This window comes from Schistocerca gregaria, chromosome 3, assembly GCF_023897955.1.
Source record: "Schistocerca gregaria isolate iqSchGreg1 chromosome 3, iqSchGreg1.2, whole genome shotgun sequence".
Lineage (NCBI taxonomy): Eukaryota > Metazoa > Arthropoda > Insecta > Orthoptera > Acrididae > Schistocerca > Schistocerca gregaria.
The window spans coordinates 128,000,490-128,288,847 of NC_064922.1; the positions used below are offsets into that span (position 1 = coordinate 128,000,490).

Consider the following 288,358-nt stretch of genomic DNA (forward strand, 5'->3'; position numbering starts at 1 on the left):
AATGTGGTGGATCAAAGCAGAACACAGTAACTACTCAAACACTCATGGTGTACTCCCAGTTAAATGCAGGCACCTAGCTGGCCCGCTTTTGCTGCTCTCCAGAGATCAAAACAATTGCCAAATACCAACTACCGAGGCATGGTTGCGTCCACTGCATGTGATTCCATCAGACTTCTTTACAGGGAACCTCTGTGGTTGATGGTGCACAGCACTCAAAGCACACTGGCACTCGAAGCATATGGGCAGAGAGGTTTCGTATGATTTGAAGAAGTACGACCTCTGACTTTAGCTATACCAATACACTTACACGGGCGATTGACAGGTCAAAATTCTGGCATAAAGTCAAGTGCCGGCACGCCAGTCAGGAATGAGAGAGCAGAGAGGGCTGTGAAGAAGATGTCACCCAATTGCACGCTGACCGACCTCTCTCCAGGATGACAATGTGACAGCAGCGGTCTCTATGCGAAGAGAACATAAGCGCCAAGCCCGACTGGCTGCAGCCCAGTTCTACAGAAGCTTCAAGACTAGCGACCTGAATAGAAGAGCCAAAGTTCATTACTTTGGTCATACATTCTGTGTAGCTCAAACTTGGAATTGTTATACTGAAGAGATTTCTTATTTTGTCTGTCGCCCTTTGGTTGATACACATCTGTTTAACATAAAGTTAAGTATTGTAATATTTTCCATTTTCTAATGAAACTCATTAATCCGGTTTGACTAAATGTTGTTTAGAGATCCAAGAAAGTAGATTTCCTAGACGCCCCATATTCGATAACTAGGCAAGGTTCAGCACAAATGATCATTGTTATTTATTTTTTCTGTATCTCATTGTGTCTTCATACCAATTTAGGCTGCTTTTCATCTTTGACGATCGGCCTACTCCCTCAGATTTCACCTTGTTTCCCCTTACTTCATCTGTTTCTTCCTGTTTGTAATTTTTCTCGTGTGTTTGGGTGTAGTTTTGCAAATTTTTGCAGATGTAATTGTACGTTAATTACATATTTTTCTGCGTTTTTGTCCACCCTCATGGGTCCTTCCTCTTTCCATCTATGTCAATACAGAAAAGTTTCCTTAACCCTAGCCACAACCCAGCCCCCTGTACATTTTGTGCATCATTGCTTAGCTCATTGAATCCCCCAAGTGGCTGCCATCCTTCCTTCCACAGTGACCTCCATCCGTTCAGAATATGTCAATCTTTAACCCTCACCAACACAGTCTTGCAAAACCGTATCAGTCAGGCCCAAACCATCTAGCAAAACCTTCTCTCCACCCACAAAATTATCCTGTTATGCAATCAAAAATACCTGTATACCATATTACACACTGAAACTCTTGCCTGCCAGGAACTAGAGCAACATGCGCAATGCCGCCTCGAAAAACTCTCCACAATGTTCACTTCCTACTCACGCCTTGATCTACCACTATCCACCACCTCTACAACACCTCCTAACCTCCTCCACATCCCCTCATAACTGACACACCCTGTCTCGTAGATCTACTACATTTACCCCACCCTCCAAAACTCCCTCCCACCGCTGTACAGAATCCAGAACCTAAACAAACCCAAAATACAGTCACAAACATACCCTCCAAAAGCCTTAGCCCTGCAGACGTTATCAGTCCTTTCCAAAAGCCTCACCTTTTGCCTAACTCCCAAATTCAATCATGCAGGACTTTTTAAAGGCCTTCTCTCCTTCTCCTAATCCGTACAGTGGAAACAATTTTTCACCACCAATCCCATCAATCACACTTACTCAGTTCACTCCTCCATCCAACCTTTATCCACCCTCACTGCCCTCAAATCACTTCCTCTTAACTTTCCAGAATTTATTAACCTCAAACCTTGCCTCACCATCATTCCCTAAATCCCTAAACATACAAACTAACCTTACGTCTGCAGAAAGAACTGCAATCCACCACTTAAAAACTGGTGCCAGTCTTATAATACTACTCGCTGACAAAGGCTCTGCCACTATTGTTTTAAACTGCAAGGATTACCTGGAGGAAGGACTCCACCAGCTGTCAGATTCGTCCACCTACGAACCCTGCCACAGTGATCCCATTCCACAAATCCAGCAAGATCTTAAGGCTCTCCTCAAGTTGTTTGGCCCACCTCAAAACCTTTCCCCTGAGTCCATCACTCTACTCGCCCCTACTCTTCCCTGCACTCCTTCTTTCTACATGCTTCATAAAGTCCGTAAACCCAACTACCCAAGATACCCCATTGTGACTGATTACTGTGCCCCCACTGAGAGAATCTCTGCTCTCAGAGACCAACACATTCAGCCTATTAACCACAACCTCCACTCCTGTAAGAAAGATACCAATACCTTCCTCCACCAACTCTCCACAGTTCCTGTTCGTTCACCATATGGTGCATTCCTCATCACTATTGATGCCACGTTCCTTTACACTAACATGCGTAATACCCATGACCTTACCACTATTGAACACTACCTTTCCCAACACCCAACGGATTCCAAACCAACAAGTGTCTTTCTAGTTGCCATGACCACCTGTATCCTCACCCACAATTACTTCTCCTTTGAAGGCATTACCTACTAACAAATCCAGGCTATGTCTATGGGCAACCACATGGCACCATCCTGTGCCAACGTTCTCGTAGACCATCCAGAGGAATCCTTCCTAAACACCCAGAATTACAAGCTCCTCACCTGGTTGAGATTCAGTAATGGCATCTTCGTGATCTGGATTAAGGGTGAGGACACCCTATCCACATTCCTCCAGAGTCTCAACACCGTCTCGCCCATTCACTTCACATGATCCTACTTTACTCAACAAACCACCTTTCTCGATGTTGAACTCTACCTTAGAGATGGCTACATCAATACCTTTGTCCACATCAAACCTCCAGCATTCAATAGCTGCCACCCATTCCATACCAAGAATTTCTTTCCATACAGTTTAGCCGTACAGAAGATATCACCGCCGTTCAAAGCAAACAGTCTACAAGACCATCGAGAACATCGAATTTGCTACAACAGCTGGAGACAAGAAGAATCGTATTCCAGTTAAGTTCGTCGCTGCACAAGCTCTGCTCGATGGTCCTGCTGTTTTCGTCAGTTGCAGGCTTAATTTTAGTTTAGATATAAACGATACCTTTGGTCATGGTAACGGATGGTTTACCGTAGCCATTGTTCGTGGTGGTACAGGTGTACCAAGTGTGGCTGGACTGGAGAGTTTTGTTGACAGAGACATTATTGCCTTTCGCACTTACCACATTTCTGAATTGGCTAATAAGGATTTTGGAAAATCTGCTTATGTTTCTCCTTCTCCTCTCAAAATATACTGGAGGGTCTCACTGAGGCCTTCACATACTATAATTATCCTCCCACCTTTTACAAAAACAGATCTCTTATGCTTTGTCTCTTGAGTCACCCACCACCTCCCAAAGTCCCACCATCCAGCCACAGAGGAGCATTCCCTTCATGACACAGTACCACCCAGGACTGGAGCAACTGAATCACATTCTCTGCCAGGGTTTTGACTACCTCTCATTCTGCCCTGAGATGAGGAATGTCCTACCCACTATCGTTTCCACCCCTCTTACAGTTGTATTCCACTGCCTGATCCCAGTGGATCTCTGGGGCTAACCACCTCAGTTGTAACCGCGCCACTGCAGATGCAGTAGCCAAAGTCAAAACTTTGTCTTGTGAAGCAGTCATGAAGCATGTGATAATTACAAATATACACAAGGGGGCTAATCCCTCGTTGACCGAGGTCAACGCAAGCAGGCAGTTGGATTCTGGGGAGCCTGCAACATGTGCAAAACAAAACTGCGAACCTACCAGTACCTCAAAATCCAATCTAAATCATGGACATAAAATCAGACCAGACTTTTAAAATGGGAACCATAAACATAGAGACAATGATAAAGGAGGGCAAGCTACAGCAAGTTCTTGACAGTGCAAGAGAACTTGGGATTGGCATACTGGCACTACAGTAAACAAGATTCAGGGATGAAAGCATGATGGAATCAGGGGGATATGTAATTTTGAAAGGGAAACCTGGTGTTGGGAGGCGAAGGCGAACAGAGCAGCCACAGCTTGCACTGTATGCACCCGCACATTGTCGTGCAAAATGATGGGTGGGTTGTGCAGAAAGTGTCGCTGCTTCTTTCGCAAAGCTGGTCACAGGTGATGCTCCAAAAATGAACAGTCTGCCTGTGGAGTAACATAATGTATTAGGATAACACCATCACAGTCGTGACACCATTATTTTAGACTGCTCGCTCACAAGTGACTGTGTTGCTCTCAATTGTGGCATGCCAGAGACGTGGGACGGGCGAGTCCATTTGCTCAGCGGTAAGGTACGTATGACAACAATGTGTGCTATTAGTGACAATAGTAGATTCTATTACATAGCGTCTCCACAGCAGTGTTGCCACTATTTAAGTTCGACCCTCATACCTGGATAGTATCACTGTGAGAAAGGGTATAAACGAGAGGCTGTCACATCTGACAATGAAAACAGGAAACACAACCTATGCAATAGTGAATGCACATGCATCAACTAATGATAAGAACAGAAAAGACGAAGCAGGAACCGAACATTTTTGCTCCACTTTGGATAAGATAGTGACAGATGTGGACAAAAGAGGGGTTACTATTTTGGTAGGAGATTTTAATGTGCAAATAGGCATGGAAAGGAAGTTTAGAGATCCTGTGGAAGATTATCCAACCCACAAGAGAACAAACAAGAATGGTGAGAGATTAGTGAACCTGTGTAGGAGACACAAGATGAGAATAATGACCACCCAATACAAAGCTAAGGCAAACAAGAAAACAACTTGGGCAGCCCTGGAAACAGAATTGGGGAAAAATAGCTAGACCATGTAGCAATCTATGACAAGAATCACAGAGATGTTATGAACATGAAAGTGGGGAAAAACAGTAGCATGAATCAGATCATTACACCCCTTAAACATTCACAGAATCGACCTAGATCTTCTGGAAAAAAAAACCACAGAGCAGAGTATCCAGAGAGAATGGTTGTTCAGAGGGGCTGGAAAGAATGAGAGATATGATGGAAGAAGAGGCAGTGCTACTGGCTACTAACAACAAGAAAAGGAAGCATGAGTGGTGGGCGGATGAATGTGAGAATGCAGTCGAGGCCAGGAGGAAAGCATGGATGAAATGACAATTCTGTAAAAAGCAAGAAGACTGGTTGAACTTCCAGAATGCGAGAAAAATTTCAAGCAAAAGATCAGAAATGCCAAGGGAAGCTGCTAGAATGAGAAACTTGAAGAAGCAAACACAGCCTTCAAGGAACACAAATCACGAGACTTTTTCAGATAAATGAAGAGCAGAATTAAAGGTCGCGAGGAAAAAGAATCCATCTTAATAGGACAAGATGGCACAATAAAAACTGGCGAGGAATAGGTGTGCGAGGAAATGGCTAGGGATTTGCTGAATGCAAAAGCACCGACAGTAAAGTGGACACACTTATGCTCTAGGGACAAAAGTCAGGATAGTCTCTACACAATGCACCCACCAGGGCAGAAATAGCAGAGGCAACTAAAAACCTCAAAAACAACAAGGCATTAGGCAATGATGGTATCTGTGCTGAAGAGATCAAATGGGGTGGGCCTGAAATAGAAAGAAGTATGTAAAGTATAATAATGGATATCTGGAGAAATAAGAAAATACCCAAAGACTGGGAAGAAGCCATAATAATACCACTACACAAGAAAGGGGACAAGAAAGTACTGGATAACTACAGAGGCATCTCTCTCTTAACATGGGGAACAAGGTTTTGTAGAGAATCTTGGTGAACAGAGTTGAAGAACAACTGGGGCTGACAATAGCAGAGTACCAGTGTGGCTTTAAAAAAGGGAGGAACTGTACAGGACAGATATTTGGAATAAAAAGGGTAACAGAACACAGACACAGGGAAGGAAGCAAGATAATCGTGACATTTGTGGACTTGCAAAAGGACTATGATTCAGTTGATAGAAGTACTGTGCTTGATGTGTTACAAGATAGAGGACTGGATGCTACAACACATGCAATAATAAATGAAATGTTAAGTGACACTACTGCCAGGATCAGGCATCGCAGTATGCTGTCAGACAGCTATGAAATAAAAACAGGAGTCCGGCAAGGGGATGGACTGTTACCAGTTTTATTTAACCTGGATTTGGATGAAATAGTGAGACAGTGGAGACAACTAAATAGTAACATGAAGATCAAAGGTGTGCAAATAGGGTACAAGGTCAAATGTAATGCAACAGTGGACTGCCTGACATTCGCAGGTGACTTGGCACTCTTGAATGAGACAGAACAAGAGGCAAAGACAGCACTAAAAAATCTAGCAAAAAAAGCAGAAAAGGTCGGACTGAAGATTGCATATAAGAAGACCAAGTCTCCTGGAGTCTGACTGGAAGATAGATGGCCAGGTGGTTGAGAAAGTCAACAGTAGCGCAGTAGACAGGGCACAGCTTTTGCAAAAGCTTCGGTATGCAGTGAAAACAACATATGGCAAGAAAAAACTGTCACAGAATACCAAATTGCGACATTACACAGCAACTGTAAGAAATGCTGCTTTGTATGCATCAGAAACGATCACACTCAGCAAGAGAGATTGTATACAGTTGGAGGAGGAAGAGCAGAAAATTTTGAGAGACATGGAGCACAAAAAAATGTAGGGATATCTGGATACACAGAACACGACAGGAACAGTATGAAAATATTGGACCCATATCAAGCGAGATATGGAAAATGGTGGTGGTGGCTAGTGTTTAACGTCCCGTCGACAACGAGGTCATTAGAGATGGAGCGCAAGCTCAGGTTAGGGAAGGATTGGGAAGGAAATCAGCCATGCCCTTTCAAAGGAACCATCCGATATGGAAAAGGATGTTACAATTTGTTGGACACATCACGAAGATGGATGAGGAGAGGTTGACTAAGAAGATATGGAATGCAACATGTCATACAGGAAACAACTGGAGATGACTGGACTGCTGTAGGAATAAAAGAAAGGAATCTGCAGGCAGTAGTACAGGACACCAAGAAGTATAAAGGGTTGGTGAATGGTTACAGGTTGCCTGACACCAAAATCAAAGTTGTCTTAACAGAAGAAGAAAGAAACAGAAGAAGCGAGAGAATGAAGAGGTACTGGGAAGAAAGAAGACATGCAGAGCAAGCCACACGTGATCCTGAAGGGTCCTAACGAAGAAGAAGAAGAAGAAGAAGAAGAAGAAGTATTCCACTGCCAACCGAATCTACACAACATCCTCGTGCATCGCTACACAACCCCTGCTCCCATATCTAGATCCAAGACCTGTCCCCTACTCCACTCCAGTCACAAGCATCACCTATCTCATCAACCAAAGGGCTACCTGTGGAACCAGGCATGTGATTTACAAGCTAAGCTGCCGCCACTGTGCAGCATTCTACATGGGCATGACAACCATCAAGCTGTCTGTCCATTTGAATAGCCACCAACAAACTATGGCTGAGAAACAGCTGGACCACCGCGGTGCTGAACATGCCGCCCAACATGACATTCTTCATTTCAATGACTACTTCACAGCCTGCACCATCTGGATCCTTTCCGCCAACACTAGCTTTTTTGAGCTGCGCAGATGGGAACTCTCCCTGCAATATGTCTTATGTTCCCATAATCCTCATGGCCTCAACCATTGTTAGTCTTTGTCCTTACCCATCTAGCCGCTTCCTTGTTTCCATTCCAACAACACAATCATTTTACTTCTCTCCTTTTCTACTATCTCCCCCCCCCCTCCCCCCCCATTCACCATCTAACCTACCAACTGCACCTCGCTTCCCTACTCTCTCCAGCTCATCTCTGTATATTCCTGCAAGGAGAAGCTTTCTCTTTACCCTCCCCATTCAGTTGCCTCTCCCATCATGTGCTGCTGCTTGCAATCTGGCTTCAGCACACAGAAACTGTGGTCATGTGTGCGTAAGTTGCGTGTATGTTTTCTAATTTTGGCGAAGGCCTTTTTAGCCAAAAGCTCACTTTCTGTTGTGCCTATCAAAATAAAGAAAGAAACCATGAATAATTAAAAATATCATTTCACATTCCAGGCCCATGTTTAGATACTGACTCACTGGTGAACGTATTATCAGATTATTAATTTTATTTCAAGGTTCGTTAAAATTAAATTCAAATTAACCCCTTATTAACAACTTCTTTCTCGGGGAGGTGCAGTGATACAATAACAACCGCATTTCAACAGTTAAAGTTGAGGCTGTATGTGAAACCTCTGTGGGTAGAAAACATTTGTCAGTTCTTCAAGTGGAAGCAGAAAGTCCTTGGCCACTGTCCCTACCAGCAGTTGATACTAGACCAATTTTTGGAGGTCAGAAGCTCACTAAAGTGCAGCCACTACAAACTCATAAAACCTCAGAGTGCAGCCACCCCAGTTTCAGTTTGCCAGCTTTTCTTGAAACCAGCAGTAGCAGCAAGACAACTCTGGTGTGAATGTAATATGCTCTTGTCGCTTGCTGCCTTGGGTCAGATTACAGTTTAGTTGTTCACTGCTTTTAGCAGAAGATAGTAATGTTGCTCACACACAGACATCCCATTTCAAATTTTTTAGATATTTTGTAGTTGCTCACTTTGGGGCTCTAGATGATGAAGGAATGCAGCAGAAAATTAGTACAACAGATTCAAGAAACAGTAAATCAGAACTATCAAGTAAAATTCATTGAGGTGAGTGAAACTTTAGGATGCTGAATAGATGGAACAACCATAATGATTCAGAAAGGTCCTATGAGGGTATGCCATACTATGATTGACAGCATGAATATTGGTGTGAATTTCTGAGGAATGATTATCAAGAAGTACATGACAGATTATTACAAGGTATGAGAGAGGACAATGATGATGTACTTAACTATTCGCAGGAAAAATAGTAACGGTTTTGGATGTAATCCACCCCGAAACAAGAGCTATGGAATTTGAACAAGTGTACCATTTCAACCATGCATACAGTATGTTCAAGCCAATAACTGAAGCTGAAATATATAGGACTGACAAAGACATCCTTTTGGACTTTGGTACTGGTGCTACACAGTTTCACAAAAATTGTTTTTTGGTACTGGTACTACGCAGTTTCACAAAAATTGTTTACAGGATTGAATGGCCAAGTAGTCTAGCTTATTTTTCTGACTAGCAGACTACAAATAACAAGCTGATTAAGGAACAAGTTCTGTTACAGTCCAAGATTCAGTCTGAAGATTTTGTATAGCCAGTTTTTGTTGTCCCATGCTAGAGTTGTTATTGGGGCCTGCTTCATATTTAGATGAAAATGACAGCAATATGAAGATAATGGTTAATGATAATGAAGCTACTGTGAAGATTCAGATTAAACTTGATAAATTAACAGAACTTGCACAGTATCAAAGGAAGTGTTAAAGGAAGCCTTGGGTCAAGAAACATTTCATCTCAACCATGATGGATGAAAATGTGAAATGAAAGTTATGCCCCCAATCTGTGCAGTACAAAGTCACATTCAGTTCCATCTTTGAAGAGAGAAGACATGGATCTTGCAATTATAGTGTGGCTGGGCAATGCGTACAGCAGTTCTATCCATAAAATCACAAGTTACTGTGGGCCAATGAAAATTGTTTTAATGTAATAGAGTCAAACACTTAAACAGTCAGAATCTTGCAAGCAAGTACACTGCTAAAAGGATTCAGGGGACCACGAAATTGGGCATCTGCCATACTCCATTGAGCAATAATTGAGGACTGGGTATGTTAGCAAATTATACCTTTACCTTTCACAAATCAAGCACACAACATAACATCGTTATATCCTCATTCATGTATATAACAGGAACTGAAATGGCCAACAGGTGTCGAAAAAAATTGCAAATAATAATTCCTTCTATCATCCTGGGTGGTGGGCATTAATCACCACCTGACACCTATGTGGCATGTTCCGTATAAGTTCACAAAGATCAGCCTGTGATGTCTGTTCCTGTTCCTTAATGTGAGCCCTTGAGAGTTCTTGGAGAGGCTGTAGTGGAACAGGATGATCATGAACACATCTGTCAAGCATGTTCCCACATGCTTGATGGAGTTTAGGTTAAGAGTCACTGCTGGCCATTCCATTACTTCACTCTCCAAGCTTAGCAAGAAATTGCTGGTAACACCCACCACATGGGCCCTGGCATTATCATGCATGAGAAAGAATTCAGGGGAACCACCCTATGCAGCAGCCACCACATAGTCCAACAGGATCTGTTTGATGTACTACCTGGCAGTAACATGACCATGGACAATGACAGGATCCATACAGCTGTCAACATTGATGCCTCCCAACACCATCACAAAACCTGGCCGAATCTGTTGATTTTGTGAACAACATTTAGCAAGTACTGCTCACCACACACACACACACACACACACACACACACACACACACACACACAACCATCATCTTGCTTCATAGGAAATCTGGACTTGTCTGTGAATAATACTTTTTATTAATGACAACATTGCTAGTTGACATGGGAATGACAGAACTGAAGGGCAGCTGCAAGATGTTGGTGGGGGTAGGAAGGTGCATAGGGCAAGTTCTACAATGGGGACAGTCACAAGAGTAGGAGCTGTAGGGTAGGGAAATAGGTGCAGAAGGAGCATGGGGCGTGACAAGGATATTGCGGAGATTGGGAGGGGGGGGTGAAGAAATGCTATTCTAGGTGTGGTGGGCAAAATCTCAGACAGAATGGATTTCATTTCATGGCATGATTTTAGGAAGCCGACCTTATTAAAGTAGCTGATTAATACATTCAGGACCAGAACAATACTGAGTGAAAAGTGGTGTGCTCCAAAAATTTTTCTAGGGGGATCAACAGTACCTGGATTGGATGTAATGAACTGTGAAATCATTTTTGAACCTAGCTGGTGGGGTAATCACATCCAGTGAAGGCTGAGTTGAGAATGGTTGACGTATTACTTTTAAAGAGTCTGCATCTGAGAAAATATGTTTGCCTCGAATGCCAAGGCTGTATGGGAGGGAGTACTTTTGTATGTTAGTAGGCATAATGTGAACACATGTGTGTAGCTCACCTTCGGTGAGGATGAGATCAACATCGAGGATAGTGGAATGGGATTTGGAACAAGATCATGTGAAATTTAATTGGGAGAATGTATTTAGATTCCAAGAATTTTAACAGGTCAGCTTCACCATGAGTCAAGATGTCATCAACGTACCTAAACCAGACTAGGGGCTGGATACCAGGAAAACTTCCTCCAAGTTTCCACCTTTTAGCTCTCAGATTTTCAAAATCTCATCCAGTGCAGTCCTCAACAATCAGTCTTTCCTTCTCATCCTATCCATTAAGTCTCCTCTGACCCTGGTTTCTGGGGTGACTTTTCCAAATTCTTCCCTTTTCCTAAACCTCACCAATTCTTTTCCTTCGATCGTCTTCCTTCCCTTCTACTAGGAGGAGGAGATACTGGCTCCGAAAGCTTGCAGATTGTAATACCTTTATATGAGTGTTCTCCTGCTGCCACTCTGTGAAACGTTTTTGATCTATTATACTACATTTTACGTACTTTGGTTCCCATCATGTGGAAAAACCTAAAATTTTATTATTGCTGTGATGAGCTGCACAATCATTGAATCTGTTTTGTGTGCTCATCACATGTTACTCATTTTACTATGATTCTATATTACTCATGCTGTGAATGAACAATGATTGACATGTTCATCAATGCAGGAACATTTAGGTAAAAATGACATTTTGTCTATGGAGTAAGTGACTGATTATTTTGTAAAATTTTTTGTTTATTTATAGACGCAATCACATTCTTATGACACCGTCATAACTGGTTTCGGCCATACAGTGACCATCTCCAGATTCTAAAACAATACAAAAGAAAATTTATATTAAAACCTAAAAATAAGTGCAATATTTAACCAGGTTTATTAGTAATCTAACTGAATTTATGTGAAATACATATAGTTCATGCCTAAAGGCAGCATACACTGAACACAGGTTCATGCATTGTCAAACTAGCTATAAAATGTAAAACACCAGTCTCGTATAGATATAAAAATTTGTTAGATTTTGTTCCTCTCTTTGCGCTAGATGCAAGTGTCCTCTATAAGAAAGTCTTTACTTTTCAAAAGTCTAAAATATGACAAATTTACTATTAATATTTAGGTCAAACGTAGATAAAATTTAAGATTACAGAACAGATCATTAAATCAGCGAAATAACATTTCAGAACAAGGAGAAAATAGTAGTACCACTTGTAGAGTGTATTTTTGACACCTGATGGCGCTGTATTTCTGGCTATTGCCTGTTTATGCGGTTGTCCATTAGTAGGGCAGCAACTCTCAATAATCAAATTGAATTTCTTGTATTTTTCTCGCTTCGATATCCACAGTTCTTCCACAATACTTTTTTCCAGTCTTCCTTAGTAGAACTTTCGGTGGATGATAAATCAAATTTATGGTTCTAAAATCCTCACAGTCCTTGGAATTGCTTTTCTTCTCAATCGGTATCATTACTGCTGATAGAAAGTCTTCTAACCATTAATTTTTTATGTATTTTATTATAAAGGTAAGTTAACTCTTTCACATCACTACACCCAAGGCTCTTTAAACAATTCTGCTGGTAATTCGTCACTTCCACTTACTTTATGAATCCTCATCTCAAAAAGCCCTTTCTACTTCTCCTTCCAAGATGCAGCATCCTTTGTCCTCTTCTAACTCAAGTGTCATTTGATTTCTGATCAACCTCATACATGCATTTTACATATTCTTGCCACCTTGCCAACACTTCCTCCGGTTTATGAACGATTGTACCATCACTTCTTTCTATTCACATACCTGTGCTGCTTTTCCTTCCTTCACAGACTGGGTCAGCAACTAATCTATACATCATTTCATATTTTCCTTCCTTTTCTAGTTTTTATATTTCTTTATATCTCTCATTATTCCATGTGTTCCTTGTCTGTTCTATTTCTTTCTTTAATTCATTATTCACCTTTCTGCACTTTTTCCCCCTTCCTGAGTTTCTAATGTTTTCCTTTTCCATATCATTACAGTTAAATCAATTGATTATTATGTACTTTGCCCACCGTAGGTCCTATAAGGTCTATGGATGGAGCTGACAGGCTCTTTTGAAATGGTCCCATACATTGTCAACAGGGCTTCTAGCAGGTCAGGTCATGGCAGGAATCTCCACCTCTTCCAAGTACTTTTGTGCAATTATTACAAAATGCATTAGAGTAAAATCAACACCAGTAAATGGAGCAAAATGCTCAACAAGCTCCAAAAGTATTTCCTGCACATGCCTATATGCTGTAAGGGTCTGGTGCTCTACATTAGACCGAAGCTGTCCTTGCAGTCATACTGATTCCTACCAGAACCATCAGATAACCATAGATGAGAATGTGAAAGAGGTATATCTTTCCCCCTAAGCATTTTCCAGACCCTCTCTCTACCTTCTGGTGATTGGAGGGCAAATTGCAACTCATTCATAAACAACATGTACTCCATTGCATAGTCTTCAGCTATGATATTCTCTTGCTAAACATAATCGAGCTGTGCAATGCTCTCTGGTGAGTTCTAGGAATCTAGCAGGTCTTCTGGATCGAAGACTGACTTCTTCCATACTTCTTTAGGTAGTTCTCCCTCCAACATTCACTCCTCAGACATGGTGGTGTCAATTCTGAGCTTCAGTGACAATTGTGTGATAGTTGTGGAGAACTTGGAACTTGTAAAAAGTGGTCATTTCTTGCTCATGTTACTCTTCTTGAGCCTGATCCTGGTTTCCTCACATAGGCTCCAGTTTCCTATACCTTCTTAGAATTGGAAGGTGTAGTTGTTGACACTTCTGCGACATAATGCTTGCTGCAACCATCATCCTACAAAACAACAGCTTTTTCAGGGTTTAATGACATGTTTACTCCAGAGAGCTGGCTACAGCAAACACAGAAAGATCATACAAACATGTGACTGAAAAGGGAACATATACAGCACAACATAGTGTGACAAAGAGTGAGGAAAAAATTATTGCACGCATCCAGTGATGTGTTTTACATATTGTGTAGGAAAAAGCAATGTTTCATTGTTTGCTTACAAAGCAATGCAAGTAACATACAAATGAAACAAGCCGTATAAAAATATCATATTTATTGCCACACTTTGATTAAATAGATAATTACACAGCATTTGCCACATGTTGCGTTTTTCATGTTGGTCAGTATATAAACGATATCGTGGATAATGTTGGAAGCTCCACAAGGCTATTTGAGGATGATGCTGTTGTACATAGAGAAGTTGCAATGCTAGAAAATAGTAATGAAATGCTGGAAGACTTGCAGATGATCAACACTTAGTACAAGGTTTGCCAGTTGATTCTAAACGCAAACAAATGTCACTTAGTGCCTAAACAGGCAAAACAACCCATTACTGCTGATCTTTGTTTTATGGGCATATGGCCATAGTTCAAGGCATAATTCTCTGACTAAAGTTTCTCTTCCAATAGTGGAAACATCATCAGAGGCTTTAATGACTCAAAAAGCAGTTAGTCTCAAACAAGCTCAGCAAGCTGAACTGTTTCTGTGTATCCACGCAACAGTCAATTTAAGACATCATTAGACTGCTCTCTATCACCACAGAACTGTGCAAATGTATGTTAATCACAATCAAATTTTCATCTCCCGTAACAGCTGAATTATTTTCTTTCATCTCATCATACATTCTTTCAATTTCTTCATCTGCTGAGCTAATGGACATATAAACCTGCGCTACTGTGGTTTGTGTTTTGGCCTTGTATCTAGCTTAGCTGTGATACTTCTTTCTCTTTGTTCTTCATAGCAGCTTACTCCCATTCACATTTTCTCACTCCGTATTAGACCTTCTCCTCCATTATCCCAATCTGATTTTACGTTTGTAACTTAGTGTTTATCTGACCAGGAGTCTAGTTCTTCTTGCCACTATATTTAATGACTTCCCGCAATGTCTAACTTCAACATACCAATTCCTATTTTTGAATTCTATAACATAGCTAAATGATTAAAGAATCTAACATTGCATGCTCTGGCCTGTAGAATGCAGGTTTGTTTCTCTTGATGACATTCTTAGTAGTCCGTCTCCTCTCTTGGAGATGTGAATATTTTACCCAACACGATGCCATCATCAAGCCATAGAGCTGCTTGTCCTCAGAAAATACAGCATCTGTAGTTTCCCCTCACTTCCAGCTGTCAGAGTCAAGTGAGCTTTTAGTATCGTCAGTATTAGCTTCACAACCACCACACCAGAAAGATAACTCAAAGCTGTACATTTTTTCTTTATCTCTGTGTATCCTATTCTTCTATCACTGTATCAACATCCACCAATCTTTGTGTCAAATGAAAAGTACAGGAAAAGAACATGCTCTTTCCACTTAAAAAAAAAGTTATGAATGCCATGAGGTGTAGGACTGTGTGTTGTTTAATATTGTTAACTGACCAGTTTGATAATATGAATAGTCCAAGTTCTATAAACTATTTTAGATTATTCATTCAGCAAAGAATGTGCTGTCTCTCACTACACGGTTGGGACCGATGAGCGAAGCAGTCTGGTCCCTTTAATCCCACAAACCAACCTCACTACAAGGAATAAATGTGCTTTTTCCACTGTTGTGTATTAAGTTTTATATTCCTTGTGTGTTGGCAAATAATCCTGAAGCAACAAACAGAATTTTCCTTCTTATGCATTGTTGATACTAGTGAAAACCATTTCCTTATTATGAGACATTCTGTTTAGTAATGCAGGTATTCTAAGTTATTCATTTCAGTTTTAATAGTTTGTTATTTATATTGAATGACGAGTACTTTATCTGACGATGAAACACAGATACCTTCAGATTCTAATAGTGTTAGGGAAAGGCTAGTACGAGGGCAAATGAGTACAGTCATGAAGAAATTACACATTCAGTCCCATGAACTAGGAGTAGACTGCAACTGTAACTGTTTTGAGACAGTAAGTGCTAAAGAAAGGTCAAATTTTGTACAAATATTTAGTGATATAGTAGACTGGAATGAACAATCATTATATCTCACAGGCTCATTACAGCACTCCAATTACACAGAAGGTGATCAAGAAAGAACGAAGATGAAGCACAGCTTTGAGAAGTGTGAAAGCTGATGACACTGTACATGAAATTCCTATATGCAGAAAAGCCTTCATGGCTGTACATGGAGTAACAAGACAGTGATTAACGACAGTTCAGAAATTTTTGAAGCTGAGCAAGTGTCTTCGTGCTGGAATGGATAAACATCGAAGTACAACATGGAAAATTAACAAAGAAGTAGGAATGCCAGTTTATGATCACAATTGTTTACTAAAGGGTAAATCAACTCTTTAGAGTAAAGACAAGGCCAAGAAGTTGCATCTCCCAGAGGAACATTTGCTGGAAAAATGTTGTATGAACTGATCCAGGAAAAATACCCAAATTTTGACATTTGATATGCAATGCATAGAACAGTATTCTATACCAAATTCAATATAGCTTTTGGGTATTCAATGAATGATACATGCTCAACCTGCAATACAGACACTTCTGAGATGATAGTGCTGAATGCAACGTTATCTGAAAATTTGGATGATGACATGAAGAATAAAGTATTGAAAAAATTAATAAGATCACCATTGACTAGATAATCAAAGCTGAAACATTTTATTCCACAAGGAGAAATTCTAATTTAAGAAGCCAGGAAAAGAGCAGTCCGCGTGGACTACCAAAAAAATGTATGTGTATCAAACATTAAGTACTAATAATGTCTATTACAAAAGGCAGTTGTCTGTTTACTCTTCCAATATTCATCAGCTTTCAAATACAACTTCAGTGTTTTATACTTACACTGAAGATCTTGAAAAAAAGGGTCCAATGAAGTTGTTTTCATTGTAAATTGCTATGTGATGGAATTAATACACAAGAAAGTCAAACATCTTGAAATTTTTTGTGAGTCATCCTCAAGCCAGAACAAGAATTACACTGTATCAAGGTACCTTAATAATCTTAAGTGAACTGAAACTTTTGGAGATGGTGAAAGTAACTTCCCCCATTAGAGGTCACACTAATGGAGTGTGAGAAGAATATGGAACTGGTTAATACATAAACAGTAACAGATGTTAAAATGGACTGGGTGTGGATCATGGTTGAAGCTTGATGTAAACCTAAGCCTCTTGATGTTCCAGCAGCCGATCAAGATATCATACAAAGTTGGGAGTCATTTCTGAAGAATATCTTTTCCTAACAAGCCCCTTCAGAGAGGTAGTCATCAACAAAGACATCCCCGCTTCATTCGACTTTGGGTAACTTATAATAGGTTGGATTTTATGGGTTGCGACAGTTTCATTGCAATGACAAGAGCAGCACTCTGGAGAATTTCCATCCCCTGCTTACAGAGGTTAAGTATAAAAACATAATAAAATCAAACAATGAAAAATCCAGGATGGAATGTAACAATATTTTTGTTGTGCCTACATGCAGCTCAGCATCTCCACTATATGGTGAGTAGCAACTTCTCTTTCATAAAATATTTTTAGAATAATTTTAAATAATGTTTATAATAATAATAATGGTAATTTGACTTTGTCATCCTCTGGCAACAACAAAAGCTAAGTATCAGTGCCTCCATGTTTTGTACTACTACTGCAGACAAGAAGCTGGAGTGCTTTACACAAACTTTTTACATTGGGCTGACAAGTGTATGTTGGGACAAAGTTATCTTTTATTCTTTTTTTACCACTTTAACACATGAAGTTAAAACAACAAAGAGAAACTGCTTTCCAAGAAGTATCTTTATTGCTTCAAACATTGTTTTTCCATTAAAAAATAATCTGATACACTTGGATGTTTAACAAAAAATAGTTTTACCTGCAATACCTTCTAATCTGCTATATACAAGTAGCATGTTTTTCTCCTTGTAACACGATATTACTTTCAATATTGTCAATAAAACCACAATTTAAACACTTAATGAATTAATTTATATGAAATTTAATGTATACAGCGTGTCATTCCACATGACTTTTGTATTATTAATTTTGCCCATAAGCATCCATGAAATTTGGTTTCTAATTTTAAAATAACTCTCCTGAACATTTTGATAATCTAAACAAAGCACATTCTTTTCCTCTGCTCTCCAAATGCTACTTCAAAACTGCAGCAGACAAAGCATTGATATTGAACCATTTTTAAATTAGTATTTCTGTTTGAAATTATACTTATACTCCAGTGCAAGACTGCTTGTGAGCTTGAATCTGTCTACTTTTACCTTATTGTCTTTTGATCATAGTCTCTTCTAGTAATGACTGCTCTTGGAAATTTAAAAGTAAATTGCACAGTGACATACAATGCCTAACTTCCACTTTGTGCCATGAGAGTTGGACAAACATTTCTTTGACAATTTTGCATGTCATAAATGAACCCATGATGAAACTCACTGCTCTTTGTATGTTCTGTCTTTTTTTTTTCCTCTCAATCCTACCTGGTGTCACACACTGAGAAGCAATACTGAAGAAGCAGCTGAAAGAAGGTTTTGTGAATACCTCTTTGTGGATATACTACACTTTTTAAAGATTCAACTTGTCTGTTTGGCATTTAACTTTACTATGATTGGTTATATGTTGTGGTTCCGGTTTAAATTGCTCTATACACATACTCTCAGATATTTGATAGCTGTTACTGTTCCCAGCAGTTGTTTGTCAGCCATTTAAGCAAACAGTAATGAGTCTTTTTCATAGAGTGCCGGCTTCCATGGCGACTATTTCCATTATTGCTGATATTTGTTTTTGGGCATAAGGCAAGTGGCCAAAGGCATAATTCTCTGGCTAACATTATTTCTTCCAATGCTGGAGACATTATTAGAGGATTTATCAACTCAGAAAGCAAATAGTCTTAAACAAGCTCAGCATGCCAAAATGTTTATATGTATCCATTCACCAGTCTGTTTGTGACATCATCAGATCGCGGAGTTGCACCAGTGTAGTTGTGGAGCTTGTAGTGGGGAAGAGTTCATGCTGTTGGGGATACGTGAATAAACACTTTCCAGCATGCATAGTGGTGCACAAGATATGATTTGCAGTGTGCATTAGACTCTAGGGAAAATACATGTTCCGTGTTTGTTGATGGGGCAATGTATATGAGTTGTGTGAATAAAGCATAAGTTTATTTTGTCCCTTAAATAGTTGTTACCTGTCATTTAGCTGCATTAATCTGCATAAACTACAAGAGGGAATGGCTAGGGGAGAAATCCAAATATGTAGAAGCATTCTTGACTGGGGGAAAGACATGTGACTAATAAGAAAATTAAAGAAATCTTTGGCAAAAACAGAAGCACATTTATGAGCATCAAGAGCTCAGATGGCAAACTTGTACTAAACAAAGGAGAGAAAGCTGAAAGGTAGAAGTATTCTACCTTGTTTCCAAAATACTTTTACAAACTTTGGGGGCAGGCTCCCTACATCAAAAATGTGAAAAATCTTTTGTTTTCGAGTTATTAATGAAAGTTGACGCTCAACAGCTTTCCAGAAACAACTCCAATTATTTATGCACCCATTTGATTCGTTGCTCCAAGACAGCATTGTGTTGCCAGTGAGACTAGTTTATATTTGTCATTCATCTCTCTTTACTGCGTCCATTGTGTACTTGTGCTAGAGGTAATGAGTCTACTGAAAGTGCTCCACTCACACATGGCATGCTATTCATTTCGTAAGCACACATACACGATTTTAATGTAAGGCTACACAAATGATATCCAGATCGAAGACAATCAAGTCTTTCATCCTTCTGTGCTGTGCATTATTGGACTGCTGAGACTGGAGTCGTAGTAACACATACTATAGATCAAAGAAAATCGTATGTTGCTCACACTCCTGACCAGGAGAAGCACATTCTATGGGTTGTCATAAAAGAGGCAGGTATCAGTGCATGATAAGTAACCCTGGCATGTGGTACATCTCCAATTTCAGCACGGAGGAGGCTTCACGAGAAACTTGTGTACTGGTATCCTCTTCAACACATGCAGGACCTTGCACTAATCACTCACCACAGGAAAACTGTTGCTGATGCTTTTGTTGCACCACCTGCCAATGCATTGTTTCTCTCTTCAGTTTTTGCTTACCGATGAGGTATGTTTCAAAGAGATGGAATAAATTTCTACAACCAACATATATGGGCTGACTGCAATCCTCACACTACAGTACAGGCTATACATCAGCATCAGTTTAAAATTAATGTGCATTTAGGTGACTAACTGGTAGAGCATACATTTTTTCAGCGCACCTTACAGGTACCTCCTACAGGGACATTATTCAGAACATCCTCCACGAACTAAAAGATGTTCTCCTGTAATAAGCACATTTCAGTCTCAGTGTTTGAGATGCACTGGCTGGTAACTACCAAGGCACATGGATAGGTAGAGCAGGACCAATTCCATGGCCTGCACATTACCCCAGCCTCAGTCCTTTGGATTATTCTCTCTTGGGGCACCTCAAAAAAAGTGGCCCATATAGCAGACCACCCAGACGCATAAACTTCATCGACATGTCATGAAAGCCTGTGAAACCTGTCGAAACTCTCGGAGAGTATTTGAAAGCGTGTAGCAGTTCATATCTAGCAGCAAGAACTAACATACCTTCTATGAGATTCGCATCATAATTGAAGAAGGTAAGGAAACTTTAAGGATCAGCAATACCTGAAAGATTATCACAACATACTAGGGAGGAAGTGAGAAGGGTCACAGTTAGAAGGCAAATAAATAACAAATAAATAGCAAGTGAAACAGATAAGCCTGGCACAGCATACGATCTGGGGAACAGGTGTGAGGGTAAGATGCTGGTGAGGGTTTCCTCTTTGGAAGGGAAACTGGGGTGTGCTTGAAGCTGTCTTTAGGGACAGGGGTTTCATAATGTAGGAGTATGAAGTTAGTGCGTTGGATAGGTTTTTAATATGGCAATTAGAATAGTGCTCAGGTTGTGGAGTGCAAGAGTTTTTATGCGAAAGATGAACATACAGAAAATCATGCTCACAGAAGGGCTATTTTACAAATGATATACAAGTGGTTCAGGATTCTTAAGCCATAAAAATCACTTTTTGTGGGATTATGTTGGTGAGATGTGACAATTAAGAGAATCCAAGAGCTCCAAAATCTTTGTGGAATCCAGACCTGAGGATCTGCACAGTCAAGCCACGGGCTGGATCGTTATTCAACGTGTTACGCAGAGAGTTCTTTCACAAATGTTGCGTGGAACTGGGTCCCAGCCAGGATAAGAATTTTTTTTTTTTGGGGGGGGGGGGGGGTGGTGCTTATTTATTCAGCACCACCTAGACAGAGTAAGCAGCTGTCTTGATTCTTTCCAGTGCTTATCATCGTCAGTTAAACAGGTAAAGTTGCCTAATTAGTATGTCTCTCATGATGTGACAAAAGAAAAGCAGTAACCAGACATTTCACTGTAAAAGCTGCACAGCTTATTTCTGAAAAGAGATTTGTGCTACAAAATGGCTTGTACCGAAGTTTAACTTTCTCCTAAGAAAAGCAAGTGTCACTCTTTAAAAGGATGTAGACATAAAGAAGTTGTAATGCGAACTAAACATCATTTACAAATATAAACTTAAGAATCTTTATTCAAATGCCACAATAAAAAACATGAAACTTTTAAAAGATTTCACTGTGTCAGTTTTTTTTCCTGAATATGCAACATGTTATTTACAATAAAGTCTTAGAAAAATGAGAGTGTATTTTTAACACACGCAAGGAACAGATGCTTGACTATTCCAGTCAAGTCAAATACACATGAAACTGTCATCATCCTTTGGTTCTACAAAAGACTGAGACAATACACACTTTTTGTAAGAAAAGTCACTCACAAGTTTCCTAAAAATGATCATTTTGATTTATTAAGAATCATAAATACGTCTAAATGTGGTGATCGTTCAGATTATTTGATGTATTGTTTCAATGTTTCTAGGAGCTTATCTGCATCTTCAGCTGTCTTAACTCTTAGGAGAACTGGTATTGGAGGTGGTTCTGCTTCAGGTGTAGGTACACACACTAACATCACATTATTTGTCCCCATTCTCTGCAGAGGCATAGACTGGAAGAGGAGAGTGTTGAGCAGCACATTGCCCAGGCTGGTATCTGCACGTACTAGCAGTTGTGTCTTGGCACCACCAGATACTGGTTTCAGGAACAATGTGCCAACACCACGGTCCTGGAAAGACCCTCCTTTTTTTACAAACACCTTGCACCTGAAGAAATAAAATACATTAACACTTATGAAATTAATGTAATAAAACATTTAAAAATACTTTAAATGGAAAAGATTAAATGGCTGTTACACGGTCAGTTTTATTCTTTGGAACTCCATTCACAAATTATAGATAGTACCTTAACACTCCTCCCTTTTCTGTTCGTCACTGCAAGTGCTGTTTCCTCATGTTTTCATGCCATTTACCAACTTTCCTTTGGACTGTCTAGGTCTTTTCTTATTTCTTGAAAGCTGGCAAAATACTTCCTTGGCCCACCTACTATTGATTCATCAGGCTTTATGCCCCACCCACCTGATTTTATTTTTCCTTGTGGTCTTGATAAAATCAGCCACTTCAGTCTGCTCCCTATTCCATTTCTTTGTCACTCCCGCCCCCACCCAGTTATTCGTAACATACTTCTGTCTATTACTCACTGAGCAAATGTGTGTATTTGATATGGTTTTCAATATTAAAACTCACAGTCACACTTCAAAACTAGTAATAAAATTTATGGTAAACTGTTGTTTTCATACCCAATAAAACTTATATTTTTAAAAGCCTAAAAAGTTTTTCAAAGACACTCCACAGGGCTATCTCCACTTCTAAAGCTGGTGTGCCCCTTTGTTTAACTAAACTCCAGTGTTACATCTTATAATAGTTTAGGTGAGAACCTACTATATTACGGGAAGAGAAGCTGCCTAGTGTACGTTTTCTTGTCTTGTCTGTCTCTCTTCTTGTGATGTAGACCAACTGCAACGTTGCTCAAATCTTAAGGGACTGCCTTCTCCTGCACATATTCTGTAAATAATTTGGGAATCTCCTTTTGCATTACTCTGTCTTCAGCTTCAATCATTTCTACCAAAACACCATTACTTTTAAATTAAACAATTAATTGAGGCTCTGTACGCATTTAAAAAAGTATTATTTTTGATGCATTTCCTTTCCTCATACCTTTGACAGCATCCTCCTAGAATGTCATTATTTCACTATCTATGTTTCTCACTTATCTCTTGACTTATACAAATATTTAAAGAAATCTTCAAGTGAATGTAAAATTTTCTTTATATTGTTAATTACTGCACCATATGCCATTTTAAGTGACAAAATGCAATGCCTACCCAACAAGGATTCTATTTATTTTCTTCTCGAAAAAAGTCTTGCCCCAACAAGGATTATTTTTGGTCTATTCTTGCAACAAAATCCTTATTTTGCTTACACTACATCACACATTAGTGTCCTCTCTGCTCTGATTCTGTGTAACAAAACGTATGTCCTGATTTTCATTCAATTTTGTATTCCAATTTTACTGTGCTTCTGATAACCCTACAACATCCCACGTCAAGTTATCTAATGCCCCCACTAACCTATCTTACATCTGAACTGGATACATGAAACAAGAACACAAAGAAATGAATATCTAGATGAAAATTACAGAAAAATTAGTAATCACTTATTACTTTCACCGGTGACAGTCCTTCTAACTATATGATAAGCAGTGGGAATAGCAGGAATGTACAGCACATCCAGGTTACCATTTACAATACTTAGTTTGTACTGTCCAACTACTTATTAAAGTACTGTTGTGTGATGCAACTACGGGCATGTAATTGTTCAGATGTCTGCTCTGTTAGTAACACGAAAAAGGCTTCTGTCATAAAGTGAGCATTAGACATGAGTTAATACTTTACATAAAATTAACTGACAATTGCACAAAACAACAGCTCAAGATGTTGTACATGAAAATAACAACGGATAATGCAAATGCAAAAGCAAACAACTTTTTAAAGAAGGAGAAGAAGATGGAAATACAACAGAAGTTAACAACAGGAAATAAGGTAAAAATTGCCAAACTGCTATGTGAGAAAGTAAGTAATAATAAAAACATATACTACTTCCACGAGTGAGTCAACAAAAAATGCTAGAACGATTCATGAAAAGTGGTAAAAAGAGGCGCTGATTCAGATGAAGACACATTCGTTCTATATGAAATAACCCCACTGAAGCAATTGTTCCACGTGAATGAAGTTTCATTCACATATTAGATGTGGTGCAAATTGTTTATGGTCATAATCATACAGTAATATGCATGCAGACTGATTATACTGTCTACCCTCCCAAGCTACACTGATCTGCAATAATGCCGAGACGATCACAGTGAAGGTTGATGCCATTTTGGGATACAGTTCCAAGCTACCAACACCTGTTGTCACAAGTGGTCAAGGGTTGTTGCTTGTATTGCTGACAAGAATAGATGGCTTCCCACAATGCTGAATGGAGGACTGCTCTAGCAATTAGGTTGTCGCTGTAGCTGCCAAATAGTAAGGAACACCTACTGGACGATCCAAGAAATAAGCACATTGCTTTCCTGTTGGAACAACACATTTCCCTGTTGAAGAAAAGGTAAAGTAATTGACAATGTTATGCATATAACCTGCACCAGTCAGAGTTCTTTCAATGAATTCCATGTGTGCGGTAATTGTAAGCCTGTGGTTCCCACAATGTTCTTGACAGATAAATTGCAAGAGATGCCTATCTTGTGATCACTACCATACACTAGCAGACGATCATCACTGACCTCAAGATAGCATCTGCACATCACTTAACATAACTTCCTCTTTAAGCCCTCTAGTTGCATCTTTTGGTACACCGTCAGAGGTGCCTGCACAGTGATAAAGTGCAATAGGTAGCTTGGCAAGCGGCATCAACTTCCACCAAATGGTTTCTCATGTTCCTGAATGGCACTGGATGCAACATTGGTCCTAATTTATGAAAGTGTGACATGATCAGCAATAGGGTCTCGTCTGGCACAGCAACTGAAGCATAAATCTGTATGCTGCTATCATCTGGAGCCTTGTGCACATTTGAAGGACTGTTGTACCACTGATACACTGTAACATGTTACATCCTACACATTAGGCAATTCAAAATGTAGGAAAAGGCAGATTGCTACTTACTGTAAAGAAGACATATTAAGTTGCACATGAGCACAATTAAACGACACTTCCACAAAGCTTCCGGGAACAGCCTACATCAGCAAAAGAGAAACAGAGAAACACACACCATTCACACAAACAGGCACACCTCACCCACACGTCTGCCAACTCCAGCAGCTGAGGCCACAATGCCATTGCCTGTTTGTCTGTATGAACGGCTAGTGTTTCTATGTTTCTCTTTTGCTGATGAAGGCTGTGGCCAAAAGCTTTGTGTAACTATCTTAACTGTGCCTGTCTGCAACTTAACATGTATCTTTTTTACACTGTTGATATTCCTATGTGGATTTTACATTAAGCAATTCCTCAGATGGACAATCCAACCAGCAAAAGACTAACAATAATATCTCATTGACATCCAGTTAACTGCAAGTACTCATTGCCATCATCCTGCAATGTCTACTATTCTTACTAACTTAGTAGATTCTCTGAATAACTAATAACTCTTACTGCTGTTATGGTCTCAAGTACTTTGAAGCTCAACACACTTGGTTCTTACTCTGTCCAACAAAAAGCACAGAATAACTGAATTTACAAGCTCCATCAATTTCTACAACAGATGTGTGAGTTGCCACACATGCAAGCAGGGGGGAGCCTGTGGGCATGAGTGGGGAGAGCTGGGTGAACAGATGGTATGGGGGCAAGCTGGTATGGGGGGCAGTCACGCAGCTAGCACATGGTCTATGTGAATGTACGCCCCCAGCTGAGTGGTAGTGAGCCAAGTTCGCGAAGTGGTTTGTATCTGCACAGAACATGTCCAGTAGGACTACAGGTGTGCAGCTTACCCCACCTCCAGCTCCCCTCGAGTGAGCTGATAGGCAGGTGTCTGCACCTGTGCCCCTTGGGCAGCATTGGAACAGCTGGTTCTACACAATTCACAAGAGATTTTTATTTTGCACTAGTCTATATTAGTAGTAAGAGAAGACAAAGGGTACTATTTAAAGACCGAAGTGGAATTATTCTGAAGAATGCATTGAAGACATTAACAATGCAAAACTGGTGAGTTTGAACAGTTCGATGTGGACCTCTAAACTCACAATCTGGAGATGTTACTATTTCAGGGCTCTATTTAATCTTTGAGAACCGATGATAAAAAATAGCAGTGGAGTGAAATTTTTGTCTGTCAGAACTCTAAGTTCAGAAACTTTGCCTCTAACAGGACAAAGGTATCCAACTGCACCCTACTTCAGAGCACATTCAGGAACAAAAGAAAAAAATCGTAGGACAAACTGCATGGAAACCTTTGAGGGCATTATGAAATATCTAAGGATCGAAGTGGTGAAGACTGCTGGTCTCACTTGCGCCACCAAAGCAGAGCTCACAATTTGCAGCATTGTACCCAGAATTGATTGAGGTCATTGGTTTGTAGCAGAGTGGAGGGTCTCAGCAACAGGCTCTGTTGATTCTGTGACTGTCATAGCTGCAGATTTCTGGACCTATATTATAGGGTGCAGAGTTGTAGGGCTCTGCCATGATATGTCATAGGTGCACTACACAAACGAAGCAGTGGACACCAGCAGGTGATACACAGAGAATGAAATCGCATCTCGTACAGAGCAGACACACTTCAACTGTCAACATTTTAACAGTAAATCACCACATAATTTGTAAGAAGGTTACCAAATTTACTGCCCTCTAGGGCATTGTTTCTAGTGAAGTTAAATTTGAGTGTGGCAGTAAAGTTATCTGGAAGCATATAACACATCTAGGTTAAATCAAGTTAATTGTTGGATGTACTTACTGACACCTGATTCCACTATGACAGTTTTAGAACCAGTCAAGGGAAGTCTACGGTCAGTATCACAGAAACACCCAGATCATACAATATTAGTTGGAGTTGGTTTTAACCTACTGAGTATAGGTTGGTTCGTCTACAGATTCATTACAAGTGGTACGGAAAGACAAGCTTATGAAGTGCTCCTGAATATGTTTTCCGAAAACTAACTCGAACAACTAGTTAAGACAAGCCACATGCACTGGAGATATTTTAGGCCACATATCAGCAAATAGGCCATATCTTATCAACAATGTCAATATACAGACAAGGATTAGTGGATCATGAGGGTGACTAAAGTTGATAAACCTGTCAAGAGGCTCACGGAAGAATGTTAATGGGGGGGGGGGGGGGGGGAAGAGGAGGAGAAGAAGAAGAAGAAGAAGAAGCTGTTGTTAGTATCTCACTTAGACAATGAGTGGAAATAATTAAATAATTTAGTTCCACTACTAAAGACCCAGAGGGACTGTTGGGAAGATTTAAACTGACTGTAAATAGCACTCTGGAAATGTATGTGCCAAGTCAATTAAGGATGGAAAGGACCCTCCGTGGTTTAATAACAAAATTCGGAAAATGCTGAGGAAATGCAGATTATTGCACTCTCAATTCAAAATAAGAGTGCGCAAATGTGGAAATGCAAAAGTTAGTAGAAATTTGTGTGTGTCTGTAAGAAGAGCAATCCATGAAGCATACCACAACTCCCATCGTCTTACCACAGTGAAAGATTTTGCAAAGAAACTGAGAAAATTCTGATTATACATACAACCTAAGTCCTCTGCCCAGTCAGTCATGAACCAGTCTGGGATGGCAACAGAACACAACAACAGGAAAGCTTAAGTTTTAAATTTCATATTTAAGAAATCATAAACACAAGAGAGTTCTGGAAAGCATTTGACACAGTGCCCTACAGCAGAGTGTTGACGATGGTTTAGGTTCCAGATGTGAGAGAGGCTCTGAGACTTTATAAGTAATACAATGCAGTATGCAGTCGTCAATGATCAGTGTTCAACAGAGGCAAGAGTATCGTTAGACATGTCCCAGGGACAAAAACAGAACCGGAATTTAGAGCAATGTTATGCCACCAAAATTTGTGTTAAACTTGGGCAATCCCTGAGTGTGGCCTCTGAAAAGGTGTAACAGACCTATAGGGAATTCCTTATCAAGGTTTGCACATGAAAAAGGTTTGTGCCAAAACTGTGCTAACAGCCCCACACCCCGCAACTGAGCTGAAGAGCAATCTAAGAAATGTGTGTGCTGACCATCTTGACAGGACTGACAATGACCATCATGTGATCACAGGTGATGTCTCATGGATTTTTCAGTACAATCCTGAAAAGGGGGCAAAGTGAGGAGCGACACAGTGAGACATCTCCGCAACCGAAAGAAGTTCAAATAAGCAAATCAAAGATCAAAACTATGTCAATTTGCTTTTTTGACAGTAGGTGTAAAGTGCTTAAAGAATTTGTTCCTCTAGGAGAAACTGTCAAAGTGTTTTATGAAGATGACCTTGGAAAGCTCAGGAAAAGGGTGAAGTGAATGAAGCCGGACACTGCAGACAAGGGGATGCTGTATAATGACAATACCACGCGTCACAAAGCCAGTTCCATCACAGAATTTTTGGTCTCAAAAGGTATTCCTGTTATTCCTAAGCACTCCTATTCACCTGAACTGAATCCTTGTAACTTTTCTTTTCACAAAACTGAAAAATGTCTTAGGAACGTCATTTTGGGTCTCTCAAAGGAACATGACTGAGTTGCCAAAGGACCTACTTTGAAGGGGATAATATTGTTGTTAGAAAATAAATAAATAAAAACTTCTCACCATATAGCTGAGTCACAGATGATGAGCCTATCTGCAACTCAGCACCTCCACTATGTGAAATGGGATGGAATGAGCACATCCAGTTGGCAGTAGGGAAGGTGAATGCTCAACTTCATTTTATTGGGAGAATTTTGGGAACGTTTAGCTCGTGCATAAAGGAGACGGTACACAGAATGCTAGTGTGAGCATTCGAGCATTTGGGGTGTCAACCAGGTCGGACTAAAGGAAGAAATCAAAGAGATTCAGATGTAGGCTGCTAGATTTGTTGTTCATTGATAAACCTTCACACAAGTATTACAGAGTTGCTTACTGAACTCAAAAAGGAACTTCTGGAGGGAAAACTATGCTTTCTGCACGGCACTATTGCAAAAATTTGGAGGACTGGTAGTTGAGGCTAACTGCCAATGTACATTTCGATTAAGGGCCATGAAGATAAGATGTGAGAAATTAGGCCTTGTATGGAGGCTTTTAGGCAGTCTTTTTCCCTTATTCTATATGTATGTTGAATAGGAGAAAAAAATGACTGCAAGTGGTACAAGGTACCCTCCGCCATGCACCATATGGTGGTTTGCAGAGTACGTGTATAGATGAAGACCAGGAAAAAAAAATGAAAGTGGAACTTAGTGAATGAATTAAGGAGGCAGAAGAAGGAATAAGTTTACAAGGAAATAAAGACACACAAATGACAAGAGAAAATCCAAAACATGCAAAAAGCACCGCTTGATTATAGGTGATTAATCTTGCACTAAGCTTAAAATTCAAGTAAAAGCAGCATAATGGTTACAAAAACTCAAATCACATTTAACATCATTTTTTGTGAAATAAATATAGAACTACCTGTTTGAAGCAATGATGAAGGTCTTAATAATAAGATTATATGATCATTGTAACAATTCTAACTTTAGGGGGTCATACTGTGTATGTTTCAGTGTTCTTCAACTAGCCTTACTTAATCTCGTTGCATAACATTTACATGAACACATAACTGTATTATACTATACATTACGGTATTGATAATTGTATACCTTTGAGAGTATACTGCATCCTTCTCAACAACAGGGGTAAATTCTGCTTTGGGTGGCTCTTCATTGTCATCTTTACCATCTTTGTCATTCTCACCAGATCCTCCCTCTGGCTTCGAAACATTTGCAAATGTAAATGGCTTCTGGCTGTGAATTCAAAGAATACAGAGACATTTGAATTTACACAAAAATAACCTTCCAGTCATCACTGCTCTTACAATACTTTTTTTAAAAAATTCAAGTGTAAGAACATCTGAATAATAAAATAGTAACAGTACCTATGTTTTGATATTAGTTAACATCATAGAAGATTACTTAGCTACACAAATCTGGCATTATAAGTATGTGACTGCAAAATGTATTTTCTTTCCAACATATTCTACCACACAATATGCTAGCATATATAATGTGTCTACATTCATTAAAGTATGTTTTATGTTAATTTCCAATAAAAAAATTAGGTCTTATTAAAATTCAATGGACAAAACCCGTACTGCCTTAGTAAAATTGGTTCGGTTCTTGCTGTTTACGGAGATCTTGCACTAAATGTACTACCACAGCTACAGATGCCCTGAGCACAGAGTCATTTGAAACTTAGGATTTCTCTCATTTTAAGCCCCTAATGGAGAGAGAATTCACCATCCACTCCAACATGTTTTCTGATGAGAGCAACATGACAGTCACTCAACCCTGTTTGGATTTTCACATATTTTACAGAGGAAATTAAAATAACATCTCCACATAGATCAGGAAATTGTTATGTCATTCAGATGTAATCAAAGAAATATTTCTTTAGTACTCCCTGCAAAGTGTTGCAACATATGGTAAGTGGTTGTGTCATGCCACAAGCAGCAGACATCTCAAAATACAATTCTCTCTTGGATAAACTTACAACTAAGCTTCATCACTGCTGAAATCAAAATTATCCCTTTCCCAGTGACCACAGAGGCACCACAAAACTGGATCCCAACTGGTAGTTGCAGCAACTCTGACAAAATGATATGCCAGTATCAAGGCTGACAGACTCGTCCAGAGATTTCAACGTCACTCTGAAGCAGAAACAGAGTACCTCCCTCCTATTGCCACTCCTTGGCATCATCTGAATCATCTCACACACTATTTTATTCATAGTGGAATAGTTTACAGAGCTTCATCATGATCTCTTCTTTCTATTCTTATCTGTGACATTTCACACTTGCTACTCTGAATGCTGAGAAGTCATCTGCAGTTGGCCAGAAACAGAACTTATGCAAAGTTAATGAGCTGCGGCTTATGACAGAGTGACACCCTTCCGCCCCGACGGAAGCTGCCTTTGTAGCTAGCAGGGACACATGCTTAGATGACACGGTGAATCACATTGATAACACTGATGGTGAAGGCATTCGAGTGAATCTGGTTGTGTACGCATGAGCCTCGAATGTGGACACTGTTTTGTTGGGTAATGTTGACAGCATTCAGAGCTAGCAGTATCAGGAAAGTAAGGAGGTGTATCAACAGCTGGCTGTAAAAACACAGTGAGTAAGACCAAAAAGAATAAAAGGGTTGCCACAAGTTTCCCCTGAAAAATTTTGAGATCTCAAGAGTAAGTACAGGTGTAAGTTCACAAAAACATGTAAGGACTTTTGTGTTTCTAGTCGTGTTATTAACTCTGTAGTTTTGAATGAACAGGAAGTTGTTCTCTTTACAGGATTTATGATCTGGAGGGTTAGTAAACAGTAAATTACATAAAAGAAAGACTTTAGGCGAAGAATTTCTATTTTTATTAATGAGTTAACTCGTAACTTTGAATTAACAGCAATCCCTTAATTGCTGACATTAAACCAGAAAAAATGAAGGAAAAAAAAGAAGGAAAAAAAGAAGAAACATTCTATTCAAGAACTTTTCTTCTGTTACTGTTACCTTACTTTTTAGTTGCTTTATTCAATTTTTAAATACACATATGGTGAATGTTACATTGTAAAACACTCAAGTAAAAATTCTACAAAAATATCATTCTTCTCCAATGCAGAACAAGTATTGACACACACCTGTATGTCTATGATGTATTCTTAAAAACACAAATTTAACAAAGTAAAGAATTGAAGTGTGTAGAGAAAATTTTACTTGGCTAAAATTGTTTTCCATCTAATAGCTATGGCAGTGACATATTATGGCATCACAATTTAAGAGAAACTTTTATGGCAGGACCCAATATTTAAATACAATTTATCATTCCAAAATTTCATACATCATACTGAACACTAATTTTAAGCTTCTGTCAATGCCTTTGGAGATAAAACATTTTCCATGGAATCAAAACTTTTAAACATATCTGATGACATCAAATCGTCATACAAATCAAAGTTCAAGAATTTAATATAAACAGAAAACTGTTCATCAGATTAAAATCAATACCAAATTTTGTCAAAACTGCTTTCATATTTAAAATGCTGAAATATTTCAATTCAATGAAAAATAAACACAAGTTTTGCCTTTTCACTAGGTGTTACAAAATGTGAAAATTCAGTAATTTTCAGCAAATTAGGTACCACAGTCCTTTCATGTAAAATTCAAACAAATTTTGAACTGTTAGGAAACACACCACATGTACGAAATGAGCAATCAAATGGTCCAGGCATTATATTCAGTCTTAAATGATCGAGTGTGTATTTTTACATAGCTGCAGTCCCAATAATTACCATATGAGACTGGAGCACTATGCAAATGGAACAACTATATACAAGTGCTAAAGTAATATAACAAGACATACATATAATGGTTATCACATATTTTACTAGGTGCAGGCATAGTAAATTTAAATTTTGTGCTTGAAGTTAACTTTAAGCAAATACTGCCCTACATAATACACAATGTATCTGGAAAGTCGCTACGGAAGAAAATAAGAATTTTTTAACAATAATTCAAATAATAATAATAATAATAATAATACAAATCATAATAATAATAATAATACAAATCATAATAATAATAATAATACAAATCATAATAATAATAATAATAATAATAATAATAATAATAATAATAATAATAATAATAATAATAATAATACACAACCTTGAAACACGTGGCAATTCGCCTGTGAATTAACAATATTGACTTGCCACTATCTTGTTTTTAAGTTTTGTCTCAAACCTTTTAAGTCATTTTTCAAATGGCGGGCTGAGGACAAATACTGCAGCAGAGATGAGCCCAAAAACTGTTTTTCAGACTACATCTTTCTTTCCACAGAGGATTATTAGTTGTCATGCGCCTACCTGATAGATCAGAAAAGTCTACTGGATTAGGACACAAACCTACACACATGTACAGGACCCCTATTGAACTTGGAAATCTAAGATAGGTACTGACAGACTGAAGCAGTGATGTATGTAACAACACATGCCTCAAAAGGCTGTGCCGTAAGAGGTTCGTCCACAAAATGGTTATGAGGGTCCTTCACAATTGAAGGAAATGGATTAACAAATGTTTTAAGACATGGCTTTAAATACTTTTTGACATCAGTTTGTGTCCCACGTTTTGTAACTAATTTCTTTATGAATTTTCTTTTCTTTGTGTGCAGTCTACATCTCTCACATAAACTGCCTGGCCATTATTTTCCTAAATTAAGATGGATTGTTAAGGGCTGTTTGCTATGGTCAAGATTCTGGCACTAATTATTACAAAAGGGTTTGGAAAAAAATGGGACACAAACTAGAGTTATAAAACATGTATTCATATCATGACAAGCCTGGCAAACTGAGCATCAAAATGTAGACAGAGATCTTTGCAGTAATCTTTTTCCATTAGGTTTCATACCCTGGTAACACCTTCATAGGGTTTATGAACTTTCCAGGCAAGATAATGCACCAGACGACACAAACATAGAGGGTGACAATTATTGAACTACATGAAATAAAGTCATCATAACTTCTGAACACTTTGCATTAGGACATTCAAACCGCTGAGTTGGGTTGACTATCATTCACTCTTTATTAATGGGAAAACCTTGCTCTCCAAAGGCTAGCCCGTGGCGCAAAACAATAACCTTTCAAAATAACTACACAAATGCCAACACGTGATATCACCATTCAATAAATCTCTCCAAAAGTGATCGATTCTCTTCTCAGTCTTCTTGTAGTTTGCACAGAGATCGAGATCCAAAAACATCTCATTGCCAAGAAGCAGAACGAATTATTTCTCAACTTTGTCACAGTCCTTAGTACTTGTCCAATTTTCTGAAGATAATTTCTGCAAGGCATTCAAGATTCTAGCCCTGCTAGTTCTTGGGCTGTTGTATATCACAATTGCATCACAAAAGCTTATTATCTACAAACACTGTATTTCAAAGGTGACTTTAGGAGGAGGCCTGAGTACATTTCGATCAGAAGTCCCTGCACTCACTGCTGAAAGTTAAAATATCTTTGGTAGGCACTTTTACTTTCCTGAGATCAGACACTTCATGTCTATTGCAGGAATAAGACCAGCTTTATAATTAAGTTTTACATCATACGCTGATTTCGTACTTCAGCCTGAACAACTGAGACAAGCAGAGTTGACAAAGCATTGTACACAAAAGCTGCACCAAAACAAAGCTAAAAAAAGATATTTTAGACAGCAGCAGAGGATCTTCGAGATATTTCAACATCGCTGTCCAGCAGTATCTATTTTAATCGCTTACTCCTTTACTTTCCCCGCAGAAGTCTTTAGAAAGGGGATGAATTTCACACCCTGGTCAACTGCATCCTCGTCTTCCATCCAGCACACGGAGCAAAATTTTTTCCGGGAAGGGTGTATTTTTACATGTATTAAACCTTTTATAATCAGTTCTTCTTGCAGGGACATTCTTCAACACATTATAAACCAAAGTCAGAACAGGTACAACACCCCAGCCTCTCAGGCTGTGTTCTTGAAAATCTGATGAATTGCACGAAGACCACAAGATCGCACAACAATACAAGCTGATGCACTATCCCCATGAAAATTCTTCAAATAAAGACAAAAATCTTTCAACAATGCCTGATTGACACTAGGTCCAACCACTGATAAGTGAAGCACGTTGGTAAGATTCAGATCAGAAGTCTCTCTTAAAACCAACCAACATATCAGCAGCAGTGGTATGAAATGCAGATGAAAAATAGTACATTTCAAATTGTTTGCTAACTTTGTGCAAATATGTGAGAGCAGTATTTATTTGCCACAACTCAGCCACCTTGTTAAGTCTCTCATCAAATAAGATTACAAAAAGAACGTCCCCATCAAGATGTTCAACGATATTTTTCCAAAAATGCGGAGCTAACCCATGAACAATACTGTATAATGTCTTGGTCCGCCCAAGCTGCATCTTACTAGCTACGTTATTGTTAGGGATCATGACTGGAAACAAAGCAGTCTGCTTTCCTGTAGTAGAAGAGAACACATGATTTTTGACAGCCTGCAAAGTCCATAATATTTCCACACTAGTAACATCACCCTGAATCAGGTAGTTTAAAATACGGCTGCTGGTCGGTGCACTGTTAAACCAGTGCATCAACTGCTAGGAGGTTGACAAACCGACCGTGAACTGCGAGCTTCCAGATTCACCAGTCACTGATCTTATCAAATGTCCAGGCTGCATCTTCATTATGCCCAGTTAACTTGTCAGATGACGAGGAGCATTATCTGGAAGTATCAGCACCCTGAAAACAATCAAATATCCATAAATAAGAACAATGACATGATCCTTGTGATACTACATATCTTCCAACCTTTAAAATTCAAAAGTCAGGAGATACAGTCTTAAAAAATCAGGGGGCACAAATGATCGAAAATTGCGGCTCATTTTCAGTCTAGCACTGAGACAACTGATGTGAGTCTTTTCATGTGAATTCAAAAAGTTGTATAATGGCTATAAAAATACAAATAAAAACACTGGAACTAATCTAAGTGTCAATTCCATATCTGTTATGTGTAGCGTAGTTCAACTGCAGTAACATGTTGGGATTTTTCTTCGACCATTTCTCCTATGATTGTAACAGTTCTTGTTCCTGCAAAGCTGTATTTTTTCACAACATTGCTATTTGGTAACATTTTCCTGAACAAGTCACTCGCATGGTCAGTCCAATTAATTGGCAAATTGTAAATGATGTACGTAATTCTAACACCGAATTCTAACTTCTTTTTTTTTATTTTATTTTATTATTAGTCATAAACTTAACATTTTCTCTGTGGTTTGGAACACTGCTTTTTCCACCATGTGATATAGAAATGCCACATCAGCAAAGACAAGATATCAGCATTGTAAATAAAAAAAAGCGTGAGGTCACCAACAGAGTACTAAAAGAAATCAATCAATTTCAGTTACAAGATAAATCACATGAACCTCAAGGCTGTCAATTCAATTAAATACTTAGGAATTACGATTACGAACAACTTTAATTGGAAAGACCATATAGATAATGTGTGGGGAAGGCGGCCCAAAGACAGCACTTTGTTGGCAGGACACTTAGAAGATGCAGCAAATCAACTAAAGAGACTGTCTACAGTAAACTTGTCTGCCCTCTGCTAGAGTATTGCTGGGATACTTATCAGATAAGATTGATGGAGATCATCAAAGAAGTCCAAAAAAGAGCAGCTCATTCTGTATTATCGTGGGTAAGGGACACAGCATCACAAAAACAACACACAAGCTGGGGTGTTAATCATTAAAACAAATGTACTAAAAGTGATGGGAACTATTTATGAAATTTCAATCACCAGTATCATCATAACAAAATAAATCAGAGTGTGAATGGAAAGATTTAGGTGTTCGTTTTTCCTGTGCTATAATCGAGGCAGAATTGTAAAGAAATAATCTAAAATGGTATGATGAACCCTATGTCAGACACTTAAGTGTGAATTGCAAGCTAGCCATGTAGACAAAGATTATAAAATGCAAACAAGGATCTTTCCTTGACATAATAATGCACAGAAACTGTTGTAATATTGCTCCCAGAAAACAAAACGAAAATGTTTAATATTGGCGGGTTTAAAAAATTGTTGAAAAGATTGCATTGGTTGCATCAAAGTAATATATTGCTGTCATTCCTACAAATTTGTTCACGCTGATGACTGTTGATTCCCCAATTACAATGTTGTACATGCTGTCACCGATATCCTGTCGCATATTTTCCACAAAACAGGGCCTTAGTACATGTTTCATAATGGCAGTACACTTTGTTCTATGTTCTATAAAAAATAAAAAAAAATAAAAGTGGAAGGGAACCCTCAGCTTGATTCAATTTTACAGATTCTTTCATGGTTTTGGAAGATATTTTTGTTTAAGATGCTGCAGCTGTCTTGTGTTTTTTGTGCCACTATGGCTTATATGTCAGCATAAGATGCTGACAAAGTACTATGTCATAATTTAGAATATGCTCTTGTGTCATCGCCAAAAATTCTTTCTGACCAGTTTGCAAATTTACTATTGCAAAGCCATTCAGCACGACATTTCTGGGCTTACTGTGCGTTTACAATACCCATGTTTAGTGCTAAAACAATATCCATTTATGTAAAAAAACCACCACATTAATGCAGGTGCTATAGGTATGCACAATGTATGCAGGTGCAGATTTATCATACTAGAACACATGACAATACTGGAAAGAAGACAGAATACCATTTATTATAAATAAATAAATGTCGCGTGACAAGGGGCCTCCTGTCAGGTAGAACGTTCGCCAGGTACAAGTCTTTCGATTTGACGCCACTTCGGCAGCTTGTGCATCGATGGGGATGAGATGAGGATGATTAGGACAACACAACACCCAGTCCCTGAGCGGAAAAAATCGCTAACCCAGCCAGGAATTGAACCCTGGTCCTTAGGATTGACATTTTGCTGCACTGACCACTCGAGAGGGGGGTGGGGGTGGGGGGGCGTGTGGACATTATAAATATTTACGTTATATAAATTCAAGAGCTAGTAGACGTTTATAAATTAAATAGTGTTGTTTTCTATATATTCAATGGATCAAGACATTTTAGAAGTAATTTTACTGTAAGACCACCCTAATATGTTTAAAATCCGCCATAATTACCACTAGCCACTAGACAGGTACTCAAACCACGAGATTTAGTGGGAAAACCACTAACTTGGCAGTGCTGGAATAGTGGCAACACACAAACGCAAGTCCACTTGGAGCATAAAACTGAGCAATATGAGCACGCATTCTACAAAATACGCAGAAAAGAGGAAAAAGTACAATCTATTACATGTCATATGCGACTTACTGATTTGTACGAATTCTGAGGAGTACATGCATTAAAAGACTAATTAGCAAAGAATTTCCTACAACTGGCCAAAAACCGAAACAATGGATATTTAAAACAACTGTCTTGGCCATCATTACCTAAGAATTAGGAGAAATAACGGAATAATTGGGAGATGAGATAAAAACTGAAAATCTGGTCTCCCGCCTAAATCAGGAGAGTTGGCAGGTATGTACTATCAGAGAAAGAACAGTGGCTGTCAATAGATAGTTGTGTCCAGCTTCAGAATGCACGCATGATGAAGACAACATTAATCACCCCCTTATCTAAAGAGGAAGCAAGAGGAGCAGAACAGTGGGAAAGCAAGGCGGCAAAGTGTACCTTGCTGGTCCACCCTCTTCAATGGAAAGCTAGTGGTAAGTTTCCATAATGAATGCCAAAACTTGATATTAGAAAAGGATAGGTTACATCAAGCTGCACAAGGGTATGTCGAAAATTCTTAAGTGAGTCTGTCATTTTTGAGTGCCACTCCGTTGGCAAGGTTTCCCATCTCACCTGATGTTCCCGTTCTCTTCACTTACATTTTAAAATATTGTTGGAACACCCTTTTAATGGCCTAACACAGCACCAAAACAGCAGCAGGGAAAAAAGAAATGCAATTGTTGAATATAAAATCTCATTAAGGTCAGTGAGATGCTGTGCAGCCTTTAAGAGTCTACACATCATTTAATAGTCTTGGCACTTTACTTACCGAAGATTGACGAGTGTCCACTGTCTTCTTGACTGCCATGACTGCCTTGAAGTGCTTAGCTCCTTCCACATGGCTGATCACATTCATCTTCCCCGTGTTGCTGAGAGCACAAGACTTGCTGCATACAGCGTGATACATCTGGAATACTGATGTCTTGATGCCCTCAAACTTCCAATCATTCACCCATTCAGCACTGAATTTCACCTTGCTTGGTTTCACCATGATACACTACTAGAAAACTGTGGGAACTGCCACATGACTGAGGACAGAAAGTTGTTTGCTTATAACTCTTCTGCAACAGTCAAAAGCTGGTGTGCCTCTGAAGGCGAGGTGCCACACAAAAAACGAATTTTCCTGAGGATCCACAGATATTTCCAGCGGATTCTTTGATACCTGCAGCCACTGCCTGAGTGTTTGTCGAGGCCCGGTTTTCAGACTCTACCTGCAGAATGTGAGAATAAAATACTCACAGCATCCCTCATGCCTCAAACAGTCTGAGTTATCGAAACAAGATTTTGGCAAACAATAGCACGGAAATACCCGAGTATTTTTCTACACGATAAGCACGTAGAATTTTCTTGTTTACCATGTTACGTGAGTAACTGTGGACTTATGTAGTGGAATGCTGTAATTTTTTTAGAACTCCAATACCTGCTAAAATGAGAATTAGTGTGGCTTTGCAACAAGATAAGTTATCAATTTTTAATAAACCAATGCTTCAGGATTCTGTGATAACTGCAAGTGCATTAGGATGTTAGCAAGGTGGCATTATGCAGGATGTTAGCAAGGTGGCATTATGCAAACTCCACATTGTTTTGCCAAAGAAAGTAAATTTTAACAAGGAAACAAACGAACTGTAGCTGTTACTCTAAATTCACCACTCCTGACTGTGTGGTTCTCATGAGACAGCAAGTTTTAATTACTACAAATATAATGAAGGAGCTGGACCAATGACCATACTGAAAAACATAAAATTGTACCATGAAGTACCTTGCTTGTGAATTCAGACATATGAACATTACACAAATGAGAATGTAAAAAAAAGAAAAAAGGGGGCACACTAAGAGGTGACTGAAAATTTTCTAAACAGTATTCCAACTGTGGACCACAGTGTTGTTATAATAAAAAAGAAGAAGAAGAAGCAAACTTTCGTGTGACCATATTGTCCATAGCTGCTTTACAATAACTGAAGATATTTTAAATCTGTCTTTGCAGCTAGGGTACAAGAAGTAATAATGCCAAACAAGGAAATATTTAAAGCAAACTTGCAAACAGGCAGTGTTTTCTAACGTGTGCAAACATCTGAAGTACTAACATCAACATCTTTTGTAAATGAATTGTTTTAGATGGAGAAAGCAAGCCAAATGGTATGTGTGTTTCATTACGATGACTGATGTAATTTTATTTCAATAAAAATGAAACACATTTGGTGATAAAATATGCATTTCCTTGGAGTCGCAAGACATTTAAAATAGATTCACTGATTTCACAATTAACCTCAAGACAAAAGTAGGCCTCCTGAAAAAGTGTATAATACGGAGAACAGTTGTATAACCAACACAATAAGTGGACACCAATAAAATGACGGTTCTGCTTTATTCTTTATTGTAGGTTATTACCCACAGTGTTATTTCTATTATTTTACAGGTACTGTGTGGTTTTTCTTTCAGGAATATATGAATACAGAGCATACAAACCAACTGCGACTGCCACAATTTTCTTCTTCGTATCATCCATGCTTTCTAATATAAAAAACTACTTTTGAAAGTGCCAAAATCTACTAGAATAAATAAAATGTCTGTAAAACATCGCACTGTACAACGTACTTCTGGCAAGCCAGTTGCAATTCCTGAAATCCATCACCCTTGGCCTCTTGCATGTTGAGAAGCACCGCTATCCCGGGCCTGTGGATAAATCACGAATATCCGCCGATTACGCCACAAACAAACATACTCAGCTTGCGGGCATTTCTATGAGACTAGAGCCAGCAGGCAGGGCCCGATCCATTAGACACCCACAGAAATGGCATGCGGTTTTGGACCATTGGGGAAATCCACTCATATGGCCAGCTATTCACTAGTCACAGATAGCATGTTGATGAAGTGGGACAGCGGTGATCAATCCATGCGACACACAAATTGCGCGAATACTCTGAGAATCAATAATAACAATGCAATGTAACAGATACCGTACAGTTAAAAGGAAGTCACGCTTGATTAAGGTCCGCATCACTTTCCATTTTTAACCAGACATAATGTTTGAGAAAGAAAAGGAATAATAATAATAATAATAATAATAATAATAATAATAATAATAATAATAATAATATAGTCTAGGGAAAACACACTAAACAAGAAGGTCACATATTGGATAACCACAGCAACTGCATAGAAGTGATGGAAAAAACAGATGCTTATAAATATCTAGGATACAGACAAAAAATAGTAATTCTAAAGAACTAAAAGAAAAATATAGACAAAGACTAACAAAAATACTGAAAACGGAATTGACAGCTAGAAACAAGACAAAAGCTATAAATACCTATGCTATACCAATATTGACCTACTCATTTGGAGTAGTGAAATTGAGTAACACAGACCTAGAAGCACTCTGTACACTTACACGATCACAATGCCACAAATATACAATACATCGCATACATTCAGCAACAGAAAGATTCACATTAAGCAGAAAGGAAGGCGGAAGGGGATTTATTGACCAAAAAAAAAAAAAAAAAAACCCTACATTATGGGCAGGTAGACAATTTAAGAAAATTCTTTATATAGCACGAGCAGAAACTAGAAAAATACACAAAGCAATCACTCATATAAATACATCGGCTACACCATTGCAATTTCATAACCACTTCTACAACCCTTTAGATCACATAACATTAACAGATACAAAGAAAGTAAATTGGAAAAAGGAAACACTACATGGCAAGCACCCGTATCATCTAACACAGCCACACATCAATCAAGAATCAAGACGCATCCAACACATGGCTAAGAAAAGGCAATATATACAGTGAGATGGAAGGATTCATGATTGCAATACAGGATCAAACAATAAACACCAGATATTACAGCAAGCATATTATTAAAGATCCCAATACCACAACAGATAAGTGCAGACTTTGCAAACAACAAATAGAAACAGTAGATCACATCACAAGCGGATGTACAATACTTGCAAATGCAGAATACCCCAGAAGACATGACAATGTAGCAAAAATAATACATCAACAACTTGCCATACAACATAAACTAATAAAACAACATGTTCCCACATACAAGTATGCACCACAAAATGTACTGGGGAATGATGAATACAAATTATACTGAAACAGAACCATTATAACAGATAAAACACCACATAACAAACCTGACATCATACTCACCAATAAAAAGAAGATATTACCACAACTAATCGAAATATCCATACCCAATACAACAAATATACGGAAGAAAACAGGAGGAAAAAATTGAAAAATACATCCAACTGGCTGAGGAAGTCAAAGACATGTGGCATCAGGATAAAGTTGACATCATACCAATTATACTATCAACTACAGGAGTCATACCACACAATATCCACCAGTACATCAACGCAATACAGCTACATCCAAACGTATATATACACAACAACAGAAATCTGTAATTATTGATACATGTTCAATTACCCGAAAGTTCCTAAAAACAATGTAACATATACAGTACAGTTAAAAGGAAGTCACGCTTGATCAAGGTCTGCATTACTTTCCATTTTTAACCAGACATAATGCCTGAGACAGGAAATAATAATAATAATAATAATAATAATAATAATAATAATAATAATAATAATAATAATAATAATAATAATAATAATAATATTGTTGATGATGGGTAGCAACTCACCGTAAAGATGACCGCTGAGCCGCAGACAGGCATATAGATAAGACAATCACACTGTCACAACTAAATTTACGGCAATAGACTTTGTCAGAAAAACAAGGAATGAGTAAGTAGGGAAGCAGCGCATGTACTCAGCAGCACCCAACCAGCACGGATGCTTGAGATCTCATTAAAACAGATCATTTTATCTACTGACACGAGACAAAAATGAGATTTTCCTGTTTTCTTTTCACATTTCCCCGATTCATTTGAAATTCACTGATATTCCATAATTTCTGGAACTTGGGGCAACCCTGAATAAAGATATTTTGTGGTACATGATATACAGCTGAAATAACTGCTTTAAATGTTTAAAATGTAACCAATTTTTTTCTGAACACATCATACGCACTGGCTTTGCCAGTCAGTCTAGATCAGGCCCAGTGGCGTATTTACATGTTTCGTGCAGCAGTGTTGTCAATGCTCACCGAGGGGTATGATGGAAACAATGAAGGTGTGTTAGCTTTCTAGTCAGCCAATAAGAGAGCAGCCTGCAGATGACGTGTTTCGAAGCAAGAGACAAAGGTATAATACAATATTTCCATGTCAATACACAACAATCTCTAACACATTCAGAATAAATGATAAAATATTTGTGACAACCAAGATTATATATTTAATTGCTGCCCATCTCAACACAGCAATTTAAACCTGTTATTGGGGCCCAGTGCAGCCACAGCCCCACAATTTATGGCATATTCGAAACAAACAATCAAATATTTGTGACAAGTGTGAAGAGAATGGTTTCCTATTCACTGCCTCTTTTCTTGTGTCTCGTTGGTTGTATGAAATTAACATGCCAATGGCTATGGGACACTGAGCAATGTCAACCTATGAGCAGTACAGAAACACCGCTGGCCCTGATCTAGACTTTAGACACTTTCCTTATTTTATTCATTCTTACAATAAAATTACGAATAATCATCATGCTCATCATTCATAAATTTGTGAATAAGAATCGTACCTGCCAAAGGAAAACTGCAATGGTGACTTATTCTTCTCTTCAGAAGAAGACAATGTTGAAGCCTGTGTTGGGGACACAAGTTTCTGGTTTAATGGAGGCAGAACAGAGCTGCTTGGAGTCTTAGAGGGCTCTTCCTGGACATTTTTGTTGTCTAATGTCTTTGTTATAGGTGGTGTCGAAAAATAACCACTTGAACTGAATTTGTCTCCAGAACTTTTTAATCCAAAAGAAAAATTAAATGATTCTTGTGCAACACTTTTCATGTCTTTAGGTGCTGCAGGTATACTCCACATTTCTTTCTTGGATGGTTCTGTATCAACATTTTTTGATGTTGTATACTTGTCTTCTAGATCACTGAGATGTCTTTCATAGTCTTTGAACACTGGTGTAAGTATACAACATGAATTTCTTTCCACGTGCATTTTTATCCACTTTGACACACATTCATTAAGTGCCCTCAAATCTGCATAAAATTCCTTTGGCTTCTTCGTGTATCTGTCCATATCATTTTTACCTTCAGCGTCCTTTCTAGTAGACATTTCATTTGAACTTCCTTTCAAAACTCCATTTTTTTGTTGTATAGGTGCACTGGACGATTCTTTTGATGATGAACTTCCGTCAGCTGCTGCTGTTCCGCCACTGCCGAAATTGAAGGTGACTGTACTTGTACTGGTAGGCATTTTAAATCCACTGAAGTTTGCAAACACACTTTTTGTCTCACCCTGAAACAGAAGTGATGGCTTGATATAAAAGTTTTCCGAGCATCGTAAGAATTGATAGCTATTGACATGATTTTCAAAATCACATTAGAGTAAAAATCTCTCTCCACCTTTAACTCAAATGGTAGAAAGCATGACTATATCCCGAGTACTACATCCAAAAGGCTAAAATAACGACAAGCAGCAATACACACCACCACAGAACTTGCTGCGAAATCATTTGATACATGCTGTAGAAGGGAAATGTGGATCCAGCAACACCACTACCACGAGTACAAACTAACCTATACACCTGCACTAAAATGGAAGACTTTGATGTACATTTAAGTATGTGGAAGACAGCTAATATAATCTGCACGAAAGATGAAGCATGCAAGGATTTATTGGAACAAATAGTCCAGTCAAATAGCAGATTTTACTTGCAAAAGATGGGGTGCAATATTTTGTTGTTTTAACTCATCCATATGGTTGGAAAAATTGGAAAACCAAGTTTTGCAAACAAATGTATGTCGACCGCTGAACTTTCCGTATGGGGGGGGGGGGGGGGAACTTGGAAAATTTCACACTTTTTTCAGTTTTTTCCCCCAAAAATCGCAGTTTCTTATCCTCCTAGCACTTTGGTATATATTTCCTTTTTAAAAGAAAACACATTACAATTACTCCATGTGCAATCTGGTGGTTCCTGATCACCCAGCTATTGTGATTCTGTAAGTTTATCACGCTCAAATTATACTGGGAATTGAGAGCTGGCTGGAACCCGAAGTAGAAAGCTCCAAGGTATTTAGTGATTCACAGAATGTATATCAAAAAGACATATTAGGTACCACACGAGGGTGTGTGTACATTGAAGTTGACAAAAATGTTATATCTACTAACGTCAAATTTCAGTTGACAGTGAAGTCACAGCATATAACAGGTCTATGTGAAACCAAGTTAACAGTTTGTTAAGTAAGATTGTGGTTGGGATTATCAGTAGAAATATATATTTGACAACAAACTAAAATATATACATATATCATATATGAACAAAAGAAAAATGAATTGTATAATTCATACTACATCCAGTCAACTACAGTGTTGATAATTGCTTGGCATCTCCGGGGCACACTTGAAACCAAGTTTTCACCATACTCACATGGAAGAGACCTCCAAATGCGTCTAATCTGGGTTGTCCTAAACCAGTCGTACACAAGGTTAGAAACTTCTCCCACTTTGACCACACTTCCTCAATCATCAGTTCTTGAAATGGCAGATATTACAACCATAATGTCAGCATCATCTTGTGCTGAGTCCACATCAATGCTAAACTCTTGAGATTCCTTTTTAAGATGTGGGGTCAAGTGATTCTTTCATTCGTTGTACAAAACTTGTCTCAGGGACTTAGTTTACCATCTATGATTCAACTACAACTTAACCAAAGAATGTTTTCTACATCTATGCATCCACTCAACGAACTGTGCTACACTGCTCTCCCTCGCATGGTTACCCATCAAATACAATAGGAAATGAAGACAAAAAATGTCACTGCAGGTAATAAATGTAACTTTGGACTACTGATTTGAAGGAAACATTTTGAGGCCAAGTTACTTTGTGTACAAGGTACCATCCACCAGTGACAAAAAATTTATTCAATGCCAAAGTCCACATCCTTCACTGGGACCAAAATGTAATAGATTGAAGATTTTGTTGCTTTTCACACGCCTTTTTCAAGTAGCTAGTTCTGAAAGTCCAAAATTTTCAACTTTTTTTTTTTTTGGCAAAACTTGGCTCGCTGATCTTTCCAATCATGTGAACAAGTCAAATAAATAAATAAATTCTTCCCTATTTTTGCAGGTATAGGCTTTTTTTCTGACAATCTGACTAGACTGAAACTGCCCAATAAATCTATCAGTTGTGGCAAGACACATTAGACCATCCCACACTTGCAGGAATATTCTTTCACATTATATCCAGGCAATGCGAATATTTCCTGAAACTTGACTCTACATGCTGTTGACTGAATTGAGAAATTAAATTTAATAGTGTGTTTCTACATTAAACTATGGTACCACACTGTATTATACTCACAATGTATGTGTTATTTACTTTTCCTTAATACTATTGACTTAAGTATCTAACTTGATATATACTAACACAAAGTTTACCACCACAAGCTAAGTAAATAAATAAATACAGTAGAAATAATCTGACTAAAACTGTGATAAAAATGTTTAGTTAAATATGAACCATGTTGTTAAAAAAAGTACAGTTCACATTTATTGTGATCTGTACAGTTATGAAGCATTTCAAACTGTATATGAAAATGAGAAAGCATTTATGCATTGCTCTTGAATATATGTGTCTGCTACTCAGTGGAAACAGAAAGAATAATTTTAAAGTTTCAGGAGAAAATATTTACAACAGAAAACCACTAATGCCAAGTTACACAGCACAGTGGCACAGTTTTAGTCTCACTTATGCAGTAAATTACTTCTTTCAAAATTATACTGGTCTGTTTCGTGTGTTTGTATTCAATGACTAACATATATTTGAATACAGAATAATTAAAACCAAGTACTGGTATCAAAATTAAGAGAGAAATATGCTCTGAATTGGGTAATGGTTCCACAGTGACCCCCTTTCCATTTTTCATAGTAGTAGTGTGATATTTTATACAATGTGTAGCAAAATAGCTAATTGGAAATTCATCTATTATGGAATACAGATTTTCTGAATTCACTTTGCAGTTTTAGTGATTTATATAGAAAAGTGCATTAAACATACACCCTGGACTACACTACATATCTTTTACCTCAACTTTTATTTTAAATTCACATTCATTGCCTATGCCAACACTCAAGTCAGTTACAGATCAGTTTGTGACCACACCCAAGATTTCGAGAGTATCACATTATCAGGATTATAGTGTGTATTTTTACAGTCCAGTTGATAGTTGGTGAAGCCAACAAACATGATTGCAAAAAATCTGGTTGTGGTGACATATGTACGTAAGTTAATTTGGGAGGAGGGAGACTACGTATCATGTTACAGTCACCATGTTGTTTACATCATTTGTGTCATGTATTCTACACCACTGGTAAAAGTCAACAACTAGTATCAAATACTCCTCTTCATCCTGCTACCAAACAGAAGTGCAAGGTTGTCACAGTGGAAAAACAAACAATACAATTTATGAAATAGGTTTATTCACATGCCAGTACCACAGAATGAAAAAGAGTTATATTTATGTTGATAATTTCTTAATAAAACTATGGAAAATCTGAGATGAAATACGACAATATTATGAGAAGGGTATAGTTGTTACTCAGCATGAAGCAGAGATGCTGAGTCACAGATGGGCACAACAAAAAGACTGTCAGAAAGTTTACCAACATTAACTGTCTGGGGCAGCATCCCAGAGAGAGAGAATGTTGGTCGACTTTCTGCCAGTCTTCTTCTTATTCACATGTGTGGCTCAGCATCTCCAATATATGATGAGTAGCAACTATCCTTTCATAATAATTCTGACTTTTGAAGTTCTTAAAAAGGATGCACACTGGGTTTAAAACATTATCATCTGTGAAAAGGATACCAATTCTTAATAAACAGTTTATTGTAATTGCTGAGGCTCTGAGCACACTTGAGGAACTAAGTGAAGACTAACAAAAAACAAGATATACCTGTATATAGTTTCAGTGCTGCTCAAACAGTCTGTAATGAAGCATCACTCAAGTTCAGCTCTATGCACAATACACTAAACTGATTGAATTTTCACTCATTTAGGGTCATTTTCATTTCATATAGGCTTAGAGCTTATAAGTGTTTGGGTCCTAAGTCAAATTTAATGTCTTCTTAAAACAAATCATCATAATATTTAGGCTTCAATGAGTATCAACCACAGTTTGAGCATTAAACTCTGACAATCTTCATACTCTTTCTAAATGCTCATGAAAAACATAAGAGCTGGTTATGAGAAGTATTTTCCCTCATTCTGTACTTTAACAATATGTCGCTGCAACGGAAAGCTTTGGAAGTTTTAATAGAAATTGTTGTTACTATATTTGATTGCTGATGCTAGCTCTACAGTTTTTGTGAATACAGCTCAATAGAAGGAAGGCAGAACCTAATATTGTTACTTGGCAAGGTGCTTGCAGAGCAATATTACAATGACACATGCATACAACACTTCCGATGTTTCAGACTTCCTAAACTGGTAATTACAAAAATATTTCGCTAGAGTATTAATTTGATAGCTTCTACAGAAGAGAGGCAGACACTGAAAGTACAAAGCATCTGGCTTTTCTGTTAATAGCTATCCGAAATTTTAAGTTATTACAATTTTACAATGTCTATTTCTCTGAAGAGTAATAACTGTTTCAGAATCAACTGAATATAACTTCAAACTAACACACTTATTTACATACCATTCAGTAAACCCAAAATATCAAATGTTTGGACGTAATTAATACTAAGATTAGCCAATAAAATTTGTAAACACGCAAAGTTGAAAGTATATTGCAAACGCAATTTAAAAAATCATAAGAAGCATCCAAACATCTTCGTTGAAGACAACTGATTCTTATTCTGTTAACAGGTAATTAATAAAACAATTATGTTTATATTATCTTACCGTTTTCGGCGGTGAACCTGAAGAACTATAAGGGCTTGATGTTGATCTACGTTTAGCCTGTCTTATTACTCGTGACTGAAGGGTACTGTCATCAGCTTTGCGAAATGTTCCCGCTTCTTCACGTTTGTCTTCCTTATCCCAGTTATCATGGTTTAAGTCCGAAGATGCAATTCTTTTCGCCATTGTAGCAAAATAAAGACTCCACAGATTTTCCTTCGGCCTCTGTTTTCGATTAAGGAACCAAAAATGTAAACAGCAATCACATACCCGCCAGAAACACAACTATTTGAGGTTATGTTCTGTGCACGAATCGAAATTTCTTTTACAGTACTGGCAGTCAACTCACAATAGCTACATTTAAAACATTAAAATTCGCATGTAATAACTGCAGTAACCAACATGCATATGTAATCTTTACGTACCACTCTTTATCCTTTCGTGCTCCGTATCACAACCGACAACATTTTCATGACGTAGTCGTTGTCGGCAACGTACTTACACATCACGTCGCCACAAAACTTGGTTCTCAGGCCGATCGCTAAAAGGTGTAGTATTTAACGTCTTTACTTAAATAAAAATAAGGTATTAATAATGTTTTACAATTTTTGTGATATTTTAAAATGTAAAATTATTCCACCGAACATAAAACAAACATTTTATTCTAAAACTAGGACAGCGCACGACTATGCGTCGATTTCTTTATTGTGTGCTTCGGCATGCCTACCACTGCCACCTTTAGAAAGCACTCAGGCTGGCGGTGTGGTGTTGCATCGCGCCGACTCGGAAGACTGATGTGTTCATTTAAAATAGTGAGTGATTTTGTGTAGATACGTGAAAATGGAAGTGTCAAAAGCATTCCAGGCAGATATTAGGCATATCCAGAATCAACTCAAGATTGCTATCCTGAATCATCAGGTAAGAAATGAAGTTATATTTGAGCTTCTTTACTTCGCTAAGCTGTTTTCCGGAAAGTCAGACACAGGCGCACTTGCTGAACTACGTCTTCGCACTTCTTGGCGATAGTTCACAATGAACACAATGGAAAAAAAATATTCATCAGCAAGAAAATAATGCGCGCTCGCTGATCTGTACACTGTACATTAATACAGGAGTCAATTTCTGCCTGTTTAATCGTTGTTAGCTGCGGAGTAGTTTGATTTCTATGTGACCGCGTAGTGTACTCACTGAAGCAAGATAACTAGAAAACTTACTGCCTGCATAACTCTGCGTCATATTTGAAATAAAGTCGTGCGTGTTTGGTTATTTCTCATTAGTATCCTGTCGTTAAACTTATAAGTTGGCGACACATGGTTCTGTTACAGTAGGAGTCATGACTAAAGAAGGTACTTTTCGAAACTTTTGGAATATGACGACGCCTTGAGGAGCAACTAAGATAACTCGTGGACTCGACTTAAAACTTTTATTAACATAACTGAGTTAACAAACGGATGTTTAGTAGCCATCAAGGTCACATTCAGCCATCTGTAATAAGATTGCAGAAGTTTGAGGAATGGAAGGACGCTACACAACTTGCTCACAGTGATACGGATACAATATAAGTAACATGTGAATGAAAGTAGTGTGTCCATAGTAGATCTGTGTAAGATGTGCAGTGGCTAGGAGATAAATGTCAAACACAAGCTTCACGTTAGTTCTGTGTAAAGGAAGCACGCGACGTAAAGTGCGGTTCTCAGCGTTACTTTACCAAATTTTAATTGACAGACTATAGTTATCAGTCCTTAACTTTGTTAACATTTCATCGTGTAATGCATTAGCATAAATTATATCATTTGTTCTTTTTTGTTATGAATTGTAGTTATATTACTGTCTGTGACATTACACCTTTTTTGTTTTGCTTTGTGGTTACTTGTGTGCGTTGTCATTAATAAAACGCTGCTTGCAGGTGATGGTGAAGAAGAAAAATGAAGATCCGACCGTAAGTTTTTTTTAAATAGTTTATACACATTTTTGAAGTACGAGCATTAGAGAACCCCTGAAAGTAATCGAAATTTCAATGTTTATTTTTTCAGAATATCCATATCCAGGTGCAACTCCGTGATGCTCAGAGGCACATCATATCTCTCGGTGAAATACAGGTATGTGTGATTTACGTGGTTTTTTCCATAAGCTCCTCCCAAAACGTTGTTAGTCGTTCACCCGACTTACATCCCGTATAGTTACGATGATTACAAAAGAACGTTATGTATGTCTCAAGAGAAACGAATATTGTGCAGTCGTTATTTCTGTCATACCGAAATTTTCACACACAAAACGTTCTTGTCTGTGTAAATCTTTATGTAAACAGGTCTGCTGTAATTTCAATGCAAAAGATAATCGCTCTTGTTCACATTAACAATTGAATGCGTTGACAGTAACAATAGTGATTTAATACGGTATGCCAAGGTTGATAAATACAATGAGAGATACGTTTAGAACCAGTGGATTCGACGTTGAGGTTGTATGCAAATGACAAACGCGAATTGAAAGTGTTAACGCCGACTAAGCGAGATGAATTATAACTGACTTTATTTACCCCAAGAATACTGGCTAAAGAACGCATGTAGTTGAAAAATGGTCATATGAAGAATATTCTTGAACGTGGTCACAAAGCCAGGCAACAGGTCCGCAACGCCCGCGTAGGATAGATGTCAGAACAGCCAATACTTTTTGTCTTTCATGTTTAACCTTCTCTCTCATTTTCTTGCAGTATCTGCCTTGACTTGTGCGGCAATTCAGTGGGATACATACAACAGATACGAAAGATTCGAGCAAATTGCCCTTTAAATTGATCGTCGTACCTTACAATCTTCATAATCTCATAAACTCGGTTTTTTGGCTGAAATTAACTCCATTCTGAAGCTGGCACGCAGAACCGCTAAATTCATGCTTGTTTCCAATTAATCGTACATCCGACTAGATATGTATATTTCTTTGAACGGCAGCTGAAGGCATTTGGCCCTTCTGAAAACAATTCTGGCCAGACACACATGAGTGTGGTGTCCATTTGAAAGTCTGGAAAAGTGTCAATAGGGGTGCGCAGTACTTAATCAAGGTGCACCTCCAAAATACAAAGCAAACTTCGAAAACGGCGCTCCGTTTCCTGGGCATGGGACGATACGTTCGGGTCTGTTCTACGCAACTGTCTTAACTAAGCGAGAGAATGTAGTAGGGCACAGAATTTGATTTAGAAGACAGTTGTATAGTGCATTGTTATTCCATAAATAAACTGTCAAGAAAAATGTGAATTCTCCTTTGTTACAACATCTTACAATGATGTAGGAGTGCTGTAATTTTAGACACTGAGCGGCCTGTGATCTGTGCGCTTCATGTTCTCAGCGATACTTTCCATTCTACTTTAATCCTCTAACGGTTTTGTTTTCTAACGTTAGGGTCTCGGGTCCTACCCAGCTAAATATTATTTTTGAGCGAAAGATGAATCGTCAACAATACAGGAGAAGCGAAAACCCACTACTGGTGTCTCCTGTCTTTATAGACTAACGAATGGCGACAGATTTGGTCGTGCAGGTGTGGAATGGAATTTACGTATTGAATGGGGTTCTACTGACAGTGAAACATAAAGTGCTAAAGTTGCCGGTAATTTTTGATGTATGAATGCTTATTCATTCGCCTTCAGAATCTGCCGTCTAGATCCTTTTGGAGGCAGAACGCCAGTAAAAAAAAAAAAAAAAAGCGAGGAAAGGAATTTGAGTGATTTCGATTGGGGAAACATTCCGCCACACGCTGTCAGTGATTCACGGAAATACTAAATTCAGATTTCTTGATTGGTGTTTGAGGAGATATTGAGAGATGACGCGTCGGAGACTCCATTGGATGCGTAATCGGGGAGGAGTCGACTTGAAATCTCCTCTCGGGCATCCAGATTTGCGTTTTCCAATTTTTCCCTGACTGATTTCAGGCGATTCTTTCACTAGCCGGCACATATGTAAAGCTTTGTCGTACTTCCTTCGACGTTTGCGCCTGGTTAGAGGGCGACGGATTGATAAGAGAAAAAAAAAATCGACACTGTAAATGTTTTCATTTTGATACTTAGTTCAGAGATCTTACAAATGTTTTAATACTCATTAAGGTAGAACGAGCTGCTAGAATACTGTGACTAACCACAGAGCCAAGGTCTGTACTCCAGATTTTCAGGCAAATACATGCTAAAATAGCAGAGGTGGGTGTTGGAGGATTTAGAGTTCCTAATATACAACCACGGGCGTCTGCAGAAGTTAACCCAAATGTGGGCAAGACTCGAAAATTGGTTATTTTTATATAAATGAGTTGGTTAGTTTCTAGACGTGTCATGCCACAAGAAATAAATTTTATAAGTGATACAGAAGAACGTCACATCTCAGAAAATTGTCCACTCATTCTAGAAGTGAGTAGTAAGTAAAACCTCTGTACTCCAGATTCTAGGAGGGATGGGGGAGGGGGGGTCGGCGAGCAAGTGCCCCTTCCTTCACCCTTGCTGACGCGTATGCTTGCAACGAAAAGAAACTTCCATATGTCGGAACTGGGGTATAGGAGATGTTTTTAATTAAACTCAGCGCCAGAAAAAAGTGAAACGTTAGTGGATGGGTAAGTGTAATTGTTTACTTTTATATATAGTGAAGTGTTTGACATGTGCAGTCGCAGCCGTGAAGTTACAGTGCGTGTGCGGGGAACGTACGTGCTTCGTGGAGATGCCAGTGTAAACGGCCTTGAATTTCCAGTTTTCTTTTGCTTCGCTGAAAAGTTTCGTTCAGAAGACCGAAGAGTCTTGTTCGTTAGTGTAGGTGTTCATCGTTCCGTGCACGTGGTTTCTGATATAGCGCCTTATGTTGGGGTGACTGAGCGACAGAACCTCGAGTTGGTTCGCAGGCACTCTCGCCTGCCAGGTGGCGTTGCATGTAGCGAGGTAAGCCTATAGAGGGCACAGCTGCCCACGTGCGAGACAGTGACAAGGTGTCCCCCCACTCCGCTCCGGCGAGCGAATCACGCTGCGAAGCGATCGGGAGTGCAACGATTGTCCGAAACCAAAACTTTCCGCACGCCGCTGGCGCGCAGTTTTTTCAGCACTATTGTATACGAATGCCGTCGTTTTTCACAAAAAGAATACTTTTTGTACTAATCGTTTTCCCAAATTGTTGTGGTCTTAAAGTCCAGAGACTGGTTTGATGCAGCTCTCCACGCTACTCTAACCTATGCAAGCTGCTTCATCTCAGAGTAACTACTGCAACCTACATTCTTCTGAATCTGCTTAGTGTATTCATTTCTTGGTTTCTACGGTTTTTACCCTCCTCGCTTCCTTCCAGTACTAAATTAGTGATCCCTTGATGCCTCAGAATATGTCCTACCAACCGATCCCTTCTTCTAGTAGAGGTGTGCCACAGATTTCTCTTCTCCACAATTCTGTTCAGTACCTCCTCAATAGTTGTGTGATCTATCCATCTAATCTTCAGCATTCTTCTGTAGCACTACATTTCCAAAGCTTTTATTCTATTCTTGTCTAAACTACTTATAGTCCATGTTTCACTTCCATACATGGCTACACTCCATACAAATACTTTCAGAAAGGGCTTCCTGACACTTAAATCTGTAGTCAATGTTAACAAATTTCTCTTCTTCAGAAACGCATTCCTTGCCATGGCCAGTCTACATTTTATATCCTCTCTACTTCGACCATCATCCGTTATTTTGCTCCCCAAATAGCAAAAATCTACTACTTTGTCTCAATTTCCTCAACATCACCTGATTTATTTAGACTACATTCCATTATCCTCGTTTTGCTTTTGTTGATGTTCGTCTTATATCCTCCTTTCAGGACACTGTCGATTCCGTTCAACTGCTCTCCCAGATCCTTTGCTGTCTCTGACAGTCATCAGCAAACCTCAAAGTTGCTATTTCTTCTCCGTGAATTTTAATTCTTACTTTTTTTCATGTGCTTTCTCAATATACAGATGGAATAACAATGGGTATACGCTACAACCCTGTCTCACTCCCTTCCCAACCACTGCTTCCCTTTCATGCCCCTCTGGTTTTTGTACCAATTGTAAATAGCCTTTCGCTCCCTGTATTTTACCCCTGACACCGTCTCAAATTATTCGTCTTCATTCACCTTGTTGTTGCAGCTCAGTTTTTGTCTAGTATACAGTGTAAACCAGAACTTCGCCTACAAACTTTTAGAGATGGCAATATGGACGAAAACAAGGAAACAAAGTCCAGTAAACATGGGCCCTAAAATGCGCATATTATGAACAGTTCAATAGAAGAGATGTTTTATAGTATTGGAGATGAACGGAAGCTCCTAGATCTTAAGGTACTCACTTTAAAGCCTATTTTTCTTATTTTGGTCCGTAGTAGCACTTTTGAAAGTTTGTTGGCAGAGTTCTAGTCCACCCTGTATATATATATTGAAATACTGTTTTGCCCTGAGCGAACAAGAATTATTCTTGAAACTTCCTGGCAGATTAAAACTGTGTGCTGGACCGAGACTCGAACTCGGGACCTTTGCCTTCGCTGGCAAATGCTCTACCAGATTTCGAGTCTCGGTCCGACAACAGTTTTAATCAATCTGCCAGGAAGTTTCATATCAACGCACACTCCGCTGCAGACTGAAAATCTCATTCTGGAAGAATTATTCTTATTTAACAGTCAAACATGTTTCGGTTAAGTTTCACCATCGTCAGTGTGTTGATTTTCTTACTATCACAGACCTGTATTTATGTGGCTATCTGACATGTTTTCAGTACAGCTGATATGTTGCTCAAGTTTGTCATTTGTTGTTTCTGCTTTTTCATGCCTCTATGGGTATGTAAACTTTGACATAAAGTGTGTGCAAGAAAGCAGACGTCACACGCCTTCTAGAGGCATGAAAAAGCGGAAACAAAAAATGACACACTGCAGCAAAATATAAACTGTGCTCAATGTTAAAGAGCCGCATAAACATCAGTATGTGACAGTAAGAAAATACTCACTGACGATGGTGAAACTTAGCCGAAACATTTTTGGGCATTATCAAGAATAATTTGTTTGCTCAAACCAGAACCGTGTTTCCGTAATTATATATTGGCCTGTATGGTTCGAAACAGGTCTGGAAACTTTGTTTTTCTGTTCTGACGTTGGCACATCAAACGTACGGTTTCCCAGCGATTCAACAGTGCACTGAGATGATCGAACTCGCTGCCCAAGGGTGGTTTGTTTCACACAGGGAACAAAACGTACCAGTTCCGCGTCTTTATTGCAATTGTTTTGCGTACTGAGCGGGTGCTGGCTCTGTTGTGATTAAGAATGATGGGTTGTGTGTCGCTCAGAGTTAATTGTTCTTAGATTCTCCGAAAGTAATGACCGCGACGTGCCCAGGATGACCTAAAAAAATAGGATTTTTCGAATAAATGCTTCACGAAGATCTTGCCGTGTCGGATTAGCATTCAGTCTCAAAAACTGTCAACGATTTCCTCTGCCATCGCCAGCGGAGTTCGTTAGGATACGCGGCACTTACAATTCGGCCAACGGAAAAGAGTACCGAACGGCCTACTACAGTCTCTTGACGAAGCCAGCAGAGGAACTCGTCCAGACACACTGAAGACCAATCTGACGCGACAAGAGCTGCGTGAAACATTTATTCAAGAATGTCGCCCCGAAAAACTACACTATGTAATCAGAAGTATCGGGACACCCCCCAAAACATGTTTTTCATATTAGGTGCTTTGTGCTGCCAGATAATCCGTACCAGCGACCTCACATCGTGAGAGAGCAGAATGGGGAGCTCCGCGGAACTAACGTACTTCCAACGTGGTCAGGTGATTTGGTGTCATTTGTCATACGTCTGTACGCGAACTCCTGAACATCCCTAGGTCCATTGTTTCCGATGTGATAGCGAAGTGCAAACGTGGAGGGACACACACAGCACAAAAGCGTACGGGCCGACCTCGTCTATTGACTGACAGAGACAGCCGACAGTTAAAGACGGTCGTAATGTGTAGTAGGCCAAACGACGCCTCGCTTGGTGTAAGGAGCCTAAACATTGGACGACTGAACAGCGGAAAAACGTTCTGTGGAGTGACGAATCACGGTACACAATGTGGCGATCTGATGGCAGGGTGTGGGTGTAGCGATTGCCCGATGAACGTCATCTGCCAGCGTGTGTAGTGCCAACAGTAAAATTCGGAGGCGGTGGTGTTATGGTGTGGTCGTGTTTTTCGTGGAGGGGGCTTCCACCCCTTGTTTCGCGTGGCACTGTCACAGCACAGGTCTACAGTGATGTTTCTAGAACCTTCTTGCTTCCCACTGTTGAAGAGCAGTTCGGAAATAGCGATTGCGTCTTTCAACATGATCGAGCACCTGTTCATAATGCACGGCCTGTGGCGGAGTGGTTATACGGCAATAGCATCCCTGTAATGGGCTGGCCTGGCGTGGCCTGCACAGTGTCCTGACCTGAATCCTATAGAAGACCTTTGGGATGTTTTGGAACACCGACTTCGTGCCAACCAACCGACATCTATACCTCTCCTCAGTGCAGCACTCGGTGAAGAATGGGCTGTCATTTCCCAAGAAACCTTCCAGCACCTGATTGATCGTATGCCTGCGAGAGTGGAAACTGTCAAGACTAAGGGTGGGCCAACACCATACTGAATTCCACCATTACCGATGGCGGGCGCCATTTTCAGCCACATTTCCGGATACTTTTGATCAGATAGTTTACATTTTTAAGCTATAATTTTCTTAGAAGTGCCTGGCGAACGAATAACTTACGTTGGATTACGTTCAGCTTGGAACGCCCAAACAATTGATTGCCCGTGGTATTCGGGTCGTTCGTGTACATCGAAGTTTACTCTGCCGTTACGACCTAGTAACGAATTATGTTAATAGCTCAGTCGAAAGTTTCCAGCATTTGCTTGGCCAAGAGCCTGTTTTTGAGCTTTGGTCAATATTGTGCGGAATCCCTCGGCAACTGATCTTCACAGCCAGCTATTCAAGCAGGCAAGCCTGTATCTCACGGTAGGCCACGTGCCAGTATTTTTCAGTCTTTTTTCAAACATCGATGTTTTTTGCAACAACTACCGATTTCGTTCGAACTGCACGAAATTTATCACTGACGGAAGCACGGCCACGACGAAATTCTGCAACAAAGTAGTCTTTTTGTGGAGGTGATTGGTTGCCAGGATATTAACTGAATGAGTTAGAGGCGTTGTTGTTGAGACTTGACGAAAATTGTAAGCATTAGCTCGGCGAAAACACTGACATGAGGTTTCCGTTTATTCTCAATGCTGTTTGTTTGAACACTTTCTGCAGACTCTGCCAATTTGGAAGCCGTCAGTGTTTTAACAATAACAAGTCGCGAATTGTGGATCGATATTGTAAAATCTCTTTAATTCAATTTATGCATTCATTTATTAAGCCAGGAGATCTGTAATAGGATAGGTCTTTGATACTAGTCTGCCATCACCGAGGGGACATGTACAGCTTTATACTTATACGGTTATGGTGTCTGTTCTTTCGGACATGTCCGAAAGAAGGTACCATTGATGACCAGCAGCCGTCTAGAACGAAATTAGAGTTATATATAAATACCTTCAGCTGCTGACGGGCGTTGATATATATCAACGGGGGCAGGTGAAAATGTGTGTTGGGTAGGGACGCTACGAATGTGGTGTGTGGACATGTAAGGTGAAAATTTGGGTCTTGCGGGAGGCGTGCGCGCGATGGTCCCTGCAGTCTCACTATCCTCTGCGCCCTCGGTGGCTCAGATGGATAGGGCGTCTGCCATGTAAGCAGGGTACGCCGGGTTCGAGTCCCGGTCGGGGCACACATTTTCACCTGTCCCCGTTGATATATATCAACGCCCGTCAGCAGCTGTAGGTATTAATATATGATTATAATTATGTACAGCTTTGGTGTACTGTTTCCATGTTAACAGAATGGAAAAATGCGAAGCTTGAATGTCACCTTTAGTGACAAAAGACGTCCACCACCACGACTTCCCAAAAAATTTGGAAGTAACTGTTGATAGAAACTTTTCATAGAAAAAACAGAATACACCACAGCAAAACTGAGATGGTGTAATATCATCATATAGAAGCTGAGTGGTATCTCATAGGGCGTGAGAGCTGCGACACCAAGATACGACGTTCTTCCTTGGGATAGAAGTCTCATTATTGAATGGAGCATGGGAGGAATGGTTGCTGTGTATGCCCTCGTGCATCTTATTACTGGTCCAATTTAATCATAGTCATCTCTACAGGCCCTGTACCTAGCGAGCTGGAAAATACTCAAACTTTACTCTGAATGTTTTTTCAGTTTCCGAATTAGGTTTTCGGTATCATTCTTAGTTCTGCCTCACTGAGGTGACAAATGTGATGGTACAGCGATATGCATGTATACAGATGTAGTATCGCGTACACGAGGTATGAAAAGGCAGTCCATTATAGTGGAGCTGTCATTTGTACTCAGGTGGTCCATGTGAAAAGGTTCCCTGCGTGATTATGTCCGCCTGACGGGAATTGACAGACTCTGAACGCGAAATGGTACGTTAAGTTTAGGAAATAATTAGGGAATTCAGTATTCCGAGGTCCACAGTGACAAGTGTGTACCGAGAATGCCAAATTTCACGCATTATCTAGAAACCACGGGCAACGCAGTGGCAGACGGCTTTCTCTTAACGACGGAGAACAGTGACGTTTGCGTTGTCAGTGCTAACAGGCAAGTTTGAAATAACCGCAGAAATGAATGGGGCATTCGACGAACGTATATTGGGGCAGTGCAGCGAAATTTGGCAGCAGACGACCGACGCGAGAATTATGTGGCCACCCAGATCGCCCGTCATGAATCGCATCAAACGTTTGTGGGACATAATCGAGAATTCAGTTCATGCACAAAATCCTGCACCGGAAACTCTTTCGGCATTATGAACGGTTATAAAGGCAGCATGGCTAACTATTTCTGCAGGGACTTCCAACGACTTGTTAGTTCCATGCCACGTCGAGTTGCTGCACTGCGCCGGTTATAAGGAGGGCCGACACGATGTTACGGTATATCCCACGACTTTTGTCACCTGTATTTGCTGTGCGTTTTTTTCCTACTCTCAAATCTCACTCACTTAAGCAGTATTGCACTGTGTCCAATTTAAGTGCGTTTAAGCAAGAGCTGTCACTCAAGTCGCACTTTTCCAGTAAATGGAAACAGGCTGAGAGATCCATTTCGCTACCTATTCCTCGCCTTGTTGCTACCAGGTATCATACGACTTCACTGAACCCAGTTACGATCACGTCTCGCTAGGTCTAATATCGAAAGATCTGGATGTTCCACTCTATTAGGATACCTGTCCCTACGATTTACCAGTTTGCGTTATGTTCAATCGCCGTTCGAACAAACGATACTTAAGCACTTGGGAAAATAAGAGATGCACATCAGGAGACGTCACGGTAATTCGGCGTGACACGGTCTTTAGTGGCATCAGTTCCGTGGTGACGAGTATCGAAGTTTCTTCATTGATCATTAGATCCCACAGAGCTAACGGTACAGAATTGCTGGGCAACCGATGCTACTTTCTGGTATTTCGTACGGGATTAAGAACTTTTGATTTAGCGGGCCAGTCCAGGACTGCGTGCGTGCAGCCCGCTGAACACGGCTGATGACGTCTTGGAAGACGGGAGCCACCCTCCATGCTGAACTGCACTCAACCCTGGCCGTCGGTGCGCTCCTGGGCTCCAATCATTATTTGAAAAAAAGAGGCAAAATTCGCGACTCTACACACACTACACGCTACAGTCCCGTACCCGTGTTTCGCCCACCGATCATTTTGTGCCGTACTTGAATCCAGATGTCCAGTGCGTGCAATACCCTTCGCACTGCTGGCTAGCAAATTGATAGGAATGGAACCGGATTCACCGACGGCAGCAAATCTGTCATGTCTGAAGCCGATTGTCATTGACGAGGCGTGACAGCTGTATCCAGCCCCTTTAGATTCGAATCTCTCTGCGACCACTGTTGTAATGCCGTGTTACATGACAAATGGTACACCACGAGAGCTGTTCAAAAAGTATCCGAATTTTATTTATAAAATCAGTCTTTATTCAGGTAAAATTGACACTAGTCATCTTCAAAGTAGTCTCCTAAGCCCCTTCACACCGCTTCCAATGCTGCTGCCACTGCCGGAAGCATAGCCGGAAAGCATGTTTTGGTATGGCGCGCAGCGGCTCCATCGAATTCTGCGTAATGCCTTCCCCGTATTAAAAATGGCCCCTTTAAGCATCTTTTTCAGTTTAGGGGAAAGCCAGAAGTCACTAGACGTTAAATAAGGGGAATAGGGAGGCTGACAAACAGCCATATTGTTTGGCCAAAAAACTATTAATTGAGAAAGATGAGCAGGTCCATTATTGTGGTGAAGGTACCCCAAAGTCCGGCCGCTCACTGCTTCACGGAGCCGTTGCAGAACCTCGTGGTAGTACTCCATATTGACACTAGTACTTGGTAGGGCATACTCGTGATGGACCACGCCATCGGAGTCAAAACAGACGGTCAGCATGACTTCCACATAGCTGATGACGTGTTTTTAATCTGAGGGATAATGGACGTCTCCAGTGCGATGATTAGAACTTTGTTTCTGGTTCGAACCCGTAAACCCAGGACTCATGACCAGTGACCACTGTGTTAAGAAAGTTGGGATTACCGTTTGCAGTATCCAACATGTCCTCTGCGATCTTCCAAGCAAGTTACTTCTGCTCAGTTGCTAGCAACGTCGACACAAATTTTGCTGGGATCTTCCTGATATAAAAACGTTCCGTTAAAATGGAATGAATGGATACAATACTAATTTCGTCCATCCTGCGTCACCACGTGATCAATAAAAGCCTCATTCGCGCATTTTGGGAGTCTACTTGAATGTTCTTTAAACTTCACGGATGAGTGGCCGTCTTTGGAGCGGTTGTACCGCTCCTTTGTGTGTTGCCCATTGTTTCGTCACTAAACTCTTGAATCAAGCGGATTGTTTCAGCTTGAGTATCGCTAAGCTTAAAAAATTATGCAGGGACGTTCTTCCACTTTGTCATTTTGCACACAATACAAAATTCAACGTATACTAGCTACAAGTGTTCACTTGTCTACGGCTAGCCAGCAACTAGTTGTTCCCGCAGTCGTGAAACACATGAGGCATGCGGATTACGTATGCCCACAAACTTAGAATATCGTCCTGTTCATTATTGGTTTCAACAATAAAAAATAACGTCGCATACTGTTTGATCAGCCCTCGTAAACAAGTTGGCCAGTTCACGCTGAGAAACCAAAAGATCGAGCAACTCTATTCATGGTTTGTCGTCAGCACATCCAAATACAATACTTTCTGTCATTCTGTCATGTCGCCGTGTCGCCCCGTCTTTCCATACAACCGACTGGCACATACACCACCACTTCGGTACCATCTGCGGAGCGCTACAGGTCAACCTTTCATCACGTTTGCTCCATCTCCAGGGCTACGACCGGGACTAGCATATCTTCTAAGGGGGTAACAAATATTCACCTGTTGAGCGTACTAAAATTAGCGGCGTACATATTTTAATGGAAAACGAAAGACTTTGAAGCACGATCCCACTTGTATGAAGCTATATTGGCATATTGTACGGCCCGTCGAGTTGTATATCAACATAACAGGGTCACTCACCTTCGGACACATGGTTTGCAGCAGCAACTGGATATCTTGTAAAAGCCACCCGTTAGCTGCCGTAGTTCTAGCAATCGTGCCTAGGTGGCAGATGAGACATGGACGTCCGGAGAAATTTATCCAGGGAGCAGGGGAAGACGATAATGGCGCCATTTCAGATTTAAATACGTTGGTCATCTTCGAGACGTGTCATGTCGCAAGAACTAAATTTTTGCAGGTGCCACAAATAACTTATTATATCTTATAGAATTGATGGTTATCCCTTCACTGCTAGAAGTGCATGAGAATTCTGTAATGATTAAAAACTATATGCTCTAATTTCCATGGGAACGGGGCGGTGGAATGGGGGGGGGGGGGGGAAGAAGTTCGTTACTCCCCCTTCAATTCCTCCACCTGTTGCGACTGGTGCCGGTAATGCAGGCTATGGCAACGTCATCGCATCATGTGGCACACGGGTTTCTTGGGGAAAGCTAAGGGAGACCAAACGTCTTAGAGACGGCGTTCGATGATCGGAAGAGTGCGTGAAGTGACGTGTTTCTCGACAGTAGGCGGGCGGTGCAGCGATGGTCTATTAAATTGTCGCAGCAGCTGTTAACTCCGGGTGCAGCATTCGACCAAATTCATACTGCTGTCGGCATGCGATCGGCAATGGATGTGTGATCCTGCTGTTACTAGCAACCAGGGAAGGAAGATTACTGTTTGTCCCGACGACGTAAAGGTCATCAGTTGTGGCAGAAAATAGACCGCGTCCTTTTTCAAAGGAATCATCCCGGCATTCGCCTTAAGGGTATTTGCGTTAATCTATTGGGGAAACCACAGAAAGACCCGGTGGAGATGTGAACCGACTTCCTCTCGAATGAGTCCAGTATACTGACCTCTGCACTTTCCCTTAGATGAAGTGGATAAGAACGGGAAGAAAAACGGAGTGGAATGATGATGGTCGTGATAAGAACAGAGTTGTTGGTGACTTCTGAAATTTTCCCGGCGTATTTGTTCTTCTATAATTTCCGGGTATGCAGCCGGATCCCGTCGACATTCTGCCACGATATTTCGGCCCAGAGACGTCCGGCCATCATCAGGTGAGTACACAACTACTGAAGAGCCCAGGTGCAGTCGCGGTATTTATGCCGATTCTCGCGCACGTGTTGACATGCGCGGCATAGCCGAGTTGTACGTGCTGCCCTCGGTGGTGAAAGTAAAAGATCATCTAGTCATTGAGTATCGAATGACGCTGTCTATTCCGCTGTGAATGTATAATTTTACTAACAGGATTCCAATTTTTATCCATGTAATATCGGACGATGAAAACCTCCACGCAGAATTAGAACTCTTGGAGAAGGTTTTTAAAGAGAATGGCTACACTTCACGCCAAATAAGAAAGGCCATGCGCAACTGTCATAACAAGAAGCAGCGCACTGAGGACGCTGATGACGACTTTAAATCAACTGCGTTTCTTCCATACGCCGGGAATGTGTCGTCGAAAATAGGCCGATTACTGAAGAAGAATAAAATCAAGGTTATCTTCCGTCCACCAGCAAAGAACCGGGCCCTGGTTGGATCCGTTAAAGACGATTTACAACTGAAGAAAGCAGGCGTCTACAAAATTCCCTGTGAATGTGGCTGTCCATATATTGGCCAGACGACAAGAACTGTCCATGAACGATGTACAGAATATGAAAGATACACCCGTCTGCGGCAACCGTCAAAATCGGCAGTAGCAGAGCACTGCATTTCATTGGGACATTCAATGGAATACAATGGAACAAAAATTTTAGCTCCGGTTTCCGGATTTTGGGATTCCGTAATCAAGGAATCATTGGAAATACGTCAACACGTGCGCGAGAATCGGCATAAATACCGCGACTGCACCTGGGCTCTTCAGTAGTTGTGTACTCACCTGATGATGGCCGGATGTCTCTGTGCCGAAATATCGTGGCAGAATGTCGACGGGATCCGGCTGCATAACCGGAAATTATTAGAAGAGTTGTTGGTGATGGTGGTGGAGATGGTTTCGAGAAGAAAAATTATGAGATGGCGTATAAAGTCAGTACTTCTCCATTGTATCCTCATATGAAACAGTAACAACATCCTACTAAGACCAACAAATGTTAGCACAACTAACGTAGCAATGCGGTATCAGACATTTTACGTAGTCACAGATCTCGCGCGAAGGGAAAGGCAGCACACATTTTTTTCCGCAGATGAGGCGGTTGTCTATTAGGAAGTGTTGCCGCATACCGATTGTTGTAATAACTACGTAATCTAGACAAACTGTGTGATGTTCCAACCACTGCTCGCCCCCCCCCCCCCCCCCGTCCCCCTCTCTCATGTCGTTCTGTCACTTTTCTTGTTAACATCACTTGATAAGACAGTTGGCAATCAACGCACACCACGTCGGACAGCTCTTCGAAACAAGCGCCCAGTCTCATAAATACATCTTGGTAGTCAGTCAGTTAATCGGACGAATGGTGTTCGGCGTATTCACGTCGGTTCCGTTTACTGACATAGCGTGGTGGAAACGGCAGACAGTTCTCCTAGCACGTCAACTGCAATTGATGGAGGCCCAGCGTTTTAATGCACACTGCTTTGGACCATTGCCTCTGCTGACCTTCACCTGTACAAACAAATACGTTTCTGCATTATGTTCCAGAATTACACCTCGTGTTTTCCGTCAGTATTTCCAAACGCTCTGTAGATCTACGGATTATGGAAATACAGGTTTGCCTTTTTTCAGTCTATATTCTAAGATAAAACGTAGGGCCAGTATTGCCTCGCATATTGCAAACTTCCTCCCGAGTACAAATATTCATCCCTCAGTCTTTAAATTCTGAAGGTAGCAGGGATAAAATACAGAGACGGAAAGGTCATGTACAAATTGTACAGATCCAGCCTGGGGGATTCTACATTTCTGATCCGCTAGCCACCTTGCGGTGTGTGGTGGAGAGTATTTTGTGTTCCGCTGTCACTTCTTCCCTTTCCTGTTCCAGTCACGAATGGTTCGCGGGAAGAAAGATTGCCGGTAAGCCTCCTTGCGGGTTCGAATCTAATTTCTTTGTCATGGTATTTTCGCGAGATATATACAGGAGGAAGCAGTATATTTGTTGACTATTCGAAGAACGTACGCTGTCACAATTTTAATAATAATAAAAAAGAACACCTTGCTGCAGAACGTCTATCTTGCAGAGTCTGCCACTAGAATTGGTTGATCATCTCTGTGATGCTTTCGTGCTTACTACAAAAAAGCGCCAAAGAAACTGGACTAGGCGTGTGTATCAGTACAGATATACGTAAACAGGCAGAACACGGCGCTGCGGTCGGCATCGCCTATACAAGACAAGTCTGGCGCAGTTGTTAGATGGGTTATTGCTGCTACAAAGCAGGTTATTAAGATTTAAGTGTGTTCGAATGTGGTGTTACAGTCGGTGCACGAGGGATGGGACACAGGGTCTCCGAGGTAGCGATGAAATGGGGATTTTCCCATATGACCATTTCACAAGTGTACCGCGAATTTCAGGAATCCGATAAAACATCCTCCGACATCGCTGGGGCCGGAAAAAGATCTAAAAGAACGGGACCAACGATGACTGAAGTGAACCGTTCATCATGACAGAAGTGCAACCCTTCCACAAATTGCTGTAGATTTCAATGCTGAGGCATCAACAAATGTGAGCTTGCGAACCATTCAACGAAACATCGATATGGGCTTTCGGAGCCGAAGGCCCACTTGTGTACCTTTGCTAACTGCACAACACACAGCTTTACACGCCTCGTCTGGGCCCATAAACAGCGACCTTGGACTGTTGGTGACTGAAAACATGTTGCTTGGTTGGACGAGTCTCGTTTCACATTGTATCAAGCGGATGGACGTGTACGGCGACAACCTCATGAATACATGGACCCTTTGTGTCAGCAAGAGACTGTTCAAGCTGGTGAAGGGTCTGTAATGGCGTGGGGCGTGTGCAATTGGAGTGATATGGCACCCCTGATATGTCTAGATACGACTCTTGACAGGTGACACGTACGTAAGCATCATGTCTGATCACCTGCATCCATTCATGTCCCTTGTGCATTCCGACGGACTTGGGCAATTCCAGTAAGACAATGCGACACCCACACGTCCAGAAATTCTACAGAGTGGCTCCAGGAACACAATTCCGCTGGCCACCAAACACCCCGATCATGAACATTATTGAGCGTATCTGGTATGCCGTGCAACGTGCTGTTCAGAAGAGATATCCACCCCCTCGTACTCAAACGGATTTATGGGCAGTCCTGCAGGATTCACGGTGTCAGTTTCCTCCCGCATTACTTCAGACATCAGTCGAGGCCATGTCATGCCATGTCGTGTTGCGGTACTTCTGCGTGCTCGCGAGGGCTCTACACGATATTAGGCTGGTGTGCCTGTTTCTTGCCTCTTTAGTGTAAGGAAGTGCTGTTCTTTGTCTCTTCTCTATTCCTGTGTCGATCCTCTCTGGTACAGATCCCATACTGACGAGCAGTATTAAAGTACTGGGCGAAGGAGGATGTTGTAAGACACCCTCTGTGTTGAGATAAATGTCCCGAGGATTCTTCCAAAGGATGTCTCTGGCAGTTACCTTTGCTGCGCGTAGTTTTCTGGGGTCGGTCCTCGTTAAATTGCTCCGCAAGCATATTCCTAAATATTTTATGGAAGTAACAGCTTCCTGTGATTGTTCTGCGATCTTGAAGTCATGCTAACGTGGATATTTTTGTGTATGTATACGCAATACATTTGTTTATGTTGAGTCAGCTACCTCTCTCTGTACCAAGCGTCGATACTCTGCAGATATTCCCGAATTTCGGTATAATTTTCTAGCGTTGCGACTTACCTGTGTAGAACAGCATCATCTGCTTAAAGCCTCCTATAATATGTCTTTTATATGTAACTGACAAAAGTAATGGTCCTATAAGAGTCGAAGGACATGAAAGTGAAGCAGCAATTGAGAATCTAGTGAGAGAGCGCTGTAGCCTATTTCGAATGGTGTTCAGCTTTTACAATGACCGAGTTGTGAAGGAAACCAACTAGAAAGTTCAGGAAAAAGAAATAAAAACTTTGAGCTTTGCCAGTGACGCATTTCTCCGAGCGATAAAGGATTTGGAAACGCAGTTGATAGTAGTAGTGCCGGCGTGACTGGCCGAGCGGTTCTAGGCACTTCAGTCTGGAATCGCGTGACCGCTACGGTCGCAGGTTCGATTACTACCTCGGGTATGGATGTGTGTCATGTCCATAGGTTAGTTAGGTTTAAGTAGTTGTAAGTTCTAGGGGACTGATGACCTAAGAAGTCCCATAGTGCTCAGAGCCATTTGAACCATTTTTGATAGTAGTAGTGCCTTGAAAGGAAAGGAGGTTATGACATGAGCATCAATAAAACAAGGAAATGGAGTGTAGTCGACTTAAGTGAGGCGATGGTGAGGAAATTAGTCGACAGGCTTGGTTATTTGGACATCAAAATAACTGATGGTGACTGAATTAGAGAGGATATGAAATGCAGATTGTCAATAGCGAGAAGGGCATTACTGAAAAGAGGAATTTGTCAATGTCGAATATGAATTTGTGTTACGGAAGCTTTTCTGAAGGTACTAGTCTAGAGATAGCCTTGTACGGAAGTGAAACGTGAACAATAAGTAGTTAAGATAAGAACAGAATAGAAGTTTTTGAAAAGTAGTGTTTCTTAAGAAAAGGTAATGTGTTGGGTTGGAGCAGACTCGTGGTACAATTTAACTAAATGAAGTATTAGGGTATCGATTGACAGAACAGCGTGCAACATCAAGGAAGTAAGTGGGAAGGAGTACAAATTGTATAGGGAGATCAGTGCCAGAATACACTAAAAAAGTTCAAATGGATTACGTAGCGCTAGTAATTCAGAGGTGGGACGTTTCCTCAGGATAATACTAGCATGGAGTACTGCATCGAACCAGGCTCAGAAAGAACTCGACAGCAACAATTGTTCAGTTTCCATTGCTGACGTGGTTATACTTATCAATTGCAGATGAATTGAAGTTAGGCCTATTGCATCAGCACCTGTTGGATCCACTTCTCGCTAGGCAGCGAAGCCCTCAGATACAGAACATCAGCTAGTTTTAAAAAAAACTTCACGGAAGAGAACGTTGGAAGTATTTGAGAGGGCGATAGTCTGAGATCCACGGGGAATGCCTGCAGAATCGTAGAAATCGCGTATTAGGCGAGCCGTAGAGCCCTTTGAATCGAAGGATTCTGACCTTTCGCAGCAGAAGCATGGCTCGCAGTTACAAACTGGGTGACTTCCATGCGTCCCACTACCGCCAGCGGATCATTGGCTCATCTGTTTAAGGTGTCTGGGATGCGCTTTGTCATGGTAATGGGAGGGGACCGACACACAATAAAGTCCACGTGGTTGGAGGAGGAGCTTTTATAAATGCACGATGCTATGTTGCTAATGTCTTTCCTCACGCTCAGCAGCGAAACAGATAACTGTAGGTGTTCTCACACCATAGTTGTTCTCCTCACACAATTACTCCTTACTTTTCAGATATTTTGATTGTGCAGAAAGGCAGTGATCGTGCATCGTTTCTGCTGAAAGTTCTTAAATGGAATTAACGAGTAGTAAATAACTAATGATGGTCGAAGTAGAGAGGATGTAACTGTAGACTGGCAATGGCAAGGAAAGTGTTTCTGAAGAAAAGAAATTTGTTAACATCGAGTATAGGTTTGTCAGGAAGTTGTTTCTGAAAGTATTTGTACGGAGTGTAGCCATGTATGGAAGTGAAACATGGAAGATAAACTATTTGGACAAGAAGAGAATAGAAGCTTTCGAAATGAGGTGCTACAGAAGAATGCTCAAAATTAGATAGGTAGATCACATGACTAATGAGGAGTTATTGAGTAGAATTGGGGAGAGTAGTAGTTTGTGGCACAACTTGACAAGAAGGGACTGTTTGGTAGGACATGTTCTGAGGCATCAAGGGATCACAAATTTAGCATTGGAGGACAGCGTGGAGGGTAAAAATCATAGAGGGAAACAAAGAGATGATACACTAAGCAGATTCAGAAGGATGTAGGTTGCAGTAAGTACTGGGTGATGAAGAAGCTTGCACAGGATAGAGTAGCATGGATAGCTGCATCAAACCAGTCTCAGGACTGAAGACAACAGCAGCAGCAGCAACAACAACAACAACAACGTTCTGCCCTTGTATGATACGTACGGTTCAGTTAAGTATATGGGGTCATACCCGATAAATTATCTTATTGCCAAAAAATAGGTTACCCAAAATGACCCGGAGAGCAGATGCCTATCATACACTATGTCTCCGGTGGTGGTGGTGGTGGTGGTGGTAGAGGTTATTGTTATTGTTAGAAGTAGTAGTGCTATTATTGTTGCATGTAGCTTAATAGCGAGTGCGTGTCTTTCGATAGATAATTAATTTACACGAAGAAACAAGCGACTGTTGATTAATACTACGAAGGAAGTTTCGTAAATAATGCACAGCTTGGTATTATTGTGGATTGTTTGATGCGGTAACAATGAAAATTGTCATGTAGTTGGGAGCTTGAGAAAGAAGCACGTGATTTGTTTTTTCTCTGTGTACTCTAACATAAAATTTGCGAGAGGTAGGAACGGACCCTGCAGGAATCTAGGGTACTGTGATTGTTGTAGACTAGAAGTCAAAATTGAAACTACAAGCGACAGAAACCGACAGTGCGCGGAGTGAAGTTTGTGGAGAGTTTAGAGTGGACCATAACACAGTTTCGCGTTGGGTTTATCGTTTTCGTGATGGTCGTATGAGCGCAGAAGATAAAGACCCAGGAGGCCAAAACGGCTGCAGCTGAACGAAGTGTGAAACTTAGGCAGGTGCTCTAGAAGACCGCAGTGAGACGTGTAAGAAAAACTCTGAAGCCACGGGAATTCCCCAAACGTCAGTATTCTGTATTATGACGTGATTTGAAGAAGAGAGAAATTTCTGCGATGTGTCCCACACTGTTAGACTGCTGAAGAGAAGCAGAAACGCCTGGACGTTGCAACGTTGCTCAAACGATTCGACCGTGAAGGTCGATAATTCTTACGTTGAATTGTCGCTATTGATGAAGCGTGGATTAGAGACTTTGAACCGGAATAGAAATCACAGTCCAATGAGTGGAGAGATTCAGATTCTCCGTGTCCAAAAAAAAAAATTCATCGCGCTGAATGAAAGCTCAAGCCAATGATTATTTTTGCTCAATATCACCAAGAATTGTTTGTCTCCAATCAGAAGATGCAATAAATCGAAAAAAGTGGCATTCCGAGGTACGAAGACGCGGACTCGGTTACTGCGGAAAAAACTGCAACGAAGAAGGAATGCATTTTTTGCGGAAATAATTCACTGTTTCATTTTTTCGCATCCTACAGCAGAAAATTTAGGAACCGCCGCACTGGAGTAGGTTATCTTGTGCTAGCGCTCTGTGAGCATGGCCCTGAGGGACGACGGCCCCAGTGTTGTCTGTCGGGTAGGGGTGGGAGGGGGGAGGTGGTGGTGGGGGGAGTGGCTAGGGAGGGCCTGGGTGGTGGGGGGGGGGGGGAGGGAGTAGGGGGCCTAGGGAGGCGCGCGCTCTTCATTTGCTCGCGGCACACGACTATCTAGCAGTTCTCAGCCGCGGAATCGATAAAGGCTAAGATTTCCGGAGCTCGCCACACGAACTTGGTGTGTCTTTCTGTCGTACGTAATGCAAACCACATGTCTTGAGTCATGGGCAAAGAATGCTGCAAGGATTATTCCTCTGCGAACAGCGTGTTCATAATTAAAGTTCCAATTTCAAAACGCCGTTGAAAGAGAACCACTGCTCAGAATGTCACATTTGGAAAGCGTATTATCGACGCAGGGGAAACGTCATGGGACTAAAGTTAAATAAAATTTTACCAACAGGTGGCGCTGTAAATGGGGTCGGCTACAAATGAGATGTATAACAATACGACGGCTATGGATTAAATTGCAAATTACACCATCCGTACTCTTCACCGTACGTGACTGTACAAGTTCGGCAGTCAGTAGTTGTAACACTGTTAGCTGGGTAAGCCGTGGGACAATCTAGCCCGGCGAGGTCCGAAATCGGTTTGTGATTATTCTGGGGCCAAAAACCGCATAAAAAGCAAAATGACATAGGTTTCTAACTGTCGTCAGACTGGCGCAAGACATGTTAAACATGTTGTCCACCGTTTTGTGCCAGAAGTTGAAATCTAGAAACAGCATGTGACACAACTGATCGGAGAGTCTCGGGGGTCACGTTCAGAATGCGCGGACAACGTGTTCCATCAATTCAGCTACGTTCATAATGGGAGCACAGAACATAACACATGTTAGATGACCCCACCGTGAAAAGTCCCGTAGAAAAGATAAGGTGACCTGGACGGCCAGACTGTAGGGAAATGACGGCTGATAATTGTGGCATTTCGAAAATGTTTGCAGTAGCCTCTTCACTAGCCGCTACAGTGTGCGTAAAAATGAACCTTCCCGCACATCCACGCTGTTGAATACGATAAACGATGCCGTTAACCAGCACCACAGAGTCGCCTTTGAAGTGTTACCGGTTGATGTGCATGCGGATTTTCCGTTGCCCATATTCTACATTTCTGCGTATTGGCATGTCCGTATACATGGAAGTGGGCATCGTCTGTCCACTAAATGGCCCATGGCCATTCAATTTCTTCTTTCATACGAGCAAGAAATTCCAGAGCGAAAGTTTGTCTTGCTGGCACGTTAGCACGAATTAACTCTTGAACATGTTCGATTTTGTGTGGTCAGCAGTGCAGAACGTTTCGTAGGATTTTGTGCACAGAGCTCACAGGCAAGTCAAACATTCGGGCATGCCCCGTGCGCTTTTGTTTCCACACCACCGCTCGACCCCTTCTGCAATGACGTGGTCATCTTTAACAGACGTGCTCCGTCTGCAACATTGCTTTCCTCCCTTTGCGACATTGCACTTCAAAAGAACCTGTCTTTTCGAATTTTGTTACCTAATATAGGACCAGTGCCTTTTTTCATATCCTTGTGTGTTCAGCATAGCTACTGGCTCGCAGTTACCGTTCTTGTAAAAGATCTTTACCGGCAGCGCGCGATTGTTCATGGATAGGGTGATGTTTGGCGTCTCGGACGCGAACCGAGGAGCAGCCGTGCGCCGCACGTCTCTTTCTGTATGTATTCTGATGCGTTCACCGTCATCTATTGGTCAAATTTTTGTTAAATGGTTTCTTGTTTCATTACGTTTCCCCTTGCGTCAATATCCTGTACAGATTTGACGTCATTCTGAACAGTGGTTCTATTTCTACAATGTTTTGAACCTGGAACGTCAGTTATGGACGGCCTGTTTATACTCCTCTAGTCACTGTACAATGCATAGCTGGGGAACAGGTACTAACATTATCGTTTTACTATATTTTACCTTTACTATTTAGCGAGGGGGAAGTATCAATAAGTCTGTCGTAGTCCCTGCACAAGATATGACACTGACATCAGTGTTGTCGCACAGCCTTCCTCTAATATTGATTCTGCAAAATTTTCCTGGAGTTGGACTCATAAGTCTTACTTGCTATTTCCTGTACGGAGGCGCCGGCACTTTCGCAAAACCTTTCCAGAAAATTTAAATCTTCCATTCGCCTATGTTGATTTTACATGTTTGTTACGTTTAATATCACTTCTTGGAATTTTCCCTAAAATATTCATGAGCCAAAACACTAACTTCAGAGCCTACCTCATGATAAATGCCGCCTGGTGAGTTTGCTTGCACGTTACGCGGTATGGAAGAGACGGGCGACAGATACGAAAATCCACTGACATTGACACTGATCAAAGGCAAATTGTTACGACCCGGCGCATGGGCTCGATCGTATCGCCAAAAGCAAACATAATTGGCTGCTCGCGCTCTGCTGTCGTGGGCACGTTTGGTTAGTGGTTGATGGACAGTGAAATCAGTATAAGGCATAGTGTTGGACGCCCGGCTTCATCACAGAACGTGGTCTGAGGCTTACCCGCTCTGTGGAAGAGGATAGGCGTCGATCTGCGACCAGATCTCGCGCCGACACAAGTGTTTGGGAGCACATTTTTGAATCTGAGACTCCACAGCAGAAGGCCCCAACTTGGTCACACGTTGACTCAACTCTACATCGTCAGTTAAGATTGCAATTGGCACGGGATCGAGATTGAATTGTCGATCAGTGTAAAGGTGTGGTCTGGCCGGGTGAATCGCGTTTTTTGGTTACTGGTCGTGTCCTGATCAAGCGAGCGGCTGCTAGAAAAAACGAACTGCGCCACCCACCCATGTCGGTGGGGGCAGAACTTGTACTATGTGTGGACGGCCACCGGGGATTCCGTGGGACCTGTTTTAGTAATCGAAAGAGTCAGTACAGCTGCGGACAACGTGAACGCTATGGTGGATCACTTGTATCCCTTCACGCTTTGATGTCCTCTCCTCCGTCTGACATCTTTCATCAGAACAACTGTTCGTGTCACACGGCCAGAATCGTAAGACAGCATTTTTAGGAGCGTGATAGTGACCTGACGTTATCTTGGCCTGATCTGAGGGGAATTGCGTGTCCTGTGCGTAGACGTCTGCTGCCTCGTGACTCCGGAAACCTGCCGAGGATTTGCCGAATGCATGCGGCGCTAAAGCGCTGCCGTATTGCGTTCCGAAGGTGGATGAACACAACATTAAACAGCTGGTATATCTGTGTATAATACGTCGCATTTGGTTGCGAGCACATCCACGTTCATACCGCTCATTGTTCGAACTGTGTGTGTCGTTCTGTGAGAGGTTGTGAAGGTGTTACTCCTCCGCCCCCCCCCCCCCCCCCCCCCCCACAGCGTACTTTTTTTTATATATATAGAAGGCCCTTCATAAGAACAGTCTGTAATAAACTAGTTTAAACTGCCACCGTGATTACTGATTTTTATGAAACTTGTCACAGCACAAGGACGAAGTTTGGTGCAGGAGAAAAGTTGTGCACCCTCACGCACACAATGCAAATAGTTCCCAGTAATGCGCGCACTCTCTTCTTTTTTTTCTCCTTTTCGAGGCAATGTTCTACACTAAACCTGTTATCAGTCTCTCAAGAAACCGATTCGTCTTGTAAAGTTCGAATCGGCTACCTTCGGTTTCAGCCTAGTTTGTTCAAGATGACTTGGTAACCTCAACGACATTCTTTGATGATGGCTACGTGTAATCATAAATTAGCAGCAAATGAAGTGAAGTGTTAAATCTTTTGAAGACGGAAGAGATAAAAATTGTCTTTTTATAAACTGTGTTAAATACAAGCCGATTCTTTTTTAAATGCTGTACAAATTTAAACGCAGATCGCGGGAATGCGGGATAATTCATACAAACTAGAGAAATGGCAGTATCAGATTACTGTATACATATTGTCACAACCATTAAACGTGTGTGGACGATATTCGGAAGCGATGTGAAATGGAAGTAACTTTTCAAATCGCAATTGGTAAGACGGAAATAAACTGTCTGAGGCCGTGCAGTGTATTTGTTGAGGTCATGACAAGGAAAGGTCTTGTGAGCTTCTGTTAAATTTTCTGAGCATCTTATCGACTGGAGCGGACAGAAGCGTCACAAGATTCAGTCAAAGATCCGCCAGCTTCATCAGTCTTCCAGGCCAGTCTACTTCAGAGCTCAACTAAGAAGGTCCGAGACTCCAGCGCATCCTAACGGGACAAGGGAGTTGCGGGCAGCATCTTGAAGTGAGGGTATTGTGACAGAGCTGCGTGTGACGGTGGTGGGGAGGGGCGAACAATGAAACATTGTGAAGAACTTCTGAAGGTCTGAAAGGCTTGCTTCAGAGTGCAGCGGTCTATTTGTCATATTTGAACAATAACATCCAAGTAAACTGGGTAGGTATGACTGTGTTCTGTAATTCCAGCGAAATATGTTTCGGCTTTGACTGCCGCCTATGGACGTGAGTAATTGGCAAGTTCCCCGGTCCGCCTCACCCTGTGTTGGAACAGGCGGGATCGGAGAGCTGTGAGTCAGCTCGGGTGGAATGCCAAGCTTCGCAGCAGTTACACTGCCGACGCGCTGTCCCGCGTTTTTCATGTATTCGCGTAACAGCGTGTATTCTGGTAACTTTGGCAGGCACATCGATGGCTTGACGTACTCGAAATGGTTCGAAATTTTTTGTATCGCCTTAATTGTGTTACTGACTAGGCGAAAGTAATGAAGTTGTGGGTCACTTTTAAGCGATGGTTGCCGGAGCCCTATTGGGTGTTACAACAATGATTGTGTATTCCGAGAAGTGTTCGTTCAGAGCTTGTAGATGCGATGGACATGACATATAAGGTAGAATGTTGGTAGATAACGAGGGGTCATTTTACCACTACATGAATATAACCTGTGATGATAGTTGCCACGTTATACTTTCTGATAGATTAAAACTGACTGCCGATCTAGTTCTCGATCACCTCAAAATTGAGGAGGCGCTCTTCGTGGATAGCCCAGTCGGTAAGATAATTGCCCGTGAAATACAAGGTTTCCGGCTGGAGCGCCGGTTTGGCACGCGGTTTTAATCTCCCAGGAGTTTTGAAAGGAGTGCACACTCTGCTTCAGGATGATAGGTCCATTCTGGATGGGATCAGTTTCTTGCTCCGTAGTACTAATACGTGACGTGGTTTGTCATTAATCAGTCATTTTACGTTAATCCTGGGAAGATAACCACATTACACGCTTTCACCATGTCAGGCGGTGTCCACCTCGCACTCGTTTAAAAGCCACAAAATTCTCGTTGTTGGATTTCTTGTTGGGTGTAATAATGTCGCGATCGGAGCTGTTGCGTGGTCACCTGTCAAACACTCTTCTTTGGTTCAGTATGGGGTTGAAAGTGTGCTGAAAATTGGAATTAATCCTAGCAATTTTCCGTAACATACATTACCAAGGGGTGGGGCGAGGGGTGCTTCATGTTCACCTTAAAAAACTGAAAAAAATACTTCAAGTGTTCAATTTTACCAACAGTATAATTTTTGAAAGAGATACTGAGGTGTAATTTCGCTCACTGATGACTTTTACTCGGTACATATTTATAGAGATACGTTGATGTGTAAGGTTAGCTCTCAACCTGGAAATATTGAATGCGACATTCATTGGGCTGCTACTATTGCTCCTGTTGCTGCTACTACCACTACTACTGAGACTGAAACTTTTAAGTAGAATTGAAACTTCGAAAAATATATAGAATCTGATAGAAAATTTCATTAAAACAAATAATAATGAAAATATAATTTAACTGATTAGATTACAATATTTTCAAAAGGTTGTAGCTGCGGAGGTTAATGCTGTGACTTGAAAATGGCGCTAACCATTGAAGAGTGTGAAAAAAACAGACGTTCGGTGTGTCGGTCAGTAACGCTCCCTTTAATCCTGACAACACTCCCACCCTTCCTTCTTTCTTTCCACAACGATACAGTTCCACGGAAAGCTCAGTAATATATAAATTACGAGAGAATTAGACATCACTCAAAATTAAGCTTTTTGAACGATTATTTAATCGTAAATGATAATGAATGTGGCTCGGTGGAGAAGTGTCACATAATCAATCCAGACGTTTGGGATTCATTCATCGCTGACTCACAGGATCTTTTTCTGTGTCGTATTGCTTCTTTCACCTGTCTGTGCTTTGTAAATGAGTTAAATGCCACGTTGTGCATTGGTTTGGAATGAACGTTAAACTGTCGGTTCTCTTATAACTGGCTGGGTAAAGGAGGCTTCACACTCTACGTGATAGGAATGGAGAATCACCCGTCGAATGGAACGGTGTTCACACTAGTCGGAACGCCGATACAACGCTAGTTCGCTTATCGCAATACCGAGCGATGGAAGTGAACTTACGTGATGCAAAATGGCCGATTGTAGTATAAGAATTTAGCAACTGGCAGTCGTTGTCGACGTCGGTCCGAAGACTGGTTTATTGCAGCTTGCAGGCTACTCTACACTAGCCTCTTCATTTCGGCCTAACTATTGCGACCTATATCTATTTGAACTTGGTGTCTTCACGCCTTGGTCTCTACTAGCAATTACAGAATTTATTCTGGTCACAGCAAAGTTCACAACGGCTGGTCTTAATGCCAACTGGTGAGAACTCTTAACAATAGGTTATGCGTCGTCAAAGCATATAGATATATACATATTTATTTCCTTTAAGAAAATATGTACCGCTATGTAAATGCTAACACCTTAGTAGAACCTCTGCACCTTAAGTCACTTTGCTGTTTTTTTTTGACATTATTAGGTATTTACAAAGAATACAGACTTTTCACTAAATACGAACATTTTTTATGGTCTGTTCCATGACTGCGTTCTGTCTCGTACTGCATCACATGCACCATCACACTTTTTAAACATTGAGGGAACAAAGATGGTGGTAGTCGCCTCTCTTCACGAAGTCAGACTATTCCAGTCAACACTGTGAAAAACTTTCTCTCATCCTGTAAGTGCTATAAACGTAGATATGCATTACTTTAACCTATCTGCTAAAATAAATCGTAGGATCAGTATTGTCTCGCGCGTTGCCACTTGCCTCCGGGATCCAATACTGATCTTCCGCACTGTCTGCTTCTACTGGTTACTCCATTCTTCTGTAAATAATCCGTGGCAATATTTAAATATTGGCAGATAATAAGGCGGTTGCTTTCGTCAGCACTTTCCACTCTAAAGTGGAAAATCATACGAACAGACAAAGCCTAAAAACCACACCAACAGACAATAAAGCCAATGATGTGCTTGCGTCGTTGGTTAAGATAGACTACCGACCAACAACACACTGCCAACGTTATCAGCCTCCTGCATCGGCGTGGCGGCTGGCGCCTTATCTGCCGTATCAGGACGCAGTTACGGACAACGGTCCGCAGGCGCTAGTGTTTGTGTAACTCAGTAACAGCCTCCCTACCCATCGCTAGTGAAATCTGGTATGGCGTGGCCACTACAGGGTGTTAACAGCGGCACGTGCTAATGATGACAGAGTGAATGGGTTCAGTGGTTAGTGCATTGGACTCACACTCGGGAGGAAGGATGACTGTTCAAAGCCGCGTCTGGTCAACCTGATTGGGGATTTCCCCAAATCTCTGCAGGCCACACACACTCACACTGAGGCTAAGTGTTGTTCTAGTGCTCACGAACATCAACATCGAAGGTGGTGTATGCTGTTTATCACCCGCTGCCTGTTCAAGTGCACAGCAGACACCCGGAACTTTGCGACTGTGCCACAGAACGGCATACACCGTCGCAGTACATGCCCTGAGACTGACGGTTATCGCTTTGAACAACTACTATGAGCTACGTTGTTATTCGGCGTACAATAAATATGCATTCCCAACCATTGGTTCTCTGTCTCAATATAATAGATCATGAAACCAGTATCACCTATTTCAGGTTGACCCAAAGGGTCTGACACACCCTGTGCAAGAAGCAAGGGAAATATCAGAGATAGACTGGCAAGGGCGGCGGTGACAGTTTCCTTAAATAGAAAGGCTGTACTGATGCAGAACTGAGAAAGAGGATACTTGACGTGTGCGTCAGAACCACAGCGTTGTTTGGAAGTGAAACGTGGACCATCGGAAAATTAAAGATGTGTATTGTGTATACCAACTGGACAGCAGAAGCAGACAGTATACAATGTTAACTGCAAACAACTAAAACACATGAAGTAAATCACTAAAAAGCACCTGAAGATGAGCCTCCAGGGCTCGAAATGCATAGTGCAATAAATAAATGCAACTTGTGACTGAAGGCGGTTTGTTCTTTATTTTACGAAATCAGGAGGAAGTTGGAAGCTTTAGAAATGTGTTGCTATGGTTGAAGTATGAAATGAAGAAGCAAAAACAATATGTGAGAAAATGTCTACGCAAGACCTTTGTCATAGGAAGGGACAGGTTGGTGCGTGATACGTACAGACGTATGAAGCAAGTGACTCCCCAATCACCCGACAATGTTGGGAGTCCGTGAGTTCCGCGGAGCGCCCCATTCTGCTCTCACGATATCTAATGACTATTGAGGTCGCTGATACGGAGTACCTGGTAGTAGGTCGACGCACAATGCACCTAATATGAAAAATGTGTGTTTTTAGGGGTGTCCGGATACTTGTGATCACATAGTGTAAGTCTCGGAACTTCACCGACGAGCGGTGAGGTGGCAAAATATTTTCACGCAACAAAATTACGTTTACACATGAGTTGATTTCTTAAATCGCCAACAAAACTCGCAGTAACGTCGTTGTTACAGATGACTTGCCACCGGCATCCACTAATGTAAAGTGCTTGCTGCAGAACCCAACAACGTAGAAAATAAACTTCATAATCGGTTTTGGACGTATTATCGGTAGAATAAGTAGAACTTAGACTACATTTCCTTTCTTACAAGAACTGAATAAAAATACTGTAGATGGCACAAAGGCGGCGACAAACGTTTGGACGTTTACAAGGAAAAACAATTATTTGCATAATAGGCGGACACAGAATTTCCATAATTCATTATGAGCACGCTCCACTTCATAACAAAAAAATGGTTCAAATGGCTCTGAGCACTATGGGACTTAACATCTGTGGTCATCAATCCCCTAGATCTTAGAACTACTTAAACCTAACTAACCTAAGGACATCACACACATCCGAGGCAGGATTCGAACCTGCGACCGCAGCAGTCGCGCGGTTCCGGACTGAGCGCCTCAACCGCGAGACCACCGCGGCCGGCCACTTTATAACAACACGAAAAGTTGTGGTAATGTGGCGATGTAACTCAGGTGCGCGAAGCTTCTAGAGCAGAGTCTGTAAAGGCGCTCTTCCTCGTGTCGGCCCTTAAACGGCACTCAAAAAAAGGAGGGAAGGTAGTGTGCGATTTAACATCCAATCGACGACTGTCGTAAGTGTCGTTGTACAAAGTCTGAATGGGGAAAGCTAGAGGGATCGGCAGCGTCTATTTGATAGGAACCAAACCACTGTTCACCACTGATTGAATTCGAACTTCGAAGCAGAAAGGGTTTAAACTAGTGGAACGTTAGTAATATCGCTTATAAGTGAGTAGTGATTATGTAGTAATTAGAAGTAGATTGGTTGGACACTAACGGCAACAATTAAATCTTTTTCAAATTAATGAATTTTATCAGTTCTAAGCTAAGAAGGGAAAGCAGAAAGGTGGAAGTAGTATATAGAGCGTCTATACAAGGGCGATGTACTTGAGGACAATATTATGGAAATGGGAGAGGATGTAGATGAAGATGAAATGGGAGATATAATACTGCGTGAAGAGTTTGACAGAGCACTGAAAGACCCAAGTCGAAACAAGGCCCCGGGAGTAGACAACATTCCATTAGAACTACTGACGGCCCTGGGAGAGCCAGTCCTGACAAAACTCTACCATCTGGTGAGCTAGATGTAAGAGACAGGCGAAATACCCTCAGACTTCAAGAAGAATATAATAATTACAATCCCAAAGAAAGCAGGTGTTGACAGATGTGAAAATTACCGAACCATCAGTTTAATAAGTCACAGCTGCAAAATACTAACACGAATTCTTTACAGACGAATGGAAAAACTGGTAGAAGCCGACCTCGGGGAAGATCAATTTGGATTTCGTAGAAATGTTGGGACACGTGAGGCAATACTGACCTTACGACTTATCTCAGAAGAAGACTTAGAGAAAGCTTTTGACAATGTTGACTGGAATACTCTCTTTCAAATTTTAAAGGTGGCAGGAGTAAAATACAGGGAGCGAAAGGCTATTTACAATTTCTACAGAAACCAGATGGCCGTTATAAGAGTCGAGGGGCATGAAAGGGAAGCAGAGGTTGGGAAGGGAGTGAGACAGGGTTGTAGCCTCTCCCCGGTGATGTTCAATCTGTATATTGAGCAAGCAGTAAAGGAAATAAAAGTTCGGAGTAGGCATTAAAATCCACGGAGAAGAAATAAAAACTTTGAGGTTCGCCGATGACACTGTAATTCTGTCAGACAGCAAAGGACTTGGAAGAGCAGTCGAACGGAATGGACAGTGTCTTGAAAGGATAGAAGATAAACATCAACAAAAGCAAAACGACGATAATCGAATGTAGTCTAATTACGTTTGGTGATGCTGAGCGAATTAGATTAGGAAATGAGACACTTAAAGTAGTAAAGGAGTTTTGCTATTTGGGGAGCAAAATAACTGATGTTCGAAGTAGAGAGAATATAAAATGTAGACTGGCAATGGCAAGGAAAGCGTTACTGAAGAAATTTGTTGACATAGAGTATAGATTTGTCAGGAAGTCGTTTCTGAAAGTATTTGTATGGAGTGTAGCCATGTATGGAAGTGAAACATAGACGGTAAATAGTTTGAACAAGAAGAGAATAGAAGCTTTCGAAATGTGGTGCAACATAAGAATGCTGAAGATTAGATGGGTAGAACACACAATTAATGAGGAAGTATTGAATAGAACTGGGGAGAAGAGGAGTTTGTGGCATAGCTTGACTAAAAGAAGAGAGCGGTTAGTAGGACATGTTCTGAGGCATCAAGGGATCAGAAATTTAGCATTGGAGGGCAGCGTGTAGGGTAAAAATCGTAGAGGGAGACCAAGAGATGAATAAACTAAGCAGGTTCAGAAGGATGTAGGTTGCAGTAAGTACAGGGAGATGAAGCAGCTTGCGCAGGATAGGGTAGCATGGAGAGCTGCATCAAACCAGTCTCAGGACTGAAGACCACAACAACAAAAACAAATTTTAATATGACCGAACGGTCCTAACTTTTTGAATAAACCTAGTACTTAACAGTGAATGTCATATATTTAGACGCGGTTGCCTTCCCACACACGGTATCGATTTAAAAAAGTTTTCACGTCAGCAAAATGGAAGCGTGTCAGATTAACTTTCTGGAGACTCACATGTGAGTTGATGTGCGGAAACCGCGTGTTTACGCAGAAGTAGGCAGGCAGATACAGAAACTTCGACAGGGCCGTAGATGGCAGCAGCTGCTACAGGTGTCACCGCAGCCGATGCTCCTAGCGACAGCGAAGATAAATCTCAGCAGCAGAAAGTGCTATTCGAGTTAATTCCTGCCCGGTGCGGAGTTACCTTTGCTCAGTCGTTAACAATGACGCAGTGGTGACTTATCGAACGCCGTGCTGCGCGTTATCGCACTGTACGCAGACCCAACGAGGAGGCAGTTCGCATACGCATTCTTGAAAACGTCTCAGCTTCTGTTTTTGTCGCCGATGTGCAGAGTCGCTTTATAGCGACGCCAACTGTGTACAGACTATCAAAACTGATTTGAAACCTGTGTAGGAATTTTGTCCCTATTTGTCTCGAATTTTCAAGAGTAAATAAATAAAGATTAAATACTGAACTGTGTATTAAAACACACAGGTTGCGGCCAATAATTTAGGCCTGTCTCCCATATTTGCAGCTACGTGGACGCAGTTTCCTTCTTCAGTGTCATTTTGCTACTTGTTATAAAAATTGTTACGTTGGTCTTTACATACGCTGTGTCCCTAGGTCGTAGACATGCGATATCGTATTGCGGACTTCCATTTCCAGGTCGCTGACAGTCTGAGCTACAGTATAGGTACATCGTTTGAGAAATACTTTGTTAGTTATGTGAAGACGCTTTGCCGTCGTGATTGACAGAAGATGGTTTTGAGCCTGATTTGAAGAAGATTCCATATAATTGCACAATAATTTTATATTTTTAGGTGTGCTCGGTTTTACTTCAAAGGCTTTGTCAGCTTACATTCCTAACGGTAGACACTTTAGACACTTAATGAGAAAATTGCTACCGGCAGCGAACGGTGACCAAAATCGTCAGTTGGCTGATGCAGACCGGAAAATGAGGTGGGAAACCAGTTGAACACATGAAACTAAAACTTCCGGAAATAGTTGTTTTTCATTAGTTTTTTATCCTGTGTGTTCTGGCTGTGGTCTTGGTTGTTGAAAATAGTTACCTCTCTGAGGCTTAGAAATTTTGCAGTGTATGTCAAAATGGCCGACGTATGTCTTTTCAGGCGTAGTGTTTATCGTTCGTTTTGTAGCGAGTGTGACTTTAAAATAATTTTTATTTCACGCTCTATTCGGCGTGAAAGTTTTAACCCTCCTCCCCCCCCCCCCCCCCCCCTACACGCACGTTATAGAGATGCCGCTGTAAAGGAAGACGGGTAATTGATAGCAATAAAAAATGCTGGAGCAACATGGATGGCATAAAGATGGAACCGTAGTTCATGAATGAGTCTGGAGGAAACCTTAGCCAGCAGCGCATGTAAAAATGGCCGACGATTATGTACGTAATGTAAATAAATCACAGGGCGTAATTCTTATTCAGACGTTGCGTGCTTGCTTAAGAGTACAGTAATGACATATTACAAACGTTCGTATTTAGTACGACACAGGCGTAACTGGCGTGGAATTACCTCTGTACGAATTGCATTAGGCACGACAAACTCCTAAGTCTCCATATCAAAACGGTATTTAAGAATACGCAGTGAATATGTTGTGTGAGCACTTCCCCGTGTTTGGTACGTACCCTATTATTTTTCAGTGGTTATTTGCTTCGTCCTTCAGTCAACCCATTTCCATTGATAATCGATCCACTTGCTGCGCACAACTCTTCGATCGGTAACAACAGTACTGAACCGATGTTGACCTTTGTGCCTACTTGAACACATTGTGAATGTACACACCGAGCGACGCGACTCAGTGGTAAGCCGCTAGATTTGCATTCGGAAAGCGGGCTTCAAAACCCGTCAGGCCATACAAATTTAGGCCGTCGATGGATCCCGTAAATCATTAAAGGATGGTTCCGGTGGTGGTGGTGGTGGTGGTGGTAGAGAGAGAGAGAGAGAGAGAGAGAGAGAGAGAGAGAGAGAGAGAGAGAGAGAGAGAGGGGGGGGGGGGGGAGGGCGGGGGAATTTCCTCTCCCCTTCGTCCTGCTCCTCCTCCCCCCTTCCTCTTCCCCCGCCCTCTGCATCCCTACCCCCCCCTCCCTCCCCCCCTTCCCCACCCTCAGTGTCCTAAATGAACTTGAACTCCGTCTCGTAATGATCTCATGTTCCATAGACCCTTAACTACCTTTTACGAGTGACTTTCGTTCTCAGTCGATTGCTCATGCCAATAGCCTACTGCAGCGCCCCTAGCCTTTTGTTTACGTACATGTTTCGCCTGTCAGAGCAGTCATCTCCTTTCCACGTCCTCACCAGAATTGCGTGTGGTGGGGGCAATCTGCTGCGTCTGAACGGTGGAAATGAAGAGGCGCCATGCTCTTTACGAAAAAATCTAAATACAGTTACAAAATAGTTTATTAAATACCAAAGCGAAATTCATAGTGTGTGTTCTTAAATGAGGCAGTACGGTAGAATCTTCACAATCCTGAGAATTAAGGCAATAGGAAAAGTCTCGTCCAACACATTCGAAAACGGCTACATTTATTTCCTCGAGAAAGTGTATAAAGTACTTAAAAACGCATCAGACAATATTTAGAAATCAGTGAGCAGAACGTCTTTAGTTGATCCTTTGTATCTTGCCCTCTAAGGGCCAAATGACATCGAAAATTACATTTCTAGTTAAATAGATGTGCTTTTTTCACTGTTTAAATAACTTTCATTAAAAAGTATTTATCTAATTTACGTTCTTAAATAACTATAGTGTAGGCATTTCTTTGCCCAGTCATTGAAATAAGTAAATAGCACATACGTGCTGGATACTTCGTCCCTCTTGTGGGAGTATACTAGTTGGAAAACACTTCGCTCTGTTGCAACCTTCCCAGTGTGTCACGAAAATAAGCAAACAACAAAATAAATGTTAAGACGACACAAAAAAATCCATTACTATAGTAAGAGTGATCTCCGCGAGTATAGGTTAACATCAGACGGTAGCAGACGGCGGCCTATTGCTGTGCATGCGCGGTCTGCTGCGTACTAAAGGTTCTAGGCCTGGTAATAAGAAAGACTCCACCACAGTCAGCTGATCATTGACGTCAGTGTCCCACTCACGAAGCCGTCTGCGGCCGATTTACTCGCAAGCACGAGACGCTCACGCATGAGTAGTCGATTTAGATCAGAAAGTCGGTCGTCTAAAACGGACTTGAATGTCTAATCTACCTCGCTGCCTTTTAAATATGGTTTTACTGGCCGAATAGGTTGTACCGTTAACACGTTAGCAGCGGGAGAACCAAAATAATGTTGGAAATGTTTACAGGGGGCAGCTGTCAGAACTGACAGTAATACGAGACACTCGCGAGATCTGCCGCCGCCCTTCTGATTGGATGCCCAGAGGATTCTGTCCCCAGGTGGAGCCAAGTCTGCGTACTAGTACCGCAGATGTCACTGCGAGAGTGGACGGAAGATTAACTTCATTGAAGGATGCAGAATACGTCACCGCGGACGTCAGATACGCGTATCTCTCATGTAAAAAGATTTACGCCCGGTTAAGCGAGTTATGCAACGCTGAGTATGGCGTAAAGGCTCCCACTTCTCTCTCTCTCTCTCTCTCTCTCTCTCTCTCGGCTGAGAGTGTGTGGTTTTTCTTGTTTGCCTCTGTTGGTGCGATGAAATTGCCGCTCCTTATGCTTCTGTAAAGTATTTTCTGTGGAGTGTTCGTTTTCATGCTGTGTGCAGTTGTCGGGAGAGCTATTTAGCGTTTCCCCCCCCCCCCCCCTCATCCTCCTCGAAGACTGTTTCCATCGCAAACCTGCATATATCTCCTATCAGGGACCGATTATTGTAGCAGTCTGGTCCTTTCAATCCCACAAACCAACCAACCACATCTCCTCTCGCTGTTGAAGCGAATAATTACCGATTGTCATTTGTAAGAACTAGGCGACTATAATTCAGCCGAGATGCCGGATGTTTGTGGAGCTCTAATTCATCTTCCTCGTACATAATTGCTTTTGATACGCATAATGGAAGAATTTCAGAAAAAGAAATTGCCTTCAGGGTGCGGCAAAATTTAAAACTGTTCCACGTCGAGCTCAACAGAAAAATCGTCTTTCTTCAGAAATGGCCTGTATAGAAAATTCGCTGTTGGCACAGCACCTTTTAATGTTCAGGCAGTGAACGAAAACAACTTATCTTTCCAGTTAATCAGTTTCTGTTAGAGATGATAGGTAACATGCACACCTGAGCAGTACTACAGAAAGCGAATTCGTTGTATGTTAACTTCAGACACGATAATACAATGCCTGCTCTTCGGTCGGTTTTGCCCGAAATTACGTCCGCTTAGGATCCCCTGTTGTGTGCTGAGCAATTCTCTCTGTTGATACGTCAAGGACACACGTTCAGAGCTTCAAGGTCAGAGACTTCCATCGCGCAACGAAATATAAGTTGTTTTCCGACCCCATTTCTTAACCAGTCGAAAGACTTCTGCCCAGGTGCATATAGTTTTCGCCTAAATTGTATCGCAACATTGTACGTAACATTGTACCGCGAACATGCAAAGTTTCACGATGGCTGACATAAGCTAATTGGCACGTGGTGGGCCCTGCGACCTCTCGCTAAACGTTATGTGGAGCCCTTATCATCGTCCAGTCTGGATTCCCCATGCTGAGTAAGATCTGTCATACGGGCCATTCGCCGTTCAGCTGAGCGCCGGGCACCTGGCAGCCGTTCAAGTTCCACGCGCGCTCTTTGTTTACGAGTGCCTGGAACCGCCGTTCTCGCGCGCTGCGCCTGCCCGCCCCGCCGTCCGACGGTTGCGTCGGCGCGTGCGCGGTCACTCGCGCTCTGCGGCAGAGCGCGCGTCGCTTGTTTAAAACCAGCGAACGGCCCGCGCCGGCCGGCGGGGCCAATCAATGGCGGCCTGCGCGCCGTGTGGTGGGGGTATGGCGGGTGGGGGAGTCTTTGAACGGAGCTCGCGGGTAGCGCGTTCTTGCCGGCAGAGGGCGGCCTCGTTGTCAGTGGCGTGTTTGTTAACACGTCCAGTGAAAGCGCTGTAAAGCTTTACTAATTGCGTTGCCGCCGCGCTTGCAGTAGTGGGCGCGTTACTCTTCCAGCGAATAGTACTTGAGCCTGAGGACTGCAAGAGCCGAGGAATTACTACGTTAACGTGCCGCAAACGGTTCCGAAAAATGCTTCCTGTTTTCCAGATAAGCTTATTTAGCCAAAATATCTAAAGAAATTTAGGTTGGCGGGAGTTGGCGAAAATGACCGATGCGTTAACTCATTTGTTCTCCGCCACGCAGATGGCACACGCTCGCACTCATTTGCACACTGTCAGCACATACGCGGCGCACATCTCCCACCACCAGATCTGGGCAAAATTATTCGAATAAAGAATTCAGATAAAATTATCCCTTTTTCGCGAATAATGTAATTCATATTTTATATTTATTCAAAGCATTATTAATTTACAAAGTAAGATCCGCCACACGCCGTCAAGTGGCTTGCGTAGTATTGATTTAGATGTAGATTTACATTAGCGGCGATTGACTGTCGTAAACTGTTCCCAATATTTCTACGTGCCGTAAAAACTTCAACTCCCACGGACAATGTTGATTCGGATGAGACCCTTTTGGATGTTAGGCCTCTTAATTTTGAGAGCCTGAAAACAGCTACAAAACTGACTTTTGTACCAGTTTGCAGCTGCAAAGTTGTATGTCGTGTTTCATAATGACGCAACCTATTGCCAAGAAGGGCTTTATTCGGCTGTTGAATTGCCATTTCTTGTGAGACTACGCAGGGGCTGTGCTGTGGCAGCCTCCCAACAGGATGCAAAAACTCGTCTGTTGACTTATTTTGACGACACTTGTCACTGCGTAAGAGACGGTCATTGAGTGTTTCAAGAATACTTTTACAAACTTTGGTGACTGGTTCCTCATCCCAAAACAAGAAATAAAGTTCATATAGACGTATGTCCAAGAATCCTTCGTATATGAGTTACTAATGAAAGCTTGCTATTTACGTGGTTGGAGTTTAACAACACACACAACAGACGCTCGACATGCCCTTATCAAGATTATCTATTTTCTTTCATTTTCCATTCCCGTACTCCGCAAAGGAAAAGTGAATCTACATGTCCGTGGATGGGGCAGGCGTGTTCACGCCGGGCAGTGTACTGAAGAAAGAAAGACGAAGTTTGCTGTATTCTTCGTTCAGTATTTGGCTGTTGTGCAGTTGTTTTTGTTGATGTATATTGTTTGAAGAGGATGTTAACCTCAAGAAGATATTCCGGGTGATCAAAAAGTCAGTATAAATTTGAAAACTTAACAAACCATGGAATAATCTAGATGGAGAGGTAAAAATTGACACACATGCTTGGAATGACATGGAGTGTTATTCGAACAAAAAAACAACAAAGTTCACAAAATGTCCGACAGATTCGCGTCGTTTGGTGATGGTAGTGTGTTCAGCCGCCACTTTCGTCATGCTTGGCCTTCCAAGTCCCCAGACATCAGTCCGTGCGATTATTGGCTTTGGGGTTACCTGAAGTCGCAAGTGTATCGTGATCGACCGACATCTCTAGGGATGCTGAAAGACAACATCCGACGCCAGTGCTTCACCATAACACCGGACATGCTTTACAGTGCTGTTCACAACATTATTCCTCGACTACAGCTATTGTTAGAACATTATCTTTGCTTTGTCTTACTTTATGCTAATTGTTGCTATTCTGATCAGATGAAGCGCTATCTGTCTGACATTTTTGAACTTTTTTGTTCTAATAAAACCCCTTGTCATTCCAAGCATGTGTGTCAATTTCTACCTCTCTATGTACATCATTCCATGATTTATTCGGGTTTCAAATTTATACTGACTTTTTAATTACCCGGTACTTGGAACTTTAGTTTCGATCGTGACTGTTATGCTTAGTGTATTTGAGTATCATTCTATTGTTGAGAATGGAAGAATTTCCTTCAACGGTGTTTTTGGTGTGCTTTTTCCGCAGTCGCTACTCTTGCTTATGTGTAACTTAACGATTCCAGAATTTTTAGTCATGTAACTGAAGAGACAGAAGGCACTACGAAATTTACACTTGCCGTATGGAAGTATGCGTGGCGTTCAGATAACACATGCTGGCTGGGATTACCCACCGTACCAGTATTAGAGCTCCGTTTGAAATTTCACATGATTCCATAAGTCATGTTTTAACTGAATATGGTTGCTGTTTATGGAGAGAGAGATGGCGATGCTCTTGCCTTTTCTCAAAGGAGTTAGGCAAGCTAAGACTGACCTACTGAAACACGCGCCTTCATTTATAAAAGTATCCGGCTACCGCACGCTACCATTCTTCGCCGGACAGCAGAGGACATGTGCAGCCTGCAGGGTCTTCCCTTCTACCCAGCTACTGGCCGGGGAGGGGCGCAGACGGCGATATCAACACGCCTCTGACGTGTGCACCTCTGACGACAAACAGTATCCCGGAAACGGCAAGCGAGGATGCCTCAGTGACTGGAAACTCAGAATTGCACGTGACTTCTGAACGTACCGAGCCCAATCAGAGGAAAATGGGACCTGCTGAAAACACTGAAAACTGTGCACTACTCTCCTACGGAAATCCGTACCGGATGACACGAATGATTTAGACACAGGCAGAAGTACATAACAAGATTGTGTTGCAGTAATCGTAAGAGTAGGAAACGGATAGCTCATCCAGCGGCTAAAAAAAGGGGGGGGGGGGGGCGGCGGCGGATCCCAAAACGAGACACAAATCACGTCAAATCAAGCTGAAGGACAAGAACAACCCCACCGAATATCAGAACAAAAAAAGGACAGCCAGATAATTCCAACACCAGTCAGAATAAAAAACAACGGAAGAAAACCCTCCCTCAGCCTAAGTAAAAGAATAAACATTGTAGAAGGTCCGCAACTAGCGGGCGCTCTGCAAGAAGGAAATATGAAGAAAGAAATAAGGATAAAACCGTGAGTACAGTGGATTGAGTCACTGAAATGGACGCCGAATAGGAAAATGGAGCACCGACAACCAACAGATAACTTCCATTGTTGATTGATACTGGCAATGACAACATTCATGGAATCAATCCCGAGTCATTGCGGTAAACAGAAAAAAATCAGTGGTAGTTGGACATCACAGGAGGAAATGACCTCAATTTTTTGATACCGTAGTTTACTGAAACTTTAAATGTGGCTGTCCTCAATGTTGTTTGCTCTGTTGAGGAATACGAATCTTGTAATAGATTTGAATCCCATGAAGGTGATCATGAGGGAGATTTTGGGAATACGATAAAAATAGTTCAATATCGTAATAAAATTGTTGCAGTACATAAATTATGCTGATATTTTATGTACCTTATTTATTGTATGGCAGTGAACATCATTTTACGCTTCTTACAAATGTTTAAACAAAGATATACATAAAATGACAATAAAATGTGCTATATAAGAAGTATAAAACATGCAGATGATTGACAATACAATGAAATACAAACATCAGGATTATATGTGCTCAATAAAATTAAACCCAAACATCAAGATTATGTATACAGTCTTTTGTGGCGTCTGTTGCCTTCAGAAAATCACTGAACTTGCCACTGTATGCTCTTCTGTCGCACTCCTAGGCAGTGTGGCGGCTGTCGCACTCGTAGGCGGTGTGGCGGATTGTCCGTCTGTCTGTCTGTTCCGCAGTCACAGTTGGGAGTTGGTGTTTTTCCCCATTTGTAAAGAGTATCTGCACATCGTCCATGATTTGTGTTTGTTCTGTTAAGGGATGGCCATATTTTACTCGTTATTTCTTATCCGGGGAGTGTCTCCGTGATGCAGGGGAGGGCTTGACAATGCTCTCGCCATTGTTCCCTCCAGGTCTTCATTGCATTAAAGTTTATACATTCCTTTGCTGTTATCATTGTTGGATGTCTAGACTTCTTTCCAGGGCAGGCATGTCGCAGATATAGGGAGCTGTACGTTGTCGAATATGTCCCTATATTCCCGGAGAAGAGCATTCTTTCGACGTAGGTCCGCAGGTGGTATGTGGCTCAGAATTGGAAGCCAATGTGTTGGGGTTGCTCTCATGGTTCCGCAGACAATTAGCATCGTGCTATTCAGCTGCACGTAGTTTTTTAATACTGTTCATCCGCCCGGAGCACAGTCCTCCGCGGACGAGTAGACCAGTCTTGAGTGGCGACGTGTGCAGCGCGTCAGCCGAGGAGCCCAAAGCAGTGCCGCACAGCTTCTGGAGATTATTATTCCTCGTCTTTAGTTTGGCTGCAGTATTTTCCAGATGTCGCTCATAAGTGAGCGCTCTGTCCAAAGTAACTCCAAGGTACTTTGGATGCTCGTTAGAGCGAAGCCGATTTCCCTCGAGACGAACGTTAAGTTGTTTGCTTGCTAATTTATTATTGACATGGAAACGTGTAATTTAGGTTTTGTAGGATTTGGCAGTAATCTCCATTACAAAAGTACGTAATTAATATCTCCGTCAGATGTCAAGGTTGTTTCGATGATCTCAGTTATTGTGTTGTTCTAAACGATAACTACATTGGCGTATACTGCATCGTTTGTGTAATATGTTGGCCCTGGTGGTCTAGCGGGTAGAGGACTGGACTGCGGCGTTGGAGTGCTGGCTTCAACCCCGGATGAGGGCGGACATTTTTCCTCGTTCCTGTCCCTCCAGGACGGCGCACGTCCACTGGGGTAACCTGCTAGTGCCGCGGCGAGTAGAAGTGCTGTTAAAATCTTGTCGGGTTGACAGCCCGGTCAATGCGTCGTTCTCCGGCAACGTTTCACATCGCTTCTTACCTGCCATCGTTAGAAGTGTCGGGTCCACGTCTCGTCCGGGTCTGCATTAAGAGACGTGAACGCGACACTTCTACTAACGATGGCAAGTAAGAAGCTTGGTGAAACGTTGCCGGAGAACGACGCTTTCACTCGTCTGAAAACCCGAGCAGATTTTATCATAGAGATTCACTGAGAAAGCCTACATTCTCATAGAAGTGCTGTCCTCGGGCCGATAGCTTGCGAGCTTGCACCATGGACTTGTTGTACTTACTTTATTTTCTCCTCATAACCAACACAACCGAAAAGAGCTGTTCTTTATCAACAACGGTTTGTTACTTTCATTTAGCTGCAGAGGCAATTACATTTTTATGAACAAGCGAGTAGGTAATCAACCAGAAACGGATTGATTTTCTTGGAAAACAGAAAAATTTGTTTGACGATTCTCATACCACACCGGAAAGGCACATGCTGGTCAGCACAAGAAAGGGTTGTAGGGGATTCGCGAATCTAGATTAAAAAACGTGTTACGCAGATGTTTAGTAACTGTAAAGTCACTAGAAGTAGCTTTAGTGTCACTTAAATTACATTTATCTCAACGAATGGAAATGTTAACACACATTGAAATACAGTTTTTAATAAAAATAGTTTATTAGTGGCAGGTCATATGAAAATAATTATGATATACTTGCAACATTACGTAATTAGATAAAAAAGAGCATTGAAAAAAGTGGTAATGGTCTTTCTTGTAGCAATGATTTTTCAATGTAAAAGAAAAGTGCCAAGTCGCGCTGTAGTTCGGAATCGACGTTAAAGTATAGGTCTGCCAATAGCTGGCTGGGTTAGTCAGTTTACAGGTGGGAGGAAGGCGGTAGGACCACGGCTAGTAAAAGCGCTGTGGTGTTCGAATCAACCTTCATGTTAGTGACTACCTTACGCGTCCTAATCTCTTGTCTTATTCTCATGATCCCTTCTCTACCTGTTCCGCGGGCGCACAATCAAGGTTTGCAGTATCTTCTTCGAATACAGGTTCTCTACATTTATCTCAGTAGGGTTTTCCCAGTACAGAGTCGCCCATCTTTCAAAGACTGCCATTTGACTTCCTGTGCTACTTCCGCTACACTTTCATATGGCCTATACGGGTCTGTTACGATCCGAGCAGTGCGTCTTTGAATTCGTCCCCTTTATTTGCCGATGCCTACTTGACACTGACTGAAAAAAACGGAAGAATAGGTCTACTGTAGAATACGTTGCTCTAAGACGTAGCATGCAACTTTTCTTTGTAGATGCGTTGCGTTTTCCCAGAACCCTTTGGACAAATAAAAATCGTCTGTTTCTGCGCCCCCATTTCACCTATGTCGGCTTCGTATTGCTTCTAAATAGTCGCACGATATGACATTCTTAAGACGTACGTCACTAAGGTCAAGAAACGATCACAGTAATCGAGAACCTCCTACAGTCTTTTTTGCGAATGATCTTTGTTATGCCATGACAATATGTTCAAGAAAAATTGAGCCTAATAAACAAGTGTTTTATAACTTACCAGTCTGTCTCCCTTCCCCCTCCCCCCCCCCCCCCCCCAATTTCCTTAAAGAATCGGGCTGCCGTGTATAAAACATGTTGGATGTCGGCAAGTGCTCCTTTTGTGAAACACTGGGTGTGTATAACCTTGGGTAATTCGTACGCCGTGACTTACACTGCTTGAAAACGTCTACAGTTTACAACTTAATATCCGATATACGTTTTTAAATCTCTAATTCAAGATCATACCCCTTAACAAGTAATTATGATAAAGCGTTTTAATGTTCCTAGATTCGTTAAAAATTATGCGATACAGTGAAAATCAATTTTTGTGTTGCCCTGAAAGCCGTTAGATAGGTAAGCAGTCCTTGTGACTAGATAAGTTTTACCCCTTTAGTAATACAGATTTGTATCGTACTTTTAGTGCTTGAAGATTTTTCTTTCTCTTGCGACTCGTTACATAAACGCCATTGTAGCGATTTATTCCAACAGTGGAAATAAGATGGCGTGAGCATAATGAAGTCTTCCGCTGTAATGTAACTTCGTGCGTTTCGTGACCAAGTGTGTAAATTTCCCTGTTGCCACAACAGCGGCAGTTAATTTTCTGCTTCCAATCCACGAGCGTGACAGACTGGAGAGCCTGCACTGTCTGATCGCTTTGATTCAGCAATGGTTCTTTTCCTTCGTTCTCTCCCTTTGCTTTCGAAAAAGAAGATAATAAACAAAGAATGAGATTTCACTCTGCAGCGGAGCGTGCGCTGATACGAAACTTCCTGGCAGATTAAAACTATGTGCCGGACCAAGACTCGAACTCGGGTCCTTTGCCTTTTCGCGGGCAAGTACTCAAGTGGTCGAGAAGATCCCGAATTCGAGACTCGGTCCGGCACCCAGTTTTAATCTGACAGGAAGTTTCAAAATAAACAAAGTTGGCCACATTGCTGCGAGTGCCGCCGTCAGTCAGTTGTATGTAAGCGACACTCAGGAAGTGCTTGCCCTTTCTTGCTGTATCGACATTGTTAGCGGAATAAATAGCCACTGCGTAAGTTATCTGTAGTACCTTAGTGTGGGAGCCATAAATTGTTATTGTTGAGGATGATTACTCGTTAATAGACTTTCTAATACACTCGGGAACAGTGCAAAAATCACACCCAGACTGTGATACAGGTGTACTTGGGGGTCCTAGTATACAGTGATTTGTGGGTGGGAAATCCACTTGTTTGGCAGCTGACAACTGTTCACGAATTGCGGGCACAGCCAAAGCGGGGCCGCTCAGTCAGTGGCGCATTGATCGCTGCACGGGGTGGGCCCCTCGCATTATTTGAGTCCGTCTGGCGGATGCATCACGATTTTCGCCGACACTCACGTTCCCGAGCCGGTCGGCAGGCGCTTCACACTCGGGGCGTGTGCCAGGGAATCGCCTTCGTGTTAAACTGTACCCAGATACGCCGGACCCGTGACTTACACGACTAGGAATTACATTTTCCACGAGCAACAGTTGCGACATTTCTGTTAAATGTTATGTCTTCCTACATTAGGAATTATAAGTAACGTCGATCGACTGAGGAAAACGCGAGGTCCCTTTGAGGTTGCGGCTATTGGAGATCGTCCACTAGAACAAGATCAAGAACAGGGCGTGGGGAGGGATGGTGTCAGGAATCGGCTGTTACCTCGTTGAAGGTAGCACACCACCTTCGCCTCACTGGAAATATTAACCTGTACAGCCAGAGGAGGATGTGAACACCGCTGATAGGTGTCACACTCATCCACCACGCTCCCTTCGATCTAATTCACACGGAAAGATGCGTGCGTTTCCTTCTGCATCGGACCGTCGTTCGGTGCTGCCTTATCGCCCAGCAAACAATCTTTACGATGGTAACAGAGTGAGGTGAGGTCGCGCATGGTAAAGACACTGACTTCTCATTAGGAAGGTTGACGGTTCAGATCCGCGCCCGGCCTTCTGTATTCATGCTTGAACGCCGTGGAGGAGATACAGTGAAACCTGGGAAACTGATTCAGTCTGGGCAAAGTAAGGTTTGAATTTGCATGGTGATATACCACTACTGTCGAGTATAATTATACAGGGTGTTACAAAAAGGTACGGCCAAACTTTCAGGAAACATTCCTCACACTCAAATAAAGAAAAGATACGTGGACATGTATTCGGAAACGCTTAATTTCCATGTTAGAGCTCATTTTAGTTTCGTCAGCATGTACTGTACTTCCTCGATTCACTGCCATGATTTCATACGCGATACTCTACCTGTGCTGCTAGAACATGTGCCTCTACAAGTACGACACACCATGTGGTTCATGCACGATGGAGCTCCTGCACATTTCAGTCGAAGTGTTCGTACGCTTCTCGACAACAGATTCGGTGAAAGATTGATTGGTTGAGGCGGACCAATTACATGGCCTCCACGCTCTCCTGACCTCAACCCTCTTGACTTTCATTTATGGGGGCATTTGAAAGCTCTTGTCTACGCATACCCGGTACCAAATGTAGACTCTTCGTGCTCGTATTGTGGACGGCTGTGATACAATACGCCATTCTCCAGGGCTACATCAGCGCATCAGGGATTCCATGAGACGGAGGGTGGATGCATGTATCCTCGCTTAACGGAGGACACTTTGAACATTTCCCGTAACAAAAGTATTTGAAGTCACGCTGGTACGTTCTGTTGCTGTGTGTTTCCATTCCACGATTAATGTGACTTGAAGAGAAGTAATAAAATGAGCTGTAACATGGAAAGTAAGCGTTTCCGGACACATGTCCACGTAACATATTTTCTTTCTTTGTGTGTGAGGAATGTTTCCTGAAAGTTTGGCCGTACCTTTTTGTAACACCCTGTAGAAACAAGGCTACCGTACTGACTTCAGTCACTTTCGTGGTTGAAACAGAGCTACTGGTGACCTCACATTTGCTATGCTATAAGATTCTCCCCGTACACTCGCGGCAGTTTTCAGTGATTGCAACGTGTTGACAAATTCATAAAGAACTTGGCAGTATGAGCCCACTTACCAGCATGACGTTGTGCGCTGTCTGGCCTAGATGTCTGCACTGATCCTGTTGGTAAGGGTGTCATGAAGTCATTGTAGCCTCTCCTGAGGCAAGCTGGCCAACAACTGCTATAACTGGCCCTGCACTCGATGCGTACTGACACTGGGACGGAATTCACGTCTGAACTGGTCCCACACAAGTTCCATCAGGGACAGGTGCGGGGCTCTTGCTGGCCACTGGAGAACCTCAAAGTCACGCAGACAGTTCATACAGACGTGTACCATATGTGAACGAGCATTATCCTGTTGAAAATTGGACCACAATATTGTCGGCTGAAGGGTAACTAGTGAGGACAGGAGGTGTCAGTGTTCTACCATCAGTCTCTCCTCAGTCAGTACCAGCCGTGACCTGAAGTCATACCTGATGGCGGCCCACATCGTGGCATCAGGAGTAACACCACTTCACCTCTCCAAAACCTTGGAAGAATGGGATCTCCCCCAGTTCGTCCACATACGTGCCCACGATCATCTGGGGTAGTGCCACATTCTGACGCCATTTGTAAACCCTGCTAGGCTTCTTAATAATCTTAATAGGAGAAACACCTTCAGGGGATAGCCAGCACTGAAACAGTGACTATGTGACTGACTGCAATATGAGGAATCAATCGAAGTGGAACACCTAGACATCTGCTACCCCGTAACTGTGAAAGATGAGTTTAAGTGTAGGTATAGTCAATCACCTTTGGGCAGCTGTTTGAAAACGCTCCACAATGCAGCAAACTTTTCCACTTTGCGTGTGTTGTGATGTGTTCTGCATTTTTGTCAAAAAGAAACACCACCTCTGTCGTTTAATTCAATCATACTGTGTGGTGTTGGAGCAGTAGCATAGGTTGCTCCTTGTGATGACTAGTTTTCTGAGAGAGCCAATGGATCTAAATGTGTTAATGTCGGTTCAGCACCTGATGCAGACCTGACATGGAGGAAAAGCAAAATGATGGCCTTGTACAAAGCTGTAGTCGTAAACTGCTTCGATGTGTTACAGTAGAAGAAACAAATGTATCAAACAACAACCACAACACTTGGACCCTCTTTTTGTGGTTCATAGCCTATGGGGTACGGTCCTCCTACAGCACAGGTGACCAGACTTCACACTGGTCTTTGGAAGCGACTGAGCATAGGCCTTCTGCTCTAATGGATCAGTAGCTGTGTATTTAACAGGATCGTCGGCATGCTCACAGTATTTTTTCTCTCGATATATCTACTGGGCGATGTTCGCAGAGTTTTTATAGTTTTTAGTTTTTCACCTTTGGGTGGTAGAAACTAACAAGGGTAGATATAGTGATAGAGATGGTAGAGAGAATGTTTGGATGACAGGCATGAATGCATTCTGAGAGACACAGATCTTCAGACTGCAGTACCTGTATGTAATTCGGAGATGCACTGCAATGGAGTAGCAAAATTAGCATCATCCTTCCAGTCCTGTAAGATGTGGAGAATTGCTAATTTTCACAATAATAAACACCAATGTATCTGCTCCTACAGTCTTTTGTACTACTTCATGTTGCACAGGTTCACGCAGCTATGAAAATATGTTCCCATTTCCACCAAGTGATCAAAACAAGGTCCTGTTGCATTATCTTAGCTCATCCTGTTTACCTGCGGGATGCAGAAGGTCTCAGGTATAGCGCTCGCTGACTTCCATTCAGTTCCAAATTAAATTGGAACAGTCACATGGACAAAACTGCAGGGAAGATGGAGGCAGAGACTGAGGAACAGTTAAAAGATGCAGAGGGACTGACCAAAGCCATGTTGGAGTTTAGCTGTATGGGATCCTTAGCAGATAGGTTCGAAAAAGGTGGCTCGTTTAGAGATATGAGATTGGCACGACTATGATTCACTAGTAGCTGTAATCATTAATTCCAAATTTCAGACAGAATTTCCACGAGAAAGCGTGACACTATCAGCGACTCTTGTGTGCCTGTAGAACCAAGACCACTTTTTTATGCAGGCTGACAGTAACACAGCTGTTGTGATCGTGTTTTAGTAGCGTGGCCCTTGTGCAAAATGTATGTTGATGGTGGTGGTAGAATCCTTCTGCGGTTGGCTTCAAATGTCGTTATAGTGTTCCTCGAAAACATCATCTTGCCTCCAGGGAGTCCCATTTGAGCTATCTGCTGCGATGTGAAAACGCGTGTATGCCGTGATTTCTTCTGCCCTCGAAAATAACTTGTATAAAAGGGAGATATCGACATATGCGTGAGAAATTAAAGGTGTGTGGTGTATAGTATGTTCGCTACAGAGCGTATTAGACAAGCATTTAACCTGCAGCTTGTTCTGATAATTTCTAGTTATTTGATTAAATCAAATTTGGGTGAGGCGAATAGACAAGTAGGATACATAACGCCAATAAACGCTCTTAGCTGACAGTCGTGGCTGCTTTTTGGCTGCTGCACGAATGTCCGCTGAGCTGCACTGTAACTCGAGACAGCCATCAGTTGGGACAAATTATGGCTGGCGCAAGATGAAACAGTAAGCATGAACTTCATCTAAGAAAAAGTTACGTATCAAAGTATCACGTATGAGAAATCACGCACAAATGTACTGAGGACATTGCCAAACTGCGTAACTTTCAAGAATGTTCGGAATAACTGGTGTAGTCGACGACCTTTGTATGTCTCATCTTGTGTTTGGTTTGTAATTTAACCCTCATTTAAGCAACCCTATTTTGTCCAGTCGTGGTTTGAATGTCGCCTGTTTAGGAGCACGCACATTGTTACATAGTTGTTTCCGCTTTGTTCTTAACACACAGATTTTTATGATCCGTTCCCAAGTAGTCCCTCGTAGTCAAGGATTTCATTTCTGCAGTGTGTGTTTGTCAGTGTCTTTTCTGTCGGTGCCCAGTACTGTATACATTAAGGAACATAGGAATAAATGAATGTTGTAAAATTCCGTTTACTCTCTTTTAACTGGATCTATACTTGCATAAGAAAAATCAGGTTCATAAAATAAGGTACTTTCACAGTGAAGTTCAATGATGTAAGAGTCTAGACTGTATCATCAATTTGTCGTGAAACTGAGCAGCAGAATATCTACAGCGTGTCTGTCAATTGATGCTACACACACCTAGGCGCTGTAGAGGGGACTTCGTAGATAAATTTGTACATAGGAACCCATGTCCGCAAACGTCATCCAGTGACGCTACAAGGCGTCAAAGTTTGGGCGCCGGGGCCTGTAGATGTATGTGTGTACAGGGTGATTCCGTGATGATATTTGAAAGTTTCAAGGATGACGGAGGAGTGTAAATGTGTCAGTTTGAGGTAAGAGTCTTTGGTTCGGAAGCAAACGAGTCTGAAGTTAAAAGTAAAAAATCATTCTGGTACCTATGGCACTGGAATACGTGTACCGGCACTGTTGCTAAATTTCTAGTGTAAGCGACTTTTAGGAGTGGTAGAATGGACCAAGACAAGAAAAAGTGTAGAGTCAACATGGGCGCTAAAATGCATACATGAGGCTTTACGAACACTATTGTGAAACACTTCTCTATTGTGAAGATGAAGGTATGCGATGGAAACGAACGTTGTGGTTTACAGAGGCGACGAGAAGCTCTTCCATTACCGTGAGGTTCGGTGTAAAGAAGGATAACGTCAGTGTATTCTGCAAACGTAAACTCGTGCCTTTTGCTCTCCCACTCATACAAGTGAACGAGACTTGTCAGATCAGAGGGGTAGGACAGACGTCAAAGGATATTAGCCGAGCAGACAAAACACTCCCCCCCTCCCTCCCACCTTCACCGCGATTACCCTTTACCTACCTAGCAAACATGTTCTCGAGCGGCTATAGCACGGAAACCGTAAGTTTTCGGACATGTTTTACTATTCCAGATATCGTCTTGTCTGCCCCCTCTGCAAATTCCGGAAGTTCGTAACGGGAATTTTAGAGAGCCGTGTGTAACTAGGCCTACCCTTACATTCTTTGCCCTCTAGAACCACGGGAGTTGTCCCGTGACACATTTAACCCACGCCTTCGGCTTATTATGTACCGCTGAGACGCTTGGGACATAATAAGAGCGACGTGTTGGCGGCAGATGATTCAGCGAGTCTCGAGGAACGGGGCCAGAGACTGCGCTCGGTCACGCAGCCTGCTCTGCGCTTTCCCCTCTGCTGGTGTGTAAGCGAGCAAAGCAGCCCGCGGCACGCGTCGCCTCGCCATAGCGGGGCGTGGCCCACGGGGACTGAGGCCCGGCCGGTGGACCGCGTACGAGCCTGTGCGGGAACGAAGACAGGACAGCCAGCCTATACGTGCGTCGGTACTGCGCAGCTTAGCCGGCTGTTCGTGTCCCGACTCCGACTCACATACGGGGTAGAAAAAGAGATTACGATAGTTCCTTACCAAATCTCGGTGGACCAATAATTAAAGTCTGACATACCTCGGGTAACAGCTGAATATCCGCAGAGTAAAACCACACGATTCAGCCGCTGCCACCCCTAGTCGACTTAACCTATCTAGCTGCCCTTCCCATAAGTGCTTCGTACGACCGTGTTAAGTTTTTGGAGCCCAGCTTGCTGGACTGTAGGCTGTGCCACGCCGGATGGCTTGGGGCGTTTTCCTAAACTCGCGTGGGTGATAACACACGCGTTTTATTTCTTGGAACGGAGAAGACACCAAAACGACGTTTTCCGCAAATAGTACGCGGAGGCCGCGTAGTTTCGTTGCATTCTCCGTACTTTTAACTCTTCGGTTAACCGTGATACCGAAACTACTATGATCATCTCAGTCTTTTTTAATGGCATGGTATACTTTATAACGACATTACAACCCTCTTGAAAAGACTACTGCAGTAACGTAAAGATTGTAAATAATTGATATTTATCGTGAAGCAGTCCTTTAGGAGAAGTAAGCTAAAAGTTAACAAAGACGCTTGGAATCCTGTAACGCGGGTATAAGCACCACAAGCAATCGAGGTGGCGCAGTGGTTAGCACACTTATCTCGCTTTCGGCGGGCGACGGTTCAAATCAGAGTCCGGAGATCCAGATACAGGTTTTCTGTGTGGCTTCAGGCGGATGGCGGGATCGTTCATTTGAAATCCACGGCCGACTTCCTTCCCCATCCATGAAGCATTCTGGCCTGTGCTCCGTCTGTAAGCACCTGGATGTGGACGGGACGTGAAACCCTAGTCCTCCTTCCTTAAACACAACCAACTCTCTGCCAGGCTCCGTCGTCATACGCAGTGGTGTGTGTGTGTGTGTGTGTGTGTGTGTGTGTGTGTGTGTGTGTTGTAGTGGTAGGTATTCCGACATTTGCTGGATCCTCGGAGTGACGCCTTCTACCACTAAACCCACCACTTGTTCGCTTCAGCCAGCTAAGACGCGAAGGAATTAGCGCATGCGCAGTTGCGCGAGGAGGTAGCGCAAGGCGTTAGGTGCAAACAGACTGACGGCGAAGCTACGGCCCAATCTTAACGAAGATAGTCTGTGGACGTTGCGCCTGGTATATGATGCTGGCAGTGCTCCCAATTTGCCGACACACTGTGGACCGAACAGCTGAGAGGCTGATAAATCCCGGAATCCCCTCGTCCCACCTGTCCATCCGGCCGCGGTGGCCGAGCCATTCTAGGCACTTCAGTCCGGAACCACGAGGCTGCTACGGTCGCAGGTTCGAATCCTGCTTCGGGCATGGATGTGTGTGACGTCCTTCGCTTAGTTAGGTTTAAGTAGTTGTAAGTTTAGGGGACTGATGACCTCAGCTGTGAAGTTCCATAGTGCTTAGAGCCATGTGAACCATTTTTTTTTTTTTTTTTACCCATCTCTCCCCCATCCCAAAACCCCTTTCTCTTGCAGTGCACATGGGCGTGTGCCGCTTGATTTCACATATTGTCAGGTACGTTGTTTGCACAACTGATCGACAAAGTAATTATTTATTCGTTATTTGTCACTTTGGAACTTTCTTATCTTCCTGTAGTCCACTACTGCTGATGTAATGCATAACGCACGTAAAAAGTTTCCACGCTGTAAACGTAAATGAAGATAGATGAAGCGGAACTCTCGAACGACAAGAGTTGGACAGTATTGCTCAGATATAGATAGCATAAACGTATTTTACGTTTTCAGTCAGTTGTAAGCCCAGAAAGAACAGATTGCAACATAGAGGTCGTGTAGTAGAACAACAGTTAAAAATTAAAGGAAACGCAGCACCAGAACGTCTTATAGGCAGTGGTAATATTCCTAGAATCCTTAAATTTTCTGGGAGGAAAAAGTTCGTAAAATATTTCGAGCGCGCTAATTTAAGACGTGAACCGTTGATAAACCAGAAATCGGCAGATATAGGATTCGTTCAATACCGGCTGCTAAAAACGGTACGAAGTGAGATGATTTTGAACAGAATAGTAAAGTGAAAAACCGTTGGTTTACTTTCCAAACTGCAGAAAAAGTGGAAAAAACTGAGGTGTCGTCATAGTTTCCGATCTTTAGCACTGATCTCTGGTCACGCTGTGCGTGGCAGTTGCACAAGACTGGCACCGCTTATGGAAGTAATGTAGTACCGTCGTAAATTAGTGGGGAGACACATTAAGTACAGGGCTATATGAGCTCAGTTTAGACTCATTACTTCCGTAATTTGAGTAGAGCACAAGCTGCTGCGGGGAACCTTATAAGAATACTTCCAAGGCTGGTCATCGAGCAAGAACCCGGAATTGGCGTGTTCGGAGACTTCGGCTTCGCGGGTGTGCAAAGTTTAATAAAGCCTTTCAGCCTGTCGCAAATGAATATGCTGCTGGTGTCACTTTGCGCACTTAGCCAGGACTCAGGGTCTCCATCTCTGCGCCCCTGTCCGATGCAAAGGAAAATCGGTAGGACTATTGATTAGTCACCTGACACATACATACCACTGTAGTGAAGTACTGCATTCATAGTTTGAAATGAATGCTATGGACAGAGGGATCCGAAGATTATGCATTGATTTCCTTCGATAAGTGTCGCTACTTTATTGGTCTCGTGCTGTTGCCTCACATGAGCGCAAGAGAACTGCGATGTCAGAACCGGGAAACTTGCAACACTCCAACCTTCCAAAGGATCATGAAGTCCCAGGCGGCATCCCACCCGCCTCTCCCCCAACTAACGGCTTTAAGCGCAAAACTCCACCATGATTAAATCTGAGAGACAAGATTAACATCGAGTGACTGTGGTTCCAGAAATCCCTCAATTAAATTGTTTTCAAGTTGAAAAGAATGCACTGAGGCGATAGGTCACGGGATACCTCTTGATATCGTGTCGGAGCTCCTTTCGCCCGGCTTGATGCAGCAACTCGGAGTGGCGTGCACTCAACAAGTCATTGGAGGTCCCCGGTAGAAATATTTAGCTAGGCTGCCTCTACAGCCGTCCATAATTGCGAAAGTGTTGCCGGTGCAGGAGTTCGTGCGCGAACTGACCTCTCGATTATCTCCCAGAAATGTTCAGTGGGATTCGTGTCGGCCGACCTGGGTGGCCAGATTATTCGCTCTAATTTTCCAGAATGTTCTTCAAACAAATTGTCGACGATTGTGGCCTGGTGACATGGCCCACTGTCATCCATAAAAATTCCATCGTTTTTTGGGAACATCAAATCCATGAGTGGCTGCAAATGGTCTCGAAGTAGCCGAACACAGCCATTTCAAATTATCTGCTTAGCTCGATGAGAGGACCCAGTCCTTTCCACGTACACAGCCCGGACTGTAATGGAGCCACCACCAACGTGCACAGTGCCTTGTCGACAACTTTGGGTCCATGGTTTCGTGGGGTCTGCGCCGTAATCGAAACCTACCATCAGTTCTTAACATATGAGATTTGGACTGCTCTGACGAGGCCACGGTTTTCCAGTCATGTAGGTTCCAACCGATACGGCCACGAGCCCAGGAGACAGTGAGCAGTCACTGTCGTGATGTTAGCAAAGGCACTGGCGTCGGTCGTCTGCTGCCGTAGGCCATTAATGCCAAATTTCGCCGCTCTGCCCTAATGGATACGGTCGCCGTATGTCCCTCATTGATTTCTGTGGTTATCTCACGCAGTGTTGCTTGTCTGCTAGCAGTGATAACTCTATACAAACGCCGCTGCTCTACGTCGTTTAGTGGAGGCCGTCAGCCACAGCGTTGAAAATGGTGAAAGGTAATGCCTGAAATGCGGTATTGTCAGCACACGCTTGACACTGTGTATCTCGGAATACTGAATTTCCTATTTCCGAATTGGAATGTCCCACGTGTCATGCGGAGGAGGCGGAATGTTATCATGGATGGAGAGTCGTAGGCAGACATAGAACTGACTTCAAGCATGTTCCAGAGAAATAGTAGCATAGACTATTATTCCACGTTCAGTGTCTGTTAATTCCAGTCGTGAGGCCATAATCGCACCGGAAACCTTTTCATGTGAGTCAGCTAAGTACAAATGAAAGCTCCGCTCAAACAGTTCCGTTTTAGACCTTGTGTACGCGATACTGCCGCCCTCAGCATATGTGCTTACCGCTATCCCGTGACTTCTGTTACTTCAGTGCATGTGGGTGCTGGTTGCGCCAGATAGAGGATCGACTGAAGGAGAGGAGGAAAAAAAAAAAAAAAAAAAAAACGGATATCGTAGCTGACCCACCATGCGACCGTAGAGGTCGTGGACAGATCGTGGAACACCTGGTCAAAGAATGCCCTCAGACTTCTGTCGTCAAAAATTATTGTCCCTGACTATTTACAAGTCTGCCAGCGCTGCGGTAAGTTCTCGATTCTGCGACTATAAAAATGACCTTATTTTGGGGCGAAGAACTTGTCGAGCCATGTTCAGAGCGCATTTTGATCCAGAAACGAAGTTCCTGGGAGTTTGTTCGATATAAACCGGAAAAGGCGAAAATATGAAGACGCAGGATAGGGTGAATAAGGTGGGTGCGGAATGACTTCCCGTCCCATCTGCTGTATAGTGTTTTTAGTCTAGCAGCCAATGCGGGCGGGTGCCACTGTGGAGCAGCATCACTTTACGCAATCTTTTCTGACTGTTGCTGTCGACTTGCGTCTGCAAGACGTCTCAGTTGTTGACAGTAAATGTCAGCAGTGATGGTTACACCTCGTGGACTCAATTCGTAGTACACCACACCAGCGGTGCTCCACCAATTGCATAACATTATTTCATGGATGCACGCAGATCTTTGTACGGTGGTTGCTGCTTTGTTTGGGCTCAAACATTCGTTTCTTTTCCTTATGTTAGCATAAAGACAACATTTCTCGCCACCAGCAATGGTGCAGGATAGGAATGGTCGGTATTGTATACGAGCCAATTGATGACAAGAAGCAGAGATGCACCCGCGCTGGTTTTTGTTGTTTTGGCTTAGAGAATGCGGTACCCTTACGACCTGTTTTACAATCCATTCGTGCAAATGTCGGACGCTGGTGGAATAATCACAGTTCACCTCATCTGCCAGTTCTCAGAGTAAACTGACGAGTATAAGTGAGGATTAATACGTTAAAACGATCTTCATGAAACCCGAAGGTCTTCCTGAACTTGTAGAGCCACTACTGTCAGAATGACTGTCCTTAAAACAAGAAAACTTTTTTCTTGCCGTGCTGTGTCCAATGGCGTTATTCCCATTCACGGCGCAAATGTTTCTGGCTGCCTCTGCTGCTGTCAAAGAATATGAGGGAAATGTTCCAATTTCTCCACTTGGCACCCAATCTTCTAGCGTCCACAGCTCGGCTCACTCTCCAAATGACAAAATAACAGTATGTTAAATACCAACAGTGAAATAAAACATGGCAATCGATAAATAAACCCATAGCAAACGGAATACCGATAAGCAAAACAAAAACGCTACGAACTTGTGCACCAACGTAGTACTTCAGGGTGAAATCATTCCAAGATTTCAGTTTTTTACCTGCTAGTTACAAAAGACGGATGCATGAAGAAAACAGACGGAAAATACAACGAAGTAGAACTGCAAAAAGGGAGAGACAACAGTATCAACCGTGTCTTACTAGGAAATAACTATCAAATCTGCTGCTTGCGAAATGATCCCAGGTAAGGTTTTAGAGGGGATTCCTCTCACCTGTAACGTGCATGCTGGGATTATAATTTGCCTCCCTCAAACCGAAACCTAAAAGAAAAGCAAGACCAAATCAGCAAAAAAAAAAACCGAAAAGACAGGAACTTCGAAGCTCACCTTCCTCCCGATTTAAAAATAACTGGTGCCAAAATAGAAAGAACTAAACATACGGCTGAAAAAACCAGCAGTATCCAGACGTGCCGCCGGCTACACGGAGTAGGGGTGCTGGCGCCCCTTAGTAACCTGCTTCGGCGGAGGGCTGCGTGTCTCCGATCGACCGCGAGGCACGCCCGCAGTCGACCCGCAGCCGGACCGTTCTGTCGCGCTGCTGTCCGCTTCCCTACACTGCGGACCGTTCACACTCTACCGTCAACCAGCAAGTAACGCCTCTTTTGGGCACCAGGCGTGGGAAGTGTTACACAATTACGCGTCCGCAAATGCTTTACTTCGAAACCACAGCTAATTTTCTACAAATATTCATATTACGTTAATTTATGAAAACATCTGCTACACGTGCCGCTATTAGTGAAATATGCACATGTAGCATGATGAACCCGACTTCTCATTTGCTTGTATGTCCATCAACGCCGAGAAAACATTTCCTGATTAGCAAGAAATGCACCACCTCCCCTTTCTACATATCTATACCGGCGGGAGTTTGATCTGAGGGAAAATTAGAGACTTAATGGTTATCGAATTCCTCCATTTAGTGTGGCTGTGTTACGGCAGGCAGCGAGACTAAGTGCAATACTCCAGGGGTGCTCTAGCGCACTGCGGTGGGGTGATGGATGTACCTACTACACTTAAGGCACTAGTGGATTATAAAGTACTTACTTTGCGCACTAACTTCCGGTTGCCGCACGGCGGAGGGTAAGCAGATTTCACTGCGGGTTCGCAAGCGCAGCCAACTGCAACTTGGGGGATCATTTGGTATGTCGGGCAGGACCTGTTGCGTGGCCGCCGTTCCCCCCATTTAATGACGACGGCGTTTTTGTTTTTTGCTTCCTTTACTAATCTGGGTTAATATCAAGAGAATGGCAGACGCTGCTCCATGTTGACCTCGTTACATGAATCAATGCCGCGTTCCTCCACGTAATGAGCACCGAAGTAACGAGATTAAGGGGAAACAGTTTCAAGACGTATTGTAAATTCATCCGAAAATACCTTCAATGAAATGTAATTCCAGTGCAACTGTTGTTTTCTCTCAAATGTGCGGACGTCTCAGTGACAATTTATAAATAATGGGCTACAAAGAATACTTAACAAAAAAGTCTTCATCCAACCTATCGCCCTCAAAGTTTGTTGGTAGGACCTAAAGCACCGTGTGTGTACTGTGTTTAGTCATCCATAGTAAGACATTCACATTTCACGATTGCGGTAAAACAATCAGTTCATGGGTGTCACGCTCGATACCGCGCGGTGACAAGTCGTTTCTTCCTGCTTGCCAGCCAACAACTGTTGGAAAAATTAATGCATAGATTTTAACTCGCACCTGAGTCGCTGGTTCTTTCCTTTTTTATATCGGTTGTCAGCCAATGACTAGCATTTGTGAAAAGCTCTAACTAGTCATATTTCATTCTGTAACCATTAGTGCTTCTGTAAAGAACGGTTAATGAAAGTTTTTTTCGCGCACACGCACACGCAGTGCATGGGCACTAGTATCCTGGATCCTGGGCATCTCCAAACCCAAACAACGAAAAACGGTGAAAAAAGCAGATAATTTCTATTCAAGCATCAACTGCCAGTTGATGGTTGGAGTGCTTACATCAGTTGCAGATAGTCTGCATGAATCAGTTATGTTGACCACTGATGCAGCGTATATATGGACCGTGATTACCCGTTCAGCATTAACTAAGGCCTGCGCATTGAAGCGCCGAAGCTGGTAGCTACACAGTAAGAAAGATCATAAGGACGGCTGTAGGCGTTTAATTTTCTTATAATCTATATCTACATCCATACTCCGCAAGCCACCTGACGGTGTGTGGCGGAGAGTACCCTGAGTACCTCTATCAGTTCTCCCTTCTATTCCAGTCTCGTATTGTTCGTGGAAAGATGGATTGTCGGTATGCTTCTGTTTGGGCTCTGATCTCTTTGATTTTATCCTCGTGGTCTCTTCGCGAGATATACGTAGGAGGGAGCGAGCAATATACTGCTTGACTCTTCGGTGAAGGTATGTTCTCGAAACTTTAACAAAAGCCCGTACCGAGCTACTGAGCGTCTCTCCTGCAGAGTCTTCCACTGGAGTTTATCTATCATCTCCGTAACGCTTTTGCGATTACTAAATGTTCCTCTAACGAAGCGCGCTGCTCTCCGTTGGATCTTCTCTCTCTCTTCTATCAACCCAACCATGCGTCAATTCGCTGCAGATCGTCCTGCATTTCAGTAAAATTTTCCATTGTTGCAGCCTCTCGATACACCACAGCATCATCTGCAAAAAGCCTCAGTGAACGGTCATCAAAAGGATGGACATACGAAAACATCCCGATATTGGCCTAAGTTATTCAGTGAAATCATGAAAATTCTGAATTCGGGACGGGATGGAGATGATGGATTGTGGTGTGCAGTTTCAGTGCCGGCTGCAGAAGCAGTGAGGCGACGTGACGTCACTACTGGAGCTTTAGAATATGGTCACGAGGTTCTGGGGACAATGCGAAGTTAAAGGGATTTCAACCATCATGGAGACTGGGCATCAATCAGACGTGGTCGATAAATTCCACTGGACACAAATGTGCTGATGTCAGCGGGCGGAAGGACGTGGCTCTGTAGGGAATTACACACGTTCCATATGCATTGACAGTGATACTTTGCAAAATTTCAGTATGTTGAAGCAGTCCGCACACCATTTCTGTGAATGTTGTCAGTTGGCGATGCTATTTTACTAGGTTAACATGTCGAACATTCACAAGAAAGTGTGTGTCACAATTATATTTGCTGTGACAGCAAAAAATAACGAAGACTAAATTGGTAACAAAATAGCTGTAAAAGAGCTACTTGCTGCATTTTAATTTCCTGAAGGAAATCGTAATGACTTTCCTAAAATATCTGCCCTGCATCGTAGGAAAAATTGTTACATTGATACGTAATAAAATAGAGAAGTAAGTACGTTAATGAGGGATCATTCGCTGTCAACGAGAGATTAGGAGTAAGTTTGTCTTTTGGCGAGACAGTTCATTTAATTCTGCAGTATAGTTCTCTAACATCAGCAAACACAATTAGTAAAGCTGTCCGAAGGAATTATATTTGTCTGACAAGAATATGTTCACGTAATTAAAACATTTTTTTTTTACAATTTTGCACACCTCTTAACTAGTCTTTGGAGATATGGGAAGTATTTTTAGAAGTGGAAGACTTCTTCGCCAAACAGCTATACTGTTAAACAACCTATAGGTCTACTATATTTTCAAATTTATGAAGTTAGCAGTATTATAGAGAATCCTCAGTTGACCATTCTATGATATATACACGGATTGCCTTTGTATAGACTTATTAAAAATTGTATTGTTTTTAAAAGACTAAGAAAAATTGAATCTGATACGACATGCGCAAAGGCGAATTGAAAACATTAATAAGAGTGTTGATTAACGCTAGGTGGCTGGTTCATAAAGCTCTGTCAACGCTTGAGTGGAGGGTATTGTCAAACAATCAATATTAGACCTCACACGTTCAGTAAGTATTGAGAACACTGAGGACATTTTCAGGGCCAACAACAGTTCTCGTCGAGATTTCTAGTATTGACAATACATAAACATGCGCCCTCATACGCTCAGCATATTGATGGTGTGACAACACGATTGAATGTGTGAGGGCTCCTTATGTTTGTCAATGAGCTTTTCCTTGTGACCAACTGCGTCGAAATCTGTCGGGCAGTGCTGTTGTAGTTTTCCCATAGGTTCGCCAAAAATTAAGAGCGGAGTTTTCGTTGAACAAGTCTCCTCCTTACCGCATGTTGGTGCAACTCAGCATAATTGTTATGCTTAGTTTTTCAAGTAGGCGTCTGAGAGATTTGACGTTCCTACGTCGCGAGGCCCTACGTTCCTGTGGTACAGCGGTTGTGCGAGGTTGCAAGAGTTTCGCAGGCCGGTAAGAGGTAGGTAGATAGATTCTATAGACTGTCTCCGTGTGGTCAACCCGGAGTAGCAGTGTCAACACTGGGCGCTTCGGTGTTGCGGATAACGACCGGGAATAACCCACGTCCTTCGTGTCCTGGAGTGAAGGGCTGCTAGAATCTGGTAGTGGGTCCTGGGGGGGGGGGGGGGGGGGGGGGGGGGTTGCGACACCCTAGAGCAGTGTGTCGCTGGTTACCTCAAGACTGTTCCTTCTGCTTTGCACCGACTGGGATGAAGTTGCAGTTTGCAGAAAAAGCATAACATTCCACATGTGTAGGGCAATGTTGGACTCTTTTTTTCTTCATCTTTTTACAGTTCGCAAATGTGATAAGCGCCATTAAGAGTAGTAGAAACATAAACCTTTTTTGGCCCAAGTATCAGAATATCGCCATCTTGTCGTCGTCTGTCCACCTGTACCCGATGACTCCGCCCTATCCTTGATCCCCCTCTGAAATTACCGAGCGAGGTGGCGCAGTGGTTAGCACACTGGACTCGCATTCGGGAGGACGACGGTTCAATCTCGCGTCCGGCCATCCTGATTTAGGTTTTCCGTGATTTTCCTAAATCGCTCCAGGCAAATGCCGGGATGGTTCCTCTGAAAGGGCCCGGCCGACTTCCTTCCCCGTCCTTCCCTAATACGATGAGACCGATGACCTCGCCGTTTGGTCTCTTCCACCAAACAACCAACCAACCAACCAACCAACCTCTGAAATTTTTATCCCCTATGTCTCCCTCCCTTCCTTCCTTCCTTCCTTCCTCAGTATTAAAATTGTACTTCGTTTAGTCGGGTTTGTGCCGCACGTTTAATTTTCTCGCGATTGGATTGACGAGCTATTCATTACTTCCCCGGTCGACTTACATGATGCTAGATTAGATTAGTACTTGTTCTGTAGATCATGAATACGACACTTCGTAATGATGTGGAACGTGTCAGGTTAATAAAAGTTGTCGGTTCAATATATTACATTACAAAAAATATTATATGACACTTAATTTTTTTGGGGGGGGTGAGGGTGGGGGTTGGGGGGAAATTACCCAGTTATTATATCCAAAAATTCATCTAATGATTAGGAGTAGTTGCCATTAAGAAATTCTTTTAATTTCCTTTTAAATGCTATGACTGTCGGTCAGACTTTCGATGCTGTTTGGTAAGTGACGAAAGATTTTTGTGGCAGCATAATTTACCCCCTTCTGAGCCAAAGTTAGATTTAACCTTGAGTAATGAAGATCATGCTTTCTCCTAGTGTTGTACCCTTGTGCACTGCTATTACTTTTGAATTCGTTCGGATTGTTAATAACAAATTTCATAAGCGTGAGGCTACAGTGAAGCTCTCTAGCTCTTTAAATGTCTGCAGGATGATCTTGGATGAGCTGCAGCAGTTACTCTGATTACACGCTTTTGTGCAATGAACACTCTTTTACTCAATGACGATTACCTCAGAATATGATGCCATACGAAACCAGAGAATGAAAATAAGCGTGGTAAGGTAATCGACTGAGATGTGTACCGCTGCATGTGGCGCGTACGATGCCACGCGCTCTCCGGTCATGCCGAGTAGTACTATTGTTCTGATACACACTCCAGCATAAACACGTGTGAGAAAAGGAACCAACCAGTCTCTCGTCTGCTCCTATACCCTGACCACCCAAAAGAACACCAGGAAGCTGCAGTCGACAGAAAATTACTACTCTAGTACTGTCATTGCGACAAGGAAATGAATGTTCGTTCACGGGGCAGCAAGGCGTGTACTAATCCACGGCAACGAGTTGTACATGTCGGCATTTATACTGACAGTGAAATAATAAATACAAATATATTCGAATTGCTTTAATACGCAAGGAGGACAGTAGCGGGCATGGGACACGGAAGATGACTTGTTTTTATCGGCGTTGGTAGAAAACTCGTCATCGACTGGGATTGCGTCTGCACAGGTAATAGTGCCGTTCACTAGTGCAGCCTGTTGTGGCTCACTGAAGCAGTTCCTGTGCCTGTGGAAGTAGGGAGGAAGATTAGCGCTTAATGTCTCGTCGAGAACGGGTCGATACACTGCCCACAACTTAGCAAAGAAATCGGCCTTGTCAATATGAACAATCCATTCCGGCATTTGCTGCAGCTTTTTAGGGAGACCACAGAAAACCGTAGTCTGCCTGACTGGGCGGGGATTTGAACCGCCATCCCCTGAAGGACAGAAATTCCAAAGAGGTTCTGGTCGTACGTCAAATATGCTAGCGGCAAGATAAAATCAATGCCTTCTTTGCGCGATAGCAATAGAAATACTATCGACGACAGTGCCGCCAAAGCAGAGTTACTAAACACAGCCTTCCGAAATTCCTTCACCAAAGACGACGAAGTAAATATTCCAGGATTCGATTCAAGAACAGCTGCAATCATGATTAGCGTAGAAATACAATCCTCGGAGTAGTGAAGCAACTTAAATCACTTAACAAAAGCTAGTCTCCCGGTCCATCCTGTATACCAGTTAGGCTCCATACTTAACCATCATATACAACTCTTTCCTCGGCGAAAGATTCGCACCGAAAGAATGGAAAGTTGCACAGGTCACACCAATATTCAAGAAAGGTAATAGAAGTAATCCACTTAATTACAGGCCCATACCGACGCTGATACGCAGCAGGATTTTGTAACACATACTGTATTCGAACATTATGCATTACCTCCAAGCAGTCAGCACGGATTTAGAAAACATCGTTCTTGTGAAACAAGTGTTGAGTGCTACTAGCAAGGGATTTCAATTTGATTCCGTATTTCTAGATTTACAGAAGGCTTTTGACACTGTACCACACAAGTGGCTGGTACTGAAATTGCGTGTTTATGGAATATTGCCTCAGTTATGTGACTGCCTTTGTGATTTCCTGTCAGAGGTCACAGTTCGTAGTAATTGACGGAAAGTCATCGAGTAAAATAGAAGTAATTTCAGGCATTCCCCAAGGTAGTGTTAGAGGCCCTTTGTTGTTCCTTATCTATATAAACGATATGGGAGACTAACTGAACCGCCTTAGGTTGTTTGCAGATGTCGCTGTCGTTTATCGCCTAGTAAAGTCACCAGAAGATCAAAACAAATTGCAAAACATATTTAGAAAAGATATATGTATGACGCGAAAATTGGCAGCTGATGCGAAATAACGAAAAGTGTGAGCTCATCCACATGAGTGTGAAAAGCAATCCGTTGAACTTCGGTTACACGATAAATCAGTCGAATCGAAAGACCATAAATTAAGCTAAATACCTAGTTATTACAATTACGAACAGCTTAAATTGGAAGGTACACACAGAAAATGTTGGGGGGGGGGGGGAGGGGGAAGGTTAACCAAAGACTGCATTTTATTGGCAGGACACTTGGAAAATGTAACAGATCTACTAAAGAGACAGCCTACACTACGCTTGGCCGTCCACTTCTAGAATACTGCTGCGCAATGTGGGATGCTTAGCAAATATGACTGACGGAGTACGTCGAGAAAGTTCAAAGAAGGGCAGTTTTGTATTATCGCAAAATACGGAAATGTGTCACTGAAATTATATAAGATTTGAGGTGGACGTTGTTAAAACAAAGGCGGTTTTCGTCGTGGCGGAATATTCTCACGAAATTTCAACCACCAACTTTCTCCTCCGAATGCGAAAATAGTTTGTTGACGCCGACCTACAAAGGGAGAAACGATCATCATGATAAAACAAGGCTAGTCAGAGCTCGTACGGAAAGATATAGGTGCTCGTTCCTTCCGTGCTCTGTACGTGGTTCGAATAATAGATAATTATTGTGAAGGTGGTTCGATGAACCCTCTACGAGGCACTTCCGTTATTTGCAGAGTATCGATGCAGATGTAGACTTCGCTTGGCATGTTGCACTCTCTAACAGACATGAAAATAGTCGGTCCGTTCCGAATGACCTGAAACGTTTTTGCACCTCGCTACAAAGCCAACCAGTATTTGCTTTTTCTTCGTCTTGTGCCTACTGCATTTTGGTTACAACGCATGTTTCGGTTTTATTTACAAACCATCACCATTGTTCAGGAGATTTTGTCTTAAAATTAGGTTTGTTCCTAATTATTAGACAACTTAGTGTCGAAAAAGACCTGATAGAAATTTCACCTTGCGCGATTTTTTCTGCTTTTACGAACCCTCTTTCTCTTTTGTCTGCATTTGCGTTCTTCGCCCTTAGCTTTACCTTTCTGAAGTGTTGTAAGACAGTGCTGTATGCAAACTATGTGAAATGACGTTACAGTTTCTATGAGCACAACGTTCGTGACCTTTAATAGAAGCGCAAAGAACGCAAATGCAGTAAAACAAAAAGTGTGTTCAAAAAAGTCGAATAACTGCGAAGGGCCAAATTGCAACGAAGTTTTTAGACTTCGTCCTTCGGTAACGACGAGGAGAAACGTGCCATCTTCAGAACTTCAAAAAAAAAAAAAAAAAAAAAATATGCAGTAAACGCTAATGACCAGTGATAAGTTTGTAAATAAAAGCGAAACGCGTCTTGTCTAAAACCGCAATACGCTTAAGATGACAAGAATTAGTAACTGACATACAACAGCTACTACGCGAAATGGCCACGCAAACGTACTGTTTCAAAGTATTTCACTGCATACTCTACGCAGCGATAGACTAAACCACTGCCACGCAGCTTACAATAGTAATTTGGCTTGATCTTTGACATTCAAAAGAGTCGCAAGTCGGAGTGAGGGTGTGTACGTCCTTGGTGCGGGACCGGAAACAAAGGGCGCAGTACGAGTATTTACGCGCTCAGGTCACGCGATTCCTCTGGGTAACGAGATTGCGACTTGTGAACAGGTAGTTGGCGCTCATCGGAAATGACATCTCGGAAAAGGTCGCTAATCGATGGATCTCAGTACGAGAGCGTTCATCGCCATTCATCACTGCGCTTCTCAAAACAGATTTAATGCCACAGGGCCAGGGTCGTGGTACAGTTACCTTGTAGGTAAAATAAAGGCAAACGTAGCTCTCTGTTTTGGCGGCACGCTGCATAGTAACACAGGTGTTAAACAGCATAGCGCTGCCTTCACGTATTCCTGATGTATTTGCCCAGGCAACACGATTCCGTATTGCGAATACAAGGGCAGCGGGTAACAAGAATGATACGTGTCGGGGGTCGTCTGATGAAAAGGCCGGTTTTCAGCAGCATGCTATGACAGTTGCACCAGGGAAAACGTGTAAAACATTTCAAAAAAATATCCGATAGGTGCTTCTCAGGTAGTTGTATGTTCTATTTTAGAATGTGGGCCAACCTCAGACGTGATTTCAAATGTCATTAAATGGTTTCATTCCTCCAGTTTCTATTAATATTAGTGACACCAGGGCGTGAATATTGTAAGACTTTTCCAGTCACTGGTTCACTTAAGGCTGATACCGCGATTTTGAATAGGCCACGGCCCATTTCCTTCGCCTTGCTTGCGCAAATGAGTCGGCCATCAATGGCATCGATATCCATGTTACGGCAAGCTCTACTCTTCAATGCTCTCTACAGTCACCGATGTGACTGTAGACTCAGTAGCACCTTCAAGCCATCGTAATTTACTCTCTCAAAGTCGTTTTAATTGTGGTTTTCTGATCAGAGCTCACCGAAAGATACGTCTGGCATCTGTTGTATAGTTAGCATACGGTGCCGCATCCTCTTCATTACTAGAGAGAGGGAGGCAGATGGTCTCAGAGTTCTGGTACACAGCGACTTAGAAAATGTCACGGGATAGGGACCTTAATATCGCATGTGTCGCCTCTGGCCATGTGGAGTGCATTGAGATGCCGTGGAAGTGAGTGTACAAATCTCTGGTACTCTGGCAGCAACTGACACGATATCGTTAGCAGAGCGGCAGCCATTTCTGGTCTGGGGGTGCACGTGGCAAGAAGCCTACATTCCATTCCATGCCATCCCAGATGTCCTCGATAGGATTCAGATCTGGTCTCAAAGGTGGCCATCTCAGTCTTTGGGGCCGGTCGCGGTGGCCGAGCGGTTCTAGGCGCTTCAGTCCGGAAGCGCGCGACCACTACGGTCGCAGGTTCGAATCCTGCCTCGGGCATGGATGTGTGTGATGTCCTTAGGTTAGTTAGGTTTCAGTAGTTCTAAGTTCTAGGGGACTGATGACCTCAGATGTTAAGTCCCATAGTACTCAGAGCCATTTGAACCATCAGTCTTTGGACCTCACCTGCATGTTCCTGGAGCCATTCCCGGGCGACATGGGAGCGATGTGGCGTGGCGGCGCCATCTTGAAACATCGCGGAACCGTCGGGTTGTTGGAAGGTTGGAAAAATTGGCGTAGATGGTCTCAGAGCTCCTCATCATACCCTGGACTATTTAGAGTCCGTTCTAGAACAAGTAGGGTTTCCATTCCGTACCAGGCAACTGCACCCAGGCTATAACAGACACCACCGCTACGTACCACACCGTCTTGGCAGGCAGATCCATAGACTCATATGGACCGCAGTCCATAAACATACGGTGCCTCCCGTCGGTATGATGCAGTGACCATGTGGTCCCTGGTGACCGGCGACAAATGCAAGGCGTTGCGCCTGATGACATTGGGTTAATAGTGGCGACCGAGTGTGGCACCGGCCCCCGTACGATATGTTCCTACAGATGGTCCATTGGGAGACGTGTCTTGCGTTGACTCGAGCAGTGTCGCCCTTCTGTCACTACTGACAATCCGTCTCGGATGGTGTCGCCGGTCACGATCATCGATGTGCCTAGGCGGCCGGGAGTTGCTCTTTCATGCTCTGTGACACCCTCATTCAATCATTCCTGATACAGCCTTGAAATGGTTGAATGTGAGAAGCCGAATGCCTGCACCAATGCCGAAATCTGAATTCCAATCTTCCTGGCGCCGATCAACATACCTCGTTCAAACGGGGTTAGCTCACGACGACGTTGCATGTTCCACGAAACACTTGCATGGCCATTTCTCAGAATGTCCCCTAGACAGCTGCAGCTTGCACAGGGGGGCGCGTGGGGCGCATACAATACACCTGCGCCATCTGCCCCTCTGTCCCATGGCATTTGCTAAGTCAGTGTACAGTGAAGCAAAAGAGGAGTCATACCTCGTCTCTTCCTATACTCGTACTGGCCAATAGAATACCAGAAAACTGCTGCCAGCGGAAAATACTCATCTAGTACTACGCCCTTTTCATTGCGACAAAATGGTAGTCGGCGGTTGAAAAGATGTGTACTAATCCAGGGCGACCATGTGGGCGTGTCAGATTCGGTGTTCAGTCTAAGAACTTTCACTCGTTGTTTCCTTTCGTCTCTGTCAGTGTGTGAAAAGTGGCGTGTTATGTCGCGGTGCAGGTGGCAGGCTCAGCATGCCGCTTCCGCACCTGCGACACGGCGAGCGCATGGCGTGGCGGTCGAGGGAGCGCCGTGGCTCGCTGGCGTCTCTCTTCTGACACTCGGCCCGTCGAAGAAATGTCACTCACGGTTACTTTAATCCAAGTACAGCTACCTTCCCGTACATTTTCGTTACATAACAAGAAAGGAAAAAAAGTTTTATGACTGTGTATCATACTTGCCTAAGTTCGATGCGGATAACAGTGACTCGTTGTAAACGCTTTCTTCTCTTGTTCCCAAACGCTTCATAGTGCGCAACAGTCAGTTGCGTATAAGTTAACCATGGCACCGGTGGCGTCTTCGTTGTCACAGCTGAAAACATGGATTTCTATTGACAGTACTTCAACAGTTCTCGCTGAATTAGCCCACCGCCAAATTTGTGATAAACGTACAGGATACACGATGAAATCTCAAACTGAACATCTTTTACCAAGCGATCTACATACAGGAATGAACTACGCATTTCTTCAAAGAAAAAGTCCCACTTACACAATTGCATGAACATCCCACATCATCTAATAGGGAATTTCTCAGAGAACGGTGTTTTTTTTTTTTTAATTTATTGCAGGAAACATACCCTGGTATAAACTTGAAGTACCTGAATTTAGACATTTCTTAACCGCAACATTCCCGACGACCTCACTTTCAGAAAGAATTACCTAAATTAAGTTGACACATTAGAAAAAAAATAAGGGCTGAAATCGACAGATCACCTATATTGATTTCTGCTGATGAGACCACGGATGCTGTCGACCGTTTCATTGCTAATCTAATTGTGGGCAAGTTACACTCTGACGCTGAATCTAAACCCTGTTTAATTTACTACAAACCTCTGGAGGCAACAACTAGTTCAACAATTGCTAGGTTAATTAATGATGGACATAAGGTACTATAGCCATATCGAGTAAAACAAAAGGGAGGGTCCTGTTGATTTACACAGCTCCATAGATGTTGAGAGGTGAAATCACTCAAAAGTATTTTATACAAACTTAGTACATGTTACATGTACGGCTGATGCAGACAGACATAAATTGCCAGAATAATTACTCATATCGGCAACGATGAAAATTTTCGTGAAATGTTCTTGTCTTGTACAACGTTACAAGCCGCAGCTACATGATGTAACAATCTCCGGAGCCAGTGCTAGCAAGGTGGGCAACAGGGATTGAAGGTATGACTTCACAGCAGCGTATGCGACTGAATCCTTGTCGGCATTAAACAGTTATAAAGCGCTCTTTTCAGTTTCATATGTGGTAAGTCACTTCACCTGGCTTCCCGACAATATCGGGAAGCTGTAGACTTAAGTACTTTGTAGAAGTAGTTGTAACCTCCCCGCTATATTTTGTTTGTCTGAAATTTAGTACAACTTTACTTCGCACTCTATAAAACTCTACTTACTACCAGAACTATGTCCCCACAAACTGTTACCCAAATTAAACTCGTATGCTGACCTTCGACTAAAGAGAACCTAATTCGAACGTAACTGTAACTTATATGAATGCAGCTTGTCATATTAGATGTGTAACCGAAGTAAAACAATTACCTGATCTTAATTAAAATCTCGACTCACCTCGCGTCTTGACAACATTGTTGCAGATTTCTCGAAAGCACAGCAGACAGGAAGCAGGCAGCGGTGAAGTTAGATTTCTATTTCTAAATACCTATTGGAACTTTTTCATATGGTAATGCCAAATGATACAGTGGGGTGAGGAGAATAACTATTCCTATGAAATGATATTCCAGGACAACGATTTTTGTTTGAAGTAGGCATTCAAATAACAAAGAAAAACTTTATCTTCACACATTACATTGGTCAGGACTGTATTATGCTTAAAAAGGTGAACAATGATTTAAAAATGGTATAGTGTTAACAGAGAATGTCTATAAAAACCTACCACACTCCGACTAAGAATGTATCAGACAGCGCAGAGGCGAAGATAGCGCCATGACAAGACCATAGATTATTGAACAGAAACGTAACTTGCTCCATCTCTGACGTGCACATCGATAATATAAAAAAACCAAAAATGACAGGACTGGCTCTCCCAAGGCCATCAGTAGTTCTAATGGAAAGTTGTCTACTCCCGGGGCCTTGTTTCGACTCAGGCCTTTTAGTGCTCTGTCAAACTCTTCACGCAGTATCGTATCTCCCATTTCATCCTCATCTACATCCTCTTCCATTTCCATAATATTGTTCTCAAGTACATCGCCCTTGTATATACCCTCTATATACTTCTTCCACCTTTCTGCTTTCCCCTCTTTGCTTGGAACTGGGTTTCCATCTGAGCTCTTGATATTCATACAAGTGGTTCTCTTTTCTCCAGAGGTCTCTTTAATTTTCCTGTAGGCTGTATCTATCTTACCCCTAGTGAGATAAACCTCTACATCCTTACATTTGTCCTCTAACCATGCCTGCTTAGCTATTTTGCACTTCCTGTCGATCTCATTTTTGAGACGTTTGTATTCCTTTTGGCTGATTCAGTTACTGCATTTTTGTATTGTCTCCTTTCATCAATTAAATTCATTATCTCTTCTGTTACCCAAGGCCTTCTAGCAGCCCTCGTCTTTTTACCTACTTTATCCTCAGCTGCCTTCACTACTTCATCCCTCAAAGCTACCCATTCTTCTTCTACTGTATTTTTTCCTCCATTCCTGTCAATTGTTCCCTTATGCTCTCCTTGAAACTCCGTACAACCTCTGGTTCTTTCAGTTTATCCAGGTCCCATCTCCTTAAATTCCCACCTTTTTGCAGTTTCTTCAGTTTTAATCTACAGTTCATAACCAATAGATTGTGGTCAGTCCACATCTGCCCCTGGAAATGTCCTACAATTTAAAACCTGGTTCCTAAATCTGTCTTACCATTATATAATCTATCTGAAACCTGTGAGTAATCCCAGGCTTCTTCCATGCATGCAACCTTCTTTTATGATTCTGAACCAAGTGTTAGCTATGATTAAGTTGTGCTCTGTGCAAAATTCTACCAGGCGAGTTCCTTTTTCATTTCTTTCCCCCCCAATCCATATTCACCTACTACGTTTCTTTCTCTCCGTTTTCCTACTGCCGAATTCCAGTCACCCATGACTATAAAATTTTCGTCTCCCTTCACTACCTGAATAATTTCATTTATCTCATCATAGGTTTCTTCAATTTCTTCTTTTTTCCCGAGGGCATGCAGCTTTACTGTATGGTTACATGATGGCGTCCTCTTGGGTAAAAAATTCCGGAGGTAAAATAGTCCCCCATTCGGATCTCCGGGCGGGGACTACTCAGGAGGACGTCGTTATCAGGAGAACGAAAACTTGCGTTCTACGGTTCGGAGCGTGGAATGCCCGATTCCTTAATCGGGCAGGTAGGTTAGAAAATTTAAAGATGATGATCTTTAAACACACATAATTTGACTAGCCACTCAGTGATCATACGTTTGTACTACAGAATAAAATGTTCTACTTTTAAATGTTTTGCTGCTTTAAAAATTTATATTTTCAGCAATTTTTGTTACATATTTATATACACATTTCTTAATTTTATATTACAGAAAATCGTCTGTGGTAATCACTAGATCCACTCTCAATTGCCCTGTCCAACCATTATTAATCTCCTTTATTTTTAGCCAAAGTAAAAGTGTAATTGTATGGCATTGTCGGCTGGTATGTATGAGGGTGGATTCAGCTGCCGGTCGGAAAGGACGTTCTTCCTCCGCGCCTTTCCTAGCACGTATGAGAGATGTCGTATACGTATTTTTAGCGTGGGTGAGTGTAATGGTTGCGTGTGCAGTGTAGTGCTGTGGTGGTGAGACAAAGCAGAGAGTGAAACCCGGTAGTGGCAGATTCGAGACTCCTCTCGAGTAGCACCAGATAGACCGACGGACGGATCACCTTCAACGGCGTCACGTGCCCTCACTTCACGAGGCACTGCGGAGGGGTTCAATCCAGGACGTTGGCGCAAAGGCTGGTGGTGTCCCACCTCTCGTGCACCTGTTGGCCAAATACTGGCGCTGAAAATTTCAAAATTTCATTCGCCACCATGTTTTTATTTTTTTCCCCGATGATACGTGCCCCCCCCCCCCCCCCCCCCCACCCCTCTCCCAACGCACTCACCCATACATTTTGATTTTTGTATGGGGGAATGCATAACGTTTTTGCAGAATTAAATTACAAATAGTTCCAATCCCTGTTCCGACCAAGGTTTTTGCGAGGTTTCCCTTGGTACTAGAGTAAATGGCAGAGCTGTTCACCTCATCCCTGTATTTAATATTGGGAATCCCCGTGACCCGCTAGCAGCCCGCCAGGTAATTGTGGAAAGAACCTGGACCATACCAATTAATACTGCTACTAATGTGTAACATCTTTACAGTTACTTGATCGCTATCGGTCTCAACATTTTATTATAATTTTTGCTATGCAAAGACCCAGCATTATCAGTTAAAACAATGTTTTTTTAATGATGTTGGCATGAATTATTGAATATAGCCAACAGGTCTACAGGCAGCAACAAATAAATGGATAAAAAAAGTGTACTGCTCATCGGATATCACTGGGCTTGCTTCGTACTCTGTAGCAGTGCAGCAAGCGGCACTGCGCTGCCGCTTGCTGTCCGGCGAATGGTAATCTTATCTCGGACCCGGCGCCTCCCCGCGGTGCACACCTGTGTGGAGAGTATGTGGAGAGTCCAGCTCTGCTGGGCTGCCCGAGCCACGCCCTGGCTCCGGCGGTTGTTTCCAGAGGTTTTGAGCATCCCTGGAAAATCGGCATACGTTACCAGTTTCCGTTGCGAATTGTCCTGTTTACGATCTTCGATTGGCTGAAATCATTCGTCCTATGTGGAATGGGTTCTCGTCCGTCGTGTAATTATTAAATTTGGTAACTATCGTCTACGCCTGTCAAAAATGTGTATTTAGTGCAGTTAAAAGTCGAGTATTCCTTGTTATCAAGCAACGAGGATTATAGTATACATCGGTTTCTCGATTCTAAACAACATGACTGGCATCTTCAGATGACCAGTACTAAAAAATCAGAATGCAAATATGCATCCAGGCATAAACACATGCGCTTTTCGAATATGTGCGCTTTCTATGTCATAACAATAAACAGATAAACATAAAAATTTGCCAATAATGTATTTATATTCCACAGTTCGTAGTCTCGCGCTTGACAGATTACAAATCAAGCAGATTGACACTATAAAGAAAACTTCAAAGAATGTATGACCCTAGCGGCAGAAAAAATCGTAATCACAGTGGATACAAAGATTTTAGTGTAGTCGTATGAATATATGAAGTTAGGAATAGCGGCTGTGTTTATGGCTGTGCGCATATGTACAGCTTTGTAAGAACTGCCCACCCACAGAGGCAGATATTTTGTGTAAAACGCAGGTTTCGTTTTATGAACATTTGAATAAAACATGTAAGGTATGTATTCAGTTGCTTCAAAAGTGAGTATTCTAAAATCTAAATAACAGTCGCAAATAAAATTTTTGACGGTTATAACTGGTAATAACCATGTTTCTGTAGTATCTCGCATTTCATCATCATCTGTGTGTCATGCATTTGTCTCTTATAAGGAACTGACATATGTACAAAGTTGCAAAATCCTTGTTACATGTTTGTATTAAACTGCCTCCAAATCCTATAAAATATTTGATGTGTTGTTGGAGGTTCCGGATTGACGATTCAGTTCCACCCAGTCTTCTCCGTCAGACTCGTGTTATGAAGTCTCAATCTGGTTTGAAAACACACAGAATCTACAGTTTCGAGTTACGTTGTACAGGAATTGTTATTTTATCGACTTCTTGATCTTGTAGCAGTAGTGCCCAGATTAGTAAAGAGTAAAACACAGGTGGTAAAGAGGGATTGCCTCGCTACTCTTCTCTAAAACAGGTAAAGCTATGTTGGATCGACTACTGTTGTTCAAATGGCTCTGAGCACTATGGGACTCAACTGCTGTGGTCATCAGTCCTCTAGAACATAGAACTACTTAAACCTAACTAACCTAAGGACATCACACAACACCCAGCCATCACGAGGCAGAGAAAATCCCTGACCCCGCCGGGAATCGAACCCGGGAACCCGGGCGTGGGACTACGGTTGTGCGCGGTAACTTGTGGTACAGTGGAGAGTCGATTAACTGGACCTCAGTCACACAGATTCGCGATTATCCGGATTGTTAACCGCGAGCAAATATCGTCGTAGTCTAGTCGGCCCGCTGGCACTACTATTCACAATCGCTGCACAATAATGCTCTCAACATCGACGTCCACACGGAAAACCATCGCTGTTAAAAAATAGCTCGTTAAACGATACATCGCTGTTTTTATGATGTCTGTATCTAGTACCTAGATTTTTTGGGGTGGGGAGAGGGCAGGTGTGGTCGCCACGGCCTCCCGTAGTCTGCGCTCGCTTGACACAAATGTGGCGACGACGGGAAGAAATACCTTTGCAAGGATTGCGAAAAGCGATGGCATCCCATATTTTCACTAATTTTCCCAGCAGTTGTTGGTCACTCACTTGTCATGTCTCTTTGTGCCAACGGCTTGTGGTATTTCCAGATGGCAGACTAAAGCTTACTTATCACACTTACTCGATGTGTCGTTCTTCACTGTAAGTATGTTAAATTCCTTTAGCTATTTACTTAAGCAAATAAACTTGAATCACCTAGTGTGTGATCTTGTATCTTAGGTGAAGAGTAGTCGAAATTGCCTGAATGAGGGAATGTTCGAAGTTGTTTAACCTTCTTGCATGTTGTTTATTTATTTAGTTTTTAAATTTCATTTATAGGTTTCATTTTCTCAACTGCATGCCGAACACAAAGAACAGGATAACTTTTCTTAGTGTAACTTCAGTGCCCCCTGAAAGTTCGTTCATTTTTTCAAATCGTCGTAGCAATTCCACCAATTCGTAGAGAAAATTGTCAGTTTTTCAGTGATGCACACGATGTGTGGGTTCTGTTTGCTGAAAAATACCCAACGTCTACACACGATTCATTTTGCATTGTTAATGTCCAAATATCGTAGGTAATGCAGTTGTTTTAAACACTCCTTACGCGTGTTTTAAAAATATCATTTGATGCCTCATACTTTTCGTCAACCTTGGTTTATATTGTTTCTAGACTCCGTACCTTGTACAATGGACACTGCGACAATGAGAACCCAGTTATTGCAGAGCATAATTCAATAGAGACTATCTGAATTCAATCACAACCTTGGAAAAGTCATTTTTACTTAACTACTACTACAAAAGTACACAGATCACGAGGACAGCAATAAATGTTGCACCGCAAGAGTTAAGACTCGATGCGTCGAAGGCTGTACATCCACGAACGGCTTGCATGATCCGTTGTAGAACGATGTCGATGTTTTTAGACCATTGTCATCGATGCATTGGCGGTGTATTGTCATTCTAAAAATCGATGTTAACCTTGATACTTATGGACGAAACTTCGATGTTTTCAAAACATCCATGTGTCGTTTGCATCCCTAGCCGTGTAGCCTCTGTTCTTAAGGATGTCAAAGCGCGAGAGTGGTGTTATCCCTTACAGATCAAACGAACATTATTGATTCATTAAGAAAAGGAGAAACGGCACGTTATAAGTCAGCCGATGAGTTTGGTGTTCATACGTTTGTGATAATAGGTACTGTTCGTAACATCGCTTAAGTTTACTTCAAAAGTTCCAAACTTGATCTTGAAGACGGAAGTCGAAAAATGAACTTTTGGATGAAGCTTTGTATCGTTGGTTTTTACACACAGGATCAACTGGACAATCGACATCTGGTACTTTGCTCTGTGAAAAGGCATTATAGTTAAACTTTTAAATCTCTTCATGCAATTCGCTAAATGGAGATGTCACCTGATTTAGATGCAACAAATTCTTTTAAAGGCGGTTTTAAAAAAAGAATTGTGCCGCAATGACTGATTTGGACTTTGTTTACAACTCTGATGAAATCTAATGAAACTGGAAATCGCTAGCGTCAAAATCTTTAGCTTTTCGGCAAGAGAGTTTAGCTCCAGCGTATAAAACTAGCAAAGAGCGAGTACATAAAAATTAGTTTGTGCAAACGCTACCGAAACCCATAAAATGCCTTTATTCATCATCAGAAAATCCAAAAACCAGAGATGCTTCGAAAATATCGGGTTCCCTTTAATTTGTAAAAACCAAAAAAGCGCTTTGATGAACACCGAAATATTTGTTGATTGGTATAACACTTAAACTAATGTAGTAAAAAATTTCAAACGAAATTGGTAACAAGGAAGATTCTTGCCTTTACATCCATCGGATGGACTGTTAGATAGAGAAATCTGAATATTTACAATAAAATTTACGGCTGCGAATGAGACTTCTTATTGGTTCAACCAGTGAATCAAATAGTTATTGGAACATTAAAACAACTTTATAGAAAACTCCTATTAAGTAGATTTTTATTTTTTGAGGAAGATAATGTAGAAGTCGTTTCGTCATTTTTCAAGCGAATAAATATAAAGAAGTGTTGTTATATTGTTGTAGATGGCTGGATTTGATTGCAAGGAAGACTCCGAACAAAGCTTGGAACAATACTAAAACGGGAGCACGAAAATTCAATAACCGATACGAATGATTCTGTTTTGGAGACAAACATACAAATATGCCAGCAGTGGGGCGTTGATTCTATGAAAGAATGAGACAGTTCACTAACAACGTAATGTCTACGTCACATCAATCTAGACATGCTTCACAGTTCCAAGAAATGCCGAAATAGTCTGCGTTAATAAAGATTAATTATCATAAGGTGCTATTCTGGTCCATCATTGTAATAGTCATGTCATTACCAGATAGGTATTACGCTCCTGGCCCTAAAGAAGAGAAATCATGTGTTACTGCTACCAAAATGAAGTCTTGATCTAGCAGCAGTGGGAAGAAATTGTATACGTTAAATGACAGTTAACAGGTATTTTAAACACAAACTAGTGACTGTCTTAGATGGGTTTTGTTAGGTGTCTCAGGATAAAGATTGTAATATATATTAGGAATTTTGAGAGATATGGACACACGTGTCTTAATAAACATTGTTGTTGATTTTAATAGGTTTAATTTGTTTTAATTATTTTGAATAAACGCCTAACACTATATTAACCGTAGAAACATTACCATACGCGGTCGTCGTAGGTTATCCTTCCTGAGTTAAAAATACAAAATTCGCTTTTCGTCATACATTCAGTTATCCGGATTTTCGATTATCCGAATGTAAGTATTGTCGGAGCTTGCCTTCGTGCCTGATAAAGGTAGCTTTTGCACGCATGAATACGCCATGAGCTGTGGCGTTACGAAACTCACGTCGGAGTTATTGATAACCTACACCTCCATTTCTGTCTATCGATTGGTTCAGGCTACTGTCATGGATGACGGCGACAGCCAGCGTCCACTCAGCAGCATAGTTCACGGCAGCAGCGCCGTATGCTTCCTGTGGCAAGACAGTGGCTTAGATCTGCCTAACCTCCTGCCAGTTGGATATTCCCCATCTCCCGGTCACGCAACACTGTACAGGGCGTCCAAAAACTATTTCTACAAACTTAGAGGGAGCACACTAAAACGGACTACTTTAGGTAATTTGTTCTTCTTATGCTTCTTCTTCTACTAGTCTATTTCTGTGCAAGCCTCTTAATCTCTGCATAACTAGTAAATAGTGTAGCTTGCACCCATTAGAAATTGCTTACTGTAGTAAAGTTCTCTCTCTCTCTCTCTCTCTCTCTCTCTCTCTCTCTCTCTCTCTCTCTCCCTCTCCCTCTCCCTCCCTCCCCTTTGTTGTTACATGACGTGTGCTATCTGTAGATCCCTTTTTTCAATCAACTTCTCCTGCCATAATTTTTTACCCCAGTTTTATTCAGTAACTCACCCAGCGAATCATCAGCATTTTTCTGTAACATCACAGTTGGAAAAAAGGATATATTTTCGCCTGATCTGAATGCCGTCATCGTTTCGCTTCCATACAAGGGTACAGTCCACACGCATACGTTCAGGATACACTTACAATATCTGTTGAGCAGTAACAAATTCATCTTTCTCAGAAATGTTTTTTGGTGTTGCAGCCAATCTTTATTTTATACACCTTGTACTTTGCCCGTTAGCAGTTATTTTGCTATCCAAACAGCATAATCCATCTTTTAGAGTCTCACTTTCTAACCTCTTTTCCCCCCAACACCGTCTGATGTAATTTGACGCCGGCCGGAGTTGCCGAGCGGTTCTAGGCGCTACAGTCTGGAACCGCGCGACCGCTGCGGTCGCAGGTTCGATTCGTGCCTCTGACATGGATGTGTGTGATGTCCTTAGGTTAGTTAGGTTTAAGTAGTTCTAAGTTCTAGGGGACTGATTACCTCAAGTCCCATAGTGCTCAGAGCCATTTGAACCATTTGTAATTTGACAACATTTAATTACCATAGTTTTTTATGCTTATATTCTGTTCTAAGAAACACCAATTCCTTTCAGCTACTCCAAGTCTTTTGTCGTCACTGACAGAATTAAAACACCATTCGTAAACCTAAGATTTTCTATTTCTTCTCCTTGAACTCAGTAATTGTTTCCGATTTCATGTCCTTCAGCTGTTACAACGCTGTGTGGTTTCTGTACAAATTGTACACAGGCGAATGACCCGATTTTGCGGGAATAGCAGTTTCTATTTTACTACACCCCTGCAACAAACACCACTTACGTTGTTGCTGACGCTGCTTTTAGTTTAATGTCAATAGGCATTGCTCCATTTAAAAAACAGTATGTTTGCTCGAAGAATAAACTTTGTGTTACTATAATTTGTTTACTGGGTAACACCACCAGCCCCTGACCTCGTATCCGTTTTGTGGTAACCGCACATCAATAGCACTTTCCACTTCCGCATATTTGCGATGCAAGTTTTAGGTGATTTACCCTGTATAACCTATCGCTCCCTTGCAGCTAGTTTAGGATTTTGTTTTCCAGACATGCAGAATCGCGGACACCAGGACTGTGGTTGTGCTGGATTTCGAAGTCGTCAACTAACGACGGGAATATCTGGTACATCAGAATTGCTTCTCTATAGATGCACATTCTGTTTAATTGCTACAACTAAAAAGTTCAGCACTTGCAATAATACTCACAATGGGACTGTCAGACTTACTATTTTACTTCCTTCTTCCATGTAGCTCGTTGGAGGACAAACAAAATAGATAAAATCCATACTTACGCCAAGTAGTTTGATTTAATGTGCCCTGAATGCTCTTAAACATTTTATAGATACTTGGATAAAGGCGCCACGTTCTTCCTTTATAGTTTATGATAAGTGTACGTGCCAGAATTCCACACCATGTAGCTGTGCTTTTACTGAATCTAAACAGGTGAACTTACTAACAAAAGTTCATATTCACCTTTCTTCATAATATCACCACTGTTAAAATGCGAGCGACCTGTGTTAAAAGGCTAACAGCTCAGAACGGTTCGTATTTCTCCGTCAACCACTTTTCTTCTTTCTCTTCGAATGATGCGATAGTGCGATTCTAAAATCTGATGAAGTACCCCCTTTTCATAGCTTGTCTTAGCCTCGCTTGAAATATGGCAACCGCGGGACCTTCAGAAGAGACTGGGTATGAGGGTATACTGACCAGATTATGAACAACCTAGATTACTGATATAGCCCTCACTTTACGTGGGGGCAATATTGTCAGTCTCGACATAACCTTAAAGAAAGGTTAACTATATCTCAGTACCGTTTCTATTTTCTTATTTATACTATATTCAAATGTTGTTAATTAAAACGTATTGACACTGGTGAAACAAAGATATCATAGTTTTAATATCTCACGTGTGTGACATTACTAATAGTGCGATCATTTAATAGTGAACAGCTCTCGGCAGGTGTTTGTGTGTGTGTGTGTGTGTGTGTGTGTTTGTGTGTGTGTGTGTGTGTGTGTGTGTGTGTGTGATCGCGGTAATCGTACTAATATCAGACGCGTGCAAAATTCGCAGGTAACGTACGCTGGCTTCGTCGCAGCTAATTAAGACGTCATAAGCGACGGATAATCTCTTCAGGCTCCTTCGCGCTTGTTGCAACAGCAGAGCCAGCACGTAAGACTAGGTGGCAGCGGCGGACGGAAATCGTTTAACGACATAGTAAAGAGAGAACGGAACGTCAACAGGGAGTGGTACGCATTGTGCCGTCCTTTGATATCCCACTCAAAGTTGCGCGGAGAAAGATGGTGTCGTTTTGCTGGAATGTAATTGTGTGCGCTCGCTAAGCGAATCGTTAAAGTCTGAAACTTGTTGCGCGTTCCGGCAGTCGTGCGCATGCGCTCTGCCGTCCGTCCTGCAGCGGGCTTCGTTATTCCACAGTTGGCAGCGCGTCTGAGAGATTTGCTAATCGGTAGTAAATTGTTACAGACCAATACGTCTTACCTTGGGCAGCGTCAATACAGGCGATTTGATAGAGAGTCTGGGAACTGTACTGCGGCTTTCCCAATATCGTAATTATATCGTATTACATACGCAGTGCCTGAGTGGGGTCGGGTACATTAGGGAAAAGTAGACATTGTGCGAAACGTAAGCGCCCAGTTTGTGAATAGGCATTGGAAGCCGTAGGAGTAAAGACTGCGTAGCGGAAAGGAGTGTGAAGGCTAGTATCATGCTGTATTTGTCACTGCTCCCCGAATATCAATTTTTGTAGAATAATTAGCTATTCACTCGTGCGTGAAATTTGCAACACAGTTTTCAACAAAAACATTTAGTCCATACATAACATGTTTTGGAAAAGTAACTCATTGAGAAAAACATAAGGAATGTTGTGTCTTCGAAATTTTATTTGTAATATACTTTTGGGTAACTACCTGAGAAGTACAGAAGAATGCTGCAGATCAGATGGGTAGATCCCATAACTAATGATGAAGTATTGAATAGAATCGGGGAGGAGTATGTGGCGCAACTTCACTAGGAGGAACCGGTTGGTAGGACATGTTCTGAGGCATCAAGGGATCACAAATTTAGCATTGGAGGGCATCGTGGAGGGTAGAAATCGTAGAGGCAGACCAAAAGATGAATACACTAAGCAGATTCAGAAGGATGTGGGTTGCAGTACGTGCTGGGAGATGAAGAAGCTTGCACAGGATAGGGTAGCATGCAGAGCTGCATCAAACCAGTCTCAGGACTGAAGACCACAAAAACAACAATCGGAGATGTCAGACAACAACGAGTAACACAGGATGACAGGAACAGTCTGTTCGATAGTCACGTTTTCGTAGGTAGTGCTATTGTAATGTATTAGTGCTATTGTAATGTATTAATGTATTTCTTTCATCTTGAAGAATTGTAGTACCGGAGTGCAGAAGTTTTGTTGTGGGAGGGACACTACAGTAAAAGGCATTAGTACGCAATTTTTCCCACAATATAGGTTATGATGAGATGCAGCGAGTGATAGGAAGTGAAGTGCTAGGGGCTATTTCGCTTTTGTTTGTCAGATATGTAACGTCACAAACATGTGGAGAGTGTAAGAAACTGGGAGAAGAAATTCAAATATTTAAGAGCCACGCTCCTTACGGTTTTAAATAACGAATAACTAGATAGTAGGGATCGCAGGGGAATGAAACATATTAGTGACAGCGAACGTACTGTTTTACACAACAGTGTGTTAGTAGAACTTTCCTGTATAGCAGTTCTTCAAATGTAGACTCTCATTCATCATTGAGAGAGAGAGAGAGAGAGAGAGAGAGAGAGAGAATAATGTTGTGATGAAAAAACAAGTAATTTGGAAATCGGTGCCCATAAACATAGCCCCGTAATCTAAACAGCTTCCGACATGTTACCACCTTGCCACAATCAGTGTCAACATACGGAAGAAACGTTCTCGCGAAAAATCGTACATGCATGCGAATCAACTGTAATGAATTCACTGGCAGTTAAGCCCCAACGTAAAGCTGCAGTGTCTTTATAATGTAATATTGTTCTGGCCTTTTTTCTGCTTCTCATTATGTGCCAGCACCGTTCGGTAAGAAAAACCAGTACTCGGTGGAAGTCCTTACTCATACACGCTGTAACCACGATCAGCGACGATAGTCATTGGAATTAGACGAATTTTCCTTACAGCTAGGGTTAGTGATCTGAAGAGATGGAAACAAAAGGCAGTGATGTCATCGACTGACGTCGGATCCGTCGTACACGATAAGATATTGGTTCCGTCGTCAAACAGTAGGGAGGGGGTTTGCTATCTCCGTGTAAGCTACTCCTACTGCTCCTGCAACCGAAGAGAACAGAATCTTCATATTATCTTGTTTTCTGTTTTCTCCAAGCATTTTTCTAACGCATGATCAGAACGCTTTTAATTGAAAATAGTCCTTCAGATTGAGTCCATGTAATTCTTAGTGACGTGTTTATAGTGCAGCTATTCATATATAACCTCTCCACTCTGAAGATACGAATGTGTGCACATACTTGAAACATAAGCCCTTTCTCAGAATCCCGCTTCAGTATCCCTCCCTTACCTCCGTGTTAGTAGACGATTTCGCCGAAGTCCACAGAAGATGCAGTCAGATCCGTGACGCATATTAGCCTTTCAGGACCCCTCAAAATGCTCGCATAATAGAAGACGGCTCGATATCGACACAGATTTCTAGTTCCGTATCGCCTTATGAAGTGTCATGTTACTTTGGAGTGGTTCGCAAACTACTTGTAGATGTAGAAGCGTAACTTAGAGTGGAAGTGTTATCTAGCAGTTCCGTTTCGTGTGAAGTAACATGTTGTTTGTGTTTAGTGCGTCTATGTAGTATGTTTAGTTACGTTGGACGTAGACAGTAAGGCCCACAAATAAATGTTTTATTGGTTTGACAGGACGGGAATAGTGTTAGTTATGGAAATACACCGCACTGCAATTGAAAATTTCATTGGGAAATTCGTTAATAATTCATTTGTAACCTGGTAGTAGCTTCCATTTCACGAGCTGTTTAGAGATAACAGGCAGATGGCACTTACTGATACACATTTTACGCGAATTATCATCAGTGCCTTCCCAGCGCTACCATTAGCGTTGCACCGTGTGCGATATGTGAGGCGGGCATTGTAGCTCAGGGCCGTTTGTTGCGGCTGTCCTCGCTCGGGGCGCTGCCTACTGCGGAGCATGCGCTCTGCCTCTGCCTCTGCCACTGCCGGCGCTGTTGTCACGCGCACAAACCTGTTCTCGGGACAGTCCAACTTCGCTACGAGTTTATCCCGCGTGCTGGTTTGGCGATTCACTTGGTTCGATTGTATATAAAATTTAGACTCTACGGAAGTCAGTGCACGATTGTAGTTACGTGAGCACTAAATGTAGTTAATTAGTCCCCTAGTGCGCAAACGTTACATTTATCATGCAGTTTCATTTCACCATTGCCTAATACCGAAGAAAATTTTATTAACTGTAAGAACTACGGTAGGAAAGCATATACCCTGAAGCGTCAAAGAAATTAGGATAGGCATGCTTATCCAAATACAGAGATACGTAAACAGGCAGAATACGGCTCCGCGGTCAGCAACGCGTATGTAAGAAAAGTGTCTGGCGCATTTGTTAGATCGGTTACTACTGCTATAACAACAGCTCATCAAGATTTAACTGAGTTCGAATGTGGTTTTATAGTCCTCGCACGAGCGATAGGACACGGCATCTGCGAGGTAGCGATGATACGACCACATCGCAAGTGTGTTGTGAATATCAGGAATCCGGTAAAATATCAAATCTCCGACATACCTGCGGCCGGGAGAAACAGGAGAAAGATCGTGTAAGAACGGGACCAATGACGACTGAAGAGATTCGTTCAACGTGACAGAAGTGGAACCCTTCGGGAAACTACTGCAGTCTGCTGGGTCATCAAGTGTCAGCGTGCGAACCATTCAATGATACATCATTGATATGGTCTTTCGGAACCGAAGACCCACTAGAGTACCCTTGACGACTGCACGACACAATAGCTTTACGCCTCGCATGGATCCGCCAACACCGGCATCGGGCTATTGATGACTGGAAACATGTTGCCTGGTGGGACGAGTGGTGTCAAATTGTATCAAGGAGATGGACGTATACGGGTATGGAGACAACCTCGCGAATTCTTGGATCCTGCATATCAGCAGGTGACTGTTCAAGCTGGTGGAGGCGCTCTAATAGTGTCGGATGTGTGTAGTTAGTCTGTCTAGACGCTTCAGGTTTACCATACGACTCCGACAGGTGACTCGTACGTAAACACCCTTTCTGGTCACCTGCATCCATTAATGTCCATTGTGCATTCCGACGGACTCGGGCAATTCCAGCAGGGCAATGCGGACACCCACACGTCCAGAATTGCTATAGAGTGGCTCCAGGAACAATCCTCTGAGTTTAAACAGTTCAGGTGGTCACCAAACTCCCCAAACATGAACGTTACTGAGAATATCTGGGATGCCTTGAAACGTACTGTCAAGAAGAGATCTCCGCCACCTCCTACTCTTACGAATTTATGGACAGCCCTGCAGGACTGATGGTGTCAATTCCCTGCTGCACTACGCCAGACATTAGTCGACTCTATGCGTGCTCGCGGGGGCCCTACGCGATATTAGGCAGGTGTAGCAGTTTCGTTGACTCTTCACTTTATTTCAGCTTTTTGTAACATAGATTGATGAATTTGTAAAGGACTTTCTTTTCCAGTTATGGCTATAGAAGTTTTTGTTCTGATGTCGTAATTTCGCCGTTGTAAAGTGTAAAACTGTACAAGAATGCTGTTACTTGTTACTTTTATGTGCCGTGACGTGGCACTAATTATTTTGTTTTACGTTTGACAATGGCGAATTTACAATAACAGGGTAAAAATTTGTACAGCCGTTAGCGGAATTATGGCGTATTTTAGACTTAAGTTTTAAGATACCGATGTATCACATCGCGATTGCAGCAACTTAAAATATTAAATATGAAAAAAAGTGTCTGAACGGTAAACAATTAAGATCTGTGTAAACTTCCAGACAGTTGATATGATCTACCGAGCGGGGTAGCACAGTGGTTACCTCAATTGGCTCGCATTCGGGAGGACGATGATTTAAACGTGCTTCCCGCCATCGTGATTTAGGTTTGCGTGGTATGCCTATGTCGCTTAAAGCAAATACTCGGATGGTCTCCTGGAAAGGAAACTGCTGCTTTACTTCTCATCCTTCCCTATTGCGAGCTTATGCTCCTCTCTAATGACTTCGTTGCCGACGGAACCTTAAACGCTAATCATATAAGTTAGTGATCTGGACTTAATCAGGGCTGAATATATGTTGATTTACAAAAAGACCCCGATGTAATGCTTCCTCCAAACCTCAGGATTCAGTTAATAAGAATCTATTTCCTTCACAGCGTTAAACAGCATTATTAAATCGCTACTCGGGTGACAAACGTGATCCGTGGAAAACAATCAAAGTTCTAATCAACGAAATACAAATCTTCTCGAGCAGATGTTTTGACAGGGATACTCGTAGTGTAGGAATGTAATAACCTATACTGAGATGGTTTTGAGAAGTTGTGAACCAGGGTCCAGAGGAGCAGAAGATAAGGACTGCAGACTCCCTGAAAGTCTGTATACCTGCAGCTATGAAGAATCCAGGGCAAACTACAAAAGTCAGTCAAATAGCGCAATTAGTCCAGACTGTTTCATACGTAATCAAATGAAGCAACGTGCGCAACAGACCATTTTGAGGATGAGGCCTCTCCAAATTAGTTGAGGATTTCGGATCATTCGTGCAACACCGAAAGACAGAAACAGTAATCTAGCCGGAGGAGGAGGAGGAGGAGGCGGCAAGGTGCCCGTGCGACACTCGAGGGAACAGCGCGATCGTCTGGTATTACGAGAGGTAAAGTGACCCAAAAATAATATGTGCGTTTCGGGATTTGAAACAAGATCCATAAGGCAGTCTGTCACGTCTTCCTCTTACACCCTGAAGCCACGGACTGCGCTTGGTATGTCGGCCTGGATGTGAACGCCGGACGCCCCCAATCCGCTGCTGCAGCTGGAGGTGACGGAGGTCAGTCATGCAGGCGCCGGCCCCATTCACCGGCCGTGAAGTCGGCGGGACTCTTCGCTGGTACGTGTTTGGAGCACCGGCTGCGCCGCGTGCGTGCTGTCTGGCCAGGCGTGACTCAACTGCTCCAGTTCGCACCGTTGTTGATAGCTCTCCCTGGTTGTTCGCGGACGTGGCGAGAGTCCAGCTCGAGCGTCTGTGCTTTTACTTCTGTTTTACAGAGCTTTGTTGGCAGCGCTTACCGTAAGGTGTGGCGGGGACGCAAAGATCGTTTAACAACTGGTCGTAGCTAGCCATTGAAGGGCAATGTGCGTTGTAGCGTTAAGATCAGCCAGCAGTGCCAAATCCCGACATGATTGCGGACTGCTTTTGGGGGGAGGTCGCAGCCACAAACGTTGACGAAGTATTTGCTACAGCACCAACGTAACCGCGAGCAGCGTGCCGAAAACAGCGAATACTTCATATTTCTACTCACAAAATATGTAGCGACTTCATGTCGCACGTCTTTTGTATTCCAGTGACAGACAACTGGAGGGAAATGTTGCTCACACATGATTACAGACAGCTGGTCTGCCTCTGCAAGATCTGCTTATAGACGAGGAAAGGAAGTGGGGGCGTTTCACTACAGTATAAGATATTTAGTATCGAGTGATGTTGGAACAAAAGTACAAATACCCACAGTATCGCAAGTATTGTCTTTTTGTGTGTCTTAATTCTTTCCTTTAACACAAAATGGCTTATATAATTGCCTAGGCTTCCGCGGCCAGAGTGAGTCGACATAAAGTTCTCTGGGTATAGCCTAGACCCAGAAGAAGACCACTGCAACCGTGGCCGAAACGTTAGTTATATCTAGCAGCAGTAGTTTTGTACATTACGATGCGCTACCGTACCAACAAAGCCGGCCGGAGTGGCCGAGCGGTTCTAGGAGCGACCGCTACGGTCGCTGGTTCGAATCCTGCCTCGGGCATGGATGTGCGTGATGCCCTTAGGTTGGTTAGGTTTAAGTAGTTCTAAGTTTTAGGGGACTGATAACCCCAACAGTTAAGTCCCATAGTGCTCAGAGCCATTTGAATCATACCCAGAAAATTTGCAATGGTCAACCCTGTAGGTGGTGGTGGTGGTGGTGGTGGTGGTGGTGGTGCATGCAAACGGTATAAATATGCCCAGTGTTGTCCAGCATGTATGTAAAGGTAGTGTTTTTAACGAAATTACATACGTTAGTCTATTTTTGCACTCTACAGACACTATGAAGAGGAATGTTTGTTGGGACTACAATCTGTAGTGGCACATTCATGTAATTGACGGCATAGGAAGAAAGTAGTCAGTGATAGGAATGCCTTGATCAGGTTTAAATTTGTGGAGTGATTAACACTTGCGTAAGGCGAGGATGCAGTATCTCGGCTTAGCTGTTGAAGGTATATAGCGAAGAAGCAATGAAGGAGATAAAGGAAAGGTGCAGAAAGGGGATTAAAATTAAAGGTGGAAGGATATCAGGGATCAGATTCGCTGGTGGCTTTACTGTGCTCTGAGGAATTAATGGAGTGGACTGGAAAGGAATCAAACTACGTGCAGAGCTCAGAATATGGACTGATGTAACTGAAAGTTATATAAAACAGCAGAAACGAGATTAGTGATAAACTTGGCGTCAAAGGGGGAGGGGGGACATGGTAACAGACTGAAGGAATTCTGTTGCCTTGCAAGTAAACGAACAAAGCCTCACAGGCGAAGCACGGAACATATATGAAACAAACTAACACAGCATTCCTCGCAAAAATGTCTAAATGTGGCAAACTTGGACCATCTTTTTAAGAAAGATTTTGAGACCCTTCGTCTGGAGCACAGCGTTGTATGGAAGTGGAGAAATCGGTGGAAAAAAATTCGAAAAGTTTTAGTTGTACGGGCTGTGCAGGAAGTAGACAGATAATCAGAAAGTTTTCCTAAGAATTATAGAGGAAATTGAATATAAACAAAGACAGCTGCGAGCGGCCACTTGAGAAATGTCTTTTATTTCTCGAGACTTGAGTTGAAGCAGGCAGAAGTTAATACATCAATGTCTTTAGCACTATGTTGGTTTTGGAGGTTATTTTACTGTGACTATATATAAGGTAATAAACACACATGCGTCGCCTTTTACTTATTGCGACAGTAACAGCGGTACTGGTGCTAACAACCAATTGGCAGTTTTCATTATCATCCCTCTTAGTGCCTAACGCGATACCTGATAGAGTGACGGTGGAAAATGCCTATTGGGTGTTAACAGCAGTACCGCTGTTACTGTCGCTATTAGTAAAAAATCATTTTTCGACACACGTTGCCATGCAACAAACGAGGCGATGCGTATTTTTTCTGACCAGAAGAGGTCACAGGTGAGGTAACCTGAAGTAACATGCATTGTTCTGCATGCCTCGTCCGAAAATGAGTTTAAAGAGACTGTAAAAGTAGTTAATGAAACTAAAGACACCATTTCATATGTGAACGGTCGCAGTTGTTTGTATTTATATTTCATTCAAAGTGAGAGCACGAGGTGCTACAGATTCCGTAGCGGATAAGCTTAATCTAGGATAAATATTAACTAGAAGAAGAGATGAGATGCAGCCCTCTGAATTGCTTCGAAGTCTTCCTTCAGCCCGACGTGGAGGAGATCCGACACTCGAGCACTACTTCAGAATGGGTAGCGCAAGCGTTCCGTAACCATTCTGCTTCATATACGAATTACGCTTTGCTGGAATTGTCCCAACAAACTGAAGTCGACTATTCGCCTTCGCTGCAACCGAACTCTTTGTGCTCGTTCCATTTCGCACATCAGTAAGACTGCGCTCAAACATGAAAGGATTTTTTTCCCTAGTCATCGACATTATATTACTTTTTTTTTCCAAATTTCCGAGAAGCTACGATTCATCACACCAAATAGAAATGCCACCAGTCCTCCTGCGTGCCACTGCAGCCACGTAACAGCGACACGTTGCCGTGTGCTACACCATCAACGGCAGTTGATCGCAGTGTTGCGCATCATATCCGTCAAATCGTTGACGTACAACAAAGAACAGAGAATGGGAGCGACGCTACCTCACTCCGCTGGGGCACCCTCGTCTTCGACGGACGCTCGCCGCCCAGGACAACGTTCTGCCACCAGTCGCATGTCTGAGAACAGATTCCTTCCCTAAACTCGGTCGACTGTGGGGCACTTCGTCAAACGCTCCTCTGAAATCCAAGCATGTCGAATCTGTCGGCCTTTCAATACAGTACAGTACAATACAATGCATGAAACAAACGACGCGGATTGTTGTTGTTGTACTGGTAGGCGAAGACACTGTCACATGAGAAGATCGTGGCGGGCCGCGTGAAAGCGGCGGGAAGACTCACGACTAGGGATTGGAAAAAACAGTTGGCTACAGCTGATACCGGTATTTCAGTTTCGGTATTTGTTTCGTCTCGGTTATAACAAGGTGTTTATTTTTTACTGATAACAGAGTAAAAAATCGAAATATAAATTAGCTATAGCAGCAGCGCCAAAATTTTTAGGTTTTAAATAAACCTTCTTGTTCCTATTATTTGCATTGGCTTAAAATATAGTGTTGTTGTAGAAAATGGGAATACAGATCAGTGCCATTTTACTAACAACGCTAATAGTTAAAAACAAGCAAGAAACACACGGCCTAAGAAATGGTACAACGTTGCCGACGCGGTAAGTCCCTTCTGCAATCTGTCGTGGCTTAACGTACGCGTCTACGTACAGCATGCAAAGACTCAACCGCATTTCGCCTGTACGGTAGTTCCTCGCTGTAGGCTATTTGCCGGACGTCCGTTGTATTGCAGAATGGCACCAACCTTAGCCTGGAAATATTTTTGCGGACTCACGTAGCAATGACGTGGAATGCTGCATTTGCTTTAAAATAGTAAAGATTTATCTGCCAATTCTACAAAATATTAAGTCGAAAAATTATGACAACAGTAATAAATAAAAACCTTGAGAACAATTCATTCATAGTATACAATTAAAATGTAGATTAGGTGCTCTGCTGCCTGTCACTGTCTACATAATACACATTTATCTGTTTGTACCCCTTGAAAACGGACAAATTAACCAGAGAAACAGCGTTATTCGGCCTCAGTTTTCACCCTTAATCACTACCTATTCGTAATGCCCGAATAGTGATGTGATCCCCCATTTCAATATTTTTCAGCAATTTCAAAAATCTGATTTTTTTCGGTATTTCGCCACTTCTTTCTTTTTAAGAAAAACAGTTAATGGTGGATGGATTAAGTTTTATTTGCCTGTTTGATATTTTGATTCTCTATATCTTGGAACTCAGAGTTTTGCTCGGTTTTTACGTTTATTACAGAAAATAATACGAATTGAGTGTTTCACAAGATTTATTTCAACATTTACGAAGCGCAAATACGGAGAAAATGCATAGCGATTAGAAGTAAAAACAAAAATAAACACTATGACTACAGAACGCCTCATACACTTCTTTCGCAAGCAGCACTTTGCAGCAAGATGATTTTCCACTATCGCTACAGAAAAAAACCCAAAATCAATTATTTCAGAAACCGGTCATTTTCAGCAGATTCAACAGCTGGCCTCGAAGAACACGATATAACCGAAATCGGTTATTTCGACGACAATCGCCTACCACACCGATGACTCAATGAGAGGCGCGGAAGACGAGCGGGCGTGTGCTAGCACCGGTGCTGTCGCGGGGCGGGAAGCGTGCGATGTGGCGCGCGTGCGCTGCGCCGCGGCGGCACGTGCTGCGCCAGAAGTTCGTCGGGCCGCGGCGGCGGCGGCGGCCGTATCGATGTCCCGGCCCTGGCGACCTGCCCCACTGGCGACGCTTTTGTGCCGCTGCGGCTCAGCTGCCGGCGAGCTTGCCGGTGGTGCTGCGCTCAGTGAGCGAGGGGGAGCAAGTACCTGCTGCCGGCACCCTCTCACGTGATGTCTACGTATTCGGTCTTCTACTTCGGGCGACAGTTTCGTTGGTTTCATCTAAGCCTCTGTCATTTTTGAAGAAATGTTTAAACGAGTCAGACAGCTGCACACTACTGAAGCTGCCGAACATTGCTCCAACTGTAAAAATTAAACGGAATACGGAGATAGCTGCATCGTGGTGCACGCGTCGATCTTCAGGAACGGTGTCGCATAAGGTGCCCTAGAGATCACTGTACCAGGTTAATTAAAAGGACAGATGTCCTAGGTTGAGTAAAGCCCGGAACTGGACATTCATTTTGCTTAAATTCTGTTTGAAAACATCTCAATTATCTCTCTCTGTGCGCCTTACCTGTGAATGCTGTCCTCGCGAACTGATTATCCCAGTTATCAAAATAATTAAAAACACAAACTCACACATAAAATATTTTCGAAAGACAAAACACAAATATAGCATTCAAAGCAGAAAGTTCATCCCAAAAGTACATCCCAAAAATAACAAGAGGCAGACGTCTACCAGAAAGCAAGAAATACCAACTGCAACGCAACACGTGTGATGTAAGACATGTAGGATAAACGACAACACTGGATGCCCGGTACAAAGAACATACAGAGCGTGGAAATACGGGACAAACCACTCAACTGTTGGAAAACATTTAAGAGAAAACAATCACAAACCTATTACAAGAGAGAAAGATGTGAAAATAGTTCGGACAAATAACGAGACACCTCATAATATTAACAAGAAAATTATAACATATAGAAATCATAGGCTGAAAGGACCATACTATTAAACGACCAAGTGAATACGACTAACTTCACTGTTTACACTGATTGATCATATAATAGACAGTAATACCAATAGATGATCACAAATTCCATTTTCTCTCCCAAGAATAGAAATGTGAAAACCACACAAAACTTCATAAAAAGGAAAATGCGGAAATACTTACGTTAACAGTGTGCTAGGGGTGTGTCTGTTCCAACAATGCGGATACCGCGAAACACACTTCAAACAGGTTTTGACTTGCTACTGGATACGTGTCCACCTTTCGAAAGACAAGGGGAATCTCAAAAGTAATCCTATCACTTAAAAATATTGAAAAGGAAAAAGAGTGGGAATTACAGCATCCCACCACAGTTCTTACTTTTGGTGAAGGGTACTGGCTTTTATTATCTTCCCTACTTAATATATTTTGACGGTGTGGCATAGCTTTTTGATTGGTCTAAAATTTCTAACATTGTGATTCTTTGTCGGTATGTGCATAAGGGAGGAAGGCAGGTAGACAAATCACCGTAATACCGTACTAGCAAAATATCTTGTCAGCAAAACCAGAAACTAGTAAACTGTGATATACACATTACATATATAAATTAAGGAAAAAAATTCTCACGTTCTTTAAATTAGAGCTATATTTTTACTTGATCACACATTCATGCGAAGATTTGGACTTTGTTCGAATACCGTAAAAGTGGGCAACTCTGTAACTGAGACAGTACTTGAGGACAACAGCGCTCTTTAGGTTTTTATTATTAAATACTATAATCCGGTCGGACATCCAACACACAGTTCTGCTTGAAGCGTGCGTTGCAGAGAACTTCCATTAGTATTGAAGCTCCAAGTATGTTCATTACGCTTGAGCTAGTCTCAAAGCAGGCGGAAAAACGTCTGTATAGATTTCTTGGAAACATTCTGCCTCTGCCTTTAATCCTGAAGAACTGACGAACTGGAGGTGATATAAACATGCTGTATTTGCACATCAAATTTTACAATTTTCTTCTGCCATTGGCAAGCTGAAAAATTTTTTCTGTAGATAATATAGATACCTTTGTGACAGCATACATACTTGCGGAAAAAGTGAGATGGGGCATTTTCGACTGGTTTTTCTCAGAAGGACTGTTTTACTTCGGATTACAATTTGGTTTCTAAAATACGTAACATACAGTTGCCCAGGATATTGTACTCACTGTGCCGTTTTGTTTTTCCTCAAAGCATTGAACTTGTCTAACAGCTTGAGCAAATTACCATACTTAGAGGATGTTGTTGTTGTGGTCTTCAGTCCTGAGACTGGTTTGATGCAGCTCTCCATGCTACTCTATCCTGTGCAAGCCCCAGTACCTACTGCAACCTACATCCTTCTGAATCTGCTTAGTGTATTTGTCTCTTGGTCTCCCTCTACGATTTTTACCCTCCACGTAGAGGATATTGTTTTTAAATGTATTGATCTGTTTCTCATACATTCCACGTGTTGCCAAAGTTGTTTAGATTGCATTGCGTAAGTTTCGCCCGAAAGCCCTTATACATTGTCCGTAAGGTCCCGATTGCCCCCCGTGCGATTTCCGTACTTTTTAGAGCCCTTTGCACACATGCAAAGAATCACGGCTCCGTAGGCAACCGACACATTTTTCTATGAAGGCTTCGACCGTTGTCTCTAACAGTGGGGTAAATATGTTCACAGTTGCTGCGATTACTTCTGAAATTACTACTACTACTTTACCCAGTTTTTTCCATCTTTCCCGTTTTGATTTGACTGCCCCTCAGATTTTAAGCGCGGCGCCAGTTGTGCCGACACTCCCGCACTGTTTACGATCGGTGGCCCTTTATTGTAGTACTGTGTGTCCGCTACATGGACGTCGCGGCGCGGTTTTAACGGGCGGAAGTCGGCAATAAGCGTAGCCATTCGTTTACGTACGACGGCGCTGTGTCGCTCGCTAGGAGCTCTCTGTAACCTGATGGCTTTTTCATTCTCAGGGTGTTAAAGTTCAGAGACTACGTAAAAATGTTCATGTTACGCGCCTCAGTGGCAACAGTACTTTGTCAGAGAATTCTACAGTGCTGCAAGTTGACAATAACTTAGAGAAATGCAGGTCGCGTTCTTCCTTATCCTTAAACGGAATGCATGTTCAATTAGTTTTGTCACCTTTTGATATTATCAGTATCAAAAAAGGATGCTACCAATTTCATTCAATAATCTGAAATTATATATCATATAATTACATGCAAGGTAATCGATGATGTACGAAATATAACTAGAAAATATTTTTAAAAAAATGTTTTATTCCAGCTGTGTTAGGTTCACTCTGAAATTAGAAGCCTGAAATATAAAAATTCAAAACTACTGAGAAATCCTGCCAGTTATCAACAAAAATTCCACTTGAATTTTTCAAGTGGAGAAACACTGAATACACTTTCGAAAATACGTAACTGTGTGTGCACTCCCCAACGCTGGAAAAAGTGTAACCCAGAGCCAACATCCGACTGAATGACTGTGAGAAATCTCCCAAAACCGCCCTCAAATTGGCCGGCAGAACCGGCTTTTGCTGGCCCAGGGCAGAATAAAGGCACTCCTCGTCTCTTCAGGTTGTCGTACACACTACAGTGTAGAATGGTCGCGTTCTTCACAGTTCAAGCAGCAGTTGTGCCGCGTAAAACTCTTCAGTATATTCAGCACGTCATCGTGGAAACTCCTTCAACAGAAAAACTTAAGTTTCCGTTGTGCAATCTACAGGTCGATAAGGGCTGTGCGAGGAAGTGACGACAGGACAGAGGTCATTATTTCGGCATGGTTGTGAAACGTTTCGTATCCATCTTGACTACAGAACAGCGCCTAAATCTTCACTGCATAATAACCAAAAAATTAAAGATATTCGATGTGTGATAAAAAAGTAACGAATATTTAAACATCCGATTTTCAAAGTTTGTCATGTCTACACACGTGTTCCTGATGTATATTTGCATTTTCAATTGTTTTGAATATTTAGTGTATTGTTGACAGTCGAGAAGATTGTACGTGTATTCCAGTGCTCTGCGAATTTTTACTTTGTAAAAAGATGGATTATAGAATTTGCATTAAATTTTGCGTGAAAAATGGAATAAACTGCAGCACCGCATTCGTAACTCTGACGGGCTTTCGGCGTATGTACTATCAGTAAGACAAGAGTTTACGAGTAGTATAAAAGTTTCATAGAGGGTCGAGAAGACGCTGAAGACGACGACCACCCTGGACGGTCCAGCACATCAATTACTGACGACGGTGTGGAAGCAGTAAATAAAAAGGTTCTGGAAAATCGCCGAATCACTGTCAGAGACGTGGCATGCCCTTTGTCTCATGCCAAGCAATTTTTTCGGGCATGAAAAGTGTCGCAGCAGAGTTTGTTTTTATTCGGCATTCAACAGTTTCGAAGCAAGAAACGACGTCGCGGTAGACATCGCTGAGGAATTACTGAATCAAGTCGATAACGATCCAGAACTTTTTAAAAAGGTTATAACAGGTGACGAAACATGGCTATACGGGTATGACGTCGCAACCATGGCCCAGTCTCTCAATGGAAACTGCCAGAAGAGCCAGAACCGAAAAAATCTTAGACTACAATGGGATGTTGCATCGCGAGTATGGTCACCAAGGAGTGCTACGCGGGAGTTGTGCTCGGTCTGCGTGAAGCAATCCGAAGAAAAGACCAGAATTTTGGCAAAGTCACTCTTGGATGTATGTGCAACAGTAATGCTCCCGCTCACAACTGAGTGTTCGTTTGTGACTTTTTTTTGGCAAATTGCCTCAGCTAACGTATTTGCTGGGCATCGCCCCCTGGAACATCTTTCTATTCCGGAGGCCTGAATGTAAGGACGTAGTTTTGCAACCATTGATGAGATACGAAAAGTGAGTTCCTGATTTACTTTGAAGGAGACAAAGTTCATGTTGATGAATACAGAAAGATTCTGTAAGGAAAGCAAAACTGCCCGTTACTTTTTGATCACACCTCGTATAGTGTTCGCTATTGTCAGTATTTCCGGTCGGTCTCAGCTGCGTTAAACATGCAGTTTCTGACACTTATAAATAAGTTGTGAAAAAGATCAGAGAGACGGCGAAGAAAGATGGAAAACTGCGGCGGAACGAAATTAGGGGTACATCGACATGTAAGTCACAAAGGCAGATGAACTCCAGTTGGGAGCGCACGGAGAACATTATCAACCGTGGACATGAGAGCTCCATTCCGACAATCGCCTGAAGTGAGGTGACTAGGGACAAACCGAAATCTAGGAGAAAAACGGAAAGTTACAGCTCGCACCACTCTCGAATATGAATGAATGCCCAACTCTCCTTGTGAGCGAAGTGCGGTCGGTGGTCAGAGGAAACATGTTCGTCGCGGTTAATGCCAGTACCTCCATTTACGGTTTTACGAAAACATTGCACCAAAATTTTGTCGCTACTTCCACAGCCTTATTAACAGAAAAATGTAAGAATGAAAGAAAGTAACAGGAGGGACGTAGAGAAACCCACCACCAACGGATCCTCTGTCCCTTCTCAGTTGTAATCAGTAAAACTAGTGCCAAATGATTGTGTATGGCTCGGCAGCACTAGAGCCTTCGTATTACCATTTTGGTTCTTCTGTTTAAATTATGTGCAATTTGAAGACCTGTCAACTCCAATTGAACACATCATAGCAGTACCCAACATCCCATTCCGATCCATCATCATCCCTCTACGAACTTAGTGTCTGTCGTGCTTTCCTTGTCATTATTCTCTCGTTGAAAACCTTTTGGTGCTGTTGCTGCAGTTATTGCACGGAAGCGTTTAACACCACCATCTTGTCCATTTGATAATGAAAATGTTAAAATTGTATCAGCTAGTAGCTTGTGAATGATACTTGGCAGTGAAGCGGGAGAGTACCAGCGAATGTGGCATCTCCGTGGAAGTCGCGTTTAACGTGTTGGCTGCAGGTATGGCGGTTATCGCTGAAACTACCGGTTTTTGGTTGTATCTGTTTTTTTCCACATTAGTTTAACCTGACTGTTAAAACCGGTCAAAATAGCCGGTTTCTGAAGTAACCGATTATAGGTTTGTTCCTATTATTTCCTGTAATAAACGTAGAAATCGAACAAAGATGGAAAATTTTTGACTCGGTCTGTTCCAAACGCATAGAATAAAAATTTTAAATCAAGTAGGCAAATGAAAGAAAACTTGATCCGTCCACCGTTCGCTACTTTTCTCGAAAGAATAGGTGGTTGAACACTACAAAAAATCGCCAGTGTTCTATAGATTGTAATTTTTTAAACTCCGCTAAAAAAATTATGCTACCAGCCATCATACCACTACTTGGACATTACGGATAGTCAGTGCTAAAGGATGGAAACTGAAGTTTGAAGAACAGTTTTTCGCATTAATTTGGTGCGTTTTCAAGGGTACATAAAGTCAGCAGATCATCTGATTTAAATTTTAATGGTATGCTATGAATGAAATATTGTAAAGTTTTTGATTTATTGCTGTTATCATGATTTGTTTCCTCATTTATTATTTCGTAGAAATTATAGACATATGTAATATTTTAAAGAAAATGAGGCAAACAAGTCTTCGTGCCATTGTGCAGTACAATGGATGGCTGGTGACAACGGCGAGAAACTACCGTATAGACGAGGTGTGGGCAAGCCTTGCACGTTAAGTGGCATATCTCAGCAATACTGTAAAAGTTCATATGCCACGTGTTTGTTGCTCGTTTCTGTCGGCATTGTTGTCAAAATAGCACTGATCGCTTTTCCATTTTCTATAATAACGAAATATTTCAAACCAATGCAAATTCCACAAATAAGTATTACTTTCTTTAAAAAAGGTTAGTTTAAAAACGAAAAATTGTAGCGCTGCTGCTATGCCTAATTTGTTGATTCTTTCACTCGGTTATAAGTAAAAATAAGACAACTGATGATATAGAGACCAAATAAATACCGTAAAATAGTGGTTATTTAGAACTGTTTTCCGCAAAGCGACGCCACGCCACCAGTGAAGGGAGACACGCGTTATCTATAAGGAAATCGCTGTCATGTCGTGGATTTGCTGTTATTGCGGACTCTATAAGCGCAACTTGTGCAGCCGTAAGGGCGATATGATGGTCATGAAATGAAAGGTAGTGGAACGCCTATTATGAACTTAATGCCCATTACGGTTTGATATATTAAGAAGCTATGAATGTGTTGACTACTTCAGGGACTCTCTCTCTCTCTCTCTCTCTCTCTCTCTCTCTCTCTCTCTCTCTCTCTCTCTTTCCGCGGGGGTGGGGGGGAAGGGGGGGCGGAACGGCACGACATTGGTACTGCAGAAAGACCAGAGGTATGCAATGATTTAAAAAAAAAAAAGTCATACTGTAATGCTTTTCCGATGATTTGCGTTACATTTAAGTTAAGTTTGACATATCTTCAGAAGAAAATAAGTGTAACCTTGAAGTATAACATTACACGTACTCAGTGTGGGAGCACAAAAGTTGCGTTAAAATAGGCGTCTAATCCACAAGATAGGTAGTGACTCTTCCAAACTGTTTTTAAGTTCCCGATTCTCAGATCGCGCAGAGCACTGAAGTTTCTTGATTTCCTCTCAAAAATAAACTTTTTTTATTATTATTGTTCAGGTTTACCTCCGTTAACTGTTCGGTTGGTTTGTGTGTTAACCACTCCCGGATGTTAATAATTCGTTTTTAAATGCATAAAAAGCTTCCACCTCAAAGTTACCAAACACTTTCTGAGAAGTCATTTTTCAAAATGTTTCAGCAACGCTCTACATTTGAAATCTGATTGAGAACGGCTGGGCCAGCGCTACATGGCTCATACAGCCCCAACCCAACGCACTCTTCCTCCATACTTCACAGAGAACACAGTATGTTAGGCGTTCATACTTATAATAGGCCGTGCCCGTCCGTGGAGAGATGATTTTTTCCAAAATTAGGTAGATTTAATTAGTTAGATTTGCGGGAAAAACTAACAGAGGATTATTTTTTCTTACCTTCGAATTACTTTCTTCTCAGACATCTAGCTTTATGTACAGAGTAGTATTGGCTGTTCTGAAGTGTCTGTGGACTTCGTGTGAAGTATAAGAAACGACGAAATCGTGATAATATGTATGAACACGTGTTTGGCACACAGTCTATTTGTTCGTTATTTAGTTTCTTGGTTGTTCAGGTGAAATGATATTTAGAGTAACGTACATCAAAATCAATTACGAAACAGTATATACTGACACTTTTCCAGAATAATGGCGAGAACGTGTCATGTGCAGGAACGCTTGCAGTGGGTTCATCAAACTGGTATCGTACCCTACTTGATTGAATTAATACCTCTGAAGCTGCCTGTCGCACAGTTTCCTAATTGGTGTGCTAGAAACCACTCCCCTTTCCTCGACTGTCACTTTTAATCAACACTCCGTTTCTAGTGCGGTGTTGGTCGTTTCTCGTTTGGAACACCCAAAGCTTGGTAAGGAAATTATGATCTTTCTAGTATTGTATGTGAACCGGGGACCTAGAAACAATGGATAGGCTCCGTCCCGGCCGCAGCCGCAGTGGTCCACAACCCCATGACTGCTGCAACAGTCCACTTCACCCCTCCGCCGCCCCCACACCGAACCCAGTGTTATTGTGAGGTTCGGCCCCCGGTGTCTGAACTCAGAATGCACCGAACACTCGTAACGATGAGCCTCCGCAGCCGACGATCTACGCGCGTGGCAGTGTTAACACCACGGCATTGGCAGCTATGACTGAACTGGGCACTTCACCATCGGCACTGGACGTTGACGCAGCGGCAGAGCGTTGCATGGTCTGATGACTCTCGACACCTTCATCATGCCGATCGGAGGGCGCGAATCCCTCGTCTTTAAGGGGAATAGCTCCTGACACCCGTACTGCGGCTCCTGTGGGCGTCCATGGGTCCACTGGAGCCTGTGCAAGACACAATGGCAACCAAGGAGCATCGCACACTGGTTGCTGACCACGTACACCCCTTCGCGACAGTCATATTTCCCGATGGCAGCTGTATTTTTCAACAAGATAACGCGCCATGTCACAAGACCAGAAGTGTGATGGAGTGGTTTGAGGAGCACAGTGGCGAGTTCCAGCTGATGCGCTCGCCCCCCCCCCCCCCCAACTCGCCAGATCTGAACACGATCGAACGTATCTCGGACGTGATTGAACGCGATGTCGGAGCTCATCCTCCCCCCCCCCCCCCCCCCCCCCCCCCGTTCTCCAGCAACCTACCACGAACTCATTGCTTCATACCACGACGCGTCATAGCTGTTACCCGTGCCAAAGTTTGGATATACCTGCCATTTGGTTGGTGTCTCATAATATTCTGCCTGATCAGCGTCTTTGTGCTCGGGTTTTGTAATGGAGACGCTGCTGTCGCTACTACTAGAGTATTTCCTGACAGCAGAGTAGGAGATCCAAGTGTGTTTACTTGTGTTTGCACTAAATAGCGTGAGCCTGGTGCAGTGTTCAGCAGTCATACTTAGTCCAAATGTGTGAATGAAGAAACTGTGGACGAAGCAGAAGAAATTATTCAGTTGGTCGAACGTAGTCCTTAAACGAGCACACGCAGAATTTCTTGCGGCCCTCGGTGTCCCACGTACAAGAATGTGGCATACATTAGGCATGCACGGTCTCTGTGATGTCACTTACGGCGGATTCAACATCGTCCAGAAGATATCCGAATGGAATTTCGTCGTTGCAGATCGCAGAGTAACGACATTAACACTGTCTACTAGTGAAGCCACTTTCACTCGTAATGGTACCAATAACCGGCGTAGCTCAAATCGGTGGCCCAACGGAAATTTCTATGGAGACATATTTTCAAGAACACGTGTTTATATAAATGAGCAGTGCGATATGATAGACAATCAGTTGATATGGCTCCTTTGTTGCCGCATCGTCTTACGGGGCCCCGTCAAAACTTTCTTGAAAACTTTCTTGAAAACTAGCTTCCAGCATTATTGGAAGAGGTTCATTTGACAACGAGCATTGGTATGTTCTTCCAGCACGACAGAACATTTGGACATTCCTTTCGTCAGCTGACACTTCGTCTAAACCTGACATTCCCCAGAAGATGGTTCGACATAAGCGGTTACAGGTTATTTGGCCACAAAGTTCCCTGGGCCTTATCCCTTTAGTTTATCAATGTGACGATGGTTGAAAGGCGAAGTCTGCAAATGGAAAGCCAACACAAGAGACGAGTTAACCGTTATGATGATTGAATATCGCTGTCCCCCATGGAAGAACGCCAAGACGATCTCAGAAGAGCTTCACATCGTGTTGTCAAGAGAAATCGAAAGTACGTTGAAGTCGGAAGTTTAATTTATGAAACTCAACAGTAAACTTGGCCTTTGCTTTAAACTTCCTATGAGTATGTGTTTGAGTTACATTGTAACAGCTGTGTGCCTGTAATTAATAAAAATTGGGTACATGTTGTATGGAATATTTTATTCGAATTAGTTTGTACTACCACAGCCTAAAATATGTTAATCCTTATTGGGATGAGAAGTTCAAACATCTACCGAAGGAAATTAAAAAGTTTATTTATTTACGCCGTATCTGAACAAGACAGTAAAGAAACTGAAAGAAGGTGGAGTAACTGAATTCCAGGCTGCAGCTTTACATGGCTCTGCCCTGCATCCAAAAAACAGCAGAGGTATGCAAACATTTTACATATTAGCCAAGCGGACCCATTCTCTTGCCGGGTTGCAGAATCAATAATGTCTCACAAGCCCCGTTTGTGCTCTACAAAAGGAAGCTTTGCCCACATATCAGCGCGAAACAGAAAATGCTTTCATTCAACTAAAGCTTATTTAGCAAAAAGATGGTGTTAACACACTTTCCTATATTTGTTTTCGTATCATAATACTGGTAGTTACATGTACCATTCAGATATTTGTGAGCAGCGATTACGTATTTCTATTGGCTCTTCTGTATACGAAAGTCTGTTACGTTAGCACCTGATAAATTGCAGTTACTAATAGCGTCATTCCAGGCGCTTTTATAATTTTCCGAGGGCATTGATGGCACTGTTGCGGACTTAGTGCATGCGCTCAATGCATCCCCATTTCAGTGAGGCACAATTGACAAATACTACGGCAATATCCATATCATTATTAACGGTATAGACACATGTTTGGAAAGCAACGAAAAACTATTGTGATTAGTTATTATTACATGAATCCATTTGTTTCGTATTCAGATGCAGTTTGATCGTTCCAGTGATTTAGCTCGGTTTCATCTGACGGGCACTAGAATCCCGAAGTCTTGACGTCAGAAATGAAAAAGCTGATTTCTCTTTTATGGGCATTACACAGTGATGTAACGTAAGCCCTGTGTCATTGTGTTCTCCTAACGCTGGGGATATCCGCGGGGGCCATAAAAACTGCTAGATTTTTAAATCTTAAAATGCCTCGGACCAAAAATACAGAGAGATAGTACCACCGTGCTTACGTAAAATCGTAAGGGTGCCTAAAATACTCATATAATGTCAATACCAAAATCTGTAATACCACTTTTGACAGTAAAGGAATTATCTTCGATTTGGAGACAGCTGTAAAAGTAAATGGAAGAATAGATAAGCTGGAGTAGTGAGTGAAATCTAGTCTTCATAGTGTGTCGACTGCCTCTCCTTAAAGTATTTGACTGTCATGTAGCGCATCGTAAAAGGTTAGAAACGCACTGTTTTACGGAAGATACCAAAGTGTATTAATTAATATCTTCACAGGCTGTAAGAAACCACCAGCCTGAATAACCAACGTCAACTCGATGTGATAATGGAGTTAGAAATTTATGCAGCAATTAAATAAGTGCGATTATACAAGTTTGTGTTGCTGCTCAAACTTAATGAAGAATTGAAAATTTTTCCGAATGATACTACGTGTGAAAATATTAACATTTGTGAGCTACTCTAAACGTCGCAGCACTATTTCGTCGAAGTATCCGTTGATGGGCGGCGCTCCGGGTAGCGGCGGCGGCTGACGCGTGCGCGTTGTCTTCTGTTTCCGCTATTTGTCGCTTGGAGCGCCAGCAACAGAACACGTGATACTCGTAGCGGTCGTTTCGACACGAAGCGCAGCGCCGTCATGTACTGCAGGCGGCCGATACTGCAAACTTGTTAACGGGCACCGACATACTCACCACCCGGCGCTTATTCCAGATTAACACGTACATACCTATAGCGAAGAATCAGACTTGTACTTACTGAATGACGAAAATCTAATATTATCGGTGCCCGCCAGGCTCTGCTCTGTGAGAGACTACCCCTTGTTATTGCGTAAGTTTTGATATAATGAGTGAGTGTATGTTCGCCTTTTATCCATCTCACGTTTTGGAACCCTTCTATAGAAAGATTATCAGACTTGTTGTTTTCCAAGCAATCATTTACATCGTAAATACACAGGCATACAGAAACATGAACCAGAAGCTACATAGCTAAATACATAAAAACAATATATACTAGTGAAAATAAGTACGTAAAAACACATACACCTAGACTGATATCTTCCCCGTTCATACACCACAATGTACCATTTCGACTATTTCTACTTGTACCTTGAGAAAAGTGTCAGCCTCTCTGTTTAGCACAGTGAGTGCGACATTGGCTGCAAAGAAGTTAAAAAAAATATATTGCGAAATGCATTACTCTGTAGTATTGTCTTCAGAGTGAGATATTCATTTTATAGTTAGTCAGATTCATTCAGACAGTTAAAGAGTATGTTGCAACTATGATCTATGTGACACTTTCAGAAACTTTACTGTGTGAATTCGTGTTGTTCTCTCATGTATTTTGCAACTTGCATCTGCTACGTAACTGCTAGATTTGAGACCAGCAGCATTATTTCAGTGTGTGTGTGTGTGTGTGTGTGTGTGTGTGTGTGTGTGTGTGTGTGCGTGCGTGCGTGCGTGCGTGCGTGCGTGCAACCTAACTTGCAAACAGTTCTTGCAGCTTGGAGTTCAACATTTGTTAAACACTTCTGTAGTTTCACTGGAATGTTAATTTGCAGCATTGAAGATATATGTTAGTGGTGTTGCATGAATATTTCCTATCCCTTCCACGTTTTCAATCCTTTCCTGAGACCGCCCGCTCCTTCACTCCTCTTTCAACCACACTTCAAGGGCGCATATGTCTGAGTATGTGTTAAAATACTTAAACAAACATTATACTGTTAATCTTTCTTTTCTTCTTACAGAAACAACTAATTCAGCGACTAAGGAAAGAGTTAGAAGCAAATTCAACAAACAGCACATTGAACAACAAAAGCACTGTTAAATGTGCTGAGAAAGATAATGATATTGAAATCATACAAACTAATAACAGCAGTAGTTCGAGCGCTGGTGGGATTGTTACCACAGTAAACACAAAAAGCAGTATTACCACAGTCTCCAAAGATGCAAATAAAGCACAAAATGGAATTATTTACATTAGTGCAGTAGATGGTTCGGGAAATGGTTCTTCAGATGAAGTAAGGTGTGTTTGTGTAATGTTCTAGTTAACATGTATTCACATCTCTCTCCTAAATAATGAATTATAGAAATTCATTAGCAAATGATTCTTAATATCATCAATTATTATTTTGTTGTGTAACTAATTTCTTTAGATGTACCCAGTTTGTGAGACTATCTTTTAGAGGTTTTTTAACAATTTAATAAGATTATATGCCAGTAATGTACCCTTTCCATAAATGTAGAAACATGTCACCATTGTAAAAGTTACAATGAAATATCTTATAATGAAGAAACCATTACATATAAAAAATCTTCATGTTAACAAAAATTAACTATGTGTGTTACAGCACTGTTTCTGACAATGGAAGATGTGCTGCCTTGGATGGTAACAGTCTTGTCAGTTACAGGATTTGTAAATATTTCGAAAGCTTTTGCTCACTTTTACATGAGTAACACTACCCACAAACAAACAAAAAGTTGCAGTACACACATTCAATCCCAGGGGTTAATGGGGTGGTGACAGGAAGGCATCTGGCCACCCTTCAAACCAACCGCGGTGAAGAAATCTGTCTCTGTGCTATATTTTGTGGACCTTTCTCCACAGGGAAGTCCTCGTTTCTAGCTTTTTCTTCTTCCGTCGATTGGGCTTAACGTGTCATCGGTTTTAACATCTTTTATTTATTAGTATCCTATGGTTATGACACAGGTGCTTATGACTTCAGTTCTTTTTTCACCCTAAAACAAAGCCCACTTCAAACCAGCTTAACCTACATTGAACTGCTGAGACCATTTAGAGCTGACCAGAAGTAGTAGATGATCTCTTTCTCTAGAATCTAAGTCAGGCCACAATCCAGCAATCTTGATTCATGTTTTCTTTCCATGGCTCTCTTGAATTATTAAAAGTAGATTTTAAAATAGTTCCCTCAACAAGGCCATAGTGGATCCTCTCTCTGTTTTTATACAACCTTGGTGATGTAATATTTCCATGATTGATACTACCACCATTCCTTTGAAAATAGAGGGAGAGATTACTAGCTAAGTGTTTCCTTTTACATATGGAGAGGTTTTGAACTGCATTTAACTGTCAAAGTTAAATTTAATTTTGAAGCTAGACATAAAACAAATGCCAATAGTAGACAGAAATTTAACTTACTTCCCTTATGATATAATGAACCTTTTCCAGAAAAACTTACCAGACAGCTTAGGAGTGGGATAAAACTAGAATCAAATCTTCATTTACTTGAGAAATATCTAATACCACACTGATAATCACATTTGTAACATGTATGATCTCTAATAAAAAGTGTCAAAATTGTTTTCACATGTTATTTACTCTGAATGACTATTTAGTGCTAGATATTATGAGGGTACATTAGTAATCACCAAGAGACAATGTTCACAAATTTGTAGTTTGGTGTGTCTGGTGTTCCGATTTGTCATGTTGTTCATGGGCTTCTTACTTATTGCAGATTATCAGCAGCTTCCTCACCTTCTTCTTCCCCTTCTTCAAGTTTCTCAGATGATGAAAGAGAAATACAAGAGTCTTTGGCTGCAGAAATTTCTCAAGAGAAAATAGCATTTCTACAGGCTGTCGGTATGTTATTTTCCTGCCACAATTGCTTCAGATTTCTCAAAATATGAACTTCATTTATCATCATGTTCTTCATCTTTTGTCATTCATGGTCACAAAAATCGTTATTTTTGTAACTGTGTCTAAATAAAAGATTGTTTTGTTTGGGTGCCAAATGGTTTAACTTTTATTTTTGGAAGATCTTCAGTTGCCTTGTAATACATAGGTCTCTTTGTAATGAATATGTTCTTGTGATAGATATTTTTCTTTTACTTTTCCAGGACTCATAACTCGTGAAATTCTCTCAGACCTACAGAACCGCAGAGTCGAAAGAAAGCGTCGTAGCACTGCAAATCATACCCAGTTCGTATATGGAAGTCACTGGGATGTTTCGGTAAGATACATGAATATTGCTGTTGATTTTTGTCCCCCTTTAAGTCGTTCTTCAGCAACAGCAATTCCTTCTTAATAAAAGCAAAGTGTAATATTATTATTACATTAGCCACTTTCAGTATTCTTTGTTAACGTTAAATATTAGAAATATTTAATTTTATTCACTGTTCCTCTTTCTTTTAACTACAGAAACGGAAGAAGAATGGTTATCTCTTATCCACATCACCGCAAATAAAAACAAAAAGGAAGCCTCAAGTACATCAAAAGCAGCAACAACACCAAAAAGATAAACACCAAGTATTGTTTGCTGAAAATGATAGAATTGTTATGCCTGTAACCTCTGCACTAGAAAAGATGACACCAGTTTCTTCTTCAGTATCGCAATCTTCCTTAACTCGGCACACAGCTTCAGACAAGACTAATGCATCAATGTATCGGATCACTCCTAAAGAAATCTCAAGATCGCTGCTACGTACTTCTGGGACAAACTTGCCAAAAACTTCGTTACGTCTCGCAAGTCTTCCAGCATCTCTAACTATAGAAAGAGTGAATAGTCCACCCCATGTTTGCATCATCTGTGGATCTACTGGTAAGATGTTTCACTATGTTTCTTTCAAGATTGGATCATCTTTGGTAGGGTACATGGTGATGTACCAATTAATGTAAATTCCAAAAATGTAGAGTAATATTCTTCAAATGGGTGCATTTGAAAATAAGAAAACAAATATCTTTTAATGACATGAATGTCACAGTCTGAAGACAAATTTCTCTTAATGAAACTTTATGTATAGCTGTTCTTGTTACCAGACACACAACTGTGGTTTTTATATTTCTTTTCAAATTTTCATATGTTTAGTCAGTCATTTCCTATGAACTGCACCTGAATAAATACATCCCACTAGATGTTGTCAGTTCAGTTTTGCAGACTATTCTTGTAATTAATATATCTTTATTCAAGTGTATTATTGGCTGACTGGATATATGCTGATGATGGAAGAGAGATGAGAACTACGTTCCACAAAAAAAGGCCTCATTTAATCTGATGATTATTTCAAGTAGTGCACCAACATGCAGGAACTCTATCAAAGAAGCTATTGTGCAAAAACTACTTCTAGACAAGAGTTATACCCATAGCAGTGAAGGGATACAATGAAATGTGCTGTTTAATGATATTGGTGTTGCTACTAGTATCCTTCCTTGTAGGCATTCACCATGCTGTAATTTAATCCTCTGTTTATGTAAAATACTACTGTTATATCAGTTACTTTAGTCATTAAAGGCAATGGCATTGGAGGAAGTTGTGAAAGCGTGGGCTACTTAACACAGTAAGAGAATGTAGACACAATAATCTGGGTGAGATGTCAGTCTGGATTAAAAAATAAATAAAATAAAAATAAAAAAAATAAAAAAAAACTCCCGGCAGACAGAGCTTCTGTCAGATCAACAGCATAATATTTCTGCAGTCGTGACAGTAATGATATATGCTGCTGTTGGTATTCAACATATAATACTGGTTTACGAAACAGTTCCATAAGAATGCATTTCTGTCTCCATTGTAATGTGTACTGCACTCACAGCTGATCATGGATTTACCTGCAGTGAGTTAACTATCTCATCTTTGTATTTGAAGTTGAGGATTTGAAAGACAGAAATTATGTATCTGCACAGCTAGAATGTGTTAATTGCCAAGCTAAATATGTTTTACACCTATACTTCTAATTTTTCTCCTTATTGCAGGAATGCTCTCTTCGTGTAAGAACTGCAGTGCATACTTCCATCCTTCCTGTTCAAAAGAAGCTTCATGTTGTCCAAAGTGCAACACAGATCAAGGCAGCAGCTACATGGAAGCCAAGAAAGGATCGAATGAGCCACCAAACGGACTTATTATACAGCAAACAACAGTTCCACTGCAGGCTAGTTTCTCAGGTGAATACTATAGTAATAGTGGCAGTGTTGGTACAAAATTATTGTTTCTTTGTTACAATGAACTCGGTTGATAATTTTGTATGTCGATTCCTGCAATTTCTGCTTAAAATAAGAGGTTGGTCAGTTATTACAAGAGTTGTTAGCTTGAGTAAATGAATATGAAAAACACAAATATTTTTATCAGAAATTAAAAAAAATTGCTATGCATAATGTTTGTTGTTTCCTAACTGCACTGAAACTTAATCTGAAAGATTTTATGGCAGAATTGTACATCAGCAATTAATAACTTGTCCTAACACTGATAAGTAACCACAAGTAGTGAGAAAAACATAATAATTTTTTAATATTATATCAAATTGTTTGGCTTTCTGTGATGATTAGTTGCAAAGATATACACCCTACATTATATGAACCTTAGTGATTTTGAAATACCTCTCTGTCATTTAAAATTCAATATTTAAAGCTATCTTCTGTCCGTAGTCCTGCAAGCAGTTGTGTTTGACCTGTAACAATCACGAGTATTAAATGCACTTAGAGATTTTGAATCAATGGCTGAAAAATCAGTTTTCAGCTGCAAGAGGTCTCTAATGAGTAATACATGTATTCATCATGCTTTTAAATTGCTTTGTTTCATGACAAGCAAGACTGCAACATTAGGGATGGTGGCACTAGGTTGCAAAACAGTATACGATCATTTGTGATAGAATGTATCAACATTCACTGTTAATGACTGGTTCTCAAAAAGAGAATATTATTCCCAGGAACCAAAAGACAAATATTTAAGTTATAATTAAGAGGATGTAGTGCTTAGGAATCCAAATAATTGGCACAAAATGGAGAAGTTTCATAACAGGTGTCACCTGAATTGGAAAAAAAAGAAACTTATATTTCTGTGTATGGAAACTCTGTCCCTCATGTCTCAGATGGTTGGGGAACATGTATGTATCTGCTGGAATGTGAATCATAAATATCAAAACACATATCACCGTGAAAAGCTCTAGCAGTGATTACACTCCTGTAATGAAGGCAAACACATCACAGTAAGGATGTGTGGACTGGAGTAATAGAAAATCCACTTGTGTCTCTGGTCAGCAGCACTGATTCTTGGCTGATGAGCAGGAATAGTACTATGTTACTGATGAGTTCATATCTCATGTCATTGTGTTTGACTGGTTTATAAGAGATGTGTTGCTAAAGTCAATGGACACTCTAAATTTTATTGCTGCATCTGACCGCTTCAATGTCAATGCTTGCAAACATCTTCATGAGGGGAACCATAACTGTTGTTATTGAGGTTGAGGTCCTGTACGATTGCCAGCTCTCTCCTTTCATATGGTATTATCGAACTCATTGTTGCATGAAATTGCACTTGGAACTTAGGTGAATCTGGTCGCTATGGTGCTAGGTATTGGTCTCATTGTACAACAGGCACTAGTATATTCAAGATAGCACAGGAGAAATTTTGAGCTAATGTATACAGGAGACTGTCAGTTTACACTTCAAACAATTCCTCTGAGCCTTACCTTGTTCCTTATGTGAATAAAATGTTAGTATGCACTTAAGACCATTGGTTCCAAATCTTGTACGCCATATTGGTATTCTTTTTTGTAGGGTACATTTGCAGATGGAGTGCATGTCTCTGCATATGTTTTGTAAATGGTATTTTCCTTTATGTAAGTTGAGAGTGCTTAATGGTCTGAAAGTTTTTAACATAGAGCACTTGTAGACTGTACAATGTATATATGTTTGCATGTATATAAAATGGTTAAAAAAAATCGGATAAAAACACAAGGAATAAAATTTATTTCAGAACGTAGAGCCTTGAAAGAACGTTTAGCGCAAGTTAACAGCAGACTAAAGTCAGAAAAAAACTTAATGGAAAAAAGAGCTGCAGAATTAACTATATCATTGGAGGTAAGATCATGAGCAGATTGTGGTGGCAGATATTCTTAACAGTGTTAATGATGAGATGGAGAATTATTTCGAGAATTATTTCGAGAATTAATGGGTCTAGCTGCCTTGTGTGAGAGAGGGGGGCAAAAAATAAATAGTCAAAAGTATGATATTTATTCTTACCTGTCATACCCCATGTATCTACTTTTTCTGAAGCAGGAAAGGAAGACAGATTGTCAAATTTTTGTCGTCACACTTATGTATTTGTCTCACTTGCTTTACAATGCTAAATGAATTAATTAATTGTGTTTTTCCAGGCCCAAGCATCGCAAAAAAAAGTAATGCTCCAGTCAGAAGAAGTTATTCGAAACAAGATACAAGTGATCAATAATTTTATAAGTGTAATAAAGACAACTCAATCAGTTGCAGCAAAAGACAAAAGTTAACGAAGTGCATCCACAGTTATAACTTTTACAATGTGCAAGGATTTTCTGTGATGACGCCGGGAACAGTGATACAGTAATCCAGATTTTTATACTGGATTTTCTCAGGAAATGTGGAACAGATTTCTCACTATGTGAGAAGCAAGCAGAAATAATTGCACCAGTCGATTCTTTTAGCAGATTAAAAGAATTAATGGGACCACTTTTAATTTTCGACACATTTGTTGTGTTAACTTGCTTCTGTTTGTTTCTCTTAGTGTATTATTTGTGGTGTAATTGTTAGTTACTTTTGCATTTTTTCCTTTGGCACTAAAAGACATAAATGGTTTATATAGCTTAATGTTATTTATTAACTTTTTTGCTCATTTGTTTAAAGTAAAATCAAGGAAAAGTGACAGCTATTGGGAATGGAAATACTCAAAGATAACAAAAATAAATTTCCACATTTCTTTTTTTGCAATGGAAATTATTTTATAAGCAAGACTGTAAAAGATTTGTTTTTATAACAAACCTGCTTAGGTTACTTAAATATATCTGAATTATGTGATGACTAACAAAATCTGCGAAAATAATATGAGCAATAAATGTATGTTTTGTATATATCTGTAATTCAGTGAATCTGTAAAGGTTATTTATTGAGAAATGTGATATTAACCTCATTAAATTACAGTGGGGGAATGCACCAATATATTGCTGCCTGCATCAAACTGAAAATTTGTATTTTAATTGCTGCTGTTATTGTTATGCTTACAGCCAGCTGAATAAAGCATATTTATCACTAGAAAATGTCTCTATGTAAAAGTTTCTCTGGAACTTATTTACCCCTTTGAACTGGTTTGCTACAGGTTTAACTCAAGACTATTATGTTATCTGGACTGAAATGTGCCAACAAGCAATTAGAAATTTATTTTAATCTTAAGTAATTATTGTAAGCCTACCAGAAACAGTGTGCAATAGTTGCTGTAACTGACACTATGGTTTTCATGGCAATATGCACAAAGATAGAAAATAAATATTGAAAACTAGCCAGTAGAGTGAAAAATGTAAATGTATTATAGGTTTGCAATGGAGTACATCTTGTTTGTTTTACATAGCACTCCCAGGGACATAATTACATCATGGTTACACAGCAGATGCTTCTAAACAAAAGTTCCTATACAAACATATGGCAGGGGTTATTTTTCTTCTTTTGTGTTTGGTTCTTCTCGTGCAATGCATATTTCAACATACTCCCTGTTGTCCCACTTTCTGAAACTTCAATGTCAAGGCAGATTTACCTGTTCAAATTTATCTGCATCTTTTCTGCATATTTGATCATCTGCATCGTGTTGTGTTACAGCCCAACAGCTTTGATGTCATTTCTCACTCCTGCATTATATATGTTGGGCTCAGTTTTTTTAGTGCACTTGGATTCTGTGTGTAGATTGTATTGTGAACCACCTCCTCAATAAATCATGTCAGAAATTATACATAATCATTTGCTACTTGAACTGCTCACTTCAAATAATTTGTTCATTGCCATTGCTTTCTCTTCATTCGTATCTTACACACGGACTTGATGTTCTTTTGATGAAAAGTTTTGCAGTCCGTATCTGTGTGTGATATTTAAGAGCAACCTAACATTCGAAATGTTAAGTATCGAACAAGTTATGAGTTCAGTTTCTTCTATGTTTCTTTTATGTAATAAGTTAACTGACATAATTGTCACTGATCCCTCCCCCCTCTCCCCCCATTCCTCTTTGGTGTGGGGGAGGGGGGGGTGTTGAGATAAGGTACAGGATTATCTTAAGTGTGGCACAAATTAATGCAGTATTTCTCATCTTCAAATAATTTTAGTTCCTATTAAAATTCAGTCTCATTTGTTCCTTTTTCTTCATGTTTCTCCTTTATTTTCCTCTGGCCACTTCAAATCCATATTTTAACCATGTCTACCCTGAACTGATGTTAATTTTAGCATTTTTCTTCTGAAAACATTTCTTTCTGCAGTTCCTTCTTTAGCACGGAGCATTTCTAAATTTTATTTAAATTATTGGACCCATCTTAAAGTTTCTTAGCTTAAAGGTATTTGAAAATCTGTTTTGTTAGCTCATTGTCAATCATTTATGTCCAACAATAACAGTCACCTGTTACTCCTTGTTTTGTTACTTTTGTCACTCCTCAATTTATGAGCTTCTGTGTTTATTAGACCTAAAAGTCTCATCACAAGTGTTCTCTCCAGGTCTTGTAGTCAGCCCTGTTTGTGCCTATTATTATTCTGTACATAAAGAGAAAATATTTACTTCTTTAAGCTTCTGAGAGTTCTTATTCAAGAGAATATTGTGCTTATATTCAGAATAAGCACCACTAAAAATCTGTGCATTTTCCTTTGCTGCACTGTATCATATAATTGATTTTCTTCTGTCATTTTGCAGAATTTCATGATTCTAAATTGAAACTGAGATTATATGTAAAATTGCAACTGTATATACTCCAAATGGCACATTCCTTTGTCTATGGTTGACTCAAGTGTAATAATGAGAGCACTGGCTTTGGAGGCAACATGACTGAAAAAAAAAAAAAAAATTTAGCTGCGTTTTTCTTTTTTGTTCCACCCATCAATATTCTCATTCGACAATATCAGTTGATGTGTGCCCTCCTGTTCGCGAATGCGTGCGCATTCTTTTAGCCTTCAATCCCAAATTACTCTGTCTTTTTGCCCACTTCTTTTCCACAGTGCAATCTTTTATGGTGTGAATTGATTGTTGGATATAATATGTGATGATTAGAATGTAAGAGAGAAAAAAGAAACCGATGTGCAGAAAGATGAAAACAATATGAAACTAGTGTTTGGCAAATGAACTGTGTGAATAAATCTCAAAAGAGAAGGGGGTGGGGACATGATGCAGGGAAATAAAATTCAGGTGCAGATGTAAAATTAAGAGAAAGTTGTCTGTGGAGCCTTTATTTAAAAGTCTCAAGTAATTAAATAATTTCAAAACTGAATTAAATTTACAAAATGTGGGTGTAGTTAAATCTTCTCCAACATGTTCTGTAATTATTAGTCACTTGAAATCCTCCCATGCCTCCCCCCCAAAAAAGAAAAAATACATATATTAAAAACAAAGAATCCAAGACTTACCAAGCGGGAAAGCGCCGGTAGATAGGCACAATAAATAAAACACACAAACACACACACAGAATTTCTAGCTTTCGCACCCAACAGTTGCTTCTTCAGTAAAGAGGGAAGGAGAGGGAAAGACGAAAGGATGTGGGTTTTAAGGGAGAGGGGTAAGGAGTCATTCCAATCCCGGGAGCGAAAAGACTTACCTTCCTTTTTCCCCCCTAAGGTAAGTCTTTCCGCTCCCGGGATTTGAATGACTCCTTACCCTCTCCCTTAAAACCCACATCCTTTCGTCTTTCCTTCTCCTTCCCTCTTTCCTGAAGAAGCAACCGTCGGTTGCGAAAGCTAGAAATTCTGTGTGTGTGTTTGTGTGTTTTATTTATTGTGCCTATCTACCGGCGCTTTCCCGCTTGGTAAGTCTTGGAATCTTTGTTTTTAATATATTTTTCCCATGTGGAAGTTTCTTTCTATTTTATTTACATCAGAAAAAATACATACATATAAATAATGGAATAGTTGAAACAAAAGGTTAAGCAATGCAGTATTGTGTACTTGTGCTCTTAGTTGGCCATTTCCTGTCCATTATGTGAATGTTGAATCAAACTTGAACACATTCTACTTCAAGAAGGCACACAGCAAGAAAGTATTTTTTGAAATAACAAGAAGGTGCATTAACGCAAATTTGAAAAGATAACTGTTTGCCCTTTTATGCAGAATGCCTATTTTCAAAACTATTTTGTTGGCTTCACCTTTGTACTTGCATTTTATTCTAAGAAACAGAATACATTTACTTGATTTATATTTTAAAAATGCATTGAGAGATTAACCTCAGTTATGGTATTTTATTTTAGTGTGGTTGTCAGTAATACCATTATCAAGAATCTAGAAATAATGCTATTGAAATGCAGTACCACATTTTGTTGAATAGTTGAGAGCAGTGGTAGCATTGATCTGCCTGAAGTTAATTATGCTTACAATAGTTATTGAAGAGCTTTTCCCCTCTAAGAACCTGTTTTGTAATTTCTCAGAAGTGACACATTGGCGGATAAACAAAACACTTTTTTTGTTTTTATTAAAGTAATTAGACTCGCAAAAATAGTCTTTCAAATGTGGCATTTATTGTATCACAAGAAAACATTGCTGTATTTGCATAGATGAATCAATATGGAAATGGGTATAAAATTTTTATTTTCAGGAATTTTAATAATTTTTAGTACAGAGGTACTTACGCGCTTAAAATTCATCGCATTTGTTTTGCTTCCATTTAACGTAGTATGTTGTAAACTGTCATTGTTAACAAACTTTTGCGTTATGCCAAAAGTACAATAATCTCAGTATTGTTAATAAAAATGGTAAAATAAGCATGCATCATTTTCCTGCAGAATCCTGCCCAAAGATTTTGTCAAATATGAAAATTATCAAATACATTCTCTATCTCTATATCTCTCTATCTATCTCTCTATCTATCTCTCTATCTATCTATCTATCTATCTCTCTCTCTCTCTCTCTCTCTCTCTGTCTCTCTCTCTCTGTCTCTCTCTCTCTCTCTCTCTCTCTCTCTCTCTCTCTCTCTCTCTCTGTCTCTCTGTCTCTCTGTCTCTCTCTCTCTCTCTGTCTCTCTGTCTCTCTCTCTCTGAACTAGTTCCATATTCCAGAAGCAAAACTAAACATTCACCAGTCTCCTGTAGTTACCATTCTCTACCAACCACAATGAACTGCATCAGTAATTGTGAATGGTAAAGCTTAATTTTTGAGTTACAGAAAGGTACATTTAAAAGTAGGCTATTAGATATTACACAGTTTGCACAGGTAAAAGAGAAAGAAATGGGTGGACACTGAGTGAGTGACTTAATGAGATGGAAACATTAATAAATGCAAATGATTGGACTGCATGTAGCACGGAAGAGAATCCAGTAGGCAAGTTCAAACAATGGAAAATCCATAATGGAATAAGAATAGTGATATGCTTCCAGAACCAATTTTCATTCTACAGCAGAGTGTGTGCTGATTTGAGACTTCATGACAGATCAAAATTGTGTGCCAGACTGGAGCTTGAACCTAGGACCTTTGCATTTTGTGGGCAAGTTCTCTACCTACTGAGCTATCCAAGAATGACTCCTGACCTGCCCTAACATCGTGGCGCAGTGTGTTTGGTGAAAGGGTTAGCTGCAATCTGTAATAAAAACCGAATGAATGGATCAACGATAAACTTGAAAAAGTCTTATGGGACTTCTGCCACAAACAAATACAATGACCAATAATGAACAAAATGAGATTTAAAACAAAACAACTTTACTCCAGTACCTCATTTCCAAACTTCCCAGAATTTTTTGTGCTTGGATCACACTGTCAGTATAGTACTTGAGCAGGAAAGCAAAGTTCCTAGGTTTGACTCCCAGTCTGGCACACAGTTTTCATTTGCTGGGGAAATTTCAGTAAGAATGTGAATACCTCTTACCATTCCATTCGTTAGTGTCGGTTAGACTGTCAGTGAAGGGCATCTCGAGTCCCTGCTGCTAATAAGGTGAGTACACTGTCCACATGTTATGTTTTTACGAGCTTCAAACAGGAGCAACTTACTTTCAGTTATCTATGTAGTTACTAGTTTATTTCTGTGATTTCTCAAGAGTTTGAGGGCTTACTAGTCACAACCTTTTATTTTCATAAGTGTGGCATACAGTACTGCCATTGTTATGGATGCTTGTACCAACCCTCGTAGCATACAGGCTTTTTGTTTGTTTTGGCTAGTGTACTCATTGTTGCTTAGACCATCAGTGAGAGAGCACCTTGAGTATCTGCTGCTAATAAGCTGAGTACCCTGTTCATTTGTTGCAAATTTTTATGAGCTTCAAACAGGAATGACTTCAGTAATTGGTAGGAACTGTGATCATTGTGTACAGATGAGAGCCGAGTTGCTGACCCTTCACTCACAGCTGCTGGTGGTGTTGGCTTCTGTCACACAGCTTGAGGCTGCTTCCAAGGGGCATCACTGTAGAGGGCCGAACACGGGGATGTGAGGGATCTCGAGCATGTCCCCCAATTGGTCCACTGCTGTAGCTGCCCTGGGTACTGCCTGCACCGAGGTTGATCCCTCACCCATGGTAGAGTGAGAAATCATTCCAAAGTCTGGCAGCAGGGAGTGAAATACTTTGAGGGGCTGATCGTAGGGCCTCCCCGGTTCATTTGACGAAATGGTTTCGGGTGTTATCTGTGGCTGACGAAGTCTCTAACCCAGATGCAGTTGTCCAACCCTGTTCCAGAGGAAGCTTTTCAGCTCACAAGGTCTTTTAATTCCCAGAGGATGGGTTTGCTGGTCCTTGGGAGCTCCAACTTTAGGCACATAATTGGCCCCTTCAGGAACATGACTGACAAGGAAGGGAAGGAAGCAAGTGTGCACTCCGTGTGCATACCAGGAGGAGTCATTCCAGATGTGGAATGTACGATTCAGGATGCCATGAAAACTACAGAGTGCAGCCAACTGCTGTTAGTGGCTCATGTTGGTACCAATGATGTGTATCACTTTGGATCTGAGGAGATTTCCTCTGGTTTCGGGTGGCTAGCAGAAATGGTAAAGACTGCCAGTCTTGCTTGCAAGATGAAAGCGGAGCTCACCATCTGCAGCATCATTGATAGAACTGAGAGTGGTCCTTTTGTGCAAAGCTGAGTGGAGGGTCAGAATCAGAGGCTCAGGTGGTTCTGTGACTGTGTAGGCTGCAGATTCCTTGACTTGGGCCATCAGGTGGTGGGTTTCCAGGTTCTGCTTAATAGGTCAGGAGTCCACTACACACAGGAAGCACCTACACAGGTAGCGGGGACTCTGTGGAAGGGACTGGGCGATTTTTTAGGTTAGAGGGTATCAGGAAATCACAGAAAGGGCATCCATCTAAAAGTGGCAGGTGAAGCGCACTAAAGTAGTTGTAGCAACAATTAGTATTGTAGTTATAAATTGTTGTAGCTGTGTTGGGAAAGAACCAGAAATCCAAGCCCTAATAGAAAGCACAGAAGCTCAAATAGTTAAAGGTATGGAAAGGTGGCTAAAGTCAGAAATAAGTGCAGTTAAAATTTTCTGTGACGACCTAACAGTGTTCTAAAAGAATAGATTACATACAGTTGATGCTGGAGTATTGATAGACGAGAGATGTAGTCTACCTTGTAGAGAAATTTAAGTACATAGTTCCTGCGAAGTAGTATGCGTGGAAGTTACACTTCACAACTGGACTAAACTATTAATTGGATCATTTTACCAACCCCCTACTCAGAAGATATAGTTGCTGAACAGTTCAAAGAAAACTTGAGTCTCATTTCAAATAGGTACCCCACTAATACAGTCATAGTCATTGGCACCTTCAATCTACCTTCAATATGCTGGAAAAATTATACATTTAAAGCTGGCGGCAGGCATAAAACGTCATCCAAAATTGTACTGAACAATTTCTCAGAAAATTGTGACCACAAGGTAATTGCTGCTAGGCTGAATACGGTAACACTCGCAGCCATCAAAAAGAAATGCAAAGTGCATCTGTTCAAGAAAGCTGATAAAAATGCTCTTAATGCCTTTTTAAGAGATAGTCTCCTCTCCTTTTGATCTGATCACGTAGGTGTAGAAAAGGTGTGGAATGATTTCAGAGAGATAGTATCGATGGCAATTGAGAGATATGTGCCACATAAATCAATAAGTGATGTTACTGATCCCCCATGGTACACAAAGTGGGTAAGACTGCTGTTGCAGAACCAGCGATAAAAGCGTGGGACATTTAAAAGAACGCAAAATCCCCAAGATTGGCGAAGTTCTGCAGAAGTCTGAGATGCTTTTAATAATTTCCACTACGAAACTCTGTCTAGGAATCTGGCAGAAAACCCAGAGAGATTCTGGTCATACATAAAGCACACCAGTGGCAAGACACAATCAATACCTTCACTGTGCAATAATGGTGAAGTCACTGATGATATTGCCACTAAAGCAGAGTTATTAAACACTGTTTTCCAAAACTCCTTCACCAAAGAAGTTGAAGTAAATATTCCTGAATTCCAATCAAGAACTGCAAAGAGAAATTATAGAAGTTGATATCCTCGATGTACCAAAGCAGTTTAAATCACTAATAAAGGCACGGCCCATATTTTGTATATCAGTCAGGCTTTTTTCAGAGTATGCTGATGCAATAGCTCCATATTTAACGATTATATATAAACATGGCAACAAAACAACTATTCACATTGGTGTGTAGAATATATGAGTCTGGCGACATACCATCTGACTTTCGGAAAAGCATCATCCACACAATTCCGAAGACGGCAAGAGTTGACAAGTGCGAGAATTATCGCACAATCAGCTTAACAGCTCATGCATCGAAGCTGCTTACAAGAATAATATACAGAAGAATGGAAAAGAAAATTGAGAATGCGGTAGGTGACGATCAGTTTGGCTTTAGGAAAAGTAAAGGCATGAGAGAGGCAATTCTGACGTTACGGCTAATAATGGAAGCAAGGCTAAAGAAAAATCAAGACATGTTCATAGGATTTGTCGACCTGGAAAAAGCGTTCGACAATATAAAATGGTGCAAGCTGTTCGAGATACTGAAAAAAGTAGGGGTAAGCTATAGGGAGAGACGGCTCATATACAATATGTACAACAACCAAGAGGGAATAATAAGAGTGGACGATCAAGAACGAAGTGCTCATATTAAGAAGGGTGTAAGACAAGGCTGTAGCCTTTCACCCCTACTCTTCAATCTGTACATCGAGGAAGCAATGATGGAAATAAAAGAAAGGTTCAGGAGTGGAATCAAAATACAAGGTGAAATGATACCAATGATACTATTCGCTGATGACATTACTATCCTGAGTGAAAGTGAAGAAGAATTAAATGATCTGTTGTACGGAATGAACAGTCTAATAAGTACACAGTATGGTTTGAGAGTAAATCGGAGAAAGACGAAGGTAATGAGAAGTAGTAGAAATGAGAACAGCGAGAAACTTAACGTCAGGATTGATGGTCACGCAGTCAATGAAGTTAAGGAATTCTGCTACCTAGGGAGTAAAATAACCAATGACGGACGGAGGGAGGAGGACATCAAAAGCAGACTCGCTATGGCAAAAGAGGCATTTCTGGCTAAGAGAAGTATACTAATATCAAATACTGGCCTTAATTTGAGGAAGAAATTTCTGAGGATGTATGTCTGGAGTACAGCATTGTATGGTAGTGAAACATGGACTGTGGGAAAACCAGAACAGAAGAGAATCAAAGCATTTGAGATGTGGTGCTATAGACAAATGTGGAAAATTAGGTGGACTGATAAGGTAAGGAATCAGGAGGTTCTACGCAGAATCGGAGAGGAAAGGAATATGTGGAAAACACTGATAAGGAGAAGGGACAGGATGATAGGACATCTGCTAAGACATGGGGGAATGACTTCCATGGTACTAGAGGGAACTGTAGAGGAAGACAGAGATTGGAATACGTCAAGCAAATAATTGAGGACGTAGGTTGCAAGTGCTACTCTGAGATGAAGAGGTTAGCACAGGAAAGGAATTCGTGCCGGGCCGCATCAAACCAGTCAGTAGACTGATGACCAAAAAAAAATATAAAGGCTTGCTCACAGAAAGATCCACACCTAAAGACTGGAAAACTGCTTAAGTCACACCAATACTCAAAAAGGGAAGTATGAGTAATCTACTGAATTACAGGCCCATATCACTAATGTTGATTTGCAGTAGGGTTTTGGAACATATGCTGTGTTCAAACACTATGAATTACGTCATAGAAAATGATTTGACACATAGTAAGCATGGATCCAGAAAATATTGTTCTTGTGAAACACAACTAGCTCTTTATTCTCGTGAAGTAATGAGTGCTATCGGCAAAGGATGTCACATTGATTCCATATTTTTAGATGTCCAGAAGGCTTTAGACAACATTCCTCACAAGCATCTTCTAACCAAACTGGGTGCCTATGGAATATCACCTCAGTTGTGTGGCTGGATTCGTGATTTCCTGTCAGAAAGGTCACAGTTTGTAATATAGACAAAGTCTTGGAGTAAAAAAGAAGTAATATCCTGTGTTCCCCAAGGAAGTGTTATAGGCCCTCTGTTGTTCCTGATCTATATTAACAGTAGAGAGACGGCTTGAAGGCGATTCATTGAACCCTGTGCTAGGCACTTTATTGTGAGCACTGGAAAAATGATTGTTTAAAGCCTCTGGATGTGCTGTAATTAATCTAACCTTGTCCTCATGACCCCCACGTGAGTGATACATAGGGGGGAGTATATTCAAAGGATCAACATTTCAAGCCTGTTCTTGAAACTTTGCAAGTAGGCTAACTTGTGGCCATTGGTGCGGCCCTTCTCTGCATGTATTGAATATACCCTGTTAGTACAGCAGAGTCCTGGTAATCCGAACGTTCGGTTAATCCAAACGTGAAAAATGTTAATCTAAGTATGGAAAACTGTGTGGCAAACTGCTGTACATATACACTATTTTAATTTACACAGTACAGTAAACATGTATTACAGAAATTGGCAAGAAAACATTAGGTTTAAACAATGCATAACAATGAAAGAAAAGCTGTCTAACTTACTTAAATACAGTGGACATTTTATCCCTACTTTTTGTTGTTGTTGTGGTGGTTGTTGTTGTTGTCTTCAGTCCTGAGACTGATTTGATGCAGCTCTCCATGCTACTCCATCCTGTGCAAGCTTCTTCATCTCCCAGTACCTACTGAAACCTACATCCTTCTGAATCTGCTTAGTGTATTCACATCTTGATCTCCCTCTACGATTTTTACCCTCCACACTTCCCTCCAATGCTAAATTTGTGATCCCCTGATGCCTCAGAACATGTCCTACCAACCGGTCCCTTCTTCTTGTCAAGTTGTGCCACAAACTCCTCTTCTCCCCAATTCTGTTTAATACCTCCTCATTAGTTATATGACCTACCCATCTAATCTTCAGCATTCTTCTGTAGCACCACATTTCGAAAGCTTCTATTCTCTTCCCGTCCAAACTATTTATCGTCCATGTTTTGCTTCCATACATGGCTACACTCCATTCAAATACTTTCAGAAACGACTTCCTGTCATTTAAATCTATACTCGATGTTAGCAAATTTCTCTTCTTCAGAGACGCTTTCCTTGCCATTGCCAGTCTACATTTTATATCCTCTCTACTTCGACCATCATCAGTTAACTTGCTCCCCAAATAGCTAAACTCCTTTACTACTGTAAGTGTCTCATTTCCTAATCTAATTCCCTCAGCATCAGCCTACTTAATTCGACTACATTCCATTATCCTCATTTTGCATTTGTTGATGTTCATCTTATATCCTCCTTTCAAGACATTCTGTTCAACTGCTCTTCCAAGTCCTTTGCTGTCTCTGACAGAATTACAATGTCATCGGCGAACCTCAAAGTTTTTATGTCTTTTCCACTGATTTTGATACCCACTCCGAATTTTTCTTTTGTTTCCTTTACTGCTTGCTCAATATACAGATCGAATAACATTGGGGAGAGGCTACAACCCTGTCTCACTCCCTTCCCAACCACTGCTTCCCTTTCATGTCCCTCGACTCTCATAACTGCCATCTGGTTTCTGTAGAAATTGTAAATAGCCTTTCGCTCCCTGTATTTTACCCCTGCCACCTTTAGAATTTGAAAGAGAGTATTCCAGTCAACATTGTCAAAAGCTTTCTCTAAGTCTACATATGCCAGAAACGTATGTTTACCTTTCCTTAATCTTTCTTCTAAGATAACTCGTAAGGTCAGTATTGCCTCACATGTTCCATCATTTCTACGGAATCCAAACTGATCTTCCCCCAGGTCGGCTTCTACCAGTTTTTCCATTCATCTGTAAAGAATTCATGTTAGTAATTTACAGCGGTGACTTATTAAACTGATAGTTCAGTAATTTTCACATCTCTCAACACCTGCTTTCTTTGGAATTGGAATTATTGTATTCTTCTTGAAGTCAGAGGGTATTTCGCCTGTCTCATACATCTTGCTCACCAGAAGGTAGAGTTTTGTCAGGACAGCTCTCCCTAGGCCGTCAGTAGTTCTAATAGAATGCTGTCTACTCCCGGGGCCTTGTTTTGACTCAGGTTTCTCAGTGCACACAGTATCGTATCTCCCATTTCATTTCCATCTACATCCTCTTCCATTTCCATAATATTGTCCTCAAGTATATCGCCCTTGTATAGACCCTCTATATACTCCTTCCACCTTTCTGCTTTCCCTTATGTGCTTAGAAATGGGTTTCCATCTGAGCTCTTGATATTCATACAAGTGGTTCTCTTTTCTCCAAAGGTCTCTCTAATTTTCCTGTAGGCAGTCTCTATCTTGCCCCCTAGTGAGATAAGTCTGTACATCCTTACATTTGTCTTGTAGCCATCCCTGTTTAGCCATTTTGCACTTCCTGTCGATCTCATTTTTGAGACATTTATATTCCTTTTTGCCTGCTTCATTTACTGCATTTTTATATTTTCTCCTTTCATCAATTACATTCAATATTTCTTCTGTTACCCAAGGATTTCTACTAGCCCTCGTCTTTTTACCTGCTTGATCATCTGCTGCCTTCACTACGTCATCCCTCAGAGCTACCCATTCTTCTTCTTCTGTATTTCTTTCCCCCATTCCTGTCAATTGCTCCTGTGTGCTCTCCCTGAAACTCTGTACAACCTCTGGTTTTGCAGTTTATCCAGGTCCCATCTCCTTAAATTCCCACATTTTTTCAGTTTCTTCAGTTTTAATCTACAGTTTATAACCAATAGATTGTGGTCAGAGTCCACATCTGCCCCTGGAAATGTCTTATAATTTAAAACCTGGTTCCTAAATCTCTTTCTTACCATTATAGAATCTATCTGATGCCTTCTGGTATCTCCAGGATTCTTCCATGTATACGACCTTCTTGTATGATTCTTGAACCAAGTGCTAGCTATGATTAAGTTATGCTCTGTGCAAAATTCTACTAGACGGCTTCCTCTTTCATTTCTTACCCCCAATCCATATTCACCTTCTATGTTTCCTTCTCTCCCTTTTGCCTACTCTCGAATTCCAGTCACCCACGACTATTAAATTTTCGTCTCCCTTCACCACCACCACCTCCACCACCACCACCACCACCACCACCATCATCATTTGAGACTGATGATGCCTTTCAGCGTTCAGTCTGGAGCATAGCCCCCTTATAAAATTCCTCCATGATCCCCTATTCAGTGCTAACAATGGTGCCTCTTTTGATGTTAAACCTATTACTTCAAAATCATTCTTAACCGAATCCAGGTACCTTGTCCTTGGTTTGCCCCGACTCCTCCTACCCTCTACTGCTGAACCCATGAGTCTCATGGGTAACCTTGCTTCTCCCATGCGTGTAACATGACCCCACCATCTAAGCCTGTTCACCCTGACTGCTACATCTATAGAGTTCATTCCCAGTTTTTCTTTGATTTCCTCATTGTGGACACCCTCCTACCATTGTTCCCATCTACTAGTACCTGCAATAATCCTAGCTACTTTCATATCCGTAACCTCAACCTTGTTGATAAGGTAACCTGAATCCACCCAGCTTTTGCTCCCATACAACAAAGTTGGTCGAAAGATTGAACGGTGCACAGATAACTTGGTCTTGGTACTGACTTCCTTTTTGCAGAAGAGAGTAGATCGTAGCTGAGTGCTCACTGCATTAGCTTCGCTACACCTCGCTTCCAGTTCTTTCCGTATGTTGCCATCCTGTGAGAATATGCATCTTAAGTACTTGAAACCGTCCACCTGTCCTAACTTTGTTCCTCCTATTTGTCACTCAATCCATTTATATTTCTTTCCCACTGGCATTACTTTCGTTTTGGAGATGCTAATCTTCATACCATAGTCCTTACATTTCTGATCTAGCTCTGAAATATTACTTTGCAAACTTTCAATCGAATCTGCCATCACAATTAAGTCATCCGCATATGCAAGACTGCTTATTTTGTGTTCACATATCTTAATCTCACCCAGCCAGTCTATTGTTTTTAACATATGATCCATAAATAATAAGAACAACAGTGGAGACACGTTGCAGCCTAGTCTTACCCCTGAAAAAACTCTGAACCATGAACTCAATTTACCGTCAACTATAACTGCTACCTGACTATCCATGTAAAGACCTTTAATTGCTTGCAAAAGTTTGCCTCCTATTCCATAATCTCGTAGAACAGACAATAACTTCCTCCTAGGTACCCGGTCATATGCCTTTTCTAGATCTATAAATCATAGGTACAATTCCCTGTTCCACTCATAACACTTCTCCATTATTTGCTGTAAGCTAAAGATCTGGTCCTGACAACCTCTAAGAGGCCTAAACCCACACTGATTTTCATCCAATTGGTCCTCAACTAATACTCCCACTTTCCTTTCAACAATACCTGAGAAGATTTTACCCACAACGCAGATTAAAGAGATACCTCTGTAGTTGCAATCTTTTCTGTTTCCATGTTTAAAGATTGGTGTGATTACTGCTTTTGTCCAATCTGATGGAACCTGTCCCAACTCCCACGCCGTTTCAATTATCCTTTGTAGCCATTTAAGACCTGACATTCCACTGTATTTGATGAGTTCCAACTTAATTTCATCCACCCCAGCTGCTTTATTGCACTGCAATCTATTGACCATTTTCTCCACTTCCTCAAATGTGATCCTATTTCCATCATCATTCCTATCCCATTCTACCTCGAAATCTGAAACATTACTGATTGTATTTTCACCTACATTGAGCAATTCTTCAAAATATTCCCTCCATCTGCCCAAGTCATCCACAGGATTCACCAGCAGTTTTCCTGACCTGTCCTAAATACTTGTCATTTCCTTCTTACCTCCCTTTTGAAGACTGCTAATTACACTCCAGAATGGTTTTCCAGCAGCTTGACCCATAGTCTCCAAAGTCTTCCCAAGATTTCTTCTTGGATGCTGCAGTTATGTGTTTGGCTTTGTTTCTTTCTCTCTCCCTTCACTACCTGAATAATTTCTTTTATCTCATCATACATTTCTTCATCACCTGCAGAGCTAGTTGGCATATAAACTTGTACTACTGTAGTAGGCATGGGCTTTGTGTCTATCTTGGCCACAATAACGCGTTCACTATGCTGCTTGTAGTAGCTTACCCGCACTCCTATTTTTTTTATTCATTATTAAACCTACTCCTGCATTACCCCTATTTGATTTTGTATTTATAACCATGTGATCACCTGACCAAAAGTCTTGTTCTTCCTGCCACTGAACTTCACTAATCCCCACTATATCTAACTTTAACCTATCCATTCCCTTTTTAAATTTTCTAACATACCTGCCCGATTAAGGTATCTGACATTCCACACTCCGCTCTGTAGAATGCCAATTTTCTTTCTTCTGGCAACGAGATCCAAATGGGGGACTATTTTACCTTCGGAATATTTTATCCAAGAGGACGCCATCATCATTTAACCATACAGTAAAGCTGCATGCTCTCGGGAAGAATTACGGCTGTGGTTTCCCCTTGCTTTCAGCCGCTTGCAGTACCAGCACAGCAAGGCCGTTTTGGTTATTGTTACAAGGCCAGATCAGTCAATCATCCAGACTATTGCCCCTGCAACTACTGAAAAGGCTGCTGCCCCTCTTCAGGAACCACACGTTTGTCTGGCCTCTCAACAGATACTCCTCCATTGTGGTTGCACCTACGGTACGGCTATCTGTATCATTGAGGCACGCAAGCCTCCCCACCAACGGCGAGGTCCATGGTTTTAGATGACAAAAATTCAGTCATTGTTTTTTGGGATAATGAAGACAGTCTGTTATATTAAAAACAAAGATTCCAAGACCTACCAAGCGGGAAAGCGCCGGCAGACAGGCACATGAACAAAACACACAAACACACACACAGAATTACTAGCTTTCGCAACCAATGGTTGCTTCTTCAGGAAGGAGAGGGAAAGACGAAAGGATGTGGGTTTTAAGGGAGAGGGTAAGGAGTCATTTCAATCCTGCATAGTTGTGCCACCGTCTCATAAACATCAGATCAGCAGGTGTAGCAATGGGCTGTTGCTCCAAATAACGTAGCATGACGTCAAGGGCTTCTGCTGCGTCACTGTGTGGTACCAATTCTCCTTTGTCACTGTCAGGCTCAGTGTCACTTCCTTGTCTTGAGTCAGAGCAGCAACTAAATCAGTGTCATTAAGGTTCTCCACACATGCCTCAACCCCTGCCATCCACTCATCTAGGTCTTATTCACTAGCTTCTTCACATCCAGGGATTGTCTGTATCATTTGTAGTAGCTTCATTTTCAACTAGGTTGTCCTGAAATTCAAGAGATGTCCACAGTTTCCTCCACGATTTTCTCAGAACATTTTCTGAAATATCCTGCCACACCTCAGTGGCCCAATAAACAACCTCCTACACATTGGTATTTTTTATTTTGTCCATTAAAGGAATGCTATCATCTTGGATCAGTATTCTTAAAAATTGTATTCTGTAAATCAGTGTTAATGTTTGCAGTATGCCCTGGTCCGTCAGCTGTAGAAGTAGTGTAATATTCGGTGGCAAAAACTTCACCACAATTTTGCCATGACGTAATTCCTCAGTGCTGGGGTGAGATGGCGTGTTATCAATCAAAAGGATTGCACTGGGAGACAAAAGATTTCCCTCAGAAAAACATTGAACAGAGGGAACAAACTGACCATGAAACCATTCTTTGAACAGCTTACTATCCATCCACCCTTTTTTCTGGCTGCGATAATATAGGGGCAGGGACTTCATGTTGCAGTTTTTAAAAGCTCTGGGCCTAGCAGATTTGCCAATCAGCATTAAAGGCAGCTTATGGTTACCAGCAGCATCACTGCATGCGTCACATGATCTTTGCACATTTTAAAACCAGAAACACGGTTTTTTTGCTTTTGGTGCCAGACTTTTTGTTGGCAATGCCCTAAAATTAAGGCCAGACTTATCACTGTTATACATTTGTTGGGGAGAATATGTTGCCTCTCTTACCATTTTTTTCAAACTCACCCAAGTATTCCTTCACTGCATCACAGTGAGAAGAAAGCTTCTCTCCAGAAATTGTTAGCTGACATATTCCATGACATTTTTTGAGTCTGTCCAACCAACCAGTACTCGCACTAAAAGACTCGTCACCATTCATTAACTTGTTCAGGTAACAGCCTTCTCCTCAACCAGTGCTCCACTCAAAGGAGTTCCCCTTTCTCTTCCCTGTGTAAACCAAAGTACAAGAGCTTCATCCATTATATCGTACTGGGACTGTTTCAAAGTCTGCTGAATTTCGAGTGTTTTTCCTGAAGATGTTGCACAGGACTGTTAAAGCTTCACTCGGTTCTTCTTCCAATCACAAATGGCTGCTTTACCAACACCCAGTTCCCTTGCCAGTTTATATACGTTCCCACCATTGTCAATCCACTTCAAAGCATTCAGTTTTTCTTGGAGAGTTAACGTTATATGTTACTGTTTACTCGTGACGAAAATGCGTACACCACTACACCTGAACGAATACTGTACAACTGTCACGCTTGCCAGCGACAGATAACTAACATAACCAAATGCTTTGCAAGCCAACTGGCAGTGCACTGACCTCAGATACAACAAAGCTCTCAACAGTGCACAACAACAAGGGCAGGGAATGATAGTGAGCCATTGTTACCACACTTGGTACCATGGTGTACCTACTTATCTGCTTGGTATACTTCATTCTAGAAACTCGTCACCATAATTCCAGCTAATCTAAATAAAATGGTAATCTGAACAAGGTCTGGTCAGTTTGGGTTAATGGGACTCTACTGTACTATCTGGTATGGGTCTCATACACTAGAGCAATATTTCAGAATGGTTTGCACAAGTGATTTGTAAGCAATCTTCTTGCAAGTTCACAGTATTCTATTAGTAATAACTTGTGCAGAAGTATAGATCAATGGATGAGAGAGAGGTGTTTAAAAATATTTTTAACACCTTTGATTAATTTTTTAATGTCTGAGCATTTTCTTAATTATACAATTAGCACATTTCTGTGAGATGGTAATGTCATAAATACTGTTGGTAATTTTCATTCCTACCTTTATATTAATGCTGCTGTTTTAAAGTCATGAGTAGTAATTACTGAGACATTTTGGGAGACAGTAGATCTATTTTTGTGATGTGGTTCTTAGTATGTATTACTGTATTATTAAAATAGTGCTGTAGGTGCAAGTGCAGTAGCTTTTTTTCCTTCAACATATTGTTCCAAATAACTTATCTGGCATATTTCCATTCTTTTACCATTTTTATATCTTTTTTGATGAACTTGGCAACAACATACAGAAATGAGGAAATATTAAACACTGTTACCGTACTACAGATAACAGACAATTAATGAAGGTGTGATACAGTATTATATTTGTATGTGCCAATTATCACATTTGTATCCTAATAAGGGTCATAATGTTTGCAATGGTTTTAAACATTGCTGTCTCGCAACCTAAATTTTACAGATGTTTGTATGTTTAACAGATACTGATACAAAATTATGAGCATGGAGCTGATTGGTAGTCAATGTTTAGTAGGTTACCTTATTGGAAGCTACTTCAGTCCTAAATACCTTTTGGCAATCATTTTACATTAAATATCTGTAATGCTGAAGTATCTTATTTCACATTGTTGCACTCAATGCGACATTGTACTGGGAAGCTTTAAACACATTTGAGACATCAGCCTCAGCTACTCCACCAACATGTTACTGATAAATAGATGAGAGACTAAGACATTATTCACAGCAGTCAGCAATGGATATAGGTTTTGCATCCTATCAGATATCTTTTACTCAAATAATAAAAATTATATTTCCACAAATGAAAGAATGTAATCATTCTTTGACATTGAAATTATGTCATAGATTAACTAAATATAAAATAAAAAAAATCATTTCAACTAAGTGGAATTGTAAGAGAGAGGATAAAATACTAGGAAGTGGTGCTACTAAAATTGTGGGCAGTCATTTACAGTGTTGCTGCGGGCAGCATTTTCAAAATAAGGAGAAAAAGTGTGATCTAATCAGTTTATCTTCTAAGAGATCAGTTTTCATGTATTTGAAGATGCTGTCAAAATGATTAAATTATCTTTATGCCAAATGTTGTACAAATTGTTCCCTTTGTTGTTCTCACAGAATTACAAAATGTGTGTTTCTTCTTTGCAGTATGTACAATTTCTTAGTACTGATGACTGCCTTCTGAGGTAATAATGAAAATTCTTGTAAAACCTACAATACGTAGTAGTTAAGTGGACTACTACTTAAATCCCTAGTAATTGCAGATTTTATTAGCACTCATGTTCAGTATTCCAGCATTGAACCTATTATCTTTCTTAATATGTATGCATACAAAACAATTAGTTTACTAAAAGTTACTGAAATAGTATCAAATATCAAGTAAAAGAGCTGCAGTTAACAGTACATCAAATATATAACCGAAACAATGTATCACATGTCTTCACTGCAGCTACTTGAGATTTACATTCCTTCTAAAGGAAATAAACCTGTTCAAAAACAGATGCTGTTCCTGTATGTCTAATTTTGTAATTATAAATTAACGAATTTCGTTCAGTTGCACGAGACTGAAAAGAGTGGTTACTCTTCCGTGCTGAAAAAAAGAAAACATTAAAACAGCGGTGGAACAAAGCTTAGTTACTTCTAGCACAATGAATGTAATGCAATACCTTCATACCTTCATTAACAAAAAAGTTGCTGAAATACTGCATGGCTTTTATAGCATCTGCAGAGTGAGGGTTATCTCTTTCAGTAGCCCATTCATAAGCATTTTTCTCAGGGTGAAAAATAATTCCATAAAATGGATATTTCCTTGATTCAATGACAGAAACAAATTCCATTCCCTCAACATCGTGGTTCATAGCCAAGATGTGCCACTTGTGTAAAATACCATACTCCGTCATGTTCTAGACAATAAACATTCACTGATACTAGACTACATAAAGGCTGCAATTCCATTACAACTACAATACACAATATTTACCTTTTCAGTGACACAGTAATGATGAAAATGTGCGTTGACTGGGTCAGATGACAATATTGTCAAAATATCATCAGGTATTGCTCCAAATAATTGGCTCCTGAAAAAATCTTTCAAAATATTTTATGTTATCTAAAATCCGCATACATTCAGTACTGATTTTTGTTTTGAGATGTAATGTATGTACTATTTTACCGATCATTGGCATACTATTCGGAAAAAAGACAGAAGTAGTGTGTGACTTACATATCACGATACCTGACAGTGCTTTTCAGCCACTCCCCTTTGTCACAGGCGACTTCAGTGCACGCAATGTGTTGTGGGGCTCAGCTACACCATGTCCCAGGGACTAAATAACTGAGCACTTTGTCAGTTCGAAGAGTTTCTGCCTTTTGAACTTTGGTCAGAAGACATGGTTTACACAGGTATAGGGCCATCTTTAACAACTGACCTTTGTTTTTACCCTCCAGATCTTGCAGACTCTGTCCATTGCAAGTTGCCATAGATTTGGATTCCTGTGGATCCACCTGCGAACTAGGATGGTGATTGGAAGATCATAAAGATAGTTGCTCCAAAGGGCAAAGTTATTGCAGTACAATCAGTGAGCTGTCTTTGAACAACAGGAATGTGGCCAGGACATATCACCAATTTGCCAGTCTAGCAATGGCCTCAGATGACAGCCTGCTCTTTGGTGGAACAAAGAATGCCACTCAGCAAGCGGCACCAGACACATAGCTTTGTGGAAATTCAAACACCAACCGCAGAAGATTTTCATGTCTTCAGTATTGCTAGATGAAAGATAATAGAATGGAAGAGTAACTCCTGGAAGGAATTCAGGACTTCCATTAATCAGTCGAATCCAACTATACTAGTTCGGGAAACAATGAGGAAGATTTCGGGCAAGGACTGTACACTCTTAGGATCTTGTTGCAAAATGTGGTCTCGGTGGACATCCTAGAGGTGTGACTCAGGTTCTAGTTGAATATGATTTTACTACCAGAGCTGCAGCTGTACAAACTCCTGAGTTCCAGACATTTTGTCCAGCTGTGGGAATAAGAAGCTCCACTTCTTCTTGTGTAATGAGAAGATCTACAATCATAAATTCTGGATCAAAATCATTACGCAGTGATCTGCCGTATGTGCCAATGGCAAACACCTGTCTTGCTTCAGTCAGATCTGATTTGATCAGCAGTACCCCATCATTTGCAAGAAGGCAATATCAAATCTCTTATGGAAACCAGGCATGGGTCATACCAACTCTTAACAGTTAACAGACTACAGCCCTTACCAGCTGTGTGGGTAACACACTCAAGAGCATGGTCAACTGCCACCTCATCTCAAATCCCAAGTTCACCTGTGCCACTCCCAGTGCAGTTTCAGGTGCTTCAGTTTTCTCACTGACAATTTAATTCTACTGGAGGTGGCGATACAGGGGTCTCCCTGACACCCAAACCATTTTGTCAATGTGCATTTTGACCTTGAAAAGATGTATGGCACCACTTCAAGGTACAAAATCCTTTCCCAACTTCATGAATAGGGGCTATGTTATCATCTGGTGCTTCTTATTCAGTCCTTCCTTGAGGACACATGCTTTAGCTTTTGAATTGGTGATACCTTGTCTGATCACTTTGTTCACAAAAATGGGATCCCCAAGGCAGTGTACTCAATCTCAAGCTTTTTTCAGTCACTATAAATGGCATCTCCTGTGCAGCTGGAATCCTTTTGAAATGTTCTTCATTTGTGGATGATGTTGCAATCTTTTACACTTCTTCCAATCTTATGACAATAATCATCTGAATCAGGAGGCTGGAAATGTAAGTCAGTGAAACTAGTGTTAGGTTTTTCACTAGAGAATACCATTTGTGTCAATTTTAACCAGGCTCATCGCAGTTTTAACCAGCTGGAGGTCAGAATGAGGGATAGTACTTTACATTTTAAGTACATTGTGTACCTTTTTTTTCGCCTACTATTTGACACAAAATTTACCTGGCTCCTGCACCTGAACACCTGTGAACAAAAATTGTCAAGTCATTTAATATTTTGAAATGCCTCAGTGGCAAGGCATGGGAGAGCCAACAGGTCTCACTTCCAGCAGGTATACACGTCATGTGTCAGGTCATGATTAGATTACAGCAGCAAGGTTTATGGATCTAAAAACTGCTAGACATCAGATGCTGTACACCACAAGGGCATTCAGATATTGATTGGAGACTACAGGCCAGCCCAATTCAAAGTCTATGAATCCAAATTTGGCTGTGTCTTCTTCTGGTTTGACATTGGCATTTAGCGATGTGGTCCACCCTAACAGTGAGCGGCTGTTAAGGAATCAATCCCATGCAACCAAACCACTCAAGCAAGATCCGTGCTGCAGATTGTCTCAAGGGTCTGGATATTTTACACCTCAGAATAAGCAACTGTGGATGGAACAAACTGCTGCCTTGGCATCTTCAGAGGCCTACACAGTACAAGAAAACTTGTACTCGAAGTTACATTTTCACAAATCTGTTTTCTTCGATTTTAAATACATACCATGTTTTATCATTATGTATACAGAACAATTCCCGTAAGGGAATACATTTAGATGCTCAGCTGCTTTCTCTGATAGTATTTTTGAAGTATGTCTTCCAGAAAAAATTAAAAATTATAATGTGGACTTCCATAGCTGTCAAGGAAGCAGAGCAGTTGCAAAGGCATAACAGTACAAAGTTTCTCCTCTTGTTGACTCATTCAGTGTAGTACAAGTGGTCCACCAAATGTATCCAGTATACTAGTTGATTCACTTCACCTATGACATCTTACTTTGAATTCAACACAAACTAGACTTGCATTTGGGAGGACAACAGTTCAATTCTCAGTCTGGCCATCCAGATTTAGGTTTTCCCCAAATCACGAAATGCAAATGCAGGGATGGTTCCTTTCAGTGGGCACAGCTGATTTCCCTCCCACTCATTCCCTGACATGAGCTTGTGCTCCATCTCTAAGACTTCGTTGTCCACCTTCCTTCCTTACTTTCCTTTGATCCACCACTCTGTGAAGTTTGTGGTGTGGCACTTTTGGTTCACCATGTCTATGTGTGTTTTATATTGTTTAGCTAGGTACCTGCTTACCATCCTTAGCAATGCAACACCAGTGTAACATGAATTTCAAAATTTTCTGAACTGTTGGGTCTCATACACAAAGTGCCTGGGAGAAAAGGTCAGCATGCTCTGAATGGATAGCTTGCCTGGGCAGATTACCATTTTTATTACTTGATTTTCAGTGTCATAGTTGAGTGTATCATGACGGTACTTGTTACGGATACACGGACTTTAAGACATTGTAAGCAACTCCATCTGTGGGGACAAATTCCTCCCCTCCTCCTATGAGAATGGCATTCTGATATTCCATGGCCATGTTGTTGAGTGCCCTGCATTCATTATCATTGTCAGCACCTGGATGATATACACCGAAGGGTCAAAGAAACTGGTACACCTGCCTAATATTGCATAAAGCCCCAGCAAGCATGCAGAAGGGCCATAAAATGGCATGACATAGACTCAACTAATGTCTGAAATAGTGATGGAGGGAACTGATGGCTGAATCCTGCATCACTGTCCATAAATCCGTAAGGGTATGAGGGGGTGGAGACTGAACAGCATGATACAAGACATCCTAGATATGCTCAATAATGTTCTTGTCTTCGGAGTTTAGTGGCCAGCAGAAGTGTTTAAACTCAGAACAGTGTTCCTGGAGCTGTTCTGTAGCAATTTGGGACATGTGGGGTGTTACGTTGTCCTGTTGGAATTGCCCAAGTCCGTCGGAATGCACAATGGACATGAATGGATGCAAGTGATCAGACAAGGTGCTTGTGTACATGTCACCTGCCAGAATCATATCTAGATGTATCAGCGGTCTCATGTCAGTCCCACTGAACACGCCCAAAACCATTACAGAGCGCCCACTATCACAAACATCCCCTGCTGACTTGCAGTGTCCAGCAATTGATGAGTTTGTCTCCATTCCCATACACGTCCATCCATTCAATACAACTTGAAATGATACTCATCCGACCAGACAACATGTTTCCACTCATCAATAGTTCAATGTTGGTGCTGATGGGCCCAGGCGATGTGTAAAGCTTTGTGTCGTGCAGCCACCAAGCGTACATGAGTGGGCTTTCAGCTCCGAAATCCCTTATCTATAATGTATCTTTGAATGGTTGTTGATGGCCCAGCATTGAAATCTGAAACAATTTGAGGAAGGGTTGCTCTTCTGTCACATTGAACGATTCTCTTCAGTCGTTGTTGGTCCTGTTCTTGCAGGATCTTTTTCCGGCCGCAGCAGCGTTGGAGATTTGATGTTTTACCAGATTCCTGATATTCATGGTACACCCATGAAATAGTCATATGGGAAAATCCCTACTTCATCCCTACCTCAGAGATGCTATGTCTCACAGCTCGTGTGCTAACTATAACACTACGTTCAAATTCACATATATCTCGATAACCTGCCATTGTAGTAGCAGTTACTGATCTAACAATTGTTGTCTTATACAGGTGTTTCTGACCACAGTGCTGTATTCTGCCTCTTTACATATCTCTGTATTTGAATATGCATGCCTATACCACTTCTTTGGCATGTGTATAAGCATTCTGTCCACATTACTCTCTCCAACTACCTGTCTGTATCACAGCTGTTATATACCTTGCTTACAACATGGACGTAAGTGGGTGCCACATGTAAAGTGATAATAGATCCATATCCAAATATGATAAATTTAACAAGGCCTTTTACAAGTTGTATGCCACCCTCCTTTTTGTGCAACAGACTGACATCCAACATATTTTAAGAGTCTGATACCTCTTACATCATTGTTAAACTGTCCTAAAGAAGTATGTGCCTTTATCTCAGAGTAACAGCCTAGAAAGTGGAACCATATCTTATGCTGGAGAATAAAGTAATTTTAGTTATACCTAGAAATCAGCAAAATGTTTCCCTACATGTTCCTGCATCTTATAAGAGAATACTCTGGCACATGCCCAACCTGAATCTACATGCCCAACATGTATAATGTCCTGGTGTGTACATGTGTAGTAAACATATATAGTTTCAAAAGTTTTAATACTATACTTTACATTCATATGGTTTATGTGACGAATGCTGAGAATATCCACAAAGACTGTCATCCTTTTTAATCATTTTATTAGTGTTGACAATTGCTGCATTCAGCACCTTTAACTACTTAAGGATTGAATCTTTGTGGCTGATTAAAACTGTGTGGCAGGCCGAGAGCTGAACTCGAGACCTTTGCCTTTTGCGGGCAAGTGCTCTATCGATTGAGCTACCCAAGTACAACTCATGACCTGACCTAACAGTTTTACTTCTGCCAGTAACTTGCTTCTACCTACCCAACTTGACACAAGTAATTTTCTTTGTGCAGCAGAGTATGCGCTACTTAACACTTACCTAAGATCTAAATTGCATATGTGGAAATTGTAATAAATAGTATAGCCAGTGTTCTAATGTGGTTTTGTTTAAAAGGTGCTGAATGTCTAACTAGATAAATCATACAGATTATTCAGTGAAAAAAATTAACTCCTTTAATATGTTACTGATTACAGAGAAAGTGACATGAATGTGGACTTTTCATACAGACCTATCTCACCACTTACATAAAGCTTGCAGCTACAACCTCCTCAAGCAAAAGAGAAACACACACAATTCATTCACACAAGTAATCACTCCTGACCGCCAATGCCAGCATCTTGGGCGAGACTGTAACTATCACATCAGATGCAAGCAGCAATGTGGAGGGGAAGGGGAAGGGGAAGGGATAGTAGTGTACGAGTGAGGAGAGAGACGAAGACTGTCTGGTGGAGATGGTAGGGCTAGAATGCCAACAAGCACACTGTCAGGAGGTTATGGGGCAGGGAGGTGGGGAAAAAGTTAGTGAAAAAAGAGAGGAGCAGGGAAAGATGGGAGCATGTGTTGGCAGAGGGCAGCAGATAAACAGGATGGGAGATGACAATGGTAGCACAAAGGGGGTGGAAAACTGTTTAGTGGAAGGTGTGGAGACAGTATGTTACTGTAGGTTGAGGCCAGGATAATTAGAGGAGTGGAGAATATGTTGTAAGGATAACTCTCATCTGCACAGTTCAGAAAAGCTGGTGGTGGATGGAAGGATCCAAATGGGTTGGGTAGTGAAACAGCCAATGAATTCAAGTATGTTACATTCAGCTACATGTTGTGCCACAGGTTGGCCTACTGTGCTCTTGGCCACAGTTTGGCGATGCCCATTCATACTGGAGGACTGCTGGTCGGTAGTCATACCAATATAAAAAGCTGTCAAATGACTGCAGCAGATCTGGTAAATGTCATGGCTGCATTCACAGGTGGCCCAGCCCCTGAAGGGGTAGGATAAATCTGTGACATCATTGGAATAGGACGTGCATGATGGGTGGATTAGGCAGGTCTTGTACTTGGGTTTTCCTGAGGGATATGATTGGTGGGTATGAGAGGAAATGGAACATGTAATTTCCCCCCTCTTCCTAATTCCAATTTATTATCCACAATAGTGTTTCATGAAGATTTGAGAGGAGTGAAGATTACAATAAACTTCCTAGTTTACTTATCTGTTTGTGTAGAAATGGTTCCTGTTCTAGTATAGAGGTCTGATTCTTGAAGCTGAAAAAGTCAAATTTTAGAACCTCATGATTGGACTGATCTAAATAAATTTGAAGATGGTTGTTGCAGCATTTTTGTTGTTACATTAATATATTTTGTCACATTTTAGTATATCATACAGTCTTTTGATTTTTTGCATTAACAAAGTCAAAATCACATTGTTTGCAAAAAAAGAAAAAAAAATACGCCTGATCACATCAGAGGCATGCTTACTACTGTCTCACTCAACGGAGTAACAATATTCCAAAGAGTTTACAATTTTTCTTGACAACTGAATTTCCATTAGTTTCTGTTACATTATTACTTTTGATTATTATTTTATAAATGAATCCACAAATACACATGATAACCAGTACAGTATTGCATAATTAATAACAGAAATTTTAAGTGTGCTAATAGTTCATAATGTCAAATGTTTCTAAAAAAATAATTTTAACTTTACATTCATAATTAGTACTTATCAATTATAACAGCAAACATAAAGTATTTCCTTTCATAAATCTAGCTTCAAATATAACATACTGTGTATAAAATTATATGAAAGTTTTCAGAAAAGTAGCTGAGGTAATATTGACCTGTCCAAAATTCAAAAAATAATTCTGGTATCAACAACTGCTGTTGAGAAAAAGTAATCTAGAGGAGGATGTCCCATTACACACAGGAGATCTGTTCACGGACTAGGCCTGGGGGATAGTGCCTGCCTGTGAAGCCCTTAGTGAGACCCTCATACTGAGCAAGGGAGTTCTTATCATTGCAGAGATGCCGTTCCTGGGTGGCCAGGCTGTACGGGAGGGATTTTTTGGTGCAAAAGGGATGACAGCCATCGAAATGCATGGGGGAAATGGAGAGCATGCAGAATGAGGGTGTGCAATGAGTCATAATGGTGAAAGGGAAATAGATTCAGGGGAGAGGTTCTTGGAAGTGCCTAAGGCTTTCAGCATGGATTGGAGGTTGTGTTGGACTTCTGGGATGGGATCACTCTGACAAAGTTTATAAATGGAGGAGTCAGATAACTGGTGCTGGTCTTCTGCAGGTAGTCACAGTGGTGGAACTTAGTGTGCAGGTAGGATGATTAGGCCAGGATTTGTTTTGAGGTTGTGTATGGCTATTCTTTCTTCTGCTGTAAGGTTAGTGTTCTGAGGAAGGGACATGGGGAAGGATGGTGAGGCTAGGTTAAAGGTAAGGAATTTCTGGGAGGTGATCCAACAGTGCTGCATGCCCCATTGTGGATGGTTATCGTGCTACCACGAAAGATTTTTAGTCCTCGTTGGCAAACCCCTTCAACTAATTGCCCATAATCTAGCCTCCCACATCAAGGACACCAACCACTTCCTTAACCAACTCACCGCCATTCACACCTCTTTACCTCCTGGGTCCCTACTTGTTACTGTTGACACAATCTCTCTACACATCAACATCCCTCATGCCCATGATCTTGCCACTATTGAACACTACTCTTCTCAACGTCTTTCAGACTCTAAACCCACTACGTCTTTCCTCATACACCTTAATAACTTTATCCTAACCCACAACTACTTCTCCTTTGAATGGAAGGTACATAAATGAACCTGCAGTAGAGCCATGGGCACCTGCATGGCACCTTCCTATGCCAAACTTTCAATAGGCCATCTAGAAGAAAATTTCCTAGCCTTCTAAAACACCAAACCCCTAACCCGGTTCTGGTTTACTGATGATATCTTCATGATCTTGATTCAGGGCCACAAGACACCCTATTCTGTTCCTTCACAAACTCAACACCTTCTGTTCCATCTGCTTCATGTCATCCTCATTCCGGTGTGCCACCTACCTAGATGTTGATCTCTTCCTGTCTGATGGCTCCATCCATACCTCTGTCCACATGAAACCCACCAACCACCAACAGTACCTACATTTCGGCAGCTGTCATCCCTTTCACACCAAAAAATCTGTGCAACACAGACTGGCCACCTGGGAACAGCATATACGCAGTAACAAGATGTCCCTTGCTCAGTATGCTGAGGGTCTCACCAAGGTCTTCACACACAGGTATTAACCCCAGACCTAGTCTACAAACAGATTTACCATTTCACTTCGCCTCACACCCCCAATCCTCCCACCACCCCCAACACCCACTAACATCTTAACCTGGAACAAACCACATCTGTCACCAAGGATTTGATTATCTATCATCATACCCTGTAATGAGGAACATTCTACCTGAGATACTTCCCACCCTTCCTAAAGGGGTGTTCCATCACCCACCCACAGTTTCGTAAACTGACATATGGCTGGGAGAGTGAAGTGCTGATCACATGCTCCTCCATATCCACATCCAGTGATGCCTGTGGGCTGCAGATGACACGGTGGCCGGTCGGTACTGTTGGGCCTTCCAAGGCCTGTTCAGATGTAGTTTAGTTTTTATCACCCACCCCACCTCCACAATGTCATAGTCCGTCCTTATGCCACTCCCAATCCTGACCCCTTGCCACTAGTATCATATCCCTGTGGAAGACCCAGGTGCAAGACCTGCCTAATCCACCCATTGTGCACTTCCTATTCCAGTGATGTCACAGTTTTATCCTACCTCTTCAGGGGCTGGGCCACCTGTGAATGCAGCCATGACATTTACCAGATCTGCTGCAATCATTTGACAGCTTTTTATATTGGTATGACTACCAACCAGCAGTCCTCCAGGATGAATCGCCATCGCCAAACTGTGGCACAAAATGCAGCTGAATGTAACATACTTGAATTCATTGGCTGTTTCACTACCCGACCCATTTGGATCCTTCCTTCCACCACCAGATTTTCTGAACTGTGCAGATGAGAGTTATCCTTACAACACATTCTCCATTCCTATAATTATCCTGGCCTCAACCTACAGTAACATACTGTCCCCACACCCTCCACTCAACAGTTTTCCACCCTCTTTGTGCTACCATCTCCTCACCATTATCATCTCCTGTCCTGTTGATTTGCTACCCTCTGCCAACACATGCTCCCATCATTCCCTGATCCTCTCGTTTTTCACTCCTCCCTGCTCCACAACCTCCTGACACTGTACTTGTTGGCATTCTAACCCTGCAGTCTCCACTGGACAGCATTCATCTCTCTCCTCACCCATACACTACTATCAATTCCCCTTCCCCTCCAGATTGCCACTTGCATCTCACGTGATAGTTGCAGTCTCGCCCAAGATGCTGGCGTTGGCGGTCAGGTGTGGTTACTTGTGTGAATGAATTGTATGTGTTTCTCTTTTGCTTAAGAAGGTTGTAACTGAACCCTTTATGTAAGTGTCCTTTAATTGTGCCTGTCTCTAACTTAATATGCCTTCTTTATGGTAAGCAGTAATCTGTCTTTCCTACATTGTTGGTATTGCTACCTTGAATTTCCATTGTTTAAGCATATTGAGTATTTTAATGCCAAGCTTGGTAGAGGTTGTTATGCCATGAGAGCTCTGGAACCCCATACCAATGTGGAAACATTTATGATATTCAGTTCCACTTAAATTATGGTGTTTTCTGGGGAAATTGCCAGGATGACTCAATACTTTTAGAATGTAGAAGAGTGCCATTAGAATAACAAATAAAAGTAAAAAAAGAGACTCATGCAAACCTGTTTTCGAGGCAATTAATATATTTCCTCTGGCATGTATATATTATCAGAGAAGCATTCCTTTTCCTTACTGTACATTTAACTCACAATTACTAAATATGACAAAGGACTATGACATTTAGAAACATTACTTGCTGAACAGATACCTCCATGTAACTCTCTCCAATACTGTATGGTGCCAAAAGGGCTTATTACACATCAGTTTAAAGCTTTTTAGTAATCTCCATCAGAACTTAAACACCATCAAGGGGATATAAACCTCTTTAAAGAATCATTAGTTATATTTATGGGGCCACTGCTTCTATTCAGCCAGTGAATACATGGACTTGAGAAATACTGTACTGTGTTCAGCTTTCAACTCATGTACGTTTCGTTTAAATGTAGCAGTTGAGTGCTATATTAGCTTTAGAATTATAGCAAATGTTTAATTCATTTAACAATTTAAGTAAAGTATGGAAAGCTGTGTATACCATAATTTCAATGAATCTGATGTATCCAATATGTGTAACATCCAGTGCTATAAAAGATAAAGAGGACTAAAAAGGATGAAATTGATGCAAAGCAATTCTTTCATAATTATGGTTCTGCAACCATAAGTTGGTTTTATTAGAATAAATGAATACTGGTAGGCATTTTCTATCCTAGAAAAAAGCCTACAACTTTCATTGGTGCAAGATAGCAATCATGTAATAAAATATTTATGCAGTATGCAGTGTAACTGTAATTCATTGCATGCAGCTAAAGATTACAGGTAGGAATCAACAATGATATCAACAAGCTGTGGTACTAGGCTGCTTATGTGCTGAGAAACGCTTAGTTGACAGCACAGTTTAGATAGCAAACGGGGAGGTCTTTGTGTACTGCAAAAGAGTACTCACTATTAAAATATAGAATTTTTCAGCCTTCACACAGTCATTCTGATTCTCTTAAGGTTTAATTTAATCATAAAAGATTACAGCTGGTATAAATGACAATAGAAGCAGCTAGAGATTTTGTGACCTGATGTTGTGTGTGTTTATAAATGGAAGATTCCTGTCACTTTACTCTCATTTATAAACTAGACATTCATCAGAACTGTAAAAGTGAATTTTACTCTCTACATAGCATCTAAACTAATGTCCAGAATGTGGAAGACACTCAAAAGTGACTGAGTCAAAGTTCCTTTATTGAAACAAAGGGGGCAAATTTATCTGTGAATATTGCAGAGCTATTTGTTGTTGAATGATAAGTTCATCTTGTTTTTTAGGAAGACAAAACTGTGCCATACTAGCATGTGTGTAATATTTTCTAAGATATATGAGGTGTGCTCTGACTCCTTTAGACTGAGGACCCTGTGAAATTGTATGGATTTCTTCTTTTTCTAACTGGACACCAAAATTTATGAGGTTCACAACACTTGAATTTGTAGAATAGTGTACGAGAATTAACGATTATGGTAATTGAGAGACAATTTACACCATGCCCAGTAACACCCTTTCTGTATGAGCTGAATAGTCAGCATTACACAAACATTATTCTGTAGAGTTGTAAGCAAAGTGGAAATGTAGAAGAAAGCGACAGTATACCTCACTAATATCAAAGAGTGCCAAAAAAATATATGTATACTTTTACTGTGGCAAAATGATTGGTCTCTGGCACACGTCTCATGCCAGAACATCTAAAAAAATTACATGACATTAGCCGACCGATATGCCAACACCCTCAGCAACTTGACAATTTTCAAAAACAATTTTCTTCACAGCTTCAATGTTATCATCTGTTGTTAATGTGCTGGGGAGTCTAGAGCGAGGTTCATCATTAGCATTTTCTCTGCCAACTTGGAAGGGCTTGTACCACTTGTAAACATTTTTGTAAATTAGAGCTTTCTCACCGTATGCCACTGTAAACATTTCAAGTGTTTTAGGGCACTTGATTCCATTTTTCACACAAAATTTGACATAGATTCTTTGCTCCCTTTTTTTTGTGATAATCGAAAATCACCGAGCACACTAAAACATGTCTAACCTTTCCACATGTCAAAAACAAATGAAGTATGCTGTACACTTGAAACTGTGAACATGTGTTCAGGACGTGTGTACCAACACAACAACAAAAAGATCGATAATCGAATGTACATTGCCCACGCAATTTGAAAAGTCACCTTACTTTTTGAACAGCCCTCAGATATGAAAAAATATACATGATATTAAGTTTACTTAACTATACAAGAAATATTAAGTTAACTTAACTATACAAGAACTCCATCTTGCAGTTTCTGTACGATGAAGCCTCATGTGCTTCTGAATGTCATGGCATGCAATTGAAGAAGGCCTTCCTCTCTACAGCTTGCATGCAATTCCACAAAACATCATAGATGGTTTTAGTATGACAGTGATTAAGAAGTTGGCTGCCAATAAAATCCCAAAAATGTTGGATAAGTAACACATCAGGCAAAGATGCATTCCAGGAAACGTGTTTTCCATTGCTGTTCAAAGAAGGCTTACATATTCCTTGCCAATTGAGACTGGATGTTGTCCTCCCTAAAGGAGGGGTGGGAACTCAGGTGCTAAAACCTTTCTGATGTAGCAACTGGGAACATCTTATTTTCTCCTTGTTATGAATTTAAGTTATTTAGCTGTTTTGATGCTAATCAGCCTAAGAACTGCAATAATCAACATTCTGTAGATTTACTTATTCATAACCTATTCACACCTTGGTTTAAGACATGGAGAAACCAAAAGCCATTGTAATATAGAACTACCTTCCTGTAACAGTAAGCAGAGCACTAACACAGTTGCCTGACTGCATTACAACACAGACCTACCTTCTTACACTGTGTACTTTAAGTCTAGCTGCATATACTTGACGTGCTAATGTTACCTGGATTTTTATGTTTGCTATTGTCCATACAGTGCACTCTCATAAGGGAAAACTTATTAACCTTTGTATTAAAACATCAACACTCTGGGAGAAGTTGGTACACAATGAAATGAAGAATGACCTAATCTGCTAATATCACAATAAACTGTTGAAGCCCTTCATCTTCCAGTTTGGTTGGTGTACATTAGTTTCAACAATTATGTAAAGCTACAAGTAGCACTCATCAGAAGTCATAAGGCTTACATGACTGAAAACTAATTATAATTGACACGACACTTCTCGCTTTCATGCTAACTCTCAAAAAACGTAAATTCTGAGCAGACAATTTTTTCTTTCCAATGCTTCAGGGCCTGCGATGGGTTGACATGCTTGTTGCCAAGGGATGTGTGCATTGTCCTTAGTAAACATACTTCATTGTATCCGTTGCTGTACCAAACTGTCACCACATTAGAAGCTAACACAAATGCAACTATTGCTGTAGGACTGTTTTTTGAAGGTTGTAACTGTTTCACAAACTTAAGCTGTCTAAACTCTTTAAAATGACTATTTATAATGAACATATAAGGAGAAAAAGTATCAACCAGTCACTTCAATGAGTTGCTGACTAGCTGAAGAGTATACAAATAGGATTAAAAATTTTGCCAAACTTTTGGATACTACTCTCCTTCCCTTCTACAAATCTAACCATTGAGAGTACACATACACATACACCTGCACAGCTAGATTGTCCTGATATAAGATGAACCACATGTGGATACCATTTCGTCAGCTAGATCAATGTAGCAGATCATCCAAAAACTTTGCAATGTTGTCAGTCTTGTTTATATCCCTATCGATCTCTCAGTGCCCCAAATATATAATAATTTGCTAGCTTTACTCCTTTATTTACTTATGTTACAACAAGGACTTTCCATTACTATAAATCAATATTTTTTTGTTTCATAATTTATTTATGCAATTTGAGCTGATTTTTTGCATAGTTGATATCAAGTGCTTCAAGCAGGTTCATGAGATTCTCTAAATTAGCAAAAGTGTGAGGACTTCATGGCCTCATTTTATGCATCTGCTATTTATGAAATCATTTGTAATCCAGTGGAATATTGGCTCTTGTTCATTCTGATGTTGGCATGACTTATAATGAGGGTAATGGAACATGTGTGGTGGAAAGTCCTGTTAATGTTTCCATATTATTGCAATTACTGCCAAGTCCAGATGGAGATTGAATTCTTTGAAGCTCATGATAATTACTACATTCAAAACTCATCCAATATTGCACAAGTGATTGAAAAATAAACAATTATTTAAGAACGAAATACAGCTGAAGGTGAAAACATGGTTTTAACTTTCAAAAAGTTTACTGTAGCTATGGATCCATCCCTAAAGAAATTAATACTATAGGCAGGTTTCAGATAGGACTTGCATAAAAATGCTATGTCTTTCCACCCAACACACCTTTACAACATCCACATGTTCATTACCGTCTTGTGGTATTTGTGGTTTGTGAAAAACATAAGCCACCATAACAGCATGTATGCCAACAATTCAGCCCACATCAGTTAGAATGAACTGTCAAGAATTCAAAATAGTGCTGTGGTCCAAATATATTTTGTAGTTGCATATAGCTCCTCCTACTCACTAGTTGTAACAACACACACACTGAAACTAGTTTTTACCAAAACTTCTCAATTTTGATCGGAAGAACTGTCGCATTTTCATCGCTATGGAGCTCTTGAATGATGTCAATGATTATCCTGATTTGCTCAAAAGGGTCATAACTGGTGACAAAACATGGATTCATGGTTGCGATGTCGAAACCAAAGCCCAGTCGTCCCAATGGAAGCATCCCAGAGAGCCAAGACCAAAAAAAGCATGCCAAGTACGATCAAATGTCAAAGTTTTGCTCACTGTTTTTTTTAATTAGCATGTCGTAGTGGATCATGAATGTTTGCCTCACAGTTGTACAGCCAATAAGGAGTATTAGCTTGATGTTATGCACCGTTTGTGAGATGCAATACATAAAAAACATCTGGAATTGTGGAAAAAGAAGTCATGGCTTTTGCATCATGACAATGCACCTGCTTATTCATTGTTGTTTGCAAGAGATTTTTTTGCCAAAAACAACATGACAATCATGCCACAGCCACCATATTCACCAGATTTCACCCCCTGCGACTTTTTCCTGTTCCTAAAACTGAGGAGACCTAAGAAAGAATGAAGATTTTCAACGACTGACTAAAAAGTGCTTCAAGGATTGGAAGACGCGTTGGCACAAGTGTATTGTATCTGATGTGGATTACTTTGAAGGGGACGACATGAATATTGATGAACAAATAAATATTTTTTCATAAAAATATTAAGTCACCTTACTTTTTAAACACACCTAATAGTTAATTTGTTTCTTGATTTGCTACTTTCATAAATGCTAGCAAATACAATGAGATCTCTCTTGACCCGAACAGAAGGAGAAATTCCTTGCCTCATAAGTAGAACATAAAAGTAGCTGACATATTTGGTATAATTATCTTGATAAGCATTTGTAATGAAATTGTCTATCATGTAGGTGGTGAAGAATACAAGAAGCATTTCTATAAAATCAGAAATTAATGTAGTATTCTACATAAACAATTGGCAGTAATTTCTGCAGTTATAAAACACTGAGTGAACAAATATGGTTGTGCAATATTACATTTTTCCTCTTTCAACAACAGTTTTTCCAGAGTTTTCTTAGCTGTATTATTGATGAAATTAGGACATGAACAGATACTTTGATTTTCCACATTAGATCCAGTAATTGCTTAAAAAGAACACCACATCAAATAGTTTTGCAATGTGCTAGACAATGGATTACTGGAATAGAAGCCACTGGAGAAACATCACACAAGGTGATAATGGAAGAAAAGTTCACAATTAAATAATTTGGAAACTTACCAAGGACACACAGTAAATGAGAATTACTTCTCTTTTAAACATATTCTTACAATAGTATGAATTCAGTTTTCCTTTGCAATGGGTCAGGAACATTTACAGTGATAGCCAAGAATAGAAATGGCTAACAACTGGGATCAAAATATCTTGTACTAAGAAGAATGTGCTTTATTTAATACAAAGATCTAGCTTTAACAAAGAAGTAAAATGCACTAAAACCAGTACTGTAAAATTCTTCAGCCTGTTATCAGAGAGGTGCTAAACAAATATTGGAGTGATATTAGGAATGAAATGAATAAACTCAGGAAGGGAAACGATATTCCACTCCTAGATGGCAGTGGCAGTGAGACATATGGTATGAAATTTAAATTATTGGCTACTACATTTAATTAATTCTTTCTATTAGTAGCTAGAAACACAGCTAAAAAACGGTCCATCAAAAGCACGTCTAATAAACTTGCTTAGACAGGCAATGCTAGTTCCACCACTAGACTACGCTTTTGCTAACTCATCTGTTAGAGAGATAACAAAAATCATTATGCAACTAAAAAGTATTAATTTGGTGCATAAGTTCGTAGCATTTTTCCATAAGTTTAATAAATGCAACAGACACACATAACAGAGACTTTAGTCACCAATAATATATTCTCCTTCATTATTTACAACAGTTGGCCAATGCTGGGATAGATTTTCAATTCTGCAACTGTAGAAATCACATGGTTTTGAAGTGAAGAATTCATCGAGCTGGGTTCGGAGTGCATTTTCATCCAGAAAGGAAGTTCCTTGAAGATTGTTCAGTATAGAGCAGAAAAGGTGAAAATCTGAGAGTACAAGACCAGGTGAATAAGGTGGATGTGGAATAATTTCCCCAACCCAACTCCTGTATAGAGCTTTTTGACAGTATAGCAGAATGTGGGTGGGGGCAGGCATTACTTTGGAGTAGCATCATTTCACACAGTTTTCCTTGACATTATTCTTGGATTGCCTCTGGAAGACATCTCAGTTGTTGACAGTAAATCTCAGTAGGGATGGCTTCATCTCAAGTAAGCAATTCACAGTACATCGCACTATCACTGTTCCACCAGCTGCATAACATTATCTTTTGTGGATGTAAACAAGTTTTTGTACAGGGAATTGCTACTTAGTTTGGGCTCAGCCATTACTTTCTTTTCCTTTTGTTAGAATAAAGACACCATTTCTTATCACCAGAAACAATACAGGATAGGAATGGTTGATGTTGTTCATGAGGTAATTGATGACAAGCAAGCAGAGATGCACATATGGCCACCCGCTGGTTTTTGTGATTTTGGCTTAGAGGATGTAGCACCTATACACCCAATTTTTGAACCTCCCCCACTATGTGAAAATGTCACACAATGATGGAATGATCACAGTTCATCACATTTGCCAGTCCACAAGTATACTGACATGGATCATTGTGGATTAATGTGTTTAAATGAACTTCATAAAACCCTGAATGTTTTCCTAAATGTGGAAAGTCACTAATGTCAAAATGATCCTCCTTAAAATGAGAAAACAATGTTCTTTCTGTGCTCTGTCCAATGGCATTATTCCCATACATGAAGTAAATGCTTCTGGTTGCCTCCACAGCTGTCACCTCTCTGCAGAAGAATGTCAGAAATTTTCTTATTTCTCCATTTGGCACTCAATTTTCTAATACCCACAGCCCCACTCACTGTATCCAGATGACAAAATGACAATATGTAAACTCAAACAGCAACAGTGAACTACAAATAAAAAATGACAATCACTAAATAAACACATAGAAACTGGAAAACCAACATGCAAAACAAAAATGCTACAAACTTATGCAACAACCTGATAGTAGTGCTTCTATTTATGGTAATATCTCAGCCAAAGTACAAAAACCTTGACCTGACTTGGTAGTATCAACCTTGAAATACCTTTACAACTGGGCAATGAGTAAAGGAACATTTTCTGAAAGAATGAAATATGTAAAAGTAACATCAAGACACAAATTCGGAGTTAAGCAACTAACCTCTAATTGTAGACCAAACTCCCTCAATCCTGTGGTCTAAAATCTTTTTGAGAATGTAGCTTCAACAGAGTACTGAACTACCTTTCTGATAATAAACTTTTAACAACTACCCTCTATTGAGAAAGCACAGCACAATCTCACAAACTCAATTAAATAAGAACTAAACAATAAAAATTACCTTGTTGGCATTTTCTGTGGTCTTGTCAAGGCCTCATTCTGCCAGGGAAACTAAAATGGTATGGTGCTAAAGGTCATCCTTTTGCATAGATGGAGTCATATTTTAATAATACAAAACAGAGGATCACATTAACAAATGAAGGGCAGGAGTAAGATTGAATTCAGGATGGTTTGTTCCTGGTCTACATAAATGAATCCCCCAGGATAGTGGAGAACTCATCAAAAACAATGATGTTTGTCAGTCACACAAGAATATTGAAAGAGGGAATAAACACATTCCTGTCAGATACAGCTGGGATAATAATGAAACATGCTTACAACTTTTTTAAAATGATATCATGGTGCATTTCCCTTATGACCATTTCACTCTTCTGAAAACTCATATTATGCAATTCCTAACAAATAAAAAGGACTTACAGCTACCAGAAGTAAGGATCAATGGTCATAAACTGTAAGAGAATCCATGTGTGAAGCTCTTGGGCATTCAGATGTATAATAAACTGAGTTGGCACCAGCAGGTACATTAATTAACCAGAAAGCTACATTCTGTGTGCTTTGTGCTAAGAAATTTCTGTTGTGGAGTTAATTACAGAGAAGCTTTCTACCATACTTCAAATCAGTCCTGTTTATGGCATATCTGCACTACTAAAGTGAAAAAAAAAATTTTGTTCTGCAGTAGTGTACAGTATGAACATTGTGTAACATTGATCACTGAATCTCTTACATAGGTTTCTTCAGTGACTTAGGGACCCTTACACTTACATCCTCGATGGTATCTGTGGTTAATAACAAGATTAAATTTAGGAAGAACTAACCAATTCACTATCACAATACTAGAGATAGAAATAATTCCATATAGACTATGTGTTCCTCCCTAGGGTTCCCTAGGGTGTTTCATATTTGTGCAAAATACCAAAATGTTTAAAAACACCATACAAAATTCTTCATTAGCCATTCCTTCCACTATTCATCAGCTTACTTGGATTCATGAATGTAAATTCCACGTAACTCTAACACTTTGTGTTACACACATTCTGATTTTGCCAGTATATACAGAGTGCCCCAGGAGGGATGGTCAGCATCCAGGAATATGACAGGAATGACCATTCAGAGCAAAAAAGTCAAGAAAACAAGGTCTCTAAAATGCATGGTTTAAGAACCATGAGCACTTCTTCATCCTTGATACTGTGAAATAAATCTCTTCTACTGAAATCCCTTCGCTTCCCATATTTTGGAAAGTGTATCCCAAAAAAAGAAAAAAAAAAAGATCTAGTACACATGGGCTCTAAATTGCATGGCTTAAGAGATATGAGCACTTGTTCAGTAGAAGACATGAGTTTCATGGCAACAAAATGAACAAGTGCTCATAGTTCTTCAACCACACAATTTAGAGTCCATGTTTTCTAGACATTTTTTTCTCATTTTGGTCCATAATATGACCTCTAAAAACTTGGAAAGTAAGGAGCTTGCAATAGAAGAGAATGAAGAATTGCTCAGAGCTCTCAGAGTATGCATTTTACAACACATGTTTACCATCTAATATTGTTTAGACATGACGCACAATGTTTAAATGAAAAAAATCAGATCTGTAAATTGCATTATGTTAGAAAAAATCAACAGTGCTAAAGACATATGTAGGAAGAGATTATCTGTGAATTTCGAGATGGAACGCCTGAAAAGGAATGAATATACAACTCACATATAAACAAACTAGGGAAGATTCACATTTGTAATAGGCTTGCTTCTTTCATACACATGGCGAAAACTGAAAAACCAAGTACAGGTACAGGGGAAAAGCATATGCAAACGGACAGTCAGAAAACAAGTGCCAGTCTCAAAGTGAAAGTGCCATCCACAAAAAAACAGACAGTTATGGATCAGTATATAACAAAAAATAAGCCCAATGAAAGTCACAACAACACACTTACTAGGTTAAATTTCAAGTCATCAAATGCAGCTACAAGGCAGTCAGTAATGGACAGATGGGTGAAAAAGGACAGGAAAAAAGTGGAATTGGAAACATTTCAACAGAAGAAAGATATGAACCCACATATGGTGAACCAGCAAACCATACATCAAACAACATGAATGCCATCCCTGGCAAACATGAGTTTTTTTTCCTACTAGACCAAATAGTGAGATATGTGGTGAAGCAAGAAATGATTTACTCCCTATCCCTAATTTTAAATTACTCCATAAATGTTAAATCACTCTCAAATAAACTAAATGAAACAGAAATAATGTTAAATGACCTAAATGATATTTCTGTTCTATGCTTTACAGAACACTGGCTCAAGCAAGATATGTTAGAGCAAACATGCATTCCTCAGTTCAAACATACAACATGTTTTGTAGGAAAATATCAAGTTATGGGGTACGTGTGTATATTTAAGAGAAAATACTTAATTCAATAGTGTAACTGAACATCATAAACTGTCCTGTGAAAAAGATAGAGAACTCTCTATAGCTGAACTACCAAGGCAAAATACAGTTATTATTTGTGTATAGAGGTCACCAGATGGAGACAAAAAAGTGACTGAGGAACTCTTGGAAGAAATTCACTCTCCCAAGAAAAATATAATTATATGTGGTGACTTTAATATTATTTTCTCGAAATCAAATAAATTCAGAGGTGACATTATAAATCTACTACAATCATTTAACATCACTGCAATGGTAACTGAACCAACTCAAAAAACACCAACCTCTGCATCTATTATTGATCAGATCTTGATAAATATGTGCAAATATGTCTATAACATACAAGTTGTAAATACAGGTTTTAGTGATTCCAATGCTCAAATTCTTGCAATGGATACTTCAGGACACTGAATTCCCAGTTGAATACAACCTCTCTATAAGGAATTTCAGTACAAAAAAGTGGAATATTTTTGTTCTCTCCTAAAGGGTGAAAGCTGGAAAGATGTATATGACTGTAATGATTCCAATGAGAAATATGATAAGTTTATGGCTACATTCAAACTTTTTTTTAAATGGTGTTTCACAAGAAAATGACTATGGTTAACTCTACTCAAAAAACAAGTAAGTGGATTACAAAAGGATATGGATATCATGTCAAAATAAAAGGAGACTGTATGAGTACTCCAAGTAAAATAGTAATCCTGATTTAATTACATATATCAAAAGATAAAGCTTTTGACAATGTTGACTGGAATACTCTCTTTCAAATTCTGAAGGTGGCAGGGGTAAAATACAGGGAGCTAAAGGCTATTTACAATTTGTACAGAAACCAGATGGCAGTTATAAGAGTCGAGGGACATGAAAGGGAAGCAGTGGTTGGGAAGGGAGTAAGACAGGGTTGCAGCCTCTCCCCGATGTTATTCAATCTGTATATTGAGCAAGCAGTGAAGGAAACAAAAGAAAAATTCAGAGTAGGTATTAAAGTCCATGGAGAAGAAATAAAAACTTTGAGGTTCGCCGATGACATCGTAATTCTGTCAGAGACAGCAAAGGACTTGGAAGAGCAGTTGAACGGAATGGATAGTGTCCTGAAAGGAGGATATAAGATGACCATCAACAAAAGCAAAACTAGGATAATGGAATGTAGTCGAATTAAGTCGGATGATGTTGAGGGTATTAGACTAGGGAATGAGACACTGAAAGTAGTAAAGGAGTTTTGCTATTTGGGGAGCAAAATAACAGATGATGGTCGAAGTAGAGGTGATATAAAATGTAGACTGGCAATGGCAAGGAAAGCGTTTCTGAAGAAGAGAAATTTGTTAACATCGAGTATAGATTTAAGTGTCAGGAAGTCTTTTCTGAAAGTATTTGAATGGAGTGTAGCCATGTATGGAAGTGAAACATGGACGATGAATAGTTTGGACAAGAAGAGAATAGAAGATTTCGAAATGTGGTGCTACAGAAGAATGCTGAAGATTAGATGGGTAGATCACATAACTAATGAGGAGGTATTGAATCGGATTGGGGAGAAGAGAAGTTTGTGGCACAACTTGACCAGAAGAAGGGATCGGTTGGTAGGACATGTTCTGAGGCATCAAGGGATCACCAATTTAGTATTGGAGGGCAGCGTGGAGGGTAAAAATCATAGACGGAGACCAAGAGATGAATACACTAAGCAGATTCAGAAGGATGTAGGTTGTAGTAGGTACTGGGAGATGAAGAGGCTTGCACAGGATAGAGTAGCATGGAGAGCTGCATCAAACCAGTTTCAGGACTGAAGACCACAACAACAACACATCAAAAGATACAAAAGAATACTAACATTAGTTATTTCAAAAGCAAAAAAATATTGTGTAATTCCAAGAATAAAACTAAAGCAACCTGGCAAATTATAAGGAAAGCAATGGGCACTAGTCCAATTAATCACAGTACTAAGAGCTGATTAAGAATAAAAGTATACTCCCTGACCCCAAAGATGTGACTAATGCTTTCAACAATTATTTCTCTAATATAGCACAGCAGTTAATAAATACATACCTTGACAAACAGCCACCCAGTCACTCAGACGGAAAATTAATCCAAACACATTTTTAATTTATCCAGCAACACCTGAGGAACTCAAGAATCCTAAAAGAATTACCTAATAAACGTTCAGCGAGTGTTGATGAGTTATCAAATGTTATTATCAAAGCAAGCACAACATTTATTGTGGAACCACTAACAGACATAGTAAATTCATCTTTTGAGAGTGATGTGTTTCCAAATAATCTAAAAACGGCAAAAGTAATACCTTTGCGTAAGAAGGGTCCAAAAAGTGATATCGTTAATTACAGGCCAGTTTCAGTATGTCAGGCTGCAGCAAAATTGTGGAAAAAACGTTCCTTAGAAGATTAATAGCGTTCTTGAATAAAGAGACGCTGATAAGTGACTCCCAACATGGGGTCAGAGCTGGAAAGTCAACTCAGACAGCAAATTTTGCCTTCTTAAATGAAGTATTAAAAGCAGTGGATGGTAAGCAACATGTGTCTGGGATATTTCTGGATCTAAGTAAAGCCTTTGATGTTATTGATCATGGCATACATTTGCATAAATTAAGTAATTGCGGAATTAGAGGCCAGTTTGAAAGGTGACTCCAGTTGTATCTCAGTAATTATCAGCATATTAGAGAAATAAAACATAAAGATAGTGAAACACAAAAAATTTATAGTTTTTACAGTGATGAGGACAAAATGAAGTATGGAGTCCCACAAATGTCAAGTTCTGGGACCTGTCCTATTTCTCCTGTACATAAATGACTTGGCTAGTAAAATACATGATGGAATCACTGTACTTTTTACAGATGACACTAATATTCTAATTAAATCACAGAACAAGTAAAATCTGCAAGAGGCTGCAATATCAGTTATGCATTCCTTAATGCACTGGTTCAGGACCAACAGGCTTGCCATAAATTATGAAAAAATTGTTGCAGTTAACTTCCACGCCACACAGAACCTCCATCCTGCAAACCTCGTTTTCACTATCGAAGAAAAAAAATGTGTCAAAGGTCAAATATATTAAAAACAAAGATTCCAAGACTTACCAAGCAGGAAAGCGCCGGCAGACAGGCACATGAACAAAACACACAAACACACACACAGAATTACGAGCTTTCACAACTGGCAGTTGCTTCGTCAGGAAAGAGGGAAGGAGAGGGAAAAATGAAAGGATGTGGGTTCTAAGGGAGAGGGTAAGGAGTCATTCCAATCCTGGGAGCGGAAAGACTTCCCTTAGGGGAAAAAAAGGACAGGTGTACACACACACACACACACACACACACACACACACACACACACACACACACACACACACACACACACACACATCCATCCGCACATACACAGACACAAGCAGACATATTTAAAGGCAAAAAGCTTTTTGCCTTTAAATATGTCTGCTTGTGTCTGTGTATGTGCGGATGGATATGTGTGTGTGTGTGTGTGTGTGTGTGTGTGTGTGTGTGTGTGTGTGTGTGTGTGTGTAAGCTTTTTGCCTTTAAATATGTCTGCTTGTGTCTGTGTATGTGCGGATGGATATGTGTGTGTGTGTGTGTGTGTGTGTGTGTGTGTTTGTGTGTTTTGTTCATGTGCCTGTCTGCCAGCGCTTTCCCGCTTGGTAAGTCTTGGAATCTTTGTTTTTAATATATTTTTCCCATGTGGAAGTTTCTTTCTATTTTGTTTGTGTCAAAGGTCAGTTATACAAATTTCTAGGCATTTATTTTCAGACAGAAGTGGGAGATGCAACTAAACAATTTAAATAAGAGACTGAAATCACTGGCATATGCTGTTAGGATCCTCACTCAGAATGCAAGCTGCTCATCAGTGCTGATAATGTACCATTGCAGTATACATTGCTACTTATGTATGGGATAATTTTTTGGAAGAATTCCACATCTTCCACAAAAACATTTAAAATACAGAAAAAATAACAGGGTAATTAAAAAATTAAATGCAAGGATTCCTATAGTACCCTTTTTCAAACTCTCAAAATACTGCTGCTGCCTTGCTTGTATATATAAAAAATACTAATTTTCACAAAAGGGAGCATATTAAAAAAGGAAAATCTCTTCAGACACAACTATGATTTGCGCACATATGAAACAGGTCTGGTGATCTATCATCAGAAGCCTTTAAAATGAACAGGAGTGACAGGGGAGAAGGATAAGAATTCTCAATATCTATTATGTGATATACAGTCACACAGTCGATGGGTACCACAAATTTGTCGTGGAATGACATTACACCACTGTGGGTAGAATGTAAAGGTGCAGTTGATGATGAAAGAGCAAAAATTACAAATACCAACAGATGGGATTCATTGTTCTGTACATCTAGAACCAATTTGCACTACATTTTCAGAAACTGAGCTCCTGGTGAAATTGGTGGGAAGAATAAAAAGATTTTCTGAAGTTGTACACATTTTCCACTATCAGCTGGAACTGTTTATGATGGAACTGAACAAGTATGAGAACTTTACTACCAAGTATTTTGGTTAAGCCAAGGGCCAGGCTATTATTGAATTTATGAAGGAAAAAGAAAAATAGAAATTAAAATCAGAACATCTGTAATGGTTTGCATTCTTCACATTTTTTATGAATTCAGGTGCGAGTTGCCCACAGAAAGATGTTGCAAGATGAGAAACAACTTATTTCTGGTTTGATGGAGATGCATTTAAAAAGAAAATCATATTGTGGAAGGGACAAAGTCTGACAAAAAACACTGTCCATTACTCTAAGCTCACTGGCATTAAAGAAAACGTGAGGTTTGAAAAATTCATTATGGCCTTGAATTAATGGATATTTTCGTAAACATTTTGAGGACACTGCTAATCTTACATCTGTTTTTGAGCTGTTTTCAAGACCTTTTGTAGTTTCAGTTGCAAACATCTCAGTGCATGTGCAGGTGGGAGTGATTGATCTCCACTGTAATTTCCATTTAAAAGACAAATTCTTTGACATTAAAACTGTCTGGGAAATCTACATTGTTTGCCTCAGGAAGACTTTCCATCACTCCATAATGAAATTGCAAATGTGATCAAATATTTCAATCAACATATATGTGTGAAAGGCATTTTTTGGTTATGAAACTAAATAAGTCATGATTATATAATTTGAAAGAGAAAAATCTGTGAAATTATTTGCACCTGTCTGTATGCTAAGTCTGTAGCAGACAAAAATTATATTATGTCTCCAGCTGGTCAAAAGTAATTAAATAATTCTGAAAATTTGTTTTGTTTGTAATTTACATCGCTGAGAAATGTGAAATGTAAAACTAAGTCATATCAGTATGACTGCATCGTCATTTAAATGTGATGCATTTGCAGTTTCCTCCTCTTTGCTCTCCTCATGCTCAGACAAGTTTGCAGCTGGACTAAGTGCTGTGGCACTCATGCCAGTGCAAGGCTTGTGCCAAATTCTTGGTTGTCCCTGCCATACGGCAATTAATGATGGGCTTCTATGTACTTAGATAAGCTTCTATTTTATGTGTGTGGCATTCTCACTGGAATTCAAATGGGGATGTCACATAACAGAAGAACTTGAAGCATCTGAAGAAGATGAGTGAGTTGGTCATCAAAATATTGTGAATAGAATGGAGATGGCAGCTCAACCCAACACCCAAAAGCACACTTTCAGTCGAGTACACAGAGGTAATCTGAGATGTCACATGTATACAGCAGAAAATCAGTATACCAATAAGAAGACAGTATAATACAAAATTACAGATAACACAGAAGCAATAGCTGTATTTTGTTTCTGCATTGTAGTGAGAACTGAGCAATTCCTGTACCTGGACATAAGTTGAGTGGCATCGCCAGGTTAGAGGCCCAACAGTCAGCTCGTAGCTCACGTCGCCCAGCTGAAACATGTGCCAATAGCTCCATTCCAAGACATGTCCCCCACAGTGGGAAGTAGTCACCCTGTCTATTCATCTCTTTGGCTACTTCATATATGTGTGCTCCAGCCTCTCCATAGCCACCAGGCCGGTCGAAATCTGTGACAAACAAAGATAGGACACTGAATATGGTCATATCAAATAGTTGAGAGTTTTTCCTCATCCTACAATAACATCTGTGCCTGAATAGTTCATATAATAATTGTTAATGTATATGTTCTCTCTTCTTCCAATTTTTATTTACCTCTGCTCAGTCTGTTCAGAAACAATACAAACCTCTGAAACACTAACAGTCTGCTTCATGAGTTTCTCATGAATACATTTACTAGCAGGCCATATAGGTAAATAATGTATTGTTTTAGCCTCAGCATTTTCCACAAAAACTCTAATTTACAGGACAGAAGTCATAGTACAATCACAGAAAAATTAGTGACACCAAAAACTTACACATGTCAACACTTTGCAAAACTACTAAACTTATGTTTTGGTTTTTTCTTTACATCTAGAGAAAACAACAAAGTAACAAGAAATTTTAAAATAAATGGGATATTATACCTCTGATGTGTCACAGATTTTAATATTGTCTCAAACCACAATATACACCGAGATGACAAAAGTCATGGACTACCTACTAATATTGTGCTGGACCTACTTTTCCGTGGCATATTGCAGAAACTTGATGTTGGATGGACACAACAACTCACTGGAAGTCAACTGCAGAAATATTGAGCCAAGCTGCCTCCATAGCTGTCCATAATAAGCAAAAGTGTTGCCAGTGCAAGATTTTGTACACAAACTGACCTCTCAATTATATCTCATAAATGTTTGGTGGGAGTCATATCAGATAATCTGGGTGGCCAAACCATTTTCTTGAATTGTCCAGAATGGCCCAGTGACATGGCGCATTGTCATCCATAAAAATTCCATTACTGTTTGGGAACATGAAGTCCATGAATGGTTGCAAATGGCCTCCAAGTAGCCGAACATAGCCATTTCCAGTCAATGATCACTTCAGTCCATTTAAACACAGCCCACACCATTTATGGAGCCACCACTAACTTGTACAATGTATTGTTGATAACTTGGGTCCATGGCTTTTTGGGGTTTGCACCACACTTGAACCCTACTATCACTTCTTACCAACTGAAATTGGGGTTCATCTGACCAGACCACAGTTTTTCTGTAATCTGGGGTCCAACCAATATGGTCTTGAGCCCAGGAGAGGCACTGTAGGTGATGTTGTGCTGTTAGCAAAGGAACTTTCATTGGTTATCTGCTGCCATAGCCTATTAATGCCAAATTTCATCACACTTTTCTAATGGATACATTCATCGTATGTCCCACATTGATTTATGGTGTTATTTCACTCTGTGTTGCTTGTCTATTAACACTGACAACTCTACACAAGCACTTCTGCTCTCGGTTGTTAGCTGAAGGCCATTGGTCACTGCATTGTCTATGGTGACAGGTAACGCCTGAGATATGATATTCTCAGCACATCTTGTCACTGTGGATACTGGAATATTGAATTCCGTAACAATTTCTGAAATTGAATGTCCCATGCCTCTAGCTCCATCTACCATTCCATGTTCAAAGCCTATTAATTCCTACCATGTGTGCTTAATCATGTCAGAAACCTTTAAATGTGAATCACCTGAGTACAAATGATAGCTCCGCCAGTGCACGGCACCTTTTACCTTATGTATGTGATACTGTTGTCATCTGACCATGACTTTTATCATCTCAGAGTAAGGTGGGAACCAGTAACACTGCAAGCAATACTTTGACATCCACTTTGGATGGAGTGATGTTCAACCATTCCCCTACTACTCTGTCACAACAATTGGCCAGTAAGCATTGCTGGAAGGAATCAGTAAACCAGATTGGTTAACATGTTATTTGAATTGAATACAAGTGGTGTTCTTACACTGGCGTAACAGTGCACATATTGCATGTGAACCATGAGTCTGACATAAACTTGTTCAGTGGAAAACCTGGGATGGAATAACAACAACATGACTTATAATAAATTGTTCACTTGCATGTAAGGGGATTATCTAGTCTGTGGATTATTCATGCCTGTTCCATGTAAACTGAAAACAGACTATTTCCTGATGTCAATTGGCAAGCAAGTGTCAATGAAGCAAGTTAAAAGAAATTTGTAAAAGATATGACAGAGAAAAGAAAGAAACATCTGTTGAGATTAAAACAAAAATTGATATTTATTCAAGATTTGAGAAGGGGGAAACCATTGCAAAACTAAGTGTTAATTACAGTATTGGAATGCAGACTGTTCGGGACATTAAAAAGAATAAGCAGAAAATATAGAATTTTGTCAGGAAATGTAATTCGGTTATAGTTGTGGAGCATCCACATGAAAAATTATCAAGAGCTCTACATTTGATGAATAAAAAGAGCAAAAGCTGACATTGTTTCAGGTGTGACGGGTGCTAAGAAACATAATTTTTTCATGAAGCTATAGGGACAATTTAATGCCTCACCTGAATGGAGTAGATTCAAACAATATCTTGCGATTCAGGAATGTACTGTGGAAGGAGAGTGGTTTAGTTCAAACATTGCAGCAGCTGATTCCTTGTGAGAAGAGATTCAAAAATTTGTGGAAGAAACGAATTTGACACTAGACCAAACGTAAAAATGTGGTCTGTACTGGAAATGTCTCTCAACCAGAACCCTTTCTTTTAAGAGCAAAGTTCTTGCTCCTGTCTCTAAAGGACACAATGCAATTTTCTGCACTGCTAATGCTTCTGGCAATCATAAAGAGAAATTACTAGTGAAAAAAAGGGCAAGCAGCATTTGGGGATATTACCGCTAAGGATCTGTTGGTGCATTGTTAAAACCAAAAAGGAGCATGGATGGATAGTGAAAATTCCAAAACTGGTATCACACACATTTTGTACTACATGTTCAGCAATTTCTAGAAGGGAAAGGATTGCCTCAGAAGGCTGTTCTGTTGCTTGACAATGCCCCTCCACATCTCAATCAGAGGATTCTCATATCTGATGATCGTCTCATTGTAACTAAATTTTTATCTCCTAATGTGGCTACCATTATGCAGCCAACGGACCAAGGTGTGACTGCCTCAGTAAAATGGTGTTGCCAGGCTGATCTACTGAGAATGCTAGTTGTTGAGGATGATTCAGTGGCATTCTGGAAGATGTTGTCAATTCTAGATACCATAAAGCGATTTCTAATGCCTGAAAGGAATTCCAGCCACATACATTAGTTCTATATACCTTCCAGATAGAGAAGAAAGTGGTTTTCAAGGTTTCAGCGGTGAAGAAAGAACAACTGCATAAATAATGAATCTGGTAAGAGGTGTAAATGGTTTTGAAGATGTCGATGAAGAAAATTTAAATGAGTGAAGACTGACACATGTGAACTCAGTACATGAGTGATGCTGCAATTGTGGACCCGGCTGCATGAAAGTGTGGATCCTGCTGCACAAGAAAACAACAGTGAATGTGAAAGTGAGGATGAAGATAGTGACCCAGTCAGTCACTGTATCACATAGTAATGTGTTGATGCTCTTCTAGATTATATGGACCACAAGGGGTTTCAGTACAGGGACATTATTGTTTCAAGAAAAATTTGAAATGCCATGCAAAAGAAATGTCAACTCCTGTCAAAAGCAGACCTACACCACAGAATATGTTAAGAAATAAAAATAGCTCTCCAGTACCTCTGCACAGAACTTGTATAAATTTTGCACAACAAATACACGTTTGAAAATGTCTCGATTATTCAAGTTTTTTATTATTTGTGCATTTTCTCCCCCACATTACCCCAAATAATCAGGAGTGTAAATGCACAGTGCACACACACACACACACACACACACACACACACACACACACACACACACACACACACACACACACACGGACACTGATATTTCTTGGCACTGTGGCTCCACTGAGCTGAGAAGCAATCTCGGCTGCTGTGGGTGGCAAGTGTTCAAATCAGGTTTGGAGGGGAGAGGGGAGAGGATAGGATAACAGGGTAGGGGCGAGGAAAGATGCTGTAGTGCTGCCCGTGGGACTGCAAATGTGTGGCTGAGACAAGATGGTGGGCCGCTAACTGCAGCCTCAGGATAGCTATGCTGAGAGAAAGTGCATCAAAAGGAAAAGGACAATGCAGTTAATATGGGAGGATAGAAGTTGTGTGTAAGGCTGATATGGGAGCAGGAAGGGGATGGGGGACAGAGATACTGAAGGTTGAGGTCAGGGGGTTATGTGAACAAAGGTTATTTTGTTATTTTGCAGGAAGAGTTCTCACCTATCCAATTTATAGAAGCTTTCCTGGGCTGTACAGGTGAGAACACTCTCTGCAATATGAGTTCATTAGATCCATATTGTGTATATAAGGACAGATGCAAAATAGATAAGGTGATGGGAAACTGTTTCTGTGCCAGAGTAGTGTCTTCAGAGTTAACACACAATCAACTATGTGGCCACTGCTGTCTCCTGGCTGGACCTATGAGATGGGAAGTAAAGGACGGAGGAAACAATACACAAAGACATACAGTGAGACAGGAAGACAGAATTGAGAAATGAATGATAACATTCTGCGGCACTGTCTGACATTGGCTTGATTAAAATATCATTTTATTTTTGCCTACGTTACTGTGCAGCTTCATCAGTGTAGCCATTTTGAAATAATTGTCATATTATATGCTAAGCATGTTTTTTTAAAGACAAATATACAAATTATGAGACAGAAATTGAAAACACTTGAACCTGGAAGAATATTTTGAGTATTCTTATAGCTTCAAGCATTTCTAAAATTTAACTCATAATTTGCAGGTTTCCTCTAAAAATCGTTCTTAGCTTTCAGTATGGCAATAATTTGAAAATGGCTACACCAGAAAAAGGCATAGTAATGAATGCAAAACAAAATTATAATTTAATCCAACCAATGGTAAGCTGTGCTACAGAATTATCATCACGATTGTTTGTAGTAACTGTGAACATTGTCACAACACAGGACAGAGTGCATCGATCATGATACTGCATGATACTGTAAGACCATTTGGTTGTGGTATGGTAATTTTAACATCACTGATTACATAATATATCAACAAAATAATCAAATTTTTGAAAATTTTAGTCAGTTGGATAGATAAAAATCTATTCACCAAGTGGCAGCAGGAGAACACACATATATAAAAAAGCTGTTATGTATACACCACTTTGGTTTAGAGATATTGATGTCATCTTTGCCATATGGACTCATGGAGGGGCTGACTTGTAAAAATTCCTGGAATCTCTAAATACATTCTCCCAACTAAATTTCACATGGTCATATGCCAAATCCCACGTCATTTTCCTTGATGCTGATCTCATCCTCACCAGAGGCCAGTTACACACATCTGTCCACATTAAACCCACTAACAAACAACAGTACATGTATTTTGAGAGTTGTCATCCTTTTGTGTCAAACATTCCCTCCCACAAGCCTTGGCATTTGAGGAAAACATATTTGTTCAGGTGCAGTCCCTTTACAGTAATACATCACCATTGTCAGCTCAGCCTCCACTGGATGTAATTACCCCACCAGACTGGTTCAAAAACAGATTTCCCATCATCACATCCAGTCTGGTAATACTGATCCCTTCAAAAAATGACTAACGAGTACATCACTAGTCACTAATTACTACTCCTACAAGGCCGAGACTTCCTGCCCTGAAATAAGGCCCATCCTGTCTCAGATTTTGACCACCACACCTAGAATAGCTTTTTATTGCCCTCCCAATTTCTGCAGTATACTTATCAGACCCTATACTCCTTATGCATTCTTCTCCCTGCCCTATGGCTCCTACCCCTGTGGCTGTCCCCAAACGCGTATGCACCCTCCTACCATCATCCATACCAGCACTGTAACTGGCAAAATATATAGGGTCAAAGGGAGAGCCACTTGTTAAATGACACGTCATACACCAGCTGTTATGTAAACACTATTCGGCCTTTTACATCCGCATGACTACCATCAAGCTATCAGCTAGGATGAATGGGCACAGACAGAGGATGTATACCAGCAACACACAATATCCTTTTGCAGAGCAGGCACTACAATATGACAGTCATGACCTTGATGCCTGTTTCACCACACATGCCATATGGATTCTTCTCCCAGACACCAATATCTCAGAACTCTGTAGGTGGGAACTGGTGCTACAACAGGTACTTGGTTCTCACCATCCACCTAGCCTTAATTTTCAGTAATTTCTTCAATTTCTGCATTTATTTCTTCACTCCATTTCAGTTTTCTAAATTTTTCATTTTCTGACTTGTCTATTTTTTTGCCCCCCCCCCCCCCCCCCCCACTTCTATCACATACGATGCACTTAGCTTTTCATTCTTATTAACCCATGCACAGTATTTTAGCAGTAATCTCTGTCTTGCATATTACCTACATTCCACCTTTAGGCTCTCAAGTTTTCAAATGTTGGCCAGTGCAGTCCCCAAATCAAGTCTTTCCTTTTCATCCCATCTGGTAAATCCCTCCTGACCTGGGATTCTGGGTGGCTTTTTCCAAACCCCAACCTCCTTCCTAAATCTTTCCAGTCCTTTTACTTCACCCCTCATCCTTTCCATTCTGCCAGAAAAAGGAGAAGCCAGTGGCTCCAAAAGCTTGCATATGTACTTGTAATACCTTCTTTATATGTGTTTTCCTGTCACCACTCGGTGAGTAGATTTTTTACCTATCCAACTGATTACATAATATGAAGTATCAACATTGGAAATTTCAACATAGACAATCAGAACTGGCTGCTTACATTTATATAATGTAATGGTTTAAACAAACAGGCATGCCTGACAAGTTTACCATTTCTTACCCATTATTGGACTTTGTAAGGTGAAATATTTTATTTCGATAAATGGTTTAATTGTTGCACGATATGTTGAGTGATGTTGATTATCATCATCATCATCATCACCACCACTAGAATTGTCATTTTGATATTTGTATTCAGTGTGGTTGTCCTCCAAAAGTTTTGGATATTTAGAGATACATTTCATGGATATGTGTTACAAACATGGAGGCTCAATGAAATAAAAATAAATATCACAAATTAGAACAAGATATTTAAGTGAGAGGACATTGAAGTTGGGTAAATGTTTCATGGATTTTTAGCTACACCGTTTCTCTATATAAGCTCAAGCTCTGTCTCCATAATAAGGAGTTACCTGTAGACCATGTGATAAAATGATGACAACAGGAAAACTCATTGAAAGCTTGAGATTACATACAAATCTGGTATGGCAGGAAATCTGTGACACATTCCAAGAACGATGCCATGAACACTTGCAGTGTTTATCACCTTCCATGTGATGTAGGGGTATAATTTTTAGCAAAGTGCCTTTGTTAAGGTGATCGTAGCACTTAAAAATCAATCATTGAACCAATGACTTACAGAAAAACCTTTGACCCAGTTACACATTATCAACTTCTTTGAAAATTTTTAGAGAAAAATTAGTCAATATATTGTTCTAAGTAGGGATACAGTTTCAGAAGTGTAAGTAATATTCAGTGCACTTCAAGATGCTTCAAGACTGACAGCTGACACTCAGTACAAGAAAATATAACACAATGTACATGAATAAATGAGGAGATATCATACTGTTTAAGCTCACCATAGTATAGGAACCAGTCAGCTGTGTCCCAACAACACTGACATCAATTTGGCATGCAATGTCCTATACTGACAACTCTTCCTGCTGTTAAGTGGTAACATGTACATGGTATAAGCTGGAAATGACACTTTGAGGCATGTTGGCTGGTGGAATGCAGGACACTAGCTGCACTGCCCAATACATTACCAGAGACCTGGAATGCTCTACTGAACTGAACAGAGACTGCGGATTTACTTTCAGCTCCATTACACAGGCAGCTGCACATATCAATTTCCTGTCACAAAAGTGTATTGAGAGGTCTCTCATCAAGGAAACAAAATATGGAAGTCATGAGGGTGGTACAAAATTGGTTTTAGGCTCTTTAGTTGTGGGAAAATCAAATGCGAGAATGAGATCACTAGCAGTATCATTTATTATTAAAAAAACTGGTTATAAAATGTTTGTCATAATGATCCTTCAGGATTTTTAGGCACTGGCATGCCATTAACTAGTCAAACGGATGGAAGGGATTGAAATGACTCAGATAAGAGCTGCATAATTTGGCAAGGGGTTCTTTATCCAGCACACGAGTACTACTGAAATTATCAATGCTTCCCAAAGGCAGACAATGATAGAAAGATGTTAATCTTTACTGAAAGGCTTCTTAATAAATTTCAAGAAGCAGACACTCCAAAATTACTCAATAAACTCATTATATTTCTCATAACAATAGGAAAATTCACTCCATAAAAATATGAAATTATGAGACAGAGTTACTCACTAGTATTTCACTTTAGCAAAAGAAAAGATTTAGTACTGCTGATAGGCACATTTAAAAGAATATGACACTAGCCTGCTTTCTGAATCCGTTAGTTGGTTTCTCGATAAGGACAAAGGGCCAGGTTGGGGAAAGTTAAAAATAAAGTGTAGATCAGTCAGACAACAAGAAGACTTTCCATTCTAACCTTCTCCAACCTATCCCTCTCTCCTTCCTGTTTAAGAAACTAAATGTTCCAAAAGCTAGGAGGTGTCATGTCCTTTTAAATATGTTTATCAGAAGACATTTCCTGAAAGTAAATAATGGCCAGCAATTCAGTCTTATAATTTAACTGTCATTTTCCATAAGACTCTTATAGTATGTCCATGAAAGTAATATTAAATAAATTGAAGGTTATTTTGAGATAAAGTAACAGTCTTTTGGAAGCATCAGGTGAAAATTAAGGCAGGGGGAGGATTGGAGGATGGTATGATATTGGTACACTACCCTCTGCCATGCACTGCACAGTTGGTTGTTCACCATAAATGTAGCTGTATGTGGAACTAGACACTATCAGTTTGTTCAGACAGGTGTACAATAAGGAATAGTTCCAGGTACAAGTTTATGTCTTTGCTTTGACTGCAAACGAAACTAGGAATATCATATAATTCACACTATGAAAAACAGATCTCACCTGCTCCTTATTTCTCATGCTGGTGACCAGAAGACCACCAAGACAGCCTATTTTTCTCATGTGCACACATTATCTGTTATGGAATCATTACTTAAGGGATCAATTCTCTCACTCATCATTACCCAGAAAAGAATCAATGGTAGGGCAAGTCTACCAACTCTTTTGCAGCTAAGCACATTAGATAATGTTGAGAGAAATATTAACTGGATGCTGGTACTGTAGTAAAGGAGAACAATGTAACTGTGTCTGGTCATTACGGATTAGATCAAGATTACTTGATACTGCTTGTTAAAGGCCAGAATTTTGAGTAATGTTAGTTTTCTGTCTTTATTTCCTCTATGGAGAACGTCACATTGAATATCATAAGAATGACATTTGTCCAGAGTATGTTTAGCAAAAGTGGAATCTTCCTTTTTTAGTCTCCAACATCTTTCATGCTCAGTCAGTCTAGCACAGAGCTGTCCGATATACATGTCCAGCAATATGGCATGTGGCCACGAAGAAACTAGCCCACAATAGCCCAGACGCAGCAGTAAGTGGTGCCTGTCTGTTAATCTATTAGTTGTCTTCTTCCATGCCTCTTCCATGCCTCTTCCCTACTGTGGGTTTCTCCACAAGTGACTCATGTGTGTGCCAGATTGGCCACACAGGTGATGTGCGGTGGTGTCCTCACCCACAGTCACTCGCTTTCTTTGCTTCAGTTCAGAAAATCAGTCAGACTCAGTCTATGCTGTTGCAGTGGTTGGGCACTGCTTAATAGTTAGCTCCCAAGGTCACATATTTCCCACTGTTCACATATGTCTGATTAAAGGTATGTAAATATGCATTTTTTTAAAATTCAGGAACAAAGTTTAATTAATTAACATACTAGCTCCAAAAGTGACATATGCGTGTGGTGCAACGTGGGTGGGTGTATGTGTGACTGTGTGTGTATGTCATTATATTGGGGTCATGTTGCTCTTGAGGTCTACAGTCGAAAGACTGGTTTGATGCAGCTCTCCTTGCATCTATATCATGTGCAAGCCTCTTTATCTCCAAGTAACTACTGCATCCTACATCCTTCTCAATCTGTTACTGTATTCATTTCTTGGTGCCCTCTAAAAATTTTAAACCCATCCCTATACTACCCTCCAGTACTAAATTGGTGAACCCTTGATGTCTCAGAGTGTGTCCTATCAACTGGATCCCTTCTTCTAGTCAGATTGTGCCACAAACTTCTTCACTCTCCAATTCTACTGAGTATCTCTTCATTAATTCCATGATCTACCTAACTAATCTTCAGCATTGTTCTGGAGCACCACACTTTAAAAGCCTCTATTCTCTTCTTGTCTAAACTATTTATTGTCCATGTTTCACTTCCATACAAGGCTACACTCCATACAAATACTTTCAGAAAAGATTTCCTGCCAGTTAAGTCTATACTTGATGTTCACAAATTTCTCTTCTTTAGAAATGCTTTTATTGCCACTGCCAGTCTACATTTTATATCCTCTCTTCTTCAACCTTCATTATTATCTTGTTGCCCAAATAACACATCTCATCTACTACTTTATGTGTCTTATTTCCTAAACTAATTCCCTCAGAATCACCTGATTCAATTCAACTACATTCCATTATCTCATTTTGCTTTTGTTGATTTTGATCTTATACCCTCCTCTCAAGACAATGTCCATTTCCATTCAGCTTCTCTTCTAGTCCTTTAGTGTCTCTGACAGAATTACAGTTAGATTAGATTAGATTTACTTTTATTCCAATTGATCCGTAGTGAGGAGGTCCTCACAAACACACACACAGAATTTCTAGCTTTCGCAACCGACGGTTGCTTCTTCAGGAAAGGGGGAAGGAGAGGGACAGGCACAATAAATAAAACACACAAACACACACGCAGAATTTCTAGCTTTCGCAACCGACAGTTGCTTCTTCAGGAAAGAAGGAAGGAGAGAGAAAGACGAGAGGATGTGGGTTTTATGGGAGAGGGTAAGGAGTCATTCCAATCCCGGGAGTGGAAAGACTTACCTTAGGGGGAAAAAAGGACAGGTGTACACTCACACACACACACACACACACACATATCCATCCGCACATACACAGACACAAGCAGACATTTGTAAAGGTAAAGATTTCGGGCAGAGATGTCAATCGAGGCAGAAGTACAGAGGCAAAGAAGTTGCTGAAAGGTGAGGTATGAGTGGCGGCAACTTGAAATTAGCGGAGGTTGAGGCCTGGCGGAAATCGAGAAGAGAGGATATACTGGAGGGCGAGTTCCCATCTCCGGAGTTCGGATAGGCTGGTGTTGGTGGGAAGTATCCAGATAACCCGGACAGTGTAACACTGTGCCAAGATGTGCTGGCCATGCACCAAGGCATGTTTAGCCACAGGGTGATCCTCATTACTAACAAACACTGTCTGCCTGTGTCCATTCATGCGAATGGACAGTTTGTTGCTGGTCATTCCCACATAGAAAGCGTCACAGTGTAGGCAGGTCAGTTGGTAAATCACGTGGGTGGTTTCACACGTGGCTCTGCCTTTGATCGTGTACACCTTCCGGGTTACAGGACTGGAGTAGGTGGTGGTGGGAGGGTGCATGGGACAGGTTTTACACCGGGGGCGGTTACAAGGGTAGCAGCCAGAGGGTTGGGAAGGTGGTTTGGGAATTTCATAGGGATGAACTAAGAGGTTATGAAGGTTAGGTGGACGGCGGAAAGACACTTTTGGTGGAGTGGGGAGGATTTCATGAATGATGGATCTTATTTCAGGGCAGGATTTGAGGAAGTCATATCCCTGCTGGAGAGCCACATTCAGAGTCTGATCCAGTCCCAGAAAGTATCCTGTCACAAGTGGGGCACTTTTGTGGTTCTTCTGTGGGAGGTTCTGGGTTTGAGGGGATGAGGAAGTGGCTCTGGTTATTTGCTTCTGTACCAGGTCGGGAGGGTAGTTGTGGGATGCGAAAGCTGTTTTCAGGTTGTTGGTGTAATGGTTCAAGGACTCTGGACTGAAGCAGATTCGTTTGCCACGAAGACCTAGGCTGTAGGGAAGGGACCGTTTGATGTGGACTGGATGGCAGCTGTCATAATGGAGGTACTGTTGCTTGTTGGTGGGTTTGATGTGGACGGATGTGTGAAGCTGGCCATTGGACAGATGGAAGTCGACGTCAAGGAAAGTGGCATGGGTTTTGGAGTAGGAACAGGTTATAACAATACAGCCCGACCCGTGGGTTAACTGAAATGACTGATACCAACTGTTTTTTGATATGTAACTGTGTAGTTATTGGACAATTCAGTGCCCTAGGGATTTGTATGTGTACCTATGTGTATTTATATATTAGTCTGTCGCATTTACTAGTAATATTCTGTATTCGTTGTGAAAAGACTTTTATTGTCGTCATTGTTGTCATTAACGGAATTACATAATAAATGCCAAATTAAATGATTCATCAGCAGGGTGAGCTAAGAAATGTAAAGTAACGGATAATAAGATACTGTAGAAGTATTGGTATAAGTGGTCAGAGCCACTAATTACGATCATTTGGAACAAGAAATGTATTAGTATAGAAAAAGCTTCATTATCTTGAGAAACAGCTTTTTAAGTGATTACCAAGCAATGTATTTGTACTTGTTATTCATTTTATATCCTATATTGAAATTAATGTACTTTGTAAACACATTTTGATTAACTCTCCAATTGTTTGCATCACACAATGTTCAGATTTTTCGTATTTCAGGGCGTATTTGTAACTTCCTTGTATACAGTCTGATAGAAAGCAGAATTTGTGATGTCATTAAATGTTAGTATCTGAAACCGAACTGTAATTAATTAAATAACTCAAAATTCACAAAAGACATTATTGTAATTAGAACCATATCGATTTTTAATATTTAAACCTAGTGATGACACTACAAAAATTACGTCAATTAATATTGTTAATTTTTCCTTATTCGGATGTAATGTCTGTTCGCAAACATTTTGTACATTTTAATTGTAACTTTGAAATTCTTCAGAATTAATAATGCAATATTTTGTGAGTGATTGTTAAAATTCTATATAAGCAGAGATGATGCGAGGTCAGAGTCAGTCAGTTGTTTGTGATGATTTCGGCTGGAGAGTCTGTACAAGTGACGCCTGTAAATAAATAATGTGAAGTGTGAAGAATTCTCCGATTTCTTCATCTAAAAAATGAACCCCCAAAAGTTAAGTTTATAAATATAAAGCTGCTCGATGAACAAGTAGCTTTATAAGGTGAATCTGATGCAACCAAAGGAGTTGAGGTTGGAGAGGAAATTCAGGAGTTGTTCTTCACTGTGAGTCCAGATCATGAAGATGTCATGATCTTTCAGTGCTCTGTCAAATTCTTCTTGCAGTATCATATCTCCCATATCATCTTCATCTACATTGTCTTCCATTCCTAGAACACTGCTTTCAAGTACATCTCTCTTTTATATACCATCTATACACTCCTACCCCCTTTCAGATTTCCCTTCTTTGCTTAGAAATGGTTTTCCATCTGAGCTCTTGATATTAATACATGTGATTCTCTTTTCTCCAAAGGCATCTTTAATTTTCTTGTAGGCTCTATCTATCTTTCCTCTAATGATACCTGCTTTTAAATCCTTATGTTTGTCCTCTAGCCGTTCCTGCCATTTTTCACTTCCTGCCAACCTCATTTTTTTTAGATGTTTGTATTTCCTTTTCACCAGCTTCATTTACTGCATTTTTATATTTTCTCCTTTCATCAATGAAATTCAGTATCTCTTATGTCACCCAAGGGTTTCTACTAGACCTCGTCTTTTTACCAATTTGATCCTCCGCTGCCTTCACTATTTCATTTCCCAAAACTACCAATTCTTTTTCAGCTATATTCCTTTCCCCTGTTCTTGTCAGTTGTTCCCTAATGCTCCGTCTGGAACTCTCTTCAACCTCTGGTTCTTTCTGTTTATCCAGGTCCTATCTCCTTAATTTCCTATATTTTTGCAATTTCTTCAGTTTTGATCTACAGTTCATAACCAATAAATCGTCGTCAGAGTCCACATCTGCCCCTGGAAATGTCTTACAATTTAAAATCTGGTTCTGAAATCTCTGGCTTACCATTATATAATCAATATGAAACCTTCCAGAGCCTCCAGGTATCTTCCACATATACAACCTTCTTTCATGATTCTTAAACTGAGTGTCTGTGATAATTAAATTATGCTCTGTGCAAAATTCTATCAGGCAGTTTCCTCTTTCATTCCTTTCCCCAAGTCCATATTCCCCTATTATTTTTCCTTCTCTTTCACTTCCGACTACCAAATTCCAGACCACATCACAATTAGATTTTCATTTCCCTTAACTACTTGCACAATTTTTTTTCTCATCATACATTCCTTCAATCTCTTCATCAAACATATAGGATATTGGTCTGTAATTATGTGGTCAGTTCATTTACCTTTTATATGTACATGAGTCACCTGCACTTTTTTCAGTCACTTGGGATTTATCACTGAGCGAAAAAGTCACAATAAATCACAGGGATTCCACCTGGATCTTCCTGATTCCCACGTAAAAGAAGGTTCTCGGTTGAGCTGCGAGCCAGGAATGCACCGCTTCTTTCACTGCTTTGTCCAAGGCAAATCAACGTCCCCTTAATGGACCAATTAATGGACCAAAAATTGATAGAAGGGGCAAGATCGGGACTATATGGAGGATGATCCAGTACCTCAAATTTGAGTTTCTGGAGCGTTTCAGCAGTGTGGACAGCAGTACGCAGATGGGCATTGTCGTGCAACAACACCACACCTTTTGACAGCAATCCTCAGTGTTTGTTTCAAATTGCAGGTTTTAGCCCGGTAGTAAGCATCTCACTGTAACGTACACTGTTTATTGTTGTGCCCCTTTCCCCATAATGTTCCAGTACTGGACCTTGTGCATCCCAAAAAACTGTAAGCATCAGTTTTCCTGTGGACGGTTATGTCTTGAACTTTTTCTTACACGGCGAATTTGGATGTTTCCAGTCTATACTCCGCCATTTACTCTCTGGCTTGTAATGATGGATCCACATATTGTCACCAGTAATGATCCTGTCTAAGAAGCTGTCCCCTTTGTTACCATAATGATCCAAATGTTTTTTGTAGATGTCCAAGTGTGTTTGTAAATGAAACTGTGTGAGTTGTTTTGGGATCCATCTTGCACAAACTTTATGAAACCCAAGTCTGCTATGGATGATTTCATAGGCAGAACCATGAATAATTTTCAGAAGATATGCCACTTTGACAATAGTTAATCATCTGTCTAAGCGAATCATTTCACGTGAAGGCTCAATGGTTTTTTCATTTACGGCAGTAAACAGTCGTCCAGCTCCTTCACCATGCGTAACACTTGTGTGACCATTTCAGAACTTTTCAATCAATTTGTAGACACTCCGTTGTGCCAAAACACTGTTCCCCTACTGTACCAAAAGTCTTCGATGAATTTCGGCTCCCTATACGCCTTCTGAGCACAAAAAACGGATCACTGAACATTGCTCTTCTTTGGTGCAAGTAGACAGTAGAGCAGCCATGAGTAACAGCACATCAGCGATAATGAAACTAACCTAGCAGCTTGAAAATTTTAAAGATAAAACAACAAATAACTAAAGCATGCGTCATCAATGTAAAATGACAGTACTACCAAAATAAACAAAAATATAACTAAATTGCGGATAATAATTGACTTACCCTCGTATTTTCATTTGTTATTTTGACATCTCATGGAAACATAATAAAAATCTACCATTCTATCATTTCATTCTTGAAGAAATATATATACAACAACAGGTTTAAATAGGTCTAATTATGTTAATCAGTCTTGGCTTTTGTTTTATGTTGTCTAGGAAACAGATCAAAAGGTTCAGAATCACACATGCTACACCTTCATCCACTCCATAATGCTAACTAAACTAGGCAGAACTGCAACTTCATGTCCTATCCTCTCAAATGTGCCCATCTCCACCCTCCTCAGAGCAACCACAGCTTTAGGGCACCAAATTCAAAGAAGCAAGTCGCTCTGCCTCAGCCTGTACCAGGCACAGAAAGCTGGTTAAAATCTGAAGTTGACAGCAGTGAGACTTTTGGGGAACTTGAAGTGAGCACTGAAAGACTATGCTAATGGGAAATGCAGGTAGTGCATTTTTCATAGTAGACAATACACTCAACTCCGCCAATACAGAAATTGAAGCTGCATTTGACACTTTTTGGACAGGACTCAATATCAGAGGTGGGCATAAAATTGTAACTGAATCCTTCTATTGACCACCGGGCATAAAATTTTAACTAAATCCTTCTATTTACCACCAGACTCATCTCCTGATGTAAAGGAAAACTGTAGAGAAAACATCAGTTTATACTTTAAACATCAGTAGAGATTTTAATTATACAACTATCAAAAGGGAAAATTATAGACTTTCACTTTGCCGTTGGAGTTGAATCGCTGGGACCACAATTAACACTGACAGGTACTGTGAGACTCTGAAAAAACTCAAATAGGTAATTCAGAACCGGACAAGAGGAATGTTGAGCAAGGGCGTACACACTCTTCATTTCAACGCTCGCCCACACATCGCTTGGCAAACCGTTGCTCTCCTACAACAGTTTCAGTGGAACATAATCACCCATCCACCATATAGTTCTGACTTGGCACCCAGTGACTATCACCTGTTCCCTAAGTTAAAAGTACATTTGGCCAGAAAGTGATTCAGCTTCAATGACAAGGTGAAAGAAGAGGTTCATATCTTTCTGAACAGCATGGCGGCGAGCTGGTATGAACTGGGCATACAAAAACTGCCACAGAATCTACAAAAATGCATCAACAGAAATGGTGATTATGTCGAAAAAAAGCTAAATGTTCAAGCTGTAAACTGATGTAAACCATTGTTAAAAAAAAAAAAAAAACAGGCCTATGTATTTATAAAAAAATAGGAGACCTTACTTTTGGGATTACCCTCATAAGAGGAATTTCTTTAAGGATATTTTGGGCCAAATTAGCTTAAAATTAAACAAATCATGTGTTGCATGTAGCAAAAAATATGATGATCACAAAGAAAATATTCAAAGTGTATTGCACTATGGATCACAAATATATGCAAGCAGGATGAGAAATCAATGAAGATTAATACATTGGGAAATTGTGTCATAAAAGTTTGATGAATATTGACACTACAATGGAAGAGTGCTGAAGAAGTAAAAAGGATAATGGGGCTAGATAATGATGCACTTCAGGAAAAAGCGTAGGGTAGGCTGGAATGCTATGGCTATATGAGGAAATGGGGTGAGGCCATTGACCACAGAGATTGTGGGAATGGAAGGATCAAGAAAGGAGGACAAGGAGGAGGAGGAAGAGAAGGAGACCAAAAGAGGGTTGGAGGAAGCTAGTGACATCATTAACGAACAGAAGAGGATTGCAAGGAGATTTCTAGCAAGGCAGAGATGCTTCAGAATGGTCATTAATGATGAAGCAAGTTTGGAGAAAAGAAAGTGGGTGGGGGGCAGTGGTTTTTGGTCTCTACTTTTTAGCAAATGCTTAACTTCCACTGTACATCCTATCTTTCCATCCATATGTAGGATTTCTAAATTGACAGGGACAAGCTTAAAATATCTAATGGTCCCAGGTCAATTTTCTTTGTTTATTTGGCAGGGAGTGATGAAACCTGCTGACAGGGAATGGTCCAGGATTCAAATCCAGATCTCTTTCCTTCACATGCAGCAATATGCCCACTGAGAAATCCAGCCTCACAGTCTGATATGAAACTTGTTTCCACAAGGTCCCCGTTTGAGTACTGGTTTGACACAATAGTTTGTGTTTCATGACAGCTTATACTCCACTGCAGAGCTAAAACTTTCATTCTGGAGTTTCTTGCAAAACTATGCTCCCAGAAGGATAGCACAACTTTCCTTACTGCATTTGTGTCATGATTCAGACTTTCTGCCCCCAATTTTCCTCTACATTTATTGTGATTCTAACAATTTTTAAGTAGACTGTGACAATAGTCTCCATTCATATTTGAAAAAGTGTTATTTCATTTTTGTTATTATTATTATTATTATTATTATTATTATTATTAGTAGTAGTAGTACCAGTAGTAGTAGTAGAAGTATAACCAACAATAACTTTCAAATATTACACAGATAATAATTTTATTAATGCAGTGTAGGTTTACAGTCAGGTAAATGTATGGATAAACCCCATAACAAGTCCAATGAAGCAATAAAGTAAAATTTGGGACACGTAAATAAAAGAAACTTTGTGCAAGCATGCTGCAGAACAGTGGTACAATGTGAAGATTTTCTGCAAAAGCAGTTAAAATATTTTTATCTTGGTGTTATTAACAATCAATACTGTTGAGAAGCCATTAAAATTCTGGAAAATTTGCAGTATTATTGAAATAGTTATTATACAATTGTTTCTGGTTTACCGTAACATGTTGCCTCCTAAAAAGATAATCTCCCGATAAAACTTGATCCATTATTGGTATTTACCATCCGCTCCACCACCTGGTAGCAGTACTCTGTAGAATGAATAGAAATAATCATCAGTATAGTGTAAAATAACGCCCTGCTTATAAGTGTTAAATAACATTAATAAATAACATTAAATGATCATTAAATGATCATCAGCTGAACAGAAAAACTGAAAAGCAATGGGTTAACATTCAAGTGTAGTCTTAAATTACTATAACTCTGTAAGTACCAAAGACCAGATGGGGTTCCTGTTCAGTTCTGCACATAATTTACAGATGAATTACTTCCACTCTTGATCATAAATTATTGCAGATCCCTCGAGCAGAGAAATGTTCCCAGTGATTGGAATGGAGCAAAAGTTACACATATCTACAAAAATAGAAGAGGAACTCATCCACAGAACCACTGTCCTATATCACTCAAATCTGATTTTACAGTATCCTAGAACATATCTCCAGTTCAAATACCAAGGAAATCTCTGGCAAAAATTAACTTATCTGTGGAAATAACCACTGGCTTGAAAAACATTGATGCTGAAAAATCCAACTTTCAGCCCTCACATGCAATATCCCGAGTGCCATGTGTAGAGGAAACCAGATTTATTTAATATTTCTGTACCATTGTAAAGCTTTTCATGTAATGCAACATTGATGCTTTCTTAGGAACATATATTTCTGTAGGATGTGTAAACAGTTTCGCAACTTGATCAAAATGTTCTTGATAGGCAGGATGCAGTCTATTATGCTGGATGAAGAATCATTTGTAAACACTGAAATTATACCATGTGTAATCCAGGTAAATGTAACAGGACAACTATGGTTATTCACAAAATCTTCTTGGGATATCAGCTGAGTGGCAATTTTTAGACTGTTCTTGTCTTTAGTCTGTTGAAAGCTTTCATTCCCATTCAAGTTATTGAGGACTCTGAGAATATAATTTAAATTAATGACCAGGAAGATATAAAATTATCTTTATTTGTTGTTCTTTATGAATGATCAAAACAATTTTACATAAATAATTCTGGTTTCCTGTATAAAAAGACAGTTGTCTTGAAGGTGTATATCGAGGAGAATGTTTTCCAAATTTTAAAGAATAGATGATATTATTCCCATCAACGTGCAACACATGTTTCTGATAACTTTTTTATAAAGGCCAACTATAAGTGAGATACTACCAGAACTTCCCCAAAAAAATATGCCATGCCTTATTACTGATGTGAAATAACTGTGGCACATAATACTCCAAACCTTGATGTCAGTGGAACTGGAAAATATTTGAATTGAAAATGAAAATTTTATAATTTAAATTATTATATAGATTTAGTGCTAGAAATCTGAGATTCCATTTCTACTACATTGTTCTCATGGTCTGTTTGTTTCCTAGCATTTTGACTGTTGGGTCCTGAACTGTGCCATATGCATTTTAGATGTCCAGAGTCAATCTGTTTAACTGGAACACTGATTCTTATCTATCAGGTGTATTATTGATGAAATCAGGGGTTCTTTATCCTTGAAAATTTTCCTTCAAAACAAATGTATCATCTGCAAAAACACAACTGTTTTTTAAGGAATCCATATTAGATGTGACTAACATGGCACATAGAGAATATACAAAGAAGACTGGTGCAAATGAATACAGATTAGTTTCACTGGTGATAGAACATTACATATACACTGAAAAATATGAAGTAGTAAATACACAAGGAAAGGAGCAGTACATTTCATAAGGGTGTACTTAGGGAACTCCTTGAGCTAGCTTTCAGGATAGAAACTATGAAAATTCTTCAGCCACTTACATAGCTAACCATTAGGAATCATGAAGATAAAATTAGGCCAATACCTGCTCATGCAGCGGTGTACAAATAACTCACTCCACATTCCATGTGTGAATGAAATGGGAACAAAACTTAATGTGTGGTTCAACAAAAAGTCCCTCTGTCATACATAGTGATCCATGAAGAATAGATGTTGATGTTTTACTTTTACTAAGGTAATGACTTACTTGGAATTTCACTGATTTTTCTTTCATAGTGACAAAAACAAAGTAATTTCACAGGGGGATGGTGCACTACCTTCATACAATTTTATACATTTGTAGGTGATGTGTCAGCATGACTGCTCATGGGACACTGACGTTCAGTCCCTTTTACTGTTGTGTATTTTTCCTCAGCAAGAGAACTGGGGCAGATTCATCCAGTCTCAGGTGGATAACAGATAAGCTGCTTAAAGGGGAAAAGGCAGTTTCAATTCAAAAGTTGACATAAACAGCCAAGAAATCTTGTTTTGTAAAACCTTTCCATATTTTTGGAACAGTTATGGTTGATTAACAGTCAATATGATTTTAAAAAGAAAAGCATGCCACTATGGAATGAGAGGATAAATGGACAACTGACTCATATCCTTTCTATAGGGCAGGCAACAGAAAATAGTGTTAGATGTTAACAACATGCAGGTAGGAGGGATAGAGTCTGACTGGGGAACAGCAAATTATGGCGTCCTTGGTCCCCTGCTAATTCTCATATATATTAATGACCTATCTCTGACCTCAAACAAAGCATGAAACTTTGCAATGTCTGAAGATGACACAATTATAATTGTATTGGTTAAAAACAGCCTTAGTTGCAATTTTATTTTTTTAATTTTCAACTATGTGTTTCACCTTATTTAGGCATCTTGAGGTTGATCTTAATTTGGTATTTCTTAGAAGGATCCTTTAAACAGTGTAGCCAAAGGGAATCATCGAATACACCAAGCCAACATCACCTTCAATAAACTCAGTAAAAACTTTCTAGATGGACGTGAGTGATTCCAAGACCTGCGTAATGTGTTCCTATATTAATAACACCGATTTCATAACTTATAAAAAGACCTGATTAATGCCAAATATTCGGTCGTTATGGAGGGAAAAATCTTTGTCCTCCATATGCCTAAATATTTCAATTTCTTTCAAAATGTTTAACTTCCTACCCTTCAGCGCAAAATGCAAAATCTTAAGATTTTGTACTTGCGGAGGACTATGGCTAATGGCTTCAATGTGTTGGACAAAGGCAGAGTTCTGTTTTACCTGTTCCCATCTATTGAATATTTAGGCATATGGAGGACAAAGATTTGTCCCTCCTTAATGAACAAATATTTGGGATTAATCAGGCCTTTTAGAAGTTATGAAAATGGTGTTATTAATGTAAGCCGGGGGCTCTCATAATTCTGCCTAAATATAAGCCCTGTTCCTCTCTGGCCTTATGTCGCCTTGTTAGCCAATCCATTAGAGGTTCTTTGACTCAAATATGATACTTGCGAGTTTGTCGCTTTAAATGTTGATGCATTTTACACATTTTAATGTAGCTATAAAATGGAAATGAGAAAAAAGTTCACCCGCGTTACATCCGAATTCCACATTTGTGTGTATCTTTTAAATGCAATAATTTTACTTGTATTTTATAAAAAAAGAATTTTCTTGTTAGGTAGAATTCCTAGCTCAGAATGACGCAGTACTGCATGTCGAAGGGGGGGCCTCTTCATCTGAAATTACAGTCCCATGTTTTTTAATGTTCTCGTTCTAGTGATGTATGATACGTGAAATCTGTTCAGGTACTGCATCTGTGTGTTGTATTATACACCCTGTTTTCTCTTTCTAAGTTTACTGCCTTCATTTGTATGTTACTTCATCAAAAATTTTTGGATAAGTCATTGCACAGGTGTTGCTCCTAGTAATTTCATGTTATTAATGTTTTATGTGCATTACATTTATAAAGTTTTATTGGCTATTTATATCCGTTTTACGATCTCTCATTCTTACCAGCAGCTGCGTGATATCGCCACCTATTGAGGTGAGTCTGTATTAGGTGTAGTACTACATGACGCTGTGGTGCATTATGCTTACTACTTGAGCCCCATCTTATTCTATTACTTGCTCCTGTGAACAGGAAGATGTTATGCAGGTTTTAATATTTTTTTTGTGGTATTCAAAAAATTTAAAACCGCTCTCACACCGGCCTGATTTAGCTTCACTGATCAGGATAGTAAAAACATGCGTATGTTAAGGGAATTTTCATTCACAAAGCAGGCTTATCACATTCACACAGTTCAATACTGTTCTATCCTGATTAAATTGAGCTTAACTTAAATTCCATAAAGCAGTGAAGCAATTTCGAAGTCTTGGTGCAACGAAAATTGTCAGTCAATCTCCTGAAAACATTTGTAATAATAATTAACGTTCAGTGATCACATGGGGAAGACCGGAGATCTGCTGGTAAGACTGTGTTAGCCTATTTATTTGAAGTAACTGGATATCTTGAGCATACAAAATGGTAGGTTCCCCACTGATCCCATGCAACACAGCATAGTTAAGCAGTCACTGTCAATAATAATCAGTAAAATAATACGCGAACACACTTACTTTAGTTTAGTTCATGTATTAAATTCCTTCTCATACAGAATCTCATCAAGATGGTGACTAGCTCAACAATACATACCTATACATCCTCCTCCTTTCACGGCTAATCCACAAGATCTCCTTCATTTTTTTCATAGGAGAAAACAGATAGCAGAGAAGCTATTCCATGGAGTAAATGGACACTCCAAGGAATAATAGGGCTTGAAACTACTTTGCATTGATAATCATCATATTTTAACGTTTAGGAATTGGCAAGATAAGAAGAGATATTTCAAGATATGTACTGATGATGTAAATAAAATAGAAAGAAACTTCCACATGGGAAAAATATATTAAAAACAAAGATTCCAAGACTTACCAAGCGGGAAAGCGCCGGTAGATAGGCACAATGAATAAAACACACAAACACACACACAGAATTTCGAGCTTTCGCAACCGGCGTCTGCTTCGTCAGGAAAGAGGGAAGGGAAAGGAAAGATGAAAGGATGTGGGTTTTAAGGGAGAGGGTAAGGAGTCATTCCAATCCCGGGAGCGGAAAGACTTACCTTAGGGGGAAAAAAGGATAGGTATATACTCGCGCACACACACACACACACACACACACACACACACACACACACACACACACACACACACACACACATGCATATCCATCCATACATATGTATGTATATGTTTTTAACCAATTCTGTTAAGCACTGGTTTGCTGTATGCCACAGATGGATTGGAAGAATTTCTACAATTATAATTATAGACAATAAAACATCCACTGACGTAGAGTTAAATACCAAGCAATCACTTGCACATTTCCTGAACTGGTTCACAGTAAATTCTCTATCAATAAAAACCTCAGCAAAACCAATCACAGTCATTTCCGTTCTGATCAAAAAAGTCCACAGGAGATAAACATTGCATATGAGAGATGGCAGATGCAGAGGGTACATTGTTCAAAATTATTAGATATCAACGTAGATGACAGGCTTAACTGAGAACACTATACCTAACAAATCCTGAAAGGACTTAGCTTAGCAACATTTGCCATCCAGATAATAGCCAAAATCACAGACATTAGTGTCTCAAAATTTGCCTACTTTCGCTAATTGCAGTCACTCATGTGTTGCAGAATAATCTTTGGGTGCAATTCACATCTGTCCAAAAGAAAGTCACCGAGCGAGGTGGTGTAGTGGTTAGCACACTGAACTTGCCTTCAGGAGGCATCCATCCTGATTTAGGTTTTCCATGATTTTCCTAAAATCACTTCAGGCAAATGTTGGGATTGTTCCTCTTAAAGCGCACATTGACTTTCTCGCCCATTCTTCCCTCACCCGGTGCAACCGATGATCTCACTTTTTGGTCCCCTCCCCCAAATCAACCAACCAACCAAAAAAGTCTTTGCAAGTCAGGAAAAGAAAAGGGTTGTCCAAATTTAGTGTGGAGTGCCTCCAAGAACCTCATGTTGTGATCTTTCTAAGTAAATGGGAATACTGACACTACCTCTCATTATCTCTTTTCAAGTGTCTATGAGATAATAATGTACTATTTAAAACTAAGCTAAAAGGCGTTCTTGCTTTAAAAAAGTTTCTGTTCTCTAGATGAATTCTCTAGCAGACATAGGTAAGATTATTCTCTGCGTATTCCTGATTTATGTGTTTGTTGCCTTAATTACATTAATTTATGTTCTGTTAGTCAAGAACATCTTCTTTACTTAAGAAGATAATATCTGAAAATTGTATCTCAACTTCTGTTAGTACGTGTAATTAAAACTCATTGATTGCATTTTTATTAATATTTTCTAATTTGTGTTCTTAATCTTTGTTTGTGGTAATCAATGATATGTACATAATACTGAATTAATGTTTTGACTCATTCCATATCTATGTGTTACCATGCAAAAATAAATAAAATAAAGTAGCCAGAATGAAACCTTTGCACAGGGAGTGCCCGAGTGAAGTGATTAAAATCTACAGGGATTGTAAGTCTACTTTGCAAGATTGCCAGAAGCAGTTGGGGTGCGGATGCCAATACTCTATGCTCTGCTGCATTCACTCTTGTGTATTCTGCTGCCATATGTGCAGTTTAATGAAACCATTAGAGTTATCACTGGTACTGTTACAGTTACCCCAATTCAGTGGTTGTCTGTCCTAGCTAATACTGTTCTACAAGACCTACAGAGGAAAGCAGCTAAGGCAAACATGCTCAAGAAGATAACTTCTCAGGAGAACTCTCCCTTGTAGGATGCCCTACAAGAACCACCAACAACTCATCTGAAACCATCAAACCACCCTCGGTTGGTTAATTGATAATTATTTCAACATTTTATCTCCAAGTGGTGACAAAGCTGGAACAAACAGTCCCCTAGAATGCTCACCTTGTTCATGATCCAACAAACAAGGTTGATACATTCCAGCTACTGTGTCAAACCTAGTTGAAGCTGAATTGCATTACAACAGGCCAAGGAAGATGTGGTTATACATTGAAAAAGTTGAGTTTCGATCCACCTACTAACTGTGACTGCGGAGTGGAGGAGCAAATAATAGATCAGTGCCCTCTTCAAGCATTTGATAGTGATTGGAGGACACTACTCTAATTGACTCTGTGTGCTCTGAGCTAGTTGTCAAATGCAGATATTTTCATTTGATTGAAGATACTTATATGTAGCAGTAAAACCATTCGATATATATCAGATTGGAGGTTATATACAATGACAGTAGATGAAGTGATAAAGAGGGCCTATTAAAACAGAACTATTTGTGATCTTTGTATCCCCTTGTCCTCACTACAGATGGGTCCCTCTCATCGTAGTGCCTGAGTATCCTGCAAGGCCTTTACAACTCCCCAAAGTATCTCTCTTTCCTACCTGGTATGATTTTTTTTTTCACTTTTAATGTGTTGACTGACAGTGCTGGAATTTCATGTCCTGCTGGAATTTCATGTCTCTGCTAATTGACTATACTAATGAAAGGTGACTTTCATTTTATATTTATGTAGATTTTGTTGTTATCACAATTACCTGTCACGACAATAAAATCTACATAAATATAAACAGAAAGTGCATTGAATTTTTCCAGCCGTTAAAAAATAGAGATTAGTGAATTTAAATCATAATTACTAGAACAAATCTTTCTTAGTGGAGTGCAAACTGTTTCTGGTAGATTAAAATTTGAGTTGGATCAGGATGCAAATCCAGAACTTTGCCTTCTATGAAGAATAAGCTTACTGACTGAGTTATCCAGCCCGTCACTTCACAGTTTCACTTCTGCCAGTACTGTCAAAGTCCCAGTCTGATAAACAGTTTTAATCTGACAGGAAGTTTTTAAAATCATAATTAGTTTACAACTGCATGTCCTCCCATCTAGTGTGGGTTCATTTTATGTAGCAAATATTCACTTTTCAAGAAAAAAAATTAGCTAGTCTGCTTATTAGCTATACTAGGTTGATTTTAGGAAATATTAGAAAAATAATAATTCTCCTTTTGTTTGATTTTTGTCCAAAAATTAATGTATTGTTCTCATTATTAAACATGGGGAACAAAATTATAAAAGCAGATAAAGTTAAAAAAAAGTCCCATGTGATTCAAAATATCAGCTGTTGTCTAATTTGGATGGAAATACTTACATTCACAAAAATATGTGATCTAAAATTCTATTGAATCTCTGAAATTCTACAGCTCTTAACATTATAAGTAGTATAATAGTGACTCTAACAGCAGAAATTCTATTACTCATAACATAAGAAGTAGGACAGCAGAGCATTTAAATAAATTAATAGTTCACAATGGTAATTATGCAATATTGCAGGCAATGGCATTTAAATTGTTACAGATTCTGCAGGATGCCCTAGAATCATTGTACCCTTATGTCGAAACTGTATACTGTTTACTGCATAGCGGAGTACTTGTACATAAATACTATGTATCCAATGGATCTGCATATGTGCCACCATGCCTACACAGAGATCTATGCAGCTTCATGTCTGCCTTGACATCCTGTGGAGCATCTCAGGAATACTACCTCAAAATGATTTCACAACACTTCATACAATTCTTCACTAGCCTTGTACCAGTGTTGGGTGACATAAGATTTGGTTACTCTCCATAATGATATGGTAAGGTCTGGGCTTCGTGGTGAGCAATTTAATGAGTCTTGAGATTTTGCAGGAACCAAGCCGAATACAATGGTCGTGAAGTTGTTCATCATGGTACTCACACACCTGAATAGCAAAGTGGTCTGGCGTTCCATCACGCTCTAACTGCACATGATCCATTATTCACTTATCTGTCAACTGGGCTAATAACCATGTTTGCAACATATCTAGGTAAGAATTTACATTCATGTACCCCTTGGAAAAGTAGTCCCATCAGATATTATGATTAACCTTGGCCCCTATCACAAGATGAGATGGGTTCCTATTCAACTCTTGCAAATAATGGGAAGTTTCCATAGATCAGAATACCACATTCCTCCTCTGTGAACTGCGCTATATAGTATATTGATAAGAAAGTAACAGTCTAGAGCAAAGCACGGAATTTGGAATGCATGCCAACAAAGCATGAGATACTGCAGCTCTTTGCTTCATATTTTTTTAGTCCACTGTTGATTTGTAGCACAACTTACAAGATGGTACTGGGCTAGTCTTCACAAAGAGCAATAATCATGTTTATAAAGAGGCCTACATATTATAAAAGACATGAGTCACAAATTACATTTAGGGTTTGGTCAAATATATGGAAGCACCAAAAACACAACATATGCCTAATTAGGTGTAAGAAACCCTCCGGCATTCAAAACAGTGCCCAGTCAACTCAGAATGGGTAAATACTGGTCCTGTATGGTTTTTCAAAGGAATCTTATACCATTATTCCTACAAAACAGTAGCAAGTTCAGGTGATTGTGATGGAGATTGATAGCGATCATGTCCACTTCTCTCCAATGTAGACCACAGAGGCTCAATAATATTGAGGTATGGGTACTGTGGTCACCAAGGGAGAAATAACAATTCATCCTTATGCTCACAAAACCAGTGTGAATGGGGGCAGTGTTGTCTTGGAACACAGCATAATTATTAGGGAACAAATATTGTACCATGGGATGGACCTGATCAGCCAAAATGGTCACATAATTCTCGGCAGTAGTGCAACCTTGCAGAGTAACCAGGGGCCCACAGAATACCACAATATGGCTGCTCAAAACACCACTGAACCGTCACCATGTTTCACTTGTGAGATGAAGACTTGGCCAGAAGTTGGAAACAATGTGGAAAAGTCTCATCCGGCTAAATGACTTTCTTCCATTGCTCCACAGTCCAGATTTTATGACTTTGACACTATCTTTTCTCATAACAGGCATTTGCATTACTAATGTGTGGTTTAGCAATTCCAGATTACTCTTCTGTTCTCAGCTTATTGGGCTCCCCTTGTGTTGTTTTGATGCTGGCAGGGTTTGCCAGTGGGACATCCAATCCTGCAGTGACCTCTGCAATCCTCTCAGTGACCCTCTGTGATGATCACTCAACATATACTTTTGCCTGCACTATGACATAGTGGATGACGTTTTTCCACTTTCCTTGTATGCCATCTAAGTCTTCAGTATAGTGCCTCTTGAAACACTAAACCTTTTGGTTCCCATGGTTATGCAATCACTCGCCATATGAGCACCAACAATTTGCCAACAGAAACTACAAAATTATGATGGTAGTTAGTCAGTGTGGTATGGTCACTCATTAGTTTAGCCATTCTTGTCACTAAATATCTACTGTAATTTCTTTACATGTAAAATAAAAGAAAGTTTTCACATTTCATTGATCACTGAACTTTATTCACTCTCCTAAAGAGTATTTTGTAATCTCTATATTTGCATACCCCCCATGAACCGTAGACCTTGCCGTTGGTGGAGAGGCTTGCGTGCCTCAGCGATACAGATGGCCGTACTGTAGGTGCAATCACAACGGAGGGGTATCTGTTGAGAGGCCAGACAAACATGTGGTTCCTGAAGAGGGGCAGCAGCCTTTTCAGTAGTTGCAGGGGCAACAGTCTGGATGATTGGCTGATCTGGCCTTGCAACATTAACCAAAACGGCCTTGCTGTGCTGGTACTGCGAACGGCTGAAAGCAAGGGGAAACTACAGCCGTAATTTTTCCCGAGGACATGCAGCTTTACTGTATGATTAAATGATGATGGCATCCTCTTGGGTAAAATATTCCGGAGGTAAAATAGTCCCCCATTCTGATCTCCGGGCGGGGACTACTCAGGAGGACGTCGTTATCAGGAGAAAGAAAACTGGCGTTCTACGGATTGGAGTGTGGAATGTCAGATCCCTTAATCGGGCAGGTAGGTTAGAAAATTTAAAAAGGGAAATGGATAGGTTAAAGTTAGATATAGTGGGAATTAGTGAAGTTCGGTGGCAGGAGGAACAAGACTTTTGGTCAGGTGAATACAGGATTATAAATACAAAATCAAATAGGGGTAATGCAGGAGTAGGTTTAATAATGAATAAAAAAATAGGAGTGCAGGCAAGCTACTACAAACAGCATAGTGAACGCATTATTGTGGCCAAGATAGACACAAAGCCGATGCCTACTACAGTAGTACAAGTTTATATGCCAACTAGCTCTGCAGATGATGAAGAAATTGATGAAATGTATGATGAGATAAAAGAAATTATTCAGGTAGTGAAGGGAGAAGAAAATTTAATAGTCATGGGTGACTGGAATTCGTCAGTAGGAAAAGGGAGAGAAGGAAACATAGTAGGTGATTATGGATTGGGGCTAAGAAATGAAAGAGGAAGCCGTCTGGTAGAATTTTGCACAGAGCATAACTTAATCATAGCTAACTCTTGATTCAAGAATCATAAAAGAAGGTTGTATACATGGAAGAATCCTGGAGATACTAAAAGGTATCAGATAGATTATATAATGGTAAGACAGAGATTTAGGAATCAGGTTTTAAATTGTAGGACATTTCCACGGGCAGATATTGGTTATGACCTGTAGGTTAAAACTGAAGAAACTGCAAAAAGGTGGGAATTTAAGGACATGGGACCTGGATAAGCTGAAAGAACCAGAGGTTGTACAGAGTTTCAAGGAGAGCATAAGGGAACAATTGACAGGAATGGAGGAAAGAAGTACAGTAGAAGAAGAATGGGTAGCTCTGAGGGATGAAGTAGTGAAGGCAGCAGAGGATAAAGTAGGTAAAAAGACGAGGGCTGCTAGAAATCCTTGGGTAACAGAAGAAATATTGAATTTAATTGATGAAAGGAGAAAATATAAAAATGCAGTAAATGAATCGGGCAAAAAGGAATACAAATGTCTCAAAAATGACATCAACAGGAAGTGACAAATGGCTAAGCAGGGATGACTAGAGGACAAATGTAAGGATGTAGAAGCTTATCTCACTAGGGGTAAAACAGATACTGCCTACAGGAAAATTAAAGAGACCTTTGGAGAGAAGAGAACCACATGTATGAATATCAAGAGCTCAGATGGCAACCCAGTTCTAAGCAAGGAAGGGAAGGCAGAAAGGTGGAAGGACTATATAGAAGGTTTATACAAGGGCGATGTACTTTAGGACAATATTATGGAAATGGAAGAGGATGTAGATGAAGACAAAATGGGAGATATGATACTGCATGAAGAGTTTGACAGAGCACTGAAAGACCTGAGTCGAAACAAGGCCCCTGGAGTAGACAACATTCCATTAGAACTACTGACGGCCTTGGGAGAGCCAGTCATGACAAAACTCTACCAGCTGGTGAGCAAGATGTATGAGACAGGTGAAATACCCTCAGACTTTGAGAAGAATATAATAATTCCAATCCCAAAGAAAGCAGGTGCTGACAGATGTAAAAATTACCTAACTATCAGTTTAATAAGTCACAGCTGCAAAATACTAACGCGAATTCTTTACAGACGAATGGAAAAACTGGTAGATGCGGACCTCGGGGAGGATCAGTTTGGATTCCGTAGAAATGATGGGACATATGAGGCAACACTGACCTTACAACTTATCTTAGAAGAAAGATTAAGAAAAGGCAAACCTACATTTCTAGCATTTGTAGACTTGGAAAAAGCTTTTGACAATGTTGACTGAAATACTCTCTTTCAAATTCTGAAGGTGGCAGGGTTAAAATACAGGGAGCGAAATGCTATTTCCAATTTGTACAGTATCTACATGCAAAGGGAAGTGTGGTATTTGGATCGTTTCTTTGACAGTGAAAAAATCTGATGGGTGCCAAGTCGCTTGAACAGAATGACTGATCCCATTCTCTCCACTTAAAACTTCCGGGCTGATAGGCATGGTCGAAGTATAAAACCCTCTCCTGACATTTCGTCTCCAACTGCGGGAGACATCCTCGGAGGTAAAGCGGCAAACTGCGAAGAGAACTCGAGGAAGCGCTGATTACATAGGCAGTACAGAGGGCACCACTGTTGATCACGTGGTGTCGGCTATGAGATTGTCTCTGGTAATGCCAACATTCTCGATTGAAAGTAGTCGATCGTCACTTGCGGTGCAACGCTGACATCCAAATTTTATCCAGTTAAACACTTTCGTCTTTCCTGTTAAAATTAATATGATGTTTATCAATCTCGATAGCCTCTCTATACAAGCATGCGTAATAATGAGAGGTTTTGATATGACGCTCGTCTCGCTGAATTTTATTTCATGATCACCTTTCTGGTAAACATGTTCCTCTACGGCCAATTTATCTGTGTGACCCAGGCGGCAATTCCTCTTATGTTCAACAAGATGGGTGTTCACACTTCTCTTTGTGGTACCGATGTAAACCTGTCCACAACTACAAGGAATTTTATATACCCCCGGTGTAGCCAAAGGGTGTCGTGCATCTTTTGCCGACCTTAAAAATTCTTTTATTTTCCTGGTGGGTCTGAAAATATTTTCCACCCCATACTTGCCTAAAACTTTCCCAATGCGGTCTGTGACCTTACTAATGAACGGAAGAAAAACTTTGCCCTTGGACGACTGTTGTTCGTCGTTACTCCTTATTCTCTGCCTAGAGTGAAGTGCTCAATCTATATCCTTGTTGGAATAGACATTCTTCACAAAAGTTGAGGGTAGATGTTCAATCTCATCTTTTAAATAAACAGTTTCACAAAGTTTGTATGCCCTGTCTACCAAAGTTTTCATTACACCTCTTTTTTGTCTAGGGTGGTGGTTTGATTCTTTGTGTAGATAACGATCAGTGTGTGTGGGCTTTCTATGCACCTTATGGCCCAACGTTCCGTCCCGTCGTTTAATCACAGACACGTCCAGGAAGTTCAATTTTCCATTCCTTTCCGTCTCCATTGGATTTTCGGATTAATGCTGTTTAAATGTGTCAGGAAGGCATCCAACTCCTCTGCTCCGTGTGTCCATACTACGAACGTATCATCGACATAGCGATACCATCTGGCTGGTCTTTTACTGGCAGTCTGCAATGCCCGTTGTTCAAAAGTCTCCATAAATAAGTTAGCCACGGAAGGACTGAGAGGACTGCCCATAGCCACCCCATCAATCTGTTCATAAACGTTATTATTGTATTGAAAGTAGGTTGTGGTGAGGCAGTGTCGGAATATTGCCACAATATCGGTAGGAAAAATATCCGCTATGTACAAGATAGCTTTGTTTACCGGAATCATGGTAAATAACGACACAATGTCAAAACTGACAAGGATATCATCCGGGCCCACACTTGTTTCCTTTAACTTGTCAATGAAATGAGCTGAATTTTTAATATGACTGTCCATCCTACCAACATAAGGCTGCAGCTGCAGCATCTAGCTAACTCATGTGTTGGTCCGCCTATAGCGCTGACAATTGGCCTCAACGGAATCCCAGGTTTATGAACTTTGGGTAAGCCATAAAGTCTAGGTGGCTACGCTTCTGTTTTCCAAAACAGCTTCTTATTGTCGGAGCCAAATGAAGACGCTTTCACCAGTTGATTTGTCATTCTTAAAATCTTACTAGTCGGATCTTTCTGGAGTCTTTTGTAATTGGAGGGAACCAAAATTTCATTGATTTTTTCCATGATAGTCCTCACTGTTCAGTATGACGGTGGCGTTACCCTTATCTGCATTAAGAACAATAATGTTTTTATCTCCATTTATATCCCTCAGCGCCTTCCTTTGAGCCTGCGACAAATTACTTTTAGGTGGCTTACATGTACGTAAAATCCTAGCCATTTCCATCCTAAGACATTGAACATAAGAGGAATTGCCGCCTGGGTCACACAGATAAATCGGCCGTAGCAGTACATGTTTACCAGGAAGGTGATCATGAAATAAAATTCAGCGAGACGAGCGTCATATCAAAAACCCTGCATTATTATGCACGCTTGTATAGAGAGGCTATCAAGATTGATAAACATCGTAATAATTTTAACAGGAAAGATGAAGGTGTTAAACTGGATAAAATTTGGATGTCAGCGTTGCACTGCAAGAGTGACGATCGATTACTTTCAATCTCATAGCCAACGCCATGTGATCGACAGTGGCGCTCTCTGTACTGCCTATGTAATCAGTGCATCCTCGAGTTCTCTTTGCAGTTCGCCGCTTTACCTCCGAGGATGTCTCCTGCAGTTGGAGACGAAATGTCAGGAGAGGGTTTTATACTTCGACCACGGCCTATCAACCCGGACGTTTTAAGTGAAGACAATACCAGCCGTGAAAGCTTACATTGTATGATCATGATCCCATTCTGTTACCTGAAGTTGACATTTGCCCCTGCAATGTGAGCTAGTGCTCTTGATAGAGCACTAGCTCACATTGCAGGGGCAAATGTCAACTTCAGGTAACAGAATGGGATCATGATCATACAATGTAAGCTTTCACAGCCGGATGGCTTTTCTTTGACATCTGACATTTCAAAGCCCTAGGGATCATCACTTGTGACAAGCAGCAGTCACTGTGTGTATCAGGTATATGAGGAGATAGCGGCGTTCAGTATGAAGTTAGTGATGAATGAGATGCCCATTTCCTCTTGAGGGCACCAAAATATTTTAACTCCATTGGTTAGGTCTTGACAGGGAAAGCACCAAACAGACAAAAGGGTTGAGGTTGTAAGGAGATTGCACTCTCCAACTGGAGATTATTTATATACAAGGTGAGACAGGAGGAAAGGTACATGTTTTGAGAGGTGATAGCATTACTGATTTTGAACAAAAAACTGGATGTGCACAATTCCCCTATTCCAAATGGTTTCTGAGAGAGAACACTTTTAATGTACATTTATATTTATTTTCTGTATTATTGATTGTCATTTTTTACAACACACCACAGTACTATAGAGGAAGTTGAGATGCACATTTTGATACAGGACACTTGTGGTCTATCAAGACATAAAATACCTCAAACTGGCTACAAAAAATACCTGAGCTACAGTACATGTGCATTGCATCAGATTTTCAATACTGTCACAATCTCTCCATGCAAACTGTTAGTCCTAGACAAAAATAAATAGGACCTTTTTTGTAGCAAATTTAATTTAGTTTAATTGTGTACTGAGACATGTGTTTTTGGAGTGTGTGGTTTTTGTGTTATTAAAAAAAACGTATAAAAGTGATATTAAACATTGTTTCCAGGGCTCGCGGGTTTCCAGCCAGATGCTGGCTGGACACTCGAGAGCCCTGGAAACAACACATATGCCGGGAAAGCCTCTGATCCTTTCCTTCTGACTCACTCTGTATATTTATTTTCTATACATCTGTTTTCTCATTCTTTCACATCTTGGCTAATATATATCAACCTCTAAGGCAATGTAAGAAGAGTCAGCCTCTCAGGCGAATGACAAGTTACTTTGTTGTAGCATTTAAGCTGCAAGCAGTTAATCTGTGCAGAAGTCATCATCAGTTAGCATATCATATTCATGTATCATGTTCGCAGCTCGTCATCTAGTGGCTAGTGTCGCTGTCTCTGGATCATGGGGTCCCGGGTTCGATTCCCAGCTGGTTTGGGGATTTTTCTCTGCCCAGGACTGGGTGTTTGTGTTGTCCTCATAATTTCATCATCATCATCATTAGTGATAGTGGCTAGACTGGACTGAGTGAAACTTGGAGTGCGAAAAGATTGGGATTTTGTACGGGCGCTGATGAACTCGCAGTTGAGCATCCCACAAACCAAACATCATCATCATCATGTATTGTATAGAGATAGTTAACAGTTTCCTTGAATTCATGTTGAATACAGAAATGTGAAGTGCTTAATGATGTGGCTAGAAAGAAAATAAATGTATTTTTTTACTATGATGAAGTATAAAGTTACAGAGTGCAAGTGAAGAAAGTAATCATGTCACTTCATAGACTGCTGCACATATCACATTGTAGACTGTTGCATATGATGAGTTTAGCATAATCTATCTTGGAACAATTAAAAAGCACTTTTTTATGTTAATTATGGTTTTGTATTAACAAACATAACATTTCATTAACTATATTCCTATTAAACCATCCTAATCAAGGAAAGAAATCTGCGTGATAGAAAGGCAACAATGAGTGATAAGTATAATTAATGACAGGATAGTAGTATAGTATGGAAGTAAGGGAAGTTACAAGACTCACTGTAGTACAAACAATACATCACAAGCATTTTGTTGTACTCTTCCTCTGATTGTGCTGCACCGAAATTTTCAAACAAGGACTGACACTAGTTGAGCTGCCTGGCTTTCTACTTCTCTGTCAGTGAATGTGGATAGTCAGTAAATGAGAACTGAGTCAGGAATAGTTGTCAGTGTTACATCCAAGCCAATATTTAGAGGTTTATTGATCTACATTATTATTCATATCAAGGTAAATGGAAAGAAAAAGGTGAACAATTATTGTTTCTCTGTCTAGACTTCTCCAAAAGCCAGAATGCTCCTCTCTGTGTATGAAATTAGAACTTCATACAGTCATCACCATCCAGCAATCCTGTTTTATCTATTCCATGGTTTCATTGAATTACCTTAGTTCCTAGTGTAAGGCCACAGACAACCTGTTGTCTTATGGTTTTCAGACTACACCTGTAAGTAATTAAATGTTAGTATATTCTAGCTATCAAGGTAGCTGTATATTGATCAGATACAGTGGCACCCATGCCAAGGAGCAACAAGGTGGGAGAGGGTGCAACACCCCCCCCCCCCCCCCCTGCTCTCAGGGAAAGGAAAAAATGTAGCATCGCCAGAGGTTTTTCTTCAAGAAAATGAGTGAAAAGTCACTATTTCATATATTTTAACAGGGTCAGAACTAGAACTTTTTATGGCCGCTTACAAGTCACCATTCACTTCCAAAATACTAAAAATATTGCATACTTCCAAGTCTAGCCTCAACCCCACTTACAAACTACTGTATGGGTGCCCTTGATCACATATACATTAATATCAATGCTATCTGAGAATTACCTCCATTTTGAATTGCAGTAGCATTGGAAGTAGAGTGGAGAATGGAATGGACACTATACTGACTCATTCAGTAGGTCAGTATTTTCACAGAACTGAGGTACCACATTGCTTCTCATTTGCCTAAGTAGCTGTTAAAAATGACTGTTGCCACTGAAAATCCTGCCTGATGTGAAGTCTGTTTCACTATGCATTTTTAGCGGTAAAAAAAATCATAAAGTATCACTGTCGGACACCTTTACTTATATTTATTCCAGTGTTTCATATGTTACTATGACCAAACAATAGGGTACCAGTACCATACGTTCTGTGTTGTTTGGGTTCCAATACTTTTTTCTTAGAACTATAAACTCAAAGGATGAGTTCTCTGGACTTTCTTTCTTATTTGATGCGGAAAGAAAAGGCCTATTGGACAGAATCACAACCATGGACAAGATGTATCTTTGTTAAGCTAAACTAGAGACAAATTGAAGTCAGCAGAGTAAAATCATATGGGCTCACCATGCCAAAAAACAACAACAACAAAAAAGAGGCCTGTGTCCAGTAGAAATGTTATGGCACCATTTTTAGGGATGCTAAAGGAATCTTGTTCGTGAATGTCATTGTCAAAGACAGCATGACCAGTTCTGCAGGCTACTGTGAGATATTTGGAAAACTGTTGTTAGAATAACTGGACTGCCACATATTGTCTTTGCACGACAATGCTCGGTCACACTGTGCCCACAAAACACAAAAAATGTTGCACCAGGACAACTGGCACTGTTTCGAATACTCGCAATACGGACCACGCTAAGTGATTTCCAGGTCTTCATGCATATGAAGAAGCGGATTGGCTCCCACTGATTTAACTCCAACGAATAAGCTGAAGATCCTGTCATGGGTTGGCTGCAATCTCAATTGGCACACTTTTGCACAGAGAAATATGTCAACTCATTAACAGATTTAAAAATAGTTATCACCAGTTGTGTCGCACAGTTTTGATAAATCGTGTAAATGACATTGTTTAATACGTGGAGGTGCTGAATAATTTATTTGTAATTGTCGGATTTGATCAGAGATAATTTTAGAGTACAAATTTTTGTTTGTAGCAGATGTTATATGTATACAGTGTGGTCTGTTGATAGTGACCGGGGCAAATATCTCACGAAATAAGCATGAAACGAAAAAACTACAAAGAACGAAACTCCTCTAGCTTGAAGGGAGAAACCAGATGGCGCTATGGTTGGCCCACTAGATGGCGCTGCCATAGGTCAAACGGATGTCAACTGCGTTTTTTCAAACAGGAACACCCATTTTTATTACATATTTGTGTAGTACGTAAAGAAATATGAATGCTCTAGTTGGACCACTTTTTTTTTGCTTTGTGATAGATGGCGCTGTAATAGTGACAAACGTATGCTACGTGGTATCACGTAACATTCCGCCAGTGTGGACGGTATTTGCTTCGTGATACATTATCTGTGTTAAAATGGACCGTTTGCCAAATGCAGAAAAGGTCGATATCATGTTGATGTATGGCTATTGTGATGAAAATGCGCAACGGGCCTGTGCTATGTATGCTGTTAGGTATCCTGGATGACATCATCCAAGTGTATGGACCATTCGGTGGATCGTTACGTTATCTAAGGAAACAGGAAGTGTTCAGCCACATGTGAAACGTCAACCACGACCTGCAACAAATGAAGATGCCCAAGTAGGTGTTTTAGCTGCTGTCATGGCTAATCCACACATCAGTAGCAGACAAATTGCGTGAGAATCAGGAATCTCAAAAACGTCGGTGTTGTGAATGCTACATCAACATCAACTGCACCCATACCATATTTCTATGCACCAGGAATTGCATGGCGACGACTTTGAAGGTCGTGTCAGTTCTGTCACTGGGCACAAGAGAAATTACGGGACGATGACAGATTTTTTGCACGCGTTCTATTTAGTGACGAGCATCATTCACCAACAGTGGTAATGTAAACTGGCATAATATGCACTATTGGGCAACGGAAAATTCACGATGGCTGTGCCAAGTGGAACATCAGCGACCTTGGCAGGTTAATGTATGGTGCGGGATTATGGGAGAAAAGATAATTGGCCCCCATTTTATCGATGGCAATCTAAATGGTGCAATGTATGCTGATTTCCTATGTAATGTTCTACCAATGTTACTACAAGATGTTTCACTGCATGACAGAATGGCGATGTACTTCCAACATGATGGATGTTGGGCACATAGCTCGCGTGCAGTTGAACCGGTATTGAATAGCATATTTCGTGACAGGTGGATTGGTCATCAAAGCATCATACCATGGCCTGCACATTCACCGGATATGACTTCCCCGGACTTCTTTCTATAGGGAAAGTTGAACAAGGTTTGCTATCGTGATCTACGCCATCCGCTGAGGTGTCATACGATGTGAACGTCGTCACAGCCCCTCTTACCTACATTTCATCTCATCTCTTGATGCCCTGCAGTGGAGGTTATGACCGCGACGCTCGGCATTGAAATCATGCGGTTTTCTTATGGGTGGTCGAGGAAAAGATTTCAGACATATCACATCTTAGAATCGACACAGAAAAGCCTCAGGAGGTGGCATAAAGGACGTCAATGAAAGCATTCCTTCCTTTAGCTCGAACATTTACAAACATTGGGTGGTCGAAAACGAGAGTTTGTCGTGCTATGTGCAACAGAATGACATTCTTGACAACCGTTGACACTGCTGACAGCTCTCATACGATTCAACATTTCCCTAAGGACATCGTTGGACTGCAATGCGACTGAATGTGATCTGACCCTTCTGGAGTGTAGTGCGGCCACAATTTTTGCTGTGGTTTACAGGGTGGAACCATAAGCGACTGTTCAAAACTACTCGGCGAAATTTGAAAGCGATCTCTATAACGGGGCTGGACCTTAAACAGCCCTCTCCATCTTAGAAAAGGAAGAGAGAAAAATTTGGAAAAAGAATAAAAATCCTGTTGGAATCCTATCAAGCATGACTGGGTCGCGTGGAAAACGAACTGACACCTGTCGCCCACCGACAAAAGAAAAAAACAAGAAAAATGAAAATGGAAGTAGAAATACAGAAAATACGGTAGACATCGATGTATGGTGTTTCTCTTGTGCAATAAAACAGGAGAGATAATTGTGGCCACTCTTAACGAGAGCAACACTTGAAGTGTAGAGAAAGGTACAACCAAGAGAACTTGATATCAAATAGAGAAGTCATAGTACTGGTACGAAATTTGAGAGCTGTAACAGACAATGAAGTGATCTACAAAAACACATACGACGGGGGACCCAAAAAATAACCGGAGTTTTTGGTATTTTGTATTTTTATTGAACTCTACATTTGCAGTACTTTAGTCCCACTAAAAGTATTTTCCATGTGCATTAATGCGGTTGTCCCACACCTTTTGCCACAGCTGAAAAGCATTTCTGGGTCTCTTGAGGCAGGATACATTTCAAAGCCATTAGCGTGTTTTCTTTGACGTCATCCACATCACTAGATCGCTCTCCTATCAGTGTTTGCTTCATTTGTGGGGGAAAAAAAGTCAGGTGGAGCCAGATCGTGTGAGTAGGGTGGATGAGACACAACCACCACGTTGTCTTTTGCCAAGAACTGCCGGACTGTCAGAGCCGTGTTGTCTGGAGCATAGTCGTTGTGTAGCAACCAGTTCCCAATTCTCCACAGTTCTGACCATTTTTGTCACACAGGCTCTCGTAATCTTCGTAACACATGCAGATAAAAATGCTAGTTCACTGTATGTTCCGTAGGAATGAACTCCTTGTGCACAATGCCACTGGAAAAAGAGAGAGAGAGAGAGAGAGAGAGAGAGAGAGAGAGAGAGAGAGAGATCAGCATTGTTTTCACATGCTCTGCCTCCTGAAACTCCTGTCCGGCCGAACATGAGGATTGTATCCTCCGACCATCCTCTGCACCTACAAATCCCTCATCCGTCCTATTCTCTGTTCCGCCAGTGTTGCCTGGATTTCTTCCCCCCCCCCCCCTCCCCCTCCAGCCCCCTCCTCTTTTAGAAGGTCAAGGAAATCCTTGAATGCCATGCACTCTGTCTTGCCTTCTGTATCCACCTCTGTCCCCCACACAGCTCCAGTATGACCTCATCCCCTCCCCCTCCCACCCCCACCCCCCCGTCCTTTTCCTCCAGCATATCCACATCCTTTACACTATCTGCAGGCTTGATTCCCCCCACCCCCTGGTGCCCTCCTTCACTTCCACCCTCCACCCGTTGCAGCACTTCTATCGCTGTATCCCCTCTCTCTCCACTTCCACACCCTCTATGCCCTTCATCAGGGTGATTTCCAGCACCTCCCTCTCCCAGAAGATAAACTTTACCACGATGTCTAGCTGGCCGAAGTGGCCGAGCAGTTCTAGGCACTACAGTCTGTAACTGCGTGACTGCTACGGTCACAGGTTCGAATCCTGCGTTGGGGATGGATGTATGTGATGTCCTTAGGTTAGTTAGGTTCAAATAGTTCTAAGTTCTAGGGGACAGATGACCTCAGAAGTTAAGTCACACAGTGCTCAGAGCAATTTGAACCATTTGAACCATGGTGTCTACCCTTCCTACCAACTGTAGCCTGGCCTTGTTCTCCCTCCCCTCCCCAGGTCCCCCTCTTTCCCCTCCCCTCCTCCCCTCAAAGCAGTTTTTCCTCCTTCCACCTCCTGAGTCTCTGCACTCCCTCCTCTGCTATTTTCCTCTCCCATCCTTCCCTCCCCAGCACCCTTTGGCTTGCCCCCACCCTGTCCCCCTTCTCTCCCCCTCTCCAGCACTGCCCCTCCCCCCTTCTTACCTTCTCCCTCATGTCCCTACCCCTAGCAGATCCTCCCAGTTTGTTCTTCATCATATGTGATTGTTCTGTGCTGTGCCCAACACATGGCTGTTTTAACCATTCTGCAACTTTCATGCTCCACTCGTGTTTTGTCTTGTGTTTTTTAATCCTTACAGTGTGTGGTTCTTTTGTGTAAAATATTTTTTTTATATTTTTATCTCCATTTTTACAGTCACCCCCTTTTGTATGCTCTCTTCCATTATTTCCCCCCTTTTATATCAATGTTCCATCATGTTTTCTCCTTTATGTTGTGTTAAATGTCTTCCTGTGATACACATAATGTATCTCGGCTGAAGAGCAACGCTGCCAGCCCGCCCCAGATAAGCGACTGAAATACAGTAAACAAAAAAATTTAAAATCAGTTGTATTGTCACATGATATTACATAAAAATCGCCAACACCGTCTGTTTTTGTCATCTTTTATGATTTTTACCATATTTAAATACAGTTTTCTAACCTTTGGTTGAAGAGCAGATTTGTCTGTTGGCATCCCGACACCATTGTGGGGAATTAAAATAACAATACAGAAAAAGATTAAAATACAAATTTAAAATTGATACTTAGACCAGCTAAGTGGGAAAGAACAATGAATTTACACAAGAGACTAGAAACACTGTACACTATAAATGAACATAGCCTTTGCAAGAAACATTTTCAAAACACTGAATGTGTCAAGCACATGGAAATTGTAGGGACAGCAAATCTGAGATTATATCATGAACTGAGAGCGTCTAGAAGCATAATTGAACCAGCACAGCAGAAAGACTCCCTCCAGGGCGAGTGTAGTATGACACCAAAATGTAAAATGCAGGAAGCTCCCATTCCACACATGTTAACCATGTAACAGTTCACAATCATTACTAAACAAATGACACATTTTAAGAAACGATTCTCTTTTGTGCTAGTAAACTTCAGATATAACACTGCTGAGTGCAATTGGTAACAACCACTGCAGCTTTAGCAGGTAGCACCTAAATTGCACTTGTCTGGCTCCCCTGCTCTTCACGGTAAATTATACACGAACAAAAAAAAAAAAAAAAAAAAAAAAAAAAAAAAATCGCAACACCAAAAAGTAATTTATGTAGAAAATGATTTTACGGTAATAAATATGTGTAGCCACGAGAATGTGGAATGCAAGCACGCAAATGTGCATGCATTGTGTGTACAGGTGCCAAATGTCAGTGAAATGGAGTTCCATTCCAGTTGCACTTGGTTGGTCAATACAGGAGCGGTTAATGCTGTTTATGGATGATGCTGGAGTTGATCAAGGAGGTCAAAGCAGCATGTCGACATTCTGTAGAGCACGTTGGGCTGCAACAGTGGTAAGTGGACTAGTGCTATTCTTTTGGAAAACACCCCTTGGAATGCTGTTCATGAATGGTAGCACAACAGATCGAATCAGAAAATCTGCACTGAGAGTGCGTGGGACAACCACGTGAGTGCTCCTACTCTCATACGAAATCACACTCCAGGTGTAGGTACAGTGTTTCTAGCACACAGACAGGTTGGGCGCAGGTCCTCAACTGGCCTCTTTCTAATCAACACACGGCCATCACAGGCACCGAGGCAGAACCTGCCCTCCAGTGAATTCTCGTTTGGCGCCAGTGAAGTTGCAAACGATGGTGGTCTGGGGTCTGTGAAAAAGTATTATGGGTGAGAGAGTATGTTCCACAGAGGTTCGGGTGGAGGGGGGGTTAAAGAGATAGGGGTCTGTTAGTTGGGGAAACTATGCAGCTGATATGTAGGAGGCGAAGCAGATGGTGGGAATACAGACTATGGGAAGGACAGAGGGTGGGCAGAGTAAAGGTGTATGAGAAGGTTAGTGGCACAGGACGAAGGGTTATAAGGGTGAGTGCAGAGTGAAAAGGAGAGAGGAGCCCTGTTGTGAAGTGGGATAGGTGGGGAAGAGTTAAAGTTGATAGAAGGGATTAATATCATGGTGGATCTCATTGTCTGTGAGAGGGAGTTGGTTGAAGTTGTGTTGGGATAGGATATGGAGAGTGTGAAAGTGTAGGAAAGGAGGGAAGTGTTGTAGGAGGTGGGTAGGGGTGGGAATTTGATGAGATGGTAGAGGATTCAGGTGGGGGATGCTAAATGAGTGCATGAAGTGAGATGGAGTGCATGGCATTCGAGGATTTGGAGTGACTTACAGAAGTTTGGTGAGGTGGAGATCCATGCAACATTTGCATAACAAAGGATGGGTCGGATCAGGGTTTTGCAGGTGTGGTGAATAGTGGAGGGGTCAAATTCTCAAGTTCGGCCTGTCAGTAGTTTTAGTCTATTCTGGGCTTTCTGTTGGACAGTTAGTAGGTAGGGGTTTCACTTTAGTTGCCAGTCAAGGGTTATCCAAGATATTTTAGTGTTTTAGTGAACTGTATAGGATAGTTGTAAATGGTAAGGTAGAAGTCATGGAAGCGGAAGGTGTACGTGGTTTGTCCTGTAATTATTGCCTGGGCTGTGGAGGGCTAATCTCGAGGAGTTATTGGTTACACCAAGAGGTAAAATGATTGGGATTTCTGGAGTGTTGGGTAGCGGGCTTGTAAAGTGATGTCATCAGCATAATATAGGAGGTGAACAGGTGGGCGTGGTTTGTGTATATCAGCAGTGTAGAGAAGATAAAGGAGGTAAGAGAGGAGAGACAAAAATAACGTATTTACAGGAGTTGAGTTGGTGCGATAAGATGTGGGTGAGGTACAGAAGCAGGTCATCAGAGAAGAACTTAGGACAGAAGCCACATTCGTTAACGAGAAGAAGGCGTGTTGGTTCCAGGAATGCGCCAGGAGAGGATGGATTCAAAGGTGTTGCTACACACTGAGGTGAGGCAGATTGTGCGGTAGAGGAAGGAATCAGTAGGAAATTTTTGGGGTTTGAGGAAAAGTAGGATTTTGGATGTTTTCCATTGTTGAGTATAGTAACTTGTAGAGAGGATAGTAGTGTGAAGGGGTTGCAAGTGTGATGAGAGAGGTTGCTAGTCTGTTTTTTCTTCCTTTACTGTATTTCAATGTCCCATTTGTGGTGGGCTGGCAGCAGCATATGCGCTGCTCTTCAGCCTAAAGACAATAATGATATGAAAGAAGACATTCTAAATAACAGAAAGGAGAAAATATGGCGTACATAGATATAAAAAGGGAAGGGAGAACAGTACGTAAGAGAACAGACAAAAAGGGGGAGCGACTGTAAAATGGAGATAAAAACCGTAAAAAAGTAGCGCACACAGAAAAACCACATGCTGGGACAATTAAAGAAGACAAGGTGAAGTATGACCAGAGCATAAAAGGTTCAACGGACGGCGTAGCACATAACAATCACTGACAGTAACACTATGTACAAGTCCAGCACAAAATGAAAATCACTGCTCTTGACACATGGGAGAACAGCACCAAACACAACACTGACGTAACACACTGATGACGATGAGCAAACAGAGGATCTGCCAGGGGCATAGAGACGAGGGAGAAGGGAAAAAGGGAGGGAGGGTGGAGAGGCAGGGGAGTCAGGCAGGGGGCGCGCCGAAGAGGGCTGGAGAAGGAAGGATGTGGGAGGGAAACAGTTGAGGATGGTGTGTAGGGACTCAGGGGCGGAAGGAGAAAAATCCGCTATGGGAGAAGGAGGGGAGAGGAAAAGGGGGGCCCTGAGGAGGGGGGGAGGAACAAAGTCAGGTTACAGTTGGAAGGAAGGGTAGACGTCATGGCGAAATTCAACATTTGGGAGGGGGAGGTGCTGGAAATTGCCCTGATAAAGGAGATGGTGGGTGTGGAGGTGGAGAGAGGGAGGGATACAGCGATAGAGGTGCGGGAACGGCCGGGGGGGGGGGGGGTGGAATGGAAGGAGGAAACTAGGGGTGGGGGGAATCAAGCTTGTGGACAGTTTAAAGGATGAGGAGATGTTGGAGGAACAGGAGGAGGTGGGGGAGGAGGATGATGCCATACAGGAGTCGTATGGGTGAAGGAAGGCGAATACAGAAGGCAAGGCGGAGTGCATGGCTTTCTAGGATTTGGAGGGCATTATAAAAGTGGGGGGGACGGAGATCCAGGTAACGCTGGCATAACAGAGGATACGACAGATGAGGGATCTGTATGTGCTGAGGATGGTGCAATCCCCATGTCCGGCCAGACAGGAGTTTCACGAGGCGGAGGCTTTCTGCAAGGTTGCTAGTTCACGTCGCTACCTATACACCAAAAATAAGATGCATGCGCGAAGGCAGCCGCTGGTCTCTGTCGAGTTACGCGGTCTCTTCGAATACCGCTCCATCTACGGCGCACAGGAGCGTACGTGATACTACATGTGCGCTCTCTGTTTTAATGCGCACTCGCGGAGTTTAAGTTCAGATGTCAAAATTAATAAAATTAAACGTCACTAGTGAACCGTGTCGTTTGCCACGCTTCCTGTTTTCCCTTTGTTTACTCCTGTTTGGAGTTTCCGCACTTTTCCTAGAGCGCGTTGCGGAGCCTCCGTGAGCGCGCTGCTAGGGCGTCCGCTGGGAGGAGACGCTGTGTGCCGTGCGGAGGGCGGACGAGGGAGTTGAGACGAGTGCTTGGCCCTGCACGACTGTTATGGAGTCGGACGCTCGGTCCCTCTATCCTAAGTCTGGATGGGCCCAAAAACTTTGGGTGTGGGGGCACAAGAGACCATAATTCTGTGGACATTTGGTTTCCGCCCATGGGCTGGGGAAGCTATGAAGTCCGTCTGTGGCTGCCGATAACCTCCAGAAGGTGATGTCATCACTGAAAGTAAGATTTTTCATCTAGTTAGTGCAACGGCCGTCGTCTGGCGGATCCAATCCCCCAGTGTTGTGGGATCTATTAATAACTATGTGGCAAGGTTTCTCTGCTTCGAGTTTGTGATCGGAAATTGCCTTGCGTGTGTGTTACTGGTCCCTTGCATTATCGTGTATTTGAACGCCATGCTGACTTAAGGTGTGTGTCTTAAGAAAAGAAAAAAAAGGGCTCTCTGGACCTTCTGCAAGCCGTTGTTTTCCCATGGACGGCGTAGGTCACTGTGTGGATAAGCACGTTGTAAAATGTTTAAATAACCTTGTACTGTCTGGCGGAGAGATAGAGTGAACTGTGGCCAATTAATTTTATGGATGCCTGAATTGCGAAATTATGTTAATGTTCGCTAATATCTGTCGTGTTATAGTACGTATCAATACTTAAATGTGGTCGTTGTTATTGTGTATATATTCTTGTGTTAAACAGTTTAGTCCCCGTGGCATTTAAGTGCTCTATTTAATTATATTTAAGGTAGTGCTAGAGTTTCTATTTGGTAATCCGCCTAGCCACGACTGAAGTCGGTTGCTCGGTCTGTCTGAAATGTTGGGTCTATTAGGTAGAGACCATTGTTGAGTTGCTCTCCTGGGCTCCGAATTCCCGTATTGATACTGTGGCGGTAGTTCTGCCGGAATCTCATTTGCAGAAGTTATCAGTTCTTGTGAACACAAATAAAGCTACCTTTGCCTCTGTAATTTTCGTCCGCTGGCCAACAAGCTTTGGTTAATGATTAAAAATCGCCAACTGGTCTTCGTCCAACCTAGTGGCTCGTGTTAGACATATTCCCTTTCCAGTTCGGATAGATGTTTCCTCCTCCTGGTGGAACCATCCTCTTTCCCGAGCCATCTGGGGTAAGAGTTGCCCGAGTGTCTATTCCTGCTCAGTGTTCCAGGAGAATGAGATAAGTGATTAATAATCTACTCCACCGTTATGCCCAAGAAAGGCGTATCAGAGTATAGTCCAATTCTTTTATCTTGGCGGTTCGCGCATGCCCGCCCAGACGCGGGAGATTGCTGCGTTGCCAGTTGTACGCGCCAAGAGAAGTAGCGCCATAGTATAGTTTGCAAACTTATGTTTAGGGGGGAGCGCGCAGTTTATGAAGTAAAACCACCACAGCCGCATTAACCCTTTCGCTTCTACCGAGACGTGCTCCCCGCATTCCGCGATGTGCGCGATTTTGTCGTAATTTGCACTGTTCGCCTGTGCAGACACGTGGTGTTTCGACTGCTTTGACACACTTTATCATTCGATTTCACAAAAACAATTTGGCCCAAAAATTTGATTTTTACACATCTTCTTGACTGATATCTTCCCCCCATAAATGACAACTTTGTTTCGATGTTCAACGCAGTTATTGTGCAGCGTTAGATGTAGTAAATCATTGCACGAAATTTTGAAGAGTTTGCAGAGGTGAAAGTCCATAGCGTCTATTTTCCACATGGTCGATTTTAGTTGCCACTAGAAATTTCAAAAAATTGCATTCAAACGAATAAAATTAATGAAGTAAGACACTTCGATATTGTTTTTAAAATAGAGAAAATATTAAGCATCGATCAAGGTTTGAACTCAAAACCTTTCGCTCAGCTGCCATACGCTTTAACCATTACACTACCTTTTTTTTTTGTTTCATTTTGTTCGTTTTAATTCGTTGTATGTGATCGGGGCGGACGTCGTAAGACATCCGTGTAAGTTCGTCTTTGATCGGTTAACTCAGTTTTATTATTATTATTATTATTACAGAGGGCAGCTAACCCTCTGACCGAGCACGCTGAGCTACCGTGCCGGCGAAATCTCATTTTGGTCGCTTTTGTTCGGTGCATCTGCTCTGGGCGAACGTCTTAAGACATCCGTTTAAGTTCGTAGTTGATCGATGAACTCAGGTTTTTTTTTTATTACAGAGGGCAGTTAACCCTCTGAGCGAACACGCTGAGCTACCGTGCCAGCACCACAGCTCGCCATTCGATGAATTTCCCGGAGGACAAACATCACGCAAAATACCGACAAACACTATTGGTATGTTTATGAATTACTCACGTTTCATCGAAGTACAATAGGAAATAAACAATTACCGCTGTTCGTTATTGCGAAAAAGCGGTTAGTGAGAATGATGCAAACACCTTTCCTTGCTATCGCCTGAATTAGGGGGTTTACTGCTTGTTTGGTTTAATTAATTAATAGAATATGAAGCAATTGGTACAATGGGCGCTTTTTCCAGACTTTCTATAAAAGAAAGTCTGCTATCAAGACATTGCTTTTGTTCAATTACTTTATTTATGACTGAACGTTTCTAAAACTGAAGACACTGCTCTACACTGCAGTCGAGCTCTGGCAACGTCGTTCACTGTTCATTGGCTGACTGTTTTGTGACATCAGATGCGCAGAACGAACCTAAATTCGGCCGCCGTCATAAATGACGCGCACTTTAGTTCTGGATAACCTAAGTACTGTACACTATTAAGATAGTTCTAGGTTTGGAAAAATTGCTGTTTAGTAACATTTAGCCTTCTGTGTCGGTAATCCGGCGTATTCCACGATCCAACATTGTTATAGAAGTGAAAGATTTGGTTTTGTTATATTTGCTGAGACGTGAATTAATTATTTGCAATTGATGTTAATTGCTTTAAATGAATCTTCCTCAATGATCAAATGTGTGTGAAATCGTATGGGACTTAACTGCAAAGGTCATCAGTCGGGCCGGCCAGGGTGGCTGAGCGGTTCTAGACGCTACAGTCTGGAACCGCACGAGCGCTACGGTCGCAAGTTCGAATCCTGCCTCGGGCACGGATGTGTGTGATGTCCTTAGGTTATTTAGGTTTAAGTAGTTCTAAGTTCTAAGGGACTGATGACCTTAGAAGTTAAGTCCCATAGTGCTCAGAGCCATTTTTTTTTTCATCAGTCCCTAAGCTTACACACTACTTGACCTAAATTATCCTAAGGACAAACACGGACACCCATGCCCGAGGGAGGACTCGAACCTCCGCCGGGACCAGCCGCACAGTCCATGACTGCAGCGCCCTAGACCGCTCGGCTAACCCGCGCGGCAATCTTCTTTAATCTGTGGTTATAATTCTTAATGAGTGATCGTCCTTAACGGTGTAACATTTAATGTACGTCTTATTGTCCCCAATGTCTTCATTCTGAGACTGAAAAGGTACTCTTTGCGCAAGTTTATGGGACTTTATTAACTGTTGATCTTTATCGCTTAAGGTCTTAAAAAGAAATTCTCTTAGATTCTTATTGTTTATAAAGTGATTCTTAAGTTATATGACAAATATTACGAGTGCAAATATTCTCTCACTGTTACACTTCCTTGTTCTGCGGTTTGCACTGAAACGTGTGACAATAAATGCAAAATCTAAAGTGAAGCGTTGGGGTGAATTAATCCTTTCCCTTATCATTGCCTTTAAAGATAACTGATTGTTTGTCGCTTGTTATTGAAACTGGTTGGGAGAATAGTTTATTGATTGACCCTGTAGAAAGAGTAGATCAACTAGATGTGTCATTGGTCACAAATTGTTTTCTTTCTGAAGAAATTAATGAAATCACTGGGTCCCACGCCTAATTCAGTTGAAAAATAGTGCGGTAAATGTATTTTCACCGATTAATCAATAACTGAATCCGTGAAGGATCTCGTCGTGCCAAGGATTTCCGTGGCAGAGTAATCCATGGAATGACCTATGGAAATTCAATGCTGGGCTATGGCTGACTTACTGAGCTGCGAAAGGCGACTGCGGCAATCATGTTGAATGCATTTTTCAAGACCTGCCCGTGTCGTCTGACCAATGCAGGCTTTGCCACTCTGACAAGGTATTCTGTACATTCCAGCTTTCCGCAATTCCAGATTGTCATTTGCCGAACCAAGAAGACAAGTCTTTGTAGGTGGGTGAAAGATTACTATGACATGATGTTTTCTCAAGATTCTGCCTAACTTTCACGAAACACTGCCCGTGCGCGGGATGAACGTCCCTGCCTTAAACCGCTCCAACTCCTTTTGCTCTTGTGGGTGGCCACGTTTCTTCTTCCTTAAGGCTGTGCTGATCTGATGTGAAGAGTATCCGTTATCTTTGAACAGTGATTGTGGGTGTTCCAGCTCCTTTGCAAGGCTTTCTCCATCAACGAGGCCCTAGTTTGTGATGGGTGGTGGCAACCAGACCCCTGCAAATACAGGTTTGTATGTGTGGCCTTACGGTATGTGGAATGCTCCATTGATCCATCCACTTTCCGTCTGACCAAGATGTCCAGAAATGGCAGACAGGCGCCCTTTTCCAATTCCATCAAAAAACTGGTACTCTCGAATCGCCAGAAGACTTCTGGTTTAAGTTCTGCGCTCTCCTCAAAGCCTTCCAGAAAAAAATTTTGTTACCAGAGGGGAGAGAGGACTACTCATGACAACACCGTCAATTTACTCAAAAATATTCACTGGAATAAAAAGTAGATTGAGGAAAGGGCATGAAGAAACAGCGCTGTCAGAAATTTATGAATCGTGCCACGTCTTGGATAAATTTTGGCAGACACCCAATGTAGCACGCACGTCCCCTTGCCTACAACTACAGGTATTCTCTACAGCCATGCTTCTTTGAACAACATTGTGAAAATCCTAACTATTAGCAATGGAAAGGGTACGCAGCACGAAAAAAATCCAAAAGAAGAATGACTTTTTTATTTAATGTTGTAATACGAGTAATTCATGTCCCATTTGCATTAGCAATATTCAGTCTTTGCTTTCACGCAAAAGCAGTAACATGATGAACTCAAACAAGGGTAATTGTGGAAAAAATGACATACTGCCTTGAAGACTATGTGACTGACTTACGTTTTTTATTGTTTATATTTTTCACGGCACAATCACATGAGCATGTGACAATGCCGTGTTTGGTTTCCATCAGCAGCTGTCATCCTAAGATTAAATGTACAGTCTGCAGGCGGTTCCCACAGACAACGCAATGAAGTGATTTAGGGGTACTGCAGCAAAACTGAATCGAGAAGGCTGAAAGTGTACTTGAACCTCTTTCCTTTCGTACTCTTAACCACTACGCCACATCGCACAACACTTGTGAATGGCATTGACAGTGTGTTATGTGTGTGCAACATTTAATAACGGCTTTGCAGTCCACAATCAGAACGCCAAAATAGAGAAAGATGATCCGTAGAGCTCATGTCTCAGAAATGTGGATGTGAGATAAGAGTAAATGGATCTTTCCGTCCGAGGACCGCCCTTAAAGTGATCCAAAGAAAAACGTTATTTGGTACAAATCGTTTCACTCTTTCACAAGCTACTCGTCTTTGAAACTGATACATTACTGCATGCTTTCGAATCAGTTCTGGACATGGTTTAGGAATAAAATCGTTGTCCACGGATTTTTGATAGATGTAAGGGAACTAAAAGCGGTCGTTTGGTGATAAATCTGGTGAGTACTGGCAGTGAGATATTGATCTCATGTTGTTATCTGTCAAATAAATTGTTCGAAATGCTGGGTGACAACTGGTATTGTCATGACGAAGACTGATGCTCCGTTTTCGGTTGTATCTCTTGATTTCATCGATGATTTCGGGTAAACAAATTGTTGTATAACATGCAGCATAAATATTCTTCGCTCTTCTTAAGTAATGGTAGCGACACAAGCCATTTGCTCGGAAGTGGTTCGCGAACTATCCTCGGTCGAGAGTGTTTAGCATTTTGTTCCACAAGAAACTATATTTCATCTTCGGTCGACATCGTAAGGAATCCACAGGGAATAGATCAGCGGTTAACAACGTCGTAATTTGTCGAGCTGGTCGTTTCTCGGACATGGCTGTTCACAACAACGACTCGGTTGAATTCTGCTCATTTAATGTCCTAACGCAAGAATAAAGAAGGAAAGACCGTTGGTGTTTTACGTCCAGTCTACGGCTAAGATTTCGGATTTCTTAGAACGGGGGGGAAGGAAGCAGCCATGGCCCTTTTAAGCAACGACCCCAGCATTTACATTTAGTGATCTGGGTGACCGCAGAAAACCGATATCTGGATGGCCGACCCGAGAATTGAAACCGGGTCTTTCGGATGCTAATTGATGGCATTAGCCCCTACATCACTTTCCTCACTCCAGGTAGAGATACTGATGGAACTACAGTTCACTGAGGCATTTGACGGGTTTTCCTACAAGCTATCTTTGAAAACGAGCCTTCTTTTCAATTTTACCTTTTTTGAAAAATAAAAACACAAATAGACTGAATATAGATAGTGCTTTCAGGCTACCAGTTAACCAGTTTTAAACCAGATGTTAATTCTTGCATTTGAATTTTCACCTAGTTTTGACCGCCAAGTGTATCTTCTCATTATAAAAAAAAAGTAAATATTTCTCAATCCTTCTTCTACAGTATGTTTAACTAAATAAGCCTACTGAAACACAGATACGGCGGCAGCAACGACATCCGGCCGCAAACTGAAATAAAATTAGTTTCCCAAATGCGGACTGCAGTGGATCCCGTACTGGAAACAAGATTAACATAACAAGGAGAAGTCCCTAGCGGTGGGTTCGACTTTTTGGACGGAGATTCAGCCTGGTCTGGTGGGCCCTAGCTTTTTAACAATGGACGGAAAAATATATCGCAATTTCTGGTGGTGTTCTATAGCTTCGAATGAGGAATAATTAAGTCTGATTGCCCAGCGTAACAGCACACAGCCTTACAAGCAGAAGATTCTGGGGTCGAATCTTTTTGTTCTTAAATCTTTATTCAATTAATTGGATTAAATGTATTTTTTTTCCATTTCCTTTGTCAGATCGCTGTATCGCTATATCAATTTTTCCAGTTGCTCACATTTTTTTTCCTACCACTCTTTTACCACTTGGAATATTTGTGCATGTGAAAGCAATTCATTTTATTAATCTATCATAACATTTTTGAAGCCGATACGCCGGTTAAAAAATCAAAGACGTAATAGTCTATTTATATTGGCTGTACAATGGCTCAAAATTGTATTATTCGTAACAGGAAGTACATTTTTTGTATTGTAACCGTGAAACAAACATTTAAAACATATATTCTTATTGCACTATAGATAAAATAAGTCAGATGGAGATTTAAAAGAAAGGCGGGATTATAAATAAAACGAAACTCAAGACAAATGAGGAGCAGAATGAATGCAGTAACATAGACATAAATATAGAATGATAAAAAGGAAAAAAATAAATAGAAGTTAATATACAAAAATAATTAAAATAACATTAACAACGATTCAAAGAGATGAGGAAAAAAACGAGAGGAAATGAAACTACGATGATCAAAATGAAGAGACAAAGCAGTAGAAATACAGAAAATTACATTTAACCCAATTAATTGAATGAAAATAATGACCAAACTCACTTCGATAAATATATAAAACAAAAATTTTCAAAACATATATCACGGCTCGAACCCACAACCGTTGGCATATACGTCCTGTACCTTAACCATTACGCTGCACAATCAGTCTGTTACACTGCTCCTTATCCAAAGCTGTAGAGCAACATGCGAAATTTCATATTTGTTTTCCGTCGCTTGCAATTGCGGGCCCACCATGGTGGATTGGTGCAAGGTGTGATATTTGAGACCTTAACCTACATCACCATATAGACGACTATAGTCCGACGAAAGTTACTTAATGGTTGACGTCTGTCACTTGCCACTATAGTGTTGCGACATCGGCTGTCGGCTACCACTCGGTTGTAGGTGACACACACACGGCGGGCCACTGCATAAATGCTGTTAATGTGTAATGTTGGAAGTGCCCACTGCGAGTTACTCTGTCGACTGCTGATTTTTAGTGACCAATGTGTGAATTGCGACAGACGACGAGTTTTGCAGCCCTGAAATTAAATTTATGTCCTAACTTAACGACAACCTCGTGATGTGCAATGTATCCGAGAAAATGGCGGGCAACAAGATAGCTCTCTTCATGGCAATTACAGCTAACCTTTAAGAGCAAATGCAAGACATAGAAAGTTCAGTTTTAGCGCTAAAAAGTGAATTTTAGTTTCTCGCTATCACTGGTTACCCGAAACTTTCCTCGCACTGGCTACAACAGCTGCCGTGTTACGAACCGATGAGCATTCCTCGTTGCCACATGGTTGCAGATTTTAGGCAACATAGGCAGATTCCAAAAAAAAAAAAAAAAAGAATGATAAGAAGAAAAATAAGAGTAAATAAATGAGTCAATACGATCATGAAAATGACACGGCAAAGAATTAGATATGAAAAATAATGCATTTAAACCAATTAATAGAATAAAATTAATAATAAAACTCTTTTTGTTAGATTTAGAAATAAAAAAATCGGTATATTCTACGAGATCAAACCAATGACCTCGTAAACATGATGTCATTTACTAACCATAGTGCTACGGCATTTGCGTGCGGGTGCTATATTGATGAGTATGGTAAACCAGTCAAATGATGAATTGCAGCTGCAAAAATTCGGCTTCACGCAATACGCAATGTCGTGTGAAGTTTATCTAGTGTAAGCCAATTTCTGTGATACGATAACTGTGTATGTGACGCTGAATCACGTCTTGAGTGGTGATATGCAACAGTGTTTGGTTAGTGCTATGCATGTTTGTGTATTTCATTAGCATAATTTTGTTCGTTTGTTTGTTGGTGTGTGTGTGTGTGTGTGTGTGTGTGTGTGTCTGTAGCAAATAAACGTGCCAGACCATTCAGAATCCAAACACAACAAGAAAAAATGCCGGACAAGGAATTGCTAGTGAAAAGACAGACCGTTGTAGTTTGGCAATAACTAACGATTCAATACTGACGTTGAGCGCTCTGATATAGGCAAACCAGTTCCAATGCGTGAAGTATGAACTATCGAGTAATTTTAATCGAACTCTAACTGTTACCTGCATCTGTGGTCGCGTATCGGTACTTCTGTTGCGATGAGTAATGACGAGTAAGTAAGCTATTGCATGTGCAATAACTTCAGCTACTGTCACGTTCGGGTAAGCACGTCTCGTTGTGTGCATCGACCGCCCCCTCCCCTCCTAAACTGCCAGAATGCATGACGTCGTGGCACTCGCGTACTCTTTCGAGCCGTACATGTGGAGGAGCATGGACAGGAGTGCGTATCTACTCATTGTACTAATGAAGTAGCTGTACATTATACGGCGTATACGTTATGCCGCAAATTTAATACTTTTTAACACGGTTTATGTTCACTGATGTGAAAAAAGTTCCATTCATTACTTCACCCCATTAGGGATCTATATTATTACGAATTTTTACTAGCCTGTGTTCTTTCTCGGCCTTCAAGCTATCTCGATACCAAATTACAACGAAACTGCTTCATCGGTTTGGTCGTAAAAAGGTAGCAGACAAACGAACTTTCGCATTTACATATTAGTATGGATAACATCGATCCTACCGCTGTGGACAACGCCTTGCAAGTAAAAGAATTTTTTTAAATTAATTTTATTGCCTTTTTGTAGCAAATATTGCAGTCAAAAGTAAAAGAAAGTAAAGAACATTCTTATTAATCTACTGTTAACTTTAGCGCCCTTGCTGGCCTCTGACAAGTTCTCGGGGTCCCCTTTCACTTCCGTTTCTTCGCTGTAAAAATATCTTTATGAGAACATTGTCGTGATTCCTTCAGATATCGGTTCCAAAATCTTTTGGCGTTTCCGTTGATCACTCTTTTTCAGTTTTGCGTTAAAAAATAATAACGACACTTTAAAGAAGTTAACTCCCTCTGCTATCCTGATGTTCTCGACAGCGTACTACGGTGCAAACTTGTTTCTATACATCTTCTAAGTGATGGCCAATATCGCGCAGCCTATAAATCTATTTATGCACATATCAGAGCCACGATATATACTCACCCGTTTATCTGTCTCATTACAGCTCTGTAGTAATCCCTCGTTTGGCTGATGCTGAAACAGAAGAAAATGTAGAAATAATGCGAACGATGTTTGGAAATAATGGAAAACGTGCTAGGGCGATCCTACTACGAGCAATTACAAGACGTATTCTGCATGTGACAAAACAGTTTCATGAATGCTGGAGTTTATAAATAGTTTGTAAGACTTACCAGTCAACGTAAGATCTTATTTCTGCTCTTGTTAAGAGCGGACGAAACAAGATTTTAGCAAAACCTCTTCTGTTTGGAATACCGGTACCATTTGCTCTAACAAGTTCCCCGCATCAACCTTCACCTGGACGTAAAACCATTGAGTGAATGACTAGGTAGTTAACCTCCTGTCAGCGACAAGGTCGTTAGACGGCGAGCAAGCTCGGATAGGACAAGGTTAAGGATGGAAATCGTCTCTGGCGTTTTCGTAGGAAAAGCAAACCACGGTAAACCTAAATCTCGACGACTGTGCAGGGTATTGAACGCTATCCCCACCCCCCTTCATTAGAGTTTCACCACTATGCTATCTCGACAAATCAGGCAGCTGCAGATCCAAAGAACAGGAGGTCAAACCCTCAAAATACATTTTGGTAAAAGCATTTATATTTTTACATGTATCACTTTACAAAATTTACAGCTAACTTTCCGAGAATCAAGAATGATAGCACCAAAATGAGAGTCTCTGTAATGGCAAAAGCTTATAGAAATTACAAGCTACGTTTAATACCGGTTCGTTTTCTGTTGCTTACGTTGAGGGGTAGTGACAAACAAAGTCCGTTGGAGGTACAGGTTGGCGGAACTAAATGAGGCCCCCCAGTCTGCTTAGAAACTGATGTAATTGTGTTTACATTTTGTAAAAAATGAACAACATAGATGTAATGGCTGGCAAAAAGATGAAGTTGTACTCTACACTGGAGTAATTCTAATACACCCACTGGGAAAACTGCAACGCCTTAATGTAAGGTGTTCAGCTGCACCAGGGAGTGTGCATACTGGGTGTCGTAAAATAGTTGACTGGAGAGCAGAACGGCGCTGTATAGTCGTCACTGAAGAGAATAAGTTCTGTCCGTGTGCGCGTGATGGACGCACTCGTGTGTGTCGTGGACCTGGTCAGTTGCGTATTCCAGGTGCATGTGTTCACGACACACCGGACACGACACACGACCGGATTATATGCGTTCGCATCTTGCATATCCATTTGCATATTCGGCTCCTTTTCATCGCTTATTGCATATTTTAACTAAAAACTAGTGACGATAAATATTTTCACGCTATGTTTACAATATTTTAAAAATTTAGACATATGGTCTCTAGCTCGATATAGTTTTGATGTCTCACAGATTGACCATGACCTAGAATTGTGTACAATTGCTAACTGAGAGCCCGCTGCCTAGCGAATTTTTTACAGAAGGGAACAGTAACAGGCAAACCGAGTCAATGCTCTTGCGCCCACAGCCCCGGTTAATGCCCTCTGCTGTCAAACCGTATGCGTCGGCAACAATTAAACTATGCAAGCCTTTATTCGCACGACCTTTGTTTCAGTTTAGCTTTCTATTTACTTGTACACAGTTAAATGTATGTACGATGTGTAGTGTGTAACATGCTGTGTGTCATGCCGCACGGAAGAAAAGACATTTCGTGGATAGCTGACCATCCTGAAACATTTACATATGACGGAATTGTTTTATATTCTCGAGTTTGTGAGAAAAAGATAGTATTAGGACAAAGTTAATATGAGCACATTTTGTTAGTGCGAGTTGCCTACATCAGGGGCAGGTATGAGCATTGAAGCAAGGGGAATTCTGAGCCACTATGCATTGTGCCAGATGTATTAAAGATGGCGGCGATTACGTCATCAAAAATGGCAGTGTGTAGACTTGGCAACAGTGCGCGACATCATCCAAAATGGCGGCCAAGACGTCAGCTGATGACATAAGTACCATTATCCAAATGCCAGCTATTGGCGGGAAAGTGCCACACTTACTCCCCTCGCTGAGAAAGATGGCAGGAAGTTCAACTTCCAACAGGATAATGCATCACACCTTACAAAATCGCGGGAAGATAGGTCACTTGGGCTACCACCACATTCCTAAGTCATCCGACCGCCACCTCATCCTAGCAACTGGCGCCAAGTTTGAATTTTGGTGGTAAAGAAAAGTCAATTTGCTTATCTCTACTAAGCTAAGAAAATGGCTCAAAAGAAAGGACACATGGACTATCCTCAGTCACCCCCACCGCCACCACATCCTAAGGATTTGTGCGAAAAGGACTTGACCAGTGCTGGACAAAAGTCTTTATTTTGCATGCACCAGTCTTATTTAAACAAATTTATGCAGCACAGCCAACCAGTGTGTTCACCACGAGGTCCAGACTCCAACTGACCTAGTACACAGTACCACCACCAGAGGGCGCAGTCATCTGTGATGTAATCAAAGATGGCGATACAAAAAGGTGACAGACAGTGTCTCCACCAAGAGATCTACACTCCAACTGACCTAGTACACAATACTGCCACCAGAGGGCGCTGTCGGCTGTTCCATGACGTAACTCAAGATGGCTCTGGAAATGGCGGGAAAACGACTCTGGACACAACTCTTTATTTTGCAGACAATGTCTCTACCGCAAAATATAGAGCCAACTGACCTAGTGCACAGTACTGCCACCAGAGGGTGCTGTCATCCCTCCTATGACATAATCCAAGATGGTGGTCTGGAAGGGAAAAATGGCGCGAAAATGACTCAGCCAGTGCTGGGCTGCTGGAGAGAGTAAGGAAGGAGTGTACTTTATGTACTTTGGAATAATTTATTTAGGGATGGAATATATTTATCACACTGGTACAAAACACATGCTTGGGGTTGCAATACACAGTTTGCAGACCTTAAACTACTCCTAAATAATGCTCTGCAGACACGCAAACAACTCCTAACTTAACAAAATAATATCAAACAGCTCCTAAATAATGCAGCACAGTGATGTGTAGACATGCTCAGTACTCGTAAACTGTCCAAATAGCGCGTAGCACAACCTACAGACCTGCTTGCGAACCAATGCAACGGATTTTTGCAGACACTGCCTGCCACCCCCCCCCCCCCCTGTCCATTGGAGCGCACACGCTCCCAGAAGTCATGATGCACCAATAACCCTGTGAAGTAACACGGCCATCAACTGTCAAACCACATACACAAGTGCCTGTTCGGGTCCCACATGCATGAGGTGCTGGCATCACTTTCATACTCAACACCTGAGAAATACCTCTTGTAATACGTGTTCACCTAGGCACTGTTGAAGACGGGGCCTAATAGGAGCAGAGATCTATATACCAAGCACAGACACTTCAAGGTGGGCTGTGTGCATGTGTTCACCGCTGCTGGCATGAACCCTCCCTCTACCTGCGGCGAAGAGCTTACTGCTGAGCGACGCTGCAGAAGTCCGTTCCAGAATAGCACAAGCTGCTTTCTCCCTAGCAATTGTAATAGACCATGCATGATGTGTGGCTGACGCATCACCGCACGTAGCTACATATCATCACAAGCACACCTAACAACGTACTCACATGGCTATCTAAAAGTCGAACTCTAGTAAATTGCGTAGTGTCCCAGAAATACTTAACGTGCACTTTTGTAGGAGTTTTCGTGATGTCTCACCTTGTATGCATGGAAATTCTTTCCCTAACAGAACCTGTTTATGAAGATAGTGCAGAATAACGTCGAATGCACTCGTCCCAGAGGCTCTAATATGACACCCTTTGTGCTTTCAACATACGCAAACGTTCTCACCACCGTTTAGAGACTCGTATATCCCAACACAAAGGATGAATCAAGCATTATGATTGGCTCTTATCGAATTAGTGATGCACCTGGTGTGGTTCTTTCTGCAGATGTGACTTTCAATGGCAAACAACTATTTTACACTGATCGCTATATTGCACTGATGACTAAACCCCACAAAGTGCAATACATATCGTCAAGTACATACAAGATTCACAAGAATATTGTAAGCCAGGGAGATATTAAAAGGTGTAACTACAATTAAATATTGCGATTGCTCCTACAGTCTGACACCAAGCAATGAACAGGCAATGTCTCCTATTCACGACTGTGCTGCTGCAACATATCTCAGTATCTATAGTGCATATGATTTTCCATGTAAGAAATCTCTCATACCCTCACGGTTATCAATGAGCTGAATCTATACGTCCCTCACGATAGGACAGAAAGTCATCCTCTCTAGTCATGCCACAATATAAACGATAGTAACTTTACAATGCAATATATACACATTTTACACAATGTAAGCCACAGTAACTTTACAATACAATATATACACATTTGACACAAACAGTGCAGTTATCTTTTATATATGTACAGCACAAATAAAATGATATTCCTGCACTCACAACGGCTATATGTCACAATGCTCCACAATCCTAGGGAAGCACTGTCAGCCTTTTCTTTCCCTCTACAGACGTGACATTCAGCGGCAATAAACCATTTTACACTGACCACCATATTGCACCGACAACTACACCTCACAAAGCGCCATACGTATCGTCAAATAAGAAAAGACTCTTACTCAATTACACTGTTCTCCCACTGAGGACAGGAGCTTGAATATTAGAGCGTGAAACCTATCTCCAACACAGCAATATATCACCGCGTATCATATTGATGTAGTAAACATACAATTCATATCCTCCACCACACAAAATCATCTCTTTTATATCAGAGCATCCTCAGTGGACCGAAGTCGCTCTCATAACTGTTCTACAAATTTGGGATCGTTTCCCCTTGGCCCAGAAGCGTTACTGTTTCTGCTCTGAACCTGCTTCCTTGCCTGCTCGCTTTTCTATGTACATCTCCAGTCTCAAGATTACAAGAACAAGTGTATTTCCACTTGGTTGGCCATAATATTATACCATTTTCGCGGTACTTCTCGATATCAAGCACTAGGCAACATCCTACCGATCGCTAGTACAACATAATTCCCAAGATATACACTCCTGGAAATGGAAAAAAGAACACATTGACACCGGTGTGTCAGACCCACCATACTTGCTCCGGACACTGCGAGAGGGCTGTACAAGCAATGATCACACGCACGGCACAGCGGACACACCAGGAACCGCGGTGTTGGCCGTCGAATGGCGCTAGCTGCGCAGCATTTGTGCACCGCCGCCGTCATTGTCAGCCAGTTTGCCGTGGCATACGGAGCTCCATTGCAGTCTTTAACACTGGTAGCATGCCGCGACAGCGTGGACGTGAACCGTATGTGCAGTTGACGGACTTTGAGCGAGGGCGTATAGTGGGCATGCGGGAGGCCGGGTGGACGTACCGCCGAATTGCTCAACACGTCGGGGGTGAGGTCTCCACAGTACAGCGATGTTGTCGCCAGTGGTCGGCGGAAGGTGCACGTGCCCGTCGACCTGGGACCGGACCGCAGCGACGCACGGATGCACGCCAAGACCGCAGGATCCTACGCAGTGCCGTAGGGGACCGCACCGCCACTTCCGAGCAAATTAGGGACACTGTTGCTCCTGGGGTATCGGCGAGGACCATTCGCAACCGTCTCCATGAAGCTGGGCTACGGTCCCGCACACCGTTGGGCCGTCTTCCGCTCACGCCCCAACATCGTGGAGCCCGCCTCCAGTGGTGTCGCGACAGGCGTGAATGGAGGGACGAATGGAGACGTGTCGTCTTCAGCGATGAGAGTCGCTTCTGCCTTGGTGCCAATGATGGTCGTATGCGTGTTTGGCGCCGTGCAGGTGAGCGCCACAATCAGGACTGCATACGACCGAGGCACACAGGGCCAACACCCGGCATCATGGTGTGGGGAGCGATCTCCTACACTGGCCGTACACCTCTGGTGATCGTCGAGGGGAGACTGAATAGTGCACGGTACATCCAAACCGTCATCGAAACCATCGATCTACCATTCCTAGACCGGCAAGGGAACTCGCTGTTCCAACAGGACAATGCACGTCCGCATGTATCCCGTGCCACCCAACGTGCTCTAGAAGGTGTAAGTCAACTACCCTGGCCAGCAAGATCTCCGGATCTGTCCCCCATTGAGCATGTTTGGGACTGGATGAAGCGTCGTCTCACGCGGTCTGCACGTCCAGCACGAACGCTGGTCCAACTGAGGCGCCAGGTGGAAATGGCATGGCAAGCCGTTCCACAGGACTACATCCAGCATCTCTACGATCGTCTCCATGGGAGAATAGCAGCCTGCATTGCTGCGAAAGGTGGATATACACTGTACTAGTGCCGACATTGTGCATGCTCTGTTGCCTGTGTCTATGTGCCTGTGGTTCTGTCAGTGTGATCATGTGATGTATCTGACCCCAGGAATGTGTTAATAAAGTTTCCCCTTCCTGGGACAATGAATTCACGGTGTTCTTATTTCAATTTCCAGGAGTGTAGACTGTAAATTACTTCTCTACAAACCCCAAACTTTAGTGAGGTGCAGCGTGCTATAGACCACTGAGTAACTAGAAACAAACAGAAGAAACTGGTATTTCCTTCCTCGAATAACAATGTCGGTGATGTAACAGATTCCAAATCATCTCTATAATTTACAAGCCAACTAAGGTCTTTTCCATGTCTAGAGAACAGACAAACGTGTCTTCTACATGCTAGATGCACACATCACAATCGATCTTCTCTCAGCTAAAGAAAGGCGCGAAATGTGCAGGAGCAGTCAACCAAACAGTTTACATGGGAGGAAATAACAGTCCAGCGCAAACACATGAGCATACACAATCTTCTCAAATTTCCATATGTTCACGAAAGCCACCCAACACATACTAAGTATTAGGTCGCTGTTCGGTCGTCTACTCGATGGCAAAGTTAACTCAGATACATTCCTACACTCCAACAGGGCTCTGCATTCGGACGGCTGGTGCCGTCAACAGGAAACGTGAATCATTCCCACCACTGGCCATGCATACACGGAATCATTCTAGAAAACTGGCCACATATATGTTTCATCATTACACTTACAATTAAATGTTACGGTCGCAGTCTCAATTGAGTGGCATTCGACAACGAGCAAAGTATCAGAAATACACCCTGCTGAAGGCTGCAGCTATGTAAATGGAAATATCTGTACCTTTCTTATGACTTGACATACTCTTCCCTTAGCTATCACAGTACTCCAAGCCAAATCCACACCCTCCTTGTGACTGAACATAGTCATTTCCTTTCCACATCTACATACTTTATAGACCTGAGAGACGTAATCGACCAGATGTTAAAAAAACCGAATCCCAACAACTACTGCATGTTACTGTCACAAGCAGTCTACAGGTGCACACATGGATCCATTTTAAAAGCTATACCCGCTTTACGAATCGAGGTACGTCATTACCTCTGAATGAGGTGGTTTTTTTCTGGACAAATACTGTGACGGTGATCGCAGGAATGTGTATTATCTGACCAACACATAGCCCACGATGCAACATTGTGATAAAATTACCACATATTGAAGGTGATTTAGCTAAGGAACATAGTATGTAAGCGGTATTTGCGACTCCATCACATGGCCCCAGTATTTGTAGCGCATTCTGTCTTGAGACCATATCACAGGTTCTGCACTATATCCACTGAGTTATAGGCGATGACTGTTTAAGAAGTAACACAAACAGTAGTAATAGGTCATGTGCCAAATGAGATCGTACGAAAATTTACACTAGCTTCTCATGTCTCTAGAGTTATGCTATCTGCTAGAAATGATTTCCATCATTCAAGCACATACCTGCGTTGGATTCTGTCGACAATTTCTTTAATGATTACAACCACTGCTCAATCATATTTCTGGCACTCTCATACGTTAAACGAGTCACCTTACCTCAACTTTGCTCCCACAGTGTTGTTGTTGTCTTCAGTCCTGAGACTGGTCTGATGCAGCTTTCCATGCTACTCTATCCTGTGCAAGCTTCTTCATCTCCCAGTACCTACTGCAACCTACATCCTTCTGAATCTGCTTAGTGTATTCATCTCTAGGTCTCCCTCTACGATTGTTACCCTCCACGCTGCCCTCCAATACTAAATTGTTGATCCCTCGAAGTCTCAGAACATGTCCTACCAACCGATTCCTTCTTCTGGTCAAGTTGTGCCACAAACCTCTCTTCTCCCCAATCCTATTCAATACCTCCTCATTAGTTATGTGATCTACCCATCTAATCTTCAGCATTCTTTCGTAGCACCACATTTCAAAAGCTTCTATTCTCTTCTTGTCCAAACTAGTTATCGTCCATGATTCACTTCCATACATGGCTACACTCCATACAAATACTTTCAGAAACGACTTCCTGACACTTAAATCTATACTCGATGTTAACAAATTTCTCTTCTTCAGAAACGCTTTCCTTGCCATTGCCAGTCTACATATTATATCCTCTCTACTTTTACCATCATCAGTTATTTTGCTCCCCAAATAGCAAAACTTCTTTACTACTTTAAGTGTCTCATTTCCTAATCTAATTCCCTCAACATCACCCGACTTAATTCGACTACATTCCATTATTCTCGTTTTGCTTTTGTTGATGTTCATCTTACATCCTCCTTTCAAGACACTCTCCATTCCGTTCAATTGCTCTTCCAAGTCCTTTGCTGTCTCTGACAGAATTACAAAGTCATCGGCGAACCTCAAAGTTTTTATTTCTTCTCCATGGATTTTAATACCTACTCCGAATTTTTCTTTTGTTTCCTTTACTGCTTGCTCAATATACAGATTGAATAACATCGGGGAGAGGCTGCAACCCTGTCTTACTCCCTTCCCAACCACTGCTTCCCTTTCATGTCCCTCGACTCTTATAACTGCCATCTGGTTTCTGTACAAATTGTAAATAGCCTTTCGCTCCCTGTATTTTACCCCTGCCACCTTTAGAATTTGAAAGAGAGTATTCCAGTCAACATTGTCAAAAGCTTTCTCTAAGTCTACAAATGCTAGAAACGTAGGTTTGCCTTTCCTTAATCTTTCTTCTAAGTCGTAAGGTCAGTATTGCCTCACGTGTTCCAGTATTTCTACGGAATCCAAACTGATCTTCCCCGAGGTCGGCTTCTACTAGTCTTTCCATTCGTCTGTAAAGAATTCGAGTTAGTATTTTGCAGCTGTGGCTTATTAAACCGATAGTTCGGTAATTTTCACATCTGTCAACACCTGCTTTCTTTGGGATTGTAATTATTATATTCTTCTTGAAGTCTGAGGGTATTTCGCCTGTTTCATACATCTTGCTCACCAGATGGTAGAGTTTTGTCAGGACTGGCTCTCCCAAGGCTGTCAGTAGTTCCAATGGAAAGTTATCTACTCCGGGGGCCTTGTTTCGACTCAGGTCTTTCAGTACTCTGTCAAACTCTTCACGCAGTATCGTATCTCCCATTTCATCTTCATCTACATCCTCTCCCATTTCCATAATATTGTCCTCAAGTACATCGCCCTTGCATAGACCCTCTATATACTCCTTCCACCTTTCTGCTTTCCCTTCTTTGCTTAGAACTGGATTTCCATCTGAGCTCTTGATATTCATACAAGTGGTTCTCTTTTCTCCAAAGGTCTCTTTAATTTTCCTATAGGCAGTATCTATTTTACCCCTAGTGAGATAAGCCTCTACATCCTTACATTTGTCCTCTAGCCATCCCTGCTTAGCCATTTGGCACTTCCTGTCGATCTCATTTTTGAGACGTTTGTATTCCTTTTTGCCTGCTTCATTTACTGCATTTTTATATTTTCTCCTTTCATCAATTAAATTCAATATTTCTTCTGTTACCCAAGTGTTTCTACTAGCCCTCGTCTTTTTACCTACTTGATCTTCTGCTGCCTTCACTACTTCATCCGTCAGAGCTAACCATTCTTCTTCTATTGTACTTCTTTCCCCCATTCCTGTCAATTGTTCCCTTATGCTCTCCTTGAAACTCTGTACAACCTCTGGTTCTTTCATTTTATCCAGGTCCCATCTCCTTAAATTTCCTCCTTTTTGCAGTTTCTTCAGTTTTAATCTACAGTTCATAATCAATAGATTGTGGTCAGAGTCCACATCTGCCCCTGGAAATGTCTTACAATTTAAAACCTGGTTCCTAAATCTCTGTCTTACCATTATATAATCTATGTGATCCCTTTTAGTATCTCCAGGGTTCTTTCATGTATACAACCACCTTTCATGATTTTCCCACAGTAAAATTCTCAATTCGACGACATTCGAGAATGAGCGAAGTATCATGGCTGTGGCCCTAGAAATAGATATACCGTACCATTCTTATGACTTGACATACTTTTCCTTTTGGTATCACAGTATTCGAAGTCAGATCCATTCCTTCCTTATGACCGGACATAGTCATTTCCTTTGCACATATTGGAACACACATGCATACTTTATATGCCTGGTGCTCATGGCGAACCTATCACGCACCTCCTACTGCTAAGTATAATACTTCTCCAATAAATGAGTGCTGGCGATACGAAATAATATTGAGAGAAAATCAGCGATGGCTGGACATGTCTCATAAGTTTTTGTTGCGAGTGCTACCACTTGTCTTAGAAAGATAGACGTAATCGTCTGACAAACCGCCAGATGTTAAAAAACACGACCATACTGCTGTGACAAGTAGTCTTGGTTCTACAGGTGTAGACAAGTATGCATGTTAAAAGCTATACTGGCTTTATAAATCTAGGTATGGCATTATCTATGAATGAAGTGGTTTTTCCAGACACTGAATATAGACGGTGATTGCCGGAGTGTATATTATCAGGCTAACAGTGCGGTTACACGTCACCTACGTTTCAACCTCGTCATTAAATTACCGAATCTAGAAAGTGATTTGGGTAAGGAATGTGGTATGAAACCGGTGTTTGCAACTCCCTCATGTCCCCAGTCCCCATAAATATTTCTCCAGTATTCGTAATGCATTCTGTCTCGATACCATGTCAGAGGTTCTGCAATATATCGACTGGGTTATATGTGAAAGTTGATTGAGAAGGATCACAAATAGTAGATGGTGTGCTGATTGAGGTCGTAAGAAATGTACACGGGCTTTTCAGATCTCTAGTGTTACGCTCTACGCTAGAAACGCTGTCTGGGATTTGGAATCAAGTCTTTCTAATCAATCACATATCCGCCTTGGATCCTATGGAGAATTTCTTTATTGATTACAGCCACTAGTGACTCATATATCTGGCACTCTCATATCTCGAAACGAGTCACCTCGTTCGAACTTATCTGCTACAGTAACATTTCAGATAGTCCCTATATGCCTCTTGCAACTGCCGCTGCCATTTCTGCAGCTTTGTACATGTGATCGTTTCAATTTAAGTAGGAACTGAGCAGAAGTCAGAGAGAGCTGAATCTACCACCTCCGGCAACCCGTGTAGAAATAGAGTGACCTGAGTTAGTGCGACAGGACCGTTTTTTAATCATTTGGTGGAATGGGAACAAGTTGTCGTAGCTGCAGCAACAGTGTATGATGTGTAAGGTCAGCACCATACGAAGCCTGCTCCTGCAACACGAGGTAGTAGAAAAGACAGTACGGGAACTGGAAGAAGGACAACGGTAGTGCTACAGTATTGTGTTGCGTCCCAAACTACATACAGATACTGCAGTCCGAAGCAGGTTCACACCCCTCAGGAGCCATTCACCTCTATTGCTCCAACATGCTCTCATTGTTACTCTGTACCATCCAACAGAGAAAAATTACAAACTGTGAAAGCTCCTCTAACTTCATCCAATAGGGAACTCGGAAAGAGTTTTACTGCATATCTCTCCTCCCATATATCGAAAACAAATACCGTGTGAATGCCAGCATCGACCACATGTGACGATCCTATTAAATATACAGGCATTGATCCATGGCACAGACCAGTTTAAACTTGCATCGCCTGTACTGTAGGAGGATGAGCGTATCCCACAGATTATACTGTAAATCGCAAGAGTCGCTCCCTGTCACCCTGTGTCATTTGAAATATTGCTTTTTTCCCCTACTATAGCACGCTTTGTACACTGTCATACATTTTGTTTTTTCCACCACGACTTGAACGTCTGTGTCCAGTTCTAAACTGACTTAACGCTTTCTGTCCTGTTTATTGCCTCTCGCAGAAAACTAGACGCGTAAATCATGTTGTTACTACTGCTACCATAACACTCTGCACACACACTTGGTGATTTTAAATAAAACACAGTTACAATACAAGGAAACTGGAAGAGTTTGGCGGCGTTGTAGGCCGTTGGTGGGGAGGCTTGCGTGCCTCAGTGATACAGATAGCCATACCGTAGGTGCTACCACAATGTAAGGGTATGTGTTGAGAGGCCGGACAAACGTGTGGTTCCTGAAGAGGGGCAGCAGCGTTTTCAGTAGTTGCAGGGGCAACAGTCTGGATGACTGACTGATCTGGCCTTGTAACACTAACCAAAACGGCCTTGCTGTGCTGGTATTGCGAACGGCTGAAAGCAAGGGGAAACTACAGCCGTAATTTTTCCCGAGGGCTTGCAGCTTTACTGTGTGGTTAAATGATGATGGCGTCCTTTTAGGTAAAATATCCCGGAGGTAAAATAGTCCCCCATTCTGATCTCCGGGCGGGGACTACTCAGGAGGACGTCGTTACCAGGAGAAAGAAAACTGGCGTTCTACGGATCGGAGCGTGGAATGTCAGATCCCTTAATCGGGCAGGTAGGTTAGAAAATTTAAAAAGGGAAATGCATAAGTTAAAGTTAGATATAGTGGTAATTATTGAAGTTTCGTTGCAGGAGGAACAAGACTTCTGGTCACGTGAATACAGGGTTATAAACACATAATCAAATAGGGGTAATGCAGGAGTAGGTTTAATAATGAATAGGAAAATAGGAATGCGGGTAAGCTACTACAAACAGTATAGTGAACGCATTATTGTGGCCAAGATAGATACGACGCCCACGTCTACCACAGTAGTACAAGTTTATATGCCAAATAGCTCCGCAGATGAAGAAGAAATTGATGAAATGTATGATGAGATAAAAGAAATTATTCGGGTAGTGAAGGGAGACGAAAATTTAATAGTCATGTGTGACTGGAATTAGATAGTAGGAAAAGGGAGAGAAGGAAACCTAGTAGGTGAATATGGTTTGGGGGGGAAGAAATGAAAGAGGAAGCCGTCTCGTAGAATTTTGCACAGAGCATAACTTGATCATAGCTAACACTTGGTTACAGACGAATGGAACAACTGGTAGAATCCGACCTCGGGGAAGATCAGTTTGGTATCCGTAGAAATGTTGGGACACGTGAGGCAATACTGACCCTACAACTTATCTTAGAAAATAGATTAAGGAAAGGCAAACCTACGTTTCTAGCATTTGTAGACTTAGAGAAAGCTTTTGACAATGTTGAGTGGAATACTCTCTTTCAAATTCTGAAGGTGGCAGGGGTAAAATACAGGGAGCGAAAGGCTATTTACAATTTGTACAGAAACCAAATGGCAGTTATAAGAGTCGAGCGGCATGAAAGGGAAGCAGTGGTTGGGAAGGGAGTGAGACAGGGTTCTACCCTATCCCTGATGTTATTCAATCTGTATATTGAGTAAGCAGTAAAGGAAACAAAAGACAAATTCGGAGTAGGTATTAAAATCAATGGAGAAGAAATAAAAACTTTGAGATTCGCCGACGACATTGTAATTCTGTCAGGGACAGCAAAGGACCTGGAAGAGCAGCTGAACGGAATGGAGTGTGTCTTGAAAGTAGGATATAAGATGAACATCAACAAAAGCAAAACGAGGATAATGGAATGTAGTCGAATTAAATCGGGTGATGCTGAGGGAATTAGATTAAGAAATGAGGCGCTTAAAGTAGTAAATGAGTTTTGCTATTCGGGGAGCAAAATAACTGATGATGGTCGAAGTAGAGAGGCTGACGACAATGGCGGAAATGGTCAACGAAAGCTCGAAGATTTTATTCGAATTGCGCGGCTTGAAAACCGTGATCTTTTTATTCACGTAAGCCGTTGCGAAATACTCCGAGAACACTCAACCACGTACTGCCTAATCTACCTTGCAAAAGTGTATATAGCGAAGCCCTTCAAAACGTGTTTGATTTGCTCTGCGTTTTTTTTTAAACATTCTGAAGAAAAGTTCTAGTACATTATGAGACAGGTGATTACACAAGAGCCGGCCGCTTTGGCCGATCGGTTCTAGGCGCTTCAGTCCGGAACTGCGCGACTGTTACAGTCGTAGGTTCGAGTACTGCCTCGGGCATGGATGTGTGTGATGTCCTTAGGTTAGTTAGGTTTAAGTAGTTCTAAGTTCTAGGGGACTGATGACCTCAGATGTTAAGTCCCATAGCGCTCAGAGCCATCTGAACTACTTCGCAAATTCAGCTGGCCCCCACATTCTCGTACAAATATCTTTCCCATACCTGATTATCTGTTATCAGCGCGCAACGAGAGCCACAAGGCACAAGGCCAAGGGAACAAACGTTGTCATAAGTGCCCCTAATAACGATATCAAGCAATTCTACAAGATAATGACACACTGTGTAAGTGTGCTTTTACGCTTTCGAGGTGGCCATTCTGATGGTACGCCTACTGGGACTGTTTAAAAGCTATAACAAACTGAAATCCGTAACCAGTCCGAAATCATTTTATTAATATCGTACGAAGCGTTTCAAGTTTTTAACCTTCAGCTTCCGGTGCTTTTCATCTCCGTTTGGTTGACAGTATCGGGATTGCCGTTCGTGTGGGTGAAGTTATAGTGATTTAACAACAGAACAAACTAAAATTACTAAATGTAATTGAAAATTTGACTGTGATCAAATTAAAACTCACATTATAACATCTACAGAACTTCTGACAAAATCCCAGCGAAATTGTCATTTACTCATATTCCTACCTAGCGTAACGCCAGCTACATGGACGCCACCCCAGATGCTATGGATTGACCGTATCTCAAGATCATGATTAAAGCTGTGAAATACATAGTATGACCTTTACCCGTCGCCAAAGTTTAGCGTCTGAATGTCAGGCCAGAGACGTAAGTCAGAAGTCAATATCCTGGCGTTTCGGCAGTTTTCTTGGTAGTAAATACAAGGTGCCCATATGGTGACGCTTTACGTACGTGAACAGTGCCGTGGTTCGGTTTCTTATGTACAGCGTGTTTGAAAAAGAACTCCCTAGTTTTAATGTGTCCTAGAATCTGTATACAAAATGGTTCAAATGGCTCTGAGCACTATGAGACTTAACTTCTGAGGTCATCAGTCCCCTAGAGCTTAGAACTACTTAAACCTAACTAACCAAATAACTCACACACATCCATGCCCGAGCTTGCGACCGTTGCGGTCGCGCGGTTCTGGACTGTAGCGCCTGGAACGGCTAGGTCACAATGGCCGGCAAAGTGACATACACTATTCTAGTTTGTGTTGTTTGATTCATCAACTCTCGACGTTTGGCTCCCCTGCCGTTGGCAGGTCTGCTTGATCTCGAGACGGCATCAGTGCTGTTTTTTTTCCTCTGTTCCCTCAGTTCAGTTCAGGCGTGAATGCAGTGCACTGTAGAACAACTCTTTTCTGATTAGGCTACATTTCACGTCAGTGGACTCGTTAATCGCCATAACTGTCGGATTTGGGGGGGGGGGGGGGGGCAGTGCATTCACACGAAGTTATTCAGCATCAACGTGACCCTCCCAAAGTTAACGTCTGATGCGGTTTGATGGAAGATTGTGTGTTTGGTCCTTTCATTTTTAAGAGAAGAAATTAAAAATTTGAATATAACGCATTCTTCAAATTTTGATATATTCCCGACTGGGACTTTCACTCTGCAGCGGAGTGTGCGCTGATCTGAAACTTCCTGGCAGATTAAAACTGCACGCCGGACGGAGACTCGAACTCGGGACCTTTGCCTTTCGCAGGGAAGTGCTCTACCGACTGGGCTACCCACGTACGATTCACAAGCTCTCCTCAGAGGCTCAATTCTGTCAGTACCTCATCTCCTACCTTTCAAACTTCACAGAAGCTCTTCTGAAGTTCCAGAGGAGACGAGGTACTGGCAGAATTGAAGCTGTGAGGAAGGTTGTAAATCGTGCTCAGTTGGGGTTTTTGGTAATTTCGTCAGTAACACAATCTTCTGTTGTATTTCTTTAACATCAGCATAACTGGAATGATCAAACTGTTTTTCTTTAAATCATTTCATGTATAACATGGGTGCATGGTTAGTACATGTACTTAGTATGTGTTTGGGATGTGTAACATTTTTCTTAAATAAACTTTTTTTTTTTAAAGCGTGTTCAGTCAGAGGGTTAGCAGGCCCTCTGTAATAAAAAAACTGAGTTGATGTATCAATGATGAACTTCTACAAGTGTCATAGGACGTCCGCCCCGAACAAATACAACGATCAATTACGAAAGAAAATGTGATTAAAGAAAAAAAAAAGAAAGTCGGTAGAGCGCTTGCCCGCTAAGGGCAAAGGTCCCGACTTCTAGTCTCAGTCCGGCGCGCGGTTTTAATCTGCCCGGAAGCTTGAATATATTTCTTTGGGACCATTACAATTCCTGAAAAAGATACACGAGCTTAAAATTTGAAGCTTGTTTCTCAATGTATGTGTAGCTATGCGCATCTTTTTCGTTCTTCCTATGACTGTAGCTGAGGCAGGATGGTCTTGTAGCACTCGGCCTCGTGTTAAAAACTGTAGCACTCGGGCCCGTGTTAAATACTGTCTCTGATCAGCTATGCAAAATTTCGGCATGCAAATAAATTCACCGTCTTTTAACACAGAACACAGAAGCCTTCATACTCAGCATTTGCCTCTCACTACCTCTGTATATGTCTCTCTCCTGCTGTCTCATTTTCCTCCCACAGATTTATAGTGTATCCCAGCGCCACAGTCTCCTCTCTCGCTTACACTGCCACTTTTTTTTTCCTTTGCCACTGCCACTGTCTCCACCATACCGCGGCAGCAAAAAAGTTCTATGAGTGGGGGGTAAGAGGGGTTATATTTTCTCCTATAATCACGTGCTTTAAATTTCGATCCGAACATGCACCCTCCTCTATACCTAGATGTTAAAGTTGGCCGATCTGGGAAGATCCAGAACCCGACCCCCTCCCCAATCCTATGTATGGTGGCCACTCATTCCTTTCTCATTTCTACTGTGTCCTCTCTCTTTTCCTCCCGCTGCTCCTGTTCCCACGCATATCTTTTTCTGTTTTACTGCCACTGTCTTTCACTGACCATCACTGTCTCCTCTCTCTTTGTCTTTATTTCATCTCCCTTTCTTTTTCGCTGCCACTCTCTCTCTCTCCCGCCCATCAAGGTCTCCGCTCGCTTTCTATCCCCATTTGGCACTGCCTCCTCGCTCTTCCACCGCACTGACTCTCTACTGTTGTCTTTCAGCACAAAAAAGCGCAAAATATACTGTATTTGCATGCCAAAATTTTCTGGTGAGGAAGGCAGTATGAGGACTCAGGCAGCTGCTGCCACTTTTTGTCAGAGTATTTTCAAGAGGAACATATTCGCCCTTTTGTGCTCTGGCTGCAGCCTTTTTCCGCTGCTTTCCTGCTTTACCTTGCTGCAGAAGCGTATGCAGCATATATAAAACGAGTTTATAGCTCAGGAAAGTTTTGACAGTTTATTTATATACACCAACACGTTTATTTACTTTGACGTAGATAAAAAAAAACAAAAAAGTGCGCATAAGATAAGGTTAACATAAAATATTTTGCTTTGCCTCTTTCTCAATATTTTGCTCACCGATTGCAATTCATCGATAATACTCGGCTTATTATTTGTATCATAAAAGGGCAAAAATGTGATTACAAATATTTTACTAAATCTGCAGTCTTTCTAGCTATATGTAATTTTACGTTCTTTTTAGGCATGTTAAGATTTTGCCCTGTTTTACTATTGCAGTACTACTTAGGGTACATTTGTATAGGTGTTATACAGAGACAGTGCGTCATAAAGTTTTACTGGTGAAAAAATTCTGATGAATAACAGTTTGATCACCTCAGAAACCCTGAAATTACTCTAGAACCCTTGTCACGTGTCCACAATGACAGTTAAAACTACAGTTACGTCTCACACCGGATATTACGGTATTGGTAACGGATAATTATATCAAAAAAGTTAGCGAAGTTTCCCGAAAATATCAACTTAAGAAAATATGGTAAAATTTTCCACGATTTGTCGTGAACAGAAATTACAGAAGTGGCCATTTCCACAACTGGTATTTTTTTCGTACCCAGAAAAATGGTTTTTCGGGGTTTTATCAGGAATCGCCTATTAACAAATGGTGCTTTTATAAGCCGCCTAAGGTCTACCCTAGAACACATCTAACGCAGAAGAACAAACCGACTTTCTCAATTTGCCTGGGTTGGAGAAAATGTGTAATGTCTATATTTTGAGCTGCGCTGTAAGCTAGTTACAGTATGCCAATTCTTCCAATAGGTATGTAAATAGTCGCTAGGCAGAGCACTATCGAAAACAGTTAAGCCTTATCTCTGTGATCAATAGCCCCCTGAAAATATGACCATTTGGTTATTTGTTGGTTTTGGGGAATGAAGGGACAAAACTACGGGGTCATCAGTCCCTATGACCTTTTGCAAAACCGCACTTTCACGACCGACGTTTTTTTGGAACATATTGGTTCTGTACACTATCGAGCACGGCTCGATGCCTTTTATGAAGATACGCTTGGTGTTTAATAAGAATAGTATGTATTCTACATTTCATCCCAATGAGAATTTTTTTTAGTTCAAATATCCTCGAATTTGCATTATATTTAAAACATGTCAAACCTTTCTTTCAAAATAGCAGTAAAATCTGGTGCTATTTTTTGAAGAAGAAGCCAAACACAGATCTTGCCTTGGGCCCAGACCTTGCCCTCATCGGCCCTGCCTCTTGCTTAGCCCCCACCCCACACCGACACATCACCCTGCGGCCGCCCACAAGCGAGAGAAAGTGCTACGTAAACTGAGGTCGCGATAATCTCAACATAGCTTGACTCGCTTGGGATTCATGTCAGGATGGCCGAGCGGTCTAAGGCGCTGCGTTCAGGTCGCAGTCCACTTCTGTGGGCGTGGGTTCGAATCCCACTTCTGACAATACATTTTTCTTTCATCTATCGGTAATCGCTCTTTGGTCTATTCTGAAACGCTTCGTTAATTTCACGCAATGCATGGTAACAGTGAGGTATGATTTTCTGTGTTTTTTCAAGCTCATTTGAAGCGAATGTTGACCACGATTGATGGTTTAAGCAGGTCTTGGATGATACTATCCCTCTTACTTGTCCAGTGGAACAAAGAGTTCCATTCCTAATGTCGATTCACCGTTAAACTTTACTCCTTCACTTGTAATAACTCTTTTTTTAGATCGTTATGTGAGTGCAAGTTGAAGAACTTTTCTGATCATGACCAGGAACTATCCAAAAAGTTCAAAGTAACTGTACGCAACTTTTCTAATACGTCAAAAATAAATGGGAATTTACAATAGATTTGAATGAGACATAACAACAGTTATCTTCACCACTCCTTAACCGGAAGCGTTTGCTCAGTGACCTGGAAACAGGAACTTCTCAAAATAATTATCCAAAAGTACATTGCCACAGCACTATCTGACTACCCCTCCGTGTTTATTCTTCTGGTGGTGTACACGACCTTAGAATATATCATCTACGACCAGTTTAAGCACTTACTGAACTAGAAAAAAACTGAGACTTATTCGTTGAACTTGATAATAATAAATTTGATTTTGTTGTGGAAGCGTGAGGTTTTGTATTTATGGGTTAATGTGCTTCAGTGGGCTGTCACAGACAAACGACGTGATTTACACACGAATGAGTCACCTGACAAAAAAATTCACAGGAAAGTAATTTTTAAGAAATTTTATGCATGGTGCCCCAGGAGGAAAGGTCAATATTCAGGGGTATGACAAGAACGATCATTCGAAGCAAAAATGTCTAGTAAACACTGACTATACCTTTAGAACTATGAGCACTTCTTCATCTTCTATGCAGTGAAACAAATCTACTGCACGTAATATGGAAAAACTGTCCAGTAAACATGGGCTCTAAAGTGCATACCTTAAGAGCTATGAGCACACGTTCACCTTTAGTGCTACGAAACACATCTGTTCTACCGAACAAGTGCTCATAGTTCTTGAAGCATGCACTTTAAGAGTCCACTTTTACTGTACAATCATCGACTGATCGTTCCTGTCCGATCCCTGAATACTGACAGTTCCTTCTGGAATATCCTGTATTCTTTACTTTTGTTCTGGGTGTTTTTCAATGGTAATTGCTTATCTTTGAGCTATAAACTGAAGATCGATCAGAAATGCGATTTTAACTTTCTTTTGTGTTTTTCCCTTTTTTCCGATATCAGGCAACTTTTTTGTATGGCGAACTACAAATTCATGTTCAGCGCTACAAAGCACAGACAGCAGTAAGACGACAAAAGGGCTCCCCAAAACATACCGCAGAGGGTCGACTTTGGGTACAGATGACTGGACTACGTAGACACCTCAGAGGCAGAGAAAGGCGAGTATCAGCGTGCTCCTAGTAGGCAAACGCGAGTGGCACTTCCACCCTCCCCCTGTGCCCGAATGGGGATTCCGTCAACAGCTAGAGGAGACAGATAGAGCCGTCAAGCTGCAGTTTTTAAGCTGACACAGGATCTGATGTACAGTACCTGACCAAAAGCATCCGGACACCTATTAGTTGACTTTAACATGTCGTGGGCCAATAATTCGCCTTTACGAAGATTTAAGGTCGCCTGAAGACACTTACAGTGAGGTATTTGAATGCCTGTGGTGGAATGACGACCCAATCTTTTTCAAAAGAGCCGAAAACAGAGATGGCAGTGATGGTAGTCCGCAGCGAAGTCGACGTTCCAATTCATTCCTAAGTTATACTGTTGCTTCGGGTCTAGACTCTCGTTAGCCCAGTCCATTTCAGGATCGTTGCTGCCTACAGACCGTTGTCTGACAGATGCTGCTTTATGACAGAGTATATTGTCAAGCTGACAGAAACAATCAACATCTCCGAACTGTTCTTCTACTGTACTCAGTACACGATGCTGTCAAATGTGTTCTTGTACTTCCCCATTTAGCGTTTTCATAAGTCCAATGCTGGGACCACACACTTAGCACGAAAAACATCCCCATACCTCAACACCAACTCCTCTGTACTTCGTTGTTGGCACTAAACATGATAGGGGGCGGAGTTAACGTTCCCCAGGCATTTGCCAAACCCACACCCTTTCGTCTGACTGTCAAAGGTTATAGCGCGGTTCATCACTTTAAATCACTCGTCTCCTACGTCAGCCGCTGTCCAGCGACGTCGCTTTTTGCACCACCTCAAGCGCCGCTTACCGTGATTGCACAAATGTGTGGCTTATGAGGAACAGTTCGACCACTGTACCCAAGTTTTTTAAAGTCCCTTCCCACACTGTGCTAGTTAGACTGCTCACACCATCCCTATAACTGGTCTTTTTCGTACCCTTGAATAGTGGTTTTTCGGGATATTCTTAGGAGTCGCCAAATGTCTACCCTAGACCACACGTAACGCAGAAGAATAAATGGACTTCCTCAATTTGCTTGGGCTGGAGAGAGTGTGTAATGTTCAAATATTGACTTGTACTGTAAGATAGTTACAGTATGCCAATTCTTGCGATAGGTATGTAAATGGTCGCTAGGCAGAGAGCTATGCAAAACAGTTGACCTCCTGTCTCTGTAATCAATAGCCGCCTGTAAATATGACCTCCTGCATAATCGCATTTTAAAGCCCGACGTTTATGGAACATATTGGTTCTGTATACTGTCGAGCACGAATCGATGCCATTTATGAAGGTACACTTAGTGTTTAATAAGAATCATACATATTCTACATTTCATCCCAATGAGTATTTTTTGTATAGTCCCAGTATCGTCAAATTTGCATTATGTTTAAATCACGTCAAACCTTTCTTTCAAAATAGCAACAAAATCTGGTGCTATTTTTGAAGAAGAGGCCAAACACAGATCTTGCCCTCAGCGGCGCTGCCTCTTGCCTAACCCCCAACCCCACCCTGCAGCCGCCCACAAGCAAGAGAAAGTGCTGCGTAAACTGAGGTGGCGGCGATCTCAATATAGCTTGACAGACTTTGGCTTCATGTCAGGATGGCCGAGCGGTCTAAGGCGCTGCGTTCAGGTCGCAGTCCACTTCTGTGGGCGTGGGTTCGAATCCCACTTCCCACTTCTGACAATACATTTTTCTTTCATGTATCGGTAACCACTTTTCGGTCCATTCTGAAACGCTTCTTTCATGTCACACAATGTATGGGAACAGGGAGATATGATTTTCCTAGCTCGTTTCAGGCGATTGTTCACCACTGATGCCTTTCCCCTTCCTTGTCCAATCGAACAAGAGTTTCATTCTTAATGTCGATTCGCCGTTAACCTTTAACCTCCTTCAGTTGTAATAAGTCTCTTCTCTTAGACAGTTATGGGAGTGCAAGCTGAAGAACTTTCCTCTTCATTACCAGGAGATATTCACCAAGTGCAAGGTGACTGAACGCAACCTTTTTAATACGTCATAAACAAATGGGAATATACAATATGTTTGAATTTGCTGTCACAGACAAACGAAGTGATTTTTCAGTATGTCTTTACCCCCGAATGAGGCATCTGACAAAGAAGTCATAGGGAAGTAATTGTTAAAAAAATCCCTTGAAACCTTCTCGTCTGCTTTCGGCTGCGGTGGGGCGAGGACGTCCGCTGCGCCCCGCCGTGCGCGACCGTGAGCGCTTGCTTGTGTTTACCTTCTCGCGGCGCGAGTTGTATTAGGTCCAAGTTCAGTGCGACTATGGCACACACATGGCGCCACGATACGATCAAAATTACTTTCCAACCAGATCACGCGCGTCCTCGAGCCTATGAAATAGAACAGTTCATACGCGACGATCTACGTTTAGATACGGCGACCGTCGTCGGAATACATTTTTCTATAACGGCGAGCGTGGTTTACGTTAAAATGACCAGTGCAGAGGTCTGCGCGACAGTGGTGTCAAAATACTCGAACTCTCTCAGATTCAAACATTCTGACGGGCATATCGGTGCAGTGACGGTGGATCATGCAGGCATGGGCCTAAGGACTGTGAGGGTTTTTGAGCTCCCCTTCGAGGTTCCAGAGGAAGTTGTCAAGGACGCCTTCCGACCATATGGCAATGTTATCAGCCACGTTGCAGAAAAGTGGCAAACTTTTTCGACGTATAAGGTCTATAATGGTGTGCGCCAAATTAAACTTGAGCTCAAGAAACATGTACCGTCCTATTTGAACATCGGTGGCTGTCGTGCAATCATCATGTACGACGGTCAGCCACGTACCTGTTCCGGATGTGGGCAGGAAGGCCATGTTCGATCGAGCTGCTTACAACGTCGAATTGCGCAGATACCAGTGGGAGCCTCCGTTTCCCCGACGGGGACGACAATGCTGCCCCTCACGTACGCTAAGACGACGATGCGCACCATAGTTGAGGACGGAACGGGCGACCACACACACCCATCGACGCCAGAAGTACCAAGGGAGGAAGAGGAAGGACCCCCGATGCCAACCCATATGTCGCCCCCTCCACAGCAACAACAGCAGCATCAGTCCCACGGACTCCAGACGCAACGTAACATTCAGAACGCGATGGACGTGGACGCGAACATTGTCCCAACCGCGGCTTTCCTAGCGGAAGGTGATAAGACTCTGGATTGCCTCCCACATTCGGATACGGATGTTCACGTTCGAAAGCAACGTTCACCTCGACGACGGAAACGACGTCGGCGGACCCCTTCTGACGATTGCCTCCTACACACGGCCGGTCAAGAAGGTGACATCTCATCAGACGGCATGGATTCTGCGCCTGCTGAGGATCTAAGTGGTGTAGACGGTTCACTTTCCCGTACCACGAGTGCCAAGTTACTTCTTGCACCACAGATGCAGCAGGTCGCGTCGATGGATGGCGCTGCGCCTACCCCTACCAAAGACGACGTACGTGAGGGAGATTTAGGTGCCGATCAGCTACACAGCATGGTGTTGCAGCCACTGTGGTCGGACGATGTTGAAGAACTTCCTGAAGAGGGCACGGGTGACAGGGGAGGGGGTGGCATTGGGGGTGCCACTCCCAGCATGAAAGACTCTTAATTTGTAACTGGTTTGGTGGGTCCGGCATCTCTCGCGGTTAGCTTTGATTGCTATGGCGTCTACCCTAGGTGAAGAGGCTAGGCAGCACACATTTCGCCTTGCCACAATCAATATCAACGCGATAAGGGCACCACACAAACTGACAATGCTACAACGCATGCTTAATGCGGCGGACGTCGACGTGGCCCTCTTACAGGAAGTATGTGTCGCTAGTTTCCCTGACTTCTACGGATATACCGCCCACATCTCCCACGCCTCTTCTACCGATTGTGGTATAGCTGTTCTGCTACGAGACGGTCTGACGGCTACGGACGTACTGTACTTACCGAGTGCAAGAGCCATGGCGGTAACTGTCAACGGTGTACGATTCATTAATGTATATGCCTCTTCAGGATCAGGGAGACGGAGAGATCGGGCCCGCTATTTTTCGGAAGATATTACTCGTCTATTTATGGGCCGCCTAGACGATATGGTGATCGGAGGAGATTTTAACTGTACATTATCACCGTATGATCAGCAGCCACATCACGTCCCCTGTGCGGAGTTGGAAATGCTAGTGCGTGACCTCCACCTGATTGACACTTGGCGCCACATCCATGGCCCAGCTCCTGGATACACCCATTATACAAGTCATTCATCAAGTCGGTTAGACAGGATTTACGTCACAAGCACCCTTTCGATGGCGACGAGAGGAGCAGAGCTCTGGCCCACTGCATTCACCGACCACACAGCCTGTATTTGCACCATTGCCCTCCAACCTGCATGTGTGTGGCGCAGTAGGCCCCCCTGGAAACTGAACGTCCCCCATTTGGACGAGCCGGCATGTAAAGGTGCTATCGAAGAGTCGTGGAACGCGTCCTTACAGCGTCGTGGTCGTTACCGATCGACCCTCAGTTGGTGGATTGAATGTGCGAAGCCTGCTCTTAGGCGCACCTTCATGGCTTACGGCCGGGAAGCGGCGGCATGGAGGAGGAGCACGGAAAACTTTTATTACACCATCCTGCGGGAATGTCTTGCTATGGAGCCCTCACTTGACCGGCAGATCATCGTCAATCGCACAAAAGCGCAGCTCGTCTCCTTAGCACGCCAACATTCACAAGGCGCTGTT

General features: G+C 41.2%; 2 protein-coding genes and 2 non-coding genes across 5 annotated transcripts; 3 read left to right on the forward strand and 1 right to left on the reverse strand.

Moving 5' to 3' along the window:
• Positions 1 to 21,597: 21,597 nt before the first annotated feature.
• LOC126356268 (nuclear pore complex protein Nup50) lies at positions 21,598 to 49,548 on the reverse strand. Its single transcript, XM_050007114.1, has 5 exons — positions 49,459 to 49,548; positions 49,037 to 49,258; positions 43,709 to 44,430; positions 29,860 to 30,003; positions 21,598 to 22,249 (listed from the first exon to the last, which is right to left on the reverse strand). The coding sequence occupies exons 2-5, from the start codon at positions 49,217 to 49,219 to the stop codon at positions 21,940 to 21,942; spliced, it is 1,359 nt and encodes a 452-aa protein (XP_049863071.1). The 5' UTR covers positions 49,220 to 49,258; positions 49,459 to 49,548; the 3' UTR covers positions 21,598 to 21,939.
• Positions 49,549 to 49,773: 225 nt separating this feature from the next.
• LOC126356267 (PHD finger protein 21A-like) lies at positions 49,774 to 161,469 on the forward strand. 2 transcript variants are annotated; one of them, XM_050007111.1, is made up of 10 exons: positions 49,859 to 49,951; positions 50,940 to 50,972; positions 51,067 to 51,132; positions 154,203 to 154,480; positions 155,928 to 156,052; positions 156,310 to 156,422; positions 156,611 to 157,010; positions 158,159 to 158,347; positions 160,158 to 160,261; positions 160,558 to 161,469. In XM_050007111.1, exons 1-10 carry the CDS (start codon positions 49,874 to 49,876, stop codon positions 160,684 to 160,686), a joined length of 1,515 nt encoding a protein of 504 aa, XP_049863068.1. In that variant the 5' UTR covers positions 49,859 to 49,873; the 3' UTR covers positions 160,687 to 161,469. The 2 variants fall into 2 exon arrangements, with proteins under 2 accessions (XP_049863069.1, XP_049863068.1); XM_050007112.1 differs by lacking the exon at positions 160,158 to 160,261 and having other exon boundaries at positions 49,774 to 49,951.
• Positions 161,470 to 282,103: 120,634 nt separating this feature from the next.
• On the forward strand, positions 282,104 to 282,187 carry Trnal-cag (transfer RNA leucine (anticodon CAG)). The gene has a single exon. It is a non-coding gene; the product is annotated as a tRNA-Leu (tRNA).
• Positions 282,188 to 285,233: 3,046 nt separating this feature from the next.
• Trnal-cag (transfer RNA leucine (anticodon CAG)) lies at positions 285,234 to 285,324 on the forward strand. The gene has a single exon. It is a non-coding gene; the product is annotated as a tRNA-Leu (tRNA).
• The last annotated feature ends 3,034 nt before the right edge of the window (positions 285,325 to 288,358 follow it).

Coding starts and splice junctions, on each gene's coding strand:
- LOC126356267 (XM_050007111.1), top strand. CDS start 49,874: ATGGAAGTGTCAAAAGCATTCCAGGCAGATATTAGGCATATCCAGAAT. Junction 49,952..50,939: donor TTGCTATCCTGAATCATCAG/GTAAGAAATGAA, acceptor CGCTGCTTGCAG/GTGATGGTGAAGAAGAAAAA. Junction 156,423..156,610: donor GAAGTCACTGGGATGTTTCG/GTAAGATACATG, acceptor TTTTAACTACAG/AAACGGAAGAAGAATGGTTA.
- LOC126356268 (XM_050007114.1), bottom strand. CDS start 49,219: ATGGCGAAAAGAATTGCATCTTCGGACTTAAACCATGATAACTGGGAT. Junction 44,431..49,036: donor CAGGTTCACCGCCGAAAACG/GTAAGATAATAT, acceptor CTTCTGTTTCAG/GGTGAGACAAAAAGTGTGTT. Junction 30,004..43,708: donor TTGCAGTTTTCCTTTGGCAG/GTACGATTCTTA, acceptor TTGAATTCACAG/CCAGAAGCCATTTACATTTG.